The sequence below is a fragment of the Neolamprologus brichardi genome, chromosome 18 (assembly GCF_056152115.1).
Source record: "Neolamprologus brichardi isolate AB-2024 chromosome 18, ASM5615211v1, whole genome shotgun sequence".
Taxonomy (NCBI): Eukaryota; Metazoa; Chordata; class Actinopteri; order Cichliformes; family Cichlidae; genus Neolamprologus; species Neolamprologus brichardi.
The window spans coordinates 32362826-32612500 of NC_142121.1; the positions used below are offsets into that span (position 1 = coordinate 32362826).

The following is a 249675-nucleotide window of genomic DNA, read 5'->3' on the forward strand; positions in this document are numbered from 1 at the left end:
CCGTAGAAACGCCCTCTGCTCTTTGAATATGTGGCTGAGGGTTTCAGCGGGGCGCATTTGGAAAGTTTTGAAAAGGAATCTGATTACTGGCAAAGAGATGACATCAAATCACTCCCACCAGTTTCACAGGCTGTGCGGGTCCTCTTTTTCTTCTGTGTGATGGCAAAGAGAGGCTCAGCTCACTTATTCACTGACAGTCTGCACTGCTGCGCTTTACCTTTCTTCAGGGGCTTCCAGCTCAAAGAACAATTCTCAGAGGAGCATGTTAAAAATTCTCTCTGTTAATGTGTAGTGCCAAGCTGAACTCATACCACATCAACTACAAGGGTTTTCATGTGGACTCTTAATGTTGGACCTACAGGGAATTTCACAAATAGACACGGCAAATGCACATTTTGTATATACAGTGAAAAGCGACTGCACATAATAAAAAACAATTACAAGTGACATTCCTGAGTATGTTTACAAATTCTCAAAAGAAAGGGGAGGTTTAAAAATCCCAAGCATTATGTGACTTTATTTGAAAGAATGGTACAGCTGTTTGCCTAGTAAAGGTTTTACTGAAGGGTGAGAACATAAGCACCATGTAAGAATGTAGGGCTCTCTTCTCTGGTCTAGCACCTTTAACAATCCCTCATCTGAACTAAGCAACTGTATTGTATGTTTGACTAGATTAGGATGAGATGTGACAGTGTCCTCCTCCTAAAAGAGTCTTGTGGCACGGCTTTAATAATCTTAAGAATACATCGCTACATATCTGTGGGAAAGTATTTGTCACCTTTTTGATTTCTTGGTTTTTTGCATATTTTTCACACATGTATGTTTCAGATCATCAAACAAAGTTTAATATTAGACAAACATAAACTGAGTAAATACAAAAGTTTTTTAAATTAATATTTCAATTACTATGGGGAAGAAAGCCAAATCTACCTTAGCCTATGTGAAAAAGTATCACTAAACCCACCCTCAGTCTTTCATGTCACTGTGGAGGAATTTTGGCCCACCACACTGGAGTGTTTTCAAGAATGAACGACCTGTTCATGGCATGCATTTTTAATTTCCCTTTGATATTTGGGCATATTGGGACCTGATGAATGTAAAAAAAAAAAGAATTTCCACATTTTTTACCTGATTTTTTTTTCTGAGAAAAATTAGATCCACATGTGAGGATATTTATTTAAAATTTCGATAGAAAAGTGGCAGTATAATGTCCTCGTAAGTGGATATCAGGCCCTTGTAGAGCAAAATTGAGTATTTTGGTCTAGACATCCGAAAATGTGATGTCCACATATGTGGACACCAGGTCCTAGGAGGTTAAAGTCATGTCAAAGCATCTCAACTGGACTTGAGTCTGGACTTTGACTAGGCCGTTTCAAAACCTTTTTGTTTTTTCAAGCCATTCCATGGACTTTTGGGTGTGTTTCAGATCACTGTCCTGCTACATAACCCATGTGTGCTTGAGCTTCAGGGCATGAACTGATGACCAGACATTCTCCTTCAGAGTTTTCTGGTAGACAGCAAAATTCATGTTTCCATCAGTTACAGAGAGTCGCCCAGGCCCTGAAACAACAAAGCAGCCCCAGACCATCACATGGCAACCACTGTGTTTTACTGCTGGTATGATGTTCCTTTTATGGAATTCTGTGTTAGTTTTATACCACATGTAACAAAACCCGTCTAAAGGTTCATTACATCTCTGTGGTAGTTGATTTTTGTTGTAAGTAATCTGCATGGATACTGCTCTACTACTACTAGAGCCAAAACCTTGCAAAAACAAGCATACCCGACAACTGCAATGCCAAATCTGTACGGGTTACCTGAAACAAAGAGTGACGTCTGGTCCCTGTGCTTGCTGTCTTGCACATCTCAACAACTGTGTATGATTTGTGTTAGTTTGGAGTGGATCAATAAAACCTGCATTATCTTCTTACTGTATCTTTAATAAGATAGCAGTTCAGCCTCTCCTGATGCAACCTTCTTCCACGAGCATCTTCCTTTTCTTTTCTTTTTACATTGAGGTTAACCTTCTTTACAAGCTGCTTCCGCAGAAAAGGACACAATTCTGACCTCAGTGAAAGCAGTGGCATGTTTTATTCACTACAGAAGACGAGGTTGGCGATGATCTGAGTAGACCTGCGAACCTGCACAGGAATTTATCAGAGGAGGAGCAGCTCTGCTGATAAAAAATAATCTAAACATTCATCTCTCCAGTTTTGTCTATTACATTTTAATTGCAACCAGGAGCTCTACTGTTTTATGGTATCTCAGTTTTCTGTGAATTTTTAGTGACACAGATGGAACAGGTTAAAAAAGATAATAGATCCAAGTAAAAGACATTATTATTGCAGATGAATATTGTATTTATATGTTTGTTTGTTTGTTTGTTTTTAAATATTTTTTCACACTACAATGAATTGGAAGAATACATATTTATATATGGAAAGATGCAGTGCAGTTATAAGTGTGCTGCTGTTTGGTGTTGCTGCAAGGGAGGAGATTAAAGGTGTCTGATATAAGTGTTTATTTAAAATCAGATATTTTGATAAAGGCATTAAGTTCTCAGAAAAAACAGGGGAAATATAGTATAAAACATACTCTCCTTTTATCTTTGTGACAGATGGCTGACCCTCCCACTGGCTCTGACAGTGGGTTCTTCCTTTTAAAAGGGATTTTTTCCTTCCCACTTTCGCCAAATCCTGCTCATAAGAGATAGTCTGATTGGGTTTTCAGGCACTAGGCCAGACCTTCCCAAAGTCTGGGGCCCGCCCCCTAGGGGGGGCGCAGAGCCATTGCAGGGGGGGGCGCGGCATGAAAAGGGAAAAAACAAAACAATGCCTGGACACTGCTAGCACGGCGCCCACACAAACGCAAAGCAGGAGATGAAGCATCGCTGAATATGTTTCCAAACCAACTTCATTCTAAGCCAAAGACTAGAAAATATGGTGAAGCATATCTGCGCTTTGGTTTCACATGCACAAGTGCCGAGGTAGGTCTCCCCTGCGTAATTGGTTTTCCCTTCGTTGGGAGCAGCGCTGGGCTGTTCAAACCACGGACAAACAGTATCCCGGGGGGGGGGGGGCAATATTTTTCTTGTAAAACAAAGGGGGGCCCAGCAAAAAAACTTTGGGGACCACTGCCCTAGGCTATATAAATAAAACTGAATTAAATTAAAACCTGCTTGTGTGAAAAATAACATCATCAAATTGTATTATAATCAAATACAGTGCACTAGTTGGCTTAGAAATTAAAGGTGCATTCTGTAATTCAATCCAAGACATGTTATCTAACCGAAAACTGTCAAATGGACTGACAGGCTATTAAATCATCATTTATTATTATCATTAATATAATATAATCAAAAATTTAGGTCAAAAATCTCAGTGCTAACAAGCTAATGTTAAGAATGTGTAATAGTTTTGGAAATGTGCATTACTGGCTGAACTCGTGAAACCTTGACACTGCCCATGCAGTGTTTCAACTGCACTATAGTCCACAGCCAGTCTAAATAAAGTGTTTTTTGCTCCCTGTTCCCAGAAGGTACCATCCAGCAGCCATGGCAGAGATTTTGAGTTAGGCTAAAAGCTGTCATCATTTTCCTAACTAGATGTGAAGAGGCTGGCTGGGTAACACCAGCTGGCCACCTTGGCAGCTAGAGGACAGTCTCATCTTGGCAAGCCCTTTGGGAATGGTTGTGAGTTCTCCATACCCTTTTGACATGCGATGTAATTCCTTTCGAAAGGCACATTTTGCTTCATAGCACTTTTTAAAAAATTTTGTTGTAGCTTTCATTCCAAAATAAATTGCAAATATATCTATTGGACTGTGCAGTACAAAAGATATATTTGCTTTTTGTAAAGTTCAAACCTATAATTTTGGCATAGTCCATGCAGAGAAAGAAATAATGATCATGGTTATCTTAGACATGTGTTACTATGGCAGTAACACAAGAATACATTATAAATTGAGGCTGATGAGAATGACATTAGCTTTGCAGGGATTTGGACTTAAACCAGCTATTGGACAAATGCTAGCTGAAATGTTACCCTGTGGCAGTGGGGGGTGGGGTTGCTTGGTTCATGGAAATCCATCCAACAGCTGCTGAGACATTTTATTCAAAATGTTTAAAAAAAAAAGGACTCAAGGTGGCACTAGAGGAAAAGTAGTTGTCAAAGTCAAAAGATTGAGCTAGTTGTTGTTGAGAGATTTGAGTTTGGATCAAAGAGGCGTACAGCCACGTTTGTAGCATGGCTTCAAACAGGGACAAAAAGTAAAGCCCACACAGCGGACTCTCACACCCGCACACTGCTACACCAGCTCTGCTTACCTGCTCTGCATACTGATAGCACAATTTGGCTAAAATGCATCACGTGTCTTCCACTATGTAACAGAGAACCCACTATGTGTTATTCCTACTTGGCAAAGAAAAAGTGTGAGGTCAAAATGCACGTATAAGAAGTGTCTAAAAGTGTGCTTGTTTAGTTTTCAATAAACCTAAAATGGATAACTGGAGAGTTTGTGGGTCTTATGAGGATGATGATGATGCACATGCTCATCACTACCACATAAATGCAAAAGCTTGTGATCAAATGTGGTCAGTCTGTATCACAGCCATGCAAATGGGGTTTGTAGATCAAATCTTCAAAACACATATACGTGTGCATCTGTAAGTTCCTGAATGGGCCTTTATGGCGACGAATGTTTAGCTACGATAAATCGTTTTATTATTGTTGTATTTGTATCTGTGTTTCAGTTTCTGTCTCCCTGTCATGTGACTGTGTGTCAGTGTGTTGGACACACTCTGTGTTCACTTTGGATGCCATTTTCAAAAGCCTCTCAGAAAACCGCACAGCTACATAATCACAAGTCTTACCACCATCCTGTGCTTTCAATCCAAGTCACATGAGTTCATATATTTAGTCTCTGTGTATGTGTGTGTGTGTGTGTGTGTGTGTGTGTCTGTGTGTCTGTATGCTCCCTCCTTCAGCATCGTGCTTTACACGCGCATGCATGCTTATCCTGACACCTGCGAGAGGCTTCTCAGTACCAGCACATTCTCCCGCTGATGGACACCGAGCAGCTCCACTGGAGCAGACAAGTGCCTTGCTTAAGGGGACTTCAATTTTTAGATTAGGTCAGATGAAACTTTAATGATCCCTGTGGAGATGTCAGTTCATTAGAGCAGCAGAGGCTGGGCTACAGATAAGAATAGCTCAGATGGAGTGTAGTGCAGAAATAGATTGCATACTTGTGGTGATACAGCAAACACATGAATAAATACATACTTACAAGGGAAACGTGCATTGCAGGAAAAGTAACATCGTGGCAACATAAATGCATTATTAAATTGATTCTATTTAGTGATATTTTGTGCTTCTGCTTCTTCAAGCGTCGTGGTCTGACATTTTGGTTGTGACGTGTAGATAATCTGAACATCCAAAGTAATTTCTTGTTCAATGAAGCAAACGATGCATATGAGAACAATGTGTGCGAGATTTAGTTTGCTGCTGATGCCGCTGACTGTGGCATTTAGAAATGGCTTACAGTTGACTGAACAAAGAAATGCTAGACAAAGAGGAACAGAGGCAAAAAATAAAGGGACAGACTCAATGAAAGGCAGACGAATATAGACAGACCCAGAGATGGAAGGGATATACAGCACTCAATTCAACTGGGTTACAAACTTTTTCCAGTCTCCTTTTGTGTTCAAACTCCCTCTAGGAAAGGCTTTGTCCTGATTTGGCATGTGTCTCTGTGCATGTATTATAGTCTTTACAGATAATTTAACAAAGCGGCTGGGGTTGGTCTCTGCTGGCTGGGATGCAGAGTGGGGTGAGATATGTTAAGGAGGCATCAGTGAGGCTTTTTATGATGTGAGTTTTTGCTTCATGGTGAGCGAAACCGGGTGGGATGTAGTGCCATCGCTGCCTGGGCTGTTGATTGATTTCTGAGTTGAAGGTGAAACCTCTCTGCTCCAGCAAGAATTTGAACCCTGATCTGTCAGTGTTTGCACAGAGTTTTTACCATTCTGCTTTCCACCCTTATCTAACCAGTAGCTCACAGGCTGAGGAAGGCACCTGCTACGTTTCGTTGTCTCACTGAACAGGTCATTGGTGACATGCAAGGCTCTTCAGTTGGGACGCTCACCTTAAACCTGTAGCTGTTCACTGATTTGGTGGTTCAAGCTTGAAAACTATGAGTGTGTGAGCGAACAAGACGGACGGGCCAAGCATGTCCTGTCAAGGCCAAAGGTCAGGCTGTAGAGCAGTGCCTTGTATGAACCACTAAAAGAAAGACTTTCCTCTGCCTCTTTGGTTGCTTCAGTCCAAGCTACAACCTCTGAAACTGAAAAACTACAGCAAAACTAAGCTCTCTTTAGCCACTGACAGTGGCTTCAAAAGTTTGTCAATCCCCATAAACACACACAAAAACTTTACAGCTGACACAAAAAGCCATTTTGATTTCTATGGATATTTCTCCTTTTCATAAAAAAAACACATATGGGGTATACCAGCACATCATAAGGCTGACAAGTGTGTCAGCACCAGCAGTTGTAGCTGGTCATTGTCTTTTAGGCTGCACGTTTATGAATCAGAGTCACTGAACTGAACCGCTCAGCCATGTTTGTAGTGTTGGTGCCTTTTGGAATCGTGGAATTATGTGGCAAATAACATTGTTTATAGTGCAGTTTAACCTAACCAAGAAGTCTGTGCGACACTTTTGGTAGATAAAATTCTAGTATTTTATTAGTTTGTCATATAGCCCTAACTACTGCTGTAATATTATTATTGTGCTGCCTTTTTCTAACATATGCACCCATACAGATCATTCAGGTAAAGTGAATTTCATTTATATGGTGCCATTTGACAACAATCCAGGCGATTTATAAGATAAATACCTTATGATAGAGGGCTTTCAGCCATCTGTTTCAGGGTGAGGGGAAAGAGGAAAAAAATAAAAGCGGAAGAGAAAAAAAAGCTTTAGCATCCCAAATTAAGCTAGCTAAACAATATTTCTACCATTAGCTGAAATAAAATGGAAGAATTTTTTCACTCATTTACTTGTTTTTTTTTATCTCCTGGCTGCCAGCAAGGTTTTAAACAAGTCAAAACTTCTGCATTTCTCCTGTCCACGCTGCAACCGGGGCCGGCTGGGGCAAGAGGGGGCAACACCCCCTTAAACAAACATCCTGCTGGAAGTTTGATTACCCCAAAACTGAATATGGGCATGATTTACAACAGCAGCTGAAAAATCCACTGGAAAAGGCACAAATGAGATAATAGATGTTTCCCTCCGTGCTCTGGTGCTTGGTTTTTTGCCTTTTTCTTTGTAACTTGGCCTACTTTTTTAAGTTTTGTTAATATTTACATTTCTCTCTGCCTGTCTAGAACCGGCCCAGGCTGCCACACATTTTCATTCCAAAGGCCATGTAGATGCTAGCCATGTAAACTTAGCACGGACCTCAACCTCACTGAACACTTGTGGAATCAACTTGGGCGTGATGTTCATGCAAGAGTGACCAACACATCCACATTGGCTGACTTGTCATGGCATTGGCGACAAATACTGATTGAAGACTGGGATGTCATCCCACAGTAGTGTGCGACAAAGCTGGTGACCAGTGAGGAGCAGGTGCCAGGCTTTTGTGGCCCTGTGTGGTTCTTCAACATACCACTGTGCCCTCTGTTTGTTAATGAATTAATAGTAAAATTGGCATTTCATTTCAATCATCCAATCCAACAAACCACAACAAACAAGAGTCAATATTAGAATAAGCGGTTTTCAAGTGAAGCTCTTGTCTCACGTGCATCTTTTTTTAGTTTGTACCACTTAGCATCTCCAACACCACACTATTAACCCATCCACTCACACATCCTCACTACTAATAACACTGACTTTTTCTTTGTTTTATGTTGCTTTCATGTTTTTGAAGTATTTCAAGTATTTTTTTGACCTTTTCCCTGCATCTCACTCTTTTTCGCCACGGTTTCTGAGCCAGGTCGGGACAGTTTAAACAAACAGCTTATTAAAAATGTTTCCTGACTCTGACTGAAAGCTGTTTTTGATAGCGCTCTGTTTTTACACTCCAGCTCACACAGGTGTATGAAGTTTGGCTAATTAGACTTCTCCCCAGGAAAACGTAGCCGTGCAAAACAGCTGCACCAGCAAACGAGGAGCTTATTGATATGAGACAGCTCTCTGCAATTCACTTGCCTTTTAGAGATGTTCTCTTCTTGTTTTCCAATACTGTGAGTGAACGATCCCTTCAGTATTAACTATTGGCATTTTAAAGCTGGCTTATTAGCACACCTCAGTTTACATTTAAGACATACGCTTGCTGTATAAAATCTAATACAGGAGAATATATTTTAAGAGCACTGTGGGCAAAGGTTTATTCTAGAAATTATGCAATCATGCAGAATCTATGGGAGCCATAGTGGTTTATTATGCTTTCACAAAAGACTTTGTCATTAATAATTAGGTCAAAGGACCAAACCATGGAAAACATGGAAAACAATGGAAATAAACTCCATCCATTTTAGTCTCTCTCTGTAACTTTGAAGTATTTTTAAAAATGTATTGTTTGTTAATTAATGAATTTATTTATTAGGTCTGTGACCTACACAATGTGGGGCAAGTGGTTTTAATACAGTCAGAAAGCCAGTTTATTTCCCCTTAAATGGACCCACATAATCGGCCATGTGCCGCAGGTCTGCAAGCTGGCTGTAGTTAACCATTACTTAAAAAGCCATCTCTTGACCCAGCGGTCTTAGCTAATTACAGGTCAATCTCCAACCTTCCTTTCATATCAAAAAAATGATTTGAAGAGTTTCAGTCAGGTTTCAGAGTTCATCCCAGCACAGAAACAGCTTTAGTGAAGGTTACAAATGATCTTCTTGTGGCCTCTGACAGTGGACTAATCTCTGTGCTTGTCCTGCTAAACCTCAGTGCAGCGTTCGATACTGTTGACCATAATATCCTATTACATCGATTAGAGCATGTTGTAGGTATTACAGGTACTGTGCTGCAGTGGTTTGTATCATATCTATCTAATAGACTCCAATTTGTTCATGTAAATGGAGAGTCCTCTTCACACACTAAGGTCAACTATTGGAGTTCCACAGGGTTCAGTGCTAGGACCAATTCTGTTTACATTATACATGCTTCCCCTAGGCAGTATCATCAGAAGGCATAGCATCTACATAGCATTTTCACTGCTATGTAGATGACACCCAACTCTATCTATCCATGAAGCCAGATAACACACACCAATTAGTTAAACTGCAGGAATGTCTTAAAGACACAAAGACCTGGATGGCCGCTAACTTTCTGCTTCTTAATTCAGATAAAACTGAGGTTATTTTACTTGGCCCTGAAAATCTTAGAAATATGGTATCTAACCAGATTCTTACTCTGGATGGCATTACCTTGGCCTCCAGTAACACTGTGAGGAACCTTGGAGTCATTTTTGACCAAGACGTGTCCTTCAATGCACATATTAAATAAATATGTAAGACAGCTTTCTTCTTTGTGCAACATCTCTAAAATTAGAAATATCCTGTCTCAGAGTGACGCTGAAAAACTAGTTCATGCATTTATTACTTCCAGGCTGGACTACTGCAATTCATTATTATCAGGATGTCCTAAAAACTCCCAGAAAAGCCTTCAGTTAATCCAAAATGCTGCAGCAAGAGTACTGACAGGGACTAGAAAGAGAGAGCATATTTCTCCTGTTTTGGCTTCCCTTCATTGGCTTCCTGTTAAATCCAGAACTGAATTCAAAATAATCAGGCCCCATCTTATCTTAATGACCCCATTAGTGCTCTCGCACTGCAGGCTTCCTTGTTGTTCCTACAATGGTATCTGTGTAACCAACTGAACAATATGAATGTACAATTTTACAGATTAGGAAACCAAAATATACTTTATAAACCCTTACTTTGTTGTGCTGCAGCTTTTACCATCTATAATTTAATCATCTTTCCAATTTTTCTATAACCAAGGCAGCATTGACCTTGTTGTTTGCCACTGGAAGTTCTTAAGTTATGGAAAATGTGTTTTGTTTACTTTAATGAAAACAGTTAAACTTTTCTACAGTTGCAGCTTGTTGGGACTAATAACTTTCAGGCTTCAGGGTGCCAGTGGAAAGATTGTTTAAAGACATTTATGGAAATGCATAGAAAAATAAAAGCCAGTGTGAAATACATGGCAGTCTCTAGGGCTGTCTTCTACCCCCAAAATAGCCAACTCTTTAAATCAAGACACAAATGTGTAATAAGTGTCTTTGACCAATTTAACAGAAAAAAATGTGACCTTTTCTAGAGAAATATGCTGTTAAAAGATAAAAGTACCTGCATAAGTGAGACATGCTTGTCTCTTCCAGCTGCTGCTGCCTTTCCGTGGAACTTATCATCTCCATGTTGTAGTTCCTCTCATCACCAGTGGGTGTCGCTGCGGACTCTGGTACCCAAGCCGTCTGTCCGTCTGTCTAGCAAGGATAGGGTGATGTTGTATTGTGAACTGAGAGAGAGAGCGCGAGAGAGCGAGAGAGAGAGAGAGAGAGAGAGCACCTCTGCCGCTCTCCTTGCCTTCTCTCCTGTGCGCAGTGCTCCGGCCCGGCCGCTCCTTCCTTCCTTCCTCATTTCCTCCCCACAGCTGGCTGTCTCCTCTCTCGGATGCTGGTTGTGCCTTCTCCTTTCGCACTACCGCCGAGCAGGACCAAATACTTCGGAGGGGTGGAATGACTGACTACCTGTTTTGCATGGTCTGAATTTCGGGAAATTCGCACGTCGGAAAGGAGGGGAGTCAAGAGGGAAAAAAGGAGGCTCTCCATCCTCCCCGAGGGAATTTATTTTACAGTAAGCAGGCGCAATGTCATTCCAGAGTCCTCTTTCCGCTCGTCTCACACCTCCCATTTGTGCAAATGCCTAGAATTTTTTTTTTTTTGTTGCTAGAGCATGACAGCGTGCTGGGAATATGGCTGCATGTTGTATTGTGTGTGTGTGTGTGTCGAAGTGTGTGCCAGATGTTTGTTGTTTTTTTTTTTGCTTTTTTGTGTCAGTTTATTCCGAGGCGTGGTGTGGATCGCGCGTGTGTGTATGTGTCTGTTTTGCTTTTGGCATGATGCGATAAAGGGCTGTGGTGCGCTTGCATTGATCGTGGAGTGAAAATGGAACCCCCATATTTCAGCTTCACTCGCCGTCCATCCATCAGGCCGGGGAGTGTGGGGGTCGGAGGAGGGAGGGGGCTGGCTGATGTGAAAATGGTATTAGGCTACTTTCAGACTGACCTAAATATGAGCGATGTTCGCGTGATTATCACGGGTGTCAGCGGCACATCGTGCGCCGGCTGCACCATCTTTGTGTTGTCTTTGCAGAGCGATGCGTGTGGACGCTCCGTATTGTAGTTTCCCTCAGCCATCACTGAGGCATGTGGACGGATGAAGAGCACCTTGCTGCCTGCGTGCTCCATGTTGAGCACTAAAAGCACCACCACCACCACAGTGTGTTTTCTCGATCAGCCCCAGGCTGTTTCTCCAGCTCTCAGCTGTGGAGTAATTAATGTCATTCATCTCGTTGCCCCCCCCCAAAAAAAATCAGTGTGTTTCACCAGCTAACATAATAATGTTTGCTCCTGTCAGTTGTCTGTGGATTTCTGCTCTATGACCTGGCAGAAAGTGGGGTTTCCCACTGCCGGCGGAATTAGCCCCCACACAGCCTACCAGTACATCTCTAGCCACCATGGGCTGCATGGCCGTTTAGATCCCTAATCTAGGGCTAATTCCTGTGTTTTCTCTTACGGACTATAGGGCTTTCGCTCACTGATCCCCCTTGAAACTGAGAAGCTGGCTAGCCTCAATATAAGAAGTTTAATGTGATGGACATTAGGGGGTTAACCAGCAGAGCAGATAATGTAGGACAGGGAAATGTAACTTGTTGTCAGCAGGCTTATATCATTTTAGCAGTCATTGGTTCATGATGAGGAAGTGAGATATTGAGAAGGTGCAGGAAAAAAAATCACCATTAGTTAGTAACAGTTATGTTTCCTGTCGGTGAACTATTCATCATGACACCGAACGAATGGAAAGGCTGACACTGTTGGCACTTGTACCAAGTGAAGTTATTTAGCTAATGTTTCTGTTAATGTTAGCATGTTAATGACTGTAAACCAGAGGGGTTACTATGTCATCTTTGAGTTACATTTGGATGATTTGAGAACAGCAATAATGTTACTTTTTTCTAAATAGGGACTGCAAAGGGTGTGGCAAAAAATACATGACAAAAATACACTTACATCATCCAGTTTTTGTTTGCAGGTCTGAGGTCATTACCCATTGAAAAATAAAAATAATTATTTGTGAAATTTAGATTTTTAAATGAACATTTTTATGATACACTATAGAGTGTGTTTTCAGCTGCATCAAACAGAACAACGTGTTGTCTGAATGCTGCATTTACCTTTAAGATTATGCTAAATTACAAGATTAATTGCTGGAGTTATGACAGTAAAAATATAGAGTAGCACATGTCTGTGCGAAGTACTTTAAAGGGAAAGAAACTTTGTTTGGAAACCATTTTTGGTTTGGAAAAGAAGTGCATTTTCTGATGACCTGTTACCACTCGGTGGGCCCAGTCCACCAATACACAAGTCCATTCTAATAATAACAGTTTTCTAACCGTAACCAGAAGCCACAACTAGTAATTAGTAAACTTCAAATAGTTGAAAGAATGAAAAAGGGGGGAAACTGCTAGCTGGGTTATGCAAATCTAACATGATCTGTCTCACCTGTGCACTGAAAACCCTTAAATTAACCTTGTAAAAAACTGAGGTTTAAGCAGCCTTTTGGGGGGAATTTTTTAATGGCCAGCTGCAGTGACTATTGGGGTCAATTCAGTTTTAGTTATACAGCACCTGATCACAACAACAGTTGCCTCAAGAAACTTTTAATTGTAAGGTAAAGACCCAATAAAAACAAAGAGAAAATCCCATTAATCGGTTGATTCCCCTTTGACCAAACACTTGGCAACAGTGGGAAGGAAAAACTCCCTTTTAAAAGGAAGAAATCTAAAGCACTTTTATTTTGAAAGTTCACTTGCTGTGAAGTACTTCTTCCCTATGGTCCAACCTACAGAAGCCACAACTAGTAATTAGTAAACTTCAAATAGTTGAAAGAATGAAAAAGGGGGGAAACTGCTAGCTGGGTTATGCAAATCTAACATGATCTGTCTCACCTGTGCACTGAAAACCCTTAAATTAACCTTGTAAAAAACTGAGGTTTAAGCAGCCTTTTGGGGGGAATTTTTTAATGGCCAGCTGCAGTGACTATTGGGGTCAATTCAGTTTTAGTTATACAGCACCTGATCACAACAACAGTTGCCTCAAGAAACTTTTAATTGTAAGGTAAAGACCCAATAAAAACAAAGAGAAAATCCCATTAATCGGTTGATTCCCCTTTGACCAAACACTTGGCAACAGTGGGAAGGAAAAACTCCCTTTTAAAAGGAAGAAATCTAAAGCACTTTTATTTTGAAAGTTCACTTGCTGTGAAGTACTTCTTCCCTATGGTCCAACCTACTCAATCCAATCTTCCAACTTCTTAGACTACAACTAGTGTCTAAGAAGTTCTTATCTGAGTTCATACTGTAGTAGTTATTTAGTGGTTTTTAATCAAAGCTACAGAGAACAAGGATTAATATCGAGAGCTGCAGTTTGTAATGGTGGAGTGCGAGGTCATCTGCAGAATGAAAGACTTGCTAAATTTTGTATTGCTTAGGTATTGACTGTCAGAAAGTACTTTGCAAAAATATTTGCAAAAAATTGTCTTGCACCTTGCATCTCCTGCAAGAGTACAACCTGGCCAGGTCACCAGCTGCAGGGAGCCAAGATGATAAAAAAGTTCCATTTCAAACATCTAGCACATACTGATCTCATGACCCCTCAGGGGGTCCCAACATCCAGGTTTGGAACCAGTGACTTACCAGAAGTGACCTCGTAAAGCTTTATAGATATCATTATCATGTTGCAGCTCTGGTATGAGCATGATTACAGTTTCAGCTCCTTGTCTCCAGTATTCATTTGGTCCGGCAGAGTGCTCACACAAACAGCTTGTGTTTATTGACTGCTACAAGCCAGATTTAACACTCTCAGGTGAACCTGCCAGCCACTGTTCTCGTCACACAACATTTAACTGATCAAAGAGCTTCTTTTTCCAAAATGTTCCATTTCCTGAACACGCTGAGCGACATTACAGTCTTCCGAGTGCATTCACCTGCCACTCTGAGATATAATAGTGTACCTCCAACACACCACGCCTTCCCCTTCAGTGCCCCTAACCCCCCCCCCCCCCTCCCCCTTGTCATTTCTCTGCCTAATTGCTAAAGATTCATGGTGGATAGTCAAGTGACCCCCATAGCCGTAAAGTCTGTAAAGTGATGCACTCTGCCACGGCTCGGAAAAGTAAGAGCCCGTTATGGTCCTCGGCTACTGCAGCCTCAACAGGCTTCATTAAGGTTTTATATTCAGATGATGATGCATGTGATGTGGACAAACTTTTAATAACCTCATACTGACCGATCCAACACTCGAATTACTGCTTCCTGTGCAAGATTCAGAATCAAACGATTTCCCTAACTGAGCTCAAGTTACAGATTTATGAATATGATTTGAATACTTACCAAACATGATTTGGTAAGTATTCCTCAGAGATTTGTTCCGATTGTGCAAAATACTGTTTTTACAAAACGTATTTGAGCTAATAGTAATAATCAAGGGGCATTTGAATTTAGGTTTTGTTTTTTCGTATAAAAACATTTTCAGTGCCATTAAAGAATCTTTTTCTTTTTTTATATTCAGCAGCAGTAGTCAGCAATAACCGTAGCCTGTATGTGTCACTTTTGGCCTTGTGGCTTGCTCGTTCAGTCTGAACAAACTCGAGTTAATATTTGCTTCAAACAAATATCTGTATCAATGTTATACGGAAAGGTTCAGCACTGGCTGGGGAAAGGCCGAGGATCGGCCATGGGCCTGTCAAAGACCAGCCAGCCGTTTTAAGTGGCTGTATCCGTCGGGCACAGGTGAACCAGGCTGTGTCTCACCCCGGTGGGATCTGTGCGAGCCTAAATGTAATGTTCCCAGGTATTAGCAAATTTACATGCTGTTATAGGTGGTGACTATCACAAAAGCGAGATCTAAGTTAAAACATTGCGTAACCTAAATAGACTTATTAGACTGGTCCTTATTTGGTGACACTCAGCACTTTAAAGTGTGAGTATTCACAGCATTCTGAGGCAGTTCATTCAAAATTTGACTTGTCCAAAGCTCAACATAAAGTATGGGATGTGGATTGGTTCTTATTTAGTGCCTTTCTACTCAATTGAGCACTCAAAGCACTTTCTACCGCAAATCACACAGTGTTTTTATCTATGCCTAAACGCTTTCTCTCAGTTGCATACACACTTGTGTAAGAAGGCATGTGGGCTGGGGGGCTCAGGGATCAATCCACCGACCTTCCAAATAGAAAAGGACCCACTCTACCACCAGAGCCACAGCTGCCCCTTCAGCGATGAAATTACAGAGAAAAAAAGGTCTTCAATTTCTATTAGACATATTATACATACACTATATAATAGCATATAGGGTTTTGACAAATAATTCATTAGAATAAAACATCGTATGACCTACTTTTGCAGGTGCATTACTATATTATCATTTCTCTTGCCTCTATAGTGATATTATGTAAGATTTACAGATAAAATACTAATGTCCTCTGCAGATTCTTGACATTAATACTACTGTAATTATTATAGTGACTAATTGTCAACAAAGTAAAATATCTCACTTGTGCATTATCATGTCCATACCACAGGGCAGCTCTCTTCCTCTGGCTATTAATTTCATAGCCATCATTACAGTAATAACGTGATGTAAAAATGGCATACAGGGAAAACTGAGCTATGAATTGTAGGTAAAGTCTTCACTATCTACATCCATTGTCCTAACCAGATAATCTCTGTTGATAACCTTGTTCTGAAAAAGAGAGAGACATGGACACAGAGAGAGAGAAGAGAGAGAGAGAGAGATTGTGTTGCCAGGTCATTGTATTCCAATCATGGCAGTATCTGATTCATATCACACAGCAGGCTCCCCCTCCCACCATCAGTGTGTAGATGGAGAGATAGGTTGCCTGGTCAACAACCTCTTTATTGTGTGAACCACTCAGAGCAGAAACACAGCAGGAGATGCAAGAAGCAGGACAAGGTGCCAACACCATGGGCAGCATTTTGTAAAACCTGGTTAAAGAACAAATGAAACTAAAGCAACAAAAAAAAGAAATGAAGAATTATTTAACAAAGTTAACAAATATATCAAACATCAACGATTGCCACTATGACTTTGTGTTCTCAGAGGAAAGTGAAAGAAATTCATGTACAGTGAGATAAAAACCCCTCTCACTCCAACTGGTCGCAGCAGATGGCCCCGCCCCTCCCTGAGCGTGGTTCTGCTGGAGGTTTCTTCCTGTTAAAAGGGAGTTTTTCCTCACCACGGTCCCTAAAGTTCTTCGCTCATAGGGGGTCATATGATTGTTTGGTTTTTCTCTGTATGTATTATTGTAGGGTCTGTAGAGTCTGCAGGCGCTGTAGAAATAAAATTTAATTGAAATTGAAAAATCCTTAAAGAAAATGTTACAAATTATATGTCTCTTTGTATTTTTTTGGTTGTTTTTAGCATGACCTTTAATACTGACCTGATCTTCTTTACAGAGATATTTAATGACTTCTTGTCAGTTAAATTCTCATATCCACACACATTTGCAGGTGATAGGCTTCTCTTGTGCCTTTACCTTAACTCAGTGGCGGAGGGGGGTGGCTTACTGGGCTTGCTGGTTGTTTTTTCAGAAGCTCGGGGTCTTTTGGAGTGTAATTTTTTCATAGTTAGATGCCTGACTGACAACTGTATAAAACAAAAGACTACACACAATATTCGAAGCACATAGTGCACACTGTGGGAATTTGCGACTGTGTGTAAATCCCCCCTAATATTGGTATGATCCGAGCTCAGGCACTAAGCGGGGCGGGGCAGCTGCTGCCTACGAGTGAGCTGTTGGAGAAACGGAGCTAGGCGGACAGAGGAGAACTGAAGTTTGACCAGGTACCAAAGCAAATCATTCGTACTGTACAAATAATGTAAATATGACGGTGTATCACAAAAGATTGATATGAAACGGATCACTTGAACCATATTACGTTACTTGCTCTTCAAGTGAATCAACAAATGGCGAAATGAAAAGCTGAACAACAACAATGCTGTTTCCTTAGAGGGTCTTCGCTTACGTGTGTTTATTTCATATTTTCAGTTGTTACCCTCCACGGCTAAATAAATCGGTTTCAGTAATGTACTGATTTACAAGAATGGACATAAGGAGCTTCTTTCAAAGAAAAAACTCAGTATAGCAGTATATTCACAGTTTAAACCAGATATTTACATACACTTTATGGAAAACACAAGAACATTTTTTTACTGTTAAACATCAATTTAGAGTAAACTTGTTTTGTTTTAGATAAATAAATATTGAAATATCTTTTGAATTAGTTAAATATCAGAATAAAGAGAGACAGAGCTGTCTATTTGTATCACTTTCATCAAATTTAGGAGTACATATACACTAAGTTTATTGTTAATTAATAAGAAAACTGCAGACGATTTCATTCTGAGCTGAAGAAGCTTCTGATAGGTTAGTAGAGTCCATGTGAGTAAATTGGTGGCACACCTGTGGATGCACATAAGGCAAAACACAGAGCCTGTTTCTTTAAAATGGGAAAATCAAGAGATGTCAACCAAAACAACTGGAAAAGAATCCATAAGTGTGGCTCAAGTTTGAACACAATTTGGTGCCATTTACAATTAAGAAATACAGACAATTTATCTCTTTACTCTTAAAGTTAACAAATATGTTTTTTTATATTTATCAATCTAAAAAAAATAAACATTTAGTCTGATTTGATGTTACAATTAAAAAAGTGTTTTTTATCTGAAGAGTTTGTAAATATCTGGTTTCAACTGTATATTTGATGATTGTCAGCACAAAGAGGGAGAGAGAGAGGAACAGAGAGCTGGATGGAGAATGGGGACAGAACAGAGATGGAACAAGAGCAGGTGAGACACACATGTTAGTCAAATGGTTGTTTACCAAAAGTATCACCGTATCATAGGTACTCATGTATCTCGTACCTAGTGTTTCTTTTTAGGTTTGTTATTTTTCAAATTCTGTATTTATTAAGTTATGCAGGCTTGTTTGCACAACAAGGCTAAATAATTATATAAACTTTTCTGAATATAAATAGTGGACTTTGGTAGAATTAAAAAATAAGTGTAGTGCAGGTCTATGATGATTTTTAGTGCTACTATCATCTAGTTCTGATTCTGGTTCTGTCTTGGTTAAGTCCTAAGTACTCCTGATTTTGAACTGTTGTAGTCCTGTTTTAATTCCGGATCAGTTCTGGGTCTGGTTGAATTGGGGTTTAGTCCTCGTGTCTTGATACAGCCCTGACCTTGTTCTGCCTTGCTCCTTAATTAAAAAACTAGTTTAAGGTGTCCTGCACATGTGATATATATTTTTCCCTATATGAAGTCATTCGTTTTTTAACAAAACTCAAAACAGAGCCAATTAATCTTTCAGTCATTTCTTACCCCCCCCCCCCCCAAAAAAATAAATAAATTAAATAAAATAAAAAAATCCCACATGCATACCACCCTTTAGGGTTAAGCCCCAGGTGTTTCAAATGTCTGGCTCCGCCTCTGCCTTAACTTTTCCAAATTGTCAGCTCATTTATCTATCTATTATGTATTTATCACCAGTTTCCAGTACTGGATAAGTCATTAAGTTCTCAGAAATCTCATTCATACCCACGCATTTTAGTGAACTTTCACAAGACAGTGAAATATTTCTAAAAAAATCTTCTGTCCAGACTTTTATACTCTCACTCATGCCTGGGAATCACTCTTACGGTTTTCGATTTAAGTATGTCACAGCCCACATTTAAGTTAATGCTTCAAATATTTGAACAGACACAACATCCCACTGACCAAAGTGTTAAGGCTGAGGTTTAAAAATGCGACATTGTGAAGGTCTCCTTTGAATTTACCTGTATTTACAAGGACGAAAACCCAGATTAGTGAGTGAAGAACTCAACTTTGAGTGTATCTAAATGGAAACACTCATGGAAATTTGCAGTGCCGCTGTTGACATTTGCTGTTTGGACACCGTGTGAGCACCTGCAGCACAGCTTGGGCGTTTAACTGAATGACTACCAACCATATCCTCTGTTTGCAGCTTTCACTCATGGGTTGGACTGGTTCGCTAATGGATGATGGCAAATAACAGCTCCACTTTGCTCTCCTGTCTTAGGTGGTTTTCTCTTCTCTGCTTTAAGAGGGGAGAGGAGCAGAACAGTCGCTACATGAAGAGGGTAATGGCTGTTTGTCAAATGCGTCATTCTTTCACCTGAGTTTTGTTCATTTTACCTGATGGTCGAGTGTTTCAGCTGCAAAAGTCTCCTAGCAAAATTGCTTTGCACCTACATTTGCAGTGGCTCCCATCTGGTTGTGAACTGAAAAGACATTTTAGAGAAAAAGCAACCATGGCTGTGAATATGTGCTCAGTTAAACAATGACATTTAGTTCAATTTAGTAACCACATGGAGCAAGCCGCAGCCTGCTCAGCCAGAAGGCCATCGCACTACTTTTTAATCACTGCAGCACATTAGCAAATTAATGAGTAATGGATAAATGAGAGGCATCTTTCATCTCTGTGTTAAGCCAAGTTGGGGCCAGTGCTCTCATCATTGTTTCAACGAGTCCACCGTTCTCTTTGTGTCTGGCAAAGCTCAGACCTTGCATTTCCCTCTGCACCGAGGGAAACAATAATACTCCTAATCCACCTTTCACTGCATTGCTCACCCAATCAATCCCCCACGGAGTAAAACGCCGGCAAATCGTGGTTGCCGAGTTGTGGTTGCTGTGGCAACATGGAGTCGGGTTTTTCTGTGATGTCAGCCAGGTACGGCGTGGCAGTTTATGCTCTAACAAGGCAGACCCTTGTTGGGGATAATGAGCAAGACTCTGCTGTCATGGCGATGACTCTTTTTGTGCGTGAGGGGAGGTCAGCGAGGGGCGACTCCCAATTAGCTTGGAGTGTGTGAGGGAGACAGTGAGTAGGTGGGTGGGAGAGTTGCCCCCCTGGACTTTGCTGTTTTATGTTGCGTGTGAAATGTACTTTTTGGCAATATGTTTAACAATGCTAAAAAATATTTATCATAATGGTTGTGGGCTTTGAAATGGTTGTTTTAACAGTGAGATTAGAAAAGACTTCTGTTCAGCCTGTAGTAGAGTGAACAGAAGGCTCTTACCTTGTTAGTTCATTCATAGTTAGTTCCAATACATTTGAAGTAAAACGCAGTCCAATGAGCGCCACAGGTGGGATTAATGGTATTGTGAACCTGCCTTCAAGCATCCTTAATTTGTGACCGTGACAGGGTAGTGTTCACTTTTTTTCTTTTTTTTTTTAAATAAAAAAATTATTTTAAGTTACAACAGCATGTTAATACAAAACTTTGAATATACAATACTTTGCTGTTCAGTATTTACAATACCCCAAAAGAAATTTGGTGGTTGAACCTGCCAGTGTATATCTCATCTTTACCAAATGCAAAAACCTCATGAGCAAGCCACTGTTCATGTGTGGGAGGAGCTTCCTGTTTCCATCCTAAAAGTACAAGGTGACTTAATGAGTGAAGCAAAGGCAATAGACCTCAAATCGTATTTTGAGAAAGTGACGTTTTGAGGTATCACTCCAAAGATAGCCGTTAGAGCAGAACGATCAAATGTAACGTTATGTATCTCTGAAAAGGTATTAAATATAGAGACCCAATAGTTATGAGTGTTCACTTGTTTTTGACACCACCAAGGCTAATGAACAACAGATGAAAGAACAGGACCTGGTTTTCCACTGCTCTGCTCCCCCTTATGGAAAAATACCCCAAAAGATAATGGGATGCATCAGTGTGGACAGTATTCAGAAAGAAACATTAGCATCTAATCATTGTTTAGGGAGAACCTAATGCCCGAGTCTTTCTGATTCTGATTCTGATTCCCCTCCCTGGTTAGGCTGGAGTCAGTGTGTAACTAGCTGAGAAAAAGATTGAGAATTCTGTCTGATATCAGGCTCACTTTTGTGCTAATTCAAGTCCCAACCAAATGCACAACAGCTAACAAGTGATAGTCCACATTTACAGTCAACCTATTTAAAGAAATTATCATAGTTTGTTCTAGTTTGAATTTGCTGCATCACAGAAAAATGCTATTACGTTATACTGCATGGAAGATTTAGTAAATAACGCATCATCACTTGATTTTGAACCGGGCGTCAGGGTTTCTGACTGCAGAAAACAAGAGAAGTAAACTTGTCTTCCCAGTCGATGTCCATTTCATTTCATTTTGTTCTTCGGGGGGGGGGTGTTAAATTCTTGCATGCTCATATTCTGCCCTCTATTTACCCTCCACTGCACACTCACACACATAAAGGCAGTGATGCTCTATTGTCCCAACAAAGGAAGCAGCTCTTGTCTTGTGTTTACCCACATGTAATTTAGATTTAGATTGCGTGCCCTCGCTTCTTTGCATGTGTGTGTTGTTGTGTTTTTTTGACTCGGTGGGCGTTGGAGGACCGTCGACTGCAGCCTGACAGCCGCTCTTTGTTCTCACTCTTACGAGTAAGTGGGCCTTACATAATTACGAATGAGCTTTCTATCTTTAATGCTGCCGGGAGAAAGCATGCAAAGCTTTTGGAGCTGTAAAGCTAAAAAAATTAATAATTAAAAAAAATGACACATTGTGGTCAAACACCCATTCAACACTTATCACCCTGTTGAGAGCAGTTCTCACTCTGCTTTACTCCACCGCCTGGGTTCTTTGGAAGCGGCAGAGGATATATGCATACTGACTTTTCACGTGTTAAATCAGTGCTGTTACAGAGGACGTTCCTGCCCCCCCTTTTTTTCTTATTGTTACTTTTTTTGTGTGCTCCTAATGGCTTTTGTTGGTGAATAAACACTGTAGGTTGTCCCAGCCACTCCACCTTCCACTCCTCCATTGCTTAGTTTCCTTTTTTGCTGACAGTGTGGTTTGTGTGGGGTCTGTTACAGACTGCATGGTGTCAGTGCAGTGTCCTTGATTATTTTGTGACCGATAACGCTTTCGATGTGCTGCAAAGGAAAAAAAAATCCCCTTAAGTGGCTATTAAATGCGATAAAAAAATAAAAATGACCACACCACCAATTAAATGTGCCGAGGATGAAAAGCAAAGGAGTTCTTCAAAAATGGAGGGCAGTGTTATCTGTTCTCTTTCTGACAGTTTTTATGTCCTAAGCATTTTTTAAACTTTAAAGGGCATTTTGGTGCCCCGAGTGCTCATTAATTTCGAACCCTTTGCCAGCAGTTGCTTGCCTGCAGTTTTCTAAGAGTGTGTGTGTGTGTGTGTCTGTGTGTGTGTACACGTGTGGTAGAGGAAGTGGCGTCTGGCCAGTTGGGTGCTGCTTTGTCTGGCTTTAATGCCTCTTCATTCACTGTACTCACATCCAGCCAGCGCCCTGACAGTCACTAATCTCCTCTTTATCTTAAAGGTTTGCTCAGCACTTCGGCGTCCCATTCAGGCAGCTGCAAACCAAAGATTTGAGGCAGCAGCGTGGACCTCCATGTTGATAGATCTACTCTGTTCTTTAAAGTAGTGAGGTTGGAAAAGCTCCAACCTAGCCGTAGTAGCGTTTTTCTCTGTATCCAGAGTTAATCCCAGATAGTGGATACATTTGGGCCTAATCTGGGCTACTTTTACCATGACAGGCACGGTATTGGCAAATGTTCTGTAGGCCAGACATGACCTCAAATGTCACAATGCCCATCTGGCCTTTATGAAACGGACACGTGGTTGAGTTGCAGGCGGACCCAACACTGTTAGGCAAGGCCAAATGTAGCACAAAGAAAACTGCATATGTAGGCCACACTTCAGCTGAACCCTCATCGCGTTCTAGAAAGACTGGGCATCTTTGTGATGTGTGTGGCTCTTACCTGTGGCTTATGCTCATAGGCAAAAGCCATTTTATTCACACACAAGAGCATCCATAATGAACAGTTGTGGAGTAGCTCAGATAATGTAGTGCACAGCTATTTGGAGAGGATGGATGGTGGACCGACAATGCTTAAATGCACGGTCAGACAGCCACCAGTTTGTCCCAAACGATATTTAAAAATAGTATGTTACAAAGACACAACAGCATTGCACAGGTTGCTGTTGCAACCGTGTTCTCTCTGTGAGCCGACTTGCAATTGTTACATGCATTCCCAGTATATTTGCTACTGCTACTCCCAGTTGTTCCCAAACACTGAACTATTTCAGAAAATGTTCATTGTTGCTTAAGGGCTATGTATCTACTGTCTACGGTGAAGCCCTTGGGAAGCACAAAGACTGATAAATTGCCCAAAGGGATGTCACTTGAGTCATCGTTTTAGTGATTACAAGTTTGAAATGTGGATGTGAAGTAGAAAAGAGTAAAGTTACCTCACCTCTGCTTCAAGCAAGCACCTGGAGGCTGGCATAATAAGTTTTTGGCTGTCAAGCTGCATTGTGTTAATGTAATGTTATTATTGTCAGTTACTGTTTCAGCTTTCAGCAGTTTTGAAAACATGATTACTGAGAAAAACTGGTTACTCTTTTTGCAGTGCTGCTTTCCTTTAGCAGACAGGCAAAACTGTAGCAAGGGTTCCTTACGTCAACGTGCAAGACTTGACTGCCCACCTCTGCGCTTTGACGTCACCGAGTTGTCAGTCTCTGCGCAGGTCTTCCAAAGTGCACGAGTCCAGTGCCACTGAGACCACTCCGCATGTCCATCTACAACCCATGTACAACAGTGCAACAAGTTTATTTTGTGTGTGCATGTGGTTGTTTAACAGAATAAGCACATTGAACTCTTAAATATACACAGATTCTAATTCTCATAAACTTAAGAGTTAATCCATTACAAATACATAAAAGCATGTATTGGTTTGTGGAAGCCGCCATGTTGCCCTGCCATCTTTATTATAGTGCCCAAGATGGCATCATGTTTGTCATAAGAGAGCAACCACATATGCCAGATATAACTTATTGTCAGCAGATTATGTCTCCAGACAGCTGACAATTGAACATAACGTGAGTCATCAGGTTTACTGATCTATCAGTCATTGCCATTAATGAATGCTTGGTACGCTCACACCGAACAACCAGAATGAAGACAAAATTGTAATACAATTGTGTTTTTCCCCCCTCTGGATATTATTTTTATTTTGCTGGAAACATTAAGAGGGGTAATTAGCTGTAAAGGTCTTGTTATGAGAGGTTTAGATGCAAAACAAGCAGTGCAAATAATGAGAATGCTGTTTCCAGTCAGTGCCCGTCAAAGTCGTCCCTCCCCACCACACCCGCACTGTTAGTGCAGTGCTCTGGATTTGGGATTGGCTGAAATGAGTGTTGTCATTGATCTGCCTGGCCAGAGAAGCACACAGGAGCAATCAATAGAGGACCACCTTAGCCAACCATTTAGTGAATGAGCCGGCTATATGAAAGCTAAAATCCAATTCACATTTTAATAACAGTAATGTTTTTCCATCATCATATTTTCCTTTACGTTCGAGGTTATTTTTAACCCAGACTCTTTGGGAATTTGGAAACTGATTATAATGCAGCTCAGACTTTTTAAAGATTTTCATCGGCACATCTGAGACGAAGCAGAGACTGAAGTATTTTAAACAGCTTTGAAGACAGAGAATAAACAGGACATTTGCAACTGGGAAACAGATGTAAATGAAGTGAATCAGCTATCAGACACTCTGTTTGCTAGACAAAATAAATAAGACCATTATGCTCCTTACTACCCAGAATGTGCTCCTGACTGCAACTCCAAGGAAATATTTTTTCTCAGACGTTTTAAGTTTGACTAATAGGGATTAGTCAGGTTGAGCTAAGCGTCTCACTAATGACTAAGTATTGTGTCTGACTGAGAGACGAAGAGACTTTGCAGTTTATTGGCTAAGGGACAATTCCCACCGAGATTTTCGCTCAGCTGGCTAACATACTGCACACCATGTGCTTCAATATGTGAGTTAGAGCTGGGAATTCTGCATTTGTACTCCTCTCAGCTGCTATAGTAACAAAAAGACAGTGTGTCCTTACTTATCTTAGCCTTTGAGCAAAATTGATTAATTCCATTGATTTGTGGCAGGGAAATAACGCAGTATTCACCATTAACTTGTCTTAACAGTTAAGACACTGATCAGACAACAATGGCCTCTTCCTTACATTTATATAAACACTCATTACATTTGATTGTCAAAGAATTACTTCCAAAAGGAGTCATGGTGCCCTAGAACATTAGAGCCACGTGTTTGTGTCCGACCCTGGTCATCTGACTGACGTCACCTATTTTACTGGCTATGTATGCCCTCCACTTATTTCAGTCAACTTGTTAATCAAAATATATTGTGTTTTGAAATGTTTCACAGAGGAGGCATTCATCTCGACACAGCTATAATTTTGAGCTTAACAGTTGTTGTGGCCTCTCAAAATTTCCACATCTCCATCTTCTAGTTCTACAGCAGGGCGGCTTCAAAGTCGGTTTCACTCGATCTTTTTTTTAAATGTTTTCCTTTAAATCTTGAAAGGTTTGCATGGTCTTTCATTTTGCATGTTTATCTGCTTCCACTATTACACCCTGTGTTTATTTTATTTATACATATATATATGTATCTATTTTTGCATTTATTTTCCCAGCTTTAACTTCAAAAAGCCTCAGTTTCAAAGATCTAACAGTGCAGTGTCCAAACAGTGTTGGAGCATGAAGTTGTACTCCCTTTACGCAGTTTTGTAAGACTCATATTTTTTGTGCCACCTTCTGCTCATGAACAACGATTATGATGGGAGTTAAGGAGGAAATTAAGTTATAGAGCAACAGGCCACTTAATGTCAAGTTTAAGGTTTTTAGAAGCCCCTTCTATTGTGATCCCCTACAGTATCTGGGATGTGGTGGTGTGGTGGATAGCAATGTAGCCTCACAACAAGATGGTCCTTGGGTTGAAATCATATGTGAGGCCTTTCTGTGTGGAGTTTGCGTGTTCTCTGTGTAGGTTCTCTACAGGTACTCGAGCTTCCTCCCATAGTCCAAAGGCATGCTTGTGGTTAGGATAATGGCGATTCTAAATAGACTGAAGGTGTGAATGGTTTTCTATCTCTGGAAGAAAATAGATAATTGAGGAGATGCTCCTGTAGTGGCATTGGGATTATAGAAGTTTTTGTAATTCTGTTGTAGATTACAACATTATGGAATTTCTCCTGAGAATAGAAAATGTTTGGGGTTCACTGCTAGTTTAAACCATCATAATAGTTTAGATGATATGATTATAGTTTGTAAGCCACGACAGAGCAGCTGGCTGGAGAAAATGGATATTTAATATTATTGTAAAAACTAAAACCTTAGCCTTGGTTTAGAGCTTAGTGGTCTTTTGTTGACAGATTATTAAAGCATGTTGCAGATAATTTCATATGTCCACCCTCTGAGCTCTGTTAAATCTGCTGCCAGATTTGAGCACATCTGTTGCCAGAATTTTGTACATCTGTTGCCAGATTTCAGTGACAAAAAGTAGCCCAATAAAAACCTACTTTTGAAGCCAAACACTCACTCGAGGTTAAAAAAAAAAAAAGAGCTACATTATTGTTTTCCCATTTAGGAGAGGTTAAAAGATAATTCAGTGTTTTCTCTACATTGAGCAGCAACTTCCACAGGGCTGTTTGAGTCGATTGTTGTGTTCAAGATGAAGTGGGGGCATCTGGCTACTCTGTGCCTAGAAAAAATGTAATTAATACGAATTTCTTGCACCACATGACCATTATAATTACGCTGAAAAACACCCTCGTGCACTTACTCTACCATGAGAACTATGAGCACAACAAATGCTTCAGAAGCAGTAAATAATATGTGAATCAGGACAGGAAATTATAATTAGAAGAGTAGAAAAATAGATACACTAAAAAGGAAAGAGCTTGCTGTTAGGTCTTGATCAACGTCACACCAGGACAAACAACTAAAAGATGTTGATTTAAAGTAAGTGGAAGGAAATGAAATGCAATAGCCTTGTAATACATCCGAATATGATTTCAACCGTAAAGTGTTTTTAAATAATAAACCTTAGGAAAAGCCCATCAGATGCAACAAAGTAATAACACTCTGGTTTATTAAAATGGCCCCACCACAGATATGGACTTTTTTTTAGCTGTGCGTGTATGTGTGTGTGGAATGCACATGTGGCATAAAGATGTGTGAAAAGTGTGAGTTTTGTGGTCAGCGCATGCGAGTTAATACACTCGCAGATTCAGATTTGGTTCCATTTTTCAAATCACCACAGCATCATTGATTAAAAAAAATGTAGCCATAGCAACTGATACGATTGTTTGCAGCCTGGGGTTTGGCCCTTTAGCTATCACCCACTTTACCAAAAAAAAAAACCAAAACAAAGCAAACAAACAAAAAAACAGTGAATGGGTAAAGCTGGGAAGTTACTAGCTAACACTGGGAAGTTGCTAGCTAACACTGGGAAGTTGCTAGCTAACACTGGGAAGTTGCTAGCTTCCTTCTCTACTAGCAAGGTACAGCTGTACAATATTAAATTACACGCTATGCATTAAAAGATGCGTGAAACAACCCCAACCATAATCAAAAGCTGATCAAGGCAAAAACAACGATAATTTCCTGTTACTCAAAGCTGCTAGTTTTAACACAACTTTATGGGTTACGTTATCTAAAAATCCCCCCTCCATACCATACAATACTCATGAATGAGGAAATTAGCTATGACCAAAACCATTTTTTAGCAGTCAACATGGATATATTTACTTTAAAGTTGGTTTAAGACTGCTGCCTTTCATATAGGAAGCAGCATACACCGCACTGCACTCTGAAACCCATTCTTTTCTATGGCTTGTGCCGCACAATGATGGTTTCCCGCTGCGTTGAACAAACCAGAGCACAAGCCCGCTGACCAGGGAGCACTCACAGGTGCCCCAGTCAAACTTCAACACAGCTGAACTTTGACATCAGCACAGTGTGACACATATTCACACAACCTGTAGAACTGTAGAATGAGAAGCAACAGGCACACAGGCGTACACCTGATGACTATGAGCGCCTGCCAAAAATGTCATCAACGGCCAGCTCAACAAAACTTTTAGGTAATTCACGCAACCTTATCGTAGCCTCCGATGTGAAAAAGCCTTTTGTGGGCAAGCTTTTTCAGCATCTCAACAACAGTACAGTCCTATTTTTAGCTAGCTTAAAGGTTGATTGAAGTTAGAGGGTCAAGTGGGTACAATCAACATATACTAGCTTATCTTTTCCTCTGTTCTTTTTTTAGTCACTGATGGGAGTAGAGCTAGACCTTCTCACCTTTAACAGATTTTGTTTGTCAGTTGCTGAAAATAGCAGAATGAACAAAATGAGAACCTTACAAATTAAAACGACAAAAAGCTCAGGTACAACAAACTTCGCCTGTGCTCCACTTGCACCACTGCTCAGGCAGTATCCACAAGTTACACTATCCAAGTCTTATGGTAAACCACCCTGGTTGGCAAACAACATAACTGTATCTAAGGTTTTGCTTCTAGTAAAAGGCATTTCTAAATGACCACCAACTTTTGATTGGTAGCAAACTATGTATGTGCATACTCTCCAATACAGCCTTTAATTGTAGCACTGCTGCCTTGGGTTTCCATGCGAGTGCTGCACTACCCTGACTTTTGAGCATTTGCAAGTGTTCGTCTTACAAATTCAAATTAAAACACAAAGTGTAAGGTCACTGCTATTATTCTTTTCTTTTAAAAATCATGGGAAACTTAATGTGATTCAAAACGCTTTACTTTTTATTGCAGTCCTTGCTGTTTGAAAAAAGGTGAGTCAGACCTGGTCTTTGAGCACGGAGAGGAACGAGGAGAATGATTATCAGGAGAGTGAAGTAGTGCAAGCGAGTGAAGAGGGAGGCAAGAAGAGGCTTTATATATGTGGTGAGCATTCTTCACTTGTGACTGTGGGAGCCAGTGACACATGAAATATGAGAGACAGCAGCACTCTCCACTATTTATAGTACTGCAAGAGAGAAAGAGAAGAAACTGGCCACACCATATACACTCCAGGGCAGAGGTGGCATCATTTTTTCATTCGCTAAAGAGGAAAAAGAGGAATCCCAGCCAGTACTGAGAAGGCACACATGTCACTGCAGTGACTACGACAGGCCAGTCTGAAGCAGAAACGCGTGTGTCATCTCAGTAGTGAGAGGTGGCTTAATAAGCCTCTGCATCCACTTTTCTTTTTTAGCTCACAAAGCTAAACAGATGCTTGGGGGGAAGTGCCGGTTGTGGCTTTGTGTTGTTGCTTTGTGGCGATTCAAACCCATCTGCAGCTCAGCACTGTTTTGTACAAACTGCTAAAAATGTATCAGTGCTACTGGGAATGCAGCAGCATGTCCTGTTCTGCTGGAGATAATGATGAAAAGAAGCCAAAACGAAGCCCACTGAAAGTAGGCATGCAGCTTAGGGAATCTCTCCATTTATGTTATTTTATGTTTAGATGAAGACTCGCAAGCAAGAATCAAAAGAAAGCGGAATTGGTTCAGTTCTTGTAGTGGGTGATAAGCACTAAAAATAACCGTGGCAAACCGCCGCTAATGCTAATTTAATGGGGGTCATAAGGCCAGCTGCAAATATGAATGGATGGCTGAATGGATGAAGACTCATCATTTGACATCATCTGCTGTGTTGGTCCTGATGTAAGATGATTTCGATAGCTCTGCCCTCAAATTGCATAACATATCTGTGCTGTCGGGCCAAAGAGGCATCAGAGCATCCCATAAAAGTAACCGGAAGACTTTGATTTGTCATGCTCAGAAAGCATGACCCATTAGGAAAGCAGCAAGTATTCTTATCTCTCCAAAATTGTCCAGAATGGTCACATTTGCAGCTTAAAATGATACTTGCGAGTGTTTTTGAAGAGGTATTTGCTTCATGACATTTCAGTGTTTCACAAGGTGCCCCAACTCGCATTAAACCCTCATCTCTGCTGTTTGATGCCAACGCTCTCACGCTTGGGCTTGAGCTTTAGCTTTAGCCACAGTCCGAGGCAGAAGCCAAAGGCGGTCGCGGAACTTTGATGCTGCCTTCCATAAGCGATTTCTTCAGTGATGTCATATCTGTAGAGAAAAGCCCTTCAAAGTCAGGCTGATGTATTATGCATGGCTCTATGGTAACTAGCCAGTGTGCTAGTAGTGCTCCAGGGTGGTAATGGTGATGCTTGCAGTGCTGAGAATAGCAATGGGAAGCCTTTGTACTGAATGTTTTTGCCAAGGATGAATTCCTCTATGGTCAGCTTATCTTTCCTCAGATGTATGTTCTATGTATGCAGACACCGTGCAGGGGTAGCAGTGGATTGTGCTTTATGCTTTGAACGCTAATGCATACTGTAGAAATTCACAACTTTAGCAGACAACTTGTGTCCTTGTTTGAGCTTTTTCATTTTCATAACCCTGTTTTTTTACCTCTGCCAAGCAGGTTAGGTTTTTGGTAGTGTTTGCATGCATCGGTGTCATTCTGTGAACGTGATAAAGTTTTGAATGAAGTGTGATAAAACTTTGCAGTGGGGTCATTTGGCTTACATTCATCAAGGTCTTCAAGGTCAACTTGAATTGTGTTATAACATTAAAGAAAATATTGTTAAGAGAAATGTTAAGGTGAGAAAATCTGACTTTTGGGTTTTCACCAAAGTTTGATGTGGCTTTTTTGTTAGATTGGATAATGACTTGTTCTTCTTAAAAATGAAGCTTATTTTTCACTTAATGCAAGAACTACTTTTTCTATTTTTTAAATGACAGATTATAGCAAATCATACCATTATTTAAAAATTAACTATTTTGATAAATTATGCATTTATTTATTTTTGAGCTCCCCCCCCCCAAAGAACAGTACATAATTTATCCCCTTGTCTTCTGTTGCCTAAATGTTGGCACAATATAATTTAGTAATAATTTCATAATATTAGTAATACTTTCTTGAACATCATAAAAAAAAAAGATCATGTATGGTGTACTTGCAAAAGGGATATGTTGCTGCACTTCTACACAATTATGGCAGATGAAATAGGTCATTTCAATGGCACTAGAAGGCTGTGGATCAGTAAGTCATTAAATCCTTTATTTGGTTCGTCGATTGGTGTACATACTGAAATTATACATTAAATATTACAACAATGGCCAAGCAGTTTTGTGCAGACATTTATGTTTCCAAGAGTTAACTGTTGACTATTAATACTCTTACCTTTCATCTAGTGCAAATGGTAATGTTGATATGGTTGATTTGCATTCTCTCACTTCACTAAAGAGATTCTGAGAATTAAATTTAGCATAAAACAGCATGTAAAGGGCCACTAGATGAAACAAATATGCAAGACACTTGCAGATATTAATTCGCCATATGAACAAAAATATTCAGCAACCTACACATCAGACCTACAGGAGCTTTCATGACATTCTTTTCTAGATCACAAGGTATTTAAAAAAAAAAGTTGGTCTCCTCTTTGCAGCTATAGTAGCTTCCACTCTTTTGGCAACGCTCTCTACAAGATTTTGGAATGTGCTGAGAATTTTTTCCCATTCATCCAGAAGAGCATTTGGATGTTGGACCAAAGGGTCTGGCTTGCAGTGTCCGTTCTAGTTCTTCCCAGAAGTGTTTTATAGGGTTGAGGTCAGGCCAGCCGAGTTCTTCCAACCCAACCTCATGCAGCTTGCTTTGTGCACTGGGGCACAGTCATGCTGTCAAAGAAAAGATTTTCACCAAACCTTTCCAACACGTTGTCACTCCCACAGCGTAACATTTTACGCTAGGTGACAAATCGTCGGTATATTGCGCTTTCGGCCATCCAACACATATTACGAGTTTGGAACAATGAGGAAATATGAGAACCGTTTGGAATGATCTACACATGTACGTTTATTCTACTTAAATCACTTTGGAAAACATTTAAGGTGGTGGTTAAGATTAGGGATAAGGTTATGGTTAGGGTTAGGGCCGGAATACACGGCTGGAATGTGTGTTACCACAGGAGCGTCATTCTATTCGATTTCATCCAAAATCCGGCGCGTAGCATAGGAAGGTCACCTTTTGCGTTCCCATGGAACACCTCGAGACGTGACAAATCGTTGGTATATTACGCGTCGGGAGTGAGAACGGGCTGACCTTTCCCACAGAGTAGGAAGCATAGAAAGGTATAGTTTTAAGATTTCCCTTTGCTGGAATTAAAGGTTTGGATGAGCTCCTCGGGCATATTTTGATAGAGTCTGTCTGTTTTATTGCTGGGATGTGTCTTGGGAATGTTGCCTGAGAAACATCCCAGGAACCGAACCTGTGGTTTTACGATCGGTAGACCCCACTCTGCAAATATAACCTTGCAGTACTGACTAAACCCTCTGAAGATTAGTTGTAACAAGCCTCTGGCAGGTTCTACAAAACGCTGCAGTTAACCAGCACTGCTCGCTTTGAAGGCTCTCTCAGTCAGTAACTTTCATTTCTGAATTCTCCTTCACAGGCAGCTTTGTCATCCACCAGCTTGGATTCTTTTGTGGCGAACAGGGTAGCACAAGTTTTAATTTGTTTTCGCAATATGTTTATCACCACTGTTGTAACCTCTGTAATTACACCATGTGATGGAGCCTCTCGTGAACATAGCTCACCCTGAGGATCTGTGGAAATTATGTATAATTCATGGTGTTGATTGTATTTATAGTTGCTCTGGCTTGTTGTTTGGAGACAGAGATGTAGCATTAAACAAGGGCTACCTTGTTATGAAGATGCGGAGCTGCTCCTTCAGTGAACAGTTTGTTTCCCTTCTTTTTTAAGTTTTTGGCCACCGCCTGGGGGGGCGAAGCTGTGCAGAAAGTGGTGGAAACTTTGGTGTTTTTTTTTATTATTATTATTTCTTTCAGTCTCCTCCTGTATTCACAACTGGCAAAAAGATCAACATCCCCACTCAAATTAATGTGATTCTTTATTCTTTTTTTCTTTCAAGCTAAAACACTCTGAGCTCTGTAGCACATTCAAAGCTGTGCCCTTGCAGAGTACCATTAGAGTACATAAAAGTTTAAATGTCTTAAGCTCTGAATTGCCCACATTTGCCTGTTCGTTAGAGTAGCATAATTTATAGGGAGACAACTGACTACATGATGTTGGAGTCATGAGAAGCAAGTCTTCATGAGCACTAATAAGAAGTGTGCTCAGTACATACAAAATGATCCTGACAAGCAAGTGCTTCTAAAGTAATCGTTAAATCAGAGGGTGAAGATTTGGTTGAAAGTGCATTAAGGGAAAAGTTAGTGTTAGGCAAGAAGTGTTCCACCAGGAAAGTTGTTAGAAAATTGCTCGAGTAAAAGATGAAAAGTTGCAAAAATTGTAATAGCTTTGCAGAAGCATAAGAACTTAGCAAAAATGTAATTACTTAGCAGAACTGCAATAGTAAAAAATAGTACTTAGCGGAAATATTTTAACCTAGTAAAAGTTGCATGTCCTGCGAAAATGCTGTGTGAATGCCCTGTTATGTATGTAATGAAAACAGCTGAAGAAGTAAAACTATGTGCTGAAAGGAGGCGAAGAAACTGAAAATTCTGCTGAAAAAAGGTGAAGAAGCAGAAATTTTTGCTGAAAAGAGGTGAAAAGCCAAACATTCTGCTGAAAAGGGGTAAAGAAGCTGAAATTTGTGTTGAAAAGAGTTTAACTGTTTACTGAAAAAAATGTTGCCATAAGCGCGATTCGAACCCTGACCTCCCGCTCTGCGAACGGCTGCTCATCTCACTGAACTAAAACACAACTCACCCCGGCTAGCAAAATCAGTGACCACACTGATAATGCGATCCATTTATTTCAATGGGACGAAAAATTGCATAAAAAATTTAATATCTGTGTAGAAGTTATGAGCACCAAAAGTCATAGCAGGAAAGAGCAGTAACGGAACGTACGGAAGCAACCAGAATAAAGTATAATAAAGAATAAAGAGAAACAGGAACTCAATAACACAATAAAGAATAAATTGTAATTGTGTGGATGCCTACAGCATCCACACAATTACCAGACTTAGTTTGTTGGGTCACTCTGTGTGCCACAGACAATAACCAGGCTGCATGTGTGAAACTCTGCATGCAGGAGGAAAGACGCTGAGACAGGAGAGACATCCACTTATTTACCACCCACAGCATGAAGGCACACTGTATATTGATACCAGTGGGAGAGCATCAGTTAAATGACATTAGTGGATGGACTGGGAATAAAACAGGATTATGTTATGTTATGTCTTTTGCCTTGGTTTTTGTTTTTTGTTTTTTGTTTTTTTACCTGTTAAAAAACCCTTGTATGAAAATCTCCATAAAGTGAATATAATCACTGTCATGTACTTTACAGTGGAAACATGGCTGCTTGCGTTTCTAAATGCGACTCCAGCATTTTATTGAACGTACTGGGAAAGCTGGCATACTCCCTGTGCGAGTATGTGTGTTTGTCAATAAGAGCACATTAGTGATTTGTGTGTGTCTGTGTGTGTGTTTAGGTCAGCTTTGCTGCCCACATGGTTTCAGGTCTCTCACTCTCTCCTGCCTGAGGCTATCCTGAGGTGGATCCCTGCTGCTGTCCCGTAACCTTGCCAGTGACAACACTGGCAGCCAATCATTTTAAAGCAGTTTATGACTTGCCTCCTGAACTAAGAGTTTAGGCAAAGGATGTGTCACATAAAGCAGGGCCGCTGAATTTTTGATGCAAATAAAAACTGTCCTTTATTTGATATTATTTGGGGAAAAAATTAAAAAGCAGCTTGTATTGTTTCTGTCTTTGCATAAGTGTTTCCTACAAGGACAGTGTGCCAACAGCAAGGCATTACCCCTAAATCTGATCGCTCAGACCCCATCTCCCACCACCATCAACCTCCGCCTCCAAAGCCACCCAAACCCCTTCCCCCGCATTATGATAATCTGCTGATGTGACTGTAACCACTTATCCTTCCACAAGATTGTGGAACACGGCTGAGCAAGGCTGATCATTACGAGCGTTACAATTCACGCCAGTGGTGCTGGATGGGATCGACTCCTGTTGCCGATCTTAAACTAAATGGCGTAAGGAGGAGGTCTGCCAATATACTTTTGACCATTTAAAAGCTTGTGCTGTTGACTGGATTGATGTTTCAAGCTCATTTCATTTGTGTCAGTCTGCTCCTGATGCGTCATGCCTCGCGGTTCTGCAACATGATTTGTCTCTCACTTCAGTGAGCGCAGTCCAGTTAGTGAGTGATGATTAGATGAACTGCAGGGGGTTTCACAGTCGTTCAGTCTTTTGGCATTAAATCACTCAAATAAGTCAGTTCCTAATAAATGAGCAGGTTTTCACACTCACAGGGTAACCTTGGCGGAACTTTCCTGAAATATTACACTCTTATTCGTCAATAAGCCTCGACTCTCTCCAGCCTGGGATCAGCACACGCCTCCAGGATACACCCATGAAGAAGATTTGCATTGATATGGGAGTAGTTTTGAAATGATTTCCTCAAGATTTCTTCACTTGACAAGATAATGAGTAAAGATGAGGCCTGTGTGATCTTAATTTTTGAACAGTTTTGGTGTCTTAACTTCAAAAATGCAGACTCTCGTGTAGGATTATGATTTAATAAGATCGTTAAAAGCATTCTAATTTCAATTTGGCTCTATGCAAACCCTTTTCAGCAAAAGAATGTCCCCGCGAGTATAACAACACAAACACAGGCTCGCTGTATGTGAAAAGCAATAGATTTGGAGATTAAGAGACATTCTGAGAGAAAATAAGAAGAGAGGAAATGACTTGGGGATTTATTTCTGCTTTATTTCCATGTTCAGAGAAAGAGGAAACAAATAAAATTGTTCAGATGGGATAAAAAAAAATTCCAGGGGACTGACGAAGACATCTCTATTTGTAAATCTATCATACTTAGCCGAACAGCTGCTGGTATAGACTCTCTAAGTGAAGCTTTACAGTATAGCACTTCAAGCATACAGATACAAGGATGTAGTCTCTCTAATCTCACTGAGCCTCAGTCCTTGGTTGCTTGAACTTGTTTTTGTGCTGAGCGTTGTACGTCAGAATCACAGTGTAACTCCCACGTGAAAATGCGCATTTACAGTTTTTCATTCCCAGTTGCTCCAAAGTTATGACCTCTGCACCCAGCAGGTTTCTTCTGAAAATGACATGACTGACATCTTACTCCTTATTGCTGCCTTGTGGCCAGATGTATGGAACCAATGTAAGGAAAGTATTTTAGCCGTTTGAGCATTTGCTCATTCTGGGTGGTATGCTAAGCAATCTATGCACAGTCAGCAGTGTGTTATATAAAGTCAACTGGTCACATTAGTAGTGAATGTAGCAGTGCAGAAACCAGACAGGAGCACAAGAACACCTTCCACTGTATACCCTCTTTTTATGTTGTATTGTTAATTAATTTGGGGGGCAGGGATAGCTCAGTAAGTAGAGCTACCCTGAGGTACCCCTGAGCAAGGTACCGTCCCTACACACTGCTCCCCGGGTGCCCAATGGCTGCCCACTGCTTCACTGAGTGAATGGGTTAAATGCAGAGAGGAATTTCCCCACGGGGATCAATAAAGTACACTTTCTTAATTTCATACATTAAATGGATTGTATTGGTATAGTATACTGTACTACATTTTTAACTTAGTGGTTTACAGAGCGCTTTTACAATCACCCCATAAACAACTACACAATAATCTGTCGGCCCCCGTTTTGCTTCCAAAACAGTTCTATCCCATCCAGGCATGGATGCCTGAAAGTGGGCTTATGGTATCCGCACCAAGATGTTAGTAACAGATCCTTAAGTCTTGTAAGTTGCCTGGTAGGGCCTTCATGGATCAACTTGTTTGTCCAGCACATCCCACAGGTGCTTGATTGGTGTGAGATCTGTGGAATATGGAGGCCAAATCAACACCTCGAACTCATTGTTGTGCTCCTCAAATTGTTCCTGAACCATTTTTACTTTGTGGCAGGCGCATTATTCTGCTGAATATTATTTCCATGAAACGGTGTATAAGGTCTGCAACAATGTTCAGGTAGGTGGAAGCAGGACCCAAGGCTTATAAAAATAGCTCTTGGTGATGGGGGAGAAGGGACTATACCTCCCGCCTCATCAGCTTAGGCAGCTACCATCCCACCTGCCTTTTTTCCTTCCCAATGTCGCCAAAGTGCTTGCTCATAGGGGGTCATATGATTGTTGGTTTTTTCTCTGTATGTATTATTGTAGGGTCTACCTTACAATATAAAGCGCCTTGAGGCGACAGTTGTTGTGATTTGGTGCTGTATAAATAAAATTGAATTTTGTGGAAAAATTGGTCCTTGTGATGAGTTGGGAATTAGAATGCATGGTCTACAATTTATTTATGTTAGTAGGAATGGCAAGATTAAGACAAAAAGAAGTTGAACCCTGGCATTTCCTCTTCTTTCTTAGCCCAAAGTTCATGAAAGGTTTGTCATGAATTTGTGACCCTATTTTTATGACAATATAGTTATAGTAAGGATCTTAAATGTCTCATCTTTTTATTATTCCTAAACCCCATATCTTTTATATGAACTGTTAGCCAGACACATACAATATTAAGATATTGTCACCGTATAATCTGACCAAACTGTTTGGACTGTTAAACATGAAGCAACATTAGCATTCATCCTCAGTGATGTTCACTCCTTTTTTAGCTCCACTTTGGTTTTCTGGCTCTTTAGCTGCCAAACTCTGCACTGCGTTCCCCATCTTGTTGCTAACTTTTCCTGACATTTGGTTCTGAGCAAGCTGTGAAGGGTTTCATCAGAGCTTTTTCCTGTGAAAAACAGATGCCTGCTGCTGCTGAAAGGCAGGCTGATGAGAGCAATGAGACTGAAACCAACTGCGTCTTTGAAAACCAGAAACAATGAGCTGAAAGATGCTATAAAGGTTGGTCAAGCTGACAGAGTGCTATAATGTTAGGTGATAATTCTCTACAGGTGTGTCAGTATGGGTGTCAGGCATAGGCATTTTGCCCTTTGGAAGATATAAATCTTTATTGGACAGCTTTAGAATAAATCCCATATTATCTGCGAGGCTTTTTCCAGGAGAACAGAGGCAGCAATTTTCCTGCCAATTCAGATTTGGGGTCATTCATTAAACTGCTGTGTTGAGTCAGCCAGACAATATTAGTATTACTGTAAATATGTCTTTTTTTATTGCCTTTTGCTCTATCCAGATATGGAAAGATTCCTGATTATTTTGGAAGCCATCAGGAAAATGAAACATGTTATCACTGCCGGCTGTCAAAAGAATGAAACGGCTGTAATAAAAAGAGAAAAAAAATCACAGTTAATCAATGAACGTATAAAAACTTAAGCCAACTGCTGGCTGTCACAGGGATTTAACTCCACCTCGGCCAGATATATGTATTTCCTGTCTTATCTAAGACTGAGACAGTGCCGCCTGTCGAGAACATCCTTTAACTCTATACTGTCACCATCAGCAAGGAAGATGATTTAGTGTGCACTCTTAAAACGTTACACTGCTGCGAACAAATCAGGCTTGTGCTGTTGCAGCAAGATGTTTGCTGTCTTCCCTTGAGTCAGTCCCCAACAGTCTGACTCAATGTGCCGAGGTTAAGCTGTAATGACACAGTCACTATCACAGAGTGACATGTGGTGTGTGTGTGAAAACTCTTATTTAAGCATAATGCTTGCTCCCAGCTGAAGAAAAATTGATAATGAGAGAGGTTAAAGAGTTAAAGTGTGAGTGTATATAGAATGGTGTTAATTGGAATAAGTATGTCTCTTTCTATATGGGAGCATATGCCTACTCACACTAAGCAGGTAGCTGTAATAGTTTCATCTCAACTACACGGCTTTGAAACTCACTGCTGTTCAAAGCTTCTGTTTGTGAGAGGTAGCCAATTAAAAGAGAGTCAGCTTGGGAAGCTACTCTACAAGATAAGTCCTAAAATAACAACATGAACTTAGAAATGAACACAATTGGTCTCCTTTAATATACAAAGTGGCAAAAATCAGCTTAGTTATTCAAAAGTAGTTGTTTTTTATATGAATGTGAGGAGAAAATAAGCAGCAGAATGATTAGCTTCTTTGATATTGTTTCTTGGAGGTTTAACCCTGCTGGGATGCCCTGTAGTCACTCATGTCTTTCATTGTTAACATTAGTTATGCGTGTTCTGTTATTGAATCCAAACTGACGGTTTTCATACTTGATTTCACTCATGCTAGCTGCTAATGTAATCGCAAGATTTCTTATGCTGACATCATCGGTGTGCTGTGGTAGTTAACATGATAAATAGCAAAGACAAAGAATGTTTTTGAAATGCCAGTGTACATATGCATTTCAGCAAGTTGAACTCTGAGCTCTCTGTGTTTACCTGGAGGGACCAAGATCCTAATAAAGTTTTTCAGTTGTGATTGCCACCGAATGCTCGAACACTAACCTTTACCTCAGTATTTTGAAGAGAGGTAAAGGCAAGAAATCCTGTGACAGATAGATTGTTGATAAAGTTCAGATGTTGTTAAGGATTTGTGCAACAGAAACAGAAATAAAAATGTAAAAAACAGGACCTTCAGATTCTGTCGAGGCCACCGTTACTTTGTATGACTGCTGGTCAAACCGACATAGTCAGATCGCTTCGTCTTTTTTGAATGTCATGTCTTTATGGGGCTTTAGACCTTTCTGAACTTGCCATGGAACTAAAAGTCCTGAAGCCTGGAGGCAGAAATAGATTAATTATAACCAACTGTGAAATGCATAAATTGCTGTGACACTGGGATGAAACTTTCTGTCTGTCTGCTATGCAGTCATCTTTAACTATTTGCAAACCCAACTTCATGATGTCATATCCATGCCTTGGCCACTCCATATGTACTGTTGGTGTGAACAGGTAGAGATGAAAAAGGAGAGGCGGTTCCAAGCCTCTGGGGATGCCTGCGCCCTGGCGCCTTCACTGGCATCTCTAACAGTCAACTTGGATCACAGAGGAAGTCTGCTAATTGAATTCCACTGTTGGATGTTTATTTTAGCCCGTGTGAAGTTTAATTTTAGAACAAATAAACTGGGGCCTTCAACAAGAGAACTCGGAAGGCGAAAAAAGTGTGAATTGTAAAGTCCAACCAAATCATTAGTGAGTGTTTATTACATTGAGTCATTTTAAAACATTAAAAAACATGTTTTCTATCGAAAGACTTTCTTTTGTATGTATACACATGCTAAATCCTCTGACTGAAAAAAAATGATTTTCTTTATAGCGCTGGTCAGCTCCTGCAAAGTGAGCAGAAAACTTCTTAAACCACAGGGGGTGCGGTCTCTGCTTTCTCTGCTTTGCTGTAGCCTTGTTAGCATTTCTGGGAGTTCTCAAAGCTGCGATGTCTAGTGCTGTATTAGTTATTATTAATCTCTGGCTCACTTCTCTGGCTCCCCACACGCCCAACCGCTCATGGCACATGGCTGCTCCTCCCCAGGTCGGACTCTGCTGGAAGTTGCTTCCTGCTAAAAGGGATTTTTTCTTTCCCGCTGTCTCCAAGTGCTTGCTCATACAAGGATGTCTGATTGTTAATTTTCTTTCCATTATTGTAGGGTCTTTACCTTACAATATAAAATGGCTTGAGGTGAGTGTTGTTGTGATTTGGCACTATATACATATCCGGTCTTTAAGTGATGACATATGAATGCTGCTTCCGGGTCCAAACTAATCTGCATTTATTAAGGCTGTTGTGTTTTTAACATGTTTTGTATCTTGTTCAATTTAATCTGAACAAGCCCCTAAAAAAAGGGCAATGGTCACTATCGGCCTCTCTCGGGTTTTATTACCACTGTTCGATTTAAAGCTCAGTTTTTAAAACCTTACGATGTAACTACAGCCCAGCCCATGCAGCAGTATATTAATGACTAACCTCATATTGTGGGTGGATTATCTCAGTTGTTCTCCTAACTGACGTTTGATCCGTTTACAGCATCCTGCCATGCGATTGCGTTTGTCCCTAACCATCGGAAACCCTTGTGTTAACTTTTATCGAGTGGAAAAAAGTTAGCATTCATCCTCCACCTTCTCTGTGTTTATGTTATGCTAACCTAGCTTCCTGGCTAGCGATCACATAGCACCTCATTATATACCAGCTAGTCCAACTTCAGTAACCCTACAAACATCACTGCTGTTTAGTTTTCTGTCTTCATTTATGTTGGAAGTGATAGCGGAGCTGTGCGTTTTAATTTGTATCATATATCTCTCAGTCAGAACATGGTATATGGTGTTTAGGGGGAAACTAGCAAGCTAACTTCCTGCTAACTTCCACCTCCATTAAATGTAATAAATTCTGTTTTCATGGATGTTAAACTTAATTGTTTCACCTGGTATAGCAGCAACACTGATCTTTTTATTAAAGATGAAGGAATTTAGACAGTTTGTATCTCTTAGTGATGCCACAGTGTTCGTTTGATATTGGGACCTGAAGCGGAGTTTGGACACGGAAACTGCTAATGATGTCAGACATACAGGCCGGATTGAACTGAATTTATAAATTCCCTTGGAATCATACAGTTGTCTTTTAAAAATAAACAGGAAAATGTGAAATTCAGTTCTCTTATGTACCCCTCATCCATTTTCCACATTTTAATGACGCCATAGCTTGCAGCTTTGGCTTCTTTCCTGTGCTAACCGCTTTATTGTTGTTAACTGATATCAGTTTTGTTAAATAGGAAACAGAAAGTGAGCTCAACTGCACAGTGGACATGTTAACTAGCTGAAAGTGTATAGAAGAAACCCACATGCCCACACCCACATCACCTGACTCAAAGGCATAAAAACAGACTAGCAATGTATACTAGTTCACATCCCATTTTATGAAAGTTTTGGACAGGACAACATATTGACAATTTGTAGAGGCTTTTGGGCATTCAGAAAATGCAGTCTGCCTTCAATGTGGCACCAGGGAATGTCTTCAGCCAACTAACAAGGGCATGCTCATCAAATTTCACATCAGTTCAGTCATGAGATACTGTTTCCTGTGTATAAAGTTAACATTTGGCCTAAGGGTGGAACAAAAGGAGAGACTTCTTCCACTGAGAAGCATAAAAGTGCTTTGAGGGAGACACTCATTTTGTACCACTAGGAGTTCTTATATGACGCTAACCAAGTAGCAGCAAAGCTCCCAAAGAAGAGTTCTGTTTTTCTAATGAATCATCCTCAGGGGACCACTAATACCTACAAATAAAAAGATTTCTTTGCTTGTTTTCCCTCGCACATCATATCCTACTTTCTGCTTGCTTCCTTTAGTGCTGGCATTACAGCTGGTCCTAAATGTTGAGCAGCACAGCAATGCTACAAATAGCTTTATGACTCCAAATGTTGTGATTTTCATATGATAAACATTGTCATAATTTGTTTAAGCGTTGGTCTAAATTGCTCTCATAATCAGACCATGATAGAAGAGAACTTAGAACAACCTCATCAATCCCATCCTCTCGTGTGGATGTTTGTTGATTGCTTTCATGGGAGTAGCTTATTAGTTACCTTTATATGAGGGGGGATATCCCAAAGCTTGGTGGATTGGTGGATTTTTTTTTTCTTTTTAACAATGCTGAACACCAGCTCTATTCCATTTGTTTAAGATTTTATTTTCTGAGGTCTGAAATCAGGTTAGAGTGGGCTGTAATGGTGTTGAGGGAGCTGTCCTGATTACCCACCATGCCTTCCAAAAGTAATAATGTCTGTGCTCGAAAAAATATGAGAAACTGCCTCCTATAAGTGTAAATGAAATTGAATTTCCTTTGGCAACCCATAAGTTGACTATAAAGACAGTTTTCCCCTTGTATTTGCAAATTTTCTGCAATATTCCCCTTAATTAAGTTTTCTGCATTTCTGTTCCGCACCATTGTTTTACATTAAATATAGTCCCATTCTGTGTTATTATGGGCAAATAATGTGGAACTGTCACCGAGTTTAATCAGCATCATTAGCTCTAGTGCGTGCAAAACTTCGTTAAACCTTAATGGACACCATCAAACGTCTGGCATCCCTCAACACCTGCCATCACACTGCTTTAAGGCTATGGTTCTTAGTGCTGTTGTTCCTTAGAATATAATATTTACAGTGTGTTGGCTGACTGTTGAACCTTCTTCTGGGTAATTAGCCACATCCATGTGAAACATGAGTGCGATGGGAAAAAAGAAAATGTTCCTGTAAGCTCTCGTTTGTCCTTGGAACTTTGCTAGGTGAATTCTGATTATATAATCAAGAGTGCTTTCTAGCAAACACCAACAAATATCAGTGAGCGCCATTAGCATTTGTGCTTAAAATATATAAATGAAATGAAAACAATCAGAGCGAACTTAATTGCGATCCATATTCAGCGAGCCAGGCATCCAGGCAGCAAAATAACAGCACAGCAGACGCCCTCTGAAGTAGCTTGGCAAGGGTTTTTATTGTCATGTAACTGGCTTTCTGCATTCATGCTTTTAATAATACATATTTATTAAATAATGGATTTTTATTGTGGCCAAATGCCTCATAATGGTCTGTTCTGAGCTGCTAACCTTAAGCAATATTCTGAGCGATGCACACTGTATTTTACAGCACTGCTGTAGGTACAGTGTCAGCTTGTGTACCCACTTAATATAAATGCCCATTAGCATCTGCACTTTTCCCACAGATAGATTTAGTTGGTGGGTAATTAACCCTGAATGATGCTCATAAAGCCATCTGCTATTGTCTTCCAGCAACAACTCAGTGATACCATCACGGCCTGTCCACATGGATACTGTCACTTATTTTGGCTGATTAGAGTTCCATATGTTTGTGAGGATAGATGACATGAACGCTATCATACAGAATATTAGGCTAACACATGTTACTAATCAAATTAATAATGGCTGTTTACCTAAATAAAACAAAACCCCATTAATGCCATTAGTAACATATATATTTACCTGTCAGTCAGTTCAAAGTCGCTGCAGTGAAAGAGGCCTGTATCTCTGAAATGCCATCCAACCTTCAGGACCTTAATTTCAGATCCACACTTCTTTGCAGGTTGCAGATTATGATACTAGCACAAGATGGCAGCGTCCATTTCCAAGATACTGGTATAGTGGGAGGAAGTACTGACACGCCATACGTTCAATGCAGGCACCTTGGTATTCCCCATCCGGTTCATGTGGACTTTAACTGGTAACACAGTCCTAATCTGCAGGACCTGTAAATGCTGCTGCTGCTGGACCTTTTTAAGGTGAACATAAGTGCTCACTCCTCTCTCTACTTGTCTTGTTTATTTATTTATTTGTTTATTTAGCAGACGTTTAGACTTGTTCTACAGGAAAAGCACAGGTGGTACTAATCAATTAACAGCAACCTAAAAGTCACAGTCATAACTTCATTCAGAGGAGCTTGAAACTGAAGCAGCTAAATTGGGTTTAGTCCTCTCCCTCTTGCTCTGTCTTCAAACCTGTGATTTCCCAAACATCCTTTGTTAAAAGGCTTGTAGCTGCCCCAGGTAAAGTATGATTAACGCATTTATGTTTACCCTTAGGCAACTTAATCATTTAAATGAGGCTGGGGAAAGATCATAGTCAGGATTAAAGCAGTAATTTTCTTTTTTTGCAGCATAATCCATGGGTCATTTCTTTGCTTGTTTTTTGTAGAGCTGTTTGGAGATTTAAAACACAGAATCGCATTTCTAAAAGAAAAGAAAGTTGGGACACAAAAATGTGCAAAATGTTAATAAAAACAGAATTTGAGGACTTGCAAATCTCAAACCCATAATTTATTCACAGTAGAACAAATTAGAAAGTACCCATTTGATGGCAGAAGTTTGTTTTAAAGAAGTTGAAACAGGGGCCACATTTACCCTGGGGTGGCTGTAGCTCGGGAGGTCAGGAGCCCAGGTCATCACCACTTGGATGGTTCGAGCCCTGGTTGCTCCAGGCTCAATGCCAAATATCTTTGGGCAAGATACTACCCTAATTGCTATCCATGTGAATGATAGATAGAAAGCACTTAAGGATAGAAAAATGTGCATGGATGGATGGGGTAACCTTTCAGCACTGTTGGTGCTTTTCCAAATATGGATGCTCCCAATTCCAGATGTTTAAGCTACCAATCACACCCCCACAGCCCATCTGTCACTCCTAGTGGAATTATAACAGGGATCCACTCTGAGCCCCTTCTTGTTTGCAGTGGTGATGGATAGCCTGGCAGGCTGCAGGAGTTTGATGTTTGCAGATGACACTTTGATCTATAGTGAAAGTAGTGAACAGGTGGAAGAGTGCCTGGAGAGGTGGAGGCATACACTGGACAGAAGAAAGGCAATAGAAGCAAGACTAGAATATTTGTGTAAATGAGAGGGAGGGGAGGGATGGGTGGAAAAGTTAAAATGCAAAGAGTAGACATTGTGAAGGTAGAAAATTTCAAAATACCTGAGGTCAATCATCCAAAGCAACGGACGGTACGTAAGACAGCCAGGTTGAAGTGGGTGGAGATGAGTGTGAGGGGTGATTTATGACAGAAGGATAGCAGCAAGAATGAAGGGGAAGGTTTACAAGCTCGTATGGTTTGAGACAGCTGCAGTGAAAAAAAGACAGGAATCTGAGCTGGAGGTGAAAAAAAGACAGGAATCTGAGCTGCAGGTAGCAGAGTTGGTAGCTGAGATGGTTGAGACATGTACACAGGAGCCATAGAGGATATACTGAACAAAGGATGTTGAAGATGGAGCTGCCAGCCAGGAGGAAAAGAAAAAGACTTCAGAGGAGGTTCATGAATGTCATGAAGGAGGACATGTAGAGGGTGGCTGTGACAGATGTGTTGGAAAAGCTGATATGTATCACCTAAATAGTAAAATGTCTCAGTTTAAAGAAATGACATGATATCTATGCTTGGTTATGAGCAAAAATGGGTATATAGGTTTGCAAATCACTGCAGTCTATGCAGTTTATAAGTTTATGTAACACTGCTATGTTTATCAAGCTGTTCAAATGACAGCCTTGTGTGAGAAAGTTGTGTGTAATGTTTGTCTTAATATAGATGCAAACCTTTTCAGCAAAAAATACATTATCCATTTTCATAAAAAACTATTAATAATATTGCTTGCGTTGTCTTCAGAAGTCAGCAGTCAGAAGTACAAAATAATGTCTGGGATAAGGCCTTTAATAAATGATGACACCTTGATGTAAACTCACATATAGTAATTAAATTTAATTCAGTGCCAAATCACAACAACAGCTGCCTCAAGGTGCTTTGTATTGTAAGGTAGACCCTTCAGTAATACATACAGAGAATAACCCAACATTCATATGACCCCCTATGAGCAAGCACTTTGGCGAAGGAAAAGTGGGAAGAAAAAAACTCCCTTTTAACAGCAAGAAACCTCTGGGAGAACCAGGCTCAGGGAGGGGCGGGGCCATCTGCTGTGATTGGTTGGGGAGAGAGAAGGAAAACAGGACAAAAGACATGTTGTTGTTCATATAATACAGTGGGAGGATCTCTATACTATAAAGCCGGTATGCTCATGTACTGTTAAATCCAACATCCACTCACATATTAATTCTGTTCTACACTCTCTGAGTGTAAATATGTATATATATGTCTCTACTGAGGTAGGAAAATAAGAGCAAACCCATCAAACTGAGGACTGTGAAATCAAACAATGTTTTAAAAGATGCCAAAATGCTCTATAAAGCTAAAAGGGACTGCTCAAATGTCCAAGACAGGATTTTAATTAGGTGTCGGTTGGGGTTTTTAATGTGTCTTGTACTACTATCATTGCTGTTTCATTTCTTTTGACATGTCCATTAGACAACAAAAGAGTAAATCAAATATCACAAAACTCTCAGAGGTAACACAGAAAAGTTAAAGCCACACATTCACGGTTGACACTGGGTTTAAATAAATACAAAGTGATACACAGACAGTACTAATTGCATTGGTAAATGTTGTTAATTTGGAAGCAAAGTCGTGGGTGCAGGGTCTAGACAAAGGGACAGATGACTGGTGAAGACAAAACAAAACACTGCTGCAAGTTTTAATGAGGCAACGGGGGACTGCCCATCAAACCCTCATATCTCAGATAGAAAGTACAAATACCCACATATGCACACACGCTTTAGTGCACTATGCACACACACATGTACACAAGAGGAAATAGAGTCGTGAGTGCAATATGCAACACCCACAAAGAACCTTGCCATACAGAGGTTTAGCTGATTTGCTGCACCTCTGATGAATTCTGTCTTCACCAAAACATGCCTGTCTCAGACCCGACTGATGAGCTTAATGGGTCAAAAGATTAAGCCCAATATTCCCCATGTCAGACATGTCAATCATAGCGTGGTGAGCTGCATTTACAATGTTACAGCAATATCAGAGATTACGCTGTGAAATGCAGGCCTAAATACCCCTGCATTACACCGCTGAAATATAGACCTAAAAATCCAAGATTATACTTCAGTGAAATAAAGCCTTTAGGCCTAATCCATATTCAAAGTCTTGTCTCTAGCTGGGCTGTTGGCCTCTGTAACCTAGTTCTGATGGCTGTTATTGGGGAAAGCTGCTTTGTACTGGTCAGTTGTGTGATGAGGGCTTGGACACGGTCTGTCGAGTTGACCTATATTTGGCTGCCTGCCCTGTCTGCAAAATCAAAAACCAGATCTTCCCTTGCGTTTTATTCTATAGGCAAATTGGGCCTTCTCCACTTTCGGTTTCAATTCTCTGATCAAGCTTGGAGCAAGCAAGGTTAAAATTTTAATGCTTAATCAAGCCAAAGTAAGGAGAGAATGAACACAGTGCAGGATCAGGACATCCTTCACCATCAATGTAGGAATTTCTAGTGTTGGTGCAGCAATGTATTAGTATGCATGGTGATTTTTGGGGGGAGGGATTAATGCTAACACCACCATGCTGAGGTAGCCCCACTGACAATGCTAAGCTCTACTCACACAGACCTAGGGACCAGTTGGCTGATCGCCAGAGAAAAATGTGCATTGGTGTCACTGGCGTGCTTGGTCGCAAAGAAGTATATGGTACTGCACAAAAAAAACCCTCCATTGGATTGCTTTGGTTGCCAGTAAATTGCTGCAGTAGCACATCGTTTCTCTGGAAGATGCCAACTGGTCTTCAACCACTTGCCAACTACTGGCTAAGCAGTAGTGAAAATGTGAATGTGAAGTGCACGGAAGTGAAGTGGTTTGTTTCAGCAGTAAGGCACAATATTTTGGTTTGTGATGCACTTTTTCGAGTTTTACTCCCACTCAGTGGTTGGTGTGTGTTTGCAGACAAATCTTCATCTTCTATGCAAACTACAGGCAACCCCAGCAATTTGCAAACAATGAAAACAACTAGGAGGCTTTGATGTAGAACGTTCATTCCTACTAATGTTACCCAGCAAAAGCCAGATTCTCCAGCTGGTTGAGAAATACGCATCTTTCCCTATTGAACCTAGGTTGCTAGGGTGTTGGTCATGTCTTTAGAACTGAGGCTGAGGTCTGAAATTATGACGTCTAGAACGCACAATGTTTGTCACCATCCTAGTTTCTAGTAATATAGTTTCAGTCCATACAGTAAGTGCTTCATTGCATAAATTAGTGGTAGTACATGAAAAATCTGGAATCACCAAAGTCTGTATGACTTCTGGGGCTTTTTGAACAGCTTGTCATACAGGTCCTGAATCTATGGAGGAATTCTGACACACTTAAGATGGTGGTTTTGCTTCATATGCCTGCAAAGAGGGTCTGTCATAGTTTGGGGCAACATTTCAGCCACTGGTGTAGAGGATGGTGTTAAAATTAATGGAATTATGAACACATAAAATTACTGTCAGATTTTGATCCCCCATGCAATACCAATGCATACTTCGATAGAAAAAGCAAACACTGGAACACCATCAGTCATGGATTGGCGTCCCCAAAGCCCGGATCTCTAACTTATTGAAACAGTGAGGAGTCATCTTGACAAAGAACCTTACAAAAGGAAAAAAAACCTCCAAATAAGAGCTTTGAATGTCCCTCAAGAAGCATGGAGAACTATTCCTGAAGTTCCTGAAATGACAAAAAAGCTACCTGCGAAAGTTTAGTTTGTGATGAAGAATAAATGGTAGTTGTACCAAATAATGACTCAAGCTTTTTACAATTGTAGAAACTCTGTATTTTGATTTATGTTTGCACATTTCAATAAATCACTGCACCTATTTCCCATTTTCCTTGCAACATAAAAAGAAATGAGGTGTGGCTCAAGAGCTCAAGGAAAGTACCATATTTCCCAAATTTATTTTCAAACAGTCTCTTAGTTTTTAATAGAAAAAATACCCAACCAGACTTCAACTCATTTTGTATGCCCTGCATAAATCATTTCAGAAGTATTCCCCATGGAGAAAACAGAAATGTGCACTAAGCAAGACAACGATAAAAAGCAGAGATGTGGGGTGATGATGTAAGAGATGTGCAAACATGATGAGTACATCATGGCTGTGCAATCAAGACTAAGCAAATAGATTAGGTAGGCTAATGGATGAATGGGCTTAACAGCGTAGTAATGGGATACAACTCATAAACAGGCATATGCGGTAGAGTCATAATGCGGTATGAAGAACAGCTGCAGGTCATTGCTCAGATCTAGAAATTTCCAGTAGTTAAAAAGGCTCTGTTAAAATGTTCATTTGTACCAGTCATGCTGCTGGTGTGAAAAAAGGCCTATTTCCCAAGTATGCACTGCATGCGTGACTCAGCGAGGCATACAGTGGATGGTGGATCAAAGACAACGTTTGATAGCGTGATTCTACTGAAGTGACTTGAATTATCCGTCTTCTCTGTTGAACTACCAAGTCACTGAAACTGCAGGATCTTATTCTTGTGTTCCAATACTTCCAAAAGGAGTTCTAATTTCTTTTCTGCCTTTTTTCTTTTTTATTCGCTGGCCTAGTTTCATCTCTGTCATATTTTGTTTTAAGAATTGTATATCATTTTATTCAGTGCGGAGATTTTTACAAAACAGTTTTCTAAACTCAAGGATCAGGCTTTATTGTCCCCACAAGGAAATTCGCTGTGTTAATAATCTGTGTTTAGGCACAATGTGGTACTCGGTGTGGCACTTGTCAGGCACCAGATTTCACACAAATATTTCGGTATTATGCTTTCGTGCAGCTGCTTTTTTTTTATAGTACACATATTATTTATTAAAGCAATTTGCACTACTCTCTTATACAATCTTGGTCTTATTTAACTTAATATCATTTTTATGTTGTATTTTCTTTGTTTGTTGTATACTGTTGTATACATAAAAACTTTGCACCATCTCACAGTATAACGTCCTCACTATGCACCTGCTTTTTTTCTCTAAGCAGCACCAGCCATTGCAAGCAAAGATGCTTTGCTATGTCAAACTAAAATAAATACTGGGATCTCAAATATCTGCTCAGAAGATTAAAAAACACGAAATGTGAATCACAACATTTTAGTTTTTGTATGTATTATTTTACACAGTTTAACCATATTATTATCACATTATAAAATATCTAAAACATTTACAGACAACAAAAGCAAAAGGAGAAAAGGAGACTCAGCGAGGCTGCGTCTTACTACTACTACTACTTCTACTGTACATCATTTTAAACTTTTTTGGGGTGGCTGTAGCTCAGGTGGTAGAGCAGGTCATCTACTGATCGGAAGGTTGGTGGTTCGATCCCTGGCTTCCCCAGTCTGCATGCCAAATATCCTTGGGCAAGATACTAACTCCAAATTGCTCTCCGATGCATCCATCGGAGTATGAATGTGTGTGTGAATGTTACCTTAGAAAGCACTTAGAAAAATGTGCTTGTGCGAATGGGTGTGAATGGGTGAATGTAAAAGTTGTGTACAGCGCTTTGAGTGCTCAGAAAGAGTAGAAAAGCGCTATATAAGAACCAGTCCATTTACCATTTAAACAGTTTTTTATTCAATGTAGACTGTACTTTTTTACTTTTTGTCATTTTTTTCCATACATCACAACATCCCAAGGACAGAACTCCCAAACACAAATGAAACAGCATATGTATGACCCTCCCACTAGGGTTAAATACCTGGGACTGTCCACCGTTTAGTCTCAGACATGAGGAAGCGTCTCCGATGAGAGGGGAAACTTAAGAAGTTGCTTTTCACACATCTACACAGCTGTATTATCTTCAGTTTTGCTTCCCCTGTCTCAACAGTCAGCTGTGCTAGCGGTTGTGTTGTCCTTGTTGTGTCAAAGGTCTGATTTTCCTGGTTTTTGTATTCATTTCATTTCATTTTCTTTATTGTTTTAAAACCACCTATTAGTTTATTACCTGTGTTCTGAGTCCTCTGAGTCCTGGGTACTACCTCTAAACATTTTTTCCTACCAACCAGAAGCTGTCAGGGCATCTCTAGTCTTGTGTGACTGTGCTAACAGACAGTCAAAGAAGAATATAAGAATACTAAGAATGCAGAGTGTCACTAAAAAATAAGCATAAACTTCTTGCTGTTACTTATATCAATTAGCAACACCACAAAATACAGTTGAGATGCCCAGTCCAGTGGCTTGTATTAGCTGAGGGGAAGCCTGTAAGAGAACTACAGATGTCTATGCTGTCTATGAAAGTGAGCACACTCATAACTTAAAGACATTAAAGTTTATGGGGGGTTTCCTTGAAATGCAGTCTTTCCTCCAACATGGTACGGTTGCCCTGAGAGGCCAAACGGACTTCAACTTAAGAAAACACCAGCAATAAGAAAAATGCTGCAAAAGCAGACAAAACACAACGGAAATAGGAAAAAACAAAACACAAATAGGAAAAACGAAAACAGAAATAGGAAAAAACAGATTTCCAAAGCACAAGGGAAGTGTTTCTGGGGAGACAATAACCCGACGGACCAGTTGCAGGAACCAAAATATGCTAGGTAAGCGTGTTGTAATCTCATGATTCATTTATTAATACTGATGACGGATTTTTAGGCTAATAGTTAGGCTAACACACTTACCTCTCATCTTTTCTTTCCTCGCAAAACCGATACATCCTCCATTTATTTTAAGTGTCTCCCAGCGCAATTCTTAGCATATTTTGGTTCCTGCAACTGGTCCGTCGGGTTATTGTCTCCCCAGAAACACTTCCCTTGTACTTTGGAAATCTGTTTTTTCCTATTTCTGTTTTCGTTTTTCCTATTTGTGGGGCCAGGGCCAGCGTAACATGGTGGCCACAGGGGCTGCTGTCTAGCAAATGTTACATGTTTCTTCTTGAAAGCTTAAAGATGGAAGCAAACATTCATCTGACTGAGAAGGCCTCAGTGACAGCTGCCATGAACCAGGACCCAACTCTGCTTACAGAAACAAAAACATAGAACACAGGAGTGAGATTTCCAGAGGGGATGAGACAAATCATGAAAAGTGGAGGGATGACACTCTGTTACGATGACTACTGAAAGAGCAAAGAGTGGTAAGAGAAGCAGAATAGGCAGGGTTGAGTTTCTTTTTAAATGGACAGTACAGCTCATGCTTTACAGTTGTGCCGGCAGACTCAGAGAGTACAGATTTCAGAAAATTGAGCTGACAGGAAGAATGTGAAGCATGTAACGGTGTCACAGAGCCAGATAAGCAGCATGTTTATGAGGTACAGTGCATCCTCGGAGAAGGTGAGGCTGAGAGAGCTCAGGTGCATTGTAGCATTGCAGGTTCAAATTTAACCCACAACCTTGTGGGTCATCCTCCTTCTGTCACCCTCCTCTGGGTGCTGCCTAATAAAGCAGAAATGTGCTGAAAAAGATGAGCACGCACTGAAACAGGTCAAGTGAAGAGAAGTGAGGGAGGAGAACACAATAGTGGGGAGGCATGAGGAGGAAAGAAGGAGCGAGAGAGATTACACGTAAGCAGCAAAGTGGGTGGAAGTGAAAGGTTTCGGTTTACAAACAGTGATTTGGGAAACGAAGAGCAAAGGAAACACTCCAAAATGGAAGACACGTAAAGCCAGGTCAGCCATATTAGCAACCTTCAGTGACCATAGATTGTTGCCTAGCAGCATGCAAGAATAGTTTTCTCCTCTTGTCATGTCTTTTCTTCATATCCCATCAACCTCCTCCTCTTTTCTCCTCACCTCGCCTCCATCTCTCTGCTGTCTTCTCTAGGCTGTCATCCTCACTCTCATTCATTTTTCCCTTCACCCCCCCTCCTCTCCGCTCACAGGCTCCACTTTTCTTACCTCGGCATTAGGCTTGTGCTGCCTCATGCCAGCAGCACAGTTTTACGTGTGTGCACGTGTGTGTGTGTGTGTGTGTGTGTCTGTATGTGTGCGCATTCCTCATTCCGATCCTTTCCCCAGTGTATAAATCTGGCTGATGCAGCCGTTACACCAGCTCTGTGCTGCATCAGGATTACATGGCACATGTGAAGCCCGTGTCCTCCTACGCTTGGTCAAATACAGGATGACACATGGCATCAAGCATGGAATTTGAGTGTGTTTGTGTGTGTGTGTGTGTGTGTGTGTGTGTGTGCCAGTCCCTCTGATGCTGGAACTCTGGAAGTTAGACTTGTGATACCAAAATAGCCGCCCAAATATGTGTTCAGACCTTATCTAAGAGGCAGTTACAAACTTTTTTAAATACCAGACGCAACTTTACAGCTACTGTTCATAGATGACTTACAAATGAATTATTAACCAGTTAGTAAAAGAGTTGTCTTTTTTTTCTTAACAGTAAAATAACTACAAATGGTTAAAATAAAGGATGAAAGTGAAGCTGCTAATTTACTGATAAGTCTACATTCCTGCTCTCAGCAAGGACCATGAGCTGTGTGTGGCATCGGAAAGAATATGTGGATACATGCAATGGAAATGAGCTTGCTCTGAAAGGTAGCTGGGCTCTCTTGTTCATACAGCAGAGGCTCAGAATGGTGCACATCCACATCAAAAGCAGTAGGTGAGGTGACTCAGGCATCTGACACCTCTTAGGTGAGGTGTTCTGGCCCTGGGGAAGACCGAAGACATGGAAAAAGCTCAGTGTAACCCCAAGAAAAGCTGGAGGAGCTGGTTAGGAAGAGGAAGGTGTTCTCACCTCTGCTTAGACTGTTGAACCTGCGACCCAGATAAGAGGCAGAACATGGATGGCTGCATATTATGAAGTGTTACCTGTGCAGATTAGCTCTAAAGTAGACATGTTATGTTCGATCTGCTTCAGTGTTGTTACTAAATCTATATCTTTTTATTTTGTCAGGAACAAAATATTGTAGCACTCTTAGCAACGCATTATAGCACAACCTGTGACTAGGGATAAAACTCCCATATAAATAAGTGGAAGTTTTATGCATTTTATTTGAAATTACAGTGTAAATATATACAATATAAATGGTAGGTATGGTAAAATAAAAAGGTAACAAATCAGGTTTTTAAAAGAAACAAAGAAATAATTATACCGTAAGTAAATTTGAGTACAGTGGTCCCTCGTTTATTGCGGGTGTTACGTTCTAAAAATAACCCGCAATAGGTGAAATCTGCGAAGTAGCCAACTTTATTTTTTATTATTATAGATGTTTTAAGGCTGTAAAACCCATCACTCCACACTTTATACACTTTTCTCAGACAGGCATGAACATTTTCACACTTTTCTCTCTTGTTTAAACACTCTCAAAGTTAAAACCTTCTTAGAAAAATAAGTCCAGTATTATAGAATGAAACCAAAGATCAAACCCTGTTTTCAGGTCCAGAACATGGAAATAGAGCAGCTGCGAGAGAATCAATGGTGCAGAAGTAGAGGAAGCAAGAAGAATTAGTTGAGTAAAGTTTGACTTACCTGACTGTTTTGTTTCGCTTAATGCATCTTATAGTCCTTTGACGTTGACACTGTTGTGTTTGCTGTCTTCTGCTACCGAAGATTTATGTAAATTTGACAAGCTGAACGCATTCTGTGCTGTACAGGAGACACAGCACGAGATTGATTGAAAATTGTCTACAACCAAGCAGGACGCTGAACACAATGCGCTGTAAACACACAATTTTTTAAAATGTGTGTCTACAAAATTTGATTCTCCATTATCTCTGTAGAGTATGCTCCCTCTTCTCGCTGGCCTACATTTGTTTTGCTCCCGTGCACCTGTCCTTGATGCGTCACTGCCCTTTTTTAAATGCATGCTACAATAAGCTCTAGCTACCTATGACTTGAATCTGAAAAAGTCAGAAAGAAAATGCAAATAAAGAGCGGAGCAGTAGACTTTTAGCAGGTTTTGTCAGTGACCAAATAGATTTTTTTCCAAATGGATTTGTTACACAGCTCCACATCCAACCTCCACTCATGTGTGCATGACGAGTGTAAAAATTATGTCCCACTCTAAATGTTGGGATGTGAGTGTCTAATAGTAAAAGACTTGCATGTTCCCTTGTTTTCCAGGAGGTATGCCAGTGCCTGAGGTGGCGTCTGACACTGCCAGCGCTGCTACCATGTTGAGCCCCGTCCTCAATGCCTCCAACGGAGACGGCTCCGAGTCTGAAACCACCTCCGCCATCCTTGCCTCAGTCAAGGAACAGGTTAGAAGTCCGTGTGTGTGCATGTGCGTGTGAGCGTTCTTGCGAGTTTGCGTGCGACGTAAATGGAGGGCTGTCACAATTAATGAAATATGATCACCAGAATGTAGTGAGGATAATTCCCCATCCTTTCGGGGCGAAACAAGCTGACGGTAAACAGTAAACACAAATGATGGAATGCCCATCTGAGCTAATGTGTCACAAATATGTCACCACATTTTGATCTGTTAGGAGAGAGCCTTGGGCTACAGATGCTCAGTATTATTTTTGAAAATACCCTAATGCAGTAGGACGCATCATTCGCCCACATTTTGTCAAAGTCTGAGCAGCTTTGTTGGAAATTCTATGTGTGACTAAGCATCCAGCAGATTTTTTTACAGTACAATCAAGATTGAGCAACACACCTGGACTGTGTTTTGTGTTGGTTTTGCATTAATGAAGGCTAAAGACTTTAACGATTTTTTATTTAAAATCCCTTTTTTGAATACACTTAACTCAGGTATGCTAATTTTAAATTGTACTGATTTAGTTGTATATATAACAGTAAGTCGTGTAATGTTGTGTTATAATTATCAGGCTTTTAATACATGAGCTTGTGGTAAAAAAAAAAAATAATGCAAAAGACAATGAATTTGAATAAAACACATGGAAATAGAAAAAATAAAACCAGAGTTGCATAAGCTACAATGAAAGTGGACCAAGATATTCACAAAACAATTTTTTTAGGGCGACATTAACATGATAGAACAGATGCAGAAGTGACAGATGTTATTTGCCATTTACTGGTAGCTACTGCGTTATTGTCTCTCCAAAAACACTTCCTTTGTGGCTTGTGAGTTTTGTTTTGTTTTTGTTGGGGTTTTTGTGAAATTTTGCAGTCTTTTTCTATTTACTGCCCTTTTTTTTAAAACTTGCAGTGCATTTGACCTTTCAGGGCCACTGTATGTAATCAACCAACCCATAACCAAAGATAAATGTGATACCACCTTAATAAGCAGGTTTCAAAGAACTGGTCAGACCCATGAATATCTATATCATAATTTTGACTAAGGTAAGAAATTAAATGTCTTGAGGGAAGCACGGTGCCACAAAGTTCTACACATAGAGGCTTTGTTTGGATTTATTGTTTCCCCAACTGTTGAAAAGGCCAATAGCACTGGATTTATTTGGAATCGTGCAACAAAAGCTGGGTAAATACTACACTAAACAAAGTTAATTCTTCAGCTCTAATCTGCTTTGAACTGTCAAAACAAACACTGGTGCATTTCAGATTCGATGCTCATTATTGCAGCTTATAGTACATTATGTTACATACAGCATATGCATCAACACAGGAGTGTTGGGATCCTAAAGAATGAGACAAGGAACAGAAGAGTTGAAGGAAAAAAACCCTTTCTATTAGTTATTATGCTCATGATGGCAAGTTCATACAACAAGCTGTATAAAGCAGTAGAGTGCTAAGTAGAAAAGCACTATATGACTCAGCCCATTTACACGTTTGAATTCATGTTGGGATATTTCTAATCCATGCAGGGTCAAAATTATGTATACAGCCTCAAATATAGACATACATTCATTTAAATATTTTAATAAGTGGCGCTGTTCTCCAATGTCTTTTAACTTGACAAGGCCAAGACCTATTAACTTCTCGTTAGTGATCATGATTAACTACAACTGTTAATTTTTCTTTGCCGATTAACAAATAGTCAGAACAATGGAAAAGTTCAGGGGACTCAGTGATGATCTAAGAAGAAGAACTGAAGATTTACACAAGTTCACACAAGTTTACACAAATCGATGCTTAAAAGATAAAAAGAAAGCAGGCTAACATTAAGCTTCTGCAATGGTCTTCCCAAAGCCCCGAACTCAACTCTACTGAAAGTTTGTGGATTCTGCTTAAAATGTGGGTCTGTACCAGGAAACCAACCAATTCAAATGGACTGTACCAATTCTGAAGAAGGGTCGTCAACTATCCAGTCAAAATTATGTTATGTAATTAGATGACTACCAAAGGGTCTAGTCACGGTGCAACGTTTTAGGGTACATTTAACCAAATATTATTTGGGTTGTATGTATATATTCTTTGTACAGCAGCAGCAACCAACCCCTGGGCCACATACCGGTCCGTGAGTTGCTCGGCACCGGTATAGCTGGACTGGCCATTTGCCCGGTGGGCTGATGGTGAGTTTTCAATTTTATGGGCCGATGTTTTTTTGTAACGGTATAAACAATGAAAGGTGGGGTTTGGCTAATGTGTCATGATCAACTCTGGGCTTGACCAATTACGGCCGTGGAGGTTGGATGCAGACCCCGCCCACTTGCTTGGGCAACGGCTCTGAAAGCAATCTTATCACAGACAAACAGAAGAAAATGGTATTGAGATGAAAAGGAACACGATTTGTCCCGTACTTCAGCTAGAATGAAAAAAAGACACAAAGCTGGAGCTATTCTGTGTCTTTACGCTGTCAGCTGCCTCTTCTTCTCTCATTCCCTCCCCCTCCCTCTCTTGTTGCTACTTCAATCATGAAACTGATCAATGATCGGCTGATCGGCTTTTCTCTTTTGTTTATCGTTCACTTTGCGCCAGAAAGACGAAACCAGCTGATGTTGCGCTAAAAAACAGCAGCACGTTTAAGCTTGATCAGCTGTTGTTAGAATTTATTTAAATGGTAAATGGCCTGCATTTGTATAGCGCTTTACTTAGTCCCTAAGGACCACAAAGTGCTTTACACTACATTCAGTCATTCACCCATTCACACACACATTCACACACTGGCAATGGGAAGCTACAAGCTTAATATTAATTTCTAGTATCAGCTGATGTTTGTTGGAGCCACAGCTGTAAAGCTGCTGGTCATGATGTCGGTTTGGATATGTGGTGAGAGGGAAACATGAAGATGAAACCAGGAGATGTCCTTACTGAATCATCAGAGCTGAACAGGTGATGGAGAAACCGGTTCACCTTTTAGGTGACATGAATGAGTTGAAGGGAAGTTATAAACTGTTTCTGAGAGACAAATAACACCAGGATCCTTTTCTAAGTAGCTGACAGCTGGTAATTGTGCAGGGGCGGGTCTAGTAAAGTTATGCCAGGGGGCCAGGTAGGGCATTAACAGGGAAAGGGGGGCAAAGAAATACTTTTCTTTCTTATTCTCATTTAAAATGTCTAGCTTTTAATAAATAATTATCTGAATCTTACAACCAAAGTGGTCATCAGATGTAAAATGTATAGAAATCATAGATAAATACCAACAAGATAGTGTACATCACTGTCACAACAGCGTTTGTTTTTATTTAAAGGCTTTATGGCTTTTCCTATAATACCTGGTGGGCCGGTCTCTGGTTATAATACCTGGGCTGATTTTTTTTTTGTCCCAGTCCAGTCCTGGGTACCGGGCCGCAAGAGTTGAGGCTCGGCTGTGAAATTCATGGTTTTCAGGTTTTTTATCGGTTTTTAGCGTTATTTTTTTAATTGTTTTTATCGTTAACTTTGTTTCCCTGGGTATTTTCCCATGTGTTATGAATAAATCTTCTTTTTTGAAAAGAGGAAATATGAAGAAGCCAAAGATAGCTGTTAAAAATGCTGAAAGCAGGCAAAGATAATGGATTGTTCATGTTTTTCACTCGGTGATTTCTGTGAGTTACTACAACGTCCCGAGATCTATTCCTGATCTAAGTAGGTCACGTAGACTCGGACGGTCACACACACGTAGGTCGTGTACACACACCTACACACAAACTTCATCTAGGGCATGGTAATGGCCTTCTGATGAGAAGGTGTGAAAGAAAAAGGCAGAAGAGGAGGATGTGTCAGCTGTCCGAAGAAGGTGAAGACAAACAAATAGTTGCTCACTCACTCCTCTTCATCCGACTGCACCACGGTGAAGGTTTGTTATTCCTTAAGCCAGTCATTTGTCACTTCCTTTCAAACTTGTTTTTGCATTGTGCCATTTTTCACTACGTTTGGGCCAATGCCAGTGTTTGTTACCAGGCACTAAAAAACCCACGTATTTTTTGAAACAGTGTGGGTGCCCAAACTTCCTGTTTGGTTTATAAAGACAGGGTCAGGCATGAGAAAAAGCTTCACCCACACTCTCACACACGGACATGCAGTCTGCAAAAAAAAAAAAAACAACCCACAAACACATGCGTTTACACACTGCCAATCAAACTCTTTTGCCTCTGCTGACTCACACCAGGAGATCCCTGCTGCTGTTTTTCCTTCGTTTCCTTCTCCCCGCGTGAGATTGATTAGCCATTCGACGTTGTATTTATCACATCTGTCAGCTTTTGTCCTTGTATCGTTCATCATCTCTTTGCTGTCACCACATCTGCTACTGGGGAAAGCACAGTGTGAAGTCTGAAAGAGTTTGATTCTACTGTGAGACATGGCCTATTTGAGAAAGCTGACATATTGTCTTATTGAATGACAGATCAAGTGAAAGTAGCTCAGGGTATTGATTAGCTGTCTTTTGCTTACAGCTTGGTAGCATCTGACAATCCAGTCGGTTCTGAAATATCAAGTTGTGAATGTGCATTCAGCAGTCATGGATCCACAACAGCAAGAAGGCCACACAAGGTTTTGTGCCAGTGTGCAGTGTGTAGCAGTGCTAGCTTATAAACTTAGCACTCTACTATGGGAAGCGTAATATTTTTTCTACTGATAGCATTTTTTAACAAGGGATTGATTGATTGGATTGATTTACACTATGCTCTCTTTAAAGGCACAAGACCTATTCAATATGCTGGTCTAGAATGTCCTCGTAACTACTTGGCTCTGAAAATACATATAGTTTCATTCATACATACATAAGAGTTACCAACTTATAGAGTGTGGCCATGGGTTTGGCCATCACAGGTGTCATGACTTACAGTATATCGGGATTCTAATATGTCAACAAAATCAAACAACGTCAAGCGTAAAGGCCTTAATTCCCTCGAAAGTTCTGAAAAAACTATACAAAATTCAGACATTTTCAGATCCAAATCAAAAGTTTTGTTTTTGCAGAAAAATTGTCCTCAAATAACACATTGTGACAAAGATAAAATCGACATAACCCAGACTCAAAAGGAACAAAAGTCACTATGAGATTATTAAATCAAAGCAAGAATCCAAAACTTCAATCACTGGAGTAAATTGAACCCAGACAGGCCCCCAAGTTCAAATATATTCACAACAAATCCTAAAACAAAAAAGACAAATCCTGGGACCAAATCCAGAACAAGTCAGTGTTCATATATACTGTATGGTACACAGTTTTTTGCTGTTAATGCCAGAGGAGGTTACTGAGTCAGCAGAGTGACTTTTTACACACTATGATACTCGGCACTCAGCGATGCTGCGCTGTAGCTTATGTACTGTGCTAGTTTGTGGCTGTGATTCTTAAACACTTCCTCTTTGCAGTAAAACCTCTCGGAGTGGATCAAGGAATATCCAGGAGGGAAGAAATTTCACAATCTGACTTGTTATATCAGTTGCATCATATCCAAGTGGCAACAGTGCTAACCGCCATTATATTATACAATATTTTTTAAAATTTGAATGAGATTATACTTAATTTTGACATTTTAAACACACAATTTCAGAAAACTTTGAAATTTAAAAATGTTACTGTGTGACATCAGCTGTAAAAATAGACACGTAAACATGTAAAAGTGTCCAGTTTACATGTTTCTTGTCTTTCTTATGAGCAAAATAATAATGTTTAAAGTCATGCAAAAAAGAAAGGATTCAAAATATGAGATTGTTATACACAAATGATTGTGCTTTGGATAAAAAAAAAAAGTACTATGATGGTTAATGTAAATGTGCTATGTTTTCATTCCTTTAGCAGTCCTCAGGGACAGCCCACATCACATCAGATGCTTTGCAGCTGGCCGCATGTCATCATAGTAAATACCCACTGAATCAGGGTGTTGTTAGAATGCCAAATTTTTATCGCCCTGTGATCATTCGCATTAGGTGAGCGAGATCTCTAATGCATTTGCCTTGACAAATCCAAGATGGCAGTCTCACTGAGCTGACACACAATTACATTCACGTATGAAAACACAATGAAGCTAACAGCTTATCTTGTTAGAGACCACGACTGCATGCTTTTGCTCTGTTTAGTCCTAAACTGGAGTACATTACAGCTATAACCTTTGTTTCCATTACGGTGGCAACATGACCTCCTGCTGTGTTTTTACAAGCCGCTACATCGCTGCAGCAGAGTTCACATGTTGTTGCACTTCCCGCCTATTCAGAGAAGAAAACATGACAATGCGTTCAAGGATACAAAAACAGAAGCAGTGAAAAGAAGCAGAAATGTAGCCAGATTTTCCTCACCTGGCTACATTTCTGCTTCATTTCTAGGGGATACAAAAATAAATGAAAAGAAAATGCATCACCCTGGCATTATAACTGTTATCCAACTCGATATTTTCTTTCTTTTAGGCAAATTGTGGTGTTTCTGCATCTTCTCAGTCACTGGATAATTAATGTGTATCATGGTGCTCAGTGGAATTATTCTCTCTAATTGGCAGCGCAGCAGAAAACAGATTTTCTCAGGTCTGACCTACAACTCGTATGAATCCAAATTAAAAACAGTTTAAGCTGCAGGTAATTAAAGGTATACCGTTATTTTCTCCGTATGGCTAATTAAACCCGGTCCATTTCCCTCTCTTCACACACAAGCATGTCCTTATGACAAATATTGAAATATTACCCCGGTTGTACTTTTACTTGATCATGTTGCTTCTGCGTTTGGCAAAATCCACTTTTAACATGCTCAGTTTCAAACTCTCACTCCACTTCTGATTGATATAATGTCACGAGAAAAAACCCCCCTGAGGATTAATAGCTTTTTGAAAACAATCGGCCCTACAGTGTGTTAATTCTGCCGGTTCTGTTATCGGTGTTTTTGCATAGCAGCCTTGTGATAATAATGGGCCTGTCCTCCCCCTCCCTGTCCCACTGCTGCTCTTTTCATTTGTTTATTAAGGATTAATTAAGCTTTGTTTAGCACCGGCTAACTCATTAAGTTACCAAATATAGTTCTCTTCAAAGTTCGCAGCAGAGTTAGATATTCATAAGAAGCGGTTTCAAAGTGGATCAAATATTTATTTTATTTTACTTCTTATGTAAGGAGGCACGGAGAAAAAGGGAAAGCAGAATATTTAAGGGCTGAGGAAGGAGGAGAGGAATTTGTATGTGCTCCCACTACCACTACCGTCACCACCACCTGGGCAAAGTGTTGGCACATGAGAAAGTCTTCTATCTAGTCCTATTTCCAGCTGAAGGAAGACGCCAGGCCACAGCATCATAGTATAAATAGGAGCAGTCTCGCTTCTGCTGTGCAGTGCAGTTACCTTGTATATGTGCATCCATACTGAATAAACTTCCTGCAAAATATCGCCCCCTGCAGCCTATGGTGGACCAAGTTGAGCTTTCTGGTGATTCTATTGGAAAATTTACCATCAGTTTTAACATCAGCTGCTTCATTTTTGATAAGAAGAATTCTTCAAGATTTTTCCATCAGCACCTAGACAGCTTATTAAATAGATTACAAACACCCAGCTTTAATCCAGTTCGGAGATTTTTTTTTCTTTTTCACATACTTTGGTTGTAATAAGTGGACATTTGAGGTATTGTTGCATTTTTTTCACCTCGAAGCAGTCTGAACATTCTCCTCCGACCTCTGGCATCAACAAGGTGATTTCACCAGGCGAACAGCCGCTGGATATTTTCTGGTTTTCAGACATTTCTCTGTAAACTGTCAGCAGTTTCTGAAATTCTCAGATCAGCCTGTATGGCACAAAATCTCCAAAATCATCTCTCTTCCCCGTTCTGGTCCTCAGTTTGAACGTTATGAGGTCATCTTGACCATGTCTACATGTCTAAACGCACTGAAATCCTGCCATGTCTGTGTTACCGAGCAGTTGAACAGGTACATCCACACAATAGAGTTCTGGTTTTGACTCAGAGCTCAGATTTCTGTGACCCAGTGAACCTGTGCATTGTTTTCCTCTCCTCTGGTTCTGCCCACTCCACCTCAGCCCCAAACTCAGTGGATTAAAATTCCTAACAGTAAAAGTATTAATCCACTTGACTTAAGAGTCAAGAAGCAGTTCAGTTCTTGTTAAAGGTACAGACCACATGTAACGTGCTGTTAGGCCGATTAGCAGAGTTCCTTGAAAGGGAAGAAAACGGAGGAAACAATGAGGACATCCAATTCAAGTTAACCAAGTTAACTAACAAAGTAATTCAATGATTTTCTTTTTTTTTGGCTGTGGAATTAACACACAGTTAATAGCAGTGTAAGTAAGATGTTTACCATGATGAGCAAACATGTGCAGCTAACATAGACACGCAAATAAGCCCACTGCAATTCTTTTTACTTACACATTTCATACAAAGAGTTTAGCTTGAGAGCATCACTCTTACTCCAGCTCTATGTACCTTGCTTTAGTTCATAGAGCTTGCTGTGTGTGCTCACAGTTGCATAATCGCTGTCTGCAAGAGGAATTTAGTGAGCCGTTAATTTGTGGGCATTTGAAGGCATATAAAGTATTTTTGCACGTATGCGCGCTTTTCGCCTGTGGCTGTTAGCTGTCTCTGGCTTAAAGTAGAAAACGATGAGAACAGAGGCAGAGTGGTGCATTATGGGTAGACAGGAATGGCCAAGGGGCTTTTGCATTTGGCAGCCCATGTCTTTGCCAACTTTCTCACCGCTACCTGCCACAGAAAGAGAAAGTTTGTGACAAGGGATTGATAGGCTTGGGTTTTGTGTGTGCGCGCACACAGTCCGGCACTTTAGACGTGACTTGTGGTGTGCTGTATTATGCAGAAGGAAGGCCAGATGGTTGAAACTGCAAAGTAAAAGATACCACACTTGATATTTGATGAGCATAAGTCTAGCTGTAGATGCTGATTACATGCAGCAGTGTAACATGTGCTGGGATTTAGCTCATGCATTAAAGAGCACAGAGCATTTCTCTCCACATTGCATGATCATTTTGATTTAATGTTCTCTACTGTAGACAGTGGGGGAATAGTTATTTGATCCCCGGCTGAATTTTGCTCACTTAGAAAGAAATGAAGAGTCTCTAATTTTAATGGTAGTTTAATTTTAATAGAGGGAAACATAATATCAACCAAAAATCCAGAAAAAAAAACACATTATGTAAAAGTTCTACATTGATATGTACATCATTGGATGAACTGAATTATTGAGTCATTTTGTTTTTCCTAAATGTTGCAAATATAGTTGTCATTTTCTCAGATAAGGGATATCTGCAATTGATTGTAATCTGTGTGCCACATGGGATCACGGACAGTTTTGAGGAGCCAGAATTCTGGCTGATTTATACACGGTCAAATACTTATTTCACTCAATGATATGCAAATTAATTTTTATGTAATGTTTGGTTGATTCTGTCTCTATTAAAATGAAGCTACCATTAAAAAATAACAGACTGCTCATTTCTAAAATTACAAATACAGCATGGGATCAAATAATTATCTCCCCCCACTGAACATATAATCTTTCCAGTTAAGCAGAATGTTTCTCCTGCCATAGAGTGCACTCTGAAAATTACTACCTAGAAAAATGCACGTGGAGTAAATTTTTCTAGGTTTGTCTGTGAAGGTTCTCAGTCATGCAGGTCATCGTAGTCTAAGGAGCTTGGAAAGAAAAGTGTCTGGACTTGAAGATGTTTCACCTCTCATCCGAGAAACTTCTTCTTCATGTTGGTTTTATACATATATACACACATATACACATACAAAAAACACCCAGCACGCCCCTTGCGGGCGGTTTTATCCTTCAAGCTCGGGTCCTCTACCAGAGGCCTGGGAGCTTGAGGGTCCTGCGCAGTATCTTAGCTGTTCCCAGGACTGCGCTCTTCTGGACAGAGATCTCCGATGTTATTCCCGGGATCTGCTGGAGCCACTCGCCTAGCTTGGGAGTCACCGCACCTAGTGCTCCGATTACCACGGGGACCACCGTTACCTTCACCCTCCACATCCTCTCGAGCTCTTCTCTGAGCCCTTGGTATTTCTCCAGCTTCTCGTGTTCCTTCTTCCTGATATTGCTGTCATTTGGAACCACTACATCGATCACTACGGCCGTCTTCTTCTGTTTGTCTACCACCACTATGTCCGGTTGGTTAGCCACCACCATTTTGTCCGTCTGTATCTGGAAGTCCCACAGGATCTTAGCTCGGTCATTCTCCACCACGCTTGGGGGCATTTCCCATTTTGACCTCGGGACTTCCAGGTTATACTCGGCACAGATGTTCCTGTACACTATGCCGGCCACTTGGTTATGGCGTTCCATGTATGCCTTGCCTGCTAGCATCTTGCACCCTGCTGTTATGTGCTGGATTGTCTCTGGGGCATCTTTACACAGCCTGTACCTGGGGTCTTGCCTGGTGTGATAGACCCCAGCCTCTATGGATCTTGTACTCAGAGCTTGTTCTTGTGCTGCCATGATTAGTGCCTCTGTGCTATCTTTCAGTCCAGCTTTGTCCAGCCACTGGTAGGATTTCTGGATATCTGCCACCTCCTCTATCTGCCGGTGGTACATACCGTGCAGGGGCCTGTCCTTCCATGCTGGTTCCTCGTCTCCCTCCTCTTTCTTGGGTTTCTGCTGCCTGAGGTATTCACTGAGCACGCTGTCAGTTGGGGCCATCTTCGTGATGTATTCTTGGATGTTCGTTGTCTCATCCTGGACTGTGGTGCTGACACTCACCATTCCCCGACCCCCTTCCTTCCGCTTAGCATACAGCCTCAGGGTGCTGGACTTGGGGTGAAACCCTCCATGCATGGTAAGGAGCTTTCTTGTCTTTATGTCAGTGGCTTCTATCTCCTCCTTTGGCCAGCCTATTACCCCAGCAGGGTACCTGATCACGGGCAGGGCGTACGTGTTGATGGCCCGGATCTTGTTCTTACCGTTCAACTGACTCCTCAGGACTTGCCTGACCCTCTGCAGGTACTTGGTGGTTGCAGCTTTTCTAGCGGCCTCTTCATGGTTCCCATTTGCCTGCGGGATCCCCAGGTACTTGTAACTGTCCTCTATGTCTGCAATGTTGCCTTCTGGTAGTTCAATCCCCTCAGTTCTGACTACCTTCCCTCTCTTTGTTACTATCCGACTACACTTCTCCAGCCCAAACGACATTCCAATGTCATTGCTGTATAGCCTGGTAGTGTGGATCAGTGAATCGATGTCTCGTTCACTCTTGGCATACAGCTTGATGTCATCCATGTACAGGAGGTGGCTGACAACTGTTCCGTTCCGTAGTCGGTATCCATAGCCAGTATCCATAGCCAGTATCCGTAGCCAGTCTTGTTAATGATCTCACTGAGGGGGTTCAGGCCTATGCAGAACAGCAGTGGGGACAGAGCATCTCCTTGGTAGATCCCGCACTTGATGGTGACTTGTGCTATGGGCTTGGAGTTGGCCTGTAGTGTTGTACGCCACATCCCCATTGAGTTCCTCATGAAGGCTCTTAGATGATGCCTAGAATCTTGTACAATTCTAGGCATTTCAGTATCCAGCTGTGGGGCATTGAGTCATAGGCCTTCTTGTAATCAATCCAGGCAGTGCACAGGTTGGTCAGTCTGGTCTTGCAGTCTCGGCTGACTGTTCTGTCTACCAGTAGCTGGTGTTTTGCGCCTCTGGTATTCTTGCCAATTCCTTTCTGTGTCCTGCTCATGTATTGACCCATGTGCCTGTTCATCTTAGCCGATATGATGCCTGACAGGAGCTTCCATGTAGTACTGAGGCAGGTTATTGGTCGGTAGTTGGAGGGGACCGGTCCCTTCTTGGGGTCCTTGGGGATCAGGACCGTCCGACCTTCGGTTAGCCATTCCGGGTGTCCCTCATTAACTAGCAGCTGGTTCATTTGTGCTGCCAGACGCTCGTGGAGTGCAGTCAGCTTCTTTAGCCAGTAGGTGTGAACCATGTCGGGCCCTGGTGCTGTCCAACTCTTCATACTGGAGACCCTTTCTTGGATATCTGCCACTGTGATGGTTACTGGACCCTGTTCAGGGAGGTCGCTATGGTCTGCCCTCAGATCCACTAGCCACTGAGCATTGCCGTTATGGCTTGCGTCCTTCTCCCATATGCTCTTCCAGTATTGCTCCCTCTCCAGCCTTGGTGGTGCTGTTCTCTTATTATTGTTCCCTTCCCATTGAGAGTACACCTTTGCTGGTTCTGTGGAGAACAGCTGGTTTATTCTCCTGCCTTCTATCTCTCTGGTGTACCTCCTCAAGCGGCTGGCCAAGGCTGTGAGTCTTTGCTTGGAGGTTTCCAAGGCCTCAGGTATGGACAGCTTGCTGTATTTCTTATGCACCTTCTTTGTCGCACCTTTCTGCAACTCCGTTAGTTGGCTAACCTCCCTCCGTGCTACTTTGATCTTGCCCTCTAGCCTCCTTCTCCATGGAGGGTACTGCCCCTTGTGGCTGTTCAACTTGTAGCCAAGCATCTCACTGATCACTGCTGCCGTATTGTAGATCAGCTTGTTAGTGTCGGTAATCGTGGTTGTAGGTATTGTCCGTAGTGCTGCATTAACATCCTCTAGCAGACCTGCTGAGGGTACTTCACGTAATCTTGGTAACCGGCTTCGGGGGATCCAGGTTTCAAGCTTGGCCATGATCCTATCTTTCAGGTCAGTTCCTCTCGCACTCAATGATCCTTCTCCTGTCGCACTTGGGGCTATGTACCCAATCTCGGGTGGGGGTGATGATATCTCCCCCCTGACCTGGCGTCCTGACTCCTCCTTGCCGTAGCATTTATGTTGTACCTCGTCAATCTCTAGCTGTGAAAGCAGTCCCTTCTTTCGAATGTTGGAACACTGAGCTACTAGTTGTTTCGCTGGTATCGAAGAATCCATAGGTCCCTCATCCTATTCATGTAGCCCCTTCCGCCGGGGTTACTTGGGTAGTAGCATTCCAACAACGCCCTGTTTTTGTCTCTTGCCCACCGATGCCTTCTTGTTCCAGTAGCCCACTTCTCGTCAGGATGCCCTGGTTCCTCCACACGCGGACCTTGTTGATCTGGGCGACGTCCGAGCCGGCATGCCTCCATATTTATCTGTCTCGCTCATGTCTGCGGTAGACCTGCTTAGCATAGGGGGTCTAGCCTTAGGACCCTTACTGGATACAGTCTAACCACTACGCTATCCACTACGCTATCCAGCTGCTACTGCTATACATTTGTATGTGTGTGTATATATATATATATATATATATATATCTCAATTCAAAAGACCCCTATAAAGATTACAACCAGGCACACGCCTGGAACAGGAAGATGAGAGCCCCACACTGGGGGAGGGGATCAGAAAAGTGCCTGGTGATTGAGCCTACCCCCTTAGCTCCGTCGGGACCTGGCACGTGGTTTGATTCGTGGCTGAGTCAGTAGCAGCAAGAAGCTCCTTCTAAAGTGTGTCAGTGTTCATCAGAAGAGTGAAGCTTAGAGTAGAGCTGCTTGAAAAGAACCATTTGAGGTGGTTTATGCTTTCTGGACACTTAATAGGTGAGATGTTCTTCATGCATCAAACCGGAGGAGACCCCGGAGGAGACACTGTGCTGGCTTGGGAACTTTTTGATATCCCCATAGAAGAGCTGGAGGAGATAAAGTCTGGGCATTGCTACCAACTGCTGCCCACACAAACAGAACACAGATAAGTGGTAGAAAGTGGTAGACGCACGGATGGATGGAGATTCCATGTCATTTCTGCTATTCACACCTTCATCAAATAAAAGCAGAGCTGAATAAGATGTGGAAAAATTGTCCACAGTTGGAACATGGCACATTTTTAAAGACTGAACACATTTGCACAGTAAAGCTAAACCAAAATGGAAAGTGGCAAAACTGTCTTGATGTTGACTGTATTGAGCGATGTCTCACGCTGGAGCACTTCTTCAGACAGCCAGTTATACAAGTGGAATAAGCTCAGTGGGAACAGCTGCAGCAACAGAACAGAGTATGTGAGGTAAAACCAAAGTGAAGAAGACCACAAGGGGAACTGTCTGCAGAGAAAGACTACAGAAATTCTTCTGAATGAAAACAGTGGTCTCCAGTTGCTCTCAGTCTTCTCTCTGATCTCACATTGTCTAAAGTAAAAGCTTATCATTCATACATTTATAGAATGTGCATATTAATGTCCCTGATCAAAGTCTAGCTGCTGCTGCTTCTTTCTTTGACGTCATCGAGAAAGATGGATGCGCACAAAGTTCCAGCAATAAATAATTAGCTGTTTTTTAACTGATACTTTCTGCCCAAAGCTGTATTTTTTGTTGGCTTTAAACATAAATTAAATTTATGGTTGGCCTCTAGTTTGTTTTGGGATCAAAAGTTGAAGCGCAACTTGAACGTTGGCTGCAGTATCCTCACTGTAAATTTTCCATGCACTTGATTTGCTATTCTGCATTTACACTGCCTCAGGAAGGAAACTCACATATTCAGATGCCTACTTTTGTCCAAGTGGCACATTCTGGAAAAAAATCAGAACATTGTAGAAATGCCAAAACTACAATTCCTGTAATGACTACTTTAGTCAGGTCATTCTTTATAAACCCCCCCCCCCCCAAAAAAAAAAAACAACAACAAAAAAACAAACATGTTTAGGATAAAAATAAAAATGCTTTGGTTTTTCCACGTTGTTGGTGCTTTTTGTGGCATTTTGGATTTTTATTTTAAACTGTTGCCCAAAGACGGGAATAAAAGATGGGGACGGATGCCCAGCACAGGGCCCTGGCTCAGCCACTGTGGTCACCTGCTGGACCAGGTGCCCCTTTTATAACTATTTTAATAAAATAATCTGAAAAAATTATAGACTGTGTAGCACAGCCTGCCACTTTCTCCCTTTACTTTTAAGGAATTTCTATAATTTTTATTAGTCTTTTACTTGACAGTAATTAAAAAAAATACTGCATTTGCATCTGTGCATTGGATACATGCAGCTTGCTAACAAAGCTTGTTAGCATTATCTGCTAACTTAGCATTTCATCCAAATATAGTCCCTTCTAAACCCAAAAAACAAACAAAACCAAAACAAAATGACCAAAAACAACAAAAACAGAAAGGAGGACTAACAATCTAACTGGTGACGGCATAGTAGCTATTCCATCGTTTAGTTACAGTCTATGCATCTGTTCAGTTACTGGGGAGTAACAACTAACAATAATGTTAAAGAAAAACATAAGAAAATCCTAAAATTTGGAAAAGTAAAACCAACAAATGTTTCCCCTTTCATCCAAATGAAACAGTTCACCAAAATAGCTCCCCTAATCAGCTAATTGTTTACTTGACTAATCCTTTCTGCTCTGCATGGAGTCCAGCCCACATAAGTCGACTACTAACACATCCTTGATTAAAAACCAGCGTGGCAAGACACTTGGTTTGCACTTTACTTGAGTACAATTGGACTTTTGAAGAGGAACAATGCGTGGGTTGTGATTACATGAGTTCAGAGAAGATTAAAATGTTTAAAAAGAGAGATCTATTGTGATGTCATGCAAGTCTTTGTATTTTGTTTTGTTTTTGAATCCATTTTGGATTCAAACAGCCAAGCTTTTATTAGGTAAAGGTGCTTATGGGTCCTCTTTTGCACCTGAAGATAGCGTTTGTTATTTTTCATTTTTCGAGGGGAGAAACAAAATGCCTGACTGGCAAAGCTCCCAGCAACGGGCAATAAACGAGACAGAAATAAAAAGGCCACAAGGTGTTTCAATGCGATGAAAGCAAGAATGTCAAGAAAGCCCGAGAGAACTCTTAGCCTTTAGATGTTTACCTCATGACTTGGCCTTGAGCTTTCAACATCCTTGAGATTTTGATTTGGCCCGCAGTTTGAATAAACAATTTTACCTTGATGGCAGCTGAGTAGCGTTCCTATTTAGCGGCACTGTAAGCTCAACAAAGACACAGCACTCTGAATATTTTACCGTTGCTCATAATTTATGTACCTACCAACATCTTTGAAGCCAGTTGAAAAGAGAAGCAGGGATGAGGAGAGGAATTAGACCAGCTACAGTGGAACAACAAGACAAATCTGTCTGGTTTGGGATGAACGCTTAAGTAGTATCTGAGGAGAGTTAAATCCCCCCCCCCCCCCAAAATCTCTCCTTTTTCTTTATCACACTTATATGGCTCCCTAAACCAGCGGTCCCCAACCCCCAGGCCACGAGTCGTTTGGTACCAGGCCGAGAGAGTTGAGGCTCGGGTGTGAAATTCATGGTTTTCAGGGGTTTTAGCATTATTATTATTTTTATCGTTAACTCAGTTTCCAAGGGTCTTTTCCCAATCTTCTTTTTTTTGGTACCAGTACTGGTTTTATTTTGTTGTATTTTTCCGCGACACCTTAAAGGCCGGTCCGTGAAAATATTGTCGGACATAAACTTGTCCGAGGTGCAAAAAGGGTTGGGGACCGCTGCCCTACACAATCTTTTTATCAGGCCCCACCTTCTGATGTCGGCCTGTTTCCCTCCACCTACAGGACAACTTTGTTACCAGCTGGTTGTACCTAATAATTGTCCACCCTGAACACTAAACACTAACTCCAGACAGCAGCGGGCTTAGCTTACACAGCCACTGTGACATTTTCGCATCGAACAGTACCCCCCCACCCCCCAAATCTAAAACATCTAAATGCCAGTCGGACACCAAGGGGCACAATTAGACCACTTTACACTGGGGAGAGAGAGAAAGAGAGAGGGACAGCTTCAGCTAGGACACACACACACTCTAACTTTGCTCCCCATGCAGCCCACCACTGTCCTACAGTCATTTATCTTACTTTACTAATTGCTTTAATGGGGTTTTCAGGGGCCAGCGTGGTCTTATGAGCTAGTGGCTGCACACTAACTCTCTTTCCGTCGTCCTTCTGTCTCCATTAAGAAGCTCAGATTGGAGCTGAATCTTTAGTAATGCAATCAGCTGACAAGCACTTGATTGTGGAACCTGCTCATTAAGACATAGTTAATTGTTGTCCTTTTCTCTTAATTGCTTATCAAGCTATAATTACTCGCTCACATGCACACACATGCACACATTCAGAGTTCCTGCCACCAGAGTGTGTGTGTGTGTGTGTGTGTCTTTTTTTCAAGAAAGTTAAGGCTGTGTAGTCTATTGATTATAAGACCAAAAGCTTTAATAATAGTCAATTTCTATTATGTTAGTTTTTTGAGTTTGAAGGAAAATGACACCCATGCAATCAGTGAGGCTCATGGCTGGATTAACCTCTTTGCCCAAAGGCAAAAAAATGTTGGGCCCCTTTTATTAAGCCACTTATTTCCCCAGACAACAGGCGTGTTTGCAGGGTTGTTTTTTTGTTTTTGTTTTTTTTAAATGAAGTGGTACAAGGGCGGGACTTAGAAACAGGTGGGGTGGGGCCATTGGGAAATCAGAAAGTTGTATGAGATATAAATGTTAAAGCACTTGAAAACTGATTGAAAATCCAGCACGTTATAATGATTTGAATTATGGACCGAACTCCTGCCTCTGTAAACATGCATTAGGAGACGTGGCTGCCTCAGTGGACATAAAGTTTTTAACCATGACGTGATGGACAGTACATATTCAACTTTTAGCCTGAGTGGTAAATATAAAGAAAATGTTATACGTCCACGAATAGTTAGCAGCAGACGAACCCAGTGTGAATCAAATGAAGGGAAGGAAATTTAGCAAAATATCAAAATGTACTGTTTTCCATTAGTTTTTGGTGCTTATTATTATATTGTGTAACATTAGCTGCATTTACGGTCTATGAAGAACAACACTGTTTTTCACAGTGTGAAGTAGTCAGACTCGAACGTCAAAGAAGGTGGTAGGGAAGCAGACTCAGGAGACATTTGGGGTTTTCAGAGGTGAGCAATTTATTTACAGTGGACCCCATCCTGCATGAAACTTCCAAACAAAACCCCAAAGTAACTTCATTAACAAAACTCAAAAGTACCTGGATTTGGTAACACAGCTCACCTCTCCTCTCTCATCTGAGTCTGGCAGAGACTGACTATATATAGGGCCATTAATCGCCGTTCAATTAGTCCGGCCAGTACCACTCACTTGAGCTGAGTGATCTAAAACGCTACATAGTTGACTAAAAATGACAAAAACCTCCTCACACTTCTAATTAGCACATTTACACAACTAAATGTATTAACAAAAAAAAGATTCAACAAATCCCTTCAGACCTGGAAACAAACCAAAGGAAGCATTTCTGTGGTAAAAGAAACCCCTCCTCTTGGTTCAATATGCTGATGTCATGTGTGACATCATCAGCACTTTAAAATGAGGAATTGCTAGGCGGGCCTTTCCCCACACCAGACCTACATGAAGACTGAAAAGAAAGAACAAAGTAAGTATGAATAAATGACTTAATCTGTAACATAATAAAATATAAAGAAACATGTAACTGAGTTTGCCTTAATTTGCAGAATGTTTGATTTGCTGGCAACAGAACGCTTGCACAAACAAACCTGGGATAGTGAGTGCAGCAATGTTACTTTGACAAATAGCAAATCATAGCAAATAAATACAGAGACAGAATAATGTGCATAATGTGCAAAAAAGGTCAACACATCTGGGACAAAGAGAGAGCATTACAACTGCACCCACTTTGTCACACACAGAAAAAGCAGATCCAAAAGGGACTCCACTTTTCCTCATTTTCCTCCCTTATTAACTGCAATTATTAACTCAATTGATGGAAATTAAACCATCAATTGAGTACCTGGTTTGAACTGTGGGCCATTTTTAAGCCCAGAGTTCAAACCAGGTCTATAACTACTTTTACAACTAAGAGAAGTAGTAATTAGGAGATTCAGTTTTAGGTCTTAAAACATTTATACAGCCGATATTTAGTTTTGAACATTTCTAAAAAAAATTAGCAAATTTTATAATCCAGCTGGTTTTTACTAGCTAACTAACTGTGGTATGATTGTTGGTGGTAGGCCAGGTGTTATGGGTATTTCTGAAGCATCTGATCTTCTGGGAGTTTCACCACAGCTGTTGCTACAATTTACTCAGAATGGTGTGAAAAACAAAAAAACATCCAGTGAGTGGCAGTTCTGCAGACAGAAACCGCTTGTTGGTGAGAAAGGTCAGAGGAGAATACCAGACTGGTTGGAGCTGGCAGAGAGGCTGTGGTACCTCAGATAGCTATTCTTTCCAACTAAGCAGACAAGAATCTTAGAATATACAGCACATGTAATCTTGAGGTGGATGACTGTCAGGTTCTGCACAGGGCAGACGCTGACATCTTAGCCTGCTATAGATGGTTTCGATGGCTGCAGCTCAGCAGATGCAGTGGATTGTCTACTAACGGGAAGGTCATTCGTTTGAGCCCCGGCTCCTCCGGTCCGCATGTCCTAGAGTCCTTGGGGACGATATTGAACCTCGAATTTGCCCCCCTGTGATTGGGTGAATGTGGCTCGTTGTACTGGGAATAGAAAAGTGCTGCTGTATATCATTTCAAAACCATTGAACAACAGGAATCAACTGACCCAACCTCCTACTGATCAGTCATCCTTTGAATAGTGCAGCCTATCTCAAATGTATTTGCTGACCACGTGCGTCTTTTTATGGCCATAATTCACCTTCTATCAATGGATACTACCATGCCACACAGCACCTTAAAGTAATGTGTCCAACATCTAGCAGGAGCCATACCTCCATGGAGTCCTGACCCAGCAGGATGTTTGGTGTTTGCACATAACTAGACAAAAAGAATCATTATCTGCTAGTGAATAGCTGATTCATTTAATCTGCATCTTTCTGTCAAAGCTTTCTGCCCTCACACTTGATGTTTTGAAGTTAGAAGACATTTATGTTCATGAGGGAAGGAGGGTCTAATGAAACACTCTTGATGTGATTCCAAAGGCAGGATGTCTCTGCCTCTGCATCGCTCTCACCAGTCTTTGTAAAGGTGTCTCCAAACTCTTTAGATGTAGAACAGTGACGCAGTATCGCTTAGGCCTAATGTTCTTTGTGATAGAGTAACACAACATGTTTCACCATTTGATAAGTACTTTCTGAAATTAATGGAAATCGATTGGGGGGGAAACAAGAATCTTTTGTTGCTGGCCATACAATTTACTGTGTAGATACAACTACTAAGACACATTTCTTTAGCCGGAAAAAACAAATACACACATGTTCAGGGCGTGTTCAAATCATTTGCTGTTATCCAACTTTCACACCGAAACAAAGAGTTGATCAAACTGATCCATCTGTTTCACCCAAACACTCATCTTACCTCTGTGATTTAACCTGCCTGAAGCTGAACAGCCACGTAAACGGAGCCAGTTCAAATTTGAATAAGGAAATGATCGGACGCTGGGACTTTGCATGCACGCAATGTTTTTATTGGGTTGCAGTGACTGCTTTAGTGTCGTTTGGACAGAGAGAGGAGGTGGGCGAGTCAGAGAGCATAAAACAAAACTAAAACAGTCTGAAGATACGTTCACAGGGCTTCTTGGCACGATGGAAAGTAACAATCAGAGAAACACCTGCTGCGAAATCATGGATTCAGGTTTCCAGTCAGATTGCTTCTGGGTAAGACATGGTTATGCATGTGTGTGTTTCATGTGATGCTCACCTGGGTATAATTATTTGACAATATTTCATTTCACTATAAGTTAACACTGTGACGAGTTAACTTGTAGTCTATGGTACTAGCTGTACATAGACATGGCAGCAGTAATCAGCCACTGTAAAACTGTATACTGTAAATGCAGTTTATATGATAGCATACTCCATTTTGGAAGACCAGTTGTGCGGACTTCCAGCCCCACACCACGAACCACAAAGCTTAATTCAGAATCAACAATCTTAATAATCTGCTAGTATGAAATAGAACCAACAGACAATAGGGAGTCAATCAGCAGTCAGTGAAAACTCCTTCAGACTTCCATTGACTTGTTTTATGAAAGAAACCACGAATTCTACAACTAAGTTTAGTCCTGTTTCAGTCTAATTGTAATAAGTTAGCCCTGTATGACATTAGGCCTATCTATTATCGCCTATAATAGTCCAGTCCTGTAGAGGGCAACAATATCACTTGATGACAAGATGGCTCATTTCAAATTTTAGATGGACTGAAGTTTATAATTATTGCTATAAGTGTACAGAAGAAGTCTACCTTTAAATGAATGAGGTGAAAAGCAGCCAGTGCATCTGTTTGTGAAAACCAGGAATGAACATCAGCGTTTCACTTCTCCTGTGTCAATCATACCCTAGCATGTTATCAGCTAAGGGAAGTTATGTATGAATACATTTATCTTATTCTGGGATATGATAACGCTGACACTTTGCCACCAAGCTTGCACAGTCACTAAAAGAACAATAGATTTCTAGCACGATACAAACCACCCCTGTTTGTGGAGCACTTAAGCAAAGACACCTACACTCCGCCTCGGTGTGTAGTTTGGATAGTGTGACTCTCCATTCCCTGGAGGCTTGGCACTTCCTCATGTTAGAGTTCAGAAAGGCTCAGTCATACTGCTTTAGATTCCACTGAGACAAATGTTGGTTCAGTTGAAATGACCTGATTGTACACTTTTATAAAATGGTGATGTGATCGGGTCCTTGCAGATAATAACTACATCGTACTACAGCCGTGTGTAATCTACATGTGGTTTTGTATTTGGGTGAGTTTGAACACACCTAATGCACTTTTTTGGCCCCATACACTCCTTACATCCCATCTCAGCCCATAGGATTTCACTGAGGCAGAACAGTGTGTGTGTGTGTGTGTGTGTGTGTGTGTGTGTGTGTGTGTGTGCGCGCGCGCCTTCCTCCATCCCACTTCCTCTCCATCTTCAGGCTCCTTTGCTCTCCTCCTCCCAAAATCCCTCCTTGCTTTTCAGTGATGGTGGATGAGGGAGGGAGGGGGTGCAGATGGTCTGCTCAGACAGAAAGAGAGGGAGAGAGAGAGTCACAGAGAGTGACTGGCGAGCGGCGGGCTTTTTTGGCATGCTGTGCCGGTGGGAGGGCCCATTGTGATGCAACGTTGCATAAATAATGCCACGGGGCTTCTAAATGCTCCGTTGCCATGGGGACCTTTGTGCCTCAGTGAACACAGTGTGTGTATGTGTGTGAGTGTGTGCTTCATGGCCCCGGAGGAGGGAGAAAAAGAGACACAGACATAGAAGCAAAGAGAGAGAGCGAGAGACAGACAAGGGGCCGAGGTGCAGGCAGCTCAAGTGACACTTGTGGTCTCTCTCTCTCTCTCTCACGCGCACGCTCTCTCTCTGTCTTTCTATTTGTCTCTCTATCACTTGGTTTGACCCAGGACAGATGAGCGTTTGGAGGAGGGAGAGGGAGCACTGTTGTTGCTATTCGACTAGACAGGAGCAAAGCAAAGCGGGATATTCTGTAATTTTGTCTCTTTGTGAAGTATGGTCCATGTGAAGGTACGTGTCTGCGTTGCTTATTTTTTTATGCAACTCCTTCACCAGTACTTCTTTCCAGCATTAAATTCCATCACAGTCCCTTCCTCTAGCTCTGCAGTAACAGGTGTCTGCCCTTCAGCCCTGAATTGGAGGGAGCAGAGATCGGAGGGGGCGAGGAGTGGAGGGGGGGTAGAAAAAGGAGGGAGTGATCGCTTTTGTTTGGCTGTTTCTGAGAAGACTTGCATCTGAATTCTCACAGCTCACAATGGAGCTGGTTAGTCAGCCTGTTAGTCTGCCGGTGTGTACTCTGTGCAAAACAACAAAAAACACTTTTTTCCTCATCTGCTACAGAGACTTTGCCTCAAAGTAGGTTGTGTTTTTTTTTCTTTCTCTCTCTCTTGCTGTTCCTTTTGTTGCATCAGCTGATTATGGGGGTTTAGATTGATTTGGCTGCGTAAAAAGTCAGATCGCACAGGGAGAAACGTGCAGTTTCCATGTGTGGAGTGGTGTTTGAGATGTAAATAAGAAATGCAGCTCACTGGCATCAGAAAACTATAGCTTGTTATCTTCAATGGGATCATGAGATCACAGACGCTGAAAGCATCAGTGTGCTTCTGGTGGGTGATTGGCTGCTTGCTAAAACTTCAACAGATACTATGATGATTGATTTTAGGCTAAAGGGCTAAAATTACGTGCATGTTTGGCTTCTTAGTTTTCTCTCAAATATGACTGATTAATTGGGTTCTGTTGAGAAGCTATATTTTTATCCCGAGTGCTGTGTGAAAATGTTGAAAGTGTGCAAACAGTGAAGCATGTCGAACTGTTCTCACACTGTGGATGTTAACATCCAGACTTTCTGCTTCGCAAAATGCTTTCAGAAGCTGTTCTTTGTCACGTCTTCTGGTTTGACTGCAGAACACGGACACGGGTGACAAAGTTAAGAGAAGAAAATTCATGGCTTTGTGGAGGGGCTGAGTTTGGGGGATTTTACTGGACCTTGCTTGTCCTCTTGAAGGGAAGGGTCACTGCAAATACATATAGCGTTCAACATCAATCCCACGGCCCCATCCACCATGCACAAGGGTTCATTGAATAGTTTGAATGGTATTAAAATGGTGTAATGTTGATTAGTTAATATTTATTTATCTGGCTTTCTTCCACAGTGTGTGGTTTTTTTTGGGGGGGGGGTTTGGGGTTTTTTTTTTGTTGGGTTTTTTTTTGGTTTCATTTTATATTTGTTTTGGTTTTTTTCCTCTCATCACTCAGATGGCTGTCCCTCCCTGAGCCTGGTTATGCTGGAGGTTTCTTCCTGTTAAAGGGGAGTTTTTCCTTCCCACTGTCACCAAGTGTTTGCTCATAGCCGGTCATTTGATTGTTGGGGTATTTTCTGTATCACTGCAGCGTCCTTACCTTTCAATTTAAAGCACCTTGAGGTGACTGCTGTTGTGGTTTGGCACTATATAAATTTAAATAAATTAAATTGAATTAAATCATAAGCTGGAGACTTCACAGTATCCGACTCTTAACCAGTTAAACAGCTTTGGGAGCTTTTGGTTCTCCGTACTATCATCAAAACAACAAATTTAGGAAATATCTTTTGGAAAAATGGAGTTCCATATCTCCACTAGCCTTCCAAAGTCTTCGAGAATTAATGGCAAAGTGTACTGAAGCTAATCTGGCTGCAAACCTACTTTACTCCCTTAAATTTGCCACCCGATTGTAGCTGATATTTTGCTGTTGCACGTAAACGCAAACATACAAGCCAGTTTTCGAGAAGACTTGATGGAAAGAAAAACAGAAAACGATGCGATCTACAAAATATTTCAACCCTGCGTTGTCTTGATACCAGCACAAAGGCACAGCAGCATGTCCCCACTGATGTGTGCAACGTTTGTGTCCTCACTTGCAGAATCCTTACAGATGTATTTAATTATCATTGTATGCCTGTGTGTGTGTCTGTGTCACATATGTTTCTCTATGCTGGTGTGTGCGCCTGTATGTGTGGCCAGTTGCCATTAATAATAAGATGTTGCGTAATTACAGTGAAATTTGCAATTTGATTTGTTAAGTTATTACATTAATGATTCATTATAATCAAATTGTATCATTATGGTGGGAAGCCTAGAGTTGCCTCAGGCATCTTAGGCATTTACGCTCCCACAGTCCAGCACTATGTTCTCCATCACTACTCTTAGCCATAAAATACAGATTGTGTTAGCACTATAAATAGCATTAATGTTCCTTTTCAAGCTTTTTTTAGGTCATTAAAAATGGTAACGCTAATATTAAGCTGCATTGGGTGCAGACTGGTTTTTATTCTCTTTTAATGATATGCATTTGTTTTCTGAATCTGTATAACTTAATTTTGCTGGGCACTCCACCTGGGTCTTTTTTTGAGTTATTGTGTGAGCAAAATGAAACTTATTGGGTTTTTAGAGGGTGCTATTTTTCTTTCTTCCCCCTTATAGGATTGTTTTTTTGAGTTTTGTTATGATTCACACTCATCTTAAGATGGATTTTTTTTGAGGCATCATACACACGTACTAAACAACGACAAAACAAAAAACAGGTTTTTGGAGTGTGTTAAGTCTGAGATGTGCAGTTTTTATAAGTATTCAGGCCCTTGTCTTGGTTAAGGCCCCTTTGGAAGCAATAACAGCCTCAAGTTTTCTTGGGAATGATCCTTTCTTTCAGGGGTTTCTACCATTCTTCTCAGCAGAATCCTTTAAGCTCAGCCGGGTTGGAATGAGAGTGTTGGTGCTCGGCCGCTTTCAGGTCTCCCGAGCTGCTCCTGGCATCAGGTCTGGATTGTGCCTGCAAAACTCCAGGATTTTCACAGTGTTATCCAAAGCAACTCTTGTGTTTTCTCTGTGATGTGCTTTGTTTCAGTGTCTTCTTGAAATATAAACCTTCTGCTTAGCCTGGTATCCTGAGCCCACTGAAAACGGTTTTCACTCTGGATTATTCTGTATTTATTCCGAAGGGTCTTGCAGTCTCTGTCACAGGAAAAACATCCCTACAGCACGATGCTGCCTCACCACCACTTTGAGCGACTGTATCGATGGCATTAATAAGGTGATTCTCACTACCCGGCTCTCTCCACACATGGCAATGGGAGCTATGGTGGAACAGTTCAATTTTTATTTCATCAGGGCAGAGGATTTTTCTTGTTATAGCCCAAGAGCCCAATCAGCTGCCTTTTGACAAACCACCAGTGGGCTGTCTTGTACCTGTTAGTGAGGAATTGCTTCCCTCCGGCCACTCTTCCTTCAAAGCTTGATTGGAGGAGTGCTGCACTAACAGTTATCCTCTGACATTACTCAGTTTGACTGCCAGATTTAGGAAGTTCTTCCATTTGAGAATGATGAACCTATATTCTTGGGCACTGTCACCTTCACTACATTTGTGCCCTGAGACAGACCGATCCACTCTGACATGCACCATCAACTATAAGACTGTATGTAAAGAAGTGTGCGCCTTTACTAAATGCGTTGTCTGAATTTAATTAAGTATGGGTGGATTTAATCAAGGAGTCACGTATTCTTATAGTACTGCGTGGTGACTGATGGAAAAAAATCCCTGTAAACAGATATTTGCATATGAATATGATGGATTTGCTGACGAGGGCTGAACATTTTGGTCCCGGAAGCTTTCAGGTTTCAGTTTGCACAGTCGGAGTGCTGATCAGTCACATTTGAGTGAGTTTGGTTATGTGCAGCCAAACACTGAGTGTGGAAACCACAAGAGGAAAGCATTTCCCAAAATGCAATCTGAAAACAATCAGCTATCGTCTGATGATGATTAAGCTTTTTATTAGCTGCATTCATCTGCATTTGTAGTCGGGCTGCAAACAACGACCTTTGCACAGAACGTTGGTCGTTACCTGAACAGGGTCTTAGTCATCAGACCACAGCCGCCAGGTTCACAGCCTGACCAAAAAAAAAAAGGGGGGGGGGGAAGAGAGAATTAAGGTTAATGATGATGATGGAAAACTTGTAAACCTTAAAGGATCTGAGAAATAGGCACTGTACGTGCGCTTGTATCACTCTCTTCACTTCCTTTGTTTGTTGATGAGTGCATATTTCTTTCATAATAGCTCGTCTTTATTTAAACACTGCCTTGGAAACAGTGATTGATTGTATCCTGTGGTCTGGCATGATTTATTGTGATTATGTCACTTTTATTATCTAGAACCAGCCAAAGGACTGTCAGAAAGCCATTTAAAGATTCAAACCATACCTTTGAAACCAGCACTGCAGTGGCTGAACGCTGATGTGCTTTCTCCACTTGATTTGAGTGATTCAACAAAACAATTTGATCTTTCTTCTTTTATTGTTTTTTTTTTTTTTCTTTCGCACAAATTGGTAAATTTTGTTTATTTAATCAGCTATAATGATCACAGCAGCAGACACACATATCCTAATCAGCTGCTTGCTTGTTGGCACATCAGCTAATTAGTGGTTATTCATCACGCATAAATTAAGCCTAAGAAAAGGTCTCTATCAAGAGCCACCCAAATGAAAAGATTTGCTCTTAAATGGCACATACGAGTGATTTATGAAAACTTTTTGACTTTTTAAAATGGAGCTTATAGGTTTCACTAAGCTGCCATCCAAGTCTTGAACAGATACCAGCGTCCTAAACCAAACATATACATTGAGTTTAGATATAAAATATAACTCAAGTTCATTTTTTGACAATTTGTATTGTATATTTTGGTTGCTGCTATTACCAGTCAATATCCATGCGTTATAAAACCAGGCAGTGAAATATTACCCTAATAGAGTATACTTCATGATCCGTGCCATGGCTGTCAAGTCTGCTTAACTAGCAAGATATTTTCTGTCTGCACAGGACTGCAGTGTTCTGGTTCTCAATGCTGAAAGTCATAATAACCAAATATTTTAAAACACCAGTGTACAAGCATACTACTGACACCTCTACTGGACAGTTTTAAACAGCTCCAGCTTTGACTTTGTATGGTGACGTTCCTGTTTTTACTCTCATTAAAGAGGTTGAGGAGGCATCAGAAAGGGTATCCGCCATATCAGATATACCAAAGTATCTGCCGCCATATCGCGCCATCGGCCCGATGTGGCAGCCTTCTGTCAGTCTGCCCCAGGGCAGCTGTGGCTACAACTGTAGCTTGCCTCTACCAGTGTGTGAATGTGAGCGTGAATGAATAGTGTCATTGTAAAGCGCTTTTGTGCCTTGAAAAGCTCTATATAAATCCAATCCATCATTATTATTATTAAATAAGGGAACAGCGCAAAGTACAATTTATTACATTTTTCCTTATTTTGTAGAATGCTGGACTCTCTGTGAGCCAAGGCTCACACTTCAGAGTCCTATAAATATTAAACAATATATCTGCTCCTGGATTTGGAGCTGTCTCTAATATCACCATGTCCGGGCAGACACCCCACCCAGTTGCTGTTTAAACCTGGTGTAAGCCGATGAAAAGAAACTACCTTAAGCGAGGACAAAGAAAATAAAATGGGTTTCAAGGCTGAATGACACAAAGCTACTGTTGTAGAAGCAAAAAATGCAAATACAGACTTGAAACTCAGCAAACCGCAAACTCTTGTCATTTTAAAAAGATTATCTGACTAGTTCAATGGCTTGCTGTGTGGTACAGACTGTCCAAAAAGCTTGTGCTTCCATTTTGGTGAGTGAAATTCTGGCATTTTCTTAGTCAGTTAGCTAATTAGCTGACATGTGTGTATGTTGCTGCTTGCTAACCAAGCTAGCTAGCATTAGCTGACAAATTAGCATTACTAGGTCCAAGAGAGGCTCGCATGCTAATGACCAAAGAACTACTAGTCAGTTCAGATGATATAATATGTGATACATCCATTATGAGGCCAGCTTGCACAAAACTAATGCATGTAAGTGTATGTGTGTCACTTGTGGCAACATCAGAATAAAAACAGTAATAGCAAAATGGCTACGTTCACACTGCGCATCAAATCCGATTTTTTTACCCTATGCGACCCATATCCGATCATGGTATGACAGTGTGAACGGCACAAATCCGATATTTTCAAATCCGATCTGGGTCACTTTTGTATGTTGTACTGAATCCGATACATATCCGATGTTTTAGAAAGCGACTGCTGTTTGAATGGTCAAGTCGCATTAAATCTGTCTTCTATGTCACTGACACAAGATAGACGCCAATTATCAGCTCCGGAGAAGCACCCGATAAGACACCGCAATGCTTCCTGGACATCCAGCGTAGATGTCAGTGAAACTGTTGGGAAGACAACGTATACATTTTATATAATCTGCAGATTCTGACAGAAATCTGCTACTATCCTTTGAAGCACCGCTCCTCTCTAAAACAGCAATAAGGATAATTATTAGGTTATTTACATTATTATGTAAACAACAAAATAACTTAAAGCAAAAAATTGGGAAACGTAAAGTCCGAAGTCTTTATATTAAGGGCCATCAGTCAAACAATATAGCTTGCTCTGGGTCTAAACAGAGCGCGTTGTGTGTGACGTCTTCTTTTGCGCATGCGGGTCGCTTTGAGGGTTCATACTAGAGAGCGTTTGCTGTCGCATTTTATTTGTAGTGTGAACGAGCAGATAAAAAAATCGGATTCGATCAAAAAATCGGAGTAGAGCATTAAGATCTGCAGTGTGAACGTAGCCAATGTGACGCAATGGCAGTGGAAATAACCATTAAGCAAGGCCTGTAAAAAAAAACAAAAAAAAAAAACAAACAAACAAAAAAAACCCCCATTGAACCTCCTGGTCTGCCGGAAAGATAGAAAACCATCCAATTAAATACTAAAACATACTAAATTATGTCCATCATGTTTTCCGCATCCTCTTTGTGGCTCTTTGGACTGGATCATTTTGCTGCAATCTCTTCTGCAGTGGTGTAATGTCACTCCACTGGAGAATTGGTGTCACCAGCTGTTTATTTCAATGGGCCCATTTCTTCATATTCATATTTTTAGAGTATGCGGGAATTCACAATTTCCTCGTAGATACATATGTGCAGAGCTTTAACATGGTACATGCATTGCCCCAGGGATGTTCTTGCAGCTGAAGTTCTTCGTCACACTGGCTGGACAGTTAGGGCTGTTGTCCTTCTTCTCTGTTATCCTAGAACAATTTGGGGGGGGGAACTGAATGTTTTTTTAACTGCGGAGATGCGACTGACAACTTTTTTTCCCACCACTCCATTAATATCAACCAGCATATGCCTACCAGCAGGGTATAAATCCATCGGGTGTCAGTGCATAGATGAGCCAAGTATTAGAGTAATGCTTACAACTTTTTTGACACTATACGTCAAAAATAGCAGAATTCTTCTCCCCCAAAACCTTCTGCTGTTCCATGACTTTCCTCAGTGGCACAATAGCAAATGTCACATTTGTGATGGTTTGAGTTTGGTGTCACAGTTTTGCAACATGTCAAACTCTTCTCTGTGAATATCTGGCAGTGTGAAACTTGGCAGACGCAGCGATATCTGGCCTGTTTTCCCACCACAGACTGCGGAGTCCGTTTCACAACAATTAAAAATGTGTCAGCGAGAACGCAGCCAAACTAATGCTCAGGATGACTGTAAATGTGACAGTAAATAAATAGACAGATTGTTTTGACACATTCTTGCTCTCCCTCCCCGTCTCTCTTTCTCTTTCTAGGAGCTGCAGTTTGAACGTCTGACCAGGGAGCTGGAAGCCGAACGACAGATTGTCGCCAGTCAGCTGGAGAGATGCAAGCTTGGCTCTGAGACTGGAAGCATGACTAGCATCAGGTGTGTGCGTGTGAACGTGTTTGTGTGTCCAACACCTGTCAGGTTATCTTCTGTACACTCTACCTGTGTGTGTCAGCTGTACTCTCGCAGGTGACTAGCTATACAGCTGCTCGCATTAGAGAAACGCTCCTTGATTCGTGTCCAAAATTCATCGGTGTGCTGGTAACCGCGCTGTAGTGATTTGCTTTTGAACTCGGAGAGAGCAGCGCTGCACCCGATGTTGCTTGCTTTCTTTTACCCAGTTTAAACATACACAGAGATGTGCTGATGTGATGTTTCAGGAACCTGGTTTGTTATAGTGCAGTCGAGTAGTGTGCACAGTGCAGCAGTAATTAGATTACACATTATTATTATTTTTAAAAGCTCACTTTAAGTGAGCTTGTATCTCATTAGATTATAGCATTTAAATAATGCAGGGAGCATTATTACAGTACCTCGATAGATAGTTACATTCTAGCTGACATTCATATTTAAGGCAGCATTAGAAGGGGCAGAACAGACAGTAAAAATCAGTGTTTACATATTGACTATAGCCAAAATGATAGCTTAAAAATAACTAATTATACTTCAGCTAGTCGCTAAGAAACATTAGCATTTATCTGGATTTTTTTATACCTAACTTGCCAGTAAACATTAATAATTTACTCTATAAATTGCTCTTTAATATATTACTCTTATTATCTCCATGCATCTTAGCTTAAGCCATTGTTGCTAATATTTCATAAATGCTGTTGTATGTAGCACTCATTGTATTGTATGTCACTCATCCAAGTGACTTCTTGAGTCTCTGAAGAAGGAGACTGAAGAAGTCACTTGGATGAGTGACGAAACGCTTCTCCCACTGAAAATGCTACGTCCAGATGAACAGAATAACCTCTTGGAGGTTTACTTACCTGGATGATTGAGAATGCATCAAAACCATTTAAGTCATACTTGTGCACCCTCTCTCAGTTCTAAGGTTTTATTTATGAGGGTAAAGAAAAAAAAAAACAACCTTCCAGTTCGAGAAGCAGTCCTGTGTAAAATTAAGTGTACCTTGTGATTCAGTAGCATGTAGAACTCAGCAACCCCTCCAAACAAGTCATACTTGTTCACTCTTTTTTTTATTTTCTATCATAAACTTTAACATTTAACTTGCTAACTGAGGCCTGTAGAGTCTACGGTGTAGCTCTTGGGCTTTTTTCCACTTTCTCGGAGCGTTGCACAGTCTGACCTTGGAGTTTGCTGTGACGTCCACTTCTGGGAAGACTGGCAACAGTCTTGAATCTTTTCCAGTTGACTTGAACTTTTTGTATGGAAATGACTTTGTAATGTTTCCCCAGATTGATGGGTAGCAATAATGCTGATGTCTTTCCTCCTTGGCATTGTGTTAACACACACCTGACTGCTTCAGATCAGCAAACCGACAAGGGTTCAGCTTTTATTGAGGTGCTGCAGAACCGTAGACATCAAAACCAAACAGACTAAGATGCTGAGTGCACACTGTCAGTAATTTACTGCGGATCTATATTCACAACCCCTTCCCAACTACACTTGGATATTTCACCTGTTTGTATTATGAAAATATTGATTAGTACAGCTTTAAAACAACACAACTCAAGGCATTCAACTAGGCTAGGCTCATTTATTAGTGAAAACAATCATTGGGTTTTTAAATGCATTATATTTTGACTAGGAAATGTTCCTGATGCTCTACTAATTAAAATTTAGTTTAAACATTTTTTAACTTTTGCCTCCTAAACACCTTTTATAGGAAATGATAGCTTTGCTTGCTTGTGTTATTTAACAACACGAGAGGAGCTATCAGGTTTTTACACGTTTAGTAATTACGATCCCCTTAGCTGAACCCATGTAAAGAACACATGTTCACCGTTGTCGCCTCTTAGTCTTTTTCAGCTGTTCATATTAAGTGCACAGAATAACAACAGGGAGGTGACAAAGACGGAGCAATTAGGCTGTGATGGTGTAAAACACATGTTCCTCAGTTCAGAGTCATTTTAAGGAGAAGTATATAAAAAAAAGCTTGAGACCGTTAATGAACCTAACTCTAGACGTGCTGTCAAAACCTTACTGGCAGGCTTAACGTTTATTGACGGGCTCGAGTTGCATTCCTGAAGCTTTTAACTGCACATTAACTACTCGCTGTGCCTTGATGCTGAGAGTTATGCGTGAGAAACGATCTCATTTCCCTGGAAGGATTTGAATTTGAAAGAAATCTAATGCCAAATTGACACATCATTTCAAGAGAGGTAATGTAGACGCGATGCGATTATGTGACCTGATTAACGTTCAAAGGCGTTATAATGGACCCTCGAATATGAAGAATTTTGTAACCCTTATAAACAATTTTCCCTCTAATTTTTGATGTGTCTGAGCGAACACACAAACTCTCTGAGCGATCCCTTGGACCACTGTGAGCGACAGCAGACGTGTGCACTGTGGTCACGCCAGCATCGAATCCATCCAAGTTACATGGTTTATTAAAATAATCAAATTACAGCGTTTACATTTCTGTTAGACTACTTTTAATTAACTGCTTTAGCTGTACAATGAAAATTTTAAAAAAAATCTTGTTCATGACCTGTGTAGTATGTCAACACTATTGAAAGTTGAAACTTGAACTCCAATTTTGAAAACACAACTTTCTTTTTTTTTTAAAATAAAGCTCTAAAGGAAATAAATTATATAGTTACTTCTTCAAAAGTGCAAATAACAAAGTTTTTGCAGCTGTTTACCTAAAAATGCAGCCAAGGCGTTTTTTTAAATAAACATTTCAAACTATTTACAGAACAATCAGCTGTTCTGCATCAAATTTGATGCCACACAAATTATTTGTGCCACAACAAAAAATAATTTCTGTCCACTATGAGATAAAGGAGAACAACAGCCTGACACTTTCAGGCCTGGCAACAGGAGATGTGTGACTCCTGTAACACCTGTAACATTCAGCAGTCGCCTCATTGTTCTGACACACACAACAAAACTACTGACTACACTACACACTAACTACACAAGATTTGCGCTAAATATCCCAAATCTCTCAAATCTCAAAACACCGCCGTCACCTAAAGCCCCACCCCCCTTCCTAAACAACTAAATGCCATGTTGCCATATCATTTTTTGATTGGTCCACATAGTACATTTCTTGACCAATAGGAAAGGGTGGGTTTTTTTTGGTTTTGTTTTTGCTCACAGGCGGAGAGTGTTTTCGAGCATTTTCTTTATAAAACGCAGTTTTTACCGTTTCTTCCAGTAGTAAATATAAACAACAATAGTATTCAGGAAGAAAACCAAACATTGCATATATTTTTATCATAACTCTGGTTTTACGTGGCCTATCAACACAATTTAAAAACTGGTGTAAAGTCCACTCCAATGGTTGTACACGTTGTCATTAATGTGGCTTCACTCCACATCAGCCACGCCGCTTTGCTAGCTAAAACAGCCTGCCGACTACGTTGATTAGCTGCGTATATACGAATGTGAATCGCATCATTGGCTGGACTATGGGATAAGGTGGCATCGTTCTAATCCTATACGGGAGCAGCCAGTCACTTACTGACTAACACTAAAAAACAGAATTGTTAAAGTATTAATTTTAATTTCAATTCAGGTTAGATTTTTTTTGTGTGCGCAACGCAGATTTTCTGTGCGCAGAAATCGTGCCAGCAGTGCACAATTGCGCGCGCACGCAGTTTAGAGGGAACATTGCTTATAAACCTGATATTTTTAATAATTCCTCATTGCACCCGAGACAGCAAAATCATTTTGCAGCATTATTCATTTTTTGTCTTTCTAAAGGATGTTCCACTGTCAGAGTCCACTGTGCTGTGCGGGGCCGTCTTGTTCCTTTATTTATTTATATATTTTTTGATAACACGGGCGAAAAACATAAAGCATTGTTATATTATCTGCCTCTGATTGAGTTTAGACGGCAGCTTCAATATCTGCTCTGAGCCTGAAGAACACATTCTACACATTCCATACTGGTCCCAACGTGAAAACTGCACTGCTGACACAATAGTGATAATGCACTTAGCCCTCCTCTCAGGACAGTGGAACACGATTAAAGCCTCCGTCTTCATTTCTCTTTCTCACCCTGTCTCCCACACACACACATAAATAGACGTGCACAATCCATCATCTTTTCTTCTCTTTGATTCCGTTAAGCGAGTGGGGATTCCGTCCGGCTCAGACTAATTACTCATCTGCCCGTATTGTAATTCTCATTTCAATTTAAGGGGTGGACCAACAAAGAGCAGGAAGATGGTCTAAAACGGACTCATTCACAAGTCTAATTAACTGATGCACGTATAGCTCTTCGGCGCTGTCACAGGGCCGCATTTGCAACAGCGGCAACGTGGGATGGGAAAAGGTGCAGAGTCCGGAAAGACGTGTCTTCCACTTCATCACACAGCCGCGCGCAGATATAAATGCTGCAGTCTTGCAAACTCGATTAGATGGGTTTATTATTTAGTGAGGGGCAGAGCGTCCTCCGGATTACACTGTCTTCCATTTTATAGGCCATCCACTTTGTTTGACTTGCGGGGTAATTACTAAATGGACAAATGGTTTGGCAAAACACACAAGTCCAGCACGGCAATATGCTGGAGGTTTGTAGTGCCTAAAGCGTGTTGGATTTATTGTTCAATTACCTCTGAAACATTAGTATTGCTGCTGTTCCAAATAGTTTTATTCATCACTGCTTGTCTCAGAGAACAGAGGGGTCAAAATATAATCGGCAGCTACAATACACGGACAGGAATTCATCTTGGTAGCATTTGTGGTGAAACATATTGAAACTGTATGTAAGCTACAAACTTTAATTTAACATCAGCAGCGCAGACGACGTAAAAATGCAAACTGTTGCAGCGTTTGCCGTTAATTGTTTGTCATTTTGATCCATAACGTTTGTTCTTGTTGACTTCTTGTTTCTTTCTTCTATTTGTTCTTTTGTTCTTCTATTTGTTCGTTTAGCTAGATTAACGTTAGCATGACACAGATTGCTTTGCCTGATTTGGCAAATTAGAATATGTAATTATAGCTAAAAAATGTAGCTGTTAACAGTCAGTGTGTTCTAAACCAATGTGTTGCAAAAACAGCACCCAGTATAGAATTCATATTATATATTAGCAACAGTCTCAGCTTTTCTTACTTTGCATGTTCCAGATTAGCTAGCCACTGTTCTCAGTTGTGTAGCATAAAGTGTGACAAGTGTCTGGTACAGATGATCAGCACTGTGCAGAAAGTCTTGAGTCACACCTCATTTATTTATTTTTTTTGCTCCCAGTAAACCAGACTTTCTTGTATTTTTTTTTTTAAAGCTAGTTTTGAGCAATAGCTTTCTGAAAGACTTTTGAAGTTCTTCTTTGGATATTGGATATTTTAGCCAGTGCTATTGGGGGATCTTGTCATAGTTGATTGAATTATAAATGCAGAAAAGTGATTTGATTCACAATGCAGTACTTTTAGGAAAGCATCTGATTGGCTAAGTATTTATTTTTCAGCATGATATGCAGTAAAAGCATACCTACATAGAAAAACACACAGTGGAACTCTATCAGTCATGGATTGGCCTCCCCAGAGCTCAGACCTCAATATTATTAAAGCAGTGTAGCATCATCTTTACAGAGAACAGAACAAAAGGCAAAAACATCCAAAGAAGATCTTTGAATCTCCTTTAAGAGAACCTGGAGAACTATTCCTGAGGAACACCTAAAGAGATTTCAGGAAAGCTTGCCTGAGAGTGTTTAAGCTTTGCTGAAGAGTAAAAGTGGTCATACTAAGTTTGTACAACTCTAAAGTTTAATTCTTGATTTGATACTTGTGTGAAAAAAAAAACAAAGAACCTGCTGCTATACAATTTCTTCATGATCAGGGGCAAGAAACAGTTAAGGCTTTTCAGATTAGTCATATCTTTTCAACTCTTAATTATCCAAATAACGAAGATCAACTCCATTACCCCCCCCCCCCCCTCTCTCGCTCTCTTAGAAACTAATTATGCGGAAAATAAAATGTGTTATTTGTAGGATAATTCTATCTGAAGCCAGCTAATCTGTAATATCATCAAGATGTGTGGAGCTACTCTCTCTCTATTAGTTTGTTGGACAAATCCATCACGGACCATCTTATTGTCTTTTCCAAAGCAGCAGCAGCTCTAGTTTCTACACCCAGATAAACCACAAGTTTATAGATTGAGGCACAGTAGATATGATATGACCAAAGATAATACAATAGCTGTGTAGAATTTTCAGACACATCTTGCTGATGGCGGTGAAAGATAGAAAGGAGCAGAACAATAGAGGACGGGTTGTGTTCAGCGTGGCCTTTCTTGGGCTTGCCCTGTGTTAACAACACATTATGAAAGAAAAATGTAACTATACTAGAATAATAAAGGTTTTTTGTCAGAAATTTCTTTGTTAATCTTATAGATCATACCAGATGTCTTTTCACCTGAATCTCTTTGTCTTGAATGTTTGGCTTTGATATGGCTAACAGGAAGCTACAGTATGATGAAGTTCTGTTTGCAGACAGTCGCTAAAGAAAACTTCAAATCAAAGTGACTGTTAAGAATGACCACATGGCTGTGGAGGGCTGGCCATTCAGGAATCTGCTCCTGTTGTGTTGCAGAAAATAAAGACTTTCAGAGGTGCTAATGAGTTCTACTGCTCTGCCTTTCTTTCCGGTCTTAATCAGTCACCACAGGTCACAGTGTCTGCTGCGACACATGCTGCTGCTTTATCGCTTCAAAAAGTACAAATCCACAGTGTGTGTGTGTGTTACTTTTTCACTCAAACCGAGACAGTGTTTTTGTCTGTGCAAAGAGTTCTTTTGACCACAGTTAGAGTAGATAAAACTAATGAGTAGAAGCGTTCAGTGCAATTCTGGTTGCAGATATTCAATATTGAATACACAGCACTTAAAAAGCTTCGGTCCCTGTTTTTCCCACGATTTTTGGCTATAGAGAGAGCTGCTCTTCTCGTCCTTCAGCTTCTCATGCTATTATGTTTTCCCCTGTGTTCACTTTTATCATCTCTTCTCCTCTGACCTCCGTTTTTGATGTCAGTTTATGTCCTTCCATATTTCTTTTTAGTTCTGTCTACATTTCGCTCATCATCTTTTCCAGCTCTTTTCAACCTGTCAGCTGTCTTGAGGGCTTGGAAAGAAGACGCCTGAACTTCTTTAGGTGTGTATTTAACCCTTAATTCAGTGGGACTCTCCATCAGTTGTTTCAGATCTGAGGAATCCTCCTGGACGAAGAAAAAATATCTTCACAAACCTAAATAAGTCCAGTTACTGTCTTTTCAAGCCCTCAAGACTAACGTGTCCTGGATGACTGAGAACCTACACAGACATGCTGTCAGCTGTCTTTCTGATCTACACAAACAGCGCTTTGTTGCTCAAGCAGTACATTTCAGCGTTATTATTTTGTGTCCTGTAGCGGTTTTTACTTTGGCTTGGTTGTACAAAATGAAAACAAAGTCACCGGCCAGATCTGGACTAGCTTAGGGCAGAGTGTTTGTGCATTTTAAAACCAACACTGGACTGGCTGCTTGACTCGTATCTTACCCAGCTACTTAATCTTAAGAATCCTTTAGCTTGTAACTTGAAATATAGCAAAGTAGGACAAACTCTAGGATACAAGAGTGGCCTCTTTATATTTATCCCACTGTTCCCTGGCCACCATCTTTCTATCTAATCATCGAAGTGGACCTATGACAGTGAGAATACCCTCAGTAGCTACAGATATCATCTCTCTGGCGGCACCACTATGGATCGCCGCCTCCCATGTCAGGCTACTTGCTTTTGGCTGTTTCATTTCCAACATTTGTCAGGTAATCACATGCACGGCCACTTGCTTTTTTGGCTGCTAAATGGTAACTGCATGTATGTCGCGCATGTGCATGTTCATTTTTGTGTGTATGTATGTGCGTGAGTGTGTGTGTAAGTATTGGCTGTAACCAGAGCACCCAGTGAGACCCACTGTCACTCGTCTGGTGGGAAAATGTGACCTGTCTGGCAAGCCCAGTGAGCGCCCATTACCCAGAAGCTGTCAAGGCTCTGCCAGCTTAGACTCACAGCAGTGTGACTCTCTCTCCCTCAGCACAAATCCACTAACAGAGATGTTTGCAAAGAGGAGAGGCTTCACTAAGAGCTACTGCCTGTTTTTATTACATTCAAAAACTGCTTTCTAGGAAAAGTCCCTAATAGACCCGAAGGAGGGAAAAAGTCTTTCCTCTTTGAGGTAATCGGAAGAATGGACTTTGACTATACAGAGCATTACAGAAAGTCTAAGAGGTAAATATCAGCCTTGTCAAACAAGGAGGCTTACACACACAGTTTCATTAGGAAGTGAACCGATGAGTCTGAAAGTAGAAACTACAAAAATAACAGCTATGATAGACGGTTGTTCTCATCAAACAGCCTCAGCTTAATAGTTCTACTGGCAAATCAGATTTTGTTAAAGCTACAGTGAGCTATTAAATCTTTTTAAGAGTAGACATGCATTAGCTCTCTACAGTGATGGAAAGCTGCAGAATTTCTCTGGTCATTAGTCAGGCTAAGTGACTCCAAGAAGTGTTGAAAATTGAGCTGACCAGAATCAAATTGTGGTAAAACCAAACTAAAATCAAACAAATGAGGTGCATTTAGAATCAAAAGCAAATTCAAACAAACAATGTTAATACAAAGTGGCCTTATCGCATCATGAACAGATTATATGACAGAAAAACATTTCCCCAAAGCTTGGATGGAACTAGGTGGCAATTAATTCCCAGAGTGCCTGTTTGATTTTTTTTCTCAGTCTAGTTACCATAGTAAACTTTCAAGTCCTGGATTCACCTCGTGTTGTTGCACAACATTTACTGAGTAAACTGTTATTTGGTTTGCTTTGATATGCTAACTGTGTGATAGAAATGCATCTTTTCAACATCAAAAGATCTCATCAAGAGGAAGCAGAAAGAGACAGCGGAGGCAGGCGGAGATGCCAGGCAGTATTTAGTGCTCTGATGTTTACTGTATATAAAAGATGGACACAGCTTCTATGTCTAAAAATGCAGAAAAAAACAGCATTTTTTTCCTAATGTCCAGCAAGATGGAAAATTGATCCATGATCTCAGTAAATGGCATCAAACTTTCAAATTTTAATCAATATAACATGATTTTTTTTAAGTTATGGTCCACATTAGACCCAAAAGGACAATAAAGCAGGCCTCACCTGTATATGAGATGTCAGTTATAACGAGTGTTCAGTGTAATTCATTCAGATGAATCCGGTTTTAAAACAGCACAGTGATGAGGGTCAGAATGCGAGGCTTGAGGGTTATGACTGTAAGGTCAGTAAGCTTGGTTTAGCTTAGATTGTTGGGCTTAAGCTAGGTAAGAAAAAAAATCAAATGGGGAGCTAAAAGCTGTTATTCTGCTTATACCTGTCAGTGACTGCAGTCTGTTTTTCCTGCAGCCTGCCTGAACATGGTTCCTGTCAAACAATCAGATGTGAGAATGAAATAATATTTGATTTTCCTTTTAAAAATAAATAAATCAAAACCTGTAGTTTTTTTTGAATCATCGATGATTCATCAGTACTGGACATACCGTGTTGTGGAAATTTGTATTCAAATTCTGCACTTCTGTGCCTCCTCTTGTGTATTCATTTATTAATTCAGACTGTCCAAACAGTAATAGCTGTGTGCACCCAGCTATTTAACTCTATATGTGCATACGGATGACATATGTAGTCTTCCCTCACAGCATAGTCGCATGCATTTATTAATTAGACTGATTCATTTGCAGCCGATTTTGCACATATTATATTCTCAGAGTCCGATTGTCAAATCTGCACTTTGCTGAGGCTGACTGAACAGATGTATACTGTAGTTGCGGCGTGTACTTAAGAAGCAGAGTTAATGTCTTTTTCATTGTCACACCGCGCCGTAGGCACTGCTGCAGCTACAGACCTAACTTTTAGATCATTGGGAGTTGGAATTGCGAAGCATTAAAAGGATTTTGGGGACAGATGATCAGGAAAAAAAGTGATAAAGAGGGAAGAAGGTGACACACTCAGAAGGATGAGGGGAAAGAGCCAATCTGCAGACTCTGCTGTAAACGTAGCTTTGCCGTGACAAGGAGTTCCAGTTCTAACTGTAATTATAAACACAATGTGCTTCATGGGGAGCTTGTCATCTTTGCATCAGTGCAGGATATGGAGAAATGAGACATTTTTACAAATAGCACAATAAGGCTTCTCAGACTCAGCTTTCAGCAGCTCTGCACCCACTGCACTGTATTCTTGTTACAAATTACATTCAAAAACCTCCAGGTAATATTGAAACCAGAATATTTTTTTTGTTGTACTTAACACACAGATGAACTGGGTTGGGCATTTTATTATTTACTTCCTTTTTATTTTATTTTCTCTTTTTTTCTTTTTTTTAAAACGCATATTATTATATTACATGTTATTGCTAGCTATTTGGCTTTTGTGAGGGGCTGCTGCACCTCTTACATAATGATCAGAATAAATGGAAAATGGCTGCATTTATATGGAGCTATTATCCAAAGTGCTTTAAACACACATTCACACACAAGAGCAGACTGACAGGATTTCCTTTCTAATTCACTTTAAACATGTAACACGTGCACTATTGCTAATATAGCTTTGTATTATAGTCTTATAATATAGCCAACACAGCTATAGTTCAGTAGCACTGTACCATTACCAAAGTTCATTGGGTAAAACTGTAGTTCTGGCAGGATCACTTAAGTCAAAGTTGGATTGTATATGTTTGGTATAAAAACAAAGCTAAATGTTTTTGCGGCAGCGCATTTGGCATTGTGTTTGAAAAAACAAGGAGTGAATATTGAAATTAATTCCTTTTACTCCAAGTTTTATTTTGTAACTTTTTCTTCATTTCTAAGGATATCTCGGGCTTCTCGATCGTGCTTCTTCACGTGCCCATGAATTCCATCATCTGAAATCTTATGAAGCGCCTTGAGGCGACTTTTGTTGTGATTTGGCGCTATATAAATAAAATTGAATTGAATTGAATTGAATTGAAATCACTTTACATGTTGTTCTCAAAATGTATGGGCTCGTATTGTGGTCATAAATATTTTGTACTTGTAAATCAGTTTTGTACTTGTAAATCAGGATTTGTATGTGTAAAAAGAATTTGTATGTGTAAAACAGATTTGTGTGTGGACTTAGTTAAAAAATACGTGGGAAACTCTGCACCCAAGTTTCAAGTTACAAGTACGAATTTTGACCCTGTTTTTCTTCCTTTCATCTGATTGGCCAATGTCATGTCAATCACAAATTTAACTATCCAATCAGAGAACAGATGGGTTTGGCTATTGGAGGGGTGCTTTATGGAGCTTCAGGTCCTTGAAGGGAATAAATGCCCTTTTACATGCCAGCCCAGCGTTTTCCTTCATCACCACGAAGGAAAACAGTCTGTGGTGTCTCAATTTGGTGATTTTTGTGTCACAGGTTTACATGCTTAATACAGGGACTTCCAGACACTTTTCAACAGCGCTGCGAGTGGGGGGCAGTGTTGTGGAATTGACAGTGTTCACTAGTGGGGATAGTTACAAAGCTTTCTTCATTATGAATGAGCATACATGTTTTTATTGAATATTTGAAGAACCAGCAAAAAAAACAAACTCTTGTAGAGGACATAAAGTCAGAGATAGAAACGACAAGGAGCAGGTGCATCTATTACAGGTAGAGCTGCTACAAAAACCCACAGAGCCCAGCAGCCAGCGCAACAAATTCTGGATCCTTGGCTTTTAGTTAGCATTAGCAGCACATGCTGCGTCCGATTTGAAAGGACCTTTATGCTGCGCACTGTGACTCACAGCCATGGTCCCGGGTCAGCCATGGTCCCGGGTCAGCCCTGACCTTGTGTTAAACTAAGCCTAAAGTAATAATGGTATTTCTAACCACTGATATACCACAACTTTATCCTTTCAACAGCTACTGAAAGTTATGGGACCTAGCTTCTATCGGATATTTACATAGAGATCCTCCAGCTACAAACTGTATTACCCTTCAAGGACCTGCAGTTCAAAAAAGCGCCCCTCCGACAGCCAAACCCATCTGTTCTCTGATTGGATAGTTACATTTGTGATTGACATGACATTGGCCAATCAGATGAAAGGAAGAAAAACAGGGTCAAAATTCGTACTTGTAACTTAAAACTTGAGTGCAGAGTTTCCCACGTATTTTTTGGCCAAGTCCACACACAAATCTTTTTTACACACACACAAATTCTTTTTACATATACAAATCCTGATTTACAAGTACAAAACTGATTTACAAGTACAAAATATTTATGACCACAATTTGAGCCCATAAAAATGCCACTGCACTGAGTGGGTATCTTGTCAGTGAAATTCAGACAGAGTTTTATTTAAAGGCCACCACCTTTCAGTCATTCAGTCAGTCAGATTCCCCAAATGTTGAGCACAGCTCACCTAAAACATCTGGTATTTTCAAAGGTTTGCTATGACTCTAAAAGTTTCCATTGAATTAAAATAAAAATCCCTGTGTAAAAACTGAGAGGTGAACATCTTTCTTTATTTCTTTAACAGAGAGCTTTAATATTGAATTATGTCAGTGCATTCAGCACTTCATCTCCTGCTTTTTACACCATCTGGATTTATATTCGTGTCCATGCTTGTTTCTGCTCAGAAATATGGTAATATATTGACAATTATATCGTTGACAGGCTAGATGATGATGTAGGTGATGAGGATTTTAATTTTCAAACCTTTATCGATCCGGACAAGACTGACTGCATGATGATGAAGGCGGTGAATTCATCTCGGCGTTCTTGCTATCGATCTTGGAGGCAGAGGAAATGGGAAGGAGTGGTGCTGGTTACATTTTAAACACTAACGTTTGGTGTGATCCATGCTGAACTCTACATATTGATCTGATGGAGTGACTGTAGAGGGAAGGGGAGGAGAAAAGGGAGGAAGGAGAAGGTCATCAGGGTGTGATCTATTGAGGGCTCTCCCTCTTGATGTGATGAATGGATAGACGGTAAGAGAAAATGGAAGGAATATTGAAGTTGGTTTGAAATTTGTACATATTGAATGCAACATTAGCTTTTATTTAGCTATAACTCAATACAATTTTGGACACTGTGGCAACAGGGACATGTTTTAGCTTTATTACAAGAGACAGTTTTATTATATTGTTGAATGATCTTTAAAGTCATGCCAAACAATAACAGGTCAGCAAATGTCCCAAGACACGGTGTTTAGGTTTAAATTACATCATTCTTTGATGGTGGGAGCAAAGATGATGCAATCGAGTCACAAACCTTGAAATGGGGACTTAACACAGACTTAACAAGGTGTGTTATTGTAGGCATCACAACAAAGGCTCTCAGACTTTAATTTAACCCAAGTCTTGACCTCAGGAGTTATTTCTTACATGATTTCTTACAGCGGTATATCTTGTTTTGTTACTTGCAGTAACTGCAGTACTGTGTCTTGGGCTACAAGCTATGTGACTTATCCCTGAAAACATGAAAAGTTGTGCGAATAAAAGTTTTCATAGGACTCTGTCCTGTAAAAAACTAAGTACACCCTATGATTCAGTAGCTTGTAAAACCATGTCTAGCAACATTAACATGATGTAATCAGTTTTCCGTCTGACTTTTGGTCCACTTTATGCAGTTCTCTTAAGGTCCCCCCACAATTGGAGTGAGTTCTGGACTTTGACTTGGCAACTGCAACCCGTTTATTCTGTTCTTTAGTCATTGTGTTGTAGATTTATTGGTGTGCTTGGAATCATTGTTATATGGCATGACCCTGTTTCGGCCAAGCTTGAGTTGTTGGACAGATGGCCTCACATCTTTCTCCAGAATATTTTGGTATACAGAGTAATGATTGATTCATTATCTGCACTGACTGAAGTGGCTGGAAAACAAGCCTAAATCCTCACCCGTCTACCACTGTGCTTGACAGTTGGTATGAAGTGTTTGTTCTTGTCCAAACATGACACACTCGTTCAGTTTTCTTTAAAATTGTGCTTTCATGAACTTTAACCTTTAACATGCTAAATAACACCTGTAGATTGAGACATACCCGAGATATACTTGTTTTTTTGCAATTCCTCTGAATCTACGAGGACATCCACTCCTGGGAATTTTGGGACATTGTGTTAACACACAACTGCCTAAACTTCTATAAAAGGCATTTATAGAGATGGTCACACTTGCTGATGAATTAATTAAGGTTATTTGAGTAACATCACCTGGCTGCTACTTCTTGATTCTTGTGTAACCAGTAAGGGCGTACTTAGTTTTTCAGAGGCATCTGTTACAATTGCAAAGTGTTCATAAATCATGCCATATTGGAGTGTAATGTATTTTCATTTTAAATCCATCCATCCGTCCATTTGCTGTTGCTTATCCGATTCATGATCCTAGGATAGGAGTCTATCCCAGCTGTCATAGCTCACCCTGGACAGGTCGCCAGTCTGTCGCAGGGCTAAGATGGCGAGACAGCCAACCATTCGCACTCACATTCACATGGGTAGTTTAAAATCATCAATTAACCTAACCTCTGGCCCGGGCCAGATGGAGGAAACTTACAATATTCTTGCTGTGAGGCAACTGTGCTAAACACCCCGGTGCTGTGCAATTTGACCAAATTTTAAATCATCAGATCAAATAGTTGATATTCATTTTGTGTTGTTACCGTGTCCATGTCTTTAAACTATTTTTTTTATCCTGTAGATTCGTCTTAGAGCTGTGTTTGTTGAATGTTAATGTGCTTCTTTGGACAGGTGCTGCTTTGGCCCTGTCTGTCATGTAACAGAGATGTTCATTTCAATGTAATTTCCTCATAAGTAAAATCAAGCTAACAACACATTTTCTGTCACTTTTCTCTTATCTAAAACATTTAGTCTTATTAAAATGAAAAATCTATTTTAAAAAGTGGTAGTGGAGTTTACTAACTGTAGTGGGACATGGTATTTGAACTTTTTGTTGTTTGTCATTTAGGGAGGCATAATTATCACCTTGGCTATTCAAATAAGCACAGGAACTAGAACTAGAAGAGTCTGGCTTCCTGAAGCAAAACAGGAGCTTTAAAGGTAAAGACAGAAAAAAGAGGACAAAGGGCTGTAAAGAGGACAGAGAAGGGGGGAAAAGGAGCCAGCTTGGATGCAAAGTAGTAGAGGAGGGGGAACGAGGAAACGGGGGGGGGGGGGGGGGGGGGGGGATAACAAGATGAGCCAGGAGGCAAGACATGCTGGAGGTGGGTGGTGGTGGTGGAGAGTATATTCTCATGTTAAGCCCTTTTAACCTGCCGCCTTGCAAACACAGAGTTAGCATGAGTCACTCAGAGACCCAGACACTCGTAATAAGACTAATATCCTCCACCATCACAGACAGGCTCTGTCTGTCACACACGGCTGTGGGTGAGGGGGTGTGTGTGTGTGCTAACTGGCTCCCAGTAACAGCACAGTCATCTGCGACTATAGTATTGATCTGCCAGCAGAATGGAGACAAGACTGTCACAGTTAAGCTCCAATGAAAACCTTCTTAGTCCACAAACACACGCACACTGGGAGGTTTGCACACAGACACACAAACATGCCCTCAACCACCCAAATACATATTCATGCTGACTTGAAAGCAGGCAGTTTTGAAATGTGCAAACTTAAAAACAGTGTCTGTACAGAGTGAAAAAAGTAATGCAAAGCTGCTAATATCTTTTTTTAAAATATTGATTTTTATAGACTTTCTTTTCCTTTTGATGTTATTTTTTATATATTTAATAATGCATTACATCAATATTGCTTGCAGTTGCATTATGTGCCTGTAAGTCAGTCACACAGTCTTCAAAACGTGGTCTTTGTTTATGGCTTAATAAAGGCTAATCGCACTTAGCGTTCTCAGAGAAGTGTTAATTAAGCTCATTTTGGTGAGTGCATTTTAGTGACCTGATTTGTAACTTTCTTTTTGTTCAAATTGCCTACAGTTAAACAAATCATAAAACTTCTTTCCACTTTACTCAGATTGCCCAGTCACCACACAGTCAGGGGGCATTTCTCCCAAATCAAATACAATACAATCACAAGGCTTAGGTTGCTATGACAATCTGCAGTCAGTGGTACGCATCATAAAGTAGCGTTGGTAAAGGACTTGAAAGTGTGTTGTATGGTTTTACACCCTATTCACCTTGGTAACAGTGGAAAGCAAAAACTCCCTTTCAGTGGAAGAAATCTCCAGCAGGTGTTTCAGGTTTTTTCTCCTTTCATTCAGAATTTTTCTGAAATTCTTTGCATTCTAAATTTTGGCTGTTTATCACATCCCTTATCATGTAATGCAAAATATCCCAGTACTTTTGGGCTGTTTTGGTACTTTAGGTGTACAACAGAGAAACATGTCATGTTTTCAAGATTTTTGCATTGACTTGGCATCTAAAAAGCAGTTGTTGCAGCGTCCCGACAGGAATTACTTTCTGCTCAGAAACTGAGTGTACTGAATGCTGAAAAAGCATTAATGCATCATAAACACAGCACCTCCGTTTCTAGCAGACACTGTCGTCAGTATTTGTGTATCTTATGTGCTTCAGGAAGAAAAGGTACAAACACTAGCATAGAATGTTGGGACTGTAAGAGGAGCAGAATATAGGAGAGCCCATCACCCCCCATTATTACTTAGATGAAATGAGTGTTTGATTTCTTTCAATGCTTGTTTGGAGACCTATTGAGTCAAGGTTTATATCCTTGTTTCCTTCCCATGGGTGTTTGCCTGAGTAAGATTTGTAGTTGCTAAACGTTGCTTATAAAATTAAAAGGAGCTTTGCTTCCAGTCTACTCCTGGTCCTTTCTGGATTGCAGTGTTATTGATTTTTTTGTTTTTGTTTTCAGAAGCCTGAGGTTTCTAAGCATGTGCACACAGCTGCTATGACTTATGTAAAATCTTACCAGTTTTGCAAGCCTCAAGCAGGAGGAGATGCAACCAAAAAGTGTTGCTTAGTGAAAGGCCACAGTTCAACCGTACACACACAGGTAATGCTGTATATGGAAATGCCCACAGAAATTGATGAAACCTATTATACTCATTTCCAAATTTGCAACACTTTTAAAGTAGCTTTGCATGATATATGAAACAAAAAAGTCCTGCCTTTTTCTGGTTTGCTGTTTTGTACAGCAGGAGGGTGGGAGGAGCTTCCTCACAGTTCATGAAGCTAAAGTGACCTTATTAGGCATATCCTCTCTCACTGACGTCATACAGAGCCAAGAGTGGAAAGAAAAAAAAAATGCCTAGACTGTCCATTTAGAGCAGTTTGAAGCCCGAGCTTTTAGCCCAAAGTGATTACTTGCACACATATTGAGCACAATATGTGAAATTATGTCTGCGTTTAACATAAACATCCACAGTTTTAACTCTATATCTTTGATAGAGAATAGGAAAAAGTAGGGCCCTTTAAACAAAATATCACATTTTCTATTAATAAGCATTTGTTGGTTTGTTCCTACTTGTTGAAGTAGTAAGATTGTATAGGATCACATACAGGCTAGCTTTGTAAAAGCTTTCAGAAATCCTAAGTAGATGTTAGCACTACTTAGACTGCAAAAGCAGCTTTAATGGAATTTGGCATCCAGCTATAAAGCCAGAGCCATTTTCACTTAGTTAAGTATAATCAAATGTAATGCTTTTTATTTAATTTAATTAATTTTGTGATCCTTCACACCAATATATACATACATACATACATTTTGTATGTATACATTTAAAAAAAATCAACAACAGTGTAACAAACACATGGTTGAACACTCCTACACCCTTCTGTGGGATGATCTGCTGACAGCAAAACCTAATTAACTTAATGTCTTAAATAGAGTCATGATAGTTTCAAAGCCTGACACACAGGGGACTGAGCTGCAGCAGTACATTGAGACGTGGAACCCATTGCTGGACATTTTGGCTACAAACTGATGTTTTCCTTAATTTAGCTTTGGAGGTCTGCCATCCATTAAAGTGGCTTGGCTGAACTTGATCGATCCTGATAAGGAGACCTGGCACACGGTGTCTGATATACAGTAGCAAGTGTGTGTGTGTGTGTGTGTGCGCGTGCGCGCGCGCGCAACAGGCCAAATCCAGAGCCAGCAAAATTGATCTGACACCTTGCTAGCTTGAGAGTAGATGGCCACAGCTTTGCCTTGTCAATCTGGAAAGAGAGAAAAACACAGTACAGCACTGCGGATAGAGCTCCAACACTCGGGCTAAACACAGTGTTTCGACACCAGGGTTGTGTTATATATCGGTTTTTGAAGAGAACTTGTCTGGACAGCAGCATCAGGGACACAAATTCCCTGTGGAAATGATGGAAATAAAACGTCGTGCTTCAGTGCAGCAGCTTGGGAAGCATTTTCCCTTAAAGTATCCTCTTTTTGCTTCTATAACCAGCAGATGAGAGAGCATGCCAGCACGGGTTACGTGAATGATTTGTAACAAAGTTGAAGTACTCAGTCCATTATAAGACAAAACCTCAATTCCTGCAGAGAGAAAGGCTCTGCAGTCTTTTTTTTTATAAATGGCCTCTGAACAGCTATCCCATAGGGAGGTTTTGTCTATTGACAGCCGCACTTATTTATAGCTCTTGACAGGCTCAATATTTCGGCCCTTGATATCCGGAGAAGCTTGCTTGGTGCTCGGCAGAAACAGATGACTGATTACGACTGAAGAGCTGCTCTCTCAGGCTCTTTATAGTCATGTAAAGGACTTTTATTCTGCTCGAAGGAAGGTTCAAATGCCCCTACAGCACTAGAAGAGAGATGTATCACAGCCAGGCATTTGTGACATCGTGTTTGTCGAGAAACATTTCAGTCTACGTCTGTTTGCGAGAAATCCCAAATGATCGGAATAGTTGGAGAGTTTTAGCGGGCGTATTAGCTATCTGCCAAGAGCAATACGCACACATATACATATAGATACTTGTAGTGATGTTATCTGTCTGTGGGCATTTCACAGAGTGCTCTGGAAAGACTGGCTGGTCTCACACAGAGAACCAACATGTCTTCCTCCTCGCCTCTCATTTAACTTTTGGCCCCAAGTCAAAATGGCCGTCTCCCATACTGGCAGACTAGAGAGTCAATCTGACCAATTTAGTGGGTCACAGGAGACTTCTGCTTCTCCCTCCCTCCTCCTCCTCCTCCCTCTCCGACCATTTGTTTGGAGCATGTGGACGGGGTAACAGAAATGGCGAGCTGCTCCTCATCCTGCTGTGCTTTAATCACTCGCTTCAAAGGGTCTCGTGTTTCTTTCCCTCTTGATGGCAGAAGGGAGGAAAATGAAGCTCTGCTCTACCTTGCCCGAATTCCTGTACATCAGAACCAGACGAGACGATATCTCCCGTCACCTTCACTGTCCTAGCTCCAGTTTGGCATCTCACACTGTGCTTTTTTCATTTAAAAAAAGAGCAGAATTTCACTAAAAAATATTATCACTCTTAGCCAGACGTAGAGCCCTGCTTCCTGCTACTGTTATTTTCCTTGCCGATTGCAATCTGGTGCAGCACTGCCGGAAAGCAGCGTTATTTTGTTTGCAACTGCAAAAAGTTGATTTTTTTTCTCCTTCTTCTTCTCTGTAAGAACGCGCATGCTCTGACAGAGAGCCAAGAAATCCGACTTTGTGACCTAAGTGCTAACACACACACAGACACCTCACATCGTACGTGTTTCCTTTTGTTTAAGGATGAAATCACCAGACCTCTAATATCCTCTGGCGTAAATGAGGAAATAGATTTGGCAACAACAAGTGACCATTACAAAAGTGAGCACTTTTCTCATCTTGATCAAGTTTGGTTAACTTGGGAGGACAAAAACCTCCTGTTTAAATATGTGTTCTCTTGTGGGCCGAGAAAGCAAGCTATAAACACATTTAACTTAATATGGTGAACCTGGTTGGCAAACAATTTATGTACCCGTTCTGTAGGTGGCAAATCTGTTCACTATTAAGATCATGTTTCTGGCCAGCTGGGTAATGTCCAATAGACTGTGTTATTTCTGTCTGTGATGTCCCAACAACTAGATGGAGCACACCTGTGGCACAGAGAGATAAACTACAAGCTTAGATAACTTCAAACCACTGAAAAACTATCAACTTTACATTAAAGAGGAACTTTAATGAGACTGAAGAAGTCACTTGGATGTGTGATGAAACGTTTCTCCCACTGAAAACTACATCCAGATGAACAGAATCAACCTTTTGGGATTTACTTACCTGGAAGACTGAAAGTGCCCCAAGACAGGAGCTCTAATGAGCTTGTGGACTATCAGTTTGAAGCACAAAACTTTGCAATTTAGGCCATATTTGAATGAGAGGACAGACCTTGGGAATTGTAATCTAAGATTAGCACTGATGAGCTAGGTTCTTGGGATAGGTTTATTCTTAGCTATCTGTGATATTAAATGTGATAGAGCTTGCCAAGCCTTAGAATAAAACATACTTACTGGAAAAAATGAACAGATCTGTTTTTGTACAATCAGATGTTGTGACTGTGCCCCTAATCATACATGATGCTATCCTTACTGTGGTTTAAATGGGTGAGTTGTGTTTAAAAAAACGTTTTGAGACCAGACTGTACATGTTTGTGCTGTGAAGTTGGACATTTTAACGCTGGAGTCTTGAGGGGATTGACCTGCTTATGGAGCCAGCCTCAAGTGGCCATTAGAGGAACTGCAGTTTTTTTTGCACATCCTCATTAGCTTCGTTTTGCAGCTAATAAGACTGGAGCTTATTTAACACTTTATGAAGCGCCTTGAGGCGACTTTTGTTGTGATTTGGCGCTATATAAATAAAATTGAATTGAATTGAATTGAACACCAAAGAGAGCTCCACATACAGGTAAGTTTATCGCCTAGTAGGTCTATCACTGCGACCGACTCCTTGTGCTTCTCCAAAGTCGTCAAGGGTTAGGATTTGGATTAACTACCTTGCTTAAATCACCCCCAACAGGATGGTCTCCGACTTGCAGAGATGCTGAGACCCTGGGTTGAAGAATTCCCTGTCATCTCATTACCTGATCCTGGCCCGCATTATGCAGTACATAGCCTCAGTATAAGTCACAGTGTTCAGCATTATCCCAAGGCTGTTGACATTTTCAACCCGTTCATTTCTCTCCTCTCTTGAGATTTGAGATACAGCCAAGTTAGATAGTACCTGGACAAAGCAGCAACAGTTAGCTATTGTTCCAGCATAATGCGTAATTAAGTCAAACTCATGTGACCGGGCAAGATAAAGCACGTAGTTACAAAGCACACTGGGGTCCTCCATCTTTGAGCTCAGACTGTAATTAAAGAGCTACAATAGCCATCCTAGGATGTGCCTGGTCTTTTCCCCTGGCTGGCTGATGGGCTGCCTGAATGCCACCAAGGGTAACTGGAAATTTATGCTAAAAGTTCAGTTCAAGAAGATCCAGCGCTGAATTCAGCATGGCTGTATGTGCTTATCTGTTCATTTTCTTAACAAATCTCAATATGATGAAATGCTATTTAATGTATTCTGTTGAAACAAAGTATCACATGTTTATGCATCAAATATAACATGTGTACTCAGATTAACACTTACAAAAGCCTTGCACATTGACCGACCTCCCCCTTTCTGTTGGATTGTTTTACTCCTTATAAAAAGGATGTTCTTCATCTTTGCATTATCTTAAAAAAACAAGCATTATGACGGTGCAGCTCCACTGAGACTATCAGCTATATTTAATTCCATCAGTGACCTGTACCACTGAAAGCTCCTGCTATCTTTCTAATCAAATTTCACCTAATAGCTTCAGTAATAGAGTGGATTGGACCAAAGTGGCCACAGTCAATATGCCTATAATAAATGTATAAAATTACATTATGGAAAGAACGTGGAAATGTGAAAAGAGTCACTCAGAGTTTTCTAACTTGTTATTTTGCAGTGCTGGCTATGTATTCTTGAAAAGGGTAAATTAAACCCAAGGTCCTACAGCAGAAACAGAATGCTGTTATCACAAGGAAAACAGTTTACAGATGTTTTTCATGTCTCATGGCTCCTGCTGTTATCCTCCAGTCATACTCAGTTTCTTCATAAGTAGCATTTGGCTTATCTGGCTTATTGCAAATGTCTTATTGTATAATAGCCTAAAATGAAGAGTCACCAGTAAAACAGTTGGTTGATGAATTATGGGTTGTTTGATGTTGGGTCAATACAGAAGGTCATAGTTATTTAAAGTACAGTACATAAAGCATATCAACTGCACAGACTCATAGTGAGCTAATTCATCTAATCCCCAAAAGTGACAAATGGACAAGAACAGGATTTAATAGTCAGAAGTCACTATAAATAATTTACTTCAAAATGGGTTTCTTTTTTAACATTTAATTAAAAGCTGTTGATTACATAAAGTTTTATCTGGATTGTAGACTGTATCTTCAAAGCTGTAGTTACGACTCCATAGAGAATGATCACACAGCTCTACAATCCCAGGCAGCTTGGTGTAGCTTTGATGGCCCATTTTATCATCATTTATCATTTCCATTATGGAGTAACTTACCATAAATATTTTGCTGATGTATTGTCAGCCATTGTTGCCATTTACTATATAAAATCAGTTTAAAACACATATACCCTAAACCATTCTTTTGTCATATAGATGCAATATGTTCACTTGAAAATTTAATTTTGTATTAACTTTAAAATTGTTGGCTTTATAGCATCTAGAAAAGCTGCTTTTTGGATCATTTACACTGCAGTAAAAATAGGATGGCAACCTCTTTGCAACTAGGAAAAGTCAGTGGTTGTTTGCATTAGGAAACTTGACTCAATTGGTTGCCAACTGGTTGTGTTCATGTTATATTCCTATCTAAAAGCATGATTTTATCTATCTTGCAGCAACTACACTACTATATTTCGAGAAATTTTAGTTTCATAACTATGAGGTTCTGGCTGGACTCTGAATATAATTAGTTCTTATGAATGTGAATTTGTATGTAGATTAAATTTGTAATTTTTGCTAAAGTTAATTGGTGTATTTAGAGCCCCACCAATACAGAATTTTTAAGATGAATACAGATATTTGGTGATTTAAAAATTTGATATATCACCTCTCATTTTTTTTCTTTTACACATATACAGAATAAACAAATTGGCTGTAGTAGTTTTAGTATTCAGTCACTTTTATTTATTTTTTGATTGCTGAGAGTTTGCAAAAGCTACCTTATGTGTGACTGGGTGAAATATAGAAATCTAAACACCATACTCAACCGCGATAGCCAGGTCCAACATAGTAATCCAGAATAGCTTTACTTGCCATCACATTAAAGTGACTGCTGAGTCCACATGTTTCAGTGAATGCCGTATATACATCAAGTCTCTTCACTGATTTATTCTCCTTCATTTGATCGCTTACATCATTCTGAAATGTCTGAAATAATTTTTACCTGATTTTGTGGCACAAATTAATAATAATAATAATAATAATGGATTGCATTTATATTTCGGGGCCCTCAAAGCGCTGTACAATTCCACTATTCATTCGCTCTCACATTCACACAATGGTGGAGGCAAGCTACAGTTGTAGCCACAGCTGCCCTGGGGCAGACTGACAGAAGCGAGGCTGCCATATCGGTTAATATCAGTATCAATGTGGGGGGGAGGCTTTGACAGAAAAAGTACACATCACTGCCAAAAATACATCAATATGTGTAAAGCACAGTCAAGTAGCAGTGACTGATGGCCATACGAATAAAGAGAATGAATATCGAAGATGTTTTCGGGAATAACAAAGCAAGTCCGCTCTTTTCTTCTCTTGATGATTAAGGGAAAACTTTGACACATTTTGATGCAAATTCTCACTTTCTTTCAATGACCATAAGCTTTGCTGCATCATAGCTGTGGAGATTGTAAATCAAATTGCACAAGATTTAAACAAAGCAGTTAAAGGTAACTATGAATCTCATGGATGACAACCCATGATTAATGTCGAATGAAATTTATGCAAAAGTAATCTACGTTTGTAAAAGCCATCCCCTTTGTCTATATTATAAAAGCCTTTCACTTTGTTTTTGTTTGTTTTTTAAGTAATGTCTGTAAAATGGCCCTGAGTAAATTAATAACCACAGTGTGGCTTCAGCTTTTGAATCTAAATCAGCGCTGACACAAGCTGCACTATTGTTTGATGGTTTCCAAGAATGAAAAAGGCCTTTGCTTTCCTTTATGGGTGGCTCTATTATCTAACTGCTCTGTCTACAAGAGGACCGGCATTGTGGTCAGCACAGATAACAGATAATATGGAACGCATGGAAATAGATGGATTATATGGACAGGGTTTAGAATGTGTTTATTGGGTGGATAAAATGATGGGATTTTCATTGCTATCTTGGCATTCGCTCTTTTAAGCCCCTCTCATTGGATTTAACAGAGCTCTCTCCTCTTTCTCTGCCTGTGTCCATCATCTTCTGTCTTTCCTCTTCAGATCTTTGTATTTCATTATATTACACCCTTCATTTTCTGCCTCTCTGTGTATCTCTTTCATGTTTTCTCTCGCTGTTTGTGTATCATATTGCTTCTCTCAGTCGTCCTCTGTTCTTTCTTAATGCAGCAGTCCAGTCAGTCAGAGAGATTAGATGGTTAGAGAGCAGTGGATTTATGACATTACCTGTTGTTTTTTAGACCCAAATAGCCAAAATGCATCCTTTAAAGCATCTGAAAATATCAGGTTACATTGTACAACGAGAGTTGATCATTATTTAAAATTACAAAATGACAGAGTGTTACACTTCCCATCTGTTCTTTCATCCAAGCGAAAGTTCCAAGTGGGGCTTTTAACTAAAATTGTCATAGCTAGGCTCAAGTGTTGGAATAGAGAGCTTTTACCTAACTTGCTACTTGCTTGATTTGAATTATAGCTCAAATTGTCCTCTTATTTTGACACACACGGGCCTACGTTCCCACTTATTGTAAGATTTGAATTATAGGCCTAAAATGGCAGCAGCTGTGACAGGTACTGTGGAATACAGCCTAATAGACTCGTTTTAAAGTTAACTAGAACTTCTACAACCCTTCAAAATTCAGACATTTTATGGTGGTTTTGTACTGGTTTTGAAGAATGCATTGTTAATATGCTTCCATACAGTATAATGTGAACCCTCAACATCTCATCTCTTACTTCACATGTGTACATTTAGAATTCTTAAGGAATTTTTGCTTATTTCCAGATCAATATTTGTATTTTTTCCACAAAGTTTTAGCTTCTCTTCTTGTAAGGCCATCTTTACTTTAAGCCAGCTTTCTTCTAATTGGCTGTCCCCCATAAACAAATGGTTTAAACAGCAGTTGGGTTGTTGCATTACAGATATGGTGCTTTTCAAGTCCTACCTAGCCCACTGGTTTTGAGGTAGCAGTGATTACTTGGGCACTGGCCCACTGCACACACGCACTGTATCATTAGCACTGATGAAGTACTATGCAGTGACATGACCCGCAGCAGGTAAGATGATCATGCTGTCAATTAGTCTTCTTTTGCTCCACTAATTATACTGTCAAATTTCATTGATGCACAATAGAGATTCAATGGGAAACAAGCACCAGTTCTCTCTGTTTCCTGGGCCAGAAGGCACATGAACTGTTTCAGGTAGTGAACACTGACTAGATATAGCTGGTGGCGAGCAGCAGAAAGAACTGCAAAGGGAGAGATGAAGGATAGTTGCAGCTCAGGTGCACCATGTCATTTTCCATTAAAATCACACCACAGGCAAATTTCCAGGGGGCTGTTATAGTCACACATCAACATCTTAACAATGTCACTGTGATGTTAGCATTTACAGTCATGTGAAGAAAAAAAATCACAGGAAAGCTGTCTTTCACATTCCTGTGAAACACTAAATACACCCTCACTGTTTCCCTAGGAATTAAGAGGCTAAGTAGCAGCCAGGTACTGATAATCAAAAGCAGCTAATTAACTGGTCATCGACACGTGTGGTTACTTCTATAAAAGCAGATGTTTTGCCATTTGTCTGGTCTGGAATATTCAGGTTAAGGTAATGGTACATCTAGACTCATTTACCATGTTAAATGTTACATTTCGTGATGTTACAATTAGAAAAAGACTGAACAGGTATGGCTTGTTTGGAGTTATTTCCGAGAGGAAGCCTCTTCTCTCTACAAAGAACATGGCAGCATGGATAAAATTTGCAAATCTGCATCAATCAAACCACAAGACTTATATATCCAACAATGTCCTTTGCACAGATGAGACCAAACTGAAGATGTTTAGCCCTCATGCACAACTTCCTGTTTAGGAAAAACAAAGCATAAACACAGCACAAACGCCTCTACCAACTGTCAACACGGTGCTGGAGGAGTGATGATTTGGGCTTTTTTTTATCAGCCAAATGAACTGGGCGCCCTGCAGTCATTGAGTCAGCCAAGAACTTCTCTGTATACCAAAGTATTCTAGAGTCAAATGTGAGTCCATTTGTCTGACAGCTGAAATTGAGTCATGTAACAGCACTATGATCTCAAGTAGCCAGCAAATCTAATGGAACAGAATGGCTGAAATATAAATGCTGCAATGGCCTAGTCAAATGAATAAATGAATGCCCACTAATCTTAATGAACTGGAGCAACTTTGTAAAGAACAGTGGGCCAAAATTCTTGCACAACGATGCGGAACACTGATAAAGCTTCAATATTTAGGCTGTTTTTGCTGCTGAAGTGGTTCTATGAGCTACTGAATGATGAGGTGTACTTAGTTTTTTAACTAGTTTATTAGTCTTTAAGCCTTTCACGCATAGTGTTCACTACAGTGGACAGCTATTCAAAGGCTGTTTTCTTGTATTTGTGACAGTGTCGATGGTATATTTGCACATAAACCACTACATTGGACACTGATGTGTCACCCCATACCCTGCCACCCACTCCAAAGGTGTTGTTGTCCACCTAAGCAGACATGTAAAAAAAGTCTTTGAAAAGTACATGTTCAAAAAAGAAGTTCAAAAATCTTTTTTTCATGCCTAAAGATGAATAAAAAGATGTAAGAGAAAAATTGATTGAGGTTGGCATAATTTATGCATGAAAGGGTTAAAAAACGTTCTTCATCACATATAGAAGTAAAAGCTATCTCTGTAGCCTAGCGTGGCTGTGTGAGAGTCTTGCTTACACAGCCTTAGGTTCGAATAATCTACACGTCACCCTTCCCCGGCGTGGTCTGCAATTCCACTGCCGGGGATGCGGTCTCACCTGCATGGCATCCGCAATCACGCCTAGCCAGCTTTAAAATCTGTACTGGGTCCTGAGATTGGGTTGTTGTTGGTGTGTGTGGCTGGGAGCCGCAAAGCTAAAGCCAAGTAGTGTTGAAACAGCAACCGAGTGAATAAAGTATATGCTGAAAAGCCTTAATGTGTGGACGGGTCTGCCGTGAGTTCACATTTCGACCCTGATTCATGATCGTGTGTTAGATTAAGGATTTTTAGATGCTAGTCTCATTGTGCATATTGTACTCCAAGAGTGAGCTTTGATTCCGATTCCTTCGTTTAACTCATTACTTATCTCTGCTCCTGTCCTGATAATGAAGAATAAAGTTCTACATTTCACCCAATTCTGACAAAAATCCAGCACCCTCTGGACTATTTTATATTCCAGCTTCAGCCCCGTGTTGATATAACCACTTGAAGCTAACACCACTTGGCCTCTTCCCTCAGTTTCCAGCAAGGCGTCTACATGAGCGCTCAGCTTGCATTGACTTTTACTTGCATCACATCTTGGCCATTGGTAAATAACACACATTCATCTCCACTCAGGCATATTCAAGAGCAGTGAGGCATCATTTTGACACCAACAAATGTAGGAAAAGTATGTGAGGACCAGCCTGCTCTACTCTTAAGAAAACATTGACTCAGTCTGTGTCATCAGTATTGCCTGTCGGAGCCCAGACCGGTCGTCATAATAATCCTCATCATCCTGCCCCGTCAAAGGTGTTTGTCTGATATAAACACACTCCATCCTCCCAGACATGGGGCTTTAGTCTCTCTCTGCTTCCCTGCTTTGTGTAATGCATTTGTGTGCTTTGCGTGCTTCCAAGACTTGTGTCTGTGGAGGGGTGTTTGTGCAAGTCCATGGCTGTGTTTTTTTGGGATAATAACGTCTGATGGATGAGGAGTCTGCTATGCTGACAAAAGGCCCCATTAACATATACCGCTTGGCTCCCTCTCGCAATCCGTCATACACCACATACACCCACAGAAAATGCAGGTAATCAATGGGAAGATTTAATACCAGCCTGTCTCCTAAAAATTACGTTCCCATGCAGCTAGACTGTATTCCCAATTAGGGTTTGAAGTAAAAGTATTGTCTCGCCAATAAAATACAATGTAATGTAAAAGCTCTACAAGCGCTATTTAAACATAATCTACAACACTGTTATCTAAGGTTCAGCTACCAAGTGGAACCATCCTCTGTTTTTAATTAGTTTTATCTGACATTTTCACTTTTAAATTCAGTTTTTATTCACTGGTTAGGTGTAGCCACCACAAGACGAATAGGTCATGGTTTGGGTTCAAACGTGCCCTTTCGGTGTTAACACCATTCAGGTTCCCAGCTCAATGAGCAGAAGAAGTGAGTACGAACATGCACTTGCAGCCCAACTACTGGGTTGGGCTGCCTTTAACTCTTCACGAGCTTCAACAGCGTCACCCAGTTACTGCAGATTAGTCAGCTGCACATCTCTGATGGAACTCTCTCATTTCATCACGTCCCAAAGATGCTCTTGAATTGAAATGTGGTGACTGTGGAGGCCATCTGAGTACAGTGAGCTCAGTGTCGTGCTCAACAACCTGGTTGAAATGATCTGAGCTTGTGAAGGCGTGTGTTATCCCATATTCTCATGGGTACACTGTGGCTATAAGGGTATGAGGTTTGATGGGGAGATTGATACCGCTTTGAATTCTGTATGCTAACAAGAAAACTAAAACCAGCAGATTATTTGCTGAGCAATTAGCTGAGGCCAGTGGGCAACTGTTTTAGGCTCCTTCCAGCCTTTGAGCTAAATTAGTCACTTACTGCTTCTAACTTCACTACAAAGACATGAAAGTCCATATTCATAAGAAAAAATTGTGAAAAGTCATATCTCTTTGTATGTTTTTACATATGGTTAGTGTACACTATATTATAGTGTCATTATTTTACCGTTTTACCTTCCTTGTTAGAAGTAATTAGGAAGGGCAGGTTTAGAAATGAGTATATCAAATGGATAACTAAGGTTGAGTAGTTTGGTTAGTGAGGCAAATCTGACATACTTGGGCGTGTGCACTGGAGGGACAGTGGATGTACTGGACCATACTGGATGTGGAATATGGAGCTGCCAGGCAGGCGTCAAAGAGAGACCACAGAGAAGCTTTGTGCATGTAGTGAGAGAGCTCATGTAGAGGGTTTGAATACTAGAGTTAGGATTAGAGGCAGATGATCCACTATGGAGTACCCTAAAGGGAGCAGCTGAAAGAAGGAGATCATAGTAATTTTAATTTTCAGGCTCAGAGGCACAGAGTAACCTTTGGGAATGTCAGCCTTATCAACAGGTGGTTGGTCATCCAGGAATTGAGGTGGCTAAGGAACTTTTCCAAAAGTAGAACTTGAAGCCCTCGAGCTCGTTTCAGCAAACAGGCCTCAAAGGAGAATACAGGAAATCGGAATTACCAAGAGCCTTTAACCCTTGAGCAGGAAAAACAACTTGGAAATGATACTTTTACTCAGAGTAATAAAACAGTAACACTGTACTTAATACAGTACATGACGTGTAGTCACTCCACTTGTTTGCTCTACTGAGCCTGTAGCCTGTAGCCAGGTGAATGTTATTATTTTGGTGTTATGTCACGTATTGACACAAACACAAGGGTTATTTAGTGTGTGTGGATTACAAAGGTTTAAATCTTGTTGATATTGATTTACACTGAACATCTTGGCGATCATAATACAATGGAGGTTTTCTGAATTTGTAAGATTAATAGGAATTTACGTGCTCTGGTGTTTAATGTCTTCTGACAAATATCACTGGTTGGGGAGTTACAGAGAGAATATACAAGAGGAGTCTTCAAAGATTTATTGGACGTTGCTACAGTCGAAAGCTGTATTGAATTACTGTGTGTGTGTGTGTGTGTGTGTGTGTGTGTGTGTGTTTGTGTGTGTGTGTGTGTCACCACAAGAATACCACTGTAAGTAAACACTAAAAAACAGCAATCTAGTTTCTCATATGTTTGTTTCAGGGTGCCAATCCACACAAAATCACAGGCAGAACCGCCTTTACATAGCCATCAAATATCCTGAATGAACTAGCAAACAAATGAACAAATTAAGTGCGTAAAAGGAGCTGACATGCTTGTGTACATGCTATGTAATGAAATTCAAGGAGCAAATATTACTTCTCTGCTACCTGGTAGGACAGAACGAGAGGGGAAATAACAGGAGAGAAGAGGAAATGAGTTTGCGTGAGACTTATAACCACGCAGTTGTATGACAACTGAAACAGAAATGCGTGTCTGTGTGAAGATACGTTATTGGCTGCCAAGACAAAGCTGAAGACGGTCTGTAAACACAGTAAATGCACAGGGAATTTCAGGAGCAATGCCGACACTTGAAAGCAGCATTGGTACTCCGTGCTGTCGGCACAACTGTGTACCAAGTCAGTGCAGATGTGTATGGAATCTTATATTTTTTTATTATTGTGTTTCACTGGTGCAGAAAAACAGGCAGACTTCTGTAGTCCTATTTGAACTGATGTTTTCTCACCACCCTTTTAGTAATATTTCTTATCTCCAATCCCTTTGTGCTTACCCTTCTGAAATCATTCCCATGATAAGATAACACTGTAGAGGGATAAACAAATACCCCAAACAAGTTCACAAAAAAAGAATTTCAAAAGCAACCTTGTTTTCACTTTGATAATAAGGCATTTTGGAGTGTATGTTATTGGTTTTGAGAAGGGTCTCTGTTCCCAAGGTACTGAAGAATCTGCAGTCGGTATGTTTTCATCCTTCAGCGAAAAAATAAGAGTTCAAACAGTAGAAAGCACCATTTTGTGTGGTATTCCCGTTTTTATCGCAAACCTACGCAGTGGACATGGATGGGAAACACAGTTTAAGGCATGTGTGGCTTAATGGACTACCGTCAATCTAAAAGTATCCCGATGGTGCTCCACCAAAGAACAACATTTCACAGTAGATTAACACTTTATTTTTCTTTCTCTCGTTTGTCTCTTGCAGTTCAGCAGATGAGAAGTTTCGCTGGAATAACCAAGGTAATGTGACTGTCTTATTTACTGTTTGTACTGTAGCGCTGCGCTTTGCTGGTTGTGCTTATTGCATTGTTATCCACTGTAATCTCGTCCCAGCCCAATATATTATATATATTGATGTAGTTCTTTAGAAAGTACTGCGGTGGTCTTAAACCACCCCAATAAAGGTTAGTTAACAATAAAAGGGTGATATTCTCTCACCACACCTCAAACCATCTGACAACTGAGTAAAGCAGCATTTGCAAATAATTCTGAGTATTTAGTTTAACCTGTTCAGGGTGCCAGATGGGATGTGCTTTCCATAAAGGACAATGAGAACCAATGAGCTTTTAGGCAATTTGAAAGTCAAATTAAGACACTTCTCCAGGCTTGACAACTTCTTTGACAGCATTTATTAGCTGAAGAAATACCTCCCATGCGTGACACTTAGGTCTCCCTCTCTCTGCCTCATTGTCAGTCACGCTGAGTTGTATAAGAAGCGCGGAGGTTTTGTGGTTTAAACCCTCCACAGTGAAAGTTTTAAATGTCTGCCGTGGTCTTTATCCATCCCGCTATGCGGGGGGTGGGGGGGCAGATTTAAAAATGACTTTTAGCTTTTGTTAGTGAGGGTAAGAGTAATTCTAGTGGAATGCTTCAGACAGCCCTGGAAATGCTTCACCAACAGCATCAACATCATCAGTCTGGAATTGTGTCAGTTGAAGTCAATAAAATCTGCCTCCTAAATCCACTGACTAAGTCCTCTACTATTACCGTTTCTCTTCTGTCTTGATAAGAGATTAATGCTGCTCCTAAGACTCATTTGTAAGCTTTTATTCCCCTTGGCAGCCCACTTTAACTTGAAAACACTGGGCATGTTATCAGCCTCTTTCTGACAGACAAACGGCTGGTATCTAAGTACAAGGTGGACCTCAAGATTTGTTGCTGGATTATCAGTTAGGCCTTTACCCTTGGCCCATTGATCGCCATTGCATGCTGCTCTGTGTCACTGCGTAAAGCCACTTCTTGGGTAACTAATCTGCAGTTAAATGACAATGATTTTGAATATTTTTTTGTTGAAACTTGTCTAGAATTGTGTTATAGTCTAAGATTCAGTTGCTTATATTCAAAGGTGGGTTTCTGGTTAAAGGACGAGTTGAAAATGAAAGGTTACAAACACAATAGACAGAAAGCCGAGACAATGAGAGTCATTGGGAGTCTGCATGTGGCTCTTCATTTGCTAACTGTAAGAAATAGTGTGGTCACATGATGTGTAAGTGTGTGAATTTCTGCTCATGTTTGTCTCCTGTTCTTCCTGCACGTGTAGATGGACAGAAGGACATAGAGGAGGAGCTGACAACAGGCCTAGAGCTGGTGGACTCCTGCATCCGATCGCTCCAGGAATCGGGCATCTTGGACTCACAGGACACTTCTACAGGAGACAGTAAGATCAATGTTGTGATGATGAGAGTAGAACGAGAAACGATTCTTCCTCCTTTTTCTTTCCTGAGACGGCAAAAGAAGCATATCTTGGAAGAGGAAAGGTACAATCTAATCAAAACCAGCGAGGATGGTTATTCCCAGAGAGCCGTAGTCTCCAGGTTTTGGTTGATTAACCTGTTGAATGTGTTTGAGTTCACAAAGAAAGTGCGCTTCACAAAAACAGCCTCCTCCACTAGTGAGGAAGCATGGCAGTGCAGCAGTATGTTTAGTCCTCCATTGAATTAACAGCAACCTTTTTAATGAAGCCTGTTACATGATGATCTGTACTCAGGCTGATTAGTGTCTCCTCACCTAACCGATTATTAAGTGATGACGTGACGAATCCTACTTCCGGGCTTAAAGTAGTCTGCATTTAATATGGCTTTTGTGTTGTTAACATGTTTAATGTTTTGTATTTTCTTCTATTTAATCTCAAAAAGCTCCTAAAAAAGTCAGTGATCACTGTTGACCTCCCTCGGCTTTTATTACCGCTAATCATTTATTTAAGCTCAGTTTTTAAAACCTTACGATGTAACTACAGCCCAGCCCATGCAGCAGTATATGAATGACTAACCTCGTATTGTGGATGGATTATCTCAGTTGTTCTCCTGGCTGAAGTTTGGTCCATTTACAGCATCCTGCCATGCGATTACATTTGTTCCTGACCACCGAGAACACTCACGTTAACTTTTACCGAGTGGAAAAAAAGTTAGCTTGTTTATATTATGCTAACATAGCGGTCACGTAGCACATCATTATATACCAGCTAGCCAAACTTCAGTAACCCTACAAACGTCACTGCTGTTTAGTTTTCTGTCTTCATTTATGTTGGAAGTGATAGCAAAGCTGTACGTTTTAATTTGTTTCCAAACTCCCACAGTCAGGACATGCTATATTGTATTTAGATGGAAGCTAGCGAGCTAACTTCCTGCTAACTTCTAACTCCGTTAAATGTCATAAATTCCGTTTTCATGGATGCCTGGATGTTAAACTCAGTTGTTACACCTGGTAGAGCAGAACGCTGATCATTTTATTAAAGATGAAAGACTTTAGACAGTTTTTCAACTCTCAGTAATGCCATAATGATCGTTTGATATATGGACCTGCAGCGGAGTTTAGGCCCAGACACGGCTAGTGACGTCAGACTGAACGATCGGAAATGCAAAACATGTTTTCTTTCATTACCGTGACTGCTGTGGTCAAAATACGGCTTCTTTCAAACATAAAAGTTTTAATCCACAGAATCTGTTGCAATAGTATGTTAGTGTGCCGAAGATGAATGCAGCTTTCATTGAATTTTTTGTTGATGACAAGTTGCCTTTCTGTTCTTGTATGACCCGTATACCTTTTTAGCCTTTGAACATTAAGAAGTTGAATAACATTGGCAGTTAAAGTGAAAACAGATTCATTTTAAGACTGGATTTAAGTTGCTACTTCTATTTATTCTCTTCTTAGCTCTGATTTGGTCCATAGAAGGACTTATTTGTCTCTTTATCTGCTAAGTTCTTTGATAATTTAGAAACAATTGCTAGAAGAAGAGGTTGTGCTGCTTTTTAATGTGAAGTTTAAAGTAGTTTGTCAGAGCACTCAGTGAGACCGCTCTCAACCTTCTATACTTGGTCTCAGGGATGCTACTGGGGAGTTACTCTATATTCTACCCCATGCGAGAGCAGTAGCTGTCAGGAGACATGCAGTGTTGCCAGTAGTTTGATATGCTAATCCATCCTTGCTGAGGTGTCAGCTGGCCTGCTGTTCACAGTACAGAGAGGTGAGGCACACACACCAACATGCAGCTAAACAGCACAAACACATTAAGCTTCATATATCCACACGATATATGATTTAAAATGCACCAAATTTACTAGCGTGTTGCGCTATGATAGAGCGCAATGAAAAGATTGAATTCAAGAGGTGGGAACTCAGAGATTTTTGTGACTGACCCTTTTGCATATGTATTTCTGGGAGCTTGTTTTTTAAGGTACAAAAGATAGTGAGGAGAATATTTAAATCACGCGCGCAAACTGATTTACCAAGGTTTGTGACATGTGATTTACTGCTAGCTGCTCCAATATTTAACGTTGAAAAAAAGCCTGTTGTGTTTTTGCTCTTGATATTGAAACGAACTGACTCTGCCCTTGTTTAGAAAACCAGAACAGCTTTTTTAACTCACTCGTAAAACTAAACTAACCATACCTATGAGGGCTGTTTGCCGGTTGCACTTACATGTTTATTTTGTCTCGTTTAGTTAAAAGTACACACTACTTAGCACACAGCCAAGCACATGCACGCATAGGAAATATAATACCTATATGACAAATGAAGAGTTGTTTACATACGCCCACACACACCTGTAACCCATGCCCACTGCAGCAGCAGAATCCATGCCTTTTACTCGAGCTGATGAGCAGATTAATGTGACACAGCAGCAGAGTACACCGAGTGTCTTTACGCTGCTTCATGCTGGTGTTTGCGGCTGTGTTGCGAGCAGCTATTTGGGACCGTGCATGCAGTTTCATTTGTGTTGCAGACTCGACGTGCCTCTAATGGGCATCTAAATATAGACCACCTCATGAAATATTAAAACATGTCAATCGAGAAGTCTGGTCACGAAGAAAAGCTCTTTGGGTCTGCGTGCGTGACAGAAAAGAGAAAAGAGGTCAGAATGTGCACGACTCCGTAGATGCAGGTATATGCAAATGTGCTCAGTGTTCATGCATGAGTTCACGGGGGCAGGAGGGATCCAAGTGTGCGTGTGTCTGTTCACTCAGCTCTGAATAGATATTAAAATGTACAAGCAGAGACCTTCTTACAGGACCCCATTACTTTCCTGCTACTACACTAATACACCCCTATCTTTTCCTACACACACTCACTTACATCAGACGGAATGAGTGGAGCCTTTAGTGTCGTGCCATATGAGTAATAATGTATTTATGAGGCCCTTTGTTTCCTTAACGGCTCCACTAGCCATATGAAACACACCTAAAGTGGCAAAGAAAAACTGTGGAAAATATCCCCTGGCTTTGCACACACACATTTGACTCTTGTGTGCATGAGAGTGTGTGAATTGATCTCAAACAGGCCTGGAGTACAAATTCCTTCATTTCACTATGTGTGTGTGTGTGCGTGTGCGTGCGTGCGTGTGTGTTTTAAGCCTGTGTATGCATATACGTGTGTACTCTCGGAAGATGAGCATATTGGACACTGAGGCCTCGACCCAGTAAACTCAGCCAGCACCCTTAGCTTGATATCACATTTTAAATTATGCAGAATCACCAGCTCCTCCGCCTGCAGCCATTCTCTGTACTTTAATGTGACTTTTCACTTTGGTCGTGCTTTATTTTGCAACCCTTTTATCCAGAGTGACTCCTTTTGCCGTTAGCTGCTGGCCTTATCTGCCTCGTGCAGTGGTTATGGACCGCCGGCACTAAGATTTCTCTCTTCTTTAATAATCACAAACAAGCAACGTTTCTTGGTTTTGTCTCGTGCGCCGTTCTTGGTTTGATTCTTAGACTGCTGGCAAAAAAAGTGACACAAGCGGAGATTAAAGGAACAGCCGCTGCTGACAGAGGACAGCTCAAGAACTCCTTTGAGAGTACTGAGTGCTAAAAATTTAATAAACATGGGTGCAGTCAGTTATTTTGCCAGAATAAAGGGAACGTAATCTAGTATATCTGCTGATACATGCATGCAACGCTGCAGCTACAACGGGACACCATTTTTTAAAATACCTTGTTGGCTAAAAAAAGTTTAATTTCTGTAATTAAAGCCGTTTATTAGGAACATTATTGCTATCATCACCAAAGTGAATTAATCAAGGTTGCATCAAAAATGAAACAGCACTTTAATAAGAGAGATGGGAGGGTTTTGGCTGTCATACAAGCAGCTCCCGCCCTCCTCTTCCCAAATTATTCCCTTAACATTCTCATTTGCTGCTTTCTAGATGCTTTTGTGATTATGGTTCATGCCTCCGTGCCGTGTGAGTCTGTGTTATGTGTCACAGTCTACGCATGTTTGCATGTTTACACTGGAAATGAAATGGTCCATGTGCAAATCACAAGACTGCAAACGCTTTAGAAGCCCTAATGAGGCTGCATGTAAAATTAGCAGTGAAGCATTTAATGTAATTATGCTTTGGCTGTAAGATAGCGTAAACCTGCTGTTAACCTATTTAACTCTGCTCTAACGCAGTCGTCAGCTAGTTAACCCTGCCTCTCTTTCTGACTCGCTATGCCATTCCCTATTAAACATGGAGACATAAAAATAGCATCCACGTAGATGCATTTTAAATGTTGTTCCAGACGCCAATAAGGATTATGACTTTTTGCGTCACTTGCTCCATTTTTGTATTATTTGAAATACTGGTCTAAAACTTTGATTTTAAAAAATTGGCCGCTGTCATAAAAAATAAAGTGTTATGATGTGGAACGACGTGTTAAGACTGGTAATGTGTAAAACTGATTTAATTATCACTGCGATGCTACTTTGTGTTTGTAGAGCCTTAATAAAAAATACAACAAAGTAAAAGGTCTTAAATTTGTTTTTTATTATTTCTAATCATGATGGATAAACTCTTGAGAGATTGAATCAACCCTTTAAATGTAAATCTAGAACCTGTTATGTATGCTTTCATGTCAGTTCAAAGGCTGTTAAGACTAGACTATTATCTTATGAAGTTAAAGGTCATTTAGCACATTTACTATTTATAAAAGTGTCCAAATACCTGTATAAGCTCGCCTTGTAACACCTGAGGGAAAGATCACAAGTCAATCACAAGATTAGATTTTGTAGTTCAGTATTTGGGGTTGTTCTGTAGTGTCTGGGTCCAGAGTGTTGGCAGTGGATCCTTTGTCATGAGATGTTTTAGTGTTGATGATGGCTGGATCTAGTCAAACCACTATTTTTTTTTCAACTTCCATTCTCTAACCAGTTAGTTCACACAGCCAGCGGAGGGTTAGCTAAGCCTGACGTTTAAGCACTTTTTTATTATCTTACCTTCAGTTAGCTTGGAGCTGCTGGTTTTCTGACCCTGTAAAAGTCAGCATTCAGTAAACTGGCATCCCAAAGGAGCATTTATGAAGTAGTTGGGCTTTGAAAATTCACTCACCATGGTGCTTAGTGAAGGTAATTCATTTCAATATCCAAAATGTTGCAGAATTAAACTGTCTTGGCATCTTTAAAAAAAATCAACCAGGACCTGTGGAAAAGTGCTGGTCTTAAAGAGGGAAAACTAAAACCAGCACCTGTTGTTAATTACACAGGCGCTGATAGACTAATAGAGGTGAGCGATGTCTTGCAAACTTGAATCGTTCTGCTTGTGCTGAAAAGTTAAGCTAAACTTTTCAAGCCAATGCCAGCAATAAAATCACAGTCATCCTTCTATTCGATCAAATCACATTATGAAACTATTCAGAGAGAATGAGGCAGGTGCTTGTGCAGTACCTTCCTGACTTTGTTGTTGGCAGTTAGGCAGATAGCTTGGCTCGTGCTAATTGCTAATGAAGGTGTTGTGTCCTTGTCATAAATTACTATTGCTACGGCACTGCTGTGCCTTCTTTTGCCTACTCCCTAATTTCCATAAAGGGGCTGCAGCAGATGGGCTCTTATATTTGATTATCTTTTTTAACGCCAGGCTCCATTCCTGATGCAATGCTCCCATTTTTCCAGACATGCGACTGACATGAGGAGTATTCTAGCTCGTGAGTCCCTGTAGGCTGGGTTCGTGTTTCCTCTAATTATCAAAATGGGGACCTTTCTTGTTTTCTCTGGGGCAACCCTATTTTGTCCCTCAAGTTTTCCCACTTCTTTGTACATCCCCCTTACACCCATTCCGGCAGTTTCGTCAGTCCCTTTCCAGGAATGAGTTTACATTTGTGAGTCCTTGATGCTATGATTATTATTATTATGTTGAGATGATGATTGCCTTTTGAAAGGCAAACCTGTTGACCACCACCACACTGGTTATCTCTGTAAAAGTAGCATCAGTAAAAATACCCTGCTGAACATCTGCCACACCCACCGTCGAATGTTGAAACAGTCCTTACACGTGAATCCTCCCTTAATGCTGCCTTAACCCACTCCACCCACTAGCTTCATATTCAACTAGTAGTTAAGAGAGCTACCAGTCTTTTTAAAAAAATAAAAAAAGAACTTTTTACTAACTACACTTAATTTTTTATTTATGAAGCCACAAGTTTTACTTTTTCACAGCAAATGAAAATGGATTATTTCAGTGCATCCTTGAGTGAGTTTGTGAAAGTTTCATTGTTGGCCTCATTCTAACACTTTTGTGTCGCTCTCCCTGCTGAATTATACAGGCAGATGGAATGGAGAGAGAGAGGGAGAGACACTCAGGTAGTCGAGAGCAATAAAGGAACTGATAGAGGCAGGAAAAGAGTGTGTTTTAAATGGAGGTCAGGAATAGAGTGAGATTTAAGGGTCATGGAGCATGACTGGAAGAGAGTGGAGAAAGGCCAGAATAACATAGTGGGTAAAAAAGCAAGTGGATGTCTTAAAACAGGACGATAAGTAAATCTGTTTCATCCCATTTTAGCCTTCAGTGTGCTTCTTCCTTTCTCTATTCTTCATTTCAAGGTCTGTTACAGACCAACACAGTCCTGCTTGTTGTATTCACGTTTAGTCTTTCTTCCATAAAAAAGAAATACATTGTATAACACGTGGGATGTAAAGTAGGTTACAGAATGCCTTCAAGGCCACGAACAGACGAAGTCTTTACACAAAGACTGACTGTTGTAGAAAGTAACAGTCATTTGAAAACAGTTACATAAAAGCAGCTTGACAGAAATAAAGTCTGTTTGTAAGGTGGCTTTTGACACTGGTCAACAAATTTCTTGTAAATCATTTTAGCTTTCTTCAGACTGCTAACCCAGATTCTTCTTTTTTAAAGATCATTTTAATGAATTTAATGAACAGGATTTTTCAGTAACCACGTCTTTGGCCAGTGCTCATCACCCTTATTAATTCGACTCTTTTTCATTTTTCCCATCAGGACAAGGTCTCCTGTCCCAAAGCGCTTTACAGCTTAACAATCAAGATGCCTATGCAGCAGCTGGTTACCATAGTAATCAAGGGCTGACACTTGGAGAATCAGTCCCAGGCCGCAGTGGGCAAATCGGAGGAGCAGTCCACAGCTACAACCAGGTGCTTGTTCCTCTGATTTACCTTCTCCAAATGCCCTTTCTCTGGCCCTCTGTCTTCTTCGTGTCTCCTGTCCCGTGTCCTCTTTACCTGTGCGCTCTTCTTCACCCTCCTTTCTTGTCCTCTCACATCTTCATTCACATCTGTCTCCCCCTTCCTTTCTGCCTCTCTGTGTGACCCCTTCTTCCCCTCATCTGTCTTATGTTTCTTCCCTCCACCCATCTTCAGGTGACATCCAGCCGTGCAGCTGCCCAGTTAGCAGGCACAGACTCTCCTTCACAGTCCCAGAGAGACTCATTTGCCCAGCAGGCCTTTGGCAGCGCTTTCCACATGTCCACAGAGGGCGGACCTGCACCTGCTGGACCATCCATGTATTACTCGTGTGCCACTTTGCCTGCACAGGTACATATCCCTAAAGGTATTACTATGATGCTTCAGTTGTTGTGTGACTGATGCGTTCTCCACTGCTCCTGTACACACTGCAACCAAAGTGTATTGAAGGGTTTCATGTAGCGATTGGATAATTTCTAATGCACTAATACTGAAGTCAAATTCAAGCTGCTTCCATTGATCTCAAAAGATACAAGCTGTAGTATTTTCACACGTTTTCAACACAGAGTCAGCAAGCATTGTTCGGGTAATCGTTGTGGCAAAGGCCACCAAATCTCTGCCAAATTACGTGTCCATTTTTCACACATCCCGCTGACAAACCCACAAAAGAGAGACAGAAAAAGCTTTTGTTAACAAATGTTAAAATCTCGGAACCACTGAACAAATTCAACATTCGACCTTATGTTGCTCAACATGTTTGTGGAGAAAAACCTGTGAAGCAGAATGTGTCTTACATATTCACTGGATGGTGTCATTGTCTGTTGCAAAGGTATCCAAACTGAGCCCGCTCTTTCTTTTATATACATTATCGTTATTCTTGGAGGAACTGTTACTACAAAGTCCCGTTTAGTTGACTTTATTTCTGTAATTTTGGTAACTATAAAGTCATTACGTTAAACGTGACACGTGAGAACGTAACATTGCATTCGCAGTTACATGATCACTGCATGTGTGACGATGTCCATGCAAAGCTTTGTTCAGATTCCCATTAAGGAAGAGAACGTGTGCATAAAGACATTAATACATACATATGCTATCATCACTATAGTTAGAGGTTATCAATATCGTTTCATTGCTTCGGAAACAGTCAAATAACAAATTAATTAACTTTAGGATTTATTACCCATGATTCTGATTTATTTATTCATTTAACAGTGATTATTAGAAAGTGTGCAGCCTTCTGGTTGTTGGCTGCCACAGGGAAAAAACCAAAAAACATCAAACTTACACTAACACGTGCTGTAACAGGTGGCGATTTACACTACTGTTCACTCATTAGTTCATTTTTCATAATTCTTTATTGTAACTCCGTTGAACATTTAAACTGATTTACCTTCACTTTTCCGGTGTATCACAACTTGACCACGCTCATCCAAATTAACAGTGTTTGAAATTGTCCCTTTAGCTCTGTGCCTGAAAGGCATTGGAAATATTTGTTCAACCAATTCAATTCTGAGGGAACTTCATTTGGCGGCCCGTTGCTCACGGCTGCATTTCAAGTTCATTTGGTTGTAAAAGTTTACAGTCGTGACTTCATGTTTGGTCTGATAACCCAGAGCTCTTCATCAGGATGTTATCACGGATTAGAGTTTCTGCTCTCTGGTTTTCCAGCTCCGGGGGGGGAGTTGTTCATCTCTATGGAAGTAATGATAGGAATAAGAAGAGAGGATGAATATTTAATGTGAGTGACATCCCCAATTAATGAATTACAAATCTTGCATTGCAGCGCGTGAGCTCCCCTCTGCAGGCGGTGGGATCTCCTACCAAGCTGCAGCGGCTGGGATCAGCCTCTGCTGACATGCCCAGCTACGCCACGCTACAGAGAGTGTCCTCACCCAAGCAATCACCCAGCCGACTCGCCAAATCCTACAGGTTGGTCTGACACTATACACAAATTATACATCGATTTGAAGAATATATCTTTACTAACCGAAGGCTTCTGACCAAATCCTCGAAGTACTTGTACTACATGTGGCACCGTTGCTAATACAGCTGCATTGGCTCCCCATTGAATTCCGAGTCCATTTTAAGATTCTGGTTCTGACATTCAGAGCTCTTCATGGACAAGCACCAGCCTGCATCACCGAACTTCTATAGCCCTATGTCCCTAGCAGGTCCCTGAGGTCACGTGATCAGGGCCTACCTGTTATACAGCATACAAGGCTGAGAACTAAGGAAGATGGAGCTTTTGCCACTGTGGCCCCCAGACTGTGGAACTCTCTCCCACTGAGCTTAAGATCTGTGGACTCAGTGGTCTATTTTAAAAACACATCATTTTAGTATTGCATTTCCTCAACTTTTTGTCTGTTTTTGTTTTATACCTTGTTATCTCTGTGTGAAGCACTTTGTGACCTTTTGTCTAGAAAGGTGCTATGTAAATAAAATTTTAAATGGTAAATGGCCTGGATTTGTATAGCGCTTTATTTTGTCCCTAAGGACCCCAAAGCGCATCCACCCATTCACACACTGGTGATGGCAAGTCACATTGTAGCCACGGGTCCCCTGGGGCGCACTGACAGAGGCAAGGCTGCCGGACACTGGCGCCACCGGGCCCTCTGACCACCACCAGTAGGCAACGGATGAAGTGTCTTGCCCAAGGACACAACGACCGAGACTGTTGGAGCCGGGGCTCGAACCGGCAACCTTCCGATTACAAGACAAACTGCCAACTCTTGAGCAACGATCGCCCCGTGGCTTACTTTACTTACTAACTTACCAGTTCATGCTGTGGGTGCGTCTTGGGGACCTACCTGAGAAGTAAAATCCCAAAGTGGAGGGGCACAGAGAAACTCAATAGGCTTGGCCTATCCCATGGTCACAAAATAGGCCCTGTACACTTTAAGTGTTATACAGTATTTGTTACTTATTTTGTTACAGTAAGTCATCCAGGTTTTGTAGCTACCTCCACCATGTTTGACTGTTGGTATGATGCTGTTTTTACGAAATGCTGTGTTAGTTTTACAGCCGATGTAACAGGACTCAAACCTTTTGTCTTGTTAGTCAACAGAATCTTTTCCCAAAAGTCTTGAAACTCATCACAAAGTTTTTTGGCAAATGTGGGATGAGCCTTTGTGTTCTTGCTCCTTGGAACTCTCCCATGGATGCCATTTCTGTTGAATCATGAACCTTAACTGGGGTGACCTCCTGGATGAGTCATCAATATGCTCTTGGAGTAATTTTGGTAGACCTGGGAAGGTTCACCAATGTTTCAAGTGTTCTTCATTTGTAGGTAATGGCTCTCACTGTGGTTTGCTGAAGAATTTTGTAACTCTTTACAAGGTGACAGATGTCAATTAACTTTGTTTTTCAGCTGCTTCTTTAAGATTGTGGGATGATGTGTTGCTTTTTGAGATCTTTTAGCCTACTTCACTTTCTTTTTAAGTCATTTCTTGATTGAACAGGTCCAGCAGTTATCAGGCCTGAGTGTGGCCAGTGAAGCTGAACTCAGATTTCCAGAAAATGTTTTAATTTAACAAGGAGGGACAGTCAGTTTTCCACACAGGGTCATTAGAACTGGATAGTTTTTTCCCCCCTGAATAGGTTAAATCAATTTAAAAAACAGTATTTTGTATTTACTCGAGTTATTTCTGTCTAATGTTAAAAATTGTGTTATGACCTGAAACAAGTAAATGTGATAAATATGCAAAAAATCTAAGAAATCATTGGGCAGATACTTTTTCACTGCACCGTGCATCATCAGAGGTAATGTACCGGCACCAAGATGAACATTAAGAGATTCCCATATCCTGCCACAGCAACTGACAAAAGCTACAACAGAGGTACAAATGGGTACAAACATGCTCACTGCTGTTAATTTACCAAATTGTAAATGATCTTACTGTAGATGATCACAGCAGGTTATGGCACTTCCTCTGTACAGCTTGGACTGAGAATGGTGACACACAGATGACAGAATACTCTGTGTACTGTTGGTAGGCTTTATTAATTCCTTGTCACGAAAGGTGTTTGACCGAGCCAAGCACGCAGCAGGGGCTCTCTGTGCTGTACAGTTCTGCCTTTATGCAAGGGACAGAACATGTGAATTTGCATGTCTGTGCTCTGACTTGCACTGGAAAATCGAGTTCTAGGTGGCAATGGGGAAAGAGCTGAATTAGCAGCCATGTACACGCTGGAGTAAAATCATAAACAGTTCAGCTCAATTCAAGTTTGTTGGGTTTTTTTTTAATATGGTGCCAAATCACAACAACATTTGCGTTTTATTCTCAATGTTGGGAAGGTTACTTTTAAAATGTATCCCACTACAGATTATAGATTACATGCCCCAAAATGTATTTGTAACGAATTCCGTTACGTTACTCAATGAGAGTAACGTTTTCTGAATACTTTGGATTACTTAATATATTATCATGCTTTTTACAACTACATGAATGTACTATTGCTGTGTGATTTATTACCATTACTGAAGAATACTCGCCATACCAACTAGAGTTTTAAATCTTAATATAAAATGAGTAACAGTAGGGTGGACATTAGGTAAGGCTGCACTTTTCGCTGCGAGAAAATTATTCCACACGTATATAAAACGCTAACACTCCTCCGCCTTGATATTAAATAATTTTTTGGAATGATTTTTGGTGACATGGGCCGTGAGATTGAGACACAGACATTAGAGCCTCTTAATGCGTGTTTTGTTTGGGTTTCCACCGGCGTGGAATTACCAAAAATAAAGAAGGCATAGCCTAACATATGAAACAAGAAAAGACCACCGTGTAATCCATTTATTTCAACGCAGTAACTGTATTCTGAATATCACCTTTTTAAACGGTAACTGTAATGGAATACAGTTACTCATATTTTGTATTTTAAATACGTAAAGGCGGTACATGTATTCCATTACACCCCAACACTGTTTATACTGTAAGGTAAAGATGCTATGGTATTCAGGAGAAAACCCCAACAGACAATCCTCTATGAGCAAACACTTTGAGCAGTGGAAGGAAAAACTCCATTTGAACAACCAAAGGAAGAGAGCACCAGAGACAGGACTGAACATACACTATTGGAGAAAGAAGACAAAATGTAATGACATGCAGCAGTGGTATATAAACACCCGGGTAACGGAAAAAGGTGAGCGAGATAATGCTCAGTGTGTCACAGGGAATCACGTAGCAGCATAATTAACGAATGCTTCGGGGTCACCTGATCCGTGCCTGACTATAACCTTATCAAAATGGGAAGTTTTGAGTCTAACCTTAAAAGTAGAGAGCATGTCTGTGGCTGTTGGTGAGAAGAATTGTTGCAGATAACCAGTTTTCACTGACTGCTATTAAAAATAAACAGTGAGGAGATGGATAATTATTTAAATCACTGCAGTGCATTGTGGGAAGGTGCCAGAAAATGATGCACCACAGCTAAGGCTTCCAGAGGCGTGCAAGAGCTTTTAATCGTTAGTTATCCGTATGACATTGACTAAACAACGACTTCACATTTCAGGTTTAAAAAACACATGAGACCTCTCCTCTGTTTCACATCTGAATCGTTTTGCATGTATAAGTTGTGTTAGTTTGGCAACAAGAAAATGTTTAATATCAGACTTTTTATTATCCAGGAATGTCACGATTTGCATAGAATGTTTTCTATAATGGAGACAAATAAAGGTGCCTCATCATCCTGTCTTTAAAGTTCGACGGATCGATTGAAGGGTTCAGCACTCCACGCATGATCAGGAAATCTTTACTGAAGAGTAAAGATTTAAAAGTAAAACTCCCCTAATGAAGTAGCAGACTGTTGGTGGGCCAGTCTTTACAAGCTCATGCTGTGGAGCCAAATGTTGTTCAAACCCACAGAATTTTATTTTAAATTCAAGTAGAGATGCTTTCCAAAAAATATGATACATTTGGGGTAATGTATACAGCAAATCCCTTATTAGAATGGTATATTATATGCCAATAACCATGGATTAGCAATATGATATGTGTGATGTAATAGCTTTGAAGCCTGCTACCAGTCAGGCTTTAAATGTAGGTTAAGTAGAAAATACTGATGATTAAAAAAGCTAAAATCAAATTTCACCTCCATTTGAAGGTAAATAAAATGTGATTAAAGGGAACAGAGTATTCATTTACTCATTGATTTTCCAATAATTGATACAAGTATCCACTAATATAATTTAGTGAATACTATTTAATACACAAGGGACTCATAGTGCTTGTTTAATATTCAGAAAAGATTAGTCTTGGCAGCTACTGAACAAATAAACATGACTTTATTTCACACCTCTGCTTTAATCCTTAAAGCACAGTTTGATGTGGGTAAACCCATGAAGAAAAACCTCCCTTTAAATGCATTTACCTTTAAACCCAATTGCCTACTTTTTCCTTTAAAGAACTTGAGAAAAAAAAAAAGGTCATCGACAGCCTGACTTTCAACTGCTGTGTAGTTTAGGCTAACGCTGATGTCACCACACCAGGAATAGCAGTAAAAAAGGTTAATAACGTGTCCTCATCTAGTTTCACACTAGATCAGGACACATTTTTGAAAAACTGTCCAGTGAGCTGTATTTGACCCTTTTCAGTCCATTTCCAAAGACATGCTCGTTAGTTTAACTGGTGATTCTAAATTGGTGTGAGTGTGAGTGGGTGCCTGTCTGTCTGTGTCAGCCCTCAGATGGCGACCGGCCTAGTGTGCACCACACCTCTCACCTAAGATGGTAGAGAAACAATTAAGGAAATACATGGATGATGGATCTCTGTAGCTGTAGTTACAGACACTTTGATTGCCAGATTTTATTCTTCTTTTTCTGTTTTTTGTTGACTACTGTTTGGTGAAGTTTCACTATTTAGTTGAGGTCTGAAAAAGGCCTGAATGCTTCTGTTTGGTGCAGTAGATGGGTACACAAAACTCTGTGTGAGATTAGAACTTCAGATATGCATGTCTGCTGCACCGTTATCGATGCATCTGTGTTTTACACTGTGCTATTCATCTTTGTCTCTTAATCTAGGTTGATGTTTGCTCTCTTTCATTTCTGTATGTTTACGAATGGAAATTTCATTCTAGACAAAACACAATATGTTCACGCAAAAAGTCCAACAGTTTCCTTGTCCTCCTTCTCTCTCAGCACCTCATCCCCCATCAACATGGTAGCATCAGGTGCTGGCGGCTCGTCCTCACCGCTCCCCATGGTAGCCTCTCCAGGGGGAAATCACTCCTCGTCACCCATACACCAGCTTAGCTCTGCGGTGGGGAGCTACGCCACCCTGTCGCCTACCAAGCGCATGCTGCATCACATCGGAGCAGATACCTACAAGATTTCCCACGAGCTGTACGCTAACGCAACCCTGCAAAGGCCTGGTAGCCTGGCAGGTAGAGGTCAAGACACCTTTATGATTACTTTTCTATGTGTGTTTCTGTCAAATGCCATCGAGTCTTGTCAAGTCATTCATTTTCTACTTTTTTCCTGAGCATGTAGATTTTTAATTTAGCTTTTCAGTTAGATTTGGTTTTCTTAGCTTTTCTTTTGATAGAATAAAACATTTTTTACATTTGTGGCCTTTTTTCCCCCTGTAGCTTTGTAAACAAATGTTAACAAATGACTAAAGTTTGTCAAGATTTTATTTCAAATATATTAGATGTTCTTTAAAATAAATGAGATAAGACCCTCAAATTCAAAATAAAGTTTGCTTTATTTGTTTTTTTTAAACATTTCCCCAGCATACAGTATCCCTAATTTATTGTGTATTCTTTTGCTTTCAGGCTAATGGGTAAATGGCTATTTTTTTATTTATGACTAGAGCAGAAGCAGTCCAGTACATGAAAGCATATCTATTAATGCTTTTCATCATTTATTTTCATTTGTAGTCGAATTTGTCATTCAGTGTTATCCCACGAGAATATTTTTATAAATCGACACATGCATCCATCTGTCACTATGTCTAACTTCCACCGCCTTGCATTCTCCAGGGTCCAGAGGTTCCTACAGTAGCCAGCACAGTCACCTAGGCTCCGAACTGCGACCCCTGCAGTCCCCTGAACACCACATCGACCCCATCTATGAAGACAGAGTCTACACCAAACCTAACATTAGAGGACAAGGTGAGATCTGGAGAAGGGAAATACAACAGTTCAGTGTTTGGAGTGTGCCTGTAGAAGATGAGGGAGATGCTTCAGAGTTTTCATGTGACACATCTACCCCAATTTTGATGAGCAAGCCACTAGACAGGGATAAGAGATGACTGGCAGGAGTGCAAACACTGACTGGACGAAACCCTCATGTGGACAATCAGTTCAAAAGAAAACCAACATAGTGGTTCACTTACAACACACTGTGTTATAAAATAGGTCCAACTAAAGAGGGCCTCACCTCTCAAAAGGTGACACTACCAGAGTACATTGCATTGGTTACATAGATAGTGAATGGGAAGTGTGTGTTACAAACATGTACAGTAGCAGTCAGGTAAAGAATATGGAAGAGATGAATTGTGGGAAATGTAGGATCTAGCATTTAGTGCAAGATTGACCCAGAATAGAAGAATAACACTCTGCTTGTGATGCTTTGATTTCAGCTGTGCGTCTCTTCCAAGTGTTCTAACTTGGAGTAATTGTAGTGCTGAGTAACTGCAGCACCCGCTGTGAGCTGAGACTTCGTTTCTTTTAGCCTGTAGTAACAACCGGCAATTAGTAAATGACTTATTTGAACCTGCAGTAACACTTGGGTTTGATTATACCGTGGCTGTGAAGACAGCCACCAAAACGTCTTCAAACAAGTCCATGACCATAAATAACTGCAGTGTGTAAATCACCCAGGGAATCATCTAGATTTAAAAATCAGTGAGAGAAAATATCTTTTATAAAGGAACAGGTCTGTAAAATCCTCACAAAGAGAGCAGGAAAAAGGCACAGCCTGGTGCCTCTCAGAAGGCAGGTGTTTTGTAATGGTGTGCTGTTATATTAAAGGCTGATGTACATAAGAGATTTCCTGGTTCCATCTGATCGTGCAGCGCTTTTTTCCCAGATCAGGTAGGCAAATCCAATTGGGGTCTCAATGGCAATTTGTCTCTCAGTCACAGTCTGTTAACTAATTAGTTTCAAGGCTGAAAATTAATCTCAATTAATCCCATGGGCGTTAGCTTGGGTGCTTTGAAATCAAAGCAAATCAACCATGTCCTAAAATGTTGTTGATACTGTGCTGCCAGTTCGGTCGTCTCAACTGTGAACGTTTCCATAAAGAGATGTGCACAGCAAAAAGAGGAAAAATTACTGTCAGTTTCCTTCCAAAATATAGTTTCACTCTGCTAATTAAAAGATCTGAGGTCACTTCTGTCACGCTGCCTCCCCGTACACACGCATAAACTGCTTTGATGCATCGAAATAGCTCGGTCATCATCTTCAGCTGCGCGCGTATGAATGACAGTCCCGACAGCAGCCAAACGCCACACTGTTTTTCAGATACCTGTTTTTTTTTTTTCTTCTGTTGAAGCCTATGTTTCAAGGTCAATTCAAAGAGCATCAATATGATGAGCAGACTTGTGAATTTCACATCACAGGTGAATTTCCTCAGGGCTTGACAAGGTCCCTGTAGTTATCAAGTTGTGCACACACGCACACAAAGAAATGACCCAGCAGACCTCCTTCAGGGCAGGCTCAAGACTGTCATGCCCAAATGGTTCCCAAACTGCTGTTTAACGAGAAGATAATTCATGTGTGTGTGTAAAACATGGCAAATGGCCTTCGCTGGTCTGCGTTAAAGTGTTTTGTTGTTTTTGCACAAAGTGTGCAACAGCCCTGAGGCTACAGACCCTCGCTATGGGGAATTTATTAGAGCTACTCTGACAAACTGCAAATGTATTCAATAGTATGAACAGCCAAACTCTTTGTTGCCACTCTGCCTTCCATACAATAAATATGAAGCTACAGCAAGCATCAAATTAGCTTCAAATTAGCTCAGAGCTGTTCTTGACGCATTGGAAAACAGCTAGCTTGGATCTCTCCAAAGCTAACAAACTCCTATACCAGCACTTCTAAAGCTAAAAATTGTAAAATTAACATATTTTTTAAACAAAAGACAAAGAAAGCTAAAAATCTAATATGTGTGTATTTATATAGTTTTCTTGCTGCTGTGCAGATTACCCTTATGAATATAGGCTTTCTTAAACATTAGGAGCTAATTTCAGTACCGTGTCCATAGTAAATTTTGAGTGCCTAAATCTTAACAAAGAAGTGTAAAATATTGAGTTTCCAACAGGATGCAACCACCCTTTTCCTTCTAAGCCACACAGACTTTGTAGATCTCTAAAAGGGGACCGTTTATCCCCTGGTGGCCAATATTGCTGTGGTTGGTGGGTGAGTGCACTGCAGGACATGGTGACAGAATAGTGATCTTATGACTGGTGCAATCTGGCTATGCTTTAAAGGGAAGGCGGGAGGTTTGGTGCATGCATGTTTCATGTGTGTTTCCGATTTTCTTATCTGCTTCATTATTTCTGTTTGTTTTCTTTATTTTTTTAATGACTTTTGCTTTTTTTATTCTTTTCCTTCCACTTATTTTTCTGTGTCACTTTCTTCCATTGGTGCTGGTCTTGTGTGCGTATGTGTGTTTGTACATCCTTGTGTTGGTGCTCATGTTTGGTTGCGATCCCCTGCTCCCTGCCCTCCTCGTCTACATCAAATCCCAGTGGTGAACCAGTTGTACCAAGAGGTCCTCAATTATCTGCTCTGTCCCTACGCTCCTCTTTCCACTTTAGCCCCACCCTCCCCCGGTGTCGACCCAATCCCCTTACAGCGAACAGGAAGCCAGAGCGCCACCGCCACCTTCCAGAGAGGCAGCTTTGCCACGGGAGGCGGGGCAGCCGACTACGCCAATCCGTACCGCACTCTGCAGTTCTGTCCGTCGACCGAGTCGCCTTACAGCAAGTCAGGCCCCGCCCTCCCCCCTGAGGCGGCGCTGGGCCGATCCCCATCAGTGGACAGCATCCAGAAGGACCCAAGGTGAGAAAAGACGGCCATTTTCACTTCGAATCAGCTCTGGCTTATTAATGAGACCCTTCGTTCTGCTCCCTTTTCACTTTTCACTAAACTTACTGAGGGCCAGATTCACCAAGTGAAACATGAATTATTAAAGGAAATATCAATAGTATCATTAACCTGAGCAACATTGAGCTTTTTTTAATGAAGAAAAGAGTTTGATTGAAAACCGCAAACGTGGTGTCAGAGCTGGAAGTGCGACATGGCGACACCCACAGTTTGCAGCACATCAGCACATAATTGACTGTCAGGATTTGACGGTGGAGTGCAGAAAAAGACTGGCTGAATCTGGGCTTTAGTATGAGGCACACATCACGCCGCATCTTTCACTGTCCTCTCTAGTTTGCCTGGTGTTGGGGCGTGTTCACACTGTTGTACCAATGCCTGTGCACACCTCTAGGTCCAATTTAAGAGTTTGCTGTTGCTGTTAGGAGTGGAGTGGCTCTCTGTCAGTGGCAATCAGTCACGTTCTGTGCAGCAGGTAGACAAAGTTAATGCGGAAAGTCTGCATGAAGTCGTCTTCTAGACCAGGAGATATCTCTGTATGAGTGTGGATGTCTGAGAGAGAGAGAGTGACACATTAAAAAAAAGAGTTAGAGAGACATAAAGAGACAGTGTAAAAGCTGTTTTTATCACTCTTTTGTCCTAGTTAAAATGAAGTTTGAAATACTATTCCAATACTGTCTTGGATTTCTCTTTTATTTTTTAGCCTCTTCTTTGTAATGGCTGCACAGACTAGCTGTCAGAAATAGACGTAGCCTAATTAAAGCTGAACTGTCTGTTTGGGATATGTTAGTTCAGGTACAGGCAGCGGATATGTTTATTTTTCCACAAATTTGATTTCTCTAATGAGGAGCTCACTTTCTCTTGAATTGCTTATTGTGAGATTTAGAAACTCAAAACTATCTTTTGGTTCATTAGCTCTCTTTGCTGTTGTTGTCGTCATTGCTCTTACATTCACCCATTGTCCAAGTGTTTATTTCTGTGTGCACATTGCACTCACGTCATTTGTTTGGTCACTCTTTAGCTCTGGCATCATCGTTGTGTACCTTCAACACATCTGCACTGCTACATTTAAAGGGCGGACTTTTGATGCATGGCATTTTGCTTTACGCTCACGACATGCACACGACATGCAGATGTAAGCGGCATCTAAAGTCATACGAGTAGCTTGTTAAAGGGAGGGTCCGGTGTTATGCTACATCTTTCTTACTCTCAAGAAATCCCATTCAAAAAGGCTCAAACTGTTTGTTTGTACCGTCTGACTTCTCTACATTTTCTTTGACACGCTCAGCAGCTGAACACAATAAAGACTTTCAGATCTTTGAAGATAAAACAAATTGAGGCCCACTATTTTTCTTGAAGCAGCTAGGGACTGTAGCTTCTAGTAAGCAGTATTTTCTATTAATAGGTGCAGAAGTATTTAGAACACTGAAGGATAGTGCCCAATACAGCCCCTAAGTCATGAAGGACAATAGGTCCGAGGTTTTTAATAGGTCTTGGAGAACACCCTATCACACAGGAAAAAAATCTCATTGTGGCCAAAAAGAAGATATACCAGAGCATAGGTTTTCTGCTTTTTGCCTTTTGTGTGGGATTCATTGGCAGTGAGGGAAATATTGAGTAGAAGCAGACTTATTCATTTAACCTGTCCAGGTTCTGGGAGATTGGTCCATTGGTCAGCACAGCCTATAAGTGCACACACGCTACAGTCATACATGCTGGATTGTTCCTACATGTTTTGCGAACACAGAGTTTATGCATCTACTGATGTCTCAAAAATATTGTGAAAAAAATTATTTTGTTATTTATTTCAAAAAGGTAAACTTTAAAATACTGTGTAAATGTATGTATATATACATTTACTACCATTCAAAAGTTTGGGCACACCTTCTCAATTAATGGTTTTTCTTTATTTTTACTACTTTCTCCATTGTAGATCCATAACTGATGACATCAAACATATGAACCAAGATGTATGGAATTATGTAGCAAAGAAAAAATTGATTTAAAAAAACTGTTTTATATTGTAGCTTCTTAAAAGTAGCCACCCTTTGCGTTGCACTGCAAACCCTTGGCCTTCTGTCATTGAGCTTCAAGATGTAGTCACCTGAAATGGTTTTCAATGCCTTGTCAGCTAAGTAAAGAGAAACGACAGTCCATCATTACATTAAGAACTGAAGGTCAGTCAGTCTGGAAAATTGCTAAAATTTTCAATGTGTGTCCAAGTTCAGTTGCAAAAACCATCAAGCACTATGACGAAACTGGCTCACATGAGGACCATGCACAAGAAAGACCGGCCAAGAGTTGCTTCTGCTTCTGAGGATAAATTCATTCAAGTCAATCACAAGTTGCCATCACCTAGGATTAGAACCGAGATAAATGCAGCACAGAGTTCCAGTAGCAGACGCATCTCTACATCAACTGTTCAGAGGAGCCTGCGTGAATCAGGCCTTTATGGTCAAATAGCTGCTAAGAAAACACTACTAAGGAAAAGCAACAAGCAGAAGAGATTTGTTTGGGCCAAGAAAAACAAGGAATGGACAGTTAGACCAGTGGAAATCTGTGCTTTGGTCTGATGTCCAAATTGGAGATCTTTGGTTCCGCCCGCTGTGTCTTTGTGCGATGCAGAAAAGGTGAACGGACGGTTTCTACATGCATGGTTCCCACTGTGAAGCATGGAGGAGGAGTTGTGATGGTGTGGGGATGTTTTGCTGGTGACACATATAGGGATTTATTAAAAAATTGAGGGCACACTGAGCCAGCATGGCTAACACAGCATCCTGCAGGAACATGCCATCCTATCCTGTTTGCGTTTAGTTGGACCATTGTTTTTTCAACAGGTTGCGTAAGGGCTGTTTGACCAATAAGGAAAGTGATGGAGTGCTGCATCGAGAGAAGGCCAAGGGTGTGCAAAGCAGTAATCAAAGCAAAGGGTGGCTATTTTGAAGAATCTAAAATATAAAACGTGTTTTAAACTTTCACACTTTTTTGTTTATTACATAAATCCATATATGTTCATTCATAGTTTTGATGCTTTCAGTGAGGATGTTGTAAATAGTTATGAAAATGTAAAAAAACAACAACAAAACAAACATTAAATGAGAAGGTGTGTCCAAACTTTGACTGGTAAATCCTTTGTCTTTAAAGTTCCAGCACTGAAGGTTATAGCTCATGAAAACCAGAAATTCAGTACCTCAAATTCTAAGACTACTTTGAGCTGAGTACATAATTCAAACAGTATAAATACTGTGTATGTCTCGTTCTACTTCAGTAAAGACAATTACGATCACCGGGGAGACTGCTGACATAACAGTTGTTCTAATGATCGACAACCTCGACTTGGAGGGTACACCGCAGAAGGTCATTGCTGAAAAGGCTGGCTGTTCAGAGTGCTGTACTGAAGTGTATTAATGGAAAGCTGACTGGGAGTGGAAAGTGTGTTAGGACTAGCTGCACAATGCACAATCAGCAGAGATGCCTGCAGCTATAAGAGGATTGTCAAGAAAAGAGCTTCAAAGATTCAAGAAATTTGAAGAACTTCACAAGGAGTCAATTCAACAGGTTTCAGTGCATCAAGAGCCAACATGGAAAGACATCTTCAAGCTACTAGAGCTATGCAGAAAAAGAACTGGATTCTAGATCTGTTGAGGTCCTAGAGTCTGGAGAAAGAGTGGTTTTTGAAGTCCAGTGTGAAGTTTCGGCAGTCTGTGATGATCTGGGATGCCATGTCATCTGCTGGTGCTACGGTTGGGTTGGTCCACTGTGTTTTATCAAGTCCAAAGTCAACATAGCCATCTACCAGGAGATTTTGGAGCACTTTGTTCTTTCATCTGTTGACAAGCTTTATGGAGATGCTACAGATGAGCAGAAGGCCACTGCCAAAGCAACCTGAGCTTCAACAGTCCCTCAGCAGTGCCACAAGCTTACATCCATGCTACGCCACACTGATAAAGTAATTCATGGGAAAGGAGCCAAAACCAAGTATTGACTAAATAAATAAAGATGCTTTTAAGAAGTTCTACATTTCTGTATTGTAAATCGTTTTTTGGATTAATCGTTGGAAATATTCTAACTGTATTTCTGATTTTCATGAGCAATAGCCTTCAAAAGTAAAATATGTAGCACTTCCATAAGCTGACATAGTTACCCAAAATACAAAGCACATGTTTAACATCTCATTTAAATCTAACTAAATAAACCCAGCTTACACGGAACAGGCTCCGGAATGCTTGTCATTTTCTCACTCGTTAGCTACTGTGTAACCAGTCCTGCTTAGCTTTAATGAATCTGCCATCATTCAACAGCTAAGTTGACCTAAAAATTATTTAAACCCTTAAGCTATACAGTATTTATGCAACCACCAATAGCTAAATTTCTGAAAGCAACAAGGGCTTACCTTGTTTCTTTTGTCTGGAGACCCTCTCTTTACCTGACATACTCGCCATTTCCCAACCATCTGCTCCAAGTGCATGTTCTCCACCCTGCCCACATCCTCTATTGCCTGATAACAAAATGTTAAGAGAGAAAGATGAGTCTACTGGCTACAATTTTGATTTCTATTGATTACTATTAATTATCGCTATTATAACAGGTATTGAATAATTTGTTACCAGACAGTCGACATATACCTCTCTCTTGTTTCTCTCTGCCTGTCCCCCCTCGATAGGTACGACCCCGAATTCCTTGTGTGGAATCAAAATCAAGCCGAGCAAAGAATGACAAAGTAATCCAACTATTTATTTATACTATTGTACATTCTGTCTATCTTACCTTTGTCTCATTCACTGAATCTTTCCATCCTCTCTATATGGCACCACTATCAGAAACAGATGTTAATGTTAATGGCAGCATGACAACATTTCATATATGCATTGTCACCCATTTAGCACTGCATTAAGCAGGAATCGCTTTTATTCTTAGTGTTACTTGGGTTCTAAATTGGAGAGCAGATCAGGATTTAATCACGTCATCACATAACATGAGCAAAGAAAGACAAGAAAATGATATCGCTAACCAAACATCGATTGCTTTGCGTGCAATTTGTAGGTATTTGGCTATCAGAGCCTCTTTTACATTGTCAACATTCCTCATTCTCTCCATTGGCTTTTCATGTCTCCATCCATACCTTCATGAGTTTATCTATCTGTTAGTTTATTTGGCCATTCATTTGTCTCCATTGTCTGTCTGAATCATCTCTGAACTGACGTTGTGTCAACTGTATTCACGTGGCTTGCCCGGTTTTCATTTTCAAACCTGTTTTTGTATTTTGTTTTAATGGTGCTGATCTTTTCATCTCTGGAATGCAAACAGATCTGTTTTCCTGAATACATGAGTTTTCCTTTATTCCTGAAAATTACTGAAGCCCCACCATTAATCTTGAACTCAGTGAAGCCAAAAGCCAAAAATATTCAATTTCCAACAAGTGCTTATAAATATCCCTGCTAGCCTGTGTGGTTTTATGAGTTGTCCAAGCACTTTTGTTTTTTCACGTCTCCTTTTAAAGAGGGCTGTCGATCCATTTAATAATGTGCAACTATGTTTCACTTAAGAACATATTTCATAAACTAATGTACTAACCAGATATGTAAAATCAACTAACAGTACTGACACAGACAACATTAGCTCACTCTTCAGAATGTGAAGTGCCAGTGATTTTCTTATCAGTGCCAGTCAGGGTGTTATTGTCCAAACCAATACAAGAGTTTAATGCTGCTCTTGGAAAATCCCTTATAAAGGATTCAATTTCACAAACTAAGCTCACTGAACTAGACTAGACTTTATTTACTGTATATGTTTGAGGAGATGAATTAACAGATTAGTAGTTTTATTGTGTTGTGTTGAATCATGTCAAAATGAAATGAGCCCAGTGAATTAATGAACCAGTGGAATTGAGAACATGAGTCCATAGGCTTCTGTCAGTGAAAACAGCAAAGACTGGATCAGTAAACATCACTGGCTGCACATAAGCAAAAAACCAAGGTTTCTAATGTAGCAGAAATATTGTGTTTTGAACAGGATACGAAGTGAACCCGACACAAATCTCACTCTAAGCTGAACTCAAAAGTTGCAGCAGTTTATAATGTGTATTCTGTGCTGTGAAAAGTTGCATATTTGTCACACTTGTATGTTTGCAGCGTAAAAAAAATATACCCCCTTAAATTATGAATGAATTGTAATTAACCAAACTCTTTTGGAAAGCTGAGTTTAATTTCATTAGCCACTTCTAGGTCTAATAACTGCCAGACCTGTTAAATCAAGAAATCATTTAAATAAAAACTGTCAACGTAAAGTAGTAAAGATCTTAAAAAAAAACAGCATCATCCCACAATCATAAGAATCTCCAGATGTTTGGGACTCCAGTAAGAGCCATTGTCCACAAGGGAGAAGACTCCCTTTCCAGGAGTGGTCATCCTACCAAAAATACCTCAAAGAGCACATTCCCTCCTCCAGGAGGTTACAAAAGAACCCAGAACAACATCTATAGAACTGCAGGCCTGACTCGCCACAGTGTTCATGATTCAAGAATGAGAAAGAGATTTGGCAAATGCTCAAAATGCTCAAAAACCATCCAGTATGGCTGAAATAAAACAATTCTGCAAGGAAGAGTGGGTCAAAATTCTTCCACAGTGATGTGAAAGACTTATTGACAGTTATTGATCACTTGATTGCAGTTCATGTTGCCAAGCGTGGCACAGCTGGTAATTAGGTTTAGGGAGCAATTACTTTTTCACAGCACTGTAGAACTATTAATTTTGAAAAAGGTTAAATGTTAAATTAAATGTCAATTCTTTGGTTTGAGACTTTGGAAGCCTCAGGTTTTCAAACATTAAAACTGAAACTGTCATAAACACGAATCCATTTACCACAGTTTGTGACAACTGTATGCCACTGCATGTTATACTTGTATAACTATGCATGTGACCAATAGAAGATCTTGAGAAATAAAAGATCTTGAATCTTTCTTTCTTTCTAGCTGGTAGGCAAACATCCAACAGTCATAGTAGGAACATAATAACAATAATAATAATAATAATAATAGAGTATAAAAAGAAAAAGATAAACGTGCCCTTTTCTTCCTGCACACATCAGCTACACTACAATCAGCAGATATGAGTTTATATGCTGGGAGAAGGAAAGGGCAGTTTACAACTTTTGAGGGTTGAAGGTACGGAAAATGTTTTTGTAGCACAAAAGGACAAGAGCACGATGGTAAAGTGCAAACTGGATAACTGTATTATACTGCTAACATAATTTTTAACTCTCTGCAGACACAGACAGCATGCTAACACAAAGCTAGCAAAGAGCCGAGAGTGATGTTAACGCTGACAGTATGCTGAACCCCAGCCCAGCAGCCAGAGCCTAACTAGTAACAAAGGCAGTGATGAGCGGTCAGGCTCGTAGCTTTGAAGCATCATTTCTACCTGTAGATGTTTACTCTTATCACTTTGAAGTCTCTTAGGGCTGGTTTTAATTTTTGGTTTATTTTGTCTGCTTTGTTTTCAGAATTTAAAATTAAAATAAAGATTTTGTGTGTCCTCATTAGGATGTAGAATTGTGTTGGTGTGTGGCACTGTAGTCCAATCAGTTATCATTAAGGAACAAATATTAACTGTATTCTTAACAGTAGGGTCTTTACCTTACAATCCAAATGGCCTTGAGGCAACTGTTGTTGTGAATAAAACTGAATTAAATTGAATGGTAGTCAAAGAAAGCCTCTGCTCTTATAAAAACACATCAGGCAGGCTTATTTGCACCTGAACACACAACGTCTGGAACAGAACATGTCCTTTGGGCAGACAAGACCAAATTGGTCAAATTTGATCATAATATACGTTGCATGTGTGGCCAACACCAAGCACCATATCAACACAAACTCCTCAAACACAAACAGCACAGTGGTGGAGGGGTAAGAATTTGGCTTGTTTTGCAGCCACAGGACGTGTTGACCTTGCAGTGGTCCATTAGACCACAAACTCCACTGTATAATATAATACAAAGTATTCTAGAGTCAAATGCGAAGCCTTCTTTCTGACAGCTAATATTAGGTCATACAACAGGACAATGATCCAAAATACAGCAGCTAATCAAGGTGTTGCAATGGTCCAGTCAAAATCCATATCACAACCTGATTGAAATATTGTCCATAAACGAATACCCACAATCCTCTTCTACAGTGTTAAGTTTAGAGAGACAAATAAAATCAGATAGAAAACACTGATTCCAAATTATTGGTGCTAAAGATGGTCCTACAAATGACTGACTCATGTGGTGTAATTAGTTTTCACATACTGGATAGACTCCAGTCAAAAGTTTCCTTTTCGCCTGACCATATAAAGTCATCATTAAGATTTTTCATCATAACTTTCCTTCTCGTCTTCTACAAAATCAGCTTCAGTAATGAAAACTATTTGATTTTTGAAGGCATGAAAATAGAATTTACATGAAAATGAAAAAGAGATCAAATAATTTGTTGCACTGATACTATCTGTAGTGACATAGATGAGGAAACGCTCATTAAACGTATCTTTATACTCTAAAAGATTCAAACAAATTTCATTTACCTGATTTTTCAAGCCGTTCGCCAGCGTAATCTGGCAAATCAAGACATGTTACTGTAGAGACAGCATCTTATGTACTCCAACGCACTTCCTCCCTTAGGCTTCTGGTAATTTATGGAAACATTCATGCTAACACGAAGACAGATCTGTAAGAGACAGGATCTGACCCGATCCTAAGAGTGCCTCATTTTATTTCATGCTCTCCTGCTCACTGAGAATCTCTGATCCATACTCAGTCACATGGATAAGATGAACTGTGTGTGTTTGTATGTGTGCTTTTCAGCTTTGCCTGACATCTCCTGACCTTTCGTTCATCTCGTCCAGCTTCAATAGGCCAGTCAGTCAGCCATGCTATCACACACACACACACACACTTTTTCTCTAATTTTCTCCCTGCCTCAGTTTCTGTTCTCCTTCCTATCAATTCAACTTCTAACTTTTTTCCTATACTGAAACTACAGAGATGTCACCCAGACATAAACAAGCAGACACAGATCTTGCAACTGCTTTAATGTGTAAACAAAAAAAACTCATTCATCAAATACGATAGATTTGTTCTCAACCATAAATGATATATAAAGGATAGACATAGCCTTGCAATACCTTTTAAAGTCTTGATGTTATTGTTTTGGCCTTCGCCATGTTTTTCTTGTTTGAAGCTAGATGTTTCCGTATCTGGATTTAGAGTGGACCGATAACTTTTTAGACCAGATTGTCAAGATGAATCCAAACTTTATGGATGCATCATATAGATCATTTACAAAACATATGACGCCTTTCGTATGGCCTGCTTTAACTGCCTCCTAACTATTGCAGTGTTTTGGTTACCATGGTACTGTCCTGAGTGGTAGTCTACCACAAAGTGAGATAAAGGGGTTAGTGAGGTATGTTGTTAAAATCAGAATGATCAATGTCACAAAGGTGCTTTTTCTGTTGCAAGAGTAGATCCCTGTCATGAAACGCGGTGTGGCAGGCAGGAGATGAGGACTCAAAATGCAGGACTCACAGACTCGAGGGATGAACTCAAAACCACAGCTTTATTTGCTGGTCGCAGAAAAACGAGCATACAAAGTAAACTAAATAAAACTGGGGAATAACACACTAAACTCACAGGGAGACACAGGGAGATCCACACGGCATGAGGGATGACGCAACACTGACTCAGAGAAACACAGGGTTTAAATACACTGGGAAGTAACGAGGGGAATGAGACACAGAAGGAGGGCACAGCTGGGAGAAATCAGGACTGACGAGACAAGGAAGCAAAGCAGGACACATTCACATAACACACTGACCTTCAAAGTAAAACAGGAAGTATGACACAGACGCGAACTTGGCACAGTGGAGCAACTAAGAAACACAGAGACATAAAACATAAGGCAGAGGTCTAAGAACCTAAATACACAGAGGGAAATACTAAGCTTGGAACACAAGAAACTAGACTCGAAGGAGTAACAAAAGAACAACCATGAGAACATAATTCACAATACAGAGTGACAGAAAACAAGAAACTCAAGCATGCAAAGACACAGACTTACACAGAACAGAGGGGGCACAGAGAAACATGAAGGGCAAGGGATCAAAACTAGAAACCATAGAATAGTCTATGTACTGAACTCGCAAGTACAATAATACAAAAACCATGGAGAACTAAACACGCTGGACTTCTGTGTGATTATTGTAATGACCCTAATATCACTGAAAAACGCAGAGTCGCTGCTTTCAGGAAATGTTGGAATTTTTTCAATTAAGCAAATGGTTCAGGAGGTTCCGGAGTGACAGATGTTGAAAAAAAAACTCTGCAAAACACCTGTCTAAAGGTTAGGCTTTAGAGGGTTAACTACATTAGTGACCTTATCCCCAGTGATGGCGTGAGCCCCCTTATAAACATCCTTACGTTTGAACATGGTGTTTGTTATGGGCAAACAGTGGTTAGCACAGAAATCCAACAACAAAACAGAATTCGGGCTCAGGTGAGGCGGGTCATTTCTCACAATCAGACTCCTCCAGGTCAGGCTATCATTGTGCATATTAAAGTCCTCCAGTAGGACAATGGGATAACCAAATAGCTCAATTTCAGGCACCCAGCTCAGGAAAGCAAAGCTGCCAGGAAAGCCGAGCACTCTGAACTGTCATTTGGCAAGTAAGCACAGTCAACAGTCAAGACCCTCAGGATGTGTTTCCTTATCCAAAGGCAAACCTGGGGGATACAAGTATATCCATTCCTGCTCACAGCCTCTCACCAAAGTCTTAGACCAAATGCAATTCATAGTACCATTATAGAGGAAAAACCATACCTCGTCCTCACTGGGGCCAGAACCCTTGGGGTAAAAGCACGTCGGTGAGGACCAACAACTTTTGGGGTCATAGGATTTTGCCATTGCCTTTTTAAATTGGTACCACAGTCAGATCCACGCCTGTCTTCAAAACACCAAGGTTTGTTTTTTTGTGAAGGAGTCGCTGTCATGACGCCATTAAATGACCAATCGGTGTCATGTAGTCTGACTTCACATTTTCAAATCGGCTGAGCTTGCTTGGAATGCCGTCTAAGTAGGTGCTAAAAAGTACCTGTTACCACCTAATGGTAAACCCTAAAAAATGTAGTCAAGCCAAGGAATAAGAGGCATAATCTATGGGTGATGAGACAATGACACCATTTATTATACACAGTTTATGGTTTTAACAGAACAAATGATAACTTTTATAGAGCATTTAATGCTAGGCTCTTTTTACCACACCGCAGTAGTGTGAGACGTGATTCCATCTTCATTGTTTGCTCTTTCATGAAGAACAGATAACATTAAATCTTTTAAAGAGACAAACATCATCCCTGTTTGCTGTGTTTAAACATTCTTGATCAGTTACTATACAAAGAGCTACACCCATCAGCTGAATTTGATGTGGGCAGCTTCGCACGTGTTGCTGGGTTTTTTTCTCTGGTGCTAACCAGTACAACACTGGAGCTTGCACTGCTGAATTCCCTTTTTCTATAAATACACTGTAATGTTTTGCTGTTAATCAGCCGCCTGAAGTTGTGCGATGCCCTGCTGAAAAGTTAATGCAGTGAATCAGCGCCGTTGTCAGTGTGTTTCAAATTCTCTTTCTTCTTTTCCTCCTCTCTTCCTTTTCTATCAGTTTACTCTGCAGGTTTCTACCTGTCGCTCCGTGTCTGCCTGTATTTCTGTTTGTCTTTCGGGGGTTGAGTCATCAGACGAATCTCCATTTCCCCCACTGACAATCCTCAGTAGGAGTGCACACACAAACATACCGACACAAATCACATAGTTCACTCTCTGCTTTCAAATCACTCTATTCCTCAAAAATCCTGACTCACAGGAAATCCTTTCAGCCCGATATGGCAGGGAGCATCATCTGCCTGCAGCCCTCACATCACAGCGCCTCGCCCCGCTTTCTGAATACATAATTCATAGATAGCTTATTTATTTACCGAGTTTAATTGTTGGGTTGCCTGCAGACTGACATCTCGTATTGTGGTGTAAATGTTTTGGCTGTGGGTGACATGATCACGCACAGAGCCACACACACTCGCACACATACCTACGCAAGTGCTGATGCAAGATAGCCCACCTGGGTGGTTAGGAACAAAGAGGGGATTGATGGTTCGACGGTACTTTGTCCCAGTCCACTGAGTCGCCAAATGAAATGTTAGGCTCTCGGGAGTCAGGCACATGCGCACAGATGCAGGCGCAGGTCCATTTACACAGATGTATCTACATATGTGCATAAGATGAATTTTCACAATATATACTGTGTATACTACTAGTTTTTGGACAAATCTTTGGATTTGTGGAATCTGCTGGGTCAAATCTGTCCTTGTAGCAATTGCTCCAGACAATCAGGACTCTTTTTGCTTCTTCATTATTCAATAAAATGTTTGAATTACAGTGCATAGTGCTTTCATTACCTATCTTTATTATTGATATACTTGAAAATCGGTAAAAGCTAAGGCAGAATTCCACATATTTATAAGAGCCTACTTTTAAACTCACGTCACTCATTTCACTTTTCAGTTCTGGCAGAATTTCGTGTCTTCCACAAAAGCATTCGTCTCCAAATATGTTCTATATTCTTTTCTTAACTCTAACATTAAAACAGTGCAAACATTCCCTGCATGAACACTTTTGCCCGAAGTTCACAGATGGCTCAGTAGTATTTGCTCACCCCGCTGTGATGTTGTCACACAGTGTTTGGGACTGGGAGCACCATATTCTCTTGTGTTCTCTTTTCGGAAGAAACACACACAGAATGAAAGCGAGAGGGAGTAAAAACTTGTACAGCTCTGGGCTAAAGTTAGTGAATGAATGAACCATAATAGTACAGCTTTCTGGGGCAGAAAACCCCCCCACAGGAGACAGGCCTGACTCGAGTTTTTCTGCAACTGTAGGTAGAGTATTTTAGTGTCGGCTTCTTTCGGCGCACATTTAATGACACATCAATATCCTATATCATCTTTATGTTGTACGGGACACCCATGCCCCATACAGTACATAAAGGGATAAAGGGACATCATCCAGTGGTTTATAAATGCCCATTTTTGAGCCTTGCATAGATGCATTCCTACTAATTAGTGCTAAGCAATCGGAAAAAACAAACAAACTTGAATTTCGTTCATAAAACTGCTGCTCAGAATTCTTGGATGGCTGTTGATACAGTGAATCACACAGTAAACCCTTATATCTGTCAGACATAGTGTTCAGTTTAGAGAGTTGAATCATAACTTAAAACTTTAATACAGTTTAAAAAGATGCTACTTTATAGACTGTAAATAAAAGATGGAAAGCGGCAGTGTGACATCACTTTGCATTCCACATTTTGAAGCTTTAGCCTTAGGATTTTGGCCAAAAACATGTTTCTTTATTATTATTATTATTATTATTATTATTATTATTGTTGTTGTTGTTGTTGTTATTATTTGTGCTAGAGTTCCCACATTTGACTAGCAAGGAGCAGTGCTAAATTATCATTATCAGCTAACACTAGCAAGCTTAAGCAGGCATCCATCAACTTGACATGGATGTCTGCTAATTAGTCCTAAGTTACAGACTAATAAAATACCAAAACTGAAGCACGAACTGGACATATTGTAGCAAATAGCAAATCACAGAATTTGTCAGATAATTGTAATTTAAAATGATCCAAAGGGCTCCAACAGCTGAAACACTGAGGATAGCTCCAGTTCAGTTCAGTTGTATTTATATAACTCCAAATCACAACAACAGTCGCTTCAAGGTGCTTTAAGCTAGTTCAGGGACTTGAATTACTGAAAGTGAGTCCTAGCAGGCAGCCACCAATTACAGCTCCCTGTTTCAGCACAAGAGTCAGTCAGAGCAACCACACCCTTAACTTTAAGCTTTTGCCATTATCCAGATGAAGGATTTATGAAGATACAAACTATCTATTTAGGCCAAAGCTATATTTGGAAATTTGGAACATGCTTGTTAATGCCGTTAAGTTGGGCTTTCTTTACATGGGAGTCTATGGGAATTGACTGGCTTTTAGATTTAGCCTCAGGTGGTCATTTGAGGAATTACAGCCGTTACAACATTTATTTAGTCCTGGAGGCTGCTGCTTGGTGTCATTGTTATAAAAGGAAATATTAGCTCTTTTTCTGTCATTTATTATTTATTTTTGCTCATTTTGTCTCAGAGGACTGACTCAGCAAGCCTTCAATGAATTGTAGTTCTTTCACAATGGCTTCAGTTTGCACTTAGGGAGATTGTCTTGTAGTCCCATATAGAATAAATGCATGTTTATACATCTCGTGTGTCTCACACTATAGTTTATTATCAGTGGCTCCTTGCATTTTTCTCTTGCAACATAATACTAATAAATAAGTCCAGATCAAGTGTCCCTTAATTGCTTGTGAACTCATACTAAATGACACTAAGATACCACTTAAGTCTCATAAAAGTTTTATGAGAGAAACTAAGATAAATATTTATTGTACAGCTGTTTTTCACTATATGTGTGCACAACTCTGCAGAGCATCGCGCCTCTAGCCTTGGGTTGAGTTTGATCTGCTGTGATGGATGCACCACTTTTGTCTCTCTGGCCTTATTCTAGACTCTGGTGTGTGTGTTTGTTTGTGTGTGTGTGTGTGTATTCCTTTCTTTTTATGATGTATTTATGTACATTTCTGGCCAATTCCTGTTATGTCAAAATGTATTCACACAGTTGTGTCTTCTTTCTGTGAGTGTGTGTGTGTGTGTGTCACATTTTCTGAGCCTGCAGGCTTACACCCACTGAACCTTGTCCCCTTGTTTAAGGGATGTGGGAAGTGTTTATTGTGTCACATTTGTGTGTGTCAGTAGTGGCATGCCTATTCTTGCTACCTGGATTTTAGAAAGGGAGATAATGTAAGATTATGTAAGAAGTTAAAAGAAGACCGTGGATTTAAGAGATCACAGCATGATAAAAAATCTTTTTAGAGTTATTGTCGTAGAGTGCCACTTTACCTTCAGGTAATGCTTATTGTTCATCCACTGATGTGCAAGCAACATCTCTGTGTTTTGATGTAGTGATATAAGTAAAATTGTTTCACCGGTGCACATGTTAAGTCCTTCAAACATCAGTGCCGACGGACCTCTTGTGTAGCTTATTATGGTATCCACGGCTCTCGTTGTCACTAAAATGGTTAAAATGTATGAGCTGAGTGGATAACCGTTTTTGCTCTACATCGAGAGAAGCACTGAATGTATTTGGGTGCATGTCAGGAAGTTAGCACCTGGAGGCAATTAAAACACCCAACTCTTGCAGTTTCCATCACAAAGTGCACCCGATTCTGGTGTCACAACTGAGTCAGCTCACACAGTGGCAAAGCATGCTCATACTTTTAGATTTAGCTTAGCGGTAATTTTGTTAGGACATTATTATCTCATATTTCAATGAAGGATAATAGTCTATAAATCCTGTTAGATATTACATGAAAAGGATTTTCCTTATAAATCCAGAACTTGCCGGAGGAAGAAGATGTTTTTAAGTTTACAAATAATTCAGTGATAGCTGCTCATACATCCACAGGTGCACCGCGAACAGGAACAGCTATATGCTAATTTCTTTTGCCACAATTTGTTTTGACATTATGACACTGACAGGTGAAGTGAATAACACTGTGTTAACAAGGGAACATTTTGTCCTCAAAGTTGAGCAGGAAAAATGGATACATACACACATTCAGTATACAGTCATGGGATATACTTTCAAAACTTGTCTTCTATTTAGACATTCACCACTTTCTATTAATCCGATCGCATCAGATTATCTCATGGAAATATATTTTTTTATTGGACTAAATATCGTATAGAATGCAAAAGATGCCAAATGGGACATTGAGCCATTATTTTAAAGAGTTAAACATGACATCTTACACAACTGCATCATAGATAGTTTTGTTGTATAACAATGTGACAAGGTGTTATCCCCTTTTTAAATTGCACACAGAGAAACAGTGAAGGGCAGAAAATCTGATGATCTTAAAAAACTGAAAAAACATATGAATAACAAGGATGGTTTCATATTTTAGCTGCGTTCCCCTACTCTTGGGTACGCTGGATTTAACAACACTTGCCCATCCTTGATTATAGCTCCTCCTGAAAGACTCCTCTACCTTCTCTCCTCCAGATTTATTTTAGAAATTGAGACATTTTGTGATTGATTTCCAGGTCACAGACAGGATGACAAAGGAGACGAGGAGGAAAATGAGAAAAGGCCACAGACTAAATACAAACTAGGAAGGAAGGAACAGGTAAAGTCAGACAGGTACTAGCGAGGGGAGGGAAAACAACAGAGTGGAATAAAAACACAGAGCCACATGAAGCACTAAACTTCCAAATCAAACTGGGAGTAACTCAAAGAAGGACCAAGAATACATTCACAAACACGAGTTGGTTACAGAGTGGAGAAACGCAAGAGTCACATGGAAGAGAAACTTGAGCAAAATTTGAAAAAAAAATCCAAGAATTAACAAAAGAATCGTAAACCAAGAGGACCGAGTCTAAGCGTTATCATCTAGGAACTATAGTTTTAAAGTACACCGATCAGGCATAACATTTTGACCACCCTGACCCATCGAGGCATGGACAGTAGATGTGCTGTGGTATCTGCACCAAGATGTTAGCAACAGATCCTTTAAGTCTTGTGAATTCTGACACCTTTCTATCAGAATTAGCGTTCAAGTTTTCAGCATTTTGAGCTTCAGTAGCTCGTCTGGTGGATCTGACTACGCGGGTCAGCCTTCGTGCATCAGTAATCCTTGTCCATGCATGACCATGTCGCTGGTTCACCACTGTTCCTTCTTTGGTTTCTGATAGATCACTGCAGACCGGGAACACCCCACAAGAGCTGCAGCTTTCGACCCAGTCATCTTGCCTTCACAATTTGGTTCCTTGGGAATATTCAAAATGTTCACTTGCTTCCTAATATTTCAAACTAACAAGGCTCCAAGATGAAGAGATAATCAGTGTTATTCACTTCACCTGTCAGTGGTCATCATATTATGTCTGATCAGTGTAAATATAACATTGTTGTCCTGTAAAACAGAACTATAGTGCAGCACATTTACAGTAAATGTACTTCTATAGTTAAATCTCAGCTCTCTTATCGTCTCTGTAATCAATTGCAGTTATGTTATTGTTTTTTGCCATTTCATCAGTTTACATAACTAATCTGTCTGATGTAAGAAGCGATCTTTACTGATTATTCTAGAAGCTTCATGTGTGCAGACGTCCCACCACCTCATAAAAACATAAACACACACACACGACAGGAGCTTCTTATCAGCCAGTTAACCTACTCAAGGTTATGTCATCTTTAATCGTATTTATTGCTACAGTATGTTAATAACAGCAGGATTCTTCTTGTGGAGGGAAGCCACAAAAGAAACAGAAAGCCATTCACACAATCAATTTAAACGAAAGAGAGAAAACTGTTGGAATTTAAAGAGCGCAGGGAAACAAATAACCTTTGAAATGATTCTCTCTCCATTTTCCCCATTTTTCAAACACTGAGTTTATCCCATTGGGTCATTATGAAACTTCAAGACAAAAGCTTTCTAATCCTGGCTCTTCTGCACTGCCTTTGATGGTTGGGCGTGCATGCAAGTCAATGAGCGTGTATGCGTGTGTGTTCGTTTGCCGGCATTATTTGTGCGCTGCATTGTGTGTCTTGACTAATGCCGCCCTAAGCTGCACGCTGACCCAACGGCACCCGGCGATAAGTGCATGTGTGTGTGTAAACCTGCAAGTGTTTGTGCGCAAATGTTTACATTAGATTAGCCAGAACTGAAATTATCTCCGCGGGTTGTTGCAGCATCAAGAAAGAGATACATCAAAGAGAAATAGGTCTGCATGCAGCCTTAAACTTCTCATGACTGTCAGAAAGCTTCAAATCAAAGAGTAGAAAGGTGCAGGTTTAAAAGAAGAAACAGCAGGTGGACTCTATCAAACACAGCAGAGCATATGGCGAAAGATGATGGTAGAAATTAGTATCCGGGAAGCATCGGCTCCTCCTCCCAAATCCCAAGAATATTAAATTCCGCTGTGGGACTAAAAGTTTGCACCAAACAAAGAGCCGGCGCCTGCCTTAGTTGGTCCCAAGAAACCGCTGCTGTCAAGGAACTGCGATGCTTTTGTTGGCCTACATCGATAAACCACACCTCCCTCTCCACAATCCATCCAGTCCTCTGATTCCCTCGCTGCGGCTTTATTCTTTCACATCACATCTTTCTCACGTTAATCTGTGTTTCTACTTTCGTGCCGGCACCCCTCACATGTATGTGTAGGGTTAGTGAGCTTATTGTGTTTCTCTCTCTCTCTCTCTCTCTGTGTGTGTGTGTGTGTGTGTGTGTGTGTGTGTGTGTGTGTGTGTGTATATGCCTTAAGCACGCCTTTTAGGCAAGAGCACTAGTAGACCTCTGGTTGGACGCTAAAGCCAGGGTAGCTGGGGGAAATTAAAGTTAGGACTTATCACCACAGAAGGAAGAAGCTCTTATAGTGGCTCAGTAGCTGCTCAGTATTCTCATTGCACAATAGAAGCCATAGTGGATCGTACCACAATGGGCCGAATGGACGCTCTTTGGGAATTTCTGTCTTACATTCTATAGAAAAACTGGACAGTTTCAAAGTTCATGTGTATTTGATTTATGACTTAACTTGCTTCTCTTTGTTATACCCAGAGAAGATGCACAAAATGAAAGGAAGAATGTCAGGTTACTTTAGAAGCAAAGACGGTGCGTTTTGCACAAGTTCTTAAATGTAACATCTTGCATTTGTTAGGCTGCGGTTTTTGTATCCCTGTGTTTGCTTTATGACATATCTCTAAATGTTTGACTGTGTTCATTAGACCTTAGCAGTGCTTTTGGAGTCCACAGGATAAAATGTATATTGATCTAGCACAATGGGTAGCCAGAAAATGCACCACATTCACTGCAGTGAGTTTGCCAACTCCATTCACTGAGATGGATTTTATAGACAACTAACAGTGCCCGGCCTTCGCTGTTAGTGAGGGCCTGGATTCTAAAGGAGGGAGAAACCGTAGACATTAAATGCAGTTACTAGCTTCTGTAGCTCCTTTCTTTACAGCCAAATTAAAGCATTGAGTTTAAAAAAATGACTTCTTTGTCTGAAAACGACAGCGAGTCACATTAAAAATGTATGCATGCCCAAGTCCTTGGGCTTATTTAATAGGGTTATGTATTCAAAAAAGCAACCTAGAACTATTAAATCAAGCTGTATATTCTTTTTCATTTCATATCTTTTTTCTTAAAAGCACTTCTTTCCTTATCGGAGAGGAACAGCCTTTTACCATGTTGTGACTGTTGATGTTATATAGTTTGTGACGTGGTTGGAACGTAATAAACTCAACAACCAGCTGATCCAAGCTGACTTGGCCAGAGCGTGAATGAGTAAAAAAACAACTACACATAAGAAATATTAGAATAGAGCCTGTTGTGATGTTAAAAATATCGGCCAATATATTTAAATATGAGATTTTCAAATCAAGAAATTCCAATATAGGTCTTAAAATCCTCTATTGATCCGGCTCTGATAAGAAAAGAATGAGACCTTCATTTTTAGTTGTATTTTCTACACAGTACAATTCTAGACATTAATAAAAACGGCAGGAATAATTTTTGTTTTGGTTATCAGCATGCTGATATTAACAGCCATATAACTGTTTTATTTGGTTCTTTTGAGCCACTTCTGATATTTAGATGAGTGTTTAATCATTAGCTAATGCTAGCAAGCTTGATTAGCAAGCTGCATCCATAAACCATACAGATTTGTTGGATGGGCTGTGCCTCAAAGGAATAACTATTTATCAGATAATTCCACAAACCTGGAGATGCCTGAAACTGCAGATGGCTTCCACAGTTTCAGTAGAGGTTTGTTCTTTGGGTTTTTTAGCATTTGATTTTTCACGTGTTCCACAAAGGAGGCCTACATGTCTGACTGTGACGCTGCAGAATACTCTGTAAGTCATGTGTGGAAAAGTGAAGAATATGTTGACAAAAATAATAGAACACCTTTTACCAGTGCTCTATTTTACCTTTAAACATAGTTTACATTTTACATTCACACACTAATGATCTCATATTTACTCATTTGCATAACCGAGGTAAGCATTTAATTTATCTATGACATTCAGGTGCCTTACTTGTTGTGGTAAAGGTCAAATCATTCAGCCTGTGCTTATGTCCCAAACCTAAATTGGCAGGCCTTTAGTGAACTGTCACTTGGAAACAGTCACCTGGTGACATGCATCTTTTTTAATATTGTGCTGAATAATTTCACCCTAAATAAACAGTTATTCTAGATCACTGAAACAGAACAGAAATCTCTGTTTATTTAATGTGTCGGTTTTTCCCCCCCCTTTTTTTCTTTTGATTTTTTCCAACTTATTAGGCTTCTCTTTCTGTCTCTCTGTCTTTCTTTCTTCCTTCTCCGGTAAGCATTTTAAATCAGGGTCACAGTAGGGAGGCAGGCTAACAGGTTCAGCTCCGCACACACATCTCTATCTCTGCATTCATCAAAGCACACTATTTTTTCTCTCTCTCTGTGTGTCGCTCTGTAGGGAGTTTGGCTGGAGGGATCCAGAGCTGCCAGAGGTGATCCAGATGTTGCAACATCAGTTCCCATCAGTTCAATCCAATGCTGCTGCTTACCTCCAGCACCTCTGCTTTGGAGACAACAAGATCAAATCTGAGGTATCAATCACTGAGGGAAACCTGCACAGACACAAGATTCTCACACACGGAGAAATTAAATATGTCATATTTAATTGACATAAATTAAATTATTTAATTTAATTTATGTCATAGCGCTACAACATAATGTTGCTTACACACACACATGCATGCTTTAACTCTGTAAGTTTAATCAGAAAACCCACTGAAATTCTTTCCCAGGGCTTCCTCTGGTGCAGATGAACATTAGGGTAGAGTTTGAGTAATGTTCTGTGGTTTGCTGAACATTTTTTCGTCAGTGCTTTCTGTGCAACAAGTACGATTTCAGAGCTAGGTGCTCTATGACTCTGTGTGTGTGTGTGTGTGCTCGCATTAAAAATGTTTTTCATACTTATGGAACAGACAAATGGTGAAATAATACTGCAACTTCTCCACGGTGCTTTCTGTGTGGATTCACCAATAATGTTCCTGAAGCAGACTGCCTGTGGTCATTCTAGCATTGCAGCGCATTAGTTATCTTGCCAGCGGCCTTCCTTAAATTACACATATTGACATTTTGGAAGAAACAGTGGTCTTTATTTACATGGCACCTCCACAAAGTGCTTTTTTCTGAAAACAATCTACAGCAACACAACATTTTAAACAGAACACAGTAAAGTAAAACAACTATATATTGCAACAATGAATGCAAAAAAAATTAAAATAAGAAGTAACTAATTTTAGATAAAATTGTGAAAACTGGATAATCAATAAAGCAGTTAAAAGCAACCCAGAAATAACAAGTAAATGAATGCAAAATGCATCAAAACAAAACGGCAAAGTAGCAGATAAGTACACCTGCTTTTCACTAGAGTTTTTTTAAGACAGACCCAAGTCTCTGATGTGTCCTGATTATAATAATAATAATAATAATACATTTTATTTATAGGCGCCTTTCAGACCCTCAAGGTCACCTTACAGTAACACGTAAACATACCATAAAAAAACATAAGAAAAATGTATATATAGCAAACATGGTGGATAAAATTTAGACATAAACAGTCATAAAAGTATAAAAGCAAATATAAAAACTAAGCAAGGTAAAAATGGCCTAAGAGAGATCAGGTGTATGCAATTCTAAACAGATGGGTTTTGAGTAGTGATTTAAAAGTGGTGAGACAGTGTGTGGTCCGTAGAGCAAGTGGGAGTGCATTCCAAAGTCTCAGGGCAGAACAACTAAAGGCTCTGAGTCCAATGGTAGTCAGACGAGCAGGTGGAACTGACAGAAGGGAAGCTGAAGAAGAGCGGAGTATACGAAGGGGCGAGTATGTATGGAGAAGATCGGATAGATATGGAGGAGCAAGGTTATGAAGCGCTTTGAAAGTGAGAAGCAGGATCTTGAAATTGACACGGAGGTGAATTGGGAGCCAATGGAGTTGTTTAAGAACAGGTGTTATATGTTCAGTGGATCTAGTTCTGGAAATAATACGAGCAGCTGTATTTTGAACCAACTGCAGTTTATGGAGGGATTTATGAGGTAAACCATAGAGAAGATTGTCTGTAAATGAGTTGTTCTAAATGCACCCAAGCACCATCATCTTTGATCATGGGTCACCATGAGAGAAAACAAAGTTTTGAGTCTTTAAAGCCAAAGTTTTTGACTATTCTTACGGTGGCCCTGAAAGATCAAACACACTGCAACCAGCTTGGGAAGTGATGAGGTAAGAGTGCACGGTTAATATTAAATCAAAACATACATTACCTGCATCTTTTTCTCCCTCCCAGCACAGAAGAATCTTCCGCTTCTTTTAAGCGCGAATCAATGCGGTCTTTCCCGTGTTTTGCCTTCAGTCACTTCCACGGCTATTCCCTCACGCTGCTGTTTCCCCCAAAAACACTCCTGCTGTGAGAGTTGTTCCAGCATTTTTCTGTTTGCTGGTGTTTTCTTAAGTCGCAGTGTGTTTGACCTCTCAGGGCCACCCTATATTCTTCGTCCGTTACACCAGAAGATTAAAACACTAAATAAAGTAAATGCTAACGATCCAAGCATTCATTCCGAATAGGTCTGATGCTCGGAAACCCAAAGGATCCGTCGCCATTGTTTGCGGATGCTTAGGAGCGACTTGAGGAACATGACAAAGAGTCCAAAGTGGAGCCAGATAACACAGAACACCCCGAGATGCCTGTGTTTGCAGCACAAGGGGACCCTACCCAGTATTTAGACAGAGGTTTTGCTGTTGTAACCGATTTATGTCTATTGATGCTGTTTTTCACAACACAGCTGTTTGCTAATTGATCTAATTAACTGAAAGCCCATCATGCTATAAGGCTGGTCTGGCTGTCATCGCATCCTGCACAGTGTTTTTTTGTATTCATTTTTCCTCGGAAGTAAACCTGCATGCAAATAGATGCCTTTCTTGAGTTCACTAATGTAATGTTGGCGCTTGTGAGTTCAACCAAGAGTAAAAAAATAAAGTCTTATGTAATTTGTATGTACTGTACCAGGTGCCATTGCTCTCTAACACAAGAACAAAGACGACAGATCCTTTGGGTTTCCGAGCATCAGACCTATTCGGAATGAATGCTTTGATCGTTAGCATTTACTTTTTAATTTTAGCTGAACTCCTCCTAAAGATGACAGCTGCTGTTTTCTTCCTCCTTAGTCCTCTTTTGCTTTTTAATATGAATGAGTTAGCTAGTGTGTTTTCATAGAGGGAGGAGAGGAGCTATGTAGTACCAGAGACCAATGTGCAGATCATAATCATGCCACATAATAAATAACTTTATATGATAAATGTTTTATGTGGCTTAAGCACAAAAATCTACACATTGAAAAATCTGGTTAATTTGTTAACTTATTTAGTCCCTAATTGGAATTGATGAAGAAGGCTTTCTCTCAATGTTCTTCATTCAGGATAAAGAACACCTGATTAGCATCACACATTGTGAGAAATCAGATGCTGAGCTGGAAGGCGGTGAATCTGCCCAGTTTCTTCATAGGAATCTTTTATGCTTTTCTCGGCATTATCTAGTTCTCTTTGTTGCGGCAAGTAATGAAGAGAACTGCAGTATGAAGTATGTGTCTGCACTGCAATATGTGAAGGTGTTGCTGAGTGTAATGCATTACATCAAGAAATGAAGATTGAAGACATGCCTTTGTTCACAATAAACTCTGCCCCAGTCGTGCACACCTGCAGGAGCTCCGCCACACTCCTCATCAGATGGCATTAACTCCTCATTACGAGCACTTAACCCAGTTTTGCTTATAACTGCGTGCCTACACTTGCTCCTCCTGTCCTTTGGAGCCATCACTGCTCAGTGTCTTGCAGAAAACAGTTTCATCTGTCTCCTCAATGTCAGCTCAGTTCAGCTCTGTTCACTTTATTAATCCCCATGGAGGAAATGGATTCGAGGGCAAACAAAGTTCTTCAAACAGTAATGAACCAACAGGCATTAAAAAATAGAGTGAGGGAGAGACGAGGGTGTGTAAGATGACTGATCAAGTATGGTAGTATGTAGCGCAGGACTGCCAAAACTACAACCCAGGGGCCAAGCTGTTTTTGCCCTTGAGAAAGATGCCTGACTGGTGAAATAATAGACAGAGAGATCTCAGCCCATTCCCATTCTCAAGGTGTCAAATACTGCTGTTATTCCAGAGCTGTTGGCATTCCCCAAATTACGCATAAGATGCGTTTTGTGTTTGTGTGTGAAACCACGAGTCTAGACAGTACTAAGTTTGATCTGTCACTTGATTGTAACACTTCTGGGAGACCCCTTGAAATAAAAGCCCTTTAAGCATCATTTTTCAACTTGCAGAATTATTGTAGCACCCTGTCCTTTAATCAGAGGGTGGTTTGGATGGGTTTTTTTGTTTTTTTCCTAAACCTTACCAAAACATTATAGGGTGCTAAACGTAACCAAGTACTTCAGTGCATTCAGTCATGTGAAAAGGAAAGTTTTCACAGGACTTTCTGGACCCCATGATTCAATACCCTGCAGGACCATGTTTAGCAGTCATTTTCTGCATGACTTTCTCAGTCTCTCACATTATTGCTGAGTAATTGCGTCCCAATTAGAGATATGTTTCAGTTCCTTTTGATTTATGAACATCTGTTTATGCACAGCTCTCTTAAGGTCCCAGTAGTTCAATCAAGTTGAGGTCCAGGCTTTTTCCACACTGAGATTCTTTTGTCCTGATGCATGATCCCATCACGAGTTGTAGAATGTGGATCCAAACACTCACGACTCAGAATGCAGGAAGGAATTAACAAAAAGAGAACCATTTATTAAGGCTGTTGGCAGATAATCCACAAAAAAGGGATGAAACAAAAAGTCCAAAAAGGAACTGAAAACTATAAAGTATTGGAAACATAAAGACAGCTGAACTAAATCACAGAGCAAAAGCAAAGCACAGCTATCAAAATAAAGCAGGAAGTGAGATAACTAAACAGGGAAAACACACACGTGAATGAGGTCGACACGAGAGGATGGGAACCCTGATGAAGGAAATAGACTCTAAAGCATCTATGAATTAGACTAAATACACTGAAAATACATGAATCAAACCATGAGTTGAATATATTATTTAAATAAACAAAACCTGAAAGCCCAAAAACCACAAATACCATGTCAAATGACCCAGAACCTTGACAGACCCAGTTTAGCTGTCAGAGTTGGCCTACATTTGACTCTGGAGTACTTTGGTATACAGAGTAGTTCATAATTGACTCAGTGACTGGTACGTGCCCAGGTCCTGCAGCTGCAAATCAATCCCAAATCATCACCCCTCCACCACCGTGTTTGATAGTTGGGATGAAGTATTTGTGCTGATATTCTGTGTTTGTGTGTTTGTTTTTAGACAAATGTGGCGCTTTACATTATAACCAAACATCTCATCTTTGGTCTTGTCTCAAAGGGTCCTTGAAATTAGAGTAATACATACTAATACGTATGTTTATTTCAATTCCACAATTGTTTTGTTGCTAACAATAATAACCACGTACTCTTACCAAATACTCTTAGTGCCTTTCATTTTAGGTTTTTGTTGTTTGAATGTTTGCACAGCATGACTGTAAAACGAAACACAATTGAATAACAAGTTACACGTCACCCTTGGTAAGAAAGATCTCCATACTTTTGTTCCCTCTATCTAAAAGATAAAGAGGTAAATCTACAATCACTTTGCTGCTGGTTGTATTATTTGGGGTTATGTGTTGGTTTATTAAAATGCACTTGTAATTGCAGTTTTTTTGACACAATATTAAGTTCTTTATATTATCCTAACCACCCCAGGTTACAGGGAATATGTAGTGACTGATTTTGTAAACAGCCAGTATCGGCTCTGGCATTTTCAAACACATCCGTGCAATAAGGCTTAATGCTGCGGTACAAAAGTCATGTTAGACAAGCACACCTACCATATCTCTGCACAATCTCTTCCACTGCTTTTGTTTTTATGGAGAGGAGCCAGTCTGCCCTACATTTTCTCTTTGTCTAGACAGAGGAAAGCAGGGAGGGCTGATAGGACAGAAAGTGCAGTGGCTGGCATTTCAATAAATCTCGCATCAGTGAGAGGAGCACCAGCATAGCCTGTTTGTTTATTTTAGTACTAACAAGGTAAAAAGTACAATTCACCTGTTAACATTTTGTGAGCAGATTGGGGTAAACGATGCTCCAATGTCTTTCAGGTTAAATAAAAACACCCCTCGATTTATTATAATCCACACCTTATATCTGTCCCTCCTCTCTGGTCTCAGATTCGGCGGCAGGGTGGAATCCAGCTGCTGGTGGACTTGTTGGACCACAGGATGACTGACGTGCACCGCAGCGCCTGCGGAGCCCTGAGGAACCTGGTGTATGGCAAAGCCAACGACGACAACAAGATCGCCCTGAAGAACTGCGGAGGCATACCCGCTCTAGTGCGACTGCTCCGGAAGACCACAGACGTGGAGATCCGAGAGCTGCTCACAGGTAACACACGTGCACATACGCTATCTAAACAGAAAGTATTGGACCACACCTCTTTATCTTTGAATCCATGTGGTTTCCATCTCATTGTCACATTGTATAAAATCAAGCACCTAGCCATGCAGCCTGCCTTTTAAAACATTTATGAAAGAATGGGTCATTAAAGCGGTCGCTCCATACAGTCGAGTACAGGTCAATTTGTGAATTCTCTTCCCTCCTAGATCTTCCATGCCATAGCAACTTAGATACCAAGCCAGACAATAGTTACAAATTACAGAGCGAGATCTCTCCAAAACCTCTTTTAGATTAAAAACTGGCTGCTTCATTACATGTGTTACAATGGCTGAGCAGTTCCTGTTGGTGTAATCTATAAGTGGCCCAGTACTTGTCCGTATAGTGTATTTTGAAGTTGCCATCATTAGGGAATACTCACCATAATTCCTGGGAACTAACCAGATGTGTATCCTTCTCCTGGACAAATGAGGCTTATTTTTGTAGAACATTATGTGAACCTCAATTAGCACTAGGCTTGTTGGACATTTCAGCCTGAGGAAAGGGCTTGAAATTGAATCAACAGAGTCATGGGCAGCTAAGGCTCACTGATTCACATGTTGAGCGAAGGCTGGCCTGTGTGGTCTGATCCAACAGATGAGCTACTTAAGCTCAAATTACTGAAAGAGGGAATGCTGCTTCTCATAGAAAGGTGTCAGAATACACAGTGCATCATTGCATAGCTGCAGAGAAGTCAGGGTGCCCATACAGGACATAAAGGTCCTGTTGCTAAAATACCAAATACTATAAAACTGTAAATCAAGAAAAAGTCTTAGATTTTCTACCTGTGGGTACTCCTTCGTACTATAGTCTCTATATAGTCCTCACACACGTTATTTTCCTTCACATGGACAATACAGATATGACTATATTTACAGAGAGCAGTCCAAGACACAAAACATGCCGCATTATGCACGTTTCCATTTACACTTCAGCACAAATACAGAGGCACACACACACTCACACAGAGGAGACAATTGTTTACTGCCTGCCTACTTCCCCGTACTCATCGAGTGCTGTTGACTTGTCAAACTGAATTTCTGTGCGAAGGTCTGCACTGCACTTGTATCCACAGCATGATTGTATCCTCTGTGAGTAAACACAAATATCTCCATAGAAATTGTGTTCAGGGTGGACTAATTTGAGGTTCTATAATCCACGTGGAGGTCAGCATTTGTAAACTCGGATAGATTAAAGGATTACCAGCAACGCCTCTTTTTTACAGCATTTACTGTATCCTGGCAATCTCTTTTCTGATTAGAGTTTACATGGACGGGCACACACTCTTACCTCTCAAGAGGGATGGAGAGATGATGGAGCCAGAAGAGGAATGTTACTTAATTTTCAAACTGATCTACAGCCAGAAACTCCCAGGGGTGGGGCGGGGTGTTTCCAGTCCATGAGCCAAATGAGAAATATAGATTTCTCTTACCAGCACCAGTACTCATGAAAACATCTTTGCTATGGAACTGCAAAGAGATGGATATTTGTCCTATGATTTATGCCTTTTATTGCCGTAGTCAGTCTGTGAGGACGTGTAAGCAAATCAGTGACGACATTAATACCACTAACAAATGAACCAAATAGTAACAAAGATCTAGTTCTCTGGGAATCCTTGGGTTGATCTTTGCCACTGATGGGGTCGGTACTGACCTAAACAAAGTTTGTTCCCTTCCCACTGGCAGTGGCCTCCCCTCAGCAGAACAGTGCCACTCGCACACGGAAAAAATGCTAGGCATTGACTTGAGGAACATGACAAACAAGGTGTTGATAAGCTTACATAGCCCATTCTGGTCGAGCATATATAGAATGCATGGTTGCACTGTCCTCCGACCGAGAGGACCCAAAAGAACCAGACACCAGAGGACATTCCCATGTATCTATGCCCTGATGGGTTCAAAGCTATTTTGGCAGCGAAAGTGGGTTGTTTCATTGTCGTCTGATTCCTGTAATTGTCTAATCTAGTACTAGACCACATGAAACCACTACTTAGCCATGCCAAATTTGGACTAGATTAACAGGAAGAGTGTGAAACTGAAGTCTAATCCATATCTATTCAATTCACAGAATTGTTGTTCACAAACAAGAGTGTTTCAATTCAGAGAAAAACCCAAAAATCATATGACCCCCTATGAGCAAGCACTTTGGCAACAGTGGGAAGGAAAAACTCCCTTTTAACAGGAAGAAACCTCCGGCAGAACCAGGATCAGGGAGGGGCGGCCATCTGCTGCGACCGGTTGGGATGAAAGAAGGAAACAGGATAAAGACATGCTGTGGAAGAGAGACAGAGATTAATAACAAGTGTGATTCAATGCAGAGAGGTCTATTAACACATGTTGAGTGAGAAAGGTGACTGAAGAAGAAATACTCAATGCATCATGGGAATCCCGCAGCAGTCTACAACTATTGCAGCATATCTAAGGGAGGATTCAGGGTCACCTGGTCCAGCCCTAACTATATGCTTTAGCAAAAAGGAAAGTTTGAAGCCTAATCTTGAAAGTAGAGATAGTGTCTGTCTCACGAATCCAAACTGGAAGCTGGTTCCACAGAAGAGGGGCCTGAAAACTGAAGGCTCTGCCTCCCATTCTACTTTTAAATACTCTAGGAACAACAAGTAAGCCTGCAGTGCAAGAGTGACGTGCTCTAATAGGGTGATATGGTACTACAAGGTCATTAAGATAGGATGGGGCCTGATTATTTAAGACCTTGCATTTTGATTCCAAAAGAAGAATGTGTTGCATACAAATGACATCACAGGGCTTTCAGGCCACCTTGCTATAAGGACCTTACCCACAAACTGAATATCGTTGAGTCTAGCTGAGCCGAGTAGGTACTAGTGGAAAAGAGGCATTAGTTATGCTGCAGTAAGCCTAGGCTGCTGGGGACTTCCCATGCGCTGTTTCTTCTTCACTCTTACTGCTCTGCATCTACTCATTAGTTATGATTAATCTCTGGCTCTTTTCCACAATGTATTTATTGTCCTGTCTGATTGTTGATAGCACCAAGAGAAGCCACAGTCTGTGGACGAATCTCAGCTGATTACTTTGATGATACAGTGCCAAGTAGATTTTTCATTTGGTACAATTATGTGGGATATTTAGGCTCGACCTAGATTTGGTGGAATACACTAAAGTCCTTTTTTTTCTGTTTCACAAATCTGAAAGCAGGTTTTTAACAGCATTCTTATTTTATCGAGGATGTCTAACACCATTTCATAACAGTATTCCAAGCAGCTAACAAATTCTTGGAGACATTAGGAGAGGTTTCAGTCCAGCTTACCTGTAACTGTGAAAACTTGTTTTCCCTCTCTGCAAACTGTCCAAAAGCAAAGTGTCTCCTCACACAAAAGCTGCCCAGAGCCTTTGCCCACTTTCCAAATTATTTACAGCAGCACTTCACACATCAGGCTGATGTGAGATATTGGTGAGAGACAAACAGTTTAAGAAGTATATGGGCTGATATCCTACAGTTCTGAATAGTAATGGAAAAGTCTTATTAGGAAAGTTAAACCAAGAAGCATGTCAGCTCCAACATACAGCCACATGGTGTCGAGTTTGACCCGCGTGTGCATTTCTGAATATGCATATGTGTGTAGTGAGTCTAGAAAAGGTTTTAGGCTTAGCAGAGATGGAAATAAAAGGGTTTTGTATGCTGCTAGAGTCTTAAAGAAGATTACCATATAAATTAGAGAAGCAATTCAAGGCACGAAGCACAGAAATCCCTCCTGTCACAAATTAATCAGCTGAACGACCGACCGGACGTAGACAGACCATGCTCTCCTCTCTTCTGTCTCTCAAAGACCCAGAGGAAATAACTCTCTCTCCCTCCCTGTTTGCCAGCCTCTCTCACTCCCTCTCTTATCCCTCTGCGCTCGGATTCGTGTAATTGGTCTCTCTCTTTTCTCCTGTCTCTCTCCTGTCCTCTTTGCCTTTCTCCATCTCCCTTTTTTTATTCTCCATCTTTTTCTATATCGCCTGCCCTCTCTGGCTCTTGCTTGCTCTCTGGTGAGCTTTTTGAATCAGGATCACAGTGGGAAGTCAAGCTGCCTGCCTTGGTAGCTACAGACACGCAAACATGCACAAAGGGCTGGTTCACAAGCACACACATTCATTCACGTGTGCAGCTTGCTTCATGGCACAAAAAGTGACAAGCAGGCTTGTTGCTCTGTGCTCTTCAGTCTCTTTCAGTTCAGTAACTATGGTCCTTTTTTTTTTACCTTTTGTCTTTAGAACTAATAAAGGTTATATGGGGGGAATAAAGCAGATTGAAAACACCAAATATCAGCATTACTGCTGATGCATGATTGTGTGTTCAACATCTTTAGTTCTTCATGTTATTGTTGTTCTCTGTGCACCTCAGAAGTAGGTGAGGTTGTGCTCCATTCTGTTTCCAGTACGTTAAATTTGCCCACTGTGGACAAGCAACTCCACATGGTGAGGAAAAGTGTGCTCTCATGCAGTATGGATGAACCATGACTGTCTGACAGGGGTTTGTGGAAATTGATCCAATAGGCTGCTGAGATGAACAACAGACTCTGAACTGCAGCAACTTCCTCTTTGAGTAATCATTCAGTAACAACTTTCCAACAGTTTCAGGTTTTACTGAATACAACATAATCTTCACTTTGTAATGATTTTCATGAGTGTGTGAAAGAGAAGCTGCCAAATTATTGGAGTATCTGCATTCCTGCTCTCACCCTTCACCAATGGGTGGCTGGGCGCTCTCCCTTGTGGATATGTTGGGGAGCTCAGTCATTTGGGAGGGGCTCAGAGTAGAGCAGCTCTCCACCACATCAAGAGCAGCAATTGGAGGTGGCGGGGTTACTGCTTAGGATGCCTCTCAGGTAGGGTGCTGAGAGAATGTCTTGAAGGAAGAAAGACCCAGGGCTGACCCTGGGTACCCAGGCGAGACGGGCAATAGTTGGACTCTGGGTTTGCTGAAAGGGAAAGACTGCTGCCCCTGGATCCAGACAAGCAGCAGAAGATGGATGGTTGGACATATTGACAGATGGAATACAAATGTTAGACTTATGAAGAATTATCAAAATAGTGTAAAGCAGGGGTGCCAAATTCAATTGCACAGGGGGCCAAAACTCAAGGCACACTTTAGGTCACGGGCCAAACAAGATAAACATTTATTGAACACACTAAAACAATGTTTTTTAAACATAAATATGAATAAAAACAGACAGGAATATTATTCCAGATTAAATAAACTTAAAAAAATTAACTTTAACTTTAAATATTTTGCTCTTCATAAAGCTATATTCTGTCAAAATTATGCAAGTTAGAAATATGAACATGCTGCCAAAAACCCCAGAAAAAATAAATGAAAGCATACACAAGGTTCGAGCTGCATGTAGACGGAGCTGGGCATTGCTTCAGGAATAGAACTAATAAACTGTGCAGGCCATTCAGTGTCGTACTTTCCCTCGAGTGTATCATTACACTGCAGCTCCATCTGAATCTGCACAGGTGCAATTCAGCAAAGTCCGCTGACTTGGTTCAGCATTACTTGGCAACAGAGAAAGTGAGGCAAGTTGCACTGGTGCATTTGTGACAGCTTCACTTGAAATGCCTTCACCGCATCATACATGCATGTCCATGAACTGACAGATTTCCTTGCTGAGCTCAAAAACTCTATTGAGAATTTTTATCCCAACTCGGCCAACTGTATGATAAGGAATGTCGGCAAACTCTGAATCTATTTCCCGCATAAAAGACTGAAATTGACGGTGATTTAAACTTTTAGCTCAGATAAAATTCATGGTTTGGTGATCATTACATGCTCCATTTTTAGGACTTTACCACACAGCCTTTCCTGGTGTATGATGCAGTGATATGCTGTTAATTCACCGGTACAGTTCTCCTCCTGCATCTTTACTCGCATCCTGCGACTAGTCCACTTTTTTCACCACACAACACCGGCGCTCCATCTGTTGTAAGTCCAACAAGTTTGTCCCAGGGCAGTTTCATGTCGGTTACACTTTGACATACGTTTTAAAAAATGTCTTTTCCTGTAGTTGTCCCGTGCATCGATTTAATGTCCAATATTTCCTCTACACAGATGAAGATGGCCAGCTGTGCAATGTCCATCATGTCTATACTTTCAGCTTATCCTGACGTTTTGTCTGGTAGTGCCGTCTTAAATTAAATTCCTTAATTACAGCCACATTAGCTCCACTGATAAGACACACGGGTTTACCAGCAATGTCTGTAAACATATATTCAGTCACCCACTGGCGCTGAAAGGCTCTGCTTTCAGAATCAACTTTTCTCTTCGCCATTGTGAGCGGGAGGGAATGTTCCCAGTTAGCCTAGCGTTCAGCAAGGAGGCTGCAGCACTGCATTATGGGATCTGTAGTTTGTATATTATTAGCGCCTCATATCGCCGGGCCATGCATAACAATAATAATACATCTATATAAAATGATCTTGCAGGCCGGATATAAATGTACGCCGGGCCGGATGTGGCCCGCGGGCCTTGACTTTGACACATGTGGTGTAAATGATATATGAAGAGTCACAGAGAAGCAGGAAGAAATAGGAGTTCGTGGTGGATTTAGTTGAGAAAACCGAACTGTTATTTTATTAACCCCAAGCTTTTAGTCATTTTAATTCTACACGAGGTCCATTTATTGCTGCTGTGAACATGTTGGTGAAAATGATTAGCTAATCTGAGCTACAGAGGAGTGCTAACAACATGACATCGGCCCCCTCTGACTCACAGCTTGCTGCGCTTTCTTTAACTTCTTTATTCCCTTCACAGATTTGCGTTCTGTCAGTAGCTGTGGTTCCACTTGTCATTACAATACAACTTTTTTTTTTTTAGTCAGTCATGGGAGAAAACACCACTGCAAGCGACAGGTCCGGACTGTTCACGCTGGTTAGAAGCAGATATGGAAGTTGTCCGAGTCGTACTGATGGGAACGCTCCACAGTCTGGATGCAGTCCAGCAACGGTGCTCATCAAGCTTTAGCAGAGCAAAGAGGACATCAGCTTGATAGAGTGAGGGGCTCAGATGAAAAAAGGGAGGACTAAAAGAACAATTCTTGATTATTAACAGAATGTAATAGTTAAGGACGCCTGATAGGCCAATGCGTGAAAAGATATAAAAAGATGAACATAAAGCTGCACAAGACTTAAAATCAGTGGAAATAATGCTAAAATATGTTTTTGTGCATGCCGCATATCCACAGTTAATTATGTAAACATGCAGCAGTTTTGTTCCCTTGAGTTCTACGGTGCTCATTATCTTTTCAGTCCATTTAAAAGGATTTTTAATGCAGTTCCTCTGTTAAGAAAATATCAAGCCTCTTTCTTAATTACAGGTAAATAATAAGTCCATTCATTAAAACCAGATTGAATCTCATGAAGAATGGGATATTACCACAAGTCTTCTTCCTTTCCTACTTTCTTTCTGCCATATTGCAGAAGCACTCTGGTTGACCTTGACATAAACTATATAAAATGCTTCCCCACAGTGTTTCCAGTGATCAGTGACAAAGTCATTAAAGGACCCAAACTGTGTAAATATAATTACTCACTTTGAGGCTCATTAATGCACACAGCTATAGGCCAGTGTAGACCAAGTGATTAAACAGTAATCATTATGACAACAGAGTAAAGCTGACACCTATGATTTTAATTTGAGGTTATAAATGTGTCACTTCTGGGCCAACAAAGCGCTGCTCTGATTACGTGCCAGTATCAGTAGCTGCAGAGTGCAACGCTGACAAACATGGTAACATCAGCTCTCCTCCTATTCTAAAAACTTTAGGATATGACATATGACGCCTGAAGAAAGGTGTTAAAATAATATAAAGCCAAACAGATTAAGACTCAATCACAATATCAGATTTTCATGATTGTTGTGCTTGAATAATCATCGCAATCTGTTGAATTCAACCGTAACTTTATTGATTGTGTGTAGCCTTTTTGGACAAATTGAGTAGAAATGCAATCACACTGAGTCTGTATTACACAGTTGTTACCATATTACTCACACAGTGTTGCTATTTCACCTTTAAATATCATCAATACAAGGTTATCATGACACCCCTAATACTGATATAAAGTCAAAAAAGTCAGTGAACTAGCCATTGTAATTAAGTCTGCTGATATCAGCACAATCTAATATATATTTCATAACCCTTTTATTCAGTGAATTTATTCAGTCAAGATCGGTATAAAAGCTGCACGTAGGCTGTTCTTTCGAGTCAAAGCCATACGATGCCTCTTTGTGATGCCATTGACACCGCTTTAAGAAATCTCCTTTCTCTGTCACGTAAGGCAGCGGTCCCCAACCCCCGGGCCTCGGGCCGGTACCGGTCCGTGAGTCGTTTGGTACCGGGCCACGAGAGTTGAGGCTCAGGTGTAAAATGTGTGGTTTTCAGGGCTTTTATCGGTTTTCAGCGTTATTTTGTTATCGTTTTTATCGTTAACTCTGTTTTCCTGGGTCTTTTCACGTGTGTTATGAATAAATCTTCTTTTTTTCGGTACCGGTACTAGTTTTATTTTATTGTATTTATCCGCGACACCTTAAAGGCCGGTCCATGAAAATATTGTCGGGCATAAACCGGTCCATGGCGCAAAAAAGGTTGGGGACCGCTGATGTAAGGCAACCAATGTAACGATAAAAACAATAACAAAATAACGCTGAAAACCGATAAAAACCCTGACGGCTGCAAGACGGCTGGCTCAGCGTGTCGTCAGTGATCTTCAGGGCTGCCTTAGCTGTAATCTACATTGTGTTTCTACTGCACAATTTCAGCAATTAGTAAAGGTGACAACTGATTTATCCTCAGTTGTTCAAAGGACTGTGGAGCCACTCAGAAGGCAGGTGGTGTACACAGTCTGTCAGAGGAGGGTGGTCTCTCTTACTACAAAACCCCCCCTGCTGTTCTCAAGGTCATACCATTAGCGTGGGCTCCCTAGAGATGTTATGTATGTAACTTGAATGCAAGCAGCTCCTGAAGGTGATTTCTTGTTGGTACTTATAGCAATTGTAGGTCTAGAGTAGATGAAAAAGCTAGAAAAACCCATTCCCTGTGAGACAGAACAAACATCTTTGCTGGTTTATGTTTGTTTTTTTTTGCACAGTGTTCACTTGACTTTTCTCATAAATGAGTTTAGGTTCAGTGATGCATTTCAACACATATAGAGCATATACCGTACTGCTTAGTGGGCAGGATGGTTTATCCATATGCTTGAGATTATGAAATGTTGTGTAATACGAGTGTGTTCTTTTATTTATTTTTTTCTCCCTTTTTGTGCGTAAGGAAACAATAACTAAAGCTCATAATTGACTGCACTGATGTAGAGTGTGCAGTTTTCTCTTAAACGGGTGAACATTCAAGTACTAGTAGCTTCAAATGTGGCTTCGATAATAGTTGATAATAGTTGTTGAATAGACATCCAAAAGATGACTTTGTTGGCTGACCAATGTTGAGATTTGGTTTAAAAGGAAAAGTGACAAGCTGTCTTCTCAGACTGTTAAACGACGTCTAGAAAAAACATTTTTGCATCAAACTTTGGTTGAAAAGTGAAAGGAGAATCTTCATAAACAAACTCCTCAGACGACCAGATTTGAACCCACAATCTTCTTGCTGTGCTGCGGCAGTGTTAAGGTTCACGTCGGAGAATTACAGTCCTAATCAGATGTATTTTAATATAGTTGTAGTCTGATGACTAGTCTAACCTTCATGCCTGTGAAAAGCTAGACACACAAACAGAATGGCAATCTCTGAAGTCTCAGATTCAAAGTGGTCCACAACAAGGATGTGTCAAAAAGCAAGCACTTACTGAAATACACTGGGAGACTTGAGGAATAAAAAATGAAACGAGAGCAAGATCAAGTGGGGGACAAAGAAACCTGTTGCAGAAGAGAGAAATATGACAGTGGGATGAAAGTACGCTGCAAATGAAAGATGGGAAATGGCTTCACAGACAAAGAGACATAGCCAACATATTCATTTCCCCTCCCTCCACATAACAACCTCCTGCTGCCACTCATGATGTAAGGCTGAGGCAATTAACCTCCTTCATCTGTCACACACTCATGACTGTGTGTGTGTGTGTGTGTGTGTGTGTGTGTGTGTGCGTGCGCGCATGTCTTTAAGAGCTTGGATGCAAGTGTTTGTGCATGCCTGAATCCATGTGTGTAAGCAAGCAATAACATGAGCCAGTGTACATCGAGGCAATATTATGTGTGCACGAGACTGCGCGTGTGTGTGTGTGAGAGAGCGTGTGTTTCAAATCAAAGATAAAATCCCACTGCCTTTCACCTCAGGGAGATGATGTCATACCCTGCACAGCGAGTAGCAATGCTGGCAAACAGCTGACTTTACTCAGGATGGGGAAAAGTCATCTTTGTCTTGCAGCTGCAGCATGACATCATTCATTGCATTTTTGACATGTGCAATATGTGTTTATTTCTTACTTATCCACTCATTTAGCATGCATTGAAAATGGAAATTCACATTGTGGGAGAGTCACTGTTTTTCATTAGAACACTGCAAGTTGCAGACATATGTTAAATCCGTCAGACCAAATTTAATACTGAAGAGCAGACCTGTCAGAGTTGTTTAGACACCACTAAAAGAGATGAAAATAGATGAAAATAGATATTTATATGATCAAATTTTGAAATATAAAAAATGACATCAACTTACAGGCTATAACTACTGTGTGATCTATAACAATGGGAAATTACACACTGTGCTCCAACAGTTTAGCCACAGGACATTAAATGCATTATTTTTAGATTTTGCAGAATGTAGAGCTAATTTGCTATTTTCATCACAATAAGCAGCCTGTGTGGTTCACAGATTAGGAAATTCTACTGGGATAGACAACATCTAACACTTTAAAAGATTTTAGTAACAATTTAGGCATGCATGCATGGATTAATTGCAAATTACAAGCTCTTGCAATCCTCTTGATTTTCCAGGAAAAATGTCCTAATTCTTTGCATCATTTTTTTAATAAACATGCATGTAGGAGCTACTTTGCCCAAATATCAGACACATTTGGGCCTTTTGGCAAAACTCTGTCACCACACTGCCAAGTGTTGTGTGGGCCTCATCTTGCCCAGAAGTCATGAAGCATGCTTAACATGGGTTGTGGCAAGTATTGTGTGAATGCTGTGGGTGTATGTGTGGCCCAAATGTCACAATGTAACAAATATCTGTCTCATAAGGTGTGTATGAGAATCCAGAGATATAAAGACATTGATTCTTCAAAGTGATGCTGCTAGCAACAAGTGGAATTTAAAAAAAAAAACATATTAAGGTTTCATAAGAAATTTTGAAAATCTACATAACCAAAACTATCCCTATATAAACTGCTTGTAGTTTTAGTGTCATTAAAAAACAACAACTACTACTTAACATTACTGTCCAAGAGAGAAATAATCGGTGCATTGTGTTGTTTACTTAAATTACATCCGAGACCTTTGTGCCTAGCTGATTCTTCTTCTTCTTCTTCTTTTAGCTGCTCCCTTTAGGGGTCGCCATAGCAGATCATCTGTCTTCATCACACCTGATCTCTAGCATCCTCTTCTGTCCCACCAGCCTTCTGCATTACCTCCTTCACTACACCCATTAATCCTCTCTGTAGTCTCTTTTGCTCCTGCCTGCCTGCAAGCTCCATATTCAGCATCCTTTGTCCAATATATCCAGTATTTCTCCTCTGGACATGTCCAAACCATCTAGCTATTACCTTTCTAACATTGTCTTCAAACCACTCAACCCTAGTTCTCCATCTGAAATATATATATATTTCTATTCTAGTTGATCCTGGTCACTCCCAATGAAAATCTTAACATCTTCAACTTGGCCATCTCCAGTTTGGCCTTGTCTCTTTTTTTTCATGCTGCCATCTCCAAGTATACATTATAGAAGGTCTCTCCTGTAAAGCTTCCCTTTCACTCTTGCTCCTTTTCTTCTGTCATAAATCATTCCTGACACTCCACCTCTCTTGTGCACTGTCCGTTGCTTTGGACTGGTGAATCCAGGTATTTAAACTCATCTACTGTCACCGTCTCTACCATGTTCACTTTTCCACCCTTTCACTTGTCTCCCTCTCACAAACATGTATTCTGTCTTGCTTCAACTGACTTTTGTTCCTCTTCTCTCCAGTGCATACCTCCACTTCTCCAGGCTCTCTTTCATCTTCTCACTACAGATCACTGTTGTCTGCAAACATCATAGTCCACAAGGCTCCTTGACCTTGACCTGCCACTGATAACGTCCACAGTTGCTGTCTTGGCACCATAGTCATTCATACAGTATGTCTAAATGAAAGATTTTGATGATGCCTTATGTGTCAGAATTCTGAGAACAAATGAGTTACATTTTCTTGAAACACTGTGTCTCTTTGGCTTTCAACCCCCAAGGCATTTTACGCCAAAAAACTAGTCCACCCCAAGGATCACTTCCCCTGGCACAGAGTAATATACTGCACACAGTTGGGCACTACAGGAGGAGTGCTGTGAATTATACATCGGGGAAACCAAACAACCTGGTTAAGCAGATTGCTCAGTGCAGAAGAGCTACCTCATTCGCAAATTGATAAGCAAACTGGTGTAAAACTCAACAGCCCTCTCCCATAGAAATCTCCAAACCTCCTCATGTATGGCATCTGGATCAACTGCCTATCCACCCCTCATTCTTTTCACTTCCTTCTTGCTAATCCTCTGCACGTCATATGTCTGTGACATCATGATTCACTGTCCTCCATCTGTTCTCCACGCTCTAATTTTCTACACTCCTAGCACCTCCTGCTCCTTCAATCTTCTTAACACACTCTCCTCACCTGTTAGCACACTTCCATTCCTGCCCTTGATAACCCTAACCTGCTGCACATCCTTTCTAGCTCAGTCTCTCTGCCTAGCTGATACAAGTCCTTTTCTACTTCCTTATTGTCCATCCTCACATGCAACTCACTCAGCCTTTGCAGTTGCCAGCTGTTTTTGCTTCCCTCCTCCTGTACTACTCATATCTACTGTCCCTTACTATCCCATTTAGCAGGTCATATGTTAAAAGCAGGCGCTAACTGTGAGCATTGCTTGATAAAGCTGTCTGCTCCAAAAATAATGATTAATGAGGTGTTATACTTTGAGATGATTACTCTAAAGATATTAAGGTACTAAAGTCAGAGTTTATCATTTATTATCTCTGAACAAAACCCTAGTTAGGCTGTCCTTTGATATAACAGCGTATTTTGTTAGCTAACAAGATGAGAAGTGTTAAGAAAGCATTTTTTAGTAGAATTAATGAGATGTAGTTTTTTACTGTAGCCAGTATTGCTATTGCTAAGCTAATATTCAGCAAAATCTGTACGCTTAGCAAATGGCACCTTTAAAGAGTTAAAGACACCAAAATTTGCTGACTCACAGATGCAAAAGTCAGCTGCAATTATTATATTAAATGCCAAGGTTACTGAAGAAAACAAGAAACAGCATGCCGCCTTTGGCCTGTTGAGCAGGAGAAAAAATGAAGTGGCAACTAGTCTGTTTTGCTAACATGACACTCCCAGCTAATTGCTGTCATGGAACCAGAAGCTAATCATTTAGAAACTCCTTCTGACCACAAAGCGGGACTGCACCGTCTTAAACACACAGGGTCCAAACAGCAGACAGGGTTAAGACTGATTTGTCAAGGGGCTTAGATGGCACTCAAAGACATGTGCACACAAACGCACACGAGAACAAATTCATACAAACTCACAAAGACAGATAACAGAAGCTGTAATTACAGAGTTGCTGCTCAGCCGTGAGTGAACAACACAGCTCCGAAGAGAGGACGCCTTATTCCAAGCACACACTCCCACACAGATCTGAGGATAGGATGCTTTACCACTACTACGGCTATAATTACTACCATAAAAGAGAGTGCTAGATAAGTGCAGATATGACTATGGGTGGACACTCTCAAATGCTTTAACATATAATTACAGGAATACATAGATTAGAGCGCAGGCAATTTGTAAGATGAAGGTCAACAAGAATTACGACGTTGTAGTACTTCAAGGTTATCACAATTTGCGTGCACGAGTGTGCGCTTATACGTATGTGAAACCTCTCAAGAAATCGGAGTGCTCAATGTTGAAATATGGTGATTTGCCTCTTACCCTCTTTGTCCTTTTCTTGATAGGTTCAGCCTGATATGTGCACTGTATGTGTTTGTGTGTCTCTGTGGGTGAGTCACTCCAGTCAGCGAACTATATGTGTGTGTGTGTGTGGCAACTGGCTTGAGAAGTGGACCTTAATTGGTAGGATAGAGGAAAGTTACTCCAGTTTCTTGGTTGGCTGGTCACTGTATGTTCAATTCAGGTGAGGATTAAGAACAGGAGAAATGTGCAGTGGAATTTTGTCTAAGTGATTTACTGCCTTTAGTACATCATTAATTACAGCAGCCCACCGGTGACTTGAAACTCTAAACTTTAAGGTTAGTTATAAGGCGTTAGCGTAGCAGACTTTACTCCTGTGGAAGTAAAAACTCTTAATAGTTGGATAGTTACGGATATCTCTGCACTAGTAATTGTTTAACTGTTTCTTTTTTTGATCCATGGCAGTACAAAACAGTACATGTACATGTTTTGGGTAGTACAAAACACTGGTAGCTTCCTGACAGCGTTTGAGTGACACCAGAGCAGCTTCACTACAGCGTGGCGTTCATTCTACAAGTGTCTGCTGAAGGACTAGAACACCACCTTCATGAAATAATTCCTCATTTGATGTTTTAATAATTGCAGTCTAACATATCCCTCCAACATCTTCAATAATAACTAATGACCACGAAGCCCAGATCCTAAATTTATACTCAAACAGCTCAGTGATGCTCTTGGCCCCATGAATGGGTGTATGCATCATTCGGGGTGGCTGTAGCTCAGGTGGCAGAGCGGATCAGCCACTAACCACAAGGTCGGTGGTTCAATCCCAGGCTGCTCCAGTCTGCATGCCAAATATCCTTGGGCAAGATACTAACCCCATGTTGCTCTCCGATGCATCCATCGGAGTGTGAATGTGTATGAATGTTAGATACTTAGCACTTGAGGTTAGAAGTGCTTGTGTGAATGGGTGTGATTGGGTGAATGAATTAGCTGTATAAAGCGCTTTGAGTGCTCGGACAGAGTAGAAAAGCGCTATATAAGAACCAGTCCATTTACCATTGGGTAAATCTAGTTACGCCTGCCTATAAGGCCACAGTTTTACTTGCTCTGTGCAAGCTTTTAATATTTACATAAAGGACAGAAAGGCAGAAGGATATTTTGGAGTGTTTTTGAGGGCACGTCTGAATACTGACAATGCAATGGAGAATACACAGACATCTGCATAGAACAATAACGCTGGCGTCGTCTGCCATTATTAATTTCATTATCCATACCTGCTTTACTTCCTGTAACATGTCAAGCTCTGGAAATGTCTGTCATGCTAGTTTTAAGAACATGTGTCTGGCTCTTCAGATTGCTGTAAAGCTAGTAGCTGTCTGTGTTGCAGTGTTTGCTGGATCAAGCTGCTCACTAAAACCTACTAAATATTTTAGTGGTTTCTGGCCTGAAGATGTTTCTGTGTCTGCCTTTCTTTCCATCCCCTTCCTGCTTTTCCTTTTCTTTTCTCTGAACTCTTCTTTGTTTTTCAACTTCCGTCTCCTTGCCATCCTCAGGTGTTTTGTGGAACTTGTCATCATGCGACGCCCTGAAGATGCCCATCATCCAGGACGCTCTGGCCGTTCTGACCAACGCTGTGATCATCCCACACTCGGGCTGGGACACCTCCCCGCACACGCAAGAGGACCGCAAACTGCACCTACACTCCTCCCAGGTTCTCCGCAATGCCACCGGCTGTCTGCGGTAGGTGTCTCTACCTGTTCCTTAGGAAAAAAACAGTATTCACATATTTCAAGAATCCAACATACAACTGGAGAAGTCTCTTTTTGAAGATGTTGTGCTGTTCACAGTCCTACTGTTACCGGCCACATCTAAAAAAGTCTCTGTTAGTTAAAACAGTGTTATTTTTAAATTGTACGCTGTGTTATTTTTAATGCCCTATACACAGAGAGAACTGAGAGAATTAGCTGCATTTAAGATGAGTCATCGTTTGGCTTCAGAGCTGCTGTGGCTTTGCTTTTTCTCACTGGAGACGTGGTGCTAGTCTTACAGTTCAGTAGTGACACGTGCTTTTATCATTTTGTTTTGGGTCTTTTACTCCAGCATGTTGGATTAAAAATAAACCTTTTGCGTATGAAAAAATGTGAAAGCTGGTTCTGATAACACACAGTATGTCACTATTTGTTACCTGAACAACACCTGGCAACAGGATGCATTATGGGAAGAAGGCAAGCTGGCAGAGCAAGAGAGTGTGATGCTTTGAGTAATGTTCTTCTGGGAAACCTTGGGTCAACAACCACCAACTAAACACAATACTTTGTAAAATATCCAAGAAAATTGTTTCTGGTTTTGCCACTTTGGGCAAAAACACTGGGATGAGTACAACCAGACTACGAAGGAGGATATATTAGCAGCTGGTGATGTAATTTGTGACTCAAATCTAAACAAATGATTCCACAGAGTGTCACTGGAGCACGTCTAGTTTTTTCTTCAGGTTCCAGGCAAATGTCAGGCTACAATGGAAGAAAGAAAGAGTACAAAAACACCAGGTTTTTGTCTTATACTCAACTTTTGTGCAAAATTGGATAATTTGATGTCTTTCTGCCTTAAGTAGTGACCTAAATGAAACCATGTGAGAGGTTCACACAACACATGTGAAACTGGACGAGGAGACTTGATTGGTTTTGCATTTTCAGAGGTCACAATCCAAAACAATAATGATTCATAATCTTTGTATCAGTGAGAGGCTTTCAGCATTACAAAATCTTCATGATGAAATTTCTGTGGTTGACTCTCAGCTCATAAATCTTTCTGATGCAGACGTGTAAGCAGTCTGCGAGACATTTTTTTTATGTGCTATTCATTTGAATCCATCACAGCTTCTGCATCAAAATAAGAACAGAAAACATAGCTTGCAGTATTATGACAAGTCCACCTAAAACAGTCTGTACGTACCTTATTGGTTGAATCTACCCTGCATCTGTCCATATCCCTGCACACTGACAGCACGTTATACAACAGAACAAATAAGTTTGCTTTAATAATGCAGCAGCTCACATCATTCACTGAATTTTTTGACAGTTGGACTGAGGGCTATTTCGACACATTTCCTCTCGAGGATGTGGCACAGGGTGCAGCGGGAGCTGAGTGGGAACGCTGCCATGACTGTATTTGCATGTCTTGCTTCCTGTCGACACGCGCATGTCTGTTTGTCCCTCTGCCTAACTCGGTGTGTGGGCCATTAATCTCAGCCGCGATATATCTCCTCATCCTCCCCCAGTGAAAATAAGCTACACATACTGGCTACTTACAGAGGCTTCTGTAGCTGCTGGTGTGTGTGTGTGTGTGTGTGTGTGTGTGTGTGTGTGTGTGTGTGCGCCTGTGGCACACATCTGAAACTGCGGTGCGTGTGTGTTTTTTGACTCTAGTTGGCGTGAGTGTGTTGCAGGAGATAGCTTTGTGTGGATCAGCTCCCTAAACTCGAAGGGCTAATTCATCTTTCTCACGCCTTGTTAGGGAATGCTGGGAGTCTGATTAAAGATTGAATATTTCATGGCGGGTTTGGTATATCGCCGGCCACCTGCTCTCTCTCTCTCTCTCTTCCATCTCCCATTATCCGCCTCACATTCTCATTTTCTCTCTCTCCCTCTTTTAGTCACTTTCTCCTCCCTCGCTCCATTTCCATCTCGTCCTATTACTCCGTTTCTCCTCTCTCGATCATATTATCCCTCCTTTATGCCTTTCTTCTTCTGTCTCACGCCGTCTCAGCCACACTGTCTCTCACTTTCACACAGGCACATTTTCTCCCTCTGCTAACTCGCTGCTTCACGCCATATGCTGTCGAACCGGCTAACGGGAAGAGCTAAAACTTGTGCTGTCAGACTGCTGAATGTGAATTATGTGCATTGAATATGGCAGCTAATGAAGAGACAGTTAACCCATTTATTCACTGTACTTGCAGACATGCCTCTGCCACGCTTCTGGGACAAATTACGTCACTATCTGGTATCAATATGGGTGAATGAAGGCAAGAATGTGATTCATTTGAACCTTTCTCACTGAAACTACACACAGAAATGCAGCACCAACCCTTGCAGTCTTATATAATAAGGCAACAGGCTTTTCTTTAGCTCTTAACTGATCTACTGATCTAGAACGAATGATCTGTGTGGGTTAGAGAATACATTGAAGGCCTGTAATAATCACTGACTTGATATAGCCTTTTTGCAGAATCCTTCTTTAGAATGATTTTTTGTGGACTTTCTTTTGCTTTGTTGCTTTGTTACAAAAAACATTTGCCATTAAAATCTGAAAGCAACGATCTAAATTGTCCATTATGTAGTCCCTAAATGAGCAAAATGAGAACTACTGATGGATTATAATGCAGTTTGGACATTAAATTGCTCCATGTACTTGTAGATACATCCTGCCAGCTGTCAAAGAGAGAACTAAATGTGCACACAAACAAGGGCAAAGCTAAATAAATATATAGAATGAGACTTTGTTTTTTATCCTTCATAAACCTGCATTTGATTAGAGAATTAAAGATTAGAGAAAGACAATGAAATAGGCTCTTCAAAGAGTGACATTTTTGTCGATGGACATTTTCCCTCAGCTGTAGCGGCACGCTGTGGGTTAATCAATTGTGCTCGGTTTTAAAACCTGCTTTATAGACATGCAACCTTTGTCCTGCATTGTGATTCTCTCCTTATTTAGATTCTTCACACCGAAAGATCATAATGAGAGATAATCTGTAGCAGTGGTTTGCAAGGGAACGCTTCAGAGGGATTAATTATCTGTAATTGAGTGTGGTTAATTAAACTGAATCTATTAACAGGTAGTAGCCAAAATGTGGGAAATGTCTGCAAGAAAGAAGTATATAAAGAGGTTTACAAATATTCGTAAGTGTTCTTTACTTTGGCGTTTATCGGCGTGTGCCCTGTGTGGCTCACAGTGCTTTTAGTCGGTGTGTTTGTGTGTTTGGGCTCAAGACAAAAAAAAAAGAGAAAGATTCACACTAGCACACAGATTGTCAACAACCTGAAATATTTAAGCAATTATTTGACAGTATAATGAAAATATAATGCTCTCATAACTTAATAAAACTGAGAGACATTCCGCTGAGGGTCAGAATTAAACAGCCCGCTGCATTACTTAAACATGTCACTTCACCGCTACATGTTTGGAGGTTTTTTTGCATTACATTTAAGGTCAGGCCTCTCTCTCAAACTCTCACTAATACATTCAGAACTACACGACCTCAACAGACTTGGGTATTAAAACAAACATGACTGGCTATTAAAAAAATCCAGAGTGATTCCATGAAGCTTTGAAAACTGGTAGCTTTTATAAACACAGCCTTGTGTATTAGGAGTGAATAATAATGGAGCAGTAGCACCAGTTCTTGCCTTGGATGGTATCTCCTCTTGTTAAAGCTACGCTGTCGGAATCAAACATTTCATAAGACTAATAATATGTTAGCAAACAGTTCCCCATTCAAACACTTAACAGGAGCCCTGAATTTATTCTGCTAAAACACATTTTTATCTCCTCTGGGAAATAGCTTTTGGTTAGCTAGCTGCTAACAGTTTTTAGCAGGTGCATTAGTATGCCTTTTTGTTTAGGACAAGTAGCTTGGGATCAGACATCTAACCATTTACCAGTACAGGACCTCATTCAGTTTATACACTGTTTGGAAACTCTAACAGTTAGAGCTTTTGCTGTTCTACCATTTCTTCGTGATTTTTGTCAGTTGAGTTTTGTTTTTGTCGTTGTAAGTCCAGTGACACTCCATTAAGGTCTTTTTTTTTCTTCCAGTAAACCCTCAATAAAATATTTTTTTCTTACTGAATGCACCTTTGTTTTTACTGGTTAGGCTTTTTGATGCTGGTTATGGTAGAGAAATACTTCAGCCACGCCTCCAACAGTACAAGTGTTTCTCTTTGTGTTCTTGCTGGATAATATCTAATTTCTGCACTGTATATGCTTGTTTAAATATCAAGGATTTTATGTTCTACATTTTTCTCTCTTATTCATTTCACTGTTGAGAAGAGTTGATAAATGTGAGGCTTCTAATCCTCCCACTGCAGGCGAAACACCTTTTCCATTACGTCGATTTCCAGCAACGTTTATTTTTAGGGGGTGTATGTCTATATCGGCCAAAATTCTTAATGTACACATGTGTTTACATGCAGTATGTTAGAGTTATATTTACGTCACAAAAGTAGGGCAGGAGATATTATTGACTGACTTTCCAACAATCACAACTTACTGTGTTCAGCTGTGGTGCTACTCTGCTACATGTGCTGCATAAAACAACAGAGTTGTAAGAGTTGTGAATTGTAAGGTAAAAATCCAACAATAACATGAGAGAAAACCCCAACAATCAGACAACCCCCTATGAACAAGCACTTGACAGTGGGAACAAAAAACTGCCTTTTAACAGGAATAAATCGAGGCAGACCCAGGCTCAGGGAGGGAGACGGGGCAAAAGACTCAATGTGAAAGAGAGCCAGAGATTAACTAATGAATAAATGCACAGTGATGTTTAAATACACTGAGACTGACAAGAGGCAAAAGAAATGCTCAGTGCATCGTTGGAAAGCCCCCAGCATCAGTTTTAATTTCTCTGAATTGACTTGATAGCTACTTTTAAGCTAAATGCTATTGTTGTGGCCAGGAAAAAATCAGTACTGGACACAAGATACACAGACCACTTGGATTTCTGAGGAAAGGGTAGTCTATGATTGTGTGTTAAACAGTCTATAACTTTTTAAATTGCCATACTGGTAATACCTCATTATAATCGTCTTAATTCCATATTTTTGGATGCCCATTGGCTGATACGTTTTTTTGTCTACTTTGAAAGCATTTATTTTAAAACGGTAGTAAAATATGTGAAGCCATTAATAGTGCTGTATTTTTGAGTTTTGTATCTGCACATTAACCACACATTGTAATAACCTTCACTATCATAAATAGCCAATTCAGAGGCAATGGAGTATTCAGATGTTAACAGAGTTTACAGAACTTAATTAAATGCATAATTGCCATTCATATTTCTGCATTTGGTGTTTATTTGTGTGACAAAATGAATTAGAGGTGTCGTCTTGCAGCTAAACAGCACCATGCCTTTTTAAATTAATTTGTTATTCTCTGAGAAAAATCAAATGCAGAGCTTTGTCTTGGTGCCATTTCTCACTGACACTGAGGGCACAAGCATTTCCTAGCCATCTCTAATAGCCTGACATTTAAAGGACATTACATCCAGCCTCTCTCCTCTCTGTCACACAGACAAGCATTTCCATACGTTTCAACAAGCACATGTGCTCGCACTCAGAAAACCTGTGAGGAAACAAAAACTAATGGGCAATTCGGTGTGTGGAATCTTCTAAAAGCTGTTCTGTTTGTCTGTTTTACAGGAATGTGAGCTCTGCAGGTGAGGAAGCCCGTAGGAGGATGAGGGAGTGCGAGGGTCTGACTGACGCTCTGCTCTATGTCATCCAGACCGCTCTGGGGAGCAGCGAGATTGACAGCAAGGTAATGCACATACACACAAATGAACGCAAATATCTGCAAGGCATACAAACTCACATAGCCTCTAGCTCATTCACACACACACCTGCACACAGTAAAAGAGAATGATGTGGAAGGGCCCTGAAAATGTGTTTGTGTGTGTCCTCTTGTTTGTACACATATCATCAAGAACTCAAATGCACGTGGTGCTTTTGCTTTCCAAACATGTGTACTATTTACGATTTGCATAAATCTGCATGTGGAAAATGCAAATGTGTTTAATCTTTTCCCTCACGGACTGTATGCGATCACTGTATATGCATAATCACTCTCAATCATGTTCAAAGCTTGCAGGCCACAAATACACTGCAAAAAATGTTGCACAGGTTAAAATTTTTTGTTGCTACATTCACAGCACACAAGCTGTTCCCAAAAAGCTGACACACCGTGTAAGATTTAATGATTTGCAAACCAGTTGAACCCTGTATTCATTCATTTGTTTAAATACTCCAAAAAAAACATTTACCAGTACAAAGATCTGACCTCAGTTGTTGTGAACCAGTTTCAGACCTGTTAAAATTGGTGCCTACCCTAATCCAAGATAATATTGACATAAACATAACATAAACATAACTAACTGTCCAAAGAATTTTTAAAAATTTAACTCAATATAGTTGTGAAAAAACATTTTTTTTTTTATTTAATGCCAACAACAGGATTCAGGAAACTTTGAGCCATGACTGGAAAAGCTTAAGTTTAAAAGTTAAAAAAAAAAAAAAATCTTTTGTGTATTCTTTTCAGTGTCAGGTGTAGTGAGAGGAAGACTGTTATGTCAGTCTGCAGTAATTCATATCTGTCAGTGTGGCTCTGTTCTGTTTTTGGACAGCAACAGTAAAATGCAACACAAAACACAGCAAGCATCAATAACCAGTGTTGGGAAGGTTACTTTTAAAATGTATTCCATTACAGAATACAGAATACATGCCCCAAAATGTATTTTGTAACATATTCCGTTACGTTACTCAATGAGAGTAACGTATTCTGAATACTTTGGATTACTCAATATATTATCATGCTGTTTACAACTACATGAATGTACTATTGCTGTGATTTGTTACTGTTACTGAAGGTCCGCGGCTCCGAACCGTAGTAAAGGGACCTCTGGCTAATACGTCGGGTTCTGTGTCGGGCTCTTAGCCGAAAACTAGCTTTACTTTGTTGTCTGGGTCAACTTTGCTAGCGAGAGACAGAGAGAGGCGTTGAAAGGCTGCTCCAACGGAACTTATTGTTTTTGGAGGAAAACACGAACACGGTGTACAGTCGAGTCTTAATAGCTTACTTACAACTGGGCTCGTCAGGCACTCTTCTTGGCTGCAGTGATTATATTTACATGCTTCCAGCTCCCGTTTTTGCTTGACTGTACTTTTCCTTTTTCTCCCTCCCTCGCTCACAGACACATAACGTGTATGACAGTCCATTCTCCCTGCAGCACGGACTACACTGCCTATGATGCTACATTCTTTAGAGCTATACCGGTAGCATTCTGCCTATTAGCTTAGCACAACAACAACAAAAAGGCCTCTCTCACCGAGGAAACACGCAGAGAGAGAGCGTCACCCTGTAACCATGGCAACCGTAATCCTGCCGCCTGGAACAACAGAATGTAGCCGTCAAACAAAACCCAAACAGTCCTGACCCGCCACAATATGAAACAGGGAAGTACCGCCGTGACTGAGGACCTGATGGCTTTGAACTTTTCTTGTCTATCTTCCATTGGTTTTCATTTTGCACTCCAGTATGTAACACAAATCCCCCAACTCGGGGATCACCACAACATAACCTAACAGACCTACACCTTAATTCACAGATTCACTTTGTCTAAGGTGTATTTCTGGGATTTCACACAACCCAGGATTCAAATCATGAATACATAATGGGCTTGGATTTACAACATTATGAATGAAATGTGCTCTATTTGGAAGCAGCCGCCCCCTCCCCTGTCGACAGGTTGTGTGTGAGATCATCAAACTGTAAATTATAAATTTTAAATTGTTATTGATCCCTTTACCCCGAGTCCTAAAGTGTATATTTATTTTCTTACTCTTCTTATATTTGTTGTTCGTTTACTTGCACTGCTGTAACTGGAGGCTCGTCGTTTCATCTCTCTATATACTGGACTGTATGTAGCGGAGATGACAATAGAGTTTATTTTGACTTCAGCAGCGAGCAGGCGCACCGAGGGCTTTCGCGACTTTTCGCGTATAGAATTTCGAAAAAACATCGGTACAAATTATAAGTCTGTATTATAATGTCTGGTGTTTGTTGGGTTTTTTTATTGTTTGATTTTGCGAGTTGGTTATTAGATGCTTCTCCAGCCAGCCAGAGAATCCCCCGCCGCCCCGCCCTCTCCTTCCTGTGCCGCAAGCAGCAGGCGCACCTCGCAAACAGAGGGTGCCCTTACTCCCAGCAAATGAGCGATAGCAAACCGATTGGTGCCTATGCCATTCCCAATATGCGCTGGCTGATGTCGTGGCAGCATGAGTACGAGCATTTTTTTTTTTTTTTTGCCGATGCCTGTGATGCCGCCCCCCACCACGATGCCGCCCAAGGCAACCTCCCGTGTCGCCCGTATCAAAAACTGCTACTGGTTGTTGGGATGGGAGAGGTCCATCATGATCTTCCTGGCGTTGGTCTTGCATTGCTTGGTGTAGATGGACAGCAGGTCAGAAAGCTCTGATCAAACGATATGTTCGGCCGAGCGCACCACTCTTTGCAGATCTCATCTGTCCTGCTTGGTGCTGTTTTCCAAGCCAGGTCCAGATGTTTCCCGTCAGGACGCTCTCGATGGTGCAGGAGTAAAAGTTCTTAAGCACCTTCAGTGGCTGATGAAAGTCCCTGAGTCTTCTGAGGAAGAGAGGAAGAGGAGACGCTGGCGGGCTTTCTTAACCAGGGTGTTAATGTGACAGGACCATGACAGGTCCTGAGTGATATGGACACTCAGGACTTGTCACATTCCAGTGTACCACACTGGAAGTCATTGAGCTCCTGAGAGCGAACCAATCTTTCACAAATGTTTGCTTCAGTCTTCATGCTTCGGTGCTGATTTTATACATCTGTGGCCATGAAAGTAATTGGAACGCCTGAATTCACCAGAATTTAATTGAATTAAGTGAATATTTTTGTCGATTTAGTGTAATTTGGGGATTTCACCATCAGCAATAGAGAGCGATCTCAAGCCTTTTTGATTTACAAATAAACTTTCATTTTGTTTCTTTGTTTTCTAGTCATTTTTTAGAGTGTACCATGTATTACTCAATCCAGATGGTCAGTGACACAGAAACATCTCTAGCGAGAGTTTTTCAGCGCGCTTTTATGTGAGCACATTTGCATCCATGTGTATATGTTTCTGTGCCACAGATACATGTGTGTTTGATGGTGTTTTAGTGTTTTTAGCTGTGTGGGTGTTTGTGTGTGAGTTTGTGCGTCAAGTGGAGGCCCTTCACAAGTAGATGTGAAGTTTTTAATCCGCAGAAATCCTTCACAAGATCAAAGACTGTGACTGTTGACTGCATAGACACTCACAACAATAGGATTAGCGTGCGTGTGTGTCTCTCTTTTTATTATGTGCGCTGCATGTGTGTCTGAGTTTATTTGCTGTGTATACAGTCCGGTTTAGTGGTGGCCATCTTTCTGTCCTTCACCTCTCTGTCTTTCTCTTTTGCTCTCTGTTTCTTTCATTACCTCCCTCCATCAGACTGTAGAGAACTGTGTGTGCATCCTGAGGAACTTGTCGTACCGTCTGGCTGCGGAGACCTCTCACAGCCAGCAGGGGGGGTCGGAAGAGTTGGACGGCTTGTTATGTGATACTGGAGGGAAGGACGCAGAGAGTTCGGGATGTTGGGGCAAGAAGAAGAAGAAAAAGAAGGGACATGACCAGGTGAGAACAGAAGAATGGAGAAACTGGTCAGCATTCATTGTCATATAACAATCTGGTAGATTATGACTGTGGTGACAAATACATGGTGGCTGTTTTCTCTGAACAGTATTCTGATAAAGGGAAAGACCTGAGTGACCTGACAAACCTGGGGATAATGCTAACATACACAGGTATCACACTGAGCAGTGACCACGAGAGCTAAAAATGCTGAATAAATAACTGCAGTCCCTTATGTGACCATTTAAGACCGGCTCCAAAAGCTAGTCTATAACAAAAAGGCATTTTCCCAAGGTGCATCGCAACCTTATTATTAAACACTCAAGCTTTGAAGTACGTAGTGCACCCATGTGAGAATATTTCTGTCTGTCATGCTCTACTCAGCCAGCCGCACCCTTAGCTTTTCCAAACTGCAAGAAGATGACTGATGCAAATGACACAAATTTTGTCTAGAGAAATTGGAGATTTACATGTGCTTTTAGAAACTTTCATGTGTGTTAAGAAGGAAGTAGCTGCGGTAATCAAAGGTGACAGTTACCTGTTGACTTCTGCTAAAAAGTTTCTGCTGCTGCTCATCTGATCTGTGAAATCAACATGGTGAAGTCTGCACAGTGGCTAATATGATTAATGTATTATTTACATTATACTGTATTTTACAGCTATTAAAACCCTTTGAAATATTTTTGAGGGATCCCTTTGACTGCTTCTTTTCAAAACCAGATAAATTGGCAGAAGGTTTTTGCATTCCACCATTTTTGTCTAAATGTGGTCCCTTTGACCTCCAACAAACAGCTAGATTTACTAACGCATTCCACCAGCGCAGACTGGGTTTTGTAAAAAAAAAAAAAAAAAAGTACTGTTGGCATTTACAACGGGAGCACAGAGAAAAGAGAGGTAAGAGGTGGGAACTTAAAGATTTTTGCACGTTTTCCCTGTTGCATATTTATTTCTGTGAGTTTCTTTCTTGGGGGAGAGAATATTTACATGATGACTTATTTACATTTGGAAAATGTACTGCTAATTACTGCTAATTGTGACAGTATTTACTACAAAAAAGTCTTATTTTTTGTGCTTGATATTGAGATGAACTTCCTGCACCTGTGCTGTTTAGTAATTCTGGCCCTTAGATGCTAAAATCAAGACTTCAAAATGGGACTTGAGATACCAGTGACTAGCATTTTTTTGTATCTGAAGTCATAGTGGCTGTGCCCATCTTTTGTTTATTTCTTTATTTATATATGATCTACAGCTTGTGTTTTCAGTTTTTATACACACACACACACATATATATAAATATACATATATATAAATATATATATATATATATATATATATATATGAACTGTGGATGAAGGTGCTTTTTTTATTGAAGATAAAGTAGACTGCATAAGTATTTTCACAAACCAAGCACTGGGGACGCTAGAACCGATGCCCCCGTTCAGACATCCAGATTCAAATGGTGAAGCGCATTAGTTCACATGCAAACAGGTTTCTCATTACAAACTACCCAATTTATTATATCTCAGTTAAGTGGAAGTGTTGGAACGTAACTGTAAAATCCAAGTCAAGCATGCAAATTACTGCCTCATTGCAGAGGAGAGGACTTTGAGTCCCCATCATGTGAACTCTAGGAAGCATCAACAAATGGAGCATGGCAGCCACCATGCAGAGGTGACAGATGGCTAGATAGTTACATTAGCTTAAGTTGCTGTTATCTTTAGTGTTAGACGTTTTCTGTGTTGTGCTTTTTTGTAGTGTTAATTTCACCAATAAAAAACGATGATGATTCCAAATTAATTCGCCTGCAGCATAGAGTGCAGTTTGACGTGATGATGCTAATGCTAGGTTAGCAGGAGCAACAGTTTAGGGGCAACATTTGGATTTTCTAAATAGAGGGTCTGTTTAAGTGATCAGAAAACACAGAAAAAGAGAAAAATGTGACAAAAGGGACTTTAAAGTTGAACTGGTGAAACAAAAACAACAAATTATTTGTGAATGGATTAAATCTGATCTGTTGATAATTGGACTATAGAACAATCAGATTTGTATCTGTGAGCTTTGTGTTGTCCTGGTGTTTTTAATTGGCACTTTGATTACTGGTTTATGTTACAGTCTTGGTTTCCTCCTGTTACTTTATCGCTTTCTCTGCCTGTTGTTCTTCCCCCGCTCATTCCACACAGATATCACATATAGAATTTTAATGGCCTCATAAAAGCCTTCCTTTATGAGGATTTCTTTTATGGTTTGTTTAATGCTTGGGCTGTACCAGTGGGTATTCTCTGACAGGGGTCCATGCTACACTAATTAAACCTAAGTAACAATGTGTCGGCACAGATAGGAGAGTGGTTAGTGTTTAATACCATTGTTTTAATGTAAGTCCCAAGATATAAGATGTTGCAAAACAGTATCCTGGGCCTATTGCAGAAAAGACTACATTTTATGGGTAACATTTCCTGGTGAAATAAAGTTCATAAAAATGGTATTACTCACCACCAACATACATTTATAACAGCTGCCCTCAGTTAAAATATTGCTGTTGATTTTCTAAGACGAACAGGTATCAGTGTCAAGTAGGGACTCATGCTAACTAGCAGCATCAGGACGTTATGTCTTTACTACCCGTTTCCAGATTTAAAGATGCTGGTTTGTCTCTGAGTTTCCAGGCTCTGTCCATCTGTTTCATCCTCTGTTTAGTTAAAAAGTGAGAGCTCTTCTAGTTGGCAGAAACCAAACGGCTGCCTTGGAGAAGGCTCTAACCTCTTGTCATGCTAATAAGCAATCAGCATCACATTCTGGTTGAGTGGAAGATGTCTTTTACCACTTCTAGTGAAGCTGCAGGGATTGAAATTCTGGCACTTCCGGTGGGTGAATTGCTCATTAGCCCTGCGTGCTCCTATTTTTTCTCTCTGTCATTTCTAGGAAAGGCAGAAAGAGAGAGAGGAGATTTTTATAAATGGTAGCAATGAGCCATGGCCTTTAACTTCAATTTGTTGAGCTAACCGTATGCAAACTTGCATTCAAACCAGGCAGAACCAGGGAGATGAAGGATTTTAAAAGTAACCCAGAGATCAGATCGTAAAGAGACAAATCATAACCTCTCCAAACAATAATATATCAGGCCTCTCTCTCCCCTCCATATGTGTTTCTCCACTCCAGTGCAGCTGTGGATGATTACCATGAAGGAGCGATTGGGGAGCTTGTTGGAGAGGGAAAAAAACTCTATCAACTGTTGGGTAATTAGAGAAGAGGAGAGAAGAGACAGGAATAAGGAGATGCTAGAAATGACAAAAGGAAGCAATGGAAGACGGGGAAAGAGAAATCACAGGAAGAAAAATGACCAAATTTTCAGTGCCATGTGTTAGCATTATAACACAGACTATAACAAATGCAAAGAGAATGGGAGAATTGTATTCTTTGTTATGAAAAACAAAAACATTAAGCAATTACCAACATAACTATAACTGTTGCTAAGCCCGTTTGTCTGGCTCTGAGCTCTAGCTAGCTTTAGCTTAAGCCGCTTAAATTTGTTAGCTTCTTTAAAATATCCATGTTTAGCTAGGTGGTGTTGATTTAAATGTCTGATTAGGTTTGCTGCAATGAACCTTTTTGTAGTGGCCGCTCAGCCTACTTTGACTAACGTGTCTTCACTTGTACTGAAGAGCTTCCGTGCTAACTATAAGTTAGCATGTGAGTGACAACGGGATGTGTATTTCTTGCATGCCTGAGATAGACTGAAACAGCTGGTATTCAGGCATTCATGAGCCCAAGCTGCAGCTGCATTTATAACACGGGATACTCGATTACTTATGGGCAGGACAGCAGTGTGGTGTTTATTCTGCAATTATGCATTATTTAATAGTTTTAAAATGTAAAACTATTACCCAGTAATTTAATAACATGCCACATGTAGTAAACTGTATATGTGATTCTATAATCCCAAATTGATTTAATAAAAGCCCGTCCCAATCTGTATTTAAAATATAGTGCTACTTATAGCTTCAAAGACTAATGGTGCTGCATATGAAAATATGGAAGCAGCTACTCATTTGTTAATTATGTTGCAGCGTTACTGTGAGCTCTCCTGCATCTGAAAGATTTTTCACATTTATTATTGATATACAGTATCTGTGTGTTTTTAAAAAAAACATCATCCAAGCAGGAGTAGATGTGAGATTTCAGTCACCGATGAGAGTTGGGAAAAAAAATTGCCAGTGGTCATAAGTTGCTTGTGACAGTGAATCTCGTCCTTCTCCTCTCCCGTTATTGCCTGAGGGGACCGTGCTGGCACTCCACCGCTGTCAAACCTCACCTCACACAGAATTCTGAATGCTTTTCTTTTCTGAATTATGTGTCATCTTCCGCAGTGGGACGGCGTCGGCCCATTTCCAGACTTGGCGGAGCCCCCGAAAGGCATCCAGATGTTATGGCACCCCACCATCGTTAAGCCCTACCTCACACTGCTGTCTGAGTGCTCCAACCCAGACACCCTGGAGGGAGCAGCTGGGGCTCTGCAGAATCTAGCTGCTGGCAGCTGGAAGGTAAGAATGCAGTGCAGTGGCTGAATCATTCAGATACTAAATGGCATCTGCAAGATGCTCTCCAAGTTCCAGTAGGTGCCAAAAACACTCTGAAAGTAATAATATAATAATATAAAAAGCTTAACCACTTCAGATATTCTTTTGATTTTGTGATGAAGAATGTTATCATTTAACTAGCCCTTTAAGATTTCCTCTTACCTGAGAGCAACAAGTAGTTTCAGTACATTGTGTCTGAAATCAGCATTTGGTAAAAATAAATGCAAAAGAAAGAAAATTGCCTTTTAAAGCACTAATTCAAAGTTAAGAGCATTTGTAATGTATAATTTGCTGTTAATTACACCGTTGATGAGAAGCATGATGGTGCAGCACCTGTTGCCTCACTAATCCTGGGTTTGAATATGCTGTCCCCATGCTTGTGCGCCTTCTATCCGAGTAATCAGTACTGAGTACTGAGGACCTTGTCTGGGAATTAAGAACATTTTCTATATGTGCCAATCTGACCAATACTTTGGTCCTATAACTGTGCAATGAAAGCTTTCCAGAGGATGACTCCTAATGATCTGGTGATCCTCTGGTTTACAGAGCACATGGCAGGAGAGGTGTTTCTTCTAAAAACCTTGCGTTGTATAACATGCCTTGATGGCAAAGAGTCAGACCCATCATCTCCTTCACAGACACATCCCCAGTTTACGCTTGCGTCTGTGTCTTGATCATGTGCTTTCACATTTTGTTACTGCCCACATCACTTCTGCTAGCGTGTCAAAGGGCACAGTTATACCATCAGTTGCTTAGAGAGGACGACGAAAGAAAACAGGATGTAACCTCTTGGCATCAACAGAACGAAGTCGTTTACACCTTGCGAAAGGGAACACTGTGACTTCCACTGTTGACGTATTTACCTGTTTTCTCTTTGTGGGGTACAGATGAGGGCAAAGCAGCAACCTCAATGAAATAGAAGCCTAAAAAAAGGCGACTTTTGTTGTGATTTGGCGCTATATAAATAAAATTGAATTGAAAAAAAATGCAGTTCCTGCAATGGACATCTAAGAGTTTCAAAAGCAAGTCATTGAAAGGTGCAGCTATAATTCATGGGTAATTTTTATATAACTTCAGGTTGTTTATCAGTTTGTTTCTTAGCACTAATTAGCTGTATGTGTGTCTGTGCAGAACATGTGTACAGTTTATGAATACAGCAAGCTAACCAAGCTTGTTAGCATTAGCTTGGCACTTTTATCCAAATATGGCAATTTGTGGTTCCGAAAAAATGAAAATGGATTTGGCAAAAATGATAACAATGATACAAATAAATGTCTTCTGACATCTCTGTCCACCTCTCCTTGTCCTGCCCAGTGGTCCGTCTATATCCGAGCTGCAGTGCGCAAAGAGAAAGGACTCCCTATCCTGGTGGAGTTACTGAGGATAGACAATGATAGGGTCGTTTGTGCTGTGGCTACAGCCCTGAGAAACATGGCTCTGGACATCAGGAACAAGGAGCTAATTGGTGAGTAGCCACACTCGCCCCCACCTGTCCATACAAACAAATCTACACAGTCTGAAAAAGATGATGGGGTAAACAAGCCTTTGAGAGCAAAGACACATTCTGACAGTGGAGAAGAATAACATCTTTATGGTCTTTTTCTGGATATTAGGGAGTAATTAAAAATAAATTTCTCTGTAGACTAGTTATCTTCACGCACTGAGAGAATTACTCCCCTGCTTCAGTACATCCTTATGATATTGGTTTCTGCAGACGTGTTTAAATGTCATGTTTAGCATCTATAAAAGTTGCAAAAATATTACATAGTGCATCATCGGTCTTTAAATTTGTTTCTACTTTGTAAGCAGAAGGTAGTGTTTCTTGGACTGATCGTTTACTGCTACGTGTTCCCTTTGAGACTAAGTGATGTCTGTAATAACTCTGCTTTTCTACTGGTCCCCATAGCAACCACCACATGTCTCCTTCCACTTATTCCCTGATGCTGAGCGTCTGATGGTCGATGTGATGTTTCTCTGTGTGAATGCAAGCGTCCGTGTGCAGGCTGTAATGTTAACTTTTCTGCCGTGCTGCCATGGGGCATGCAGGTATATTGTGATAGGACACATTGCTTTCCCCTCAGCCGTGTTGTGTGATGTGCTTCTAATGCAGTTTATCATGTAAACACATGTGTAGCTGAGGCCTCAGAGCTGTCAGCAGCAGATATTAATAGCATCTGCAGTGAAAGGTTTGCTTTGAGCCAACTAACGCGGACGTTCACTTCCCAGTGTGTTTATATCTTTGTAATTATAGCGGTATCAATCATGATAATTTAAAAAAAATCAGAAACACACACATCAGAATGTTAAACCAATCCAGTGCCAGTACAGTTACACAGTTCATGACAGCTTATCACTTTACTGCAGCATCAGCTTATCCACACACTTTACAGCTGAGCGCGGTGAGTACAATAACTAGCACTAACAATATTCACTCTTCTGCTTCTGCAGGTGCTCTTCTCACACGCAATGAGAGAATCACTTCCCACAATAAACAAGTTGAGTTAGTGAGTCACTGACACAGGCGTAGATACGGTGTTGAATCACCGGGGACCAGTGAACTGTTGGGGGTTTAATTTTATTGTGATTTGTTTTCTGTGCCCTGGGCATTGACTCACAGCTGTTCTTTTCTTTGTCTAGTTTTACTTTAAAGTTTGTAGCTGGCCTTGTTGAATTGCTGCGGTTTAATGATCTGTTTTTAGATGTTCAGTGATATTTCTACTCTAGTATTTTCTTCTTTCTTCTTCTCTTTTCACTGTTTGGATTATTGAAGATTGTCCCTCCAAAATGAATTAAAGGAATTAATTAAAAATAAATAAAGTATAATAAATAAATACACAGGAAATGTCTTTCGTGTTAGTCTTTTTCTACCTGGTCAAATTGGAGAACAGAAAAGCATCTGTAGTCTGTGTTCTGAGGAGTTTCTGTCTAGCTGTGATATTTAGTTGCAATACCTGCAGTACCTCCAGGTGCAGCCTTATTTCCCAAGGTGTCGCCACAGCTGATGGAGCCATAAAATTAAAAAAAACAACAAAAAACAATTAAATATAATTAAAATGATTCTGTGACGATAGGAAACTCCTTTTTACAGTCTAGCCTTTTTCATATTTTCTCTGTTGATCTCAGCGTTTTTTCTTAACAATAATTTGAGCAGTGAAAATGACTGATGAATCTTTTCAGTACTGCAATTTTGTGGCAGTCGCTAATCAGTATGTTTATGTGGTTCTTATCTACCCTTCAGTAATTGGTTACACCAGTTTATTTGTCGATTGCTTCGATTATCTGGAGATAATTGATTTTTTGATCTGTAAAATAGGAAAAGTTAGACAAAGCTGACCTGAGCCATTGTATTGCTTTCACTTAATTATCACTTAAAACTAAATGTGTATTTTAAAATAGCAGTAGTGCTTTGTGCTCACAGTTATCCATGTCTTCCAGCGCATCATGCTTCAGATCATTTCTCTGCAGCAGTCATAGAAGTAGCTAGTATCACTGCAGTCACCTAGAGCAGCACTGCATCATCACTTGTTTTGCTGTATTGAAGAAATTGATCTGGATGTGGATAAAAATGTAAAGAGTTCTTCCTTTGCTCATGCTCCAAAAATTTGTCCAGTTAGGTTTTGCTTATTCTTGCTGGTCACATGGCCGTCCCTCAACGCTCCTGCCACGACGTAGAAATAGTAAAGTTTTATTGTAAATTAGTAACAGTTTCTTCTTATATATTATGTACAGCAGCAGTAAAACACATGTAGTCTGCATGCAAACTGTCAGTGAGTCATGACGTTCAACTACACCCCCAGCACCACCACCATCACCACCGCCGCCACCCCAGGGTGATGACCCAATCAGAATGGAGACCAAAGAGCAGAGTGGACAAGATTTCCTGACAGCAGTGCTCAGGTGTCATGGGAAATGTAGTCAGTCTGTGTGAGATCACGTGGTCATGTTTCCATCAGTGTCTGACAGCAGGCCTGCCAGGCTGCAATTTTACCTCAGTGGTAGTGAGCTCCAGCTTTCAGAAGCTTCTTTCTTTAAAAAACGAAACAAGGGAAGAAAAATATCTTGATATTTGTGACTTTTTTTTTCCTGTGCTTTTTTAACTGACTTACAGCTGTTTCCACAATATATGCTGTACTATAGTAGAAATTACAGTGAAAGTAATGTGAAATTATACTAAATTTAAGTCACGTTAGCTTATAATGCATATGATTAAAGTTCAACACATTTTGCTAATTGTTCTACTGGGTAAATTTAGTAGAATATAATAAAACTATCTTTGCTGCAAGTTTTGGGATTCTGAAGGTTCCCATATAATGTTTGATGAATAACGGTTCAGCTTAATAATAAATTGTAGAAGGGTTTAAATCATGTTTTAATCAGTTTATTTAAAAGTTAATACTACTCCTTGCCCTTATGTTAGAAGTACAGAATACATATAAATACTACATTTATTTTTTAGATGCAAATGTAAAACTGTTTTCCTTTTCCACATCAAACTTGTGTAATGTGCACGTTGCACCAGGGTCTGGTTTTCTTTACCAAACTTAATTTTAACTGCTTTATTAAAACCAGTCTTTAGAATGGCCTTTACATTGGTTACACCTTTGTGTCTTCATGTGAATGCACTCAAAGTAGGTATTTTGCCTAGGAGTAGGCATCGTCTTGCTGATTTTTTTTATATGCAGCAGGTACAGGTAATTTCAGAAACAATGAAATAAGAAAATTGTTAGACTTGTACAGTCGAGACAAAAACTTTGAGCATTCTACCTTGATAGCAAAAATAAAAGCAGCTCTGATGCAAGCAAAGCAAAGAAAGCAGTTTCAACATTAGTTTACTGCAGAGCATCAGGATTGTTGATCTTGTGGAGGAATTGGTTAAGGTGAAGGAGCTGTGCAACTTCAACAAATTGAATTGAATCCTCTTAATAAGTTATAGGCTTTCTGTCCCTCCTGTGTGAAAGTCTTTCATCAGTTTTCATCAGTTAACCTAAAATGCAGGTTTTTGGACTGTGGGAGGAAGTCAGAGTACCTGGAGAAAATCCACACAAGCACACAAAGAACATACAAACTCCACACAGAAGCTCCACAAAATGTTTGTGTTTCGCTCCCATTCCTACATTTTTTTGTATCTTCTTCATATATTATTCACCTCACCTGTACTCTCCCTGTCACTCTCACGCACCAAAGGTAAATATGCCATGAGGGACCTGGTGCACCGTTTGCCTGGAGGCAGCAACAACAACAACAGCAGTGGTGGGGGAGGAGGCGGAGGAGGTGGCACCAACAGCAACAGCGGGCTGGTGGGGAAGACCATGTCGGATGACACCATCACGGCTATCTGCTGCGCGCTGCATGAGGTCATCACCAAGAACATGGAGAACACCAAAGCCCTGAGGGACGCTGGCGGCATCGAGAAGCTCATTGGCATCGCCCGCAGCAAGGGAGACAAGTAAGCCGAATGGGAAGACCATGCCATGTTGATGAGGGGGTAAACTAAAAGGATGCGGAGGTGACGATAAAAATGGTAGAAATTATCTAACTAGTCAAGGTTGTGAGGAAGCACCAACACTTTGTATCGTCTTATAGTTTTTTATACGCTGATCACATTTTAAATCACAAGATGCGAACAGGTGGACTGATCAAAATGATAAGAAAGGAGTAGGAATATAGATGTGTATTGGTGTGAAGGGGCTCAGAGCTGAGACAGGAGAGAAGGTTTACAGAGGCTGTGTGATTGTTTTTCTTAGTGCTGTGAGTCACCAGTCAAAGCAACAGAAAATAAGATCCAGCTAAAGTTTGGCCAGTCTGTACCCTGTGCGCTCCCTGCATAGTCTGTTTACCCACACACCTACATTGTTTTTATTGGACAGTCTATAAAGAGAGAGAACACAGAGGCGCAGAGCAAGGAGTATAATTTTAACTTGTTTAACTTGCTACAACGAAACATATTTACCGTCCACATCTTACAGTGCTTGCAGCCTGTGCTGTAGTAACTACTTGGCTCTATGTGAGGCTTTTGTTTGTTATATTACAGTACTGTGCACTAAAGCAATATAAATTATTTAATTTAAAGGTATTCATTCTGTTTAAAGGATTTAAAGGTGGCATCTATGAAACTGAACATCCAGCCGTGGAAGTTTCCCATTGCTACAAATCCTCGGATTTGCCAGACTTGTCAAGATTACGTTTAGCTGCTGCCTTTTTGAGGTTTCTCACAAAATGTCGTGTACAATGCTCAAAAGCTGTCTGCTATGTTGGAAATTATAGAAACAGGAAAACCAGGGAAAAACCATTTAGCAGTGGTTGCTGGAAGCTGCTGGCTGTCGCCGAGTCGTAGCTGAATCATTCAGGATTGCTTCATCCAGACTACGATGACCTGGATGACTGAGAACCTTCATCCAGCTCTAACTATAATCTTTATCAAATAGGAAACTGTTATGCCCAATCTTAAAAGTAGAGAGGGTGTCTGTCTCTGAAATGCAAACTGGGAGCTGGTTCTACAGAAGAGGGGCCTGAAAGCTGAAGGTTCTACCTCTGGTTCTACTTCCTAAAAGTAGAATTGAAGGCTTTTTAAGGAACTGTTGTCAGATATCTTAAGCTGGGTATCATCTGCATAGAAACAAATGTATGCTATGCCTGCTAATAATAATTGCCTAAGGGAATGTAAATAGAAATGGTCCCAGCACAGAACCCTGTGGAACTCACCAGATGATCAGTTAGCTGTTTTACAACGACTCTTTCAACAATTGTTGAAAAGAAGGTTGGAGATGTGCATGCCCATTGATAAAGATGGATCATATTTATGATTGAAACATTAATAAAAGGTAGGACGTATTTGAGCAGTCTAGTAGGAATGGGGTTTAATAGTCACGTTGATGGTTATTATTGTAGTTAACCAAGAAAGATTAATTGGAGAGAAATAATAATAATATAAATAATAAAGTTTAAGTTTTAGAAGTTGCGCTATATAATGAGGCATCTGTGGGATAGTTGTGAACAATCGGCTTCTTAAATAACCAAATTGTATTTTAAATGTCACTGAAATGTGTGGCATTCGCTTTGTATATACCATTGCATTATACAGATTTGTTAGCATTAGCAACCTTCATTCCTTGCCACTGGCCTGTACAGACTGTGTTGCAGAATAGTATACAGCTCTTCATTTTCTCTTTCAAAATACTAAAGAAGTCTGCTGGTCTGTGTGTCTGCTTTTTGTCTTACTGTCTACAAATACTCGCTAACAAATAGTCAAGCGTTAGCAAAACTTGAAAAAGTGCAACAAGCTTTTTTAAGAATTTGCTTGTTGATGTTCTTGTCTCATTTTGTAAGGCTGAAGCTGTGCGTAGTGGCTATTGGTTGCATAATATCTTAAAATCAGCAATGAATTAAATCTTATTTTTATCTGTCTTGATGCATGCTTAATCATCCAGGTAAGCAAATCCCAAAAGGTTGATTTTGTTCATCTGGACGTAGCGTTTTCAGTGGGAGAAACATTTAATCACTTATCTGCATTTCGGAACATCTTTCGCCATCTCACAATGCTGTGATTGCAGCCATTCCCCAACTCTGTGAATGGTACAGAATTTTCATATTAATGATCAAGAGACTGACCTCCCAGCCCATTGTTTATTCAGTGGTTTTTAGTTTCAGTCATTGTGCAAATGTACTGTTTATAAGATTGGGGAAACCTGCAGCCAGCTGAGACTGAAGAAGTCACTTGGATGAGTGACAGAACGTTTCTCCCACTGAAAACGCTACGTCGAGATGAACAGAACCTTTTGGGACTTATTTTTATCAGTTGTTGCCAGCTAAGAGAGGAAGCAGTGCTTAAACATCTAGTCAAATAGTTAGGCACATCCCTAATGCAATTAGATATATGATTTAAAAGCGGTCCCTAGGAAACCAGAAGTTCAAAGAGTGGGAGTTCTCCAAGTTAAAATTCCTAGATGACAGCTACTGACATCTGCTAAGTTGGTTTTAGCAGCAGCTCAGCTGTGTTATGATTAGATTTTGGCACTGAGGAATGACTAAAGTGCAGACAAAGATTACAGATAAAAGCGAGTGAATATGGATATAGATAATATGATGTAGCATAACTTCAGCTGTAATTTTAGCTCACTTTTGTTCTAACTGCATATCGTATACATTTCTAATTTTTGTCATGTAGAAAAAATGTTGCACCTGCTGTGTGCTTTTTCTGTTTTGTCTATGTCTATATCCTAGCATGGCATTCAATTCTCCATGATAGATAACAGGCTAAAACGAATTAGTAGTGTGTTTATTATTAGACTCACATTTAGATAAAATTACAGGTACCAGTTCAGCTGTGTTGTTCCTCAAAGAACATTTTTCCAGTGTTTCCTATTTGCGTTGCTGAAATTACACAGCCCGCAATCTGAGAATCCAAAACAACAACATTATCAAAATGTCTCGAAGAAATAAAGTTTCATTTCCTACGCACTGATAATGCCATATGAGCCAATTAAACCCACAGTCATTAGTCACTTGGGGGAAACAGAATGAAATATTGGCTAATAAATCAATCAGAAAAACAATTATGCAATTTGTCCTACGAACATTTAAGTGGCACATCAGAGAAGATGAAGAAGACGTTTTCCTCGAAGGCTGCATGAGATGCTGATTTACATGCGCGTTTAGTGTCTCCATTTTGTGTCTTTTTCTTTTTTATTCTGAACTGTGGTGTTTTTATAAAACGGCGTCTACCCAAACAGAGCAGAGGACGGTCGAGCTTTACGTTGTGTTTCTTTGTTTTCCTCTCTGCTGAATTCCCAGACATAGTCCCAAAGTGGTGAAAGCTGCATCTCAAGTCTTGAACAGCATGTGGCAATACAGAGACCTGCGCAGCCTCTATAAAAAGGTAAAGCCTCTGTACTCTGGGTATATAAATCCAGAATCTGTGCAATTACATGTAAAACCATTGCAAGGTAACTAAACACTGCCTCAAATCTTCTCCTCCTCATTTGCTTTCACTTTGGTCTCCCGCAGGACGGCTATTCCCAGTACCATTTTGTTGGCTCCTCCTCCACGATAGAGAGAGACAGACAGCGACCTTATTCTTCCTCTCGTACGCCCTCCATCTCTCCTGTGCGGACCTCGCCCAACAATCGATCAGGTGAGCCTACACATCCCCCTCTCCCATCTTCCCATTCATCACTCTTTCCACCAGTACAGTACAAACAAGCAGCGCTCCGATATATCTCAACTGTGCTTCAACCTTCACACTACAGTGACCACTGGTAAATTACTCCGCTGTCAAGGAAAATCCTTGCACTAAAAAAGTTTCCCGCCCTTGTGTTAAGTTAAGGTTTGACTAATAATAATGAGCATCTCCAAGGCCTCCGTGTTTCTGGGCTGATGGAGACACTTTGACAGTGATCATGTTGTGTAAGACACACAACCCTTGAAGAGCATTCATCGATACAGTTCATCCCGTGACAATGTAAAATGGGAGTGCCTCATATTTACTTATTTATCTAAGCTATCAATTGTTTATTGAGAAATTATAATGCTCTTAATAACATGCATTTGGATCTCCTCACTGTGCATGTGCTGCCTTAGCTTTTACATTAATGCGACAGCAATTACGTGGGTGGTGGAATTGCGGTTGAAAACATGTGAAGCCCGTTTGCTGTTTGCATAGATTGTCTGGGGCAGCTGTCAAAGTGTCCTTTCACAAGATACTAAATTCATCTCATCCATCGGCTTGTAAGTGTGACAGAAGAAGTGCCTAAAGTGCACAGAAGTGTGGATGTGTTTGAGAATATATTAGTGATGTGTTTAGTAGTGGAGTCAAAAACACTCTTAGCTCTTTTTTTCCTTTTTTATGGCCAATGTTGCTTAATTAGTGCTGGGAAGTTTGGTTATAATATACATGCATCGCTCAGACACACACATCATACAAATAAAGTACAAAAATGTCACTTTCCACAACTGGAGCACAGTCTTTGTGGGCTAGCTGTTACTATAAAAGGCAGCACACCAAAAAAACTTGTTGGGAGATCCTGTTTAATGGCTTTAATTAGTGCAGGTGAAGCTGAGCTGCAGCTGCCTGCATCAGACTCAACCTGATGGTGGCCACATGCTTCATACACAGCTTTAAAGCTTATAGTACAATTAGTAAAAAATACCCTTCCTATAGATTAAGCGTGAAATTTGCTATGACTAAAGCAGTTTTTCATATCTGGCTGTAAACATGTTTATATCATCTATAATGTGGCAGTCTATGAGGATTAACTATCATTTGGAGCCAGCCTCAAAGAGCAATTAAAGGAACTGTAGGTCAGCAGGAATCATCACCACAGCCAATATTCACAGCTCTCAATGTCACGTCTGCAACCTCAATTCCTCCATTTCCAGTGATTATGATTTTAAAATAACACCCAATGCATTTATGTTGCGCTTTTAGCGTTAAATTGCTCATATAGTCTTTAAATGTCTGCATCAGCGATTTAATGGGAATTAATAGAAACAGTGTCACAAGATTTGACAGAAAGCCAAATGTGTGAAGCTGTTTATGGAGGAGAAAGGCATCACAAAGTCAGTCATTAAGATCTCATTTAAATTGGTGTTCAGTTATAAAATCTGTTTAATCTCCTTTAACCAGTTGTTTCAATTATCATCCACTGCGTAGATGTGAGTTAGTCCTAGTGGACTGGACATGTTGGACTTAGTACTTAGTACAAACTTAGTACTTCCCCTCCCACCACAGATGTACACATGGGTCATTTTCCCATTGTATTAATATTCTGGATGCCATTAACAGAGCTGGGCAGACAGTGGCTTAAAAATCTTATTATGTCAAGAAATAAATTTAGAGATACTGTGAGTTTTTGTTTTCAATAATAGGAAATATATTTTGTATTGGCTGATTCAAAACCACCTTATTACTTTTTTATGTAAAACTGTGAAAGCAGTTCACAAGAAATGCACAATTAGTATATTGCCCTCAAGTCTAATTTGGGCACAGCCTTTACTCAAAGCCAGGGACAAAACATTTTAAATGAAAAATGAGATGATATTTTAGCATTTAATGAGCTTAAATGAACAATACAGGTTTCTTACAGGAGGGGAAATGAAGATAATATGTACCCTTTAAGAAGTTTCTTATATAATGCCCAATTTAATGGCAATCAGTGTAAAAGGTGTCGCAAGATTTCCCAGAAAGCCAAAAGTGGGAACCTGCTGATGGAGACCGTGATCACAAAGTCAGTGAGGTTTATATGATGACCTTGACTGCCAAGTTTCATGGAAATCCACCTTGTAATATATAGAATATAGTCCTATTGTCATTCACAGAGCCAGGCAGCTACAGCTGCCAACTGTGAGCTAATGCATAATTTAAAAATAATTTCAAATTACTTTATGCAAGAGCGTTTGAACATTTTTCACGTATTAGCCATCTACTTTTAAAAACAATAGCCAGGGCTGGATTTATGAGCCTTTCAGCTGACAAACCGGCAAAATAGAAATAAGTATAATAAAGACTCATTTCACATTTGTAAAATTTTGCAGGCAGTCACAGATTGTCCACTGAGCCTTTCTTTAATTTCACTCTTCATTTTCAAATGCACATAAAGGAAATAGTTCCTTTGTATTTAACACCATTGGAATAAATGCATTTCAATAAAAGTCGATGATTGGGTGTTTAAGTGCTGATATTACAATGGATTTGTTGTGCCAATAGAGCAGTAATGAGCATCTAGATCAATACTAAATGGATTATAACAGGCAAAGAAACAGGCACAGTAACACAAACAGGCGTCATTACCAGCAGCTTCTATGTGAGAGGCTGCTGTATGTGATTTGTAGATCAGAGCAAACTATGGCACCAAATCAATTGCCGACATGGCTTACCAGATCCAACTTATTGTCACCGTCACTGATCCCATCATCCCCTTCTCTTTTTTCGGACTGTGGGTGTTTATATTTCTTCTGATACTTCCAGGATGCCTGTTGGATACAAAAAGGTTTTCAGGTCACCAACAATAAGAGAACTTAATAAGCCAGTGGGAGTCTGAAATGGTGAGAATATATAGGAGGGGCCTGCAGTCAGGCAGCAAGAGGAGAAGAAAAGAGAGGATAGACTAAAGCCGACATAGGGAGGAGGGATGACTCAGTATTTACCTCTTTGAATCACAGCCTGGTCAAAAAGCTAAAGATTTGTGGAAAATGGTCCAAACCCACAGAGCCGCAGTCAAAGCTGCTCCCAGTACCCCTGTTTTTAACTCATTCCAGAGTGATGGTTAGAGCAAGTAATGCATACAGTGAAGCCACAGACCTCTCTGCTTTCATTGGCAGGTAAATGCAAGAGCTCAGAGTGTTGAACAAGTTCACGTTGCTCTGAAAGGATTCGACTGTGTTACAAACACTTGTCCTCCCTTTTGTAGTTTCTTCCTGATCTGTATTGATAATGTGTTGACTGATCTAATGTTAAACATACGTGTGTGTGTGTGTGTGTGTGTGTGTGTGTGTGTGTGTGTGTGTGTGTGTAGCGAGCGCTCCTGCGTCCCCCAGGGAGATGATGGCGTTGAAGGAGAGAAAGGCAGACTACGAGTCAACTGGCAATGCCAGTTACCATAGCAGCAAGGGCGAGCACACATCCCGGAAAGACGCCATGGCGGGTAGGAATTCCAAACTGCACATTTGTCACAAACACACATAAAGCTGTTTCCAGCAGAGGTGATGGTTTTAGTATAAAGGAGCGTGCATTTAGAGATATGAAAGGAATCGTTTCATGGGAAACTATTTATTTTTATCCCGAGAGAGATCATGGCAGTGAAAAGATTAAAACCACTTTCAGTTTTGTATTTAGCTTTGCCCAAAGATAAATCCACCTGTCAGTGCTTATTACATCACACTTGTTATGTCTTTTTTGTTCAGTAGGTTGTTGTTATTGTGTTAAAGCTGACATTGTGCAAAAACATCACAGGTGACTCAAAATACATTTAAACAAGATGTAGCTAGTTAGTGTGAGAGTCTTAGAGATGCTGGTTAGTTTGTTAGCTGGTTAGCTAACAGACTGCTAGCAGCAGCTTCAAATTTCTCTATAAAAATTGTCTGGAAAAACAGACACTAATAAATTAGACTAAATCTTTCCACTTTAAGCCACTCCAACCATAAACCTTCTTATATGCAGGGGTGCACATAAGTGGTCCGCAGGTGTGCATTCGCTGTCAAAATAAAAGACGCACACCAGATAAGAAGTTGCAACGAGCATTTGCGTACATAAGATTTTCTGGAGGAGGACAGACATTTGTTTAGAACTCTTAAAAATGTGGAAGAAGCAAGCTCCTTTAAGCAATTGCTTTGGTGTTCCTCCACCCCCAAAGAAATGTCAGAAGGAGTCCGAACCACAAAAGAAGCGCGTATTCTCGGAAAAGTTGTTGCAGGAGGTGAGCTGGCTTCAAACAAATGATGAACGCACAGAGATGTGGTGCAGAATGTGCCGTGAAAATCCCACTCTAGTGGACAAAAACAGTGCCTTTTATATGTACGTAAACGCGCGTTGCAACTTCTTATCTGGTGTGCGTCTTTTATTTTGACAGCGAATGCACACCTGCGGACCACTTATGTGCACCCCTGATTATATGCATAGGCTGTATATAAAAGATGGATGTAGCCACAGTGACATGACCAACTGGTCAGTGAAGTCCCTTTATGAGCCCTCAAGCTGGTATTTCTACCTGTGCTATGTTAGTGCTTTGAAATTGGATGTGTCAGGTGAAGGGTGGCTTTGACTGAGAAACCTAGAAACGCTGCAGACTCACATGAGCAGCCACTTATCAATGAATCTTTTTATGACTACCCAACTAGCATCTGAGACCACTGACCTCTGCTGTCTGCTCACTTTGCACACCTGAAAGCTGTGTCTGTGTTTTCTCTCTGGTCCATTGAGCTAAGTCAGTTCTGGCCTCTGGCCTCTAACACCAATCTCCCCATTGGAAGGCCTTAGGCTGTTGCACCATCATATCTTATAAGGAACTTTTCATTATCAGCAGCGTTTTTCTTCCAACATCACCATCAGCACAGTGCTTTAATCTTGTTGTCAACATCCTGGGTTTTAGCGAGGGTTTCATTGTTGTATGCGGTCTATCCTTGGAGAGCATTCACACCAAGAGCAGTTGTTACATGGGAAACAAAAAAATCCAAGCTCTCCTTAATCACCATTCATCATCCTCTTCATTAATGTTAATGCAGCAGGTGTCCAGCTGATACCACTGACAGCCTACTCCCATTTGATTACTTTAATTATAAAAACTGAGTAAACGATTTAGAGCATGAACTCATCCTCACTGTGTCTGCAGGTCAAATCTCCGGTGGGTCTTCAACGCTACACAGAGGAGCGTATGTGTCCCCAACTGATGACCTGAAGTATAATCAGGTATGACAAGTCCCTTTCTTTAGGAAACACATTCCATAATCAGGTTTCATGTACATGCTAAAGGTGACTTGTTCCCTCTAGCTGACACACCAGCATTAAAGGGGACATGAAATGCTGCACATAGATAGGCTAATTTACATCATGGAGCCCTGCTCTCAAAAGCTAACATAGGTTTAACACTGTGCGGCTTAACGTTTTTAGAACATGTTTAGCGTAATCATCACTAGGTTGGTTGGCTGGTTGCGGCTAATAGACTTACATTAGTTTATGTTAGCAAACTAGTGACACAATTGATAACTCAGTGGAAAACAAGGGCACTGAAACTAAAAAGCAATCTAAGGGGGTCACTTTGAACTGCCCCTATCTGCAAAAATGAGTTTTATGTTGAAAAAGCAAGGATATACCGTCCACTGTCACTCTGTCTCTTTAGCAGTAAGTGTTTGTTGCTGTTGTTTCTCGTTGTTTGGCCAGCTGCACTGAAACTGAAAAGTAATGTAAGGCTTTTATGAATGAAGACAGTGTGGAGGACTTTTTTTCCACTGAGTTATTGTTACTATTTAGACTTACATTTTTTTATGCTATCTCTTATCACCAACTAACCACCCTACCCAGTGAAATTACGTTCTGTACTGGCACAAGATGGCACAGCGGTAAATCTATGTCATTTTTTGGGAGCAGGGCTTCATAGTGTAAATTAGCCATTATACATGTCCACTATAAACTCAGAAGGTTCCTTCCTTCATGAAATGAATTACTAACACTACAAGAAGCAGGTGTGAATAAAAATAAGATGTAAAGAGTAAAGTGTAAAGAGAGGGGAAAAAATAAAAACACCAAAGACAGGTTAGTGATTACATTTGAACTCAATAGTTTAAGATGCCCCGAGTTCACTGAGGAAACGTTTGAAAGCCCACAACACTCAGCATCTGGGAGACTAGAAAGCATTAATATTTCCATGCTGCGCTGCCAGCTTTATTCAATTCTTTATGACTCATCTCACCTTTAAGAGGAAGATCTGCTGTATAGTTCTAGGTGAATAGGAAATATCACAGTGAAACTGAATCGTATAGGCTTTAATAGTGATACTATAAAGACACTATGAAGTCCTAAAAGGTCACTGTAAACCTATAAAGAATGCTGTTTAAGCACTATGGCAATACACCTGTGAATTCCAGTTATTCTCACAGTCTAGTCTTTGGTTGGATGGTGTTGCCGGTAAAAGCTAATCGCTACCCATCACCCACTTTGATGAAGCAATGTCAGAACCCAGTTTTATTGAGGTTTTGCAGACATGTGACCACTAACCATGTGATGCTACCTTATTTGGACATGGCATTGACAATAATAGTGACAACGTAGAATCAAGTGAACAGGGTCCCAATCAAACGCTTAAAGACGGGTGCATGACCATCTGTCAACTACCTGTTGCTATGGAAAAAAAGCTCCTCGTGGTTGGTTTGGTCACAAGCATATTGTTGCGGTGGTAGTTTGAATAGAAGTGATGGACTTGTGTATAAATACTGGCCAGCTGCTCTCTGAGCTGGAGTGAAACTGTAAAAAGTGCAACACAAATTGGAAATTTGCCTTCAAAGTTAAAGGTCCAACTTTTGAAATGTGAACCCTAAGGCACAGCTTTTAACTTGAAGGTGAACATCTCCATTTCCTGTTTGTGTCACACCTTTTCAGATTTTACTTCCACTCATCTAGTAGTAGACATCTGCTAGCAACCAAAGCAATCGCTTGGAGGCTTTGTATTGTATTACATCCAATATGGTGGACGACTCTATAGCAATGTGCAGTGTCACATGAGAAACCTCATGGTTCCCAGAGTTCCCCTCACTCTCACTTGGTGACTTGGACCAATCATGAGTGGTCATTTGTAATGATTGTGCTCTCCTTCTTTCTAGGTATCTTCTCAAGGCTTGCCATCAGAACCCTACCCCCCTTTCCAAAATCCTCCTCCACCTGACAGCAGCAACTACGAGGATCAGGCCTGCTACGAGAACCAGGTTCATGCTGGAGGGCGTCCCCCGCAGGGTGACCTTAACATGCACCTGCAGGGCCTCAAGTCCACCGGCAACTATGTAGACTTCTACTCAGCCTCACGGCCCTACAGCGAGCTCAACTACGAGACCAGCCACTACCCAGCCTCACCAGATTCCTGGGTGTAAGGGGAGATGAGGGAGGAGGAGGAGAGTACAGATAAAAGAAAACCCGGAAGTGAAGGGGGGGTGGCTTAAAGGTGGAGAGAAAGAAGAAAGGACAGGTTCCCTTCCTCCCTCCCCATCCTCCCCTGTAGTTCCTGAGTAGCATCATAGATAGCAGGATGATGAAGGGGGAGGATGGAGCGCATGAAAGGAGACGCGGGGAGAAAGCTTGATAGACATTTCACTCCTTTCAGGGACATCTCTGAGAGGAAGGAGAGGACCAGAAGCAAATGGAGGAGTGGCCAAGCATGTGCATGCACACCACCAACCAAACTGACCGACACATTTTCTTTCTGTGTTTCGTTTGTGATCAACAAGTGGTAGAGAAGGTTCACCAGACAGAAAGAGTGCCCGCTTCTTGTAGGCCTCTGGATACAGAATGTCAATCGGAGACTAACCCGGAGAGAGAGAAGAGAGTCGGGACATAAAAGGGAAGCGGGAGAGCAAAAGTTGGCAAACGGTTTTGCGATGAAGAAGGACGATGAAAGATAAACGTGGATCGGTGGACTTGAGGATGAGATGTTTTGCAGCGAGTCAGAGATACCCCAAGAGGAATCTGTAAATATGTGGTATAGCATCCATGGGTTTTAGTAAAGTGAAGCACAAGAACTGTAGGACACATAGGACGTCTGTCACACAAAACTTTTCTTTCTGTCTGTGGCTTCAGCGTGACGTATTGTCTGGGCAAGAAAGACTTTTGGTCATTTGTAACACTTTTTTTTGTGTTTCTACTTTTTTAATTCTGATTGTATAGTATTTGATGTACACTGTACATTTACGAAGATGCATTGCGTACTGTACATTGCACTATTTTCTGTGTCATGTCAGGCCTTTTGCCACTGGTTCCAACTCACCTCCTCACCAAGTACGCCCCCTTACCCAAACACACACTCATATCATGGATGTCGCTAATGTGAAACACTGGATATGAATTGCAAGGTCACGGTGCTCCTTTCCACTGCCCTACAGTTAGTACAGCTGCCAGAACTGCTAAAGAAAGGTTGTTTTTTGGGCTTTTTTAGGCTAGCGTTACATCTTCTCCACACCATTCCCCTGCTTTTACCCCCCTCCTTTGAGTGACCTGTGTTCATCGTGTATATAACCGTGCCAAACGAGGGATACTTCCCCTCAGCTGAAAGGGGAGTGTTGACGGTGCATTCAAGGGTCCAAGTTGAGCTGAAGGTTTTCAGCTGAACATCCTCGCCGTTCTAACGATGCCACTTTGTAAATGCTTTGGTTTTTCTAAACTGTGTTTTACTGGGATGAAAACCGTCGAACTGCACCGAAACTCCCAAGTAAAATTGTAACAAGAAAAAAAAAAAGAAGAAGAAGAGAAAAAGGAAAATCGCAGAGGGACTGTGGAGCCTCACTTCCTCCAGAGCTGTACAAAATTAGTTGATTTCTGTGTTGTAAATTAATTCATGTTTGAAGTACAAAAAAAGAAAAAACTTTTCTGAGAGATGGTTGGCAATTCTAACTTCATGGTAGACAACAACTGTTAATAGAGTACGGATATATATTATATAAATATAAATATATACTTTTTATGTGCAGATGTGGATGTCACTTATAGCAGCAACATTATGGAAAAAAGACTTGTTAAAAAAAAATTTAAAAAAAAAACAGCTACATGTAGGAATTTTGTTCACAGTTAATTTTCTGGTCAGCACACTAAAATTGTCAACTTTGTGTAGTAATGTTGTTGCTATGTGGAGTAGAGTAGACCAGGACCCAGGGATCCACGTCGTCACTGAGGCAGTCTAGCAAAGGTGCTACATCCGTGAGAAGTATTTCCGACACGTCTGTATTCTGTCTGTGCACAAGATGTTTTCAGACTCCACCCATCGTGCTGCACTGATAAAACCATCGGAGTGTGTCACCAGTGCACCTCTGCTTTTTAGAGGATTTGGTCTCAGATACCAAAACATGCACCTGTCAATGCATGCCCATTTTGTTGTCAAACTGAAATATCTTTTTTCTTTTCTTTCTTCTGTTTTTTTTTCTGTAAGTGAAGAAGGCTAAATTGTAAAAGGTGACACCAGACCCTGGTTCTCCCTACTCACTGCTGTTTAGAAGTCCTAGAGGTCATCTTCCAATGCTTGATAAAGCCACTCGTAATGCAGCAGCTCGCCGCCCCACCACCACAAACACACACTGGATGGAAAGCAGACGTGCTGTATTTTTGTTAGTAAGCATCTGGAAACTGACAACGTTATGTATGTCCTTGTGATCCTTAGGCAGAGAAAACTTACTATGAGACCTGTATGGAGATATAACGTCGGTGACCTTTTTGTTGCTAGACCAAACGTGTTTTAAAAAGAGAAATTGTGAATCTTTCTATTGCCTCAAACAGACTGCAACTGCTCCAAAAAATATAAACGAACCATCAAAGAACCTCTGATTCTGAGAGTTTGTTTGTTCTGGTGTCAAAAACAAAGCTGTTTACAACTGAAGTAGTACTCCTGGTGCAAAATTGAGGACTCTTTTCTCCAATTCTATTCAGTTTTATTCATATTGCAGGTAAAGACTGTGATATAAAGAGAAAAAGCCAGCTATCAGATGACCCCCCTGTGAACAAGCACTCGGTGGCAGTGGGAAGGAAAAAAACCCTTTTAACAGGAAGAAGCCTCCAGCAGAACCAGGCTCAGGGAGGGGCGGCCATCTGCCACGACTGGTCGAGATAAAGGCTTGTAATTGAATGAGCTGCACAGATTAACCTGCAGAAAAACGAGAACAGGAAGTGACACAATACCACAGTGATCCAATAGCACGCTATGCTATTCTCCCATGTTTGTCTTCCTCATTATATTATCCTAACTTTTTACCACATACTCTCCAACCTGTTGAAATGTAGGCTTGATTGCATGAGGCACTCTGACAGAGCTGGCATTGTACCATCACCAGCAGCAGCTGTGGCACCACATCAGTGGAAAAAAGGTATTCTGTTTTTTTTCCAGTGTGCTGTGTCTGCAGAACAGCTTAGGTTTTATTGTTTGGCATCCCACTTTCCAGGGAGTTTTACCCACCCTTCTTTTAGTACAGGATGGAAATGTGTTCGCTAGAGTCAGACATTGTTCACATCACAGGAAACACATTTCTATAGTTGCTAAGTCAACCAGATGTCCTACTTTGCAGGACTGTAAGGCATTTTTATCCCTTGTCTCCTATCCCTTATACTGAGAGTTCTCCAACACATCTGTTCTTGTGTGGGTCCAGCCTCCTCCCAAGGACGTGCGTGTTCAATTAACTGGTGATTCTAAATTGGCCATACTTATTGATTTGAGAGTGTGTTTGTCTGCCTCGAGCTGTGGTTTGACAGGTGACCTGACCAGTGTGTACCCCACCTGTCACCCTGTGTCAGCTGGGATAGGCCCCGGCTCACTGTGAATAAGCAGTTAGGAAAGCAGATGTGTGATTGGCTCAAATTTAAAAAAGAGAGAGAACAGACGTGAGTCTCACAAGAAATGTGTGAGTCAAAGTGAAATGTGTCACTCTGTGGATGCATTCCCCTTAAATAATGCCACAACGAGCAGGAGCTTTAATATTTAACAAGGATTACACAAGTATACAAAAGTTATTTTGTTATGTGCATTCACATATGATATTTGTGTCCTTCATAGTTTTTGTTCTCCACTTATGAAAAGATCCTAACTTAGACTCTTGTCCCATGATCAAACTCTTTCAACCACATTAAGCTCCAAGGAAGGACTATTTTTACATATTTCCTGGTCCTGGGACAGTGCACACTCATGGTTAGTTGCCAGAAAGCATTCTTATGTGAAACTAACAATAGAATACAAGTCATTCAGTGGTCCCTCAGCCCACTGCAGACGGAAGCAAGAAAAGGAATCCAACCATGCTTTGTTAAACACTGACATACAGAGTGCTACAGGAATGAGTCCTAAAACCCTGAAATAAGTCATTAATGTCCATTTCACTTCCAGGGGTTTGGCTTAGAGGTTTGCATTTGAAGATCCTAGAGTTTTATTTTAAACAAAGCTTTTATCTCAGTGTTCCACCATCCTAGACAAAATCCCTGAAACCAGAGAGATGCTACCTTCATGTAAAGTCCTGCAGATGCAGGTTTGGTCTGAATCCAGCAGAGCACCTTTGGGGTGACACTGAAAAGGAAATTGGCAGCATGACTGTCTGACTGACAAATCTACTGAAGTGATGTGATGTGTCAGTCAGCATGGAGCCAGATCTCACTCACAGGAAGGTTTTCAGCATTTTGTGGAAGCTGGGAACAAAAACTGCCCCGTGAGTAAAGGGGGCGGGGTCTAACTAGCAGCAGTTTGCTGCCTCTAATAAACTAGATGAGTGCACATGTTGTATTAAAGATACCGCAAATAGAAACTGGGAGAATTAACCAGTGTGGTATAGCACATTGTAGAGACTATTAACATAAATGCTGCTCATCATTTAGGCACGGGACAAAATGTGGCTTTAGCCTTTGCTATTTACCTTTAATTTTTCCATTTTTACTTAGATAAGATCAACACATGTTGATGTGACGTAATCAATGGAGTTTTCCAGTGGTCTGTGTGTGTGTGCGTGTGTCTGTGGTGTGCAGGTCCATCCATGCAATGACTTCATTTTGGCCTGTAAAGGGTCATGAGTGCTCTCTGGTGGTCATTAGAGAAACTGCACCACAGGTCAGGGTGGCGGCCATTTTAGTCTCCGAGGCCTGTTCTGCATGACTTTCTGCAGATGGATCGCCACACCACAGACACGCACAGCATCTCTGAGAGCTGTGTGTGGGGGGGAGAGTGTGGCTACACTGTCGGAGTACAGAGCAAAGTGAGAGAGAAGCTCAAGAAATAAAAAGTGGACGTCCTGTAAGTTTTTCACCGACTCTGGATGCTGATCTAAGAGCTTCTGTATCACGCAAACAGTTTCTTTCTGTGGTCTGAGTATATGATCAAGCGTGGGAATCCGACCAAAATTGAAATAAGTAGCATCAAAGACTGTATATAAAAGATGGATCTAACCCTGTGATGTCACATATTTAATGCTGTAAAGCTAGCTATTTTACCACAGAAGGCTATGGAGATGCCCTCACCTTTGAAGCCAGGGTTTAAAGAGCTTTTCAGTTTCCAGCCACACGGGTCGTTTGCTAGGTAGCTACTTAGCTTCACACGCAAAGTCAGTATTTCAGTTGATTTGTTCAATAACAAACAACTGAGAGAAGGATACAGTTAGAGCCTTCGCTGTCCTAAAACTGGCATTACAATTCACAAACAAGGCCTTGAATATGGCTTAAATGTTCTGGTTGAATATGGTGTGTTAGATAAACAAAAGGAAAACTTGTTACACACGCGCAATGGCAAACCAAGGTTGAAAAAGTGTTATCATTCAAGGAAAAGTTGCAGAATCTCTATCAGACCTGTTAGATTTGCTTTTACTTGTCCTCTGAATCTACACTTTGTCCAAGAGGCTCATGTTGCCACTTCTAAATAACTCTCAAGTGTTGTTTCAGGTCCCTGTCAAAATGATGTATCCTCAAAGCAAAATCATTGGTTTTTCGTTATGACTTCCAACTTTTGGCAGAGACTAAAAAGGTCCATGGAGAGAGGCTTTAACAGCCTCCGGTACTGTTCAGTATTGTGGCTCAGTCCTTCCTTCAACATGCCAGGCACATTTTTTTTTAAGTGCTCTGCTCATTCATCCCTTTGGTGTTTCATGTTTTACTGGCTCCAATTTACATCCTTACTCAAGTAACCTGGATTAAATATTAAAGGGATATTTAGCAGAGTTTGTCCTGCCCCGCAGCAGTACATGACAATAATAAATCTGCTCTGCATGGCTCACTGCCAGACTTAAACATATAGTTTATTTATTTAATTTTTTGGCTGCAAGGACCTGTGCATTTTCAAGATCAACCACTGATAGGCATAAATCAAAGTCCACTTTGCAAGATGTCTTGGTCAGTGTGATTCGACCTTCTCTGTACAGAACGTAGGTTCACAGAGTGTCCTCAGATTCTCTTGCCAAGAGTAGAAAATATCTAAGTCCTCATCCTAAAGACTTGGTGGCTGCTTTCCTCAAACACAGAAAACGGAACACAGGGTTTCCTTTTTAAAATATAAAATGTTTTCACATTTACATGTTTTAGCAAAAACTCTTAAAAACCAACACATCATGCAACGATCTAAAGAAACAAAGTCATTCCCATCTATCAGTCTGGAAACGGTTACAAAGCATTTCTAAGGCTTTGGGACTCCAGTGAACCACGGCGAGAACCATCCATGAATGGAGGAACCTTGTGCCGTTATATCTGGCATAAAACTAACACAGCATTTCATAACAAGAACATCATACCAAGAGTCAAACACGGCGGTGCTAGTGTGATGGTCTGGAGGTGCTTTGCCGATTCAGGACCTGGACAACAGAACCATGAATTCTGCTCTCTACCAGGAGATCCTGAAGGTAAATGTCTGACCATCAGTTTGTACTCTGAAGTTCAAACACACTGAGGTTATGAAGCAGGACAAAGATCCAAAGCAACTCCAGCCCTAAATCAAAGAAAGAAACAGTAGGAACTTTTTAGAGTGACATAATCAAAGTTCCAATTTGATTGGAAAAAAATTCCTCCAAAGGAAAAAAAACCCTAATAAATCAGAAAAGGGGAAAATACTTTTTCACAAGACTGTGTATAAATAAAGATGAAACATTAAGGGACCTTTATGTTGCAGTTACACAGGTTAGAGATGCAGCTATTATTGTTGCAACCATTTAGAAGGATCCATCCAGAGGTAGATCCGATCACTACAACTTTTTGCAATTGGTTGCTGAGAGCAAAAAAAAGAATTCAATTGAATCTTTCCTAGTCACAAGGTTTCCAATTATCACAGCAGAGGTTCCCAAAGTGTGGGAACCGCGCCGCGGTATGAAAAAAAGAAAAAAGAACGCTTGGACACTGCTAGCATAATGGACAGGTTTTTGACGGGGCTCCCACACAAACGCAAAGCAGGAGATGAAGCATCATCAAATAGGTTTCCAAACCAACTTCCTTCCAAGCCAAAGACTAGAAAATATGATGAAGCATATCTTCCCTTTGGTTTTACCTGCACAACTGCCAAGGTAGGTCTCCCCTGCAGAATTGGTTTCCCTGCATCGGGAGCACGCGCTTGGCTCTCCAAATCACGGACGAACAGTCCGCGAAGATTTTTCAGGGGGGCCTAGCAAAAAAAGCTTGGGAGCCACTGCTCTAGTGTGACTGAGGCTATAACCACAACACTGAGGAAATCTGGTGGTCTTGTGGCTCTATCTACCCTGATGGGAATATTCTCTTCCGGGATAACAATACTGCATCAACAAAGGTTTGCTAAAATAATTCACATCATTTTCAGTCACATGATCACAACCCAGCTCTGCCCTCCACCATCATCAAAGCAGCAAATGAGGAAATATCTTTTGAAAGAGTGTTGTTCCATCTCTCCAGTAGACTTCGAGACTCGAGGAATCCATAACAAGGCACACTGAAGCGCCTGACTAGGATATTTATAGTTGGCTTTTCCTTTAACCCTGTGACATAATCTAATTGCAATGCTAGGAAATCAACACATGCAATAATTCTGGCATACACTAATATTTGTATTACTCATATCATATCACTCATATTTGAATATTTCTAGGGTAGGGTTAGGGAAACTACAAACAATGGCACCGCAGACCTTTAATGTACATTTGTTGCAATTCTCAGTGGTTTCCACTAGAGGGCAAATAAGGTCACATCCATCCATCCATCGCTTCTGCTCATCCTTTTCAGGGTTGCAGAGGGCACTGGAGCCTATCCCAGCTGTCTTAGGGGCAAGAGGTGGGCTACACCCTGGACAGATCGCCAGTCTGTTGCAGGGTAACACATAGACATAGACAACCATTCGTGCTCACATTCACTCCCACATTCACAACTATGGGCAATTTAGAGTTTCCAATTAACCTAACCTCACTAACTGCATGTCTTTGGACTGTGGGAGGAAGCCAGAGTTCCCGAACAGAATCCAAAAATATAAGCACATGTAAATGTTTTTTTGTATTATGACCATTCTGGAGCAAAATTAGCCAAAATATTGAAGCATTGCACTGGAAAAGCTAAGGATGGCTTTCACACCATCACCAGTACTCACAGAGCACTGGATCTATACAGTACCTGACAGTAAACACGTCCTCAACATTAGCCAAAAATTGAAGTTGCCCTTTCTAACATGTTCTCAATAATGGATAATCTGGTTTAGATGGCCAATAGATGATGCAGGAGGCAGCAGGAATGATTTGCACACAGTGAATCCTCTCTACATTTGCCTGCAGATGGGCGCAGTCGGACATCACGCAGACCTAAAGTATGGAGCTGGCAAGTTTAAAATGTTTTAATGTTTGTTCAGAACAATTGGGACACATGCTTCATGCACAGGGTTCGAGATGACAGTGTATGTTTCTCATGGTGTTTTTTTGTGAAGTCAACAAGTCACAGTCTAGCACTAAGCTGTTTATTTTTGGCGCTGCCTTTCAAATTCTCCACAAAGCCCTCACAAAGCCTGCGTGAGCTGGCTTCTCAGCTCAGCTATCAAGTACTGCTCGTAAGCTCTCCACTTCCATGAAAATTCCTGTTGTACTATGTATTGATGTAAAATGGGTTGCTGGCTTCCTCCTGAATGTTCAGCTGTCCTTGTCTGCAGCTATCATCTGTGACAGCCAGTCACCAATCATCATTTGGCTGCGTTGGAGCTCTTCTCTCCATCCTGTTAAAATCCCTCCAACTGGCTGTCACCTTCCTGCTCTTTAAAGCCCCATTCCCGCCCTCTTGGTATTCCTCTCCAATAAATGTGTATGTCAGTTTCCAATACGTTGTGCCCTTTCTCCAAGGCTTTTACCCTTTTTTCTTCTAAGGTAAATAGGACCCATGGACTGTAAAAGATGGACACAGCTTCCAAAACTGAAAAATCAATGGGGAACTTTGTTTTAATTTTTAAAAAAATTGTGTTACATTTAGAGTAAATAAATGATAAAAAAGGGTCTGACAGACCTAACTGAGTTCTTCAGTTTAAGGAAGCAGCTGGCATAAAGTAATCTATGACCCTAAAACACCTTTTCCTGGTAAGATTAGAGTCTCAGTTTTGATCCCCTTGAGTAGAATATGATGTCCAAATGTTCTGTTTGCTAAGTTGCTGCAAGGGCGTAGATTTGGTTTGGGCATTGGTGGGGATGGATGATTGAACCACCGAACCCTGCCCTGTTTCTTTTTTTTCCTTTTTGTCTTTGTTTCTTGATAAAAAAGGAGAAATATACTTCCCTGCATATGCTATTCTACATGCTTTTCAACCATTTAAACTTAAAATTCATAGTTTTGTTAAATTTGTTAAATTACTATTAAACAAATGACTGACTAAGTATTTTAGAGTTTAGTTTACTTCAGCCATATTCCATATAAATCAGGTATCATACAAAAATAAAAATAGCTTCAAATACAATCATGACAATAAAAGAATATGACTTTAAGGACTTAACAACATTACTTCAGTTATAGTACACCAACATCTCTTATATACATTAGCACTAAGGGAACACTGAATGACCTGGTGGTTTTTGTCCATAAAACTACTCGTCTAAGATTACCACAAAGTAAAAGATCTCTCAGCAAAATTATGCAACATTTTAGGCACTATTGCCCCGATCAAGTCAGTGAGCTGGGATGTTTTATTCTAAACATGAGCTACTGTTACAGCAACAGACATGGACTACTGGTGTCCCACACAACAACTCAATGTCCACTATGTGAAGGAGCCACACACATGCCTGCTCCTCTCGTTAACTGAAATAAACTGCTGGCATATTTGTTTTACATCTATACTGTGAGAGCACTGAAGCTTCTTTCAGCCTCAGCCGAGGATACTGGGATGATGGGATGATGATAATAAATACTATTTAATCTACAGCACCAAATCATCAGTCAGTCACCTGTGACCTCACCTCTTCACCTCTGTCCGAGCTACAACATGGCAGAGCTGCCTCTGTCACCTGATAAATAACAGTTATCAGGTGACATTCCAAATACATGCAGTCACACATGTGCTTAAAATACAGTCATGAACCAACAAGTCATCATCCAATCTCACCTGTGATCTTGTGTCACCATTACTCTCTGAGCTCTGTGTTGGTTCTTCTGTCACCTGACAAATAGGACATACATGACAATAAGATTAAAATGAGTAGCTGCTTCAGTGTTTCTGTCAATTTGTGCAAATCTTGACACATCAGTAATGTTTGTAGGGTGAGTGCATTTTTAAAACAATTTGTGCAACTGCACTACAAGGTGGAATATTTGCAAAATCATGGCTACTTCGTGATATTTTGTCTCAAAAATTAACCCTATGAATATGTCAGTACCATTAGAATGAAATTATTGTGTCACCAACATTTTAACGTTAGACATATAATTTTAACAGCCTCTGTAAACTAATATCCTGGCTTGTTCAAGGCTGCCGTTTTCTCTGACAGAGACTGAGATAACTAATAGTGCTGCCTGTTGTGCAGTTAGTTTCCAAAACACGTTATTCATGGTTGCATACAATTTTAGACTGATGTGGGCCAAAGCCTAGCATAGCCTGTAACGTTATTATGACGGACACATTTTATGAGTTAATTTGGCTTTAAGTGACTTACAGGTTTCTTTGAAAAATACTTTCTTATATCCAGGTTCTTCCTCTTTGCTGCCGTCCTCCTCTCCTCCTCGCAGCGCAGGCTTGCCGCTGCTAAAACTAAACAGAGCTCCCTGAAAGGCACAGCCAATCACATTGGCCATATTTGTCACATGAGGTAGGACTCTAGTAGAGAACGTAATTTAACCCTTTAAGACCTACCATAGAACCAAGTCCGCCAGAGCTTATATTATATTTTTACATGGTGTAGTGCCATTTTTGGGAGCATTTCAAGTTGCTATACATCAATACAACCATTATAGCCCAGATTTTAATAATATGTATGCATTAAGTGCATAGTAATTACATAAGTTGCAAAAAAGTGCAATAAACTACAAAAAAATTGAAAATCGTTTTTGTTTTTTTTAACATATATTTCTAGTTAGATAAATTTAAGAGGCTTATCCCTCAAAATTGTAAATACAAAAAAGTTGCAAAAAATAGTTTCCCACGACAGGAAATTTATTTTGAGTGTCTTCATAGTTTTATTTTTGAAATACACCAATTTTTATACTGCAGGAAAAACGAAAATATTATACTGCAAATTTGCAAAAAAGCAGCATATGCATCAAAATAAACAATTTCCAGCAGTGCAATATGAGTCCTAAGCATCCCAGAAACGACACAGAAAGTCATAAAGTCAAACATAACTTTTAAAAACACCAGTATAGGCTCATGAGGCCCTGATGGTAAAAAACAAAACAAAACTACATTTCCGCGAAAATGACATCACTTCCGGTTTCGGGCAGGTAATGCCGCCATTACAAAGGTTCGCGCTGACTCTATTCCAAGTAGGAAGGATTATGAACAGCTGATCGGATCGGCAAAGCGTGTTTCTGGAATATTATGTTTTTGTTGCTGCAAGTGCTTTTTATACAGTTTTTGCAAAGCTATATGTGGAAGGAAACTGTAACCGAGGACAAGCTGATGGCATAAGATGTAAGTACAACTAGTGATGGTGAGATGAAGCCTCATGATGAACTGAAGCTTTCCACCCAATTGGTCGACTCATGGTTCGAAGCATTGTGATGATTCATTTGCTCTACTGCGCCATCAAGTGGACAATTCAAGTGAAATCTCTGTGATTATAATGATGTGTAAACCTCTAAACTGAATAAATAAATTGTTTTCTTGGTTATTTATCCTGAATATTGTCTCAGTATGTGTGATACAAAAGAGAAAATGGAAACTATCAGGACAGAGTTTTGGTATGTTTGTGTAACTGTTAGCCTCAGACAGTCAGTCAATAGTATAATTCAGATCATAGATCAGTACATTTGCATATTTTTATAACTATAAAAAGAAAGCTGACACTTTCGAGACTTCATCTAATGTGTAAGCATCACAGCAGATGCCTTAGATTAGAATCAGTGAGCTGTCGGCTTTCAGCCCCGACCGTGTCCGCGCTGTCTGGTGAGAAAGGCGACATCTCACTGATTCTGATGCGTCAGCGCTTTGTGTTTTTGCACGTCTGCACGTCTTTGTGCAGAATTGGTGTACCTGCTCTCATTTACTGTTTTAGCTGTTTGGTGGTGGTTGAAATGTAGTAATATTTATATTAAAAATCGATTCAGGATTTTAATGAATCGATATCACGTTATCCAAGCTAGAATCGATTTTAATCGATAATCAAAACCCGCTCCTAGTACCTGTGTAATCATGCTTATGTACATCTGGATAATGACACAAACTAGTATTTGGCGCTTCACTTTTTAATAAACTAAAAGACAGAAATCAGATTATAGGATCTGTAGTGTTGTTTATTTATATTATGGTGCTTATCATTTGTGATATTTATTACTGTGTGCATACTTTATTAGAAGAGATAAAATAAAATAAAAAATCTCTTCCTTCCTGGTTCCATCGAAGAAGAAATTCTCAAGTAACTATGTAACACGTATGTAATCCAATTCCACAACACAGTGTGATGGGAAATCAGCTGTGTTTTTCTGCCCATTTTATTTCGAATCTGGTGAACCAGTCCCTGAATCAGTCACGTGGTACGGACTGCCCGCGAGGCCTCGAACGTCACTGCATACGTAATCAAAGCAAGCCTCGATACGCGCTTCACGGACACGCCCCCGAGATTACCCGACACACGATTCGACGCTTCGACACACAGGACACATCACTAAGTACAACTCCTCCGGTTTCATATGCAAAAAAAATTATTGCGCTAGCTTACGTGGTTGCAGAGCTACCGGGATTTAAAAATAGTTGCAAAACAGAGCGTGCTGCTCTGACTGGCTTTAAAGGGTTAACTCTTTCTGCACCATTAGGTGAATGAGACGCTGACAGTTTTTCTTTACTCGAAGAGATCAAATTATTGGTGGGGACAATTCAATAATCGCTGGATAATGGTGGGGACATGTCCCTTCCGTCCATGCCAAATCTACGCCCTTGAGTTGCTGTCATGTGAGCATACAGGGTCTCTCGGTTCTCAGCCAGAATCACCCCTCGCTCATCGGTCAAAATACCAAGATGAAATATGAGACATGAAGCTTCAAAACAGACCCTTGCTAACCTATAGTGTCTCTATGATTTCTGTATGTCTGCATTCCTCTCTTACACCTCTCATCCTGTTGCTGTTCTTTGTCTCCATCCAAACCATTCTGTCCTGTGATATAATCTTACTTCTGTCTTTTATCTTACAACTTTCAGTGTGCTTAATCCTCTAAATATGATGTTATCTACACCATCCCCAGCTTTAACCGAGCACTAACCCTAGAAAATCAGAATGTGCCATTTTTGGTATTAATATATTGCTTGTAATTCCCAAGTGAAAATAGTCTATATTGGCTTTCTCCAAAATACAGAGTTAGGGTAGATTTAGGGTTCCTACGTATGATGGCTTAGACCGTAGAAGGTCAACCATTAACAATGGCTGGTGTGTTAAACCTGGATTGTTTCCAAGCAACAAGGTCAGCAGTGTGTGGTTTTCGCCTATAGGTGGGTTATAGTGTTGGGTGTTAACCCATCCCAAAATAACACGTAACTGTAATCCCATTACATTTTTAAATAACACAGTAATGTAAACTATCAATTATGACTTCCTCCTGATGTGCACTTGCACTGTAATCCGCTCATTTCAGTTAAGGGAGGAGGAACATTAAAAAAAAAGTCTACAACTTTTATTTTTATTGCACGAGAGAACAAGACTGCAAAGTGCAAACATTCAGGACAGACACATGTGTTATACTGCTAACACAACATCAGCTCTTCAGGGGCATCTGCATAGATAGCATGCTATTGCTAACACAAAGCTAGCAAATAGTTAGCTGAGAGGTGTAGCTGGGCGGATGAAGAGCCCACCCCAGCAGATAGAGCCTGGGTTTAGAAAGGTAACAAAGGCAGTGATGAGGGTTTTTTTTTTTCTATAATCCCTTTAAATTCTTTTTGTCCTGATTTCATTTTTGTGTTTTATTGTAGGTTTTGTGTTTAAAGCTAACGCTGTGCCCTCATCAGGATAGGGATTTGTGTCAGCGTGTGGGACTGTAGCCTCAGGTTTATAGTCAGTGTTGGGAAGGTTACTTTTAAAATGTATTCCATTACAGAATACAGAATACATGCCCCAAAATGTATTCTGTAACGTATTCCGTTACGTTACTCAATGAGAGTAACGTATTCTGAATACTTTGGATTACTTAATATATTATCATGCTGTTTACAACTACATGAATGTACTATTGCTGTGATTTATTACTGTTACTGTAGGTCCGCGGCGCCGAACCGTAGTAAAGGGACCTCTGGCTAATACGGCGGGTTCTGTGTCGGGCTCTTAGCCGAAAACTAGCTTTACTTTGTTGTCTGGGTCACTTTGCTAGCGAGAGACAGAGAGAGGTGTTGAAAGGCTGCTCCAACGGGACTTATTGTTTTTGGAGGAAAACACGAACACGGTGTACAGTCGAGTCTTAATAGCTTACTTACAACTGGGCTCGTCAGGCACTCTTCTTGGCTGCAGTGATTATATTTACATGCTTCCAGCTCCCGTTTTTGCTTGACTGTACTTTTCCTTTTTCTCCCTCCCTCGCTCACAGACACATAACGGGTATGACAGTCCATTCTCCCTGCAGCACGGACTACACTGCCTATGATGCTACATTCTTTAGAGCTATACTGGTAGCATTCTGCCTATTAGCTTAGCACAACAACAACAAAAAGGCCTCTCTCACCCAGGAAACGCGCAGAGAGAGAGCGTCACCCTGTAACCATGGCAACCGTAACGCTGCCGCCTGGAACAACAGAACGTAGCTGTCAAACAAAACCCAAACAGTCCTGACCCGCCACAATATGAAACAGGGAAGTACTGCTGTGTAATCCATTTATTTCAACAAAGTAACTGTATTCTAAATACCACCTTTTTAAACGGTAACTGTAAAAGGAATACAGTTACTCATATTTTGTATTTCAAATACGTAACGGCGGTACATGTATTCCGTTACTCCCCAACACTGTTTATAGTTAATGTGACAATGCATTTCAGGACTGTACTGTGTTACTTTTAAGAAAAGTAATGAGTAATGCGTGATGTTTTCCTTTTTTTGAGTAAGCATCTCACCACTCTCTGCCACATTCCATAGAATGCATAATAATACACAATGAATGTTGTCAGCATACCAACAGACATACAAATAAGAGATATTATGTTACATGTACATGATATTTTTCTTGTGCTCCCATATCTGCCACATTCCAGCACAAAGTGCACCTTAAAAAGTAAGAGTGGTTTCAAGTAGAAAAAAGGCAACATTGCAGGAAACCCTAACAAAGAAGACGATGAGCAGTTTGGTCTACATTAACAAAGTGTCTTTTTCTGGAAGAATATGCATTTTGAGAGCCATGTCAAGATTTACACTGAGCACTTTGAAGCTACAGTAAGTCATGCCTCCTTTAGCTTTCTTTGGTCCTTCATCGTCTCCTAATCAGGGGTAGCAGTCGTTGCCGCTCCTCCTCCCGCATCCTCTCTATTTTCTTCATTTTATAATCCCACTTGGGTATCTGGAGCTGGTTCTGGTTACTGTTCCTTCTGAGTTTTTCTGGTTTGTAGTTTGGAGCTGGGGCCTTGCAGAGCCTCACCTTGGGAACCACTAGGCCCGGCCTCACACTGCTTCTCCTCAGCATATGGAGTGGCAACAGGCTGGCTCGTCTTATGGCCACTGTGGATGCCGCTGCCATGTTGCTTAGCAGCTGAGGCTGGAGACTGGCCCTCCGATCCTTCTCCCTGGGGATGAGGAGGATCCGTGAGTTCTGGAAAAGTTTCTTGTAGTTGTTTAGCCTCTCTGGGCCCAGGCGCTTCAGCTCCGCCAGACGTTGCCTCTTTATGATCTCCTGCACCGCGTGACGACGTTTTCCGATGCACGGCGGGCTGCTCGGGCACACCGTGCGGCAAGCTGTGGCGATAAGCGGACTGGACAGTCCCGTGGTGATCCGGACCATGTGTTCAAGGACACCATCTTCCATAGGTTTTACCTTGTTGTTGATGTAAAATCTATAAGGGCAGCAGGAAAGAAGGTTGATCAAATGCTGCTTACAGGTCTTTGGCTCTTGGGCCTGGGCCACCAACTCCTGTAGAAGACCAAATATTTCATTTAAAAAAAGAAACATTTAACTTGAAAATTGGATTATATTTTAAATGCGGTGCCTTCAACAGTTGATCCAAAATTAAGAAACGTGTATTAACCTCCAGCAGTGGCCACTCCAGGGAGAAGGAGTCACAGAACTGCTCAGGACAAGGGTTGGACATCAGCCGACTCATCAGGCGGGCTGTTTCATACCGACCGGTGAAGAGCGCCCACTCCTTGGGTGTCATTTTCCGGCCAAAGTCCCGAGCCTGGATATCACCTCCTGTATGGATATGTGGGGGGGATTGTTTTGAAAATCACAATAATTTTTAGAAATGTTTTCTTTGTTCCCTCTGTGTTGGGGCTTTTATGATCTTTATTGCATTTATATACCTGCCAACATGATTGCTCTAACACACTCAGCCCGGCCCTGCATGGCAGCCTTCATCAAAGCTGTGAAACCGTGACAGTTCCTCCTCTCGATGTCCAGACCAGGAAAGTAGTTTAGTAGGTAGTTGGAAATGATGGCATGACCTGCACAAGAAAAAACACATGTTATGAAAGGATTGCATTTGTATATTCCAGAATCGATTTCTCCTTCTTCTTTCTACGATACTTCTATGACATTTTTCTGAAAACACAGTGGACATTAAGTTGCAGTCTCCAGTGGCTGAAACATGAAGCCATTTCTAAAATGTCAAAAGAACTGCGTTTTCTCTAGTGGCCACTTGAGTCTGGCTTCAAAAGTGAGTCGTTCCCCATAGGCTCCAGCGTTGAAACGCCCAACGTCATCAATGAAAATAGAGAGAAAAATCACTTTCAGTCCAGAGCAAATTTCCTCCTCCATAACAAATGTGCCGAACCTGAATCTTTTTTATAATTAACCTTTCATGACTTTGTTTGGTCTTAAAGTTTGCAGCATGACTGCTATGACAGGTGTGCCAACACAGGCAGGTGCTCCTGCAGGGCCTCACTTCTGCTAATTCCAGTCATTAAATCAGACCTTTTTGTGGTGCTGTTGAAGTTTGTGCTCCTGTTTTGGTGAGTAAAATTATATTTTATTCGTTTATTTATGTGTGTTGCTCCCATACAGTGTATGGATGCAACTTGTTAACCAGGGTTGCTAGCATTAGCTGATAACATGATTTTATGTGAAAGCATTTTAATTAAAAAAACAACACTAAAGCTACTCATTCTAACATCTGAATCGTCTCTTTCAGGTTTATTTGAGACAGCACTTTGAAAAGTGTTGCCATGCAGAATCTAAAAATACATATCACACTTGTGTTACACATATTTTTAAAAAATCTTAGTTATGATCTTATTATTTTTAAAACACTTACACACTTTCATCTTTAATGTCATTACTTTGCATATCCTTTTCACTTGTTTTTTCATTTCAGTCATCAAGCAAAACTGTTTAGTGTGCATTAAGATCAGAATGTAGTAATTATGAGATTTTTTCAAATATATTTTCTTAGAAATGCAGAGCAATTGGCTGCAACATTCCTAAATGAGCAAAACCAGGCTAAGGCTAAGGATGTGAGTGCGATACAGTTTTAGCATTGGGCTGGACATAAATTCATTACTGCCTTGATTCCCAAACTAAGTCTAGAGTTTAGTCTAGAGTTTAGTAAAGGGTCAGGAAGCACTTTTGTGATGGTGCAGTGTGTCGTGGTGGTCGACTGAGTCGTCTGAGGTGCTGCTGAAGATTTTTGTGTGAAAAAGGATCGATACTTTTTTAATGAAGCAGAAAATGAAGAGCAGCCTACAGCTATTCATCACTGGCCGCAGTGAGCCATTCATCATTGTTAGCAGATGAGAGGCCAGGGCGCCATGTCTGATACATGTGGCTGCAACACTATGAAATTACTTATGATGGTACGGATTAATGTGAGCAAATAATGGTGATTCTTGCAATGGGAACCACCAGACCCCATTATACAACACAAATCATAATTTGGATCTATTAAAATCGGTGTGACTCATTTCTATGCGGTAGATTTTCTTCCACTGTATAGAGCTGTGCAAAAGTCTTGAGCCACCCCCCATTTCTTTCTGTTTTGCTTCTAAGGAACCAGACGTTCTTGTCACGTTTAAAGTGGTCTCAAGCAATAGTTCTGTCGTCTTTCTGATGAGTTTTTCTTTGGACTGAAAATCAGCAGCAACAGGTTTTATGGAGAGATGAAGTCAAACTTAAAAATTTGGGTTCAAATCATTGTCAGTATTGTGAACAGAGGAGTAACAGGGAGTGTCTGACGCTCTGTGATGGTGTGATGGATGCATTTCAGCCAGTGCTGGTGAGGATCTTGTCAGATTTTGTTTCACTGCACAGTACTATCAGGAAAGTATCTGACTTTCAACAGCTTCATTTTGCAGTGTGACAATCATCCCAAACACGCTTCCAGGCCGTGGATTGGTCTCCCAGTGAATAAGCTGCTGAAATCGGCAAGTTACCCTGGAAACAAACTTAAAAGAAACATTTTAAATAAAAGCGACATGTGATGCTACTCATGCCTTCAGTATGTAATCACCTGCTTCGATTAGTATTTCAATTAAATATTTGGCTTTTGAGGGTTTACAGATCTCCATATTAAAAAAATAATAATAATTAAAATGCGTGGAAGGGAGTATTTACATAGTCCATCACTGCATGACTACACAGTGATGAACTGAAGTAAACAGACTTTGTGTGCCTTTATGTAGAGTTTAAGCCAAATATAGCTTCTTGTAATTTGCCTTTTGTTTTTGTGATAATGAATCAACACATACTGCATGGACAACCCAAGTTTATAAATTAACCTGATCTCATGCTTTTCATTTAGACACACAGGAAAGCTGCAAATGAAGATGTTGCAGTAAAAAAGGAAACTGAATTTAGTCATGTCCATGGGCCCCATTAGCTAACTGAAGCACATTTATGATACCTGATGATTTCCTCTAATACACAGTGATGGCCTTTGCAAGGTGCAGTTTGCCCACTACATTTCAGATGCTTGTTGATGTCATGGAGAAATAAAAATGAGCTTTGAAACGTAACTTAATTACAGTCTTCATACCAACACGAATACACAAAAGATTGTCCCTTTTCTTAATCAGCTCAGCCACTTTATTTGCTTCCTTCTGGAGGTGAGCGTGCTCTTCAGAATTTTTCAGAACGGACAAGAAGTTGTCCTTTGGCGCAGCTTGGCTGGTTTTTCATTCTTCTTTTGTCTTGCTGGCTTCTTTCGACTCTCACATTCTCTCCTGATCAGATCAGCCACCTTGAAGGCTTCGTGTTGGATGTGGGCACACAGGACTTCGTTTTCCATGATGGTCCAGAAGCGTTCTTCAAAAACGATCTGCTCTATCTGTGGCACAGATGATTTTTCATCCTCCCAGAATTTTGGGATACAGTTACCCACTGTGTAAATTTCCATCTTAAGATGGCCGTAGGTGGTCACGTCTTTCAATTTAAACCAAAAGGTTTCATCGGAAAGACTTTCCAACGTATTCTGGGATCTTTGGGCTTTACAGAGTCGCATGTTTTTCTGCATTTGTTGATGGAACATTTGCAAGGTTGGAAGAAAATCACATTTACAGATCAACATTAGCAATCTGTAACATAACTGAAGTCGTGTTTGTGGAGAAAACACAGCTCTGGAGCTGTGACATCATCACATTCTATACGATGTATCAATGACATATAGAATGTGATTACCATGGAGGGCTTTTACACACAACACACACACACACACACAAGCCCGTTCAGCTATCTTAGTGAGGACCTTCATTGACATAATGCTTTCCCTAGCCCCTTACCCTAAACCTAACCATTAAAAATTAATGCCTAACCCTAACCCTTACCCTAAACCCAACCATAACCTAATTGTAACCCTGACACCAAAACCACATTTTGAGCCTCAAAAAGGCCTTCAAATTTGTCAGGACCGGTGTGTGTGTCCTCACAAGTGACTGTTGGTTCTCACAAGTATAATAAAATGCAGATTTCAGGCCTCACAAAGATAGCTAGACAGGAACACATGCTCTCACATGCGCGCGCACACACGATGTGATTGCTTCATCTTGTATCAGAACATAGTTAATAAACAATATAAATAGAACCATTAATCCATCAGAAACCATCTATGTCCTTATACCTTATAAACCTAATGTTGTCGTTAATTAAAAATATTAATTACCTTTAATTAAGTTACCAGTACTTTTCGTTCAAAAAGCTGATCAACTCAGTTTATTTGAGTTGGCTTAAATCAGAAAAATTGAAGAAGCTGGAATGTGACTAAGTACGTTTACACTATACTGTACTTAAGTAGTCTGTCTCTGTGTGTTAGCCCTGTGACAGACTGGCGACCTGTCCAGGGTGTACCACGCCTCTCGCCCTATGACAGCTGGGATAGGCTTCAGCGCCCCCCGCGACCCTGAAAAGGATAAGCGGAAGCAAATAGATGGATGGATGTATTTAAGTAGCATATGTAGCCTGCTTGACTTTTACTTCCCTCTTATGTCCCTCTCTATTGTTCTATCACTATAGTTTAGTTAATTTCACTTTATTAAAGACACACAAGAGCAAATAAAATGCATACATGCAAATTACATTCTGGAGTCCTTTACGCTACACATACAACTGTGCATCAGATTGTGAAATATAGCATGACAGGTAGGAACTCCAACACTAACAAACATTTGGCTTGCACTGCTCCACCTTTGCAACTTGAGCATCAGCCTAAATCCATCATTATATGCTTCAGTGAGTTTCTGCACACTGCTCTCTCTGTAGCTCTTCCACAAAGGAGCAGCGTACATTGGAGTGCAGAGAGAGTCCAGCCTTCACTGGAACAGTGCACATACCAAACTTACGGCTCAACATATTAGCTTGTGCATACATTAAGCGGCATTATGTATTTTATATTTTACTTCATTATCTGACTGTTTATGTTACTGTTGGAGTTTTGTATCTAAAACATACAAATCAGCCACGCAGCTTCTTTAACATATAGAAGAAACTTGTTATGACAGTTTTACTAAACATTGTATGATCTGAGTAACTTAGACTGTTCTTAGAAAAATAAGAACAATTTAAGATATATAAGATGAAATATTTGTTATTATTTCAAGAAAAAAAATCATTTGCAAGCTGTCATAACAAGAAACATTCTGCAAAAGAATAACAAGAAAGAATTTAAATGATTAGACTGTTAAATTTAAAAAGTATACTCAGTTTCAAAAGCTCTGCTTTTAAAACATGTGTGCAAGTATGGACTGCGGTGGGATTTGATTCAAAGGCCTGGGGGGGGGGGGGGGGGGGGGGGTTACCTGCTTGAGCTGCAGTTATAAGAGCGGTGTTCCCCTCATTGTCCTGCCAGTTAACATCCAGATACGGGCATTGAGAAAGAGCGATGACCACGTCCACATAGCCGTTATAGCACGCCACAATCAAGCCAGACTGAAACACAAAAACAAAACGCCTTGACATCCAACGTTTTCTTTTTCTGTGATTTATTTCAGCTCCTAACACACACACACACACACACACACAATCATTCTTATTTACAGTGAAGCTTGTTGTTATATTCTCTTTTTATGGCTCTATAAAAATATTCACCTCCAGGACGAAAAGCAATGTGGTGATTGCCATAAAAAAATAAATCTTACTGGTCTGACTGCTTACATGTGAATAACAAGGTGGTGTTCTGTTTTGTTTTTGTCACAGTGAGTGGGAACACTCTGGTAAACGTTTCGGGCTGGACAATCTTTCTTTTGCTCTAAACAAAGTTGCTTTGAGCAGATTTGCATTTGTTTTAAAAGGTCATTGCTGTTAAATCGTTTAGTGTATCTGGTCAGCAAAGTGGCACACTGCAGGTTCAGTTTGTAGATGACATTAGTGTTAGTGTAGTCAATACTGTGTGTGCGTGCATTCATGAAATGAACATACATTAATTCAATTCAATTTTATTTATATAGCGCCAAATCACAACAAAAGTCGCTTCAAGGCGCTTCATACATACAGAGAAAAACCCAACAATCATATGACCCCCTATGAGCAAGCACTTTGGCAACAGTGGGAAGGAAAAACTCCCTTTTAACAGGAAGAAACCTCCGGCAGAACCAGGCTCAGGGAGGGGCGGCCATCTGCCGCAACCGGTTGGGGTGAGAGAAGGAAGACAGGATAAAAGACATGCTGTGGAAGAGAGACAGAGATTAATAACAGATATGATTCAATGCAGAACTCACATAGTGAGTGAGAAAGGTGACTGTAAAGGAAAAACTCAATGCATCATGGGAATCCCACGGCAGCCTACATCTATTGCAGCATAACTAAGGGAGGATTCAGGGTCACCTGGTCCAGCCCTAACTATATGCTTAAGCAAAAAGGAAAGTTTTAAGCCTAATCTTAAAAGTAGAGATAGTGTCTGTCTCCCGAATCCAAACTGGAAGCTGGTTCCACAGAAGAAGGGCCTGATAACTGAAGGCTCTCCCTCCCATTCTACTTTTAAATACTCTAGGAACAATAAGTAGTTCTGCAGAACGAGAGCGAAGTGCTCTAATAGGGTGATATGGTACTACAAGGTCATTAAGATAAGATGGGGCCTGATTATTTAAGACCTTGTATGTGAGGAGCAGGATTTTGAAGTCAATTCTGGATTTAACAGGAAGCCAATGAAGGGAAGCCAAAACAGGAGAAATATGCTCTCTCTTTCTAGTCCCTGTCAGGACTCTTGCTGCAGCATTTTGGATTAGCTGAAGGCTTTTCAGCGAGTTTTTTGGACATCCTGATAATAATGAATTGCAGTAGTCCAGCCTGGAAGTAATAAATGCATGAACTAGTTTTTCAGCGTCACTCTGAGACAGGATATTTCTAATTTTAGAGATGTTGCACAAATGGAAGAACGCAGTCTTACATATTTGTTTAAAATGTGCGTTGAAGGACATATCCTGGTCAAAAATGACTCCAAGGTTCCTCACAGTGTTACTGGAGGCCAAGGTAATGCCATCCAGAGTAAGAATCTGGTTAGATACCATATTTCTAAGATTTTCAGGGCCAAGTACAATAACCTCAGTTTTATCTGAATTAAGAAGCAGAAAGTTAGTGGCCATCCAAGTCTTTATGTCTTTAAGACATTCCTGCAGTTTAACTAATTGGTGTGTGTTATCTGGCTTCATGGACAGATAGAGCTGGGTGTCATCTGCATGGCAGTGAAAATGTATGCTATGTCTTCTAATGATGCTGCCTAGGGGAAGCATGTATAATGTAAACAGAATTGGTCCTAGCACTGAACCCTGTGGAACTCCTCAGTGTGTGAAGAGGACTCTCCACTTACATGCACAAATTGGAGTCTATTAGATAGATATGATTCAAACCACTGCAGCACAGTACCTGTAATACCTACAGCATGTTCTAATCGCTCTAATAGTATGTTATGGTCAACAGTATCGAATGCTGCACTAAGGTCTAGCAGGACAAGCACAGAGATGAGTCCACTGTCAGAGGCCATAAGAAGATCATTTGTAACCTTCCCTAAAGCTGTTTATGTGCTGTGATGAACTCTGAAACCTGACTGAAACTCTTCAAATAAGCCATTCCTCTGCAGATGATCAGTTAGCTGTTTGACAACTACTCTTTCAAGGATGTTTGATATGAAAGGAAGGTTGGAGACCTATAATTAGCTAAGACTGCTGGGTCTAGAGATGGCTTTTTGAGTAAAGGTTTAACTACAGCCAGCTTGAAGGCCTGTGGTACATAGCCGATTATTAGAGATAGGTTGATCATATATAAGATCGAAGAATTAATTAATGGCAGGACTTCTTTGAGCAGTTTTGTAGGAATGGGGTCTAAAAGACACGTTGATGGTTTGGAGGAAGTAATTATTGAAGTTAACTCAGAAAGATCAATTGGAGAAAAAGAGTCTAACTTAACATCAATGGTACTAAGAGTAGCTGTAAATAATATTACATCTGTGGGATGATTATTGGTAATTTTTTCTCTAATGATAAAAATTTTATTTGTGAAGAAGTTCATGAAGTCATTACTAGTTAATGTTAAAGGGATGATTGGCTCAAAAGAGCTCTGACTTTTTGTCAGCCTGGCTACAGTGCTGAAGAGAAACCTGGGGTTCTTATTTTCTTCAATCAGTGACGAATAGTAAGATGTTCTGGCTTTGCGGAGGGCTTTCTTATAAAGCAACAAACTATTTCTCCAGGCTAAATGATGATCCTCTAAATTTGTGACACGCCATTTCCTCTCCAGATTACGAGTCAACTGCTTTAGGGTACGTGTTTGAGAATTATACCACTGAGTCAGGTACTTCTGATTTGAGTTTTTAGTTTTCACAGGAGCTACAGTATCCAGAGTCGTACGTAGTGAGGAGGTAAAATTATTAACAAGCCGACCTCTGTTGGAGTAGTGTTCAGATAGCTGCTCTGCTCTATGTTGGTACAGGTCATTGAAGATGATAACTGGGTGGATTATATTCTTAAACTTAGTTACAGCGCTTTCAGAAAGACATCTACTTTGATAAAGTCTACTCTCCACTGCTGTGTAATCAATTATTGTAAATGTAAATGTTATCAGGAAATGATCAGACAGGAGAGGGTTTTCAGGAAACACTGTTAAATGTTCAGTTTCTATGCCATATGTTAAAACAAGATCTAGAGTGTGATTAAAGTGGTGGGTGGGTTCTTTTACATTTTGAGAGAAGCCAATTGAGTCTAATAACAGATTAAATGCCATGTTGAGGCTGTCATTTTTAGCATCTACATGGATGTTAAAATCACCCACAATAATTATTTTATCTGAGCTCAGAACTAAATTAGATAAGAAGTCTGAGAAATCAGACAGAAACTCTGTGTAAGGCCCAGGTGGACGATAGATGATAACAAGTGAGACTGGTTTCTGAGTTTTACAGCTGGGGTGGACAAGGCTAAGCATCAGGCTTTCAAATGAATTAAAAGTCTGTCTTGGTCTTTCATTAATTAATAGGCTGGTGTGAAAAATTGCTGCCACTCCGCCCCCTCGGCCTGTGCTTCGAGATTTCTGGTAGTTAGAATGACTCGGGGGTGTTGATTCATTTAAACTAACATAATGATCCTGCTGCAACCAGGTTTCTGTAAGGCAGAGTAAATCAATTTGTTGATCAATTATTAAGTCATGTACTAACAGAGACTTGGAGGAGAGAGACCTAATATTTAATAATCCACATTTCACTGCTTTACTCTTTGGTTCAGATGTGGATACTTGATTGTTCTTTCTTTGTAATTGTTTATGTTTAAGTTGTTTATTGCTGGTTTTTAGTTTGTTTTTTGTCTTTTTGGGAGCTGACACAGTCTCTATGGAGATGTTTGGGGGGTTTTTTTGTTTTTGTTTTTTTCTTTGGGGGGGGGGGGGGGGGGGGTAGCAGGAGGAGAGAAGCTGCAGAGAGGCGTGTAAGACAGCAACATTAAACCACAATGGATAAAAGCACACCTGCCATCTTCCATGACAGCTGTGATAGCACTTAACAAAGCAAATAACTCTCGTCTGGATATATTACTTAAAAACTCAAAGATGCTCCTGATTGTAAGGTATGCAGAACACTTAAAGATCCCAGATCACTGATTGCTACATTCCTGTTTCAGTCATTCCAGTCAACTTCATCGCTCCTGAAGTCAAAATCATATAACTGATAACCCTAACCCTACCTTACTTTTTTGGAAAAACACATATTTCCTGTGCAGACTTGGTAGAACAACTTTTTTTAAAAAAAACAAACAAACATAATCTTATTACCTGGGTTTACAGTTATGGTTAGGCTTGGAAGCTTTGATGATGTAGACCTAAACTTAAATGTTACAGACGTGATTACCAAGATACAAATGAGTTCACAGTTTACAGGAAATCCCTCAGCTTACAGCTAAATTGGTATTTTCTTTGTAGTGCTACTTCATTTTATAGGAAAACTTTGAATGTACATACATTCATTGTGAAATGCATAGATATTCTACAGATAGTTTGTAGATCTGATTTCAATATTTTTGTTTTCTTTTTGAAATCAGTTTGATAGAAAAGGCACTTGCAATATGTAATTACATTTTATTTACAGTGTTAAATATCTGTCCTATCAGCACCAATTAGAAGGGAGTAATCCACAGACACTGACTATATCGAATGGTCAGTGTTGGGGAGTAACGGAATACATGTACCGCCGTTACGTATTTAAAATACAAAATATGAGTAACTGTATTCCGTTACAGTTACCGTTTAAAAAGGTGGTATTTAGAATACAGTTACTTTGTTGAAATAAATGGATTACACGGCGGTACTTCCCTGTTTCATATTGTGGCGGGTCAGGACTGTTTGGGTTTTGTTTGACACCTACTTCTGTTGTTCCAGGCGGCAGCGTTACGGTTGCCATGGTTACAGGGTGACGCTCTCTCTGCGTGTTTCCTGGGTGAGAGAGGCCTTTTTGTTGTTGTTGTGCTAAGCTAATAGGCAGAATGCTACAGGTATAGCCAGTGGCGTGTCTAGAAAATTTTTGTTGGGGGGGGCCAGGTAGGGGCACAGATTTGGAGAAGGGTGGCAGATGTAATTGGCAGATAATGTTTAAAAAAAACTCTACCAACTGTTAACCATAATTCAATAACCCTATAAACCTAATAACCGAATGCGCTTTTAACTCTTATTAGAATGAGATTTTAACCACTACGGTGCAAAGTTTTTAGATACTGTGTTGATAAAGTACAAGAGATACAATCAGTGCTTTGTCAGCGTTTACTCAGCATTCAAGGACAGCAATATTTTCATAGTAGTTTTACTGACATGTAGTGCACATATGTTTTGGGCAAAAACATTTTTGAATATTAAAATACGAACATTTGTAACAAACAATTGACAAATTAGCCAATGCCAATGTAAAACTTTATCTGCCTATTAAAAAAAGAAGATAATCTTCTCACAAACTGGTGTTTGATTTTGAAACAGGAAAAAAGTGGGGAAACAACTGAAAAGACTAACATTTGAATAAAACCTGAAAGCAAGTAAATACTTTCTATGCTGCCTTATGGTAAACTTTGGTAATATTGATAAAGAACAACACTGGCTGATGATGAAATACAGTCAGCTGGCATGGTAACACTGCCAGTATTAACCTGCAGGGCTGGACTGGGACAGAAAATCGGGCATTTTGACTAGAGACCGGCCCACCAGGTATTAAAGCCATAAAGCCTTTGAATGAAAACAAACGCTGTTGTAACAGTGATGTACGCTGTCTTGTTGGTATATGTATGATTTCTATACATTTTACGTCAGATAAAAACTTTGGTTGTAAGATTTAGATAATTATTTAATAAAAGCTAGATATTTTAAATGAGAATAAGAAAGAAAAGTATTTCTTTGTGCCCCCCTCTCCCTGTTAATGCCCTATCTGGCCCCCTGGCAACACTTTGCTAGATCTGCCCCTGCACAGCTATCAGCTGTCAGCTACTTAGAAAAGGATCCTGGTGTTATTTGTCTCTCAGAAACAGTTCATAACTTCCCTTCAACTCATTCATGTCACCTAAAAGGTAAACCTGTTTCTCCATCACCTGTTCAGCTCTGATGATTCAGTAAGGACATCTCCTGGTTTCATCTTCATGTTTCCCTCTCACCAGATAACCAAACCGACATCATGACCAGCAGCTTTTACAGCTGTGGCTCCAGCAAACATCAGCTGATACTAGAAATTAATATTAAATAAATTCTAACAAGAGCTGATCAAGCTTAAACGTGCTGTTGTTGTTTAGCGTGACATCCGCTGGTTTCCTCTTTCTGGCGCAAAGTGGGCGATAAATAAACAAGAGAGAAAAGCTGATCATTGATCAGTTTCATGATTGAAGTAGCAACAGGAGAGGCAGGGGGAGAGAATGAGAGAAGAAGAGGCAGCTGTGCAGCATAACGACAGAATAATTCCAGCTTTGTGTCTTTTTTTCATTATAGCGAAAGTACGGGACAAACTGCGTCTCTTCTCAGCTCAATACCAGTACGAGTTATTGTAACTGACTGTAAAAAGTCAGCACAATGAAAATAAACTCCACCTAAACTTGCTTTATATCTGACCCAGATAGACTGCAGGTCATAACTTCTTACCTGAAGTTCAGTTCACCTGACACTCGGACTGGTGGCTGCCTCGGGGCTCTCCTCCTGCCTCCCCTTCCCTCATCCACCTGTTGCCTCTGTGGAAGCTCCGCCATAGCCACCACCAAACAACTGAGTTATTTTTACACATCGACCTGCATCTGGCCAATCCACCACCTCTCATTGTTCATACCGTTACAAAAACAAAAAAAATATGCCCGGTATGCCCGATGGCCAGTCCAGCTATGTTAACCTGCAACCAAATCTGCAGCTCCATACAGCAATGTTACGACTTAGATTATATCTTATAACTCATAACTCTTATGTTAGCTCCCCTCAGTAGAATACTGTCTGAAATATTCGACGGCTGCAATAATTCTTTAAGTGTTATTTTTTCCTTGGTATTCTAATTTCACCGAAGTTTACTAAACTCAACAAACTTAATATTACTTACCAGGACATTTATTCTGTCCTCATTTTCTTTCACCGAAAAATTGTTTCCTGTGGTGCCTCTTTCGTGCTTGGCTCTCCTACCTTTGCTAACGTGATGCACATAGTGCAGAAGCCGATGCTGCATTCACTTACACTCGGAGATCTGAGCGTGAAAACATAATCGTACATTTGATATTTGATTGAATTTTATTGTTTCACCTTTGGGGTGGCACCTGGGGTGGCCAGTCTGGTTGGGGGGGTGGCCTGTGCCCCCCCAGGCCACCCCGCTGGACACGCCACTGGGTATAGCTCTAAAGAATGTAGCATCATAGGCAGTGTAGTTCGTGTTGCAGGGAGAATGGACTGCCATACACGTTATGTGTCTGTGAGCGAGGGAGGGAGAAAAAGGAAAAGTACGAGCTGTCATCGAGCAAAAATGGGAGCTGGAAGCATGTAAATATAATAATAACCACTGCAGCCAAGAAGAGTGCCTGACGAGCCCAGTTGTAAGTAAGCTATTAAGACTCGACTGTACACCGTGTTCGTGTTTTCCTCCAAAAACAATAAGTTCCGTTGGAGCAGCCTTTCAACACCTCTCTCTGTCTCTGCTAGCAAAGTTGACCCAGACAACAAAGTAAAGCTAGTTTTCGGCTACGAGCCCGACACAGAACCCCATTAGCCAGAGGTCCCTTTACTACGGTTTGGAGCCGCGGACCTTCAGTAACAGTAATAAATCACAGCAATAGTACATTCATGTAATTGTAAACAGCATGATAATATATTAAGTAATCCAAAGTATTCAGAATACGTTACTCTCATTGAGTAACGTAACGGAATACGTTACAGAATACATTTTAGGTCATTTATTCTGTAATGGAATGCGAATGGTTCATTTTTAATAATTTCACTGAGATTTGGACAGCCTAAACAAATCATGTGATCTAATAGAGTTTAGCTGTACTGTATTACACCACATGTAATAGTAGTTTGTGTCCAGTCAAGACAACGAGACATTTTGTGCACATCAGTCTTCCCAAATTGTGTAGTACAACAATGAAAAAATATCATCCATGTTTTTGCTTTAGAAGAAGCTTTTATTGCTCAACCAGAACTTGATTGCAAGGCAAGTAATGGCAGTTATTCAACTTTAAGACAATAGCAGTGCCATGAAGTTAAACTATTAAGATTGCAATTATTTTTATTACTATTATTTTTGGCGTTGATTATTCACAAAACATGTCCTTGATTATTGGTCTCATTTAAATTTGTTTTTCTCTGATTAACAGTACAAAACCCAAAGAGGTTTAGATTTGCATGATTTTTATTTAAAAGTTTAAGGATCTAGAATCAGAATGAGTGATTTTTCCTTGTAAATATGTCTTACCTGTACAAAGAAAAACAAAATCCACGGGTCATTGCTTTCTTTATCCATTTGTAGTGTGCACACATTTTCAGTTTGCTTTTGTTAGAAAATGCCAAAGTTTATGAATTGGGCTGGTAGATGCAAAAGAAGACTGAGATGGGTTTTGAGGTTTCTGCTGCAGTCTCTGGCCAGTCTGCTTCCAACACAACACATATTAAAGATGACATCCAGTTTGCAGTCATATGCCAATAATTGGGTCTTTTGTGCTTCACAAAAAGTGCAAACAGTTAGTGGGTTGACTCCACAGTGTTGTGATTCCAAGAAGAATTTCTCATAGAGACAGCAGATCTAAAGGGCATTGGGTAATCGTTTTTCAAACAGCTGGAATAATACTCAGTTTTGGTAAAAAAGCAAGCTGTTGATAGAGATGATGTCAGCCAATTCGATAGTAACACCTCGCTCACTTCCATGACAACACATTCATAATCAAGGCGACCCTAAGGACGTCACATTAATCCAGAACTACTCTCCTCTGTGTGTTCCAGCTCAACAGAACATACAGAATCTTCTACCCAGTGCCATAGGGTCAGTGTGCAGAAATGTTCAGAAATAAGTTCACTTTCAAATTTATCTTCAGATTAACAATAAAACACAGCTTTCTTAACTTTGTTAAGAACAAAAACGATTGATTTTGAATTAGCCAATATGTGTGTGCAGCTTGCTAAGCAAACAGGTGAAATTAGCACTCCACCTTTTCATCTGAATATGGAAAACAACAACATAGTGGCCTCTATGGTTCTTACCATTTAGCATGTGTTTGTGAATTAGTTGTTCTAAATTCACAGGTGGGCGCGAGCATTGGCCACTAAAACAACAAAGAAAATCAAAGAAACTGAAGTAATTGTGGTGTAAAGTGGAAGTGATTCACTGGAAGTGGGATGTCTAAAAATGACCAAGAGACAGTGACTGGGTTTAAAAAAAGATCCTCACCTCACCTGTAGGTGAGATATTGGCAAGAACTTAAACTAAAAGTCACACATCTATCAAGAATGAAAAAGTATTTCATGGTTATTTCATGGTTTTACCAATTCATTAGTAACTAAATAGTTTCAAATATTGTTCATTATTAAGGTGTTATTTGATTAGCTTTAATAAGCTATGAGTAGGGCCAGTTTCTATAGTAAGCCTTTAAAAGGTTGGGCAAGGTTGGCAAGCTGCATTGTGACACGGTAACTGTAACTGCACTGGCCCATCTGTCACTGAAGGCTTAACCAACTGCTCTGAACCTCCTTTAGGATCTGACCTTCAGTGTCTTACTGGGTTTTAAGAGCTGGACCATGCTCAGCTGACCTGACAGAAAAACCAGATATCAGTGATAGAGCAGGATGATGATAGCATTCTTTTACTCAAAGCAGGCATAAAGGGTGTCATAAGAAAATCACAGGTGTGTAATATTTTGTTTTTGCACTTTCAAATTATTTAAATTTAAAATTGCTTGAGGTGTGTAATCTGACACAGTGAATGGTGTGCTTGCAGAAATGTTTGTCAAAGTTCTATCATATCTGTATACAACTGAATTATGACCGAAACCTCAGTGCTGCACAGCTGTCACGAGTCATCGCATATCTTGTAAGCATATTCTTATGTCTTTGTGAAGACTATGTGCTGATAGCCACCCAGACACTTTTAATAGATGCTTTTTTTTTTTTTATCAAGCAGTCTACCTAAATATGGTTTTGTTATTGTTTGTAAAGTTAAGTTGAGACCAAGGTAAGACCTACTGACACATTACATGTACAGAAGCAAAGGTACTTATGAACACAACTGTACTAATGACGTTGAAAGACAGCAGCGCAGTTTTGTATTTGTACTGCTATTAATTTCTTCATAAAAAAAAACATTATTTATGAATAAAAAGGTGCGTGAGACTTTGTCAAAGACATTATTCTAATAAATGCACAGATACCAACTCTTCTGTTTCTGTCCGTCTCCTTCACTTCCTCTTCAGTCACTCCTTGTCTGATCATGATCTTGACAATGATGACATTGTTGTTGCAGCAGGCCTTGAAGAAGGAGATGGGCTCTGGACTGTCAGAGCTAAACGAGTAGCGCATGTGAGAGGTGACTGAATTGTCGAGGGGATAGAAGGAGTCATCTGAGGCAATGCTCTGTGTGTCTGAGCGATCGGGCAAGGTCTCAAAGTCCAACTCTTCAAATTCCTGGTAGATATCATCCTCATCCTCCCAGTAATTTCGAGTGTAATCGATTTCAAGTTCCTCATTATCTGCCTCTCTTGATTCCTCACTCTCATCGTCGTCTTTGCCAGCCTTGGTGATGGACATGACAGGAATATCCATATCCACGTTATTGGTTCTATACTCAGTCTTACTAATTCTGACTTCTCCAACCACTCCATTCTCTTGAACCTTTGAACCTTTACCTTGTTCCTCTGTTATTAGCACCATTTAAATCCTCCTCCGTCCAAAACACTCTTGGAAAATCCTTGTGGGAGCCAGAAGAAGTCTAGGAATTCTCAATTACCTTGGAGTCCATTGGCTCTCTGAAATATGATGATTCCTTCTACCCCCCAGGAAACTCAATCCTGCCAGTTTCCCGACTTCCATCAGTTTTTTGCTGTGTTGGATTTCCCAAACAAACAAGGACAATCCTTTATCACTACTGATAAGTCTTTGTCGGTGCCGAAGAGGTTAGGATTCCCGAAGACTCCAAAACACAGTGTCATCAAAGGCTTGATGGTGTGCATGATCAGTTGCTCTGGGCTGTTAAAGTGATGAAAAAAATAGTAAAGCAGAATAAAGCATCCTAATCTTTCTCTGATGATATTGTCAAATTTGCATTTTCAAAAAAAGTCAGAGAAAATTTTGAAATGCACGAAAGCCACTGCGCTTTTTCGTGTGACTCTTTGCAAAGGCACCACCAGCCCCGTTCATCAGATTGTATGATCATTGCACTGGAAATCCAACATGCAGCTTGAATTTTCCAAGTCTCGGTTAGAAGTTAAAGCTGAAGTTGTCTTTTTGAAAGCAGAAGAACCAGCGCGGTCGTATTGGTTCAAAACTGACACGACTGAGCAGTTAATCCCGTGTTTGCTCACGGGGGAACACTGGGTTTTCTTTGATGATCGCCAGCAGTGGGATCGGGAGAGAGATTCTGTTGAAGTACTACGTGGTAATCCAATTAGATTTCTCTCTAGCTCTAGCCATTTGGTTACATTCACCTCCCCAGAAACGTTCAAACAAAGACGTTTGAACGTCTTCTGCTTCAACACAATAAACTAAAACTAACAAGCACAAATAGAAAGGACTGTTGAAACTCAATAATTTTAACAATTAGGTTTCTTCTTAATAGAACAAAATAAGCATTACTCTTTTATTTCCACAAGAAAGGCTATTGAAAGCACATAAGACAAACCATATGGAAAATAAATGTAGCAGATATTATACTTAAAAGAAAACACCCCAGTGTCACAAGTGCAGCTGGTCAAGCTGACGCCATCTCCCCCACCTCTGCTCTCAACGTCTTCTGCACTTAACACTGCCAGCTTAAATTGGATTTCTCAGCCACATGATCTCATTTGTATACAGGGCACTTTGGAAGGACTGGAATCACTCAGGCCTAAGAGAGTTTATGAATGTCACCTTCAACAACAACTAAGCTACAGCCTAGTTTGTTACAATACACTTTATTCACATCACCTTGTGATACCAGCATTCCCTGGATAAATACATTATCTCTGACAAAGGACAAAAGTGTATCAAAAATAGCATTACAGGAGAAAAATCTCAACGTCTAGAGGTGGTTAAGTTATAGGCTTGGTTTTGTAAGTCATGTGATCCAAGCCATTTCTATTTTAAAACATCAGATTTTGAATAAATGGATCTGATTAACTAGATTTTTCAACTTTAATATTTCAACTGACATTAAAAACCTACCAAAGAGTCAATATGAACTCATTTTGGTGAGACTGTTACTTTCGGTTTTGCACCACCATGGCCGTATCATTTTACATGAATGCTAAATAACATGCTAAATAACTACAATAACATTTTGTGCACATATTTCTATGCAGTGTGTTGTAGTAACATTGACCTTCACTACTAACTGTGTTAGCATGGTAAAATTGCACATGATACACCTGTTTACTAAGCATACTGATTAGCATGCATTTTTGGTATGGCTGTGAACTAATTTTGTTAATCCAAAACTTTTCTTATCAGCAGTTGTAAGTAGCTGGAAATATCAACGAGTTAACGGCTGAAAAATTGCCATTTAGCTAGCTCTTGTACACTTATAGTAATCTCTTCCACAGCATGTCTTATAGCCTGTCTTCCTTCTCTCTCCCCAACCGGTCACAGCAGATGGCCCCGCCCCTCCCTGAGCCTGGTTCTGCCGGAGGTTTCTTCCTTTTAAAAGGAAGTTTTTCCTCCCCACTGTTGCCAAAGTGCTTGCTCATAGGGGGGGTCATATGATTGTTGGGTTTCTCTGTATGTATTACGCTCTACCTTACAATATAAAGCGCTGTATAAATAAAATTGAATTGAACTGAATTGAATTGATAAATAAAGGAATAAATACAAAATTATACCACACAGTGAAACATCTTTTGTTAAATTTTGTTTATTTGCTCCCATTACCAGTTTGTAGATCAGTATACTTGGTTACAATCTGGACATCTGTATCAGACAGCTTGGGATTAATTCCACGTAATCCAATCTTTCCCAAGTAGGTTACAGTACCTCAGGCAGGTAACATTATTAGCTATTATTAGGATAAAGTTTAGGCAGCTGAAATTCTATCAGGCCCAGGAACATTAATCTGTAGCTGTTAAATCCATCTGTTAACTGTTTTAATTTCCAATGAGCATAATACTTCTTTTTTCCAAGTCTGAAATTATTGTTATGCAAAGTAGAAATCTGTCACAGAAACCTTACACTTGTTTTCTGCCTGAATTCTGAAGGTTTTACAATAGAGCAGAAAAGGAAATGCTTTTTTTGACAGTGCTAATCTCTTCTGAACCACAGCTGCTTACTCCATGATTTAATCGGCATGAAAACGTTGAGCCCATTGTGCTTGTTAAAAAATGAAGCACAGGTTGGGAAAATCAGATTTAGCTTGACAGCAGAGATCAGGTTTCCACTGCGTATGCTCCTAATCTGTATTTGGGCTACCTGTTAAGACTGTGCATTAGCACAAAGGTAATTGGATTTGGCAGAAATAACCCCATATCCTATCTTGTAGCTGTGTTTTTTTCCTTAGACATCATTCCAGTTTGGAATTAGACTGCTCTGAACCGCTGACACTCACGTATGTGATTGATGTTGTTTTAATTATGAAATAAATTTATGTGAATAAATATTTAGAACACCTGCATGTTTCCACAAAGTAGCACCATGAAACGTGCAGGGGTAGTCATATAACATGACTTAGCCATCCCTCTGATTGGAACAAGGGTTTCTTCAGCAATGAGTCTTTGTACTTCCAAAATATGAATTCTAACATAACATTACCACATGGGAGGCCACAAGCCTGTATACTCCTAGTGCCCAGATAAATGGGGAGAGTTGTGTTAGGGAGGGCATCTGGCATAAAATCTTTGCCAAACCAAACATGCGGATGAAGAAGAATGAGATTTCCATACCAGATTGGTTGGGGCTCGGGTTAACGATCATCACTAGAGTGCCGGTGGAAACTGTTGGCCAAAGACAAAGGAAGAGGGGAGGTGAAGGTGTGTTTGGAGGCAACACGAGAGAAGGAAAAGCAGGAGTGAGGAGGTGATTGTGGGGCCTGGTTCTGCCAGAAGTTTTAACTGTTAAAAGTTTTTCCTTCCCATTGTCACCAAGTCTCATCTGATTGTTGGGGTTTTTCTCTGGATAGTTGTAAGGCTCTTTAAATTGGAATTTAAAGTGCCTTGAGGTGACTGTTGTGAGTTGGCACTAAAAAATCTAAATGAAATTAATTGTTTTTTCCAGTGCCTTTAACATCATCCAATCACTTTTGCTGAATGAGAAGTTCCTCGGGATCAGTGACAGCACTTCAGCTGTCTCCTGTTTCCCAAGGCTGAAACCATCATTGGTCAGAATTTGGATGCGTTCAAGTCTTTGAGGGACAGGAGGTCACTGAACAAACTGCTCTCCATCATGGACAACCCATCTCTCCCACTCTACACTACTGAGGCAGCAGAGCTCACTGCCATAAAGAAGCCTTCAGGAAATCATTCCTACTGTTCTCCAAGGAACTGTACAGTAACTCTTCCATTTGCGACGGGTGAAGACACCTGTTAGGTATCAGATTCCACACATATTTCTGTATTATACCTTCGACTCCACCACCTGGCCTGGCCGTTCTGTGTGGAGTTTGCTTGTTCTCCCTGGATTTGCACGAGTCTTCCTCCCAGTGTTTAAAGACATGCAGTTAGTGGGTTAAGTTCAATGGTAAATCTAAATTGGCTGTGAGTGTGAATGGGTGCCTTTCTCTCTGTGTAAGCCCTGTGTTTGGTTGGCGATCTGTCCAAGGTGTATCCAGCCTCTTACCCTATGGTAGCTGGGATACACCAGTGACCCTGAGAAGTGGACGAAAATAGACGGATATTATTTAAAAATGCAATTTGCAAAACCTCAGTCTTAGTTTTTAATCTGAAGTTAAACTTTAACATTTTGTATTTTTATTTTTTTTTTTAATAACACAGACTTTAGACTGTGTGGTGTCTCACACAGGTTCTCACATTTGGCTTTGGCACTTAAAACTGTTTATGCTACTGCTGTAAAACCAATAATTGCCCTTGTGGGATCTCTTTCTCTCCATTTATAAAGGACAGCACAGGTTGAACAGGTTGGAGAGGCAAGTCTGAGATGATCTGGACACCTGAGGAGGGTTAGTGGAAAGCAGACAGTCGGACAATAGGACAAAAGGAAAAACAAAAAACAAACTAGTATTTATACAGTAAATATGAAGGAGGGCAGGAAGAGGGTTGGTATGACAGGATGATGCTAAGGATAGGGTCCCCATATGTGATTCTTCAAATTTCAATATCGATCTGATACAAATGAAATAAAATACCAGTGTTGGTACTGATACGATTTGGGCCTAAGGGTACATCTGTCACCATCTTCCAATGCTGTGATTGCAGCCAACTCTCTGTGAATGGTACTCATGGCCATTGATCAGTGGTTGTTGATCAAAGGTCATGAGAATTTGCATAATCATGATGAAGGAACTGATCTCCCAGCCCACTGTTCCTTCACTGGGCTGGTTTCAGTCATTATGCAAATGTACCGTTTATAAGACTGGGGAAATCTGCAGTCAGTTGAGACTGAAGAAGTCACTTGGATGAGTGACGAAACGTTTCTCCCACTGAAAATGCTACGTCTAGATGAACAGAATCAACCTTTGGAGAGATACTGATACGATTGATATTTGGACCAATCTGCCCACTTCAAATATCTACATGTGTATTAAGATGTACTGGTAGGTCCTCATTATCAGAATACTTTATTGATCCCTAGGGGAAATTATTTTTTGTTACAGTGCTCCATTATAAACAAACATTAACAGAAACAGACAATACACCAACTAAGAGTAGCACAATATATATACAGGCTAGGGATGCACCGATACCGATACTGGTATCTGGTATCGGGACCGATACTGTAAAATGTGTGTGTACTCATACTCGTAAAAGTTAACCGATACCATGAACCGATACTAACTTATTTCATTAATCAGAGGGTGGCTTGTCATTTCTGTTGTAGTTTTTAGATTGGCACTAGGGGGACATCCTGCGCTAAACAGGCACAGGGTTAGGCGAGTGAGACTGGCGGCTCCAGATAAAAAAGAGAAACTGGAGGCTGCTGTAGCTAGGCTAAACAAAATGTCAGCAGTGTGGACCGGAACAGCCAACTTTAACTCAGGTTTTGGAAAAGCGATGAAAAATGTCAAGAGAAAATCCATAGGCAGTTAAAATAACAGAGGCGCTGACTCATTTTATCGCTCTGGATGACCAGCCAATGCCGGCCGTGGAAAACATAGGATTGCACAGTCTTCTCAGCATGCTAGAGTTGCGATATGAAATTCCCAACCGCCTATACATCAGGGAGATAATGGTGCCAAAACTTTCTGAAGAGGTAAAGACAAGCAGTGTGTGCGCGATGTCAGTCCTTGATTTAACGGCACAGTGGACTGATGATCCACGGGCAGATGAGGAGTTTGTTTGTCAATGCCAAATACTTTCGTTATTTTGTTTGTTTGTTTACAATATGGACACTCTGCAATAATTTAAGTTTATTTTATTCTCAAACCTAATTTGTATTTATTTTATTCCAAACAGAAGAGTTTATTTAATTATTCTGAAAGCTCGAGACAGTGCCAATAGTTCAGTGATATTTTGTTAAATTACAATGAGGAGACTCTGCAATATATATATATATCTATATATATATAGATATATATATATATATATATACACACGTGTATATATGTATATATATATATATATATATATATATATGTATACGTGTATATATGTATATATATATATATATATATATATATATTAGGGGTGCAACGATACTCGTATCGATATCGAACCGTTCGATACAGTGCTTTCGGTTCGGTACGCATATGTATCGAACAATACAACATTTTTAATTTATTTTATCAACTTTCCTTCTGACGATGCTGTCTGTGTTGAGCGCTCAGTGGATCTGCGCTCGACAGTGCAGCCTAGGCGGAGTAGTCGAACACAGATTCACTGAGCGCAGGGCAAGCTAGCTAGACAGAAGTTAAGCTCGTTGCAACATGGCAAATTGAACCTCCCCCACCCTCATTCAGATCTGGCGTTTGGAACTATTTTGGTTTTCATGTGACGTATGACCCTGAAGGTAAGCGTGTCATGGACAAAAGTAAAACAGTATGTTGGATGTGCCAGCAATGCTCAATTGGTGGGAACTAGTGTGTTAGCGCAGTTAGCTCGTTAATGTGTTGACGTCTTCCAGCCCCACTCATGAGGCGATCCGCGGTAGCTCGTTAACGGAGATTTGCCGTGTTGTGACCTTAACGTCATTTCAGATTAACGCTGACAGCACTAGTGGGAACACAACCAATATGACTGCACATTTACTCCGACATCATCCTAGTGCAAAGACAAGTGGAAGCAGACAAAAACAAGCACGCATGCTACAAACTTTACCCGAGTCATTTAGACA

The 249675-nt window shown here is 40.4% G+C and overlaps 2 protein-coding genes and 1 long non-coding RNA gene across 12 annotated transcripts; 1 reads left to right on the forward strand and 2 right to left on the reverse strand.

Moving 5' to 3' along the window:
* The first annotated feature begins 10550 nt into the window (after nucleotides 1–10550).
* ctnnd2b (catenin (cadherin-associated protein), delta 2b) lies at nucleotides 10551–212710 on the forward strand. Of its 10 annotated transcripts, XM_035912958.2 has the most exons (27): nucleotides 17110–17145; nucleotides 18077–18150; nucleotides 29000–29131; nucleotides 55539–55675; nucleotides 85711–85823; nucleotides 117079–117113; nucleotides 118414–118530; nucleotides 125578–125729; nucleotides 125955–126128; nucleotides 127564–127709; nucleotides 132916–133166; nucleotides 133758–133889; nucleotides 136538–136781; nucleotides 141487–141543; nucleotides 157469–157601; nucleotides 163316–163529; nucleotides 179245–179431; nucleotides 185110–185227; nucleotides 188958–189140; nucleotides 193502–193675; nucleotides 195026–195176; nucleotides 198896–199157; nucleotides 202493–202586; nucleotides 202715–202841; nucleotides 206221–206349; nucleotides 208033–208109; nucleotides 210017–212710. In XM_035912958.2, exons 4-27 carry the CDS (start codon nucleotides 55544–55546, stop codon nucleotides 210278–210280), a joined length of 3666 nt encoding a protein of 1221 aa, XP_035768851.1. In that variant the 5' UTR covers nucleotides 17110–17145; nucleotides 18077–18150; nucleotides 29000–29131; nucleotides 55539–55543; the 3' UTR covers nucleotides 210281–212710. The 10 variants fall into 10 exon arrangements, with proteins under 10 accessions (XP_006802815.1, XP_006802818.1, XP_006802819.1 ...); XM_087831502.1 differs by lacking the exon at nucleotides 29000–29131; XM_006802752.2 differs by lacking the exons at nucleotides 17110–17145; nucleotides 18077–18150; nucleotides 29000–29131 and adding an exon at nucleotides 10551–10856.
* On the reverse strand, nucleotides 205560–221056 carry LOC148097819 (uncharacterized). Its single transcript, XR_015716764.1, has 3 exons — nucleotides 220979–221056; nucleotides 220432–220485; nucleotides 205560–205678 (listed from the first exon to the last, which is right to left on the reverse strand). It is a non-coding gene; the product is annotated as an uncharacterized LOC148097819 (long non-coding RNA).
* A 4566-nt stretch (nucleotides 221057–225622) lies between these two features.
* On the reverse strand, nucleotides 225623–243090 carry ankrd33bb (ankyrin repeat domain 33Bb). Its single transcript, XM_006802761.3, has 5 exons — nucleotides 242425–243090; nucleotides 231888–232017; nucleotides 226968–227108; nucleotides 226694–226857; nucleotides 225623–226578 (listed from the first exon to the last, which is right to left on the reverse strand). Exons 1-5 carry the CDS (start codon nucleotides 242917–242919, stop codon nucleotides 225922–225924), a joined length of 1587 nt encoding a protein of 528 aa, XP_006802824.2. The 5' UTR covers nucleotides 242920–243090; the 3' UTR covers nucleotides 225623–225921.
* Nucleotides 243091–249675: the final 6585 nt, after the last annotated feature.

What these genes read in the sequence shown, in the direction of transcription:
- ctnnd2b (XM_006802752.2), top strand. Translation starts at nt 55,544, where the DNA reads ATGCCAGTGCCTGAGGTGGCGTCTGACACTGCCAGCGCTGCTACCATG. An exon ending in GTTTCGCTGGAATAACCAAG is followed by an intron (nt 117,114 to 118,413) that starts GTAATGTGACTG and finishes CTGCACGTGTAG; the next exon opens with ATGGACAGAAGGACATAGAG. An exon ending in CAGGAACAAGGAGCTAATTG is followed by an intron (nt 195,177 to 198,895) that starts GTGAGTAGCCAC and finishes CACGCACCAAAG; the next exon opens with GTAAATATGCCATGAGGGAC.
- ankrd33bb (XM_006802761.3), bottom strand. Translation starts at nt 242,919, where the DNA reads ATGGTGCTAATAACAGAGGAACAAGGTAAAGGTTCAAAGGTTCAAGAG. An exon ending in AGACGGACAGAAACAGAAGA is followed by an intron (nt 232,018 to 242,424) that starts GTTGGTATCTGT and finishes TTTGTGTTTCAG; the next exon opens with TCTGGCTTGATTGTGGCGTG. An exon ending in TATAACTGCAGCTCAAGCAG is followed by an intron (nt 227,109 to 231,887) that starts GTAACCCCCCCC and finishes TTTCTTGTGCAG; the next exon opens with GTCATGCCATCATTTCCAAC.